This window comes from Neodiprion virginianus, chromosome 4 (genome assembly GCF_021901495.1).
Source record: "Neodiprion virginianus isolate iyNeoVirg1 chromosome 4, iyNeoVirg1.1, whole genome shotgun sequence".
Taxonomy (NCBI): Eukaryota; Metazoa; Arthropoda; class Insecta; order Hymenoptera; family Diprionidae; genus Neodiprion; species Neodiprion virginianus.
In genome coordinates this window covers 21,559,381-21,769,809 of record NC_060880.1, presented here as the reverse complement: position 1 = coordinate 21,769,809, position 210,429 = coordinate 21,559,381, and the positions used below count along the sequence as shown (strand labels likewise).

The window sequence follows — 210,429 nt, the reverse complement described above, 5'->3', positions numbered from 1 at the left end:
CCTTAAATACAATCTATGTGCAATTTCGCTTGACCGAAAATCTTTTTGAAAATCTTGCGGAGCTGTATATTCTTTGTTTTAAATAAATAGATCAGACTTGGTCCGTCAGTTGGAATCAGATTCCAATCAATTTATAATTTCTGATATATCTTGCTAAAAACATTGGTCTCGTCGTTTCTATTAGGTATGTCTATAACGCTGGGTCACCATTTCGCCTGCTAGTGTTGTCCACCCGAAATTTATTTCTGATGTCAGGGGACTGTTGTTTATTAGGTTTAGTGGCACCCTTCGCAGGGGTTCTTGGGTAATTTGAAATTCTGAAAATAATACCGAAGACATTGTGCTTGGCACTTGATACACTGAAATGATCAACAATCAAATGTTTGCAGTGGAGAAATCATTTCTGATATGACGTCACTTTGTGTGACGTAGGTGAGCTTAAAGTAAAAGCATTTTTCACTGGATGCACTTTGGTGCTCTGAGCGTTATTTTCCTAGCTTTCAACCAATAGTAGAAGGGGAATTCTAGGAAGCTCGCAATCAGTGCGGACTTGGCCTTCAGTCGCGATCACGGTCTTATAGGTATACAGGTCTGGAAACTCCTATGCTGGGAGCCACGATTATTCGTGTCGCTTAGCGAGTGCAAATTTCGATTCTAGCGGCACCACCAGTTGTCGCTGCGGTCTAGTTAGCAGGATAACAATAACCTCATAAATACGATGAGTGAGCGTGAGGAGCGAATACCCATGCGAATGCCACGGCTTGTCTGGACCCCCCCCGGCCCCTCCAAAGCTGTTGATAAGATCGCAACGAATCTAGTGGCGACTAATGAACACAAAAATTGCTTCAATAAGCGACATACCCCCTCCAATGGAGTTTCCAGACCTGTACATCAATATAAGACCGTGGTCGCGATGCTAAAATCTCGAAATATATTAACTACCCAGAACTTCGGATAGGTGGCGTATCGGACGAATTTTCCGAAGCAGATATAGGTATACATCATGGTCATCGCACACTCTGTGTACTCAGTGACACTCAGTGTATAGGAAATACGCAGCTATGCTCAAGTCTACGGTATCACATGATGACAGTAGGCAACGTGTGATCTTGCGCATCAATCTCTAAAAACCAATCGTGTCCCGCACTATGCCCGCACCCAACGAAAGCCATCTTGGTTGTTCAACCAATCGCATTCGAGATCATTCGGCGCTCCTTTTGAAGGTAGAAATCTACACGCATAGAATTATGGTACATTTATTTTTCAAAGATGGCTTCCATTGGGTTCATAACCAAATATGGTTTGCGCAGAACAGATCGAAAATGCTTCGACTGGAGGAATACACCATATTTTTTTACATCATGGCTAAACCCACCCAGACCCGGTAAACTGTTACGAAAATCAACCCAGGGCAACAGTCTTTATAAGTTTACAGTAAACGAAATCTGTGCTGAAAATATGCATCTAGAATCTATAAACCGATAAGCCTAGAAGTTTTTCCGTATTAAAAAAAAAAATTGTAAATATAGTGCGGGAGAAACTTCATCCATAATCTGTACGCTCGCCCACCTGTTCCACGAAAATAAAACAAATCGGAATTTTGACTTTTCAGAAACACATGAAGTTGCTATTTGTAACCTTATTTAAAATGAACTATGTCAGATCCACAGTGTCGACTGATCATTGTACGAACTGGCAATGGAATAACAGAAACACCTAATAAATTAAACACCTATGGAAACAATAATTAGTCATTGACGAACGAAGTGCAACATTACTTGTTTGGCTAGAACAAACCCCACTTTGAAAGATAATTATACGTACTAACAAGGAATCAAAGTAAACATAAACACTAATTAAATAGTCCCTGCATTATGATAAAAAAAAAGTGTTTTCAAAGGCCGATAACCATCCTTAATTTTCTCTTCTGACTTGTCGAAGAAATTATAACCCAATTAAAAATGTGATTAATTCGTCGAAAATACAGACGTGCTGACTACGCGAAAATTTTGACGTTTCATAATCAATCGCGATGGTGTTTTTGCAAATTTTCTGTTTCTTCATAACCCTCCAACTGTCGTCAGCAGAAAATAGTAAGTATTGAGATATATACTAGAGCAATATTGGAACTTTTTTCAAGTTACTCCGCTAAAATATTTTTACGTTCTACAGATTCCAGTATGAAGGGTTACTGCGCACCTTACAATGGGAAAATTTGTAAAAAATATTTGACTGGTATAGGACAAGTTTGGTTCAATGATTCGGATAGAAATAATGGAGGCTGGCTGAATGAAAAGATTACGACTGGCTTATGGACAGATTTAATCAAAACACTTATTGAACCTTGTCGTTCGGCTGCAGAGGTTTAGTATATTCCTTAATATTTATAACATTTTATAAATTTTTCTTAGCATCTCTTGACGAGGCTAAATACCACTTTAAGCCAATTTATTTCATTTCTGTCATGCCTTGGACTTTTGAAACTCTGTAGTTTTCATTGTATATGAAGGTCTGATCGATCTTTTTTGATACATAATGAAAAGATAGGTCACCGCAATATTCAGTCATAAGTCATATTGTGTTCTTATAGCTAGATTAACAAGTTTTATTCATACCACAAGAGCTTGATATGGTAACACAGTATTATTAGTCATTTGAGATTTCGATCAAGCTTAATCGAGCAAAACTCCAGGCATCCAGTTTTTCATACAAAAAATTAATTTGGTTGTAAAATATTCATCAATTCCAAGCTCAAACTCGTGAAATTCATTTATAAGAATAGATTATTATGCTTGTAAATAATGTGAACATTGTATTTAAATGAAATTAACATAGCAAGCAACTGCGAATTTTGTCACTGTTGATATCGAGAGCAAAAAGAATCCATTCCTTCATGAAATGGGACTGTTATATAATTCTGAAATGGAGAACAGATCATTCCAGAATAAATATTGACTGTATTACTTTCCGCATAAACAACTTGTATGAAGATTGTGAAAGTGCAAGAATCACTCTTGCAATTCAACTTATCGCAGTTGAGTTTCTATATACAATTTAGTGTTGTTGGAAAGTCAGAGGAAACTTAAGAGATTTGGTCTTTATAGTGCAGTTGAAAGAGATGTTGACAACTGATAGTTTCCAATTTTGACTCTGAAATAAAAATGTTCAAGATCATGTTCCTTATTGGCTGAGCTGAAAATTGACTGCTACTGTGCAAAATTGAAAGTGACGTCAACTGTACGACAGGCAATACAGGAAAAATTCTATCAGGATGATGGCAGTATTTAAAACAAGCGAGAAAAACAGCTTACGATGCAAATTATACTGGTATCAGATACCTATTTAGGAGTTAGAAAAGCAAGAAGCATGGCAGAGAACGTTTTCATATTAAATCATGTAATAATCGAGTAGTATAGAATAATAAATGTGGTAAAGTCTAACATGCTGTGTTCCTGAAAAGAGGGAGAAAGGCGAAACAAGAGCTTAGATGTCGAAAAGAGAACATATAGAAGAAGTTAAGGATTTCAAATACTTAGGGTACACATAACATGCATTCTGATCGATTGTATCTACTTAACTAGTATGTATTGGTAGCAGACGATGGAGGCTACCTTGAGTCAGTCAGAATCCAGCACGTTATGTGTACCTGTTCAAGAGGAATAAGAAAGGGATTAGTCGTATCAGAGAATTGACGAGGAAAGGGAATGTATTGGTGTCCGAGGTTTCATACAGAGGTAATTTAAAGATAGCTACTGTAGAAGAAAGATGCTCTTTAAATACTCAGTCGTATCAGTAATAATGTATAGCGCAAAAGTATGGAGATTCAAGGGACAAAAGGGGATAGAGAAGGTCCAACTAAATCGTACAAAGTGGACACTAGGTCCGGGCTGTAGAAGATAAGAATACACATGAGAAAAAGGGTGATAAGATTCAAGAAGACAGCACAGAAAGCCGATAACAAGGAACTTTTAAATGAATGCATCACTTAAAGAGAAAATGCAGCAATGATGGGGGTGAGGGCAAGGGAGGAGTACTTAAATAGAAATGGCTGGACGCAAGAGGGCATAAGGCAAGGAGGGACAGTTGAAAGAGAAGTGTTAGAGAGAATCGAGAGGAAAGATGCAGACAAATAGTTGCAGCGGTAAAGTGGAAAAATAAATAAGTTAAGGTATGATAGGAAATATTGGCACATAACGACAAAGGGAATGTCAGGCGGAATACCTTGGTAAATCAGTTACCAAAGATGAATTGAAGACTATGGTAAGATGGAGATGAGGGAATGAGGAAAAAGCTAACAAAGATTGGAGAAGTCACGGGAAAAAAATGTGTAATCTATGTAAAAGAAGTTCAGAAACACCGAAGCACCTAGTGTATAACTGCAAAGTAGTAAGTGAGGAAACCTTGAAGATGATAAAAGTTCTGGACCAGTCCAGGAACGGCAGAAGATGGCTCAAGAAAGTGGGAGTGAAAAGGAAGCAGAAAGGGAGAAACGAAGAGCCTAGTTAAGAGAAAGCGAACAAATTAGAAATGCCATACAATTTCACATGTTTTATTCAGAATGTAATGTAATCATTAATCAAAGCCAACATATGTAAGGGGAGTCTCCTTTGGGCTCTATAGCTGAAAATAAAAATTGTCAATTGTGGAATACCGTGTTGAGTTCATCTCAATGAGTAAATTCAAGAATACACGAAAAATTAATTTTCTGCAACTACATTTTCTTAAAAAGTATACAATTGGATGCCAATCCTTCAGTGTATTTGGAGCACCCTGCTACTACGAAATTATTGGTTTTACACAAGCAGTAATAGTCGTAATTTATACTAGTTCATCCAACGTTGAATATTTCATTTTAGAAACTACTATGCATGTATGCATTCCCGCAATGTGTCGACTCCGTGGGTTTGCCGCTTTGTTACGAAGACTGCATGGCAGTACGGCAACAGTTTTGTTTGGTGAACTGGGCTATGATAGAAGAACATAAAAAAAGGGCAAGCTATATCAGGTCCAGAGGGCATTTCACCCTTCCAGACTGTGAGAGCTTACCCAGGATTAGCAAAGGTCCACAAACGTGTTCAAATGCCTCTTTAACAGACATGAATACTGAACTTATCACTCGTACGTTAAAGGATATTTTTCATTCTGATCATATGCAGCTAGTTTCAAAATACATTCTACAACTGGTTCGTTAAAGCTTGTTATTTGAAATTTCAATTTACGTTCAAAGAAAGTCTATAGACCCTTGTTTCGTAACTGCTCGGAAAAAGCATGCAATATATTTCTTGTGTGGTAAAATTCATTCATTCATAAGTGTATCGTCTATGTGTATTACTGCGCTACTTAGTATAATTGTGGTATCAGATTTCTTTTGCGAAAGTTTTAAAGCAGCTTTGTCTGATTGAAACGTTGAAATTTGGATTAGCTAGATTTTCATGAAGATACTAGTAACCATTTTTCAGGTGACTGCGTGATAGGTAATGGACGTTTTTACCTTGGATTTGTAAACAAGACAAAATCCGGACTAGATTGTCAATCATGGGCCATACAAGAGCCTCACAGTCACGATAGACCTCCGGATGTTTTTCCACAACTTCAAAATGCCGAAAACTATTGCAGAAATGCCGGTGGGGATGAACCGATGCCCTGGTGTTATACAATGGATCCAAATGTTCGCTGGGAGCTCTGCGATATACCGATTTGTGGTATGATATTTAAAAAAAGTGACAGTTAGATAATGTTAATCGAAAAACTTAGTGTCTACCAATATGTTAATCAGGCACCAAACCGACAAGTTGAGGCTTGAACTCGGTACAGCTACACCTTGTTAAGGTTTCCTGCAGTTATTTTTTTGCTTCTCTGGCAAATGCAGGTGTTTCTATTAAATATTTAAGATAGCTGCAGACGCATAATGATCGCCACCAAGCCATCACCTCTGTTGTATGAGGATAAATGCTATTGGGAATGGCGGGTGTTAGGTAGTGATTACGATTATTGTTATCATAATGTTTCTCAATAGGTTTACGAATAGAAAGATAATTAAGGGTCATTTCCATATGGATTTGGCTAGTCCGAGCAATTGAAATTTAGAATGGGACACATCTAAAATCTATTCATGTTTTAGCCAACTCCACGGAGGTTACAATGGAAATTGATCTCGAAGACTTGACGATGGAAGCGTTTTTCACACCAAGATTAATACTGATACTGTCGTCAATAGGATTCGTTTGTATTCTTGTACTTCTTCTATCGATACTACTGTGCCAAAGACTGCAGAAACAGCATCATGGCTATAATCCTACAGAAACACAGGTAACTATCAAACATTTGATATAGATAGCATGACGCCTTTACATTGAAACATTATGAAAAATATTCAGTTTGTTTGGTAAAGAACCATTGGTACAAAAAATTCAAGTTCTATTTCTTAGAATTCACTTCAAAGTATTGAAAAAACGAATATGATCGGAGTAGCGTAAAATTTTTCACCAATTATACCATTTGGTCACTATTCAAGTAAAAATCACGTTACTTACATTAAGTTACTTATACCCGTGAAATGTGTTTGCTCTTATAATTGGCAGTTTAAAAAGACAATTCAATTTAATGAGTGAACATTCCCAATCATCGCTTTGAAATGAAGAAACTTTGTAGGCGTGTGAAAAAGTACCAAATATAAAACACTTCTTTTTTTATATCGGCGAAATTTTGGTTTTACAATATTTTTCCCGTTCAAAAGAAGACAAGGAGAAGTAATGGACCTAGTTCCACTAACCTCAAGAAGGCGGGGAAAGAGGGGCGCAGAGGGAGGAAGTAAGGACGTGGGCCCGTCTTTCCCCGCCACTTCCCAACTCCCAAACAATACTATACAAAATTTACCATTGCTATTAAATTTCGGAGTACATAGTTTGTAATATTATTCAGTAATTCATCCTTTCTCATTTCTTTTTCAATTTCTCGAGCTGTAATTAGAGTTAACTCTCATTCGATGTAATTGACCGCACCACAGCCTTGTTCAAGTATGGGTGTATTATCATGGATAGACAGTCTTGACAATGCGTTATATAATTGTGTGTTCAATGGAAAAAAGGGCCTCAAAATCGATTTGAAAAGCAACGACTACTATGATTTTTTTTAAATATCTACTATTTTATAAAGTTTTAACCGATTGCACTTGGTCTGCACACAGTGCAGATCCCATGCTTTATTGCCCTTGTTACTGGTCAAAGACTAACGATATTGCTTTTGGTGCAAACTGAGTGTTACCAATTTAAAAACGCTGTTGATGTTCCACGTCCATTCTGAAATAGCAACTTATATAAATTTGGCTAAGTGAGAAGAACGCCTGGTAAAAACTTTATTTTTTAATAATCGTTCACAACTACCTTAGTGATACATTTCGAATAGAGTGTTTGACAGCTGACAGCTCATTCAGAAATGTATTTTTAATCTTAGGAAGTGAATATCGATCTGGACAAATTGCCGAGCAACGACGCTTATCATCACACAGGGGCACAGCTAAATCCGAAATTAGAGAAATTAGAATTTCCCAGGAACAATATTATATATGTCAGGGACTTGGGTCAGGGAGCATTTGGTCGTGTATTCCAAGCGAAAGCACCAGGACTTGTGTCCGAAGAAGAATTCACGAATGTAGCGGTGAAAATGTTGAAGGATGAAGCCTCGGATGATTTGTTGGTAGACTTCGAGCGAGAAGCTTGTTTGCTAGCGGAGTTTGACCACCCAAATATCGTCAAACTACTTGGAGTCTGTGCGATAGGGCGTCCAATGTGTTTGCTATTTGAGTACATGGGGAGAGGTGATCTGAACGAATTTTTAAGATCATGTTCCCCGGGAAATTACATAGTTAGAAGCATTGAAAACGACTCTTTTAGAGATATGAGATTGTCTCATATGAATCTTATTATGATAGCCATACAAGTTGCATCTGGCATGGTGTATTTGTCGGACAGAAAATTTGTGCATCGTGATCTAGCGACGAGAAATTGTTTGATCAATGATCAAATGGTTGTTAAAATAGCGGATTTTGGTTTATCGCAAAAGATTTATCTACAGGATTATTACAAGGGTGATGAACAAGATGCTATTCCTGTAAGATGGATGCCACTTGAGAGTATATTGTATAATAAATATACGATAGAGACTGATATTTGGGCTTTCGCTGTATGCTTGTGGGAGATTTTCAGTTTTGCTCTTCAACCTTACTACGGAATGACCCACGAAGAGGTGGTTAAATATATCAAAGACGGCCACGTACTTCAATGTCCGGATAACACACCTCAGCCAATTTATGAACTCATGAAACTTTGTTGGAATAAAAAACCTTCCGATAGACCAACATTTAGAATGATTTATCAAACACTGAGCGGTATAAAACATGATATGGAAATTCCGAACGACAAATGTGGCAGCAATTCGTTAGATAACAATGTTTGAAAATATTACAATTTCAGTCAATCGATTAACACTCTCTTGTACATTCAATTGTAAGGTCAATTATATCGGAAAAAGTCACCAATGACAAAAAAATCGAGACGTTTTAAGTTTCCAAAAGCCTGTTTCATGGAAAACACTTATTTAAATCGAAACAACTCACAGCTTATTTCCTTCTTCTACAGTCCATTCTGTTCGTACGGGCTTGTAAGCGTTTTCACTCGTTCAAAATATTTCATGCCAAGTATGTTTCAAGCAATGATGTAACTATTTATGAATTAATATTTTCGCGTGCTGCTCTTAAATTTGTAAAGCAAAGAGGTTCGAGTAACAACTCATCTTTCTTTACTAACTAAACCAATTTCATTTACATCTTCTCGTTTAATACCAACCCTTTCGTAAATAATGGTTGGCTAAAGTTGGAATAAACCAACCTGTAATAAGAAACCGAAGACTCATTTTCTAATAACGTTTGTGACTGTTCTTGAATATATCTATACTGCAACGAATTTTTATACCATTGGTTAGCGATTTGATATAATTTTTCTCCAATAATATGTTGGAAACATGTGTCAGTTGAATTACAAGTAAACAAGCTTCTGCTCAGATGCTAAACGAATCGGTTGTCGATTTTTCCAGCTTCGACTGCATAAAATAATCTTTGACCTTCATCAGATTTTTTCTTCAATTCATTCAGATGTTGATTTTATCTGGGTCTTTATAACACAACATTTTGAAGTCCGGTATCTCAAATTAGGATTACTAAGTAAGGAAAGAGAAATTTTGTAATGTACAGCTTTGGTGAAAGTTTCTAACTTACATTAGGTCCAAAGTTACTGTCCAAAGAACTTTCAGATTTTCAAAGATTCACGAATAAAATCCCAAAGAAATTCTGGATGGTTATTTAACCAATTCGGCGAAGGTCGGGGCAAAAGCTTGTTCAATTTCGCTCGGACTGACCTACTTTCGTTTTATCGATCTGAATAATAGTTTATTAGTGTATTGTTCTGGATGTATCGAGTAATTCTTACACTAGTCCTTGTTGAAAACTAAAATTTGTGCCTACGTATTATTCAAATTTCAAATTGGCTTTAAAAGTTTTCATTAGTTATAGTGGCCATCGGAATTATGAACCTATAATAAAAAGAAGTAACGACACCAACGAAAATTTTGCACAGAAAATACGAATTTAATAATAATATCATTTTCAGAAGTTTAGATGTGCAATAATTTGGCTTTGATTGTATATGTAGTTTGTAGCATTTATTTATCAAAAGAAGGTGATTGAATTTTTGCTTTTCGTTATGTTGCTAATTTTGTAACATGTTCTATCAGTCACTGGGCCTATGGAATACCAATTTTTCACGTATGAAATATAGAGAATAATTTCAGAAATCGATAACGATAAAAACTTCATCGGCTTATCCATCGATATCTGCAAAGTAATTCATATTTAATCATAAAATTGCTGTCTAATAATAAATAAGCGGATTTATTTTCTATCTTTATCTCAGTTTCAAATAAGTTGAGACGTGGTATCCAATTACATAGCGAAAATAGATTTCGAACGTATATCAGGGTGGAAATTTAATTCATTTATGGGAGTTCGATAAGGTATGGAATTCCACACCTTCAATATTTGGAGGTATGCCATGCTCGTTACTTAGCCTCTAGTTTATTTCCGTAAGCCTTGGTCAGTAACGACAGATATGACAGTGATATATTTGACATGGATGTGGCAAAATAGAAGTGCAAATTAATAGCGAATATTGTGATATTTCGGAATGGCACCATAGAATAATTATTTCACGTCCTATGATGAAAAATGTGGATTTTTTTCCTGTTAACTGAGTAATTCATTGAGTATTCAATTTCGCGATATTCATTGGTACGGGCGATTATTGATTATGTTACAATTGATGTTTTATCAAGGACTTTTCTGGTGCGAGATGGAACTAAACAAGGTGCCGAAAGTCCTAGAAAACCGGAAAAACCGGGAATAGTCGGCGAATTTTAGATTTTTCTTTTTACGGGAAACGTCACGATAAGGTCGGAAAATTTTATTTGAGTTGAATTCGATACTGTGAGGTTTCGAATAACGAGTAGTATGGTGTACCTTAAAATATTGATTAAAATTACCAGTAAAGGTTGATCTATATTTTAACTTCATGAAACAGGACATATTGGGGATCAAATTTTGAAGTATAAAGTCACCTTCATTAAATGCAAGTTTTACTTATCCTCAGCACAATATCGTTACTGCTAATATTTGTTGTGTATAACTAGTTGAATATGTTACGGCAATTTATTTATTGTACAGGTTGCATCATTAGGTACGAAATCTCATTTTTTACATAGAAAATTCCGATTTGGAATTCTATTTCAGAATTTGTATTTGAAATTAGGACATTAATTGAAAGTTACAATGTTTTGAATCTCATTCGGATTCATTTTGATTATCTTAGTCACTCGAGTAGTGCGTAACTAGAGATTAATATTCAAAGTTTCACCGTAAACTAATGTAGATACAGAGAAGAAAAGCTTAGGCGAAGTTATATTTTCACAAGGTACGAAATATTAATGAAGAATGTTAGGGACCTTTAAATGGCAAAAATCTCGAGTTATCCCTTGAAAATTATTCATGTACATTTCGACTGAATATTCAGAATTAAGAAGCCTAGTTTGCAGCACTTGTTAACCAGAAGCTTATATGCTTTTGCATACATACTTGTACGAACTATACGTGACAATATTTTCAATCGCCACGTTCTGGCTATCTAGCGCATGTTCGCAGGAGTGCGAAATTTATTTCATTTGAGTCATCACCAATCCTTTTCAAGCATCACTATAATTTTAGAATTAAAAGAAAATGGGGTATTATTTAATTGTTGGTATGAATAGGTTAAAAGTAACATACTGTTTGTGATTTATGTATATTATTAACGTTGAGTAGCTATATTCTGTTAATTAAAGAGAGCCAATCACTAAGTAGAATTAGGGCGGATTCCGAACTCTTATTCTCAGCTCACCAAAAAAGTGGGACCAATTTCGTTCACGGAGTTGGGTAGTATTTAAATTTTCGTATTCAAATTGGCGCATGTGATTTTTAGGCAGGTAAATATTTCCAAAGTTATTGAATGGAATAATGTTCTTAAATTGCACGGATGTGTTCGAATACGACAGCATCATCCAGGCATACGACGATCGAAGAGCGCCCGTGTAACAATTTATCTATTATTTACCTAGTTCGAATAATTAAGTTTCAGATCGTTACGAGTTCTATAAATTCCAAGGTTAAATTTTAGTACGTGAATCCTGCAGCTCCAATTAAATTAATTGTTATTGGGTCGTACGAACAATGCCAAGTATATCGGTTTGCTTCATTCATTCAATTGCTTCCTATTGAACGAGAGGACTTCGATTCGACAGAAATTAGTGTTAACGTTTAATAGTACTACACAACCGTTTCTACGGAAAAATATCTTAAATATTCTGTAGGTTTGTTTCAAATAACAAACTGAAACAACTACAACATTCACTGTGTCAATTTCATGTTTTTGAATGGGTCCTCTCTCTTTTGAATGTGTTATCAAACAAGAGGTTTTCTTAATGAAGGGTCAATTGAAAGCTTTAATTCGTTCGTAATAATGGAGCAGAAGCAGTTGCTTCTTACACTCGTGAGTTCCATATTCGAACACTAGGGTGTTTCACATTCAAATAATTTTTGATCGAACCTATTAGCGCATGCAAAAAATGCTTATTTCTGATCTGAAAAGAAGCCCTAAAAAGACTGAGCACTGTAGGACCAGTTTCAGTGTGTGCGAGATTATTTTTCTGAAACAATGAAAAATGATATGACCACCCTTTTGTAATGTACTATGTCTTTTATAGTTTACCAAAAAATAATTATAGCTCAAAAAGATTACCGAAAGCGAATTACCGAGAAATGCTTATACAGAAGGGTTGCAGTAATGCATTTCTTTGTAAAACATGAAAGATAATATTATAAAAATGCATGAAAACACGCATGAAAAAACGCGTGGAACATGCTCACGCTATATAAAATCGTTCTCGCACTCGATGAAAATGGTTCTACAGTGCTCGGTCTTTTTGAAACTTTTTTGAGACCAGCGCCGGTAGAAAAATCGAAATTTCTTTGAACGTGAAACACCCTATTCTACACGTTGAATCAATATCAAAGTATCATTCCAAAGACTGTCCTATATTACCATTTCACAGTATTCTTTCGTTAACACGCACAATATATAGGTAATATAAATTATTCTAGATGTATCCGATGTTTAATGAATAGATTTTTACGTCTAGTGACAGAATTAATTTGGGAAAAGATAACAATTAATATAAGGTTCATGTGTTATGTGTAAAATTTCCAATGTTGTTTAACTTACGTATATTTTACTGCACACATGTAAGTTGTTGGAAGTATACAGATGTACTAATACACCTATAAATTAGATTGAATTGATTGATTGACATTATAAAGGCCCATTTATTACGTGCATATGGGGAATTCCACACGAAGTCGGCCACCTCCTGATCTCGACACATTCGATTTTGATTCTCTTTTAGCATGAAATGTTGTTTTCTGTGTACGCATTTTTACTCTTTCGTGTGAAAACAGATCAGCGTGAAGTTGATAAACATAGTTGATAATTTGGACTTTGATGTTTTTTAAAAAATTTCGGTTCTTTATCAAAAGAACCGTGAAAATGAGAATCCTGTTGTCGTTCCGGTTGACAAAATGCGAATTAAAAAAAAAAAAAAAGATACGTGAAATATTTATTGCCAATTGCACCCTAATGTTTTTACATATTGTATATATGTGTCAGTTATACGAGCAACAAAATAGCATCACATGTGGGGCTGTCCACGTTAATCCACCCTATCTTCAGACCTCATCACCTATGATATTTTTCCCTTCAGGAACGTTTATGTACTGTGCTGAAAGACTGTGATTTCTTTTGGATTATAATGTGTTCAAAATTTTTCACTTTCTTCTCAACCGTTATATCGCAGGAACTATATGCGCTCATCGTACAATGAAAAATCGAGTATAAAAACTTTGCAAATTGAATAAACTTTCTGATAGAAAATATTTCAATATTTTCAACAAATCCAAAACTCATATTCTTAAAAAATTGAAAATAAGATAATTTTTCTGCCAAAGTTGGTCCATTCTTACTTCTCATCTTTCACGCGGATTCCTTGATTCATCCGAAAAGTACAACAAAAAGTCGCTTTTTCTATTAAGTCGAATTAATTGCCTTGGAGAAACAAAATTGGCGTCGTGCGTTTTTAAGTTATAACTCACACCTCACGATCCACCCTAGTGATCCTACATAAAGCAAAATAAACTGACGTCAATACGTCACAAAACATATGGATGTGGCTTGTAACATTTACATTCCGTAACAACCACGTTTGCCCAAACATATATTATGCACACGTATCCATGTAAAAGTTAATATACTTATACGGGATATTTCTCCAATCAGTAGCTCACAATCAGACCTCAAAAAATCATATTTGTAATTAATCAGATTAATCTGATGCAAAAATTATTGCACGATTACGTTTGACTTTGAATAAAAAAAAAAAAAAAAATGATTAGGTATAGCGTTTTGTTGTGTTCGAAAGCGTTTCTTTAACCGAATTCTCTGCGGTTTATGGAAAATAGAGTAATTTAATAATAAATACGCTAGAAACTCACAAGTTTTTCACAAATTTGAAACAACATACATGTGTTATGTAATATTTTACAATTACGGGTAAATCATAGCAATGTCAGAATTTTGAAATAACTAAAATGTTGAAATTTCTTTAGATGTTCGTAAAAGTTGGGAACAGATAAATGTTATAAATGACAGAAACTAAAACTAAATTTCATGAAGTTATTCGGTAATGTGATACAACCTCATATTTTGTTAGTTTCAAATCTGAACACAAAATATCAAGAGATTCTCAAATACGTTAAAGTTTGAAAACCGGTGCGTTCTGTGAAGAAATATTTCATGAAACGAAATATGTCTTTAAACATTTATTCAACACTCGTAAGCCTTTGGAGTTCTTTCGAAAAGGTCGCTTGGAAAACAGAACTACTTGATACTGGGGGGTGCGCGGTATTTCTGTATCTCTTTCCTAGAAATGTATCGGTATGGGAACCGGTTATCAACGGCGATACCGAAGTATCGAGATTCCGGTATATGCCATAATATCGTAAAATCGATAGATACCGACATATTGAAGGTTCGGTAAATCCCGCAATACAGAAAAACCGGTGTATACGGAATATTGAGATTCGGTAGACAGTTGATAATGTATTATTGTAAATATATATATATATATGTATATATTCGCTGGATACGAATACCAAATACCGAAACTCAAAATCAAACCCTCGTACATACTGGACGGTATAAACTCTACGAGACATAAGTTTGCAAAACGTAAAATTATAAGACGTAAGTTATGAAGGTGAGAAAATATATAATACACGTCAAGGCTGCCAGCAAAATATTTGTGTTAATAGTTCAGGTTCTTTGTGACAACGAAGATAATTAATAGTTTTTGTTTTTTCCATAAATTTGATTTATTTAATACTCCAGCCGTTCCATTTTCAACTCATAACACACTCTGTTTGTTTCGTTCGTGAGTATTTAGATTGTCAGTATTTAGTACAGTTTAATACAGATTTTTCTCAGTCTTTCCCAACAATATTTCAACAATATAGATCTTTCAGAATTCACCGAAATTTTTGATTCTTGATATTTATCGAAACTTTGTTTATGGGATAATGCACCGAAATTTCGATGCTTCGGGATTTATGAAAATATCGGTACTCCGGTTAACCGAATACGAAATCCGTACCTAAATTCGATCCATAATTCTCAATACCGTGCACTCCTTGATACCGTACTCGATTATATTGCTACAACAGACTGTCCAACCAAGTACAATATTACTTATATTTTTTACGCTTCTTGTATTGAAAACTAAACAAATGCTCAACTATACCTTACATTCAATGATATATCCGAAATAATGTTACATTTTGATACTACGGTTGAAATCTGACAAGTATATTGATGTTTGAGATGTACTGTACATATGAAATTGATAGTTAAGGTATCAAAAATGGGCTGAGCTACGCTTGGAGATCGGTAATTTGAAGTACTAATCGATGATTTGCAACAATTTATACGAACAATAAATAATTGACCGTGTAATACTTGTGGTTTTCAAATTCTTATTGTACTCAATACATTGCAGTTAAGTAATGTTAGTGGCGATGCATTATTGCACTTTTTGCCAGCGACCAACGAGCCAATAATTCTGGATGTTGTATTACAATGTATTAATATTAACGGTTATGTAAGTCTATATATTATTATGAATGTAGTCTCTATACTGAATTTTATATATACCATTATCTCTTAATATGTAAAAATGTTGCGTGCTATTGCATTAATGACACAACGGATTATTGCTGTGTACAAGTTTTGTATGAAATAAAAATCAATTTCCTATTTCCGACATCTTTTTTTTCGCGGTAAACGGAGAAACGGTCAGCACTGAGTAAATTGTCGTGACATCCCAACGGGCTCTGGTTCTACGGAAAACTGTTGTATTCTCTGTCATGTCGCCCACATTTTTACATACTCACATATATTTCAGTGAAGTATGTCTCAAAGCTGCTGTTCTTCTGCTGTGAACGCCAGTAATTAAGAAAACACTAAACGCCAATATTTTTATCAAACTTTAATGTTATCTCAAGGTTATTTGGAATTGGGATATAACAACGTAACAATGAAGTCATTCCATAAATATATTTCACTCCTTTTCAGCAAAGGAACCTGTAATTCTTTAAAGTATTTCATTCATAAACAGAAAATATTTTCATTATGACACAACTATAGCTAACATTTTATACTAGCTCAGTTTTACACATTTCAATTTGTCAGTGGAGAATATAATACAAGTGATACTTTTATTACTTAAACCCAATCAACATATATCGTAACGTCGTCGTAGAAGTAAATGTTTCACACCGTGACATGACTTAGCCGCAACTAGTTTACGTGTCGTCACATGTTAGTGTTACACGTTTTCTTTTATCAACCGTTCAGATATTTTAGAATTTCTCCTAACTAACAAATGAATCAAAACACTCGATACCATTAAGAATCTATGAATGAATAAAATATTAACTATGATGTATGAATTATAGAACTGCCGAGCATCTTACTCTGCCAACAAAGTAATGCAGCAAGTTTATGTACTTTTTTAAAAAATTCTCACGTAAACTTTTCCAAGATTCAAAAACTCATTTGAAACCGTAACAACAATAGCAGAGTAAGGTGACTCAGCATACGCTGTGTTGCTTAGTACTTTAGGTAATACTATGTATTCATTTTAAACAAAATGTTTCAATCTTCGTATATTTTTATCAGCAGAGTAATTATTTTTGTCACGAAGCTACATTGTAGAAAAAATATTACCAAGTGATTGCATGTAATTGAAAATGAGGACAACTACAAAATTGTGCCTCCTTCTCTTTCTAAGCTATGTTTAGGAATTGATACCGTGGTAGTTGATATGAATTCAGTTTATACGATACGTAAAAAAAAATTTGTTGAAGAAAGTCTGAACAATATTTACGAATGAAAAGAGTTACTTGCTATTAGATAAACATAAATAATAATAACGAAAAACGTTCAGATCTCATTTAATGTAACAATAATATTTATTATTAATATTATTATAACAATATTGAATGTTGCGTGATTGCTGCAACGTTAGACCACGTAAAAGCTTCACATTTACCTTCTTATTTGCTCAATTCCAAGATAATGTGAATTTCTTGGTCTTAGTCCGAAATTAATGTTTGTAAAATTTGTTCTAACATCCTCGCGAAAATGGTCGAATGTAGCCCACATTTGCTTCATAAAATCTACCCTAATGAATACAAATCTATATTCAGCATTAGCGTGAAACTGTAGGGGGTGAACGAAATGAAACTAGCTATTGGCAAGTTGAATGGTAAAAATGAAGGCAGGGTCGATTCGCTAATTCTCCTCTGCCAGTTTCAGCGGCATGGGGGGCATAGCGCTGTGCTGCTGGACCACGAATCTAACGGCAAGCTTTGATCCTTGCCATTTTTACCATCCAGAAGATCCGGCGCTTTTCAACTCGACAATACCCGTAAATTCTTAAAAAATTACTTACTCGTCCTGTCAGTCTGCGATACTTGATCTATGAAAAACTGTTACGCAGATATGATTAAGTCGGTGAGGAATGAATATTTCGAATAATTACTAAATGGCGATGAAATTTGTAGAAATATTAACGCTTTACGGATCGCTTTAAAATGCATCTTTGATATTCTGGAATTGTCGTACAGCCAGGTCAACGGGTAGATCGAATTTAAAATTAGTAAGACGATCCAAAGAATGAAAGCCATCCTGAAAACCTAGGACACATGAAGCAAACAAGAATTAGAATACCTTAAGTAGTGGAATTTCACAATTCTTGAACATATCTGTATGCAGGGTGTTTGTGTTGATTCTGGACATACTGTTCCATTATGAGTGAAGTAAAACTACATTTACTACTAATAGCAAGATCACACTGGGAAATTGTTGACGATATTCATACATTTAATTTTATTTTATTTGATTATTCCGGTTAGCCTTTTATTTCTTAGTGTGTCGATTAAATAAAATAAAGTAATCATGTTCGGTTACGCGATTCGTTTACTATTAAGGTTGTTACCGGCGAGAGTAAGATGAATGAAAGTTATATATAGTAGAGAAATTATGTGAGAGCTAAGTGTAAACACGACATCACCTATGTATTCAACGCCACGTTCGGCTAGCTGAAAGAGCTGACAGTATATAGTCAGTATTGCTCCGAACGTCGCGCTAGCAAGGTGTAAGTGCTGTAGGATAATGATGTGTCTATGCGTAAATACGCATGTAATGTGGTATTTTGATTGGGATAACTCGCGGAAAGACAGTAACTTGTGTGAAACGAGAGCCAGCCTGTGCGGAATACGGTTTTACGCCGGGATGGTTGACACGCCGGGAAACTGGTGCGAAAATTACAGTTCGTGCATCCGCAGTAGGACCAAAAACGGTATCGCGAGTTGAACCGTCTCGAGTGGATTCTCGCGACGGTTGTCACGCCAGTTAGATTTCAGTGAAACAAGAGAAAAGAAAGTGTGTGAGACTACCGATTGACGCTGTTGTTATTGGAATACAAAGGCCATTTGGAATATTTGATTGTGCAAGGAACACAGGTAAAGTGACTTCACCCTTAATTGAATGCTTAGTTATTAAGGACGTTGCCTACTCCCGGCGGAACTGCTGCTTGCAGACGTTCACGCGATGCAAGTTTTCTCCGTCATTTATAAAGATATCGAACTTACATTAGAAGCATTTTGAAGGCAAAGGAGCAATCTGTGTCGTGTATTTTTCCGAATTTCAATTTTTTTTTCAGAGTCGTAAAAAACAGAACTGAAAGTGAGCAAAGTTCCCGTTGTAATAAAACAAGAATGAATTTTTTTTTCACAATTCTACGAAATACACGATACAGATAGATCCTTCACCTTTGGTTTAGGACTAAGAGCAATAAAATCGAACTCAAGAGTTGCGAGAAAACTTGCACGAGCTGAAGCATGAAACAGCGGATTTTCGCCGTGAAAAGCGATTGCTTGTTAGCTTAACACGTGCAAACCCGTAATTCAAACCGCGAGCCGTGAGCGTTATTCGGTGTGTTCTTCGTGAATAAATATTCGTAAAGTATTTAAAACTCCTTGATAAGTGTTCATCAGTCATTCGCTATGACTAAGATAAGGAAAGTGTTACGGAAAAGTAAGAAAAAGGGCCAGGGTTGCAAAAATTTGGCGGCTTATCAGCGGGAAAGGTTGAGGTAAATAGAATGGCATCAAGTTTGCTTACATAGACTTGATTGTTTTCATTTTCAGACCGACTAATTAACATGCACGTTTTATTAATTCAGAACACCGTATTTTCCTGACAATCTCTTCGAATTATTATTTAACGTCCCTTTCTCAATGTGTGTTTTGTCAACCTATTCTTCGGAAAATCATTTTCCATCTTTCGTCCACTCACGATTACAAACTTACCGATGACTTTTACCGCACACTGATCTACCTAACTGACTATTTGATTGTGATATTTGACATCTACTTGCCAAGGTCAATGCACAATACACTAATGAATTGAAAACCTGACGTGCTACCGAAGACAATGTTGCAGCGTAAAGTTCTGCCTTTTGCCAGCAATAGTAGACTCCAGACGTGCTCGACAACTTCCGATTCGCGACCCTCGTCATATAATTGAAGCTAGAAATTCTGCGGTCAAATCAAAACACTCAACGACTGATGTTTCCACCCGTAAGAAAAAGAAAACGACCAAAACCTTTGGTTTCATCACCAAAGTTTTAAGCAACGTAAATCGAGTTATAATCGTCTGATTTACACGAATTTCTGCTGAGAAATGACGTGTGGCACGAGTGTGTGGCATAAAATCATTGCAACGATTATTTTTTTGGATATAAAAAATGTAAAACATCCGACTGTTGGAAAATTATAATGTTCCAAAATCCGTATTGCAGTTATATGCTTCACTTAGAAAACGTAAAAGTTTTTTATTGACTTTACTGGTTCGATCCAAGGTTAAATTCAAAGGGAATTGAAGCAACTTACCAGTTTTTACTACGTAGCTCCATGAAGTGTAATAGTTCTCCAATAGGTACTGTGACTGCAGTATCAACTTTAGCCAGACAACTAATTTGTTTAGACTGTAAAAAAAAGCAAGTACAGTTTTTTATCGATCAAATGAGATCCCACATTAAGCTAATCAGGTATATCACATTAAAATTTTTAGGATTGTCAACCGTTCTAGAAACTAGAAAGATTCAGGGGGTTTTGGTTTAGAGCAAGGTTAAAAAATTTTAAGATTCTTTGTATTGCTTTTTTGCCATTGAGCAAAGGATCAATCTCGATTTTGATTCATGAAGTAACGCACTGGAACTTCTTGGGGCAAATTGAGCATATATCGGTCGATTGAGTTTTCTAATGGTCTAGAACCTTTTTAATGTAACAAAATTAATATACAGAATCGGAGACAATAATAGAAAATGTTGTATGGTTAGCATGGAAAAGTTCACATTGATGAATTGAAAAAGACTTACTTCAATGCTGCGCAAACGAAAGCTTTGAAGTGAGAATCGTAACTTCTTTTATATGGCGTATGCGATGCAACAATATTTCCAATAGTGGTTAACAGACTCTGAAACCCAATCAGAAATACAGAAATGTGATGATTACATCGAGCACTTCGTTATGAATCACTTATTGATCTACTCACTTGTTTTGAAGAAATTGTACTTCTGCCTGATAGATCCAGGTTAAAACTCTGTGAAAGTTTTTGAGCAGGACTGGAATTATACGTGTGACCATTCTTGATGTCGTAATACCTCAAAATCAATTCCCATATATGCATAGAATTTGTTGAAGAATTGTGTCGTTGAGGAAAACAGCCGACGAATGGAACAACACTTGATGCTTGGTTATCTAATGTTAGCCCGTGTTGCAGCAGATCTCGTATGCTTACAGTGAGATGCTTTCGAACTGCGAATGTTATTTTTGCGTTGGATTGGGTTGTCGGTGAGTCCGAATCCGAAGTATAATCATTGTCCTCAGCTGTGTCATTTTTTGCTTCTGCTATCTGTGCTAGAACATGCTCTACGGCAACGTCCAATCGTGTTCTCAAGTCCCTCCAATTTCGCGCAGCATTTTTTTTCATATTTTTTCTAGCTTGATCACTGCTACAGCCCAACTGTGACAAAGCGAACATGTGAAGTAAAGCCGCAGCTCTTCTTATCGTAAATAGAGTCTTAGACTGTATTTCCTCGTCTTCCGATCTGTTCTTGAATGATTTTCGCCCATATGACGATGATGCTGTTCCGTTTGTGTGTACGGGGCATGCACACGTGCAGGCTAAGCTCTCAGGGCTTACTTCACCTTGTAAATAATTAATAAAACGTTCCAGATCTGTGATCTGAGTTTTAAGTTGTGTCACAAGCTGTTCCTTCATTTTCAATGGGCTAACGATCTGTAATCGACAAAGGATAAGTCCAAGTTTAGAGAATCTCATCCAGACAACTCACTTGCAGCAGGCTTCTGTGTATACTTACTTGACTAATTGCGCAATCAACTTGCCACCGTAAATCTTCTAGTGGTAGCTTGCATAGATCGTCAATGTTAAAGTTCAACTTTTCTTTAAGGTGATCTGGAATTGCAAACAGTGAAAATTGTAACTAATTTATTATTACAAAGAGGTGAATTGTTCCGGAAGATGTAATCTTACATTTGTATATATAAAATTTGAAAAAACATCTGTATTGAAAAAAATCGATCGTCAAAATCGAATTTTGGCATCTTAGACTGCAAAATGGTGATTGAGAAGAAACACAGCATTTTCAGATTAATTCTGCGTGAGCACTGCAAGCAAGGATATTTTAACGTTGTGATTCTATTGATGGACAGAACTTTAAAAAAACAGTTCACTAAAATTGATGATGACCGGGCTTCAAGAGTGACCGAATTTTTCTAAAATCATTCTTTGCTACGTCTGGTGAGACATACATACGCACGAATAACGCAAAAGTGATTCACAATAATCTTTCGCATTTTAAGCAGAACATATGATTATCAATTCATACAAGCGATGGTCATACTTACTGATGATTAAATTTTGACGTTCCAATATAACACTCTGAGGTGGACCCGCACCTCCAGTTTCATAAGCGTACTTTTCTAGATCTTCCAGCTGCGACTTAAGCTGAACTATCAACTCGCGTTGTTTTGTCCGTTGCAGTGCCATTTTAGTTTCAACTTCACTGTCGCTTATTGAACTGATTGCCTATTAAATTCCGACAAAAACAGATTAAGATATTTGCGATCAAAAAGTCGTACAACAATTCATAAAGTATCTCAATCTTATTCGAAATTCTATCGATACCTAAATCATTTTCATTGTATATTATTCATCTGCAATGAAAGATTAATATGTGTAAAGTGAGAAGTAAAGGATACTTCACAACAGAGTAGTAATGAAAAAAACCCTGTTTGTCTATTCAGATATTTCTTAATTGGACAGAGAATTCATCACGTAGATTCAAAAGACAAGTAAAAAGTAATTTCAATTTAAAAATGTTTGATCACCGATACGAATTGTTCATCAGGTCAACAATTCTACGGCAAGTGAAACCTGGTATAAAAATTACATTTTAGCCTATCAGGTCAACGAAAGTTTTAAATTGTCTCGGAATTTATTATTGCAAAGACGTTGCATTATTTGAATGAGTTTTATTTCCTATGTGCGTCAGCAATCATTTTTTTTTTTTTTTTTGGATAATGTAAAAGGTTTTCTATTACAAGCGTAAAGATCAAAATATGTTTTTTTTTGTGAAGTTTTACGGGAATGCATAGAAATTAAGCAAGCAATCTTTGAATCTCGACCAATCTCAACTCAGCTCTTTTTAGCGAGTTGATCAACTAATTGTAAACTCTGAAGTTGGAGGGTAGCCACTCAAAAAATCCGAAATTGAGTTTTTGTGACCCTCTTATGATAACAAAATCATATAGGTATATTCAGCTCGAATCATGATCGAGTCAATTTAGAACAGTTTTTCGAAAAGGAGTGTTCTTGATTTAAACTGTGAACATTTTTCCTCTTCTGCCAGCATGTACATCGGGCGGTCCTGTCTAATCTGTTAATACCCCTTCCAATATCTAGATCTCCTGGTCCTCGCCTCTCAATCCTAATTCTGTTTGTCCCTATCTGTGCGTAATAATGCTTCTATAGTTTTTCCCCCCTTGTCCCTTCTTCTTTCGAGTTCACTTGTCGACCATCCTCTCTTCCTTAGGAACTCTTCCCTCTCTGTCCCCCACTTTCCCTTTATCTTGTCTTCTGTTCTACAAGCCAAGCTTCCTTATTAAATTTACTTCGCATTTCTCCATCTTTTCCTCAAATTTCAGTGCGCTTTTTCTGGCGCTTGTCGCCATGTTATTTATATAATTAATTTGGCAAATCTTGTATTTCAAAATTTTAACGTAAAGTAAAAGCTTAAGCATGACACATTAATTTTTTCGGATTTTTAGTAAGATGTTTTCCAGTCTTTTTAAGCCTGGGGTCGATTTGACGTCCTCCTAGACTTAGGTGGTACAAAAAAAAAAAAAAAAGACCTTCGGTAATTGAGTTAAGGAGAGAAAGAAACCTCATTGGGAAGCTTATTGACTAATAACGAAAAAGTTGTATTTGAGATAGTAAGTGGAAACATAATGATGCGGTAGTCATTAAGCAGAAAATGGAACCCGAGAGAAATCTTAATTTAAATGTTAATGAGCGAGAGAAGAGAGAAATCAAACATGTTAGTCGGTTAAAGTTAAAATGTAGTTGTTGACAATTGAGACAGAGTCAACTAAAAAAGTAGTATCTGAGTGGATAGGGAGGAGTTTAATGTATTGAAATTAGTAACATTGTATTTGCGACTTACAATTAGGCCTCTCTACTTGTTTGATTAGAATCAGTCGGTAATTAACTTTTATAGAGTTGACACGTAATTTCAATAAGCTTATCTTTAAATATCATGAACTCACCACTATAATTTCCACATTGATATACCTTACACACTACAGCATATACAAATTTCAATAAACCAAAATTTTGAGCTTCAAAAACAGGCCGAAGCTTCGTGAATCTGCGCATGTATATGATATGTTTTTGAATGTCACGGTTTACTTTGATGCCTGAGTTTGCTATTGCTTCGATAGGAAGTATTACTTGTATAATGTGGATGTGATAGACCTCAAATGTTTGCTCTAATTATCTTACTATCGAAAAAGATTCGCACTTTCATCTCTAGGTTCTTCACTTTTATGCTACCAGAAGCTCACTTTATGTGGAATTCGATTTCATAATTTTGGTAAGCATTACTACCGAACTGACGAAAAAATCATATCTGTTTTTCTCTTACTATTACTTATGGGAGATTAGAAAACTAACAAATTCCTCACTTAGGTGGATTTGAACTGACGGCGAGTGGTACTAAACTCAAACTATAGAATTGAAATTTATGACAAAACATTATGTGTACATATAGTGGCGCAAAAAAGTACTTACAGTGTATGAGGCATTTGAGGTATCTAGACATCACATAATAAGGGTGCAAAAATTAAATAAGTACAGCCAACAATTTACAAAATTAGAACATATTTATTTAGTTACTAAAGCATAATATAAAAACCAAGTACAAAGCAAAGACTGGAAAATATAAATAAATATTTACACAAATCATAGAAACAACAATGAGATCAAATGCACCAATAATGAAGCAAATTTGAATAAATATTATTTATGCTCAAGTTTGCCAAAATAAGAAGAATAAATGAGTCGAATAAGGTAATTGATCAAAGCTCATTTCATCATTGCTCACAGCCAATAATTTTCAAGTTTCAGTTCAATAAAATCTTAATGCAGCATAAATAAAAAATGAACCTAGTTGTATTTGTTATCACAGTAAAATTGATTCTGCACGTTCTCAGGACTCGATTTTGTGATGAAACTGGCGAAAGCAATTTTTGTTATATGTCAAGATTGTCATGTTATCAATGTTGTAAGCATCCAGAAAATGATAATAGATCTTTTCGTTGATTCGGCTATTTAATTATGGATTTAAAATTGTGTAATAGGAAACCATTTCCAAAATATTTATTTAACTCTGCTGCATTTTATAATCAGTTGTACATGCCTTCCAAAGTGGACTTTACTCTGCAGTCAAACGTAAACAGAATTTTTTCCGCAGTCTGAGAACGTGCAAAATTCATTTTCTTGTAATCTGGGGGCATATCTTTGATCAATACTGGAAATAATGGCTGTTCCTTGAAGAATTAGTGTTCGACAGCAAAGTCTAGGCTTATATATGATTCAGGTACTAGTAGCTATGTACAATGAAGTACTACACATGTAAAACTACCCGTGTTGAGTTGAGGTAACAACATACACCCAACGCTATTCACATTTAATTTTAGTTCCTCAACTCATGATGTATACAGAATTTGGGACTGATACTTAAGACAAGATACTATAAGGTCCCGAATTATCTTTGGAATATTCTGGTAAATAATATTAAAATACAAACTAGCAAGGTGCTTGCCTAAAAATTTCTTTGAAATACATCAGTTCCTAAAAACTGCACTTAATATTTTCAAAACTCATCCCCCAAGGTATAAGCGTTGAAAAATAATATCAAGAAATAAAAAGACATCGATAATCAGATATAGCAGCACAGGAAACCGAAGGCAAGGTAATACTGGTACAATGTTACCATGGTTCGGCAGGACGAGGACGTATCAGATATACCTTCATCAGAGTATTTTGTGCGGCTTACGCTTTGATCGTGAGATGACATAACCGCAGAAGAAGGAGCTATGTGATTTTCTCCACACAAGTTACTTGGAACATCTGGTATTCCACGAAATGCAAACTCCTCCAGTTCTTTGAGTAGACTCTCTTTCTGTGCTGCTGGAGCATCGACGATTTGCCTCAACCTGAACTGAACCTGGAAACAAGTAACCGATTAGATTATAACAAATAATAAATAAAGATACAGTTCTTAGATTTAGGAAAAATGTAGTACTTATGAGATACCAATAGGTCGAAAGTTCAGAGTTGTCAAAAAAACATTAAGACGGTTTCTGAATAAGGGGGAAGGTGAGCTCGGTCAAAATGTTGTAAATATGCGAACACCATGACCGAAGTCACGATGGAACTTGTCGTGTATTGCTAGGTAGTAACGAGTTAGTTGTTCTAGCATTTTCATTGTATTTACACCTATTATAATGTAAAAATAAAAATTTCAATTCAGTATATAGCAATTTAGTGTAAAACTAAACTCTATACTATCTATCAGTTCACCAAAAGTTCTATTGTCACGTCGATCATGCAAATTGAAGAAGAAATTGAGAACTAAATTTGAATGATATTCGAACAGCATGATATAGTTTTACCAGCCCATAAATTTATAGGATTGTCACAAAAGTATAAATTTTCAGTTCAAAGTAATATAACGATTGAATATCTAAAAAATGGTTTCAAAATTATGAATGCTACAGTTCGATTTCATGAATGAATATTAAGTTTAAGGTTTTTACCTGGGCAAAATGTGTTGTTAATGCAATCAAAGAAGAGTTGAGCATTTCTTGTTCTTCTTCCAATATCTTGAGTCTTTCTGTATCACATGACAAGCTGTGGAAAAGTAATTAAGTAGTTTACAATACAGATTCAAACACTCATGAACATGCAATAAATCAGTTTGGGAATTATAACTAAGGTTGAAAAATCGTGGTGTCTAGAGTCAGGAAATTTCTAGAAAATTAACAATATTAGGCATAAAATTAATGTCAAAACAGTAACACATATGCTAAATACACTTTTATGAACAGAGAAAATTGAATCACTGTCTCGGACTCATAAATGAATACGTCGTATGTATTTGTGTATTTTACATCTGATTCATGTTATGAAAAGGTGTCGTAGCATGCTATAGTACAAAATGTGTTGGAATTTGGTGTGCCTAATCGAATCACCAAGAGTCATAGTTGTTTGCAGTACTAACAGTGCACTAAATTCACAGTGGCTGCCATGTTCAAATTGGTTGTTGATTGTGACAAAAAAGTATAAAGTTCATTGTACAGAACTCTCTGAGGGGCCTTTGCATGAAATAAATTTGGATACACAATAGGTTGTTTCGTGTGAAAGCAATACTTTTTTTAGCTGTTATCTGAAGAACATTGGAAAAAATAAATCCTCGCAGAAGCATACATCTCTTAAATCTAATCTTGAAAAGTCTCTTTTGGAACTCGAAGTCTTCCAGGTTTCAGAGATATCTTTCCTGCTATGTACAAGTTTCTCAGGTAGAAGCAAAGAAAATATTCACTTTTAAGCAAAACATCTGAATACATAGATCTGACATTAAAAATTAAGTTGAAACAGTAATAAAATAAGTTTATCCCATAAGCCATTTGTTGTGGATATTCACATGGCAGAGTAATTGCATGCGAAGTACGCTAAAGTTATACATGTTGCACACATTTTGCAAACGGTCCCATGTAGGTTCACTGTGTAATGTGAATAGCATTTACAAAAATATATAGATATCAGAAGCTGAGGATATCAATTGGTTGAGGATTTATTAGGTATATTGGAACATATTATCTCACTGCAGAAACCAACAATTGTTTATCAGGCAAATTAATTAATGATTATTATGATTAAAAAAAAAAATCCGAAGTTGTGAAAATAGTGATTAGATTCAGGAACATTTCTGTCATTGCCGTACCTTTCCATGCTATGGGTATATTTGTATCGCAATTCATCTCCAAAATCATCGTCGCCATCGTTAGCTCCGACTGGAGCCCATCTTTCACCAGCAGGTCTCTCATTTTCATCAGAATTCAGTTCGTCAATATCATTTTCAAATTTCTGAATTTTACTAGTCATTTTGTCGCGTTGTTCTCCGCCTTTTTCCGTTTCCCTTTTTCTACGGATAAGAATACGTTGATCGAGGTTCTTCAAATTTATATAGATTTTTCCTTCTATTTCAAACGTGACGCGAAATTTTGAGGTTACGACAACAAAGCTCGTAAATAGAAGATTTTGATTTGATACTCATGTTTATTTTATATTATTACACGTATTGCGATTGCTTTCTAAGGAATCTTTGTGTTATCCACGAAGTAATACTAATGTTACGTTGTGTAATCTAAGAGATGGTGACGTCGATCAGTCAGTTACTTCGACCAGGGAAAAAATGTAGACTAGAGTGGACTATGAGAGAAGAGACTAATCGCAAAGTTGCTACGACCAGCTTTTGCTACGGTGTAATCGGGAAGGACGAGTGTAATATGAAAGTAATTCAACCGGCCTTCGATCTCAGTTCCGTATACTACTATCCCCTGGTTAATACCCGAGTGAGTTGATTTTTTTTTAATCGTTCTACTTGGTGGTTGGTGTTTGATGGTCTATAGTTTAGTCCACGGTCTTAAATACAGGTCCGGAAACTCGATTGGAGGGGGTGTGTCGCTTATTGAAGCAATTTTTGTGTTCACTAGTCGTCATTAGGTTCGTTGCGATCTTATCAAGCCGCTAGAATCGAAATTTGCACTCGCTAAGCAATACGAATAATCGTGGCTCCCAGCATAGAAGTTTCCAGACCTGTATATAAGATCGTTATTATTAATGAAACAAATTCGACTAGGGAATTCAAAAGACGTCAGCCCCTCGTGATTGTATTTTGGGTCCCGCTTGTGGGGAATCGTTTGTTGGTGTTATCAGCGCTTGACCAGCTTTCAATAGTCCCCCGATTATCTGTAAAAATTGGGAAACCCCCCTCACCCCCAAAAAAAAATGAAATGACTGTAGTTAGGCATTAGTCTTGGGAGCTTGTCTAAATTTGTTGCGAGCAAACAAATTGTCTTTTAAAAACATCAATTTGTATTTTCTTCTCCATTTTCCTTAGTCTTCTTAATGAAGACAGGGATTACGTATAGATTAAAACACTCCGCTCGGATCTGAAAAATTTCGCGGGATGTGGTACATCCACAACACGGAGTACAACTGGCGGGAAACTTACCATTCTCGAGGGACATTTACCGGTCCGTCTTTCCATGATCCATGTTCCGTGTGCACGTGGGACCTCACCCTAAATTGCAATGTATTTAATTTCCTTTACCAGTAATCGTTTGTTGGTCATTTGCGGCAGGAAGTCTCTTACTTCCTGGTTTGCAGGTGTTTGATAACCCAATCAACCCGCTTTTATAAAGCTTAATTATATACGAATTGATTGAAGTGATTGACGATGCAGCTGATATGAGAAGATGGAATGCATTGTCCCATAATTCGTATAAAAACGAAGTTACACTTCGTTTCGGACCAAAGACAGGTTAGCCAGAAAATTGAGGCATTTATGCACTTAAGACTTATTTTATTGGCAGCAAAAAATAGCAGCAGTCACAATTCACTGAAAGTTACTAGCACTTTCGGCGTAAGTTTTTGCTACTTGAAGTTCATTCATCCGAACAGCGAAGCAGCAAATACAAGACATTTTATGACCAGCGATGCTGCTGCGGCAAGTCACTAGATAGACGCGGTAGTAACATCTAATGAGTTACTAAACTGCTGCTGCTTTTTGCTGTCCATGAAATCTCACCTTCAACTAACAGTTAAAAGTGCTTTCCGAATCAGCTAGGAGCATTGAAAACTCTTTTAGACAAAGGTAGAACTACTTGCAAATTCGGCAGCGCAAAAGAGATGAAAGATTTTTGACAGTACGGAGAAGGTTTCCATTTACGAAATCAGTCAGAAGCGAAGTAATCAGTGAGCAGATTCGTGTGCCTGTGTTGGACAGCAGGGCAGCAGCTTGCAATAATCATGCCCGATTCTGCCGTAAAGTGCTGCCGAACCACTGAAATATAGTCATACTGGAGTGCTTGCCGTAACACGTTTAAAAAAAAAATGCAAAAAGTTCAAATCTTGATGCGGGGCAAAATAATCGACCGAAAGAAATGCAAACAATGAAAATTTCTTTTGGCCAATTATTTTACCCCAAACGTGGATTTTTAGTGTAATGTTTGGTTATATTATTAAAACATCATATAAAATCGAAATTTTATTTACAGCATATAACATCATAATTGTTCGCAATTTATTTTTAGACGACTCATTTTACCCCAATTTTTTGGCTTTTATACTTTGAAACAATGTACTGTGTAGAATACATCATAACTCTTGATTTATACCGAATAATTTAAATATAGTGAATAAATAATATAACAAATTTTAAAAATGTCAAATATGACATACTTTCATCTTTCTTTACAAATTTATTAGCCACGTTAAATAACAAAATCGTTGAGCTTGTTCTAAACTTTTTTTTCCTACATTTTATGAAAAGTACGGACATCAAAATTATACATTGGAATATTTTTTAAACTCTTGTTAAATATTGAAAAAAATAAAATCAAAAAACATCGAAAAAACCGATGTAATTAGCATTTAAATTTCCAATTGCTCGGTGCCACATGTTAACGTTATCGGAAAAGGCGCAAACTCGGTAGAAATTTTTTGTTCTAGAATATGAACATATTTTTCGGGTGAGATAGAATAAATTCAGAAATGACCAAATTAAGGAACACCCTAGACCATACGTTGGGTAAACAACGGATAATAATAATAGTAAATAATAATAAGGTATACTCTATGCATTTTTTACAATTACACAAATATTAAGAACCCCCATATCGCACGATGTTTCGTGACAGCATTCTGGCAGTTTGGCAGTTTTCTTAAAATAACACCGCAATTTTTACTAGCTGTATAATTATAGTCGCCTGCTGAGATGTTGTACGAATAGAGTATAGCGTAAAAGGGTGTAAAATCTATAAAAAAGTCGTACTGGACAAATTTTGTAATATTAGTTTGTACTTGAATGCGATACAATATTTTACTCTTTAACTTCTTTGAATAAGTTGATAAATGCACCTTGCATCACTCTTCCAGTTAGCAGTTCAACTCCTTATATCTCTATAATGATTTGCACTGACAATCAATTTTTGTATTGAGTGATATTTTTCAGTCAAATGCTCTTCTCCTTTTCCTGAAAACTGCAACATTGTTTACATCACTTTTCTCATTTCTCACTCGTTCCCACAAGTTAGAGATTAATTTAATTATTTTTTCTGTTTGAATATAATGGGAGAAGTCCCTCGTGAGCACATCAATATGTTCATATCAACCTGTGTAGCCTTGCTACGCATGTGCTTCCGGATGCTTATATTACATTGAATATCTTTGTGGCTGAGGGTTTTGTTCTTTGGTATTACGTTTTCATAGCTTCTACTATGTTCTTCTACCGTCAATATTTTCGCTAAAGAAATATCATTTGGTTCAGTTTTCACAATAACTGGAGGCAATTCAAGTTTATCTCCAGTTAACGCTTCTCCAAATACTTTTTCTTGGGAAGGCTCTCTTGGTTCATTCTTAACAATCCTTGAAAGTGGTTCATCTTTAATGTCAATATTATAATCATCCCTGGTTTCAGTACTAATAATGGTTCCACTATCTCTGTGGCCAGGTGACTCACTCGCCATCAATCTGTAGTATTCCTTATCTAATTTTTCAGCTTTGCACGGTGCATCTAGTAATGAAGTATTTTTATCACCGGTGTCTGAGATACGTGGCAACACCCCAGCTTTCAGTTTAATACTTGTCCCCATTATCCTATACTTCAACCAGTTTTCAGCATCCTCTTCAAGCTATAAAAAATTAGTATAATAAAAAATTATACATTTTTTAAGCTTTGAATTAAGTAAGTTGGTATTTGCTGTTGAGTATTGTTTACACTAGAAGCATGTTGTATGACACCAAAAAAAAAAAAAATCGGAAATCTAGAGAACCTGAAGTAACAAACTTTTCAGTGGTCAAGTGGTCAATCGATCACAATGATAATGAGCTTGGAATCAAGGTGGCTTGGAGCAAGTGTGTGATAAGTCAAGAGTGATTCTAATTTTTTATATTTTGCAGTATAATGTAAATAGTAAAACATGCGTATCACTCATATTCATATTTTCAAAACTATAAAAAGTAATAACCACATCATTTTGTCTCTGTCTAAGAATAACATTATTTTCGAACTCATAACCTCAATGATTATACAGCGGTGGTATGTTTATATATTCTTTCTGTCGATATGGTCAAAAACAGATTTGGTTACTTGATGTTTACGCCTAATAGTTTAACTTACGTTAAAATGATCTCCACAACAATAGACACTGGATACATGATTGAAGTAAACATCTTTGCCTGTTCTACCGACTGCTTCGGCCCATTGTTTTCGGACAGCAGTTCCCTGTGGCAATTTAATGAATGCTTTCAAAGGCTGGTCAAAGCTATTTGACGAACATCCAGGTACAAAACACTTTTTATGCCATTTGCGTGAGCTCATTTTTGGATTATAGATCCCAAGTGTCCTAGCTCAGATACGTCGGTGCACGTAATCAATCACAACAATTTCGCCCAATTTTATGACTGACTTCATGGAGCGTAATTCAGGTGGAAAGCGGAACTGTATGCATGTATACCTTATGCTCAGAGTGTATACATAATAGTTTACATCATACATGATACTTATAGTTTTTCATCGGCTGCATTTGGTGCACACATTTCATGGGTAGCAAAAAGTAGCAGCAGCAGCAATTCACGGAAAGTTACCAGCACTTCTGGCGCAAGTTTTCGCTGCTTGAAGTGCATCATTTTAATGAGCACTGTTGCCGCTGCGTCAAGTCATTAGACTGTGATAACGGCCGTGTTCGTAAATTGACTGACAGTACTGAAAATTCCCTAGGACAGAGTCAGAGCTATTCACGAACTTGGATGCGCAAAAGAGATAAAAGATTGCTGACAGTACTGTCAGTCAATTTTCGAACACTGCCAACATCTAGTAAGTTACTAAACTGCTGCTGCTTGTTGCTGTCATGGGTGCATTCGCGGAGCACGTTTTAAGCGCTTTAGGCATTTTTTGCTGTTCGACTTGTCGCTTACAGCTTCGCGTGCAGCTAGCGGAGAAATCGCGTACTGTTCGATTGTCAGATCCATCAACACGTAGACGTTGACGTCGAGTTGATCCTCCTTCTCTCTGCCCTCTATACTTTCGGTAGCACGTCGCACTTGTGTACTTCTTTATTAGTGGTGTAGTTGGCGTTTAACTGAAATTTAATGTAGCGCTTTAGTTTGGAAGGTTATGGATTAAAGCTTCAGGGTGTGGCATCAAATTGTGATTTACAAAACAATGAGAATTTATCAAACGTATTATGCTATGTATAATCACTAGCCGAGTACGACAATTACTGTCGACGACGTGCAACGGTGGTTTTTTTTCACGTTACAGTTTTGACACTTGATACAGTCCCACTCTTTCACCCAACTGACAATATTTCATCGAATATACGCATATACATAACATAATTACATTTCATAGAACTGGTCTCATCGCATTGTAAAAGTATAAGAAGCATCACTGGAGTATCATCAACTAGTTATAGAGTTGAGAAAATTTACATGATGTGCTAGGATAGCAAGTGGTCCACCAGAGTGGACGGTGGTTGTTCACGAGGTGTTGCATACAATCTTTCCTCGTAATGTCAAGTAAATAACTCTATGTGGGATGTTCTCCAGTTCTCCCACTCCGCACGAGTTCACCGAAATGTCTCGGTTGGCCGACTACTTTGTTGTCGTCGGTTACGATCACGAGAAAGAAAGTAAGTCACCATTTCAATATTATAAATAAATCTCATTTATCAATTGCTACAACCACCCTCTTATTTCAAACTCAAAGTTAAAATGCTGCACAAAAAGTTGAGACCGAATGAATGTACGTATGTATAATATATTATAGCTTACTTCCATATTTGATCTATGCATGAATGAGTTGCTCAATGTGTATCTCAACTTATATCCTAAACAAATACTTTGTTTGTACAGCTATGGAAAATACTCTAAATTTATGTCAATAATTTTATATTATTGGTACAACTGTCATGCAAGTTTTGTTTCGAAAAGTATCGTAGAAGTATTTTCAGCTGTTTAATACCATATTTTTATTCAAACAGCAATTTTATTGTTGTCATTGATGATAATGAACTTGCACTTTGGTCTGTCGCAAGGTATTCAAATGCAAATAATATATTAGCATCTTGAAAATTCTTAGAATTACGTGACACGTTTGCCATAAGTCCCTCATATTTGGTTGTAAAACATTTGTGAAAGAACTTCTAGCACAGAGCATCTGTTATAATAATACTTGTACCAAAGAGTGATTCTAGTTTTAATGTAACAAATTGGCTTGTTAATGGTATATTTTTTATACATTATAATCGTGGTAAATGTTTATACTCAATATTCTTGTATATAATGTGAATATTTCCGCAGGGAGTGGGATAAGCAATGGGATAATCCTGCAAAGGTTTCCCAAAAAAGACTGGCCAGATACACCTTTTATCGAAGGAATAGAATGGGTGAGAAGTTTCGTTAAAATCGCCAACCAACCTTTTAATCATATTGATACTTGAAATAAGTTCTTAGAAAGTGGAAGAATCCTAAAATATTCAAGTGATTTCTAACATATGTATAATAATTTATAGTTCCAGGCATACACTTTTGAATGTTCTAATTAATGTTAGACATGAAAATCACCGCCATACTTATAAGTCACTTTTCCTTATTATTTCAGTTTTGCCAACCACAAGGATGGGCACTGTCAACGGACAGACAGGAGCCTCGTTTTTTTGTATCCATTCTAACAGACATCGATGCAAATCGCCATTACTGTGCTTGTATGTGCTTCAATGAAACAGTTTCTATAACACCCAGTAAACCAGTCGATGAAGAGGAAGACCCTGTAGATGGAGACAACCGTACTTTAGCCCGGAGTATTCCTGCCATTACTCATCATAGTATTATGTACGCGCCAAAATGTCTGGTGCTGGTTTCCAGGCTTGATTACATCGAAACATTTAGAGTATGTCATTTGATGGACTTTTCACCAACTGTAATTTTTGTTGCATCTGAACAGATTCCTCTAGAAATAATAATCGGATTATAGCTTATGATTTAAAAATTATGCATGTTGCATCTTTGAAACACCTTTAAAAATGTTGACCACAGAACTGCCTCGGAATCATATACACAGTGTACGTAGAAAATCTTGGTATACCATTGGAAACACTGGTTGGAAATATTCTTGGATGTATACAAGTACCTCCTGCGGGTGGACCGCAAGTTCGCTTTAGTATTGGTGCAGGGGACCGTCAGGCACTCCAACCACCCATCAGTCCTTCACTTCCAATCACTGACACGAGTGTCAATTTACTATTCCAACAACTTGGTAAATATCTAACTATAATCGTAAGAACTTATTTCACATTGAGTAAAGGCTTAGTGCTTACCTAAGTCACTTGAACACTATTCATTTGCAGGCATTCGTAACGTGCTTGTGCTCTTTTGCGGAGTTATGACTGAACACAAAATTCTATTCCACTCGGCGAGCTATTCCCGGTTAACAGAGGGATGCCGAGCACTTACAGCATTAATGTACCCGTTTCGATATACCCATGTTTACATTCCACTGCTACCAGCTGCTTTGGTCGAGGTTTTAAGTACACCTACTCCATTTATAATGGGTGTTCACAGTTCGCTTAAGTACGAGGTTGCAGAGCTGGTAGGTAGTATTGCTAGTTAGAGATTTGAAATATGTTGTGTGAATTTCTTATAGTAATTGTTGTATAGTATCGTTACAAGTTTGTAGGAAGTCAAGGCTAAGGGGTCCAATTACAGAAAACATTCTTTTCAGATGGACGTCATAGTGGCCGATTTGGATGGTGGCTCTATAACAGTACCTGATGGAGTATCCTTATCATTACTCCCAGAACCTCTTTTGTCGCAAACCCAAGATGCATTGTCACTTGTTCTTCAACCAGAATTGAGCTGTGCCGACTACGCTTTTCCCCCGTTAGCAACAAGAGCACCACATCCTCCGATGCTAGATAAAGAACTTCGAGCTGTATTTATGCGTACATTTGCTCAGCTTTTACAAGGCTATCGGAGTTGTCTGACTTTGATACGAATTCATCCAAAGCCTGTCATAACTTTTCACAAGGTATGGTATATTAGGACTAATATTTTTGTTATTGCTCCTCCTTGTTATCACTACACTTTCAAGTATAATTTCGGGCTGTTAGCAAGTCACATTTAAAAATTTTTTTCAGATACTTTCTACTATTTTAATGTATAAACTACTTTATTTTACTGAAAAATTCCATTCAACCTGTTCGTCTATGAACACGACTGAATCAATAGTTTTTTTACGTGATTTCCAGCCTGAAAAAAAATCTCTCCATAAGGGATAGGATTATTTAAATTTTGTGAGAAACAAAGTCATTGGATGCTGAAAAAAATCTTTGCTGTAATTGTCACAGATATAATCATGTTATTTTTGTCAACTGACATCCTTGGAAAAAGTCTAGTACCAGTTGCTTCTAAATTGATTTCTAAAACTGCAAGATTTGTGAAAGTGGTTTCATTTTTTATTAGACTGAAACTTTGATTGTAAAATTCCATTGAATAGTACAATGATAGTTTTTGTTTTTTTTTGCTAAAGTTTTGTTAGATGATAACAGCATCGAGTCGAAAATATTTAATCAGTTGTAACAGCAATCTTTTAAACTTTTTCTAATCAGTAATTTTTTTCTGGTGCTTTGATTTTGTTGTAACGATAGCTTCATGGCTATATCTCTCAAGTTTTTTCCATAATAAAATAAATCTAATTTTTGCTAATAGGCTGCATTCTTGGGAGAACGAGGCCTAACTGATTGTGATTTCACAACAAGGGTTCTCGATTGCATGTTCTTCACGTCATTTATAGTTGAACGAGGGCCGCCATGGCGACCTTGCGATGTTTGGGATGAATTGCATAGTAACCTTAGTGATCACCTTAAACAAGAAGCACAGGATCATCGTAAGTATTCTTGTAACGTGATGGATGCTTTACTAGCAGCAAGGGTACTACGAAATTATTAGGGTCCAGTAGTTACTTTTCGCAAGAGAATCTTTGGCTTTAAAAAATATCTTATATTTTTCAGGATTGCTATTGACTCACATTCAAGAGTTGGCTCAGCAACTATACACAAATGAAAACCCAAATCCTCAACCCTATGTACAAAAGATTCTTAAGCCACCTGAAGGAGCATTTGCTAGAATTCACCAACCACCATTGCCACATATTAATTGTGATCAAGTACAGGCAATAATAGATGAAGGATTGGCTAAGAATAATCTCAAAGTTAGGTATGCCTTCTAATCCGAGTAACTGTATTATGAAATATACTCATTGACATTTTTAAATTTATCTGCTTTTATTCTCAGAGCGCCGAAATAACGAGTAACGATTTTTTTTTGTTCTAGATTATCTTCATTGAGGCCAATTCAGCCACGTATAGTTCCTATGGGGCCTCATATCTCAATAATCCATGACACTAGACATTTAGTAAGTAACTCGGCACGAAGACTAGAAGTATTACGCAATTGTATAAACTGTATATTTGAGAACAAAATATCCGATGCAAGAAAAACGTTTCCTGCAGTATTAAGAGCTTTAAAAAGCAAGGCAGCCCGATTGGCGTTGTGTATGGAGTTGGCACAGCATGTCGTTGGCAATAAAGCAATGCTTGAGCATCAGCAATTCGATCTTGTGGTGCGGCTAATGAATTGCGCTCTACAAGACGATTCTTCAATGGATGAACATGGAGTAGCTGCGGCATTACTTCCTCTGGCAACAGCTTTCTGTAGGAAATTATGTACTGGAATAATACAATTTGCATATACTTGCATCCAAGAGCACGCGGTGTGGCAAAACCAGCAATTCTGGGAATCGGCATTTTACCTTGATGTTCAAAAAGATATCAAACGTTTGTATCTCCCTGGTGAAAACACAGGTCAAAGGTCATTCAACGATAACGTGCTCAGTCCTATCAGCCCTCGAGAAACCAAAGAGTTCCCATTTAAAGACCGATCATCGATGTACAGAGTCCAAGAACCTTCAGCTTTAGAAATAGCTGCTGAACAGATGAGGATCTGGGCAAATATAGATGCGGAAAAACAACGTGAATTAATAATTAGTGAGGAAAGCACCATGTACAGCCAAGCTATACACTATGCCAACAGAATGGTGTACCTATTAGTACCATTAGATATCGGAGCCAAAGCTCACAGACAAGATAATGTTTATGATGATGAACGTGCGAGCAATAGCATCACTAATAGGTATGCACTGTGAAAACCGATGTACATAAGCATACTTCGTCTTACAAAGATTTAATACTTGCTATTTTCTTGTCACGAAACTCAAGCTGTATAATAATAGCTATTGCTTACTTGGTCTATTCAATTAATTATCGCGTCATGTTTGATTAACAGTGTAGCTAGTGACAGCGGAGATGCAGAATCAGGTTTTGAAGAAGCCGACCCTCGTGAAACTGGAGTTGCGGTAATACGTATGGTTTCTCGGTTCGTAGACAGAGTATGTACTGAAGGTGGTGTCAGTGCTGAGCACGTCAGATGCCTTCATCAAATGGTACCAGGCGTCGTACATATGCATATCGAAACTCTTGAAGCTGTCCATCGAGAGAGTAAACGTTTACCTCCCATTCAAAAAGTAGGATACTTTCGAGCTAACAATTATTTATTCGAAACGTATGAATTTTTTCTTGGTGACTTATCTGGGTTACAAAAAGAATTTACTAGTAGTTACTTTTCTTTCGATAAAATCATTTTGAGTTATATGTTTTGGGCTTTATAATCTTTTTTAACATTTTTTTATCTCTCAGCTCAAAAATTCTTATCAGAGTTTCAGAATTAACTCAATTAAACTTTGGAAATGATAGAAACTCGTCTTTTTTTTAAACTTAATTTTTATGACTAGTCATTTTCATTTCAAATTTGCGATCGAAGCATGTAGTTTGACAATCTATTTCTGTATGCAAAGAATTCCCTTTTATTTTACTTTTTCGATTTACGGTATCGCTGCCAGTCCTGACTCAATCTGTACTCTACTTGCAGCCAAAGATCCTAACTCCCAATATGTTACCTGGAGAAGAAATAATAATGGATGGCTTACGAGTATATCTGTTACCTGATGGTAGAGAAGAGGGTTCCGCAGGTCTACCAAAAGCGCCGCCTCTCTTGCCAGCTGAAGGAGCTATATTTTTGACAAATTATCGCATAGTTTTTAAAGGAACCCCTTGTGATCCATTCGGTAAGTTATTTGTAATTCATAACATGATTTTATAAACATTTCTGTTGGGCAGTACACAATACGTTATAAAAAATTTTTATATCTGAATTGTGCAAAAAATTTAATACTGTATGTTTCGCACAATGGGGTGCAACGATGTATATCCTCAACGCAATTGGAATCCTATTCTCAATATTGCTGGCTATGCATTCATTTACATTTATTTTGAAAAAATATGAATTATAGAAGTAATCGAAAATAAAACTGATGAACTCAGTTACTCATTAGAAAGTCGGTGATTTTAAATTTAATTTTACCTAGTATAACATTGTTCGTTTCCACAATCATGAATAAATATAAATTCACGGAAAATCGGGAATTCTTAAAAATATCTAGGAATTGCAGTTCGTTATGGAGATCAAAGAAATGCTAGTTAACGCATTGCCTAGGAAAAGTTACCCCATATTCAATTTAATAGAAACGATGGACAAAAGCTAGGGAGTTTGATTCAAGCCACAGAACTCAGATTCAGATGTAGAGGCGATCATAAAGAATATTGTACTGAATATAAAAAGTAATTTTGGTTTCATTTGATCCATGAGGTTGAATTAAGTAGACGTTTTGTGTGATAGTGTACCTTACTTTCAGTTCAGAAGCAATCACAGCATGTTTAAATTCTGGTAAAATATTTTCTGTTTATTTTATCATTAATCATGTTTCATCGTGTGTTTGATTTGAAAAATCTCGGAAAAGCCAGGGAACTTTCAGTGTAATATTCGTTTCATGTAATCCTTTTTCGCGAGTCAAGAGAAGAGTAGGAAAGTATCTCTGTTAGAATGAGAAAATATCCAAGATAAAGTGAGTGAGGGGAATGTATGAGGTTTTTTTTGTATCTTGTGTTGAATCTAATTTAATACTTTGTATAAGTGGGATTTGTTTCAAAACTTCAGTTTGAGGGTGACGATTCTAATCACGTCTAGCTACCTAGTTTTCAGATGATCATGTACCAGGTTTGTTGATTGTCTGTAAGTATGAGCATGTAATCATGTTATGCTTGTCACTCTGATAGTTTTTACAATTACTTGATGTTTTAATTTCAAAATTTATTTCTTTATTCCTCGGTTTTCCTGTGTATTGATTTATGTGAACAGAATTATCACAGGCGATTCAATGTCCAATCTAGATGGATTATCTCTATCTCTATTGAATAGTTTCGTTGGTGCTCATGCCTTTTCTGTTGGTGCAATTGTTTGATCTCTGTTTTACTAGCCTGTGAGCAGTTGGTGGTACGAGCTTTCCCGGTAACATCATTGACAAAGGAGAAGAAAGTTACAGCTCCGCACTTGGCTCATTTAGACCAATGCCTCCAAGAAGGTTTGCAACTACGCTCGTGTACTTTTCAACTGATAAAACTAGCTTTTGACGAAGAAGTGACTGCAGAAAATATCGATACATTTAAGAAACTGGTTCATAAAGAGCGGTATCCTCCACATATCTTTCATCACTTTGCGTTCAATGGGCAAGTTATGGTAACACAAACTACTCACCATAAGGGAAAAGAGAAAAATGCCACTCTCAAGTAAGTAGTGTTTCAATAAGTACATTCTTGTCAAATCCTACTAAGTTACATGAAAATGAATGTTTTCCAATACTTTAGGGGCTTCGCGAAGAAAACACTTCTGAAAACTGCACGAAAGGCAGGATTCAAACCCAAGCCATCCTCTAAAAGGCAGAAATATGTTTTACCAAATATGAATTTTACAAGTAACAATAAATACATGACTTCACCTGGCAGAATGAGTCTCCCTGTTACAGATAATACGGATTTGAGCCACGACGATGATTTAAGCAGTGAGTAATATTAGTCTGATAAAAAATGAAACAAGTGGGAAAGCTTTATACGTACAGCAGCTGCTTTTTTTTTTAAATAAAGACATATTTTCATAATATTCATGAAGATTCTCAGCTTACTATCGTTATACCTAAAACATAATGGATATACGTACAGTGATGCGACATGGTATTAGCTTCTACACTGATTTATCCGAATCATCTAGCCCAATTGATCACAAACAGATTTTCGAAATCTATTCAGGTGTGTCACAATATTTCGGAACATCGTAGGTCTAAAGATAATAAGCCAGCGGTTTTGCCAAAATGTGATGAAGATTTACTCTGTTTAGATCAATGACAACTATATTTGAGAGGTTTTTCTATATCATTTCTAGAATGAATCATGAGACAACGCTAACTAGGTAGTTTTTAATGACATAAAGATAGTTTTTAACATTACATCGATCTTAAATAGTGATTTTTAACTTCGCAGTTGATGAATTCGAGATTCCTGGAATCATGCCGCAACTCCCAACAGATGCAAAAACCCTGGAACGCCTGTCTGAACGAAGCTATGTCAGAGACTGGTATCGGCTGGGATTATGCCCGAGTAGTCCACAGAATAACCGACGAAATGAACCGTTTCGCTTGTCTTCTGTAAACTGTGCATACATGATGTGCAGGAGCTACCCGGCCCTCTTAATAGTTCCTAATAGCGTAACAGACGAAAGTATTCGGAGGTTCTGCCGCTTGTACAGACATAGTAGAGTTCCAGCTATTACGTGGCGACATCCCAGAACGAAAGCTCTGTTGATAAGAGGTGCAGGTTATCATGGCAAAGGTGTAATGGGAATGCTAAAGGCGCATCCATCATCAACTGGGAACATCAAAGGTCTGTATTCAGAATGTTAAATTTTTGACAAAATCATCAAAGAGTTTTACGCATAATCTCTTCAAGTTATTACAGTAATGAAATCAATCAATCAATCGACATGTACTTTTAAATAGCTACCTCTTCTGAAAGTACCTCGTCCTTGGAGCAAGAAAAGTATATGATGGCACTTGTCGCAGCAACTCCACTTTCTGTATTGCGACAAGGTTCTGCTTGGGGCATGTCTGATAGCTCCCTTAGCATCGATTCGTTGTTTTTGGCTGCTGAAGACCGTAATGCAACGCCTGAACAATCAAGACGGAATCCTTTCAATAAGGCCATTGGCACACTTGGGTATGTATCTCAGTACTCACTCTTTGATATCATGGATGGAAATGTTTGCACCAATCTTGTTGTGCACGATGTAGATGCACTTACACACACACACACATTTGTTCATCCTCAGTTAATTCTCAGCTTATACACACGTTAGAATCTTTAAGGAAGATGCAATATCGTTTAGTAACATGGGATTGTTTATTCTAATTTTTGTCCATTCACAAATTATATTTACTTTTAAAGTATATTGAATAATTTATATTAAGTATCGCACATATCTAAATGCTGTGTTGTGCGCTAAGCATGTGCTTTGTATTTATTCTCATTGTCCGATTAGATGGTATTGCTTGCCTGATTCTGCGCTCTCTAACTTAGAATGTTCCCAAGATCATCGGGTGGCAAAGGGCCTAAAAACTTTGGACGTTGGGGTTCTCTTAAGGACAAAAGGCATAATTCTCAGGCTTCTCTTACGACAGTCAATCAGCGCGGTACCGTCCGACATTCTGCAGATTCAGACAGTGGAACTGAGTGTGTGCACACATTTCAACGTGCAGCGCTTTATATTCTTGGTGAAAAAGCTCACATGAAGGTAAAGTTTAAGTGCGTTTTATAAATAAAATGTAGATTATTCATGTGACTTTCATTTTTACGAGGATAGGAAAATTTATTCTTGCGTGGAGACCCATTTTCAGATTTAAATCAATTGTGCAAGTTCTTTATTTGTAAAATCTACTCCGTCGATTCATCCTTGCGATTATGCAATGACTATATTATTTTCCATTGTCAATACTTCATATTTTCCTAACATTAGAAGTGGTTTCTTCCACATTCATATTTCATATTAATGTGAGCTATATGTTTTACTAAAATTGTACAGTGAAAAAATATTAGGGTAATATGGTTATTGGTGAGTAGTCAAGGCGATATTTACTTTACGTAATTCAGTTGAACACGTTGAATTCTTCCAACTGTTTTGATGATATATAATTAAATACTTTTCACCTATTACAGGGCGTTAAGGCCGAATCTGCACCAAAAACAGACTTTATACCGGTCGAATATTTTGATGTGAGACATACGAAAGCTGCTTTCAAGAAACTGATGAGAGCCTGTGTGCCGAGTTCACTCAATCCAGAACCCGAGCAAAGCTTCTACAAGTAAGTAAAGTATAAACGAGGCCAAATCATTTTAGAATTCGATGGTTTGTAAAAATTGCATTGTGTTTCAGTAATTTTACACCATATCTACATTATAGCTGCATCAATACAAAAAATCTGAGGTGAAATGTTATTAATAGTCCTGTAAAACTGAAGTACATAAAACCTGCTTCTGTTTACAGGTTGATTGAAAGCTCGGAATGGTTGCAGCAATTACAGAGCACAATGCAACTGGCTGGTGCTGTAATAGATTTAATGGATGTACAAGGTTCTTCCGTAACTCTTTGCCTTGAAGATGGCTGGGATACGACAGCTACAGTTTGTTCGATAGCCCAAGTGTGTCTGGATCCTCACTATAGAACGATCGATGGGTTTAGAGTTTTGATAGAAAAAGAATGGCTTGGATTTGGTCATAGATTTGGGCATCGAAGTAATCTGGCAGTAAATTCGCAAACGACCAATTTCACACCTACGTTTCTTCAATTCTTGGACATTGTGCATCAGATACAAAAACAGTTTCCCCTAGCATTTGAGTTCAATGATTACTACCTTCGGTTTCTCGCTTATCATTCAGTATCTTGTCGTTTTAGAACATTTCTGTTAGATTGTGAATTTGATAGAGTAGAATGCGGTATTACTGCTGTCGAGGACAAACGGGGTTCATTAACTAGTCATCATAAAGGCGTTGACACCGGAAGCGATGACGAAACTGTGTATCCTGGTGGAAGGTTAGCAGGAACAAATACCGGCTCTAATCTTGGCCAGAGTATATTCGATTACATCGAAAAACAGCATGCCAGGTCACCATTGTTCTACAACTTTATGTATACCCCAAACACAGAACATCCAGTAAGTTGGTTTTTTTTCGTGGCTGAATACTGTAGTAAATGATTTCTCTTGAGCGGTACCAATTTTACATGAAAGACAAATCCGGATAAATTTTCATTCTTACCTTGTTTAGCAATCAACACATTACATTGAGCATAACTTGTATAATAGAGTTTGCATCATATGTAGGTTCTTCGACCAGCATCTCACCTACCCAGCCTAGAAATTTGGCAATATTATTTAGATGAGGAACTGGCACATGGACCGGGATATGATCTTGAAGTCTTGCAGTTAGATTCTGAACAAGAAGAGGAGGCTGAAGCTGCGGATGGAATCGTGAAAAGTAATCGGAAAGTTGTCACTCTTGGGTAGGTATTGAAAAAAGTGATGACTAATTAACAGTAATTTTAAAGTAAGAAGTGAAACAGCCACATAATATTTAGCAACCTTATTTACTGTAAGGTGGACAATTGAAATAATTGGATATATTTTTTCGCGCTTATTTCGGAAATTTTAACGTTGCATAGTAATCAGTTTACGTTAACTCTAACTAATAACATTTGACATTGTTCTCTAGATACGATGGAATAAGTACTATGGTACCGGATCAGTTCTCACATTTATTAGAGGAAATCCATAAACTTGAGACCGAACTTGGGCACTTACCACAAAAGTGGAAAGTATTGTGGGACAAACTGGAGTTACCCAACACAGATTCTCTTACGGTAAGGGCTGATGGTTTATTATTGATTTAGTGCATGGGTCACTCACTCTCAACTTTAGCACCATAGCGGAAGAATGGCAAGGGTCATCTATTTTCATACCGAGAATAGACAGTAGTTATTTCACGATTTAATAAGTGGAAACAACAGTGTTAATTTTCATAGGTATCAATATTTCATAGGCGGGCACTTGCGCGAGCCGAAGACAAATATTGAAAATACGCAAAGCCTAAAAGTCAGCAAGTTTTTTTATTGCAGAGCACAACAAAGAGCACTTTTTAGTAGTATTAGGACGTGAAAGTGTTCGTTTTTGTTCTGTTTGGAGCACAAACAAGTCCAAACAAAAGAAGATACGTAAACCATACTTTCCTTACATAAAATTAGTTATAGCAAAAATATTTAATTGCAGTGATGGTAGCACAAATTGTTTGTTTTTTCGATATATTAATTTTCGAATTCACATACGCTGCTTAGCGAAATGTGATGTAAATTAGCATCAAGTTCGTTCACTACTTCTTTCTATGAACACAATCGAGCAACGTTTGGTTCTCGCGAAAGTCGATAACTGTGTAGAGACACGCATGAGCCATATCCTTAAAGTTCAACTAAATTTGACCCTATCACTTGTGCTTATTCCACTTTCGAATCGGTTTTCAAACTCACCTCTATTTCAGCGCCATGCATCATTTAGCACAGCCTTAGTGAGGTATCATGGTCGGTTAATCCACAAACGGTCCACTTTAGAACTTCTCTTAAGAGGAAAAATGGCTGGGGGTAACACAGCTGGAAATGAAAGTTCTGTGTACACTCATCCACACAGGTGAGAAAATGATTGCAGTGGAAACTTACTTATTCGACCTTCGGTTATTCAATCACAATTCCAGATTGTTCATTAATATTAATGGAGGATATTCGCTAAATATTGAAAATAAATTCAGACATATTTACCGATTTACATTTTTCTCCGTTACTAAACAGATTCGAGAGAATAGATTCGGCTATGCGTACTCATTGTGACTCGTGTGCTGGCGTTCTGTGGGGTCCGCTTAAAGCTGGAATGAGATGCGTTGATTGTGGCCAAGTATGTCACGATAAGTGTGCCGAATCCATGCCGAAAAACTGTACGAAGTATAATAAGGCAGTAGCAGAAAACTTGCAATCTCACACACTGACAAGGAGTGGTGGAGATAACGGAAGTGTTAATTCGAGTAAGTGTAAATAATCGTTTACTCATATAGATGGTTAATTGAAGAATTGTTTAATTTTGAAAGCGAATGTGTCGGCTATAGGTGTCACGACAATTCAAACATCTTCGCAACAATATTATGAACAGTTCTCAAGTAATGTCGCTGAGAATCGAACTCACGAAGGATATCTTTACAAACGCGGTGTTGTACTAAAGGGATGGAAACAAAGATGGTTTGTTTTGGATTCTATAAAACATCAATTAAGGTATTATGACGCTATGGAAGATTCTCACTGTAAGGGATATATTGGTACGTTTACTTTATATTATCGAAATCCCAAGAAAATATGATTCCAGGTATCGAAAACGACATTTGTTCATTTTACAGATCTGGCTGAAGTAGTGTCTGTTACACCAGCAGCACCGACTCCTGGTCCGCCAAAGAAAACGGACGATAAATCATTTTTTGATGTAAATATTGTTTTCATTTCAGTGGAGTGAGAAAGATAAAATTTTTTTTCTCTATCGTTCATAACTTAAAACCATGTTGACATTTCAGCTGCGTACTAATAGACGAACTTACAACTTTTGTGCCGGAGATGCAGCTACAGCGCAAGAATGGATCGAGAAAGTTCAAGCATGTTTGCAGTAGTGTCTCTGATAAATTATAGTTACAATTTAAATTGTGCAAGTGACTGATAGAATAATTGAAATTTTTATTTTGTTACATACCTTTGTATAGTGTAATCCTATGGCGTATGCGTTGTGTGGCTGCAGTATTTTTACTTTACTTGTACTTTCCAAGTCAAAATTAACTGATGGTACGAGGTATTCAGCCACGCAGGAGGGAGACATCTCTCAACCAGCCCAATTAATAGAAATGACAACAAATGTAATATTGTATATTATTATGTTGAATTTGATTATATTATATTTCACATCAGATATGCAGCACAGCTGGAAGATAAATGATCATTAAAATTTATTATCTGTTAAGTTTTCCTTCAGTTGTCTTCGATTTTATACATTTTCAACAGAAAAATGTGAAAATATATATCATCTGTATAGATATAGTCGAATTAATTAGTAGATTATCTGTACATGTATATGTATCACGATATATTTCTTGATAAGATGTCTTGTCCTTGGGTAAAAACTTTTCCGATCGTTCATCTTCTTTAGGTACTTGAAGCGTATCAGGGTAGCGACATGCGGTAATTAACGCCCTAATTGCATTGGAATGCTTGTAATGTAATTAATGTGAAGTGTTTAAGCTATAACAGATTAAAAAGAATAATTATTATAATTGGTAATGCGGCGGAAATGTAGAAAAAAACAAAAAGGTCCAGACTCAGGGATGAAATATAACCAAAGTCCAGTGGACCAATTCAGTTATGGTATCTATAGATCTAAATTATCTCTGCCACTTTAACTAAACTATATCATTTCTCTGATATTATGTGAAAAGTAATAAAATTGTAAAAGTCATTCGCAAACTTTCTTCATTATAGGAGCCTTGACGTATCACTGTTTTAATTATGATGAGAGAAATTAGGCACATGTTAGAAAATTTACCTAATCATTTCAGACTATAGAACACTACCAAATTCGTAAGTGTCATTTAGTCGTATTAACTTAGATTAGTAAAAAATTTGTAACCATTGAAATTTAACTTTGGAACTCTTGTTAATATCGGCGTTAAAAAAACACATTCAACTACTTGTCGAAAAGTTCATATAATTCGTCCGATTTTGGTGATTAGTATAAAATGTTTTATTCATTAATGAATATAATACAATTCATCTGAGACATTTTATTTTTTTTAGAACTCATCAGTTGGTTAAAAAAAATTAGGTTTGTACAATCGTTATAATGTACTAGGGCTGTGCAGGTTCTCAAAATCTCGGGAAAAAAGTTTGGGTTCGGGACGGGTTTGTATCGGATCGGGTTTTTTAGCGATCCTGGAATAGTCGGGAAACCGGGAATCTTCGGAAAAGCAGAAATCTTTGAAAAACCCTAAACGTGGGCAACTTAACTTACCCCATGTTTATAATATTCGACATGTACTAAATAGCAAGTAGTATATCTAAATGATATCAATATTTTCAGTAAAAATAAAGTCGGTCGATTGATGTGGATTTGTCGATGAAAAATGATATAGAATAATATTATTTCTCTGAAGTTGTTGATGCCATGAGGTCTCTTGAAATTTATCGTCTTAAAAAATTTTCTTGTTTCACCGGGAAGTCTTCAATTTTAAGCATTTTTGTTTAAAACACGTTTTTGACCTGACCGTACGTTCAATACATCCTTAAAGCAACGTGTGTTTGATCACCTAACGATCTCTATTACCTAACTCTCATATCTTCATTGTTAATTGTTTTTTCAATTAACGGAGAACAACGGATGCTCTCTTGTTATGCGATTTCTGGGAAAACTTCGGATTCGGCACGCCAAAGATAGGAATTACTTATCTATACCCCGGTCAAAGAAAAAAAGAAATTAGTAAATAGCAATTTGAATTTAATTGTATATGATGTTTGTCAAAATGATTTAGTCAAGCGAATTCGTCGATTCAACAAAAGCCTTTCTTGCCGCGATCGAGTAAAGTATTGATTCGAGTGAACCTTTCGATGTGTTTCCGAAATTGAGTCAACTAAATATCATTTCATTCGAAGAGTATGTATTGTTCCTCCAAGTCGCATGTGCCTTGACACAAACAATCAGGTACTTCAAACAAAACAAGTACGTGGATATAGGCAACACAAAATTTACATCGATTGAATGCCACACTTTGTTGATCTAATCGGAGCTTGTTTGGCCTAAATGGTCGAATCAGTTGCATCAATTTGAAACAAGTTGACAATATCTTCATCGTAAACATCAGTTTACTAGTACTAAAAACGGCCACTAGGCGGTGAACTTTCTCGCCACTAAAGTAACCTCAGAGATACATAATTATAAATCCGGGCGATCGTCCCGTAAGCCGCATAGGCCTAACAGAAGATAAAGTGGTCGTCAGACCTTTCAAGACCGAAATGAGCATAGTGCCAAGTTTCGAATCATCGCAACTGATATTGATTTCAAATAAACAAAAATTAGTGGCACATGTACAGTTTCTACTTGTACATGGAAATCTGTTTTCGGGTTTTATTCATTAAATATCTAGTGAATCCTAAGATAAATTGAAGTAAAAAAATCATGAATGATATCATTCGAAGAATACGTTTCGTGCGTCTAAATAACTCTAATGTTCGGTCAATTCAACAGATTTTTGTAACAACAAATTTCATTAGCTGTTTCAACTGAACTCTTGACTCAACAAAACACGAATGAAAACAAGTTCAATTTGTTTTCATATAAAAATTACAAACATCATACAATCTGGTTTAAAATCCGCATTTTTTCGCGATTTCAATGAGAATAAACTTGACGAAATTTAAACGATAAAAATGGTTTCTAGTTTTCTTTACCACTATTTTTTACTTTATTCATGATACGATTTCCAAAATGATTCATTGTTCAAGGTAAATTCAAAAAACTGTATAACCATTAATGAATAAGTGGAAATTGTTCGGAAATAATATGTAATGGAGTAGACTTATTCTAAATTAATTAAAATTATTATTAAAAAAATTAATCAGCCGTACAAAAATTTGTATAAGATACAAAAAAACTTGAACATATTTTCTATTTTGAAAAATGACTAAACCGCGAGACATAACTAAACAAGGAAGTTTCCTTCATTTAACGCCAGGACACTGAGTAGACGTATATGTACATAAACGTATGTTGAATTTGACGCGAGTGCGCCCTTAATAACATTCAAATATAAATACACATTATCGTGTACGAAAGTGTAACAAATGTTAGCTTGATAAACGTTATAATGTCCTGTACAAATTCATCGATTCGATCTGTTGCGAAAACAGTGCTTTATGTAATGCACATTACAAGTGTATAAGGTCACAAGCATGTTGGGGTTACCACCACGTGAGTATATACTTTATACTAGCAATTAGAGAGTTTTTAAGACAGTGTTGCTAATTCTTTGACACACTAAGTCAATACTCGATCGAGGACGTAATATCATGTGAGACGTGCCTGAATATCCCATAGTTATCTTACTAATAACGCACCATACTTAATTTATGATGTTCCAATAAACTTAATGTAATGAATTTATATTTTTGTATTCAAAATCGAATTAATTTTCACGGCTTAGAATTTATGACAACGTTTAAAACATACTTGTATTTTACGATCTTTATAATTTTTGTTCTGACGAATTTCATTTATAATTTTCTGAAAATGGTTACCAATAATTTAATTCTCTGGACACTAAACACATTGACTTGCCGGGTGCCGTGTTGGGATATTTTACCTTTCTTTGCAGTGGGATGTATACCGTTTTTGAACGTGGTCAAAAATAAAATCAAAATGGGAGCAGTATTATCGACATTTAAATCAATTAAAATCCTTATTCAGCAAGTTCCACATTATTCAACCAACTATTAGTTATCTCGTGTAATGCAGTTGAAACATACTTGTGTTTTACGGTTACTTACCAGCGCAATGGCGAGACTAATATTTTTCACATTCTACATCTTTATTTTATTATGTTATTCGTTTTTAACTTACTTCCTATACTCTAATATCTTCAACAAACTTCTTAAATGTCCCAAAACAATAACTTGAGTAAAATTTCATAACTTCGTTCAACCATTCTCTTAATTCCCATAATTCACCCTTACTTTTACCTCGCCCAGCTGTCTTTTCTCCTCCATGCGACGCTTCGGCGTTGAGCTCGTCGGTTCGTATTTCTCATTTTTCTCCTCAAATTCAAATATACCCTCTTCCTGGCGCTTCTTGCTATTATCCACTTTTTCACGTCCTCCCTTGCTATGTAGCATGAAGTTTGCTTACCTACCTCTAGTGATCTTTTGATGTATTTATACTGTATACTCTCTTTGCCCAGCCTCTCTTGCCACCCCCACATAGTGGGAAGTATTTATTTGATTCATGTCAATTATTACTGCGTTAAAATTTGATCAAGAAAAGGTCGCGCTGGGACGATGTTAAAATTAAACAACATGTTGATGTTATTTATTATTAAACATTAATTAATCTCAAAACCCGTAATGCCATTCATGATCTGTTTGACTAGTAGATGTACAAAAATGCCGTTTTCTACGACGAAAATCCATATGCAATACAAGGGATAACTGAAAGATGTAAGTGATCAAACAAGGTCTTTTGATCCAATTTAACTCAGGTTCTAACTATTTTGTTTTGTAGCATTTTCGACATTCTCGGGAAAAACTTTCATTAGAAACTTTTCTTTCCAAGACATTTGAATCGCCAAAAATATTTCGAATGTCATATTTTTGTAAAAGAAATATCCGGAGAATACCAAACAAGTTTTTCACGGACCGTTGCGTTCGGAATTCTTTTATCGGATAGTAATGAAAGGTATGCAGTCTATCTTCTATAGGCTCAACGAAGTTCAAAATACCCAGAAACATATACCAATGGTAAATTCTACAATCTATACTTAGTACGATCTGCGAAGAATTATACTTCTCGTAAGGACCCGAAATGTACAAATTTTATTTCCGATAAACCTGAAAAGAGTATATTTTTTTTAAACAGATATAATTAAAGACATAGGAAAAATGTGCATTTCTGTAATTCCTGCGTACATTTTTCTGGTCATCTTCTTTACAGAAATAAGAAACGAAACGTTTATCAGACAGTGAGAAAAAAAAAAAACATCGATTGATTGTGAGACTTTTTTACAATTGCCGGAATACGATTTGGGAAATAATAATGATTAATTGGAATATTTAATAGGTCAACCGATAGTATTCAGACTTTGTGACATATGCATGGTCGATGTTGAAAATTTACGTTCATAATGAAAGAAATCATCATCAGGAGTCACTGCATAAGTTTCACTCTACATCGAATAAAAGTGAATCAGCAATTAATGTCGATTACTTACCCGAACAAAATCAAATTTCATTACCTCATCTGTGCAATTAATAACACCCGATGACCTTTAATTACTCAATTGTTATTCCAACATCTTTTTACAGCGTTTATCAATATGAATTGTATGCAAGAAACTGTCTCAATACGAATAATTTTAAATGTTTTATCTCGTGGCAACGCACTGCGCCTCACGATCACACGACTACATAATGCAACCCAGAATTCAGTTTGCTAGATCAGGTCACTCCACGCTTGAATATTTTAATTGCGTCGACTCATTGTGCGATGAAGAGAGAAAGGAATAGCATATGACGTCATTTATGCCAGCGCAAGTTTTAATCACGAAATATGTAACTATACGAACTACGCATATTATTATAGACGTGCACTGCATCCTTTCATACATACTTGATGTATTCATTATTTTTCAATATTCGTCTCGCACATCGAGTGAAATCGAATTTGCAGCAAAATGTCAAGTATCGCGTTCGCAAATAAGAAACAACAAAAAAAAAAACAATCTTTCCGGATCGTACGGATCATACGAACCCTACAATGATCTCAGTTATTCTTTCCTTTTCGAATTACAGGCAGGCTGCAGTATAATAAGATCAAAAACGAGTATATTACATAAACATTTTCAGTTAATAAAGAACATGTAAATAGCAAAGCAACAAGTGAATCGCGGTATCGTAACAGCCCTAAAACAGACCAAGAGTCGATATTGCTCTGGAATACTTTTACGAGGAGACTGAAAAATCGCCTCCCCCCCCCCCCAAAAAAAAAAAAATAAAAAAAAATAACGGTGTCGATATTTTCCATTCCGTAAGACGAATGGTATGTATGCAGATAAATCCTTCAGCGAGAAGTTAAGATTGTCACCACAGCTGTCTTGCCGTCGTTTTATACGTTGCATACCTATATTTCATTGGCGATAAGTGAGAGGCAAGTACGAATATCCGTGCTCTTTGACACGGTAGAGAGTATATATTGGGATACGACCTGTCATAAGGTTCGCGGGGATATCTCTGTGTGTCCTGGTGTTTTTAAGCGTCGAAATATACCAATTGTAATCGTTACGTTTCGCGAAGTTCATTGAGCGGGACTGTTTTTTTTTTTTTTTTTTTTTCTCTTCTGCCATCAGAATTTTCCGACCAAACCAATCGACGAATCGTGGAGAGAAGTCAGAGAGGGAGTGATAGGACTGTTCCGGTCCCTCATCCTCCCACCCACCATTGCAAAAGACCTTCCTCCTAGGTCTTTCGCCGGTTACAAGTTCAGTCGAGACGCTTCGCTCCGGCGCAGCTCGAATAAACGCCGTACCGGCGATTGTTTGTTGCTTGTTTTTTTTTTTTTTTTTTTTTTTTTTTTACATGTTTTCTTTTTCATTCCTCATTGTTTACTCAAGTGCTTTACCAAGATTTTTCAACCGATCTCTCTTCTGTTTCGATCGAAATTTTATCATTATTACAATCTGCCGGTTTGTTATTCTTTTTCGTCCCTGAAAATTTCTTATTCGAAGCATACGCATATCAAAGACATAGATTCACGAGGAGAAAACTAATCAGGATCTTTTTTTTTATCGGTCATTCCAGAAAAGTTGGAGCTGTCTGAGATCGAGTTATTTACGTTAACGTATAATTAATAAGTTTACCTTTGTTTATTGTACATAACGAAGAAATTGTGTGATTTGTATTCAAGAAGCGAGTGAAACAGGTAAGCGAATTTATTTTTCATTTTTTTCTTATATTTCAATATTCAGTACTTTTGTCGATATACTTTCTACCGGATATTTCAGTTTACTTTAGACGTGTGCTGCAGTAACAGACTAAACGTTTACTCCTTACAAATGTTACCTGGGATATTGGTGGATTTTTCTGAAATTTTAATAAAGTTTCACTAATTCGTGCAGTGATTGTTCATACTCAGAACTGAAAGCGAATAACTTTAACATGTTTAAAACGAACCGGACGAAAGTTCGACATTGAAATAATTGAGTAAAAATTTGGGGCTAGAGAGATTTACATTATGATACATACCTATAGTTCGGTGGATGGTTGAGGTATAAAATGCGGTTAAACTGTATTAACGTAACAAAACAACACTAATTACGTATAATCTACTGAGTAAAATATGTACTCATTAGACCCAGACAACTTAGCACGAGACTGATAGTAAATCAACCGTATATATTTATAACAAAAGCGGTCTCTAATAGCTTGCAATGCACCTCATGAAAATTGCAGCGTAGTTAAGAAGAAACAACGCAACGAAACATGTAGCAAAAAAAAAAAAAATACTCACAATAATTAGTCAAAGTTTTTCGTTCTTGTTTCATCATAAAAGAATATAAGGAACGTGTATTGAATACCCGATATTTATTACAATTAAAATTGGATCATCCACGCATATCTATGCTCCTGCGATTCTTTACAGCACTGCACCGATGTAATCATGTATGTACGTTTTAAAGTGCAAATACGAACGCAGAATTATTTTCTTTTTTTTAACTAACAATAGGGTAATAATTTTGCCTCATTTTTTACGGTTTCCTATTCATTTCACGTAGGCGTACGATTTACGTAAATTTCATAAAACGTACGTGATCGAAACGTTTTATTGTGTATTTTAAATGAACACTGAATAAACGTGTCAGTTAAAGCAATTTATTAAGCCATAGTCACTAATTCGATGTGATTTGGTAAACTTTGCGATGAACTTTTCTTTTCATTCATTATTTTCTTATCTGTGTACGTGAATATTGGCAATGGCAAATAAGATTCATTTGGGTGCATAATTTACAACTGGAGGAGTTTTCAAGCCTGCCCATAACAATAAATTGTACATATCCGTTCATGCTTTGCTACTCGTGGAATAATGACAAAAAATATAACAACGACACGAATCATCCATATCAATTTACGGACATCTTGTGTATTAAAGACTTCAATTCATGCTGGCCAAGTGAATTCTTATTCAAATGAATCCATTTCGTCTATCCGTGATAATTAAAGAATGACTCATGAAGAATGAATTATTTCACGTGTTCACGTTCGAACATATATGTATATATATATATATGTATATACGTTGACGTAAAAGATTTCGTTGAATTTATTAAATTTCCGATCGCAAGAAATCCCGTTTTATTCAACGAAACATTGATCAGAACAATAATTTGGGTTATTGAGTGAAATCAGATTTATTGGTATTACCGAAACATTTTTTAAGGCAAAATGGATCGCCGTATTTGGTAAATTCAAGGTTTTTTTTCTTGAAAGGTACAACTTTTTTCGACTACGAGAGCACAGATTTTTATTGTTCAGACCACGACAGCGTTTTTAGCGATTGAAACTGTCGACGAGAAATCTATCCTCCGAATTAAAAAATCGTCGACAATGATGTTAAATCCAGGCTTATTTACAGCGACGACACCGTTTTCGAGTTATTCTGAAAAAATTTGCATCCGTCGGTTGGATTGACGCATGGAGTTACTCGGCTACTGGTTCGTGGCTCGCTGGACGCTGGCTCAGTAAACAATTAGGCGTGTAAATTAATCTAATAGGACTGGCGATGTGTACCGAAGAGGTACGAGAGCGTTCCATATAAATGTTATCAATAGGTGATTGGTAATGTAATATTGCAGTATTTGTTATTATTCATTTCGACTTATCTTCAGCTAATCAATTTTCATACACTATCATCATAAGTAGGTATATCGGTATAATTGCTTTACCTATACAAATTTTTGCCATTAATTTGCTGATGGCTTTTCATCGAATTGATATTAATTACGTTTCGGGCTTTACTTTCTTTTTTTCGATCACAAAGGCAGCAACGGAAATCCGAGTGAAATAATTTATCATCGCATTCACGCATAAAGAATAAACTTTAGTGTCGGTAGTGTAATTGTCATGAATCTGGAAGGTACAATAAATGGCCTTTGTATAGGTCGGTCACGCGAATTTTTTAAAAATCTTCTAAGACGCCAGGAATGACGTTCGGTATTCATATGATAAATTAGCTTGAGAATGAAAATGTTTATGAGAATGAAACAAGCAAATGAGGTCTTGTAGAATTGTCTGAAAAATTGTGATCATAGGTATAATAACCAAATCTTGCCTTGAGATTTTCAACAATTATTACTTTTGAGGACGGCCTCGTCTATTCTAAGTTGGGGTTTAATTTATCCGAAGTACGTGGAATAAATGAAGTTCTATTATTACATCACATTTTATGCAATCACGAAAGAATCAATGGATATTTCCGACAATGAAATTCCTGCGTTTTTTCTTTAAATCAATGTCGACTGTCGTTTTGCATTTTGGAATTTTTGGGTCAGGCAAATGTGGATCAAGGAATTTCAGAATTTTGATCTGCACTTATAAAACTTACTGCTTAACGAAGACAAAGTCTTACACGTAGAATTGATGCATAATTGTTAACATAGATTTCGATCAATTCGCGGCGCAGTTAACACATACATCCGATTATAATCTACATCGATCAAAGTCATTATTTACTTTGCCGCGAAGCGCACGTTATGGAATCTCCGGGAATCGTTGCAAACAATTTCTGTGTACCTACAGTCGCAATGAGGATATGAAAAGAAAACTTCAGAGCTTCAAAGAAGCGAGACTGAAAGTTATCTATACTGATTTTTTCCGTCAATAGGTTGAACTTAGTGTTGAACCAAAGTTCCGCCCGAAGACATTACAGGCGTTTATAATTACGTCACACATAGTTTCATCATGAGATGACAAGACTGCATATTATTATATATTATACGTATATTTAAAGGCTTGAATCAGCGCTAACTCTAAAGCCTTAACTCTCCGTTACCGTAAAAAGCAATGTTCCATTGGTAAAAAAAACTTTTTTAGTCGATATACAAAATAAAAAATACTAGTTTGATGAAAATGTAAAACTATTTCACCAATGAAGAGATATATCAGGTGCCTCGTTGGCGTTGCTGTTATACCAGTTAAATGTAGGGAACACGTGGTTAATTGATTTTCAATTATAGAGCCTTTGTCGACTCAACATTCTACTGTGAAATGTCCAGCATTTAGTAGTTTTCCAGTCTACAGATAATCTGCACCGCTGATGATGTACGTTTCGGTATTTTTTTTAGCGTGGTAACAAAGAGTTGGCTACAGCAACGCGAGCAGAGCGAGTCATGTTTGTAATCTAGAATTACCAATTTGTTTTACATTTATTAGTGATCTGATTATCTCCGGTTGAAAACCTTCTGAGAACAAACACGACGGTCTCGGCTTCCAAAAAACAATATTTATATCAGTTTACTCCGATTTTTGGTGTTCTAGTTCATGATTTCGTGGAACTCAAGAGTGATCTTAACTGATTTTGTGTCATTCCATGCAGTGATTTTACTTGATTAGAAAGCACGTGATTTCACGATGTATTTTCGAACGACTGATTATGCCGCTATCAGAAAATTTTATACAGTTTTGTGTTACAATATATCCACCGATGTCAACTAATTTTATAGTCATCGCACGTTAATTCGTTTGAATCAATGCTTTGTTGTCTGTCATTTTCTTGTCCGCGATCATATAAAGTAATTAGCCAACCTCTTAAGCGATAATTCCAAACTCTACACCTAGCTAGTTCAACATTTCCTTCAGAATTATCCGCGAGTTATTGGGTCAAAACTTGGAAGGGTCAATATTTCGACTGGCCGACATATCGAAATTTCAAACATGCGAAAATAAAATAACGAAAGATTTCGAACAATTCATCTTTCTGCCATTCGAAATATTGACCCTTCCAAGTTTTGACCCCCACCCGAGTGATTAAAGTTTTTTTTTAGCGTCATTACTAATATAATATCGATACTGAGACATTAACTTTATAAACAATCGATCAGATCAGATATTATAGCTGAAACAAATGAATTCCTGTTGATTTTTAACGAACTTACAATTAGTTTTATTCAATGTACCTACTCTGAATCAGAGTCGGCCGATAACGTTATTTTTCCGGCCGACCAAAGTAAACATTTTTTCAAACAAATTGTCTGCAGTTGACCCGATCAAATCGAATGAATAATTTTCAAAATAGAAGTGTGCCGTCAGTTTGAAGGAAAACTAAATCTGATAGGTAGAACGAAATATATCTGTCGTAGACGATTTTTAATTTACATAAAGCAATTTGAGATTATCGGCGTGATTGGTTCATAGTTGACTAACGATTTTATATGACTGATTTCGGAAACTGTCTTTTGAGTATAACTGAGTGATTTCGAGTAACATGACCATGATCTTCACCGATTGATCCAATAAGGCGTCCGAGAGTAACCTTAATTAACTTCGATCGGAATGTCATCGGGCTCTGCGTTGTTTCACAAAAATTTCAACCAACTTCTGTTAGTTATTTTTATCGAGAGTCAAGTGCAATATATTTTAAAATGGGCAACTCCATTACGCGTTTTGTTTAAGCTTGTAAGTTAAGTGTCGAATTGACGTTACGCGAATTATCACCGTGAATATAGACAAGAATTATCCTGGAAAATTCTGTGATATATCTTCCCCCTAATTATGCTTGCGAACCATAAGTCATTACATGTTGACTTATTCACATAGAATACGGTGTACAGGTGAACCTGTGTAAACAGGTCGCGTTGCAGCAAACATCGGTTACACCAACTGCGGAGCTATTATTAAAAATGGTGTTGAAAAGAGGAAGTTTACGAGGATAAAATAAAACATTAATCATCCTTTTTCTTCGACTATTTACTGACTCATTGTTGCCATATTCGAAGGTCGGATAAACGTGACAGGGCCATAGGTTACATCGTCGCTTATGTGCATCAAATGCAAACTTTGCAAACAGGTGAACACGACAGAAATTGTGGTAACGCATTCCAATGATCAACAGTGTCGTCAGTGAGACGTAAAATGTAGGAATTCCATGTAGGAAATACAAACTAGTACGCATTTATCGTCAGAGGTGGTTTTAATTCTGAGTAATAATAATCTTCCCAACTCTCACAAACGTCGAACGGATTTCATATCGTCACAGAGTGATGGTGTTACCAGGAAAGGAAACTTGCATGTCTTAATAAATAATACCAATAATAAAACCAACAAGTATTAAGGTCTTCCAATTTCGAGATTTGAGAAAAATACTTAGTCATGTTCTTTGTTTATTTGATATTTTTTATTAAAAAATTGGACGACACGTCGCGTAGTTTTGAATTCAGATTATTCTTCCTAAAAAACATGTGTATCGTATTTTTCGGGAAAATTGAACGGGTCTTCAATTTTTTAGTTTTGTTCATCCAGAAATAAACTACCTCACTTGTTCATCCGTACGTTTCAACCAACTTTACCACGTTTTCCGGTTTTTTTACATCGAACCGGAAGCTTCCTCTGCGGTTGGAAAAACGTATTACGTAAGCCACGCGGCCACTGAATTTTAAAGGCAACTTCTCAGAATTCTTATTACATTTATCGGTGTAAATATATGTACATAAATGCGCCTACAACGCGAGAGTTGCCTTATTATAGTTGATGCGATACATTCGTAGTAGCAGCTTAAGTACACCCGTGTATTATCAGCCTGAGGATGGTTAATTGAATATAAGAGGACCGTTTACGAGTTGTCTCAGAAATACAGTCTTTGTTGTTTGTTAAATTATATGTGTCGTTGCGTGTGTATAGTGACAATTTTTGTTTGTTTGTTCATTTAAATACCTGCAGTTGGAAAAATTTCGTGAATTCAAATATACGAATAATTATTCCGAACCAATTATTTCAATCAAAGTAAGTGCTTGTTATCGATGTATACAATTAGTTTGATACTCGTTTGAAATTAATAATAATTCACTAAAAATAGGCGCGATCGTGTTACTTAACAATCACTAGATTGAGGCGTGAAAAAAATGCGTTTCACTGTAAGAGTAAAAAGAAAGGAAAGAAAAAACGACCCGAACTTTCTGTTCAAAGTTATCGCGATCCAGGTGCAATTAAAACTAGGCACCAATTATCGAGGTGACTGGGTTTATCATTTCAAATGACTAACTACAAATTGCTTCTATTACGATTCTGTCGTACCGTCGATTTGTCTTCTTTTTTTTCTTCTATATTTCTTTCAAGCCACGTTCTCGTCGAGTTAACGTCACGTTTCACGAGCATTACTGCACGTGAACTGTACCGCAATGACGTTGAAAAAACAAGGGCGAGGGCATAGTGAATTATGTTAATTTCTCAAACACGGCCGTAAAAGGTTGTCCGAAATTGTTTGAGAGCGTCGCTTCGAGGGCGGACGCAAGCAATCTAGTTTTGAGCCGCAACGCAGCAATTCGCCTTCGCTTAAATTGGCTTGCAGTGTTTCCAGTTTACCTCTGCATGGTCTATGACACCATATTCAGAGTTAACAACAGGTCACTTTACGCTCTTGTATTGTCATTATATATATATATATATTTATTTTGTTTGCACTGTCGTATTACGTCTGGAGATAAAAGATCTCAAGGATCACCCCCGCTAATGCCGCCTTCTTTATCTTCCTCTGATTTTCATACCAAAATTATTTCAGTCTCAAAATTGAAATTGGTCAGGCAAGGGCTTTCGTCAAGCGATCAATCGCAGATCCGTGTTGTCTTAGTGAATGAATGAATAAAATAACAAGCAATAACAACGACAAACAAATGAATATGAAGGGAAAATTTAAATCGATGATTTATATTTTGGTGCGCAATTAAAAGAAATTTTAACGACGTAGATAAAGTTTGAAATTTCATCAAACGTATAATTCTTAAAATTTTCGACGCCAATCAAGGTACTTTTGCTTTTGTTCCAGCTGCCTCTTCCAGAGAACTGATTGATCAAGTGAAGTGCTGTACAGGTTCCAGTGAATTCGAGACATCAGGTGAACTGACTGCCAACGGATTGTCAATAAATCCATACAATCTTCGCGATAAGGGTTGCAGAGCCAATTACGATCGGAAGATAATTGATATCAGTCTTGTTCAAAGAGTACAAAAAGAAAAGAAAGAAAGAAAAAAATATATCTTTTCAAACAAGTATAAAATAAAAGCTGAGATATAATACAACCAGGGAAAAATTTGTAGTGACGAGTGCCTGGAAGAGTGGTGGAAATATGGTTTCGTGACGATAGCTTTTTATTAGCCTCAAGTCGGTTCTTGCGAACGATATTTCAGCTGTCAAAGTTTTTGGTAGATTGACGAGGAACAGGTGCCTGCGAATAAAACATACGAAAATTCTGAGTGAGACTTGGAACATTGCTGAAAATGTCCAAACGACAATGGCTGGTTCTGCTCATGTTGTTCTTGACTTATTTGCTCCTGGGGGCTTTCATATTTTATCACATTGAGCACCCACTGGAGGTTGAAGAGGTTACAGAAGCCAGGAGGAGTCGCATTCAAATCAACGGTGAGTATTTCATTTTTGATTGTACTGAAATCGCGCTCATCTCGAATATTCGCTTTTTTCGTCATCGATACGACAGTGCGAGCAATTCCATAAGTCTCGAGTCTTCGCAATTAGCAGAGAACATACTCATTATACGCATTAACTGCAATAAGGAATAGGTAACCTATAGCTACGGGCACGATAACCATGAGTGGCGAGTCCACTTGTTGCGAAAATTGGATACACGGATGTCAAGGTGTACGATTGCACGATTGTGCAGTTTGTGCATCAGAATTTTATGTGCATGAATTGGTGCAAATTTTATCCGGTCAGATAGCGGCATCTACTCTCCTGTGAGACTGCACATCGAATAATTTTGATAAAATTGAAAAACTTGGGATTTTTTTTTTATTTCTATACATTAAAACTACTTGTTTGTAAAAGTTGTATTGAAACTTTTGGAAGGACGTATGGACTGCGTTTTGTTTCATGGGAAATTGTTTTTACAACTAGTGTCGCGGATTGAACCTTGAATCATCCAACAATAATTGTTCACGTGTTTGGCAGGTCGAGAATTTGACCTTCACTTTTATACTCAATGCTTAATCACGGTCAATTGTATTCCTGATAAAGTAAACCTGTATTTCTCTAATTTCCGGACAGTTGTCAAACTGCACAATGGTACTTTAAACGTAACGAACACTGCAGGAGTGGCTCGGCTCGATGCCGTCGAATCAAACGGCTATTTTTTTCCATTTTGAATATTCTTATCAATGGTAAATTACCGTCATTGTCACACGTTCAACGTACCAAACATAACCAATATCTTGTATCTTGACACAAGCCTATCACACAGAGAAATGTGAGAAAACAATTGTTCAGGCATTTTCTGGCTCGTTACTTCATGATCGAAAATACTCATAGATACAGTTGTTAACACACAAATGACAAACATTCGATCGTGCCCGGGAAAAAAGAAATTGGCAAGTACGCTTTTACATATTATTACGACGAACATCGATTGGCGTAAAGAATAATTAACAAACCAGCTGCGAATCTATTTCGCAGATAAAACGAACAGTCTTCGGTTACATACCCCGAACATGAGAATTTGTCGGTTTTATTTCCTTCTCCGTCCAGGATTCAGGATTCCTCATAGATTCTTCGTCAGATGTATTTATCGTGTTTGCAGTAAATGCAGATGAATTAAGTTTATACGTTAACAATACGATTTACCGATTAACGCAAGTATCTTTAGAGGACGTAGACATATCATTGACGCTTACGGCATGACAAACAGCATCAATTCCGACGAACGATCATGAGGTCTTTCACTCATCGTCATCGCAGCGTAATGTCAAGCGCAACCGGAACACGACATCTTGATCAGGAAAGTCACGTATTATCATTGCCGGCGTTTTCACTTGGCCACTGTACGACCTTGTCTCATGTCTTCGCACAAAATTACTTACTGTGGTCAATGGCCTCGTGGCCACCAGAGTTTTCGCAGAATAACGTTGATTCCCAAACAAAACGTTCACACCTTGATATTTTCCGTACTCTATCATGTCACTGTAATTATACGACTTCGGCGTTTCACTGGTGGTTTTGATCAGTGCGGACCTTCACATCTTTTTTCCGCTTCGGGGTCTTCAGTTGACGATATTGCGCATCGGAGTAAGGGGCGTGTGTGCAATCTCTGATTTCAATATTCATTATACCGGACACACACGTAGAATTTAATCACCGTGCAATACGTGGAGTAGTGCGTTAAGGGGATGTCGGACTTTTGTCAAATATGGCAAATCGTATTTTATAATGCTTGCTTTTCCCATGTAGTGCTTTTTTTCTTTTCAAACTTTGGGAAATGGTTACAGCACTTATGATTATACCGTAGCTAACTGTAAGTGATATACTTTTCATATTTTGTAGTCAAGTTTCCGAGAGTTTCTTAGACAATTCAAAAACGCAATCATAAGCCCTATCATTTACCAAAGTTTGTAGAGATTTCATTGCTCGGAAACTGTAAGAATTCTGAAACAGGATTTTTTGTATTTTACGGAAGTACAATATCCCTTTAACATTAGAGTGTCGATTGTAACAAAGTATTGACATTTTTGTAGCTGAAATAACAACATGTTTGACTGGAACTGATCTGCAAAAAAAGTTATGAATTTTAATCAATAATTTCTTGGACTGTCGCCTCGATTGAAGCAAATAATTTTCTGATATTAGTAACTATGCATTAGTTGAAGTAACAATATTCATGCTTCAGTTCGAATGTCTCATATTTTTGAATTGTATATCGCACATTCCGTATCAGCTCAACCAGGTCTGGACCCTCATATTTTGTGTTTTTCTTGCAAAAACACCTAGATTAACATTTTTCTGAAATATCCCCTACGAACTCGAAAAGCCGTAAGAGAACTCAAAGATTGTAAAATTTGAAAACATTGGTACATTTTATCCCGATCACTTTGGCGCAAGGTTCGTGATAGCAAACGAACTCCTTCCACGTGTTTCGAGACTTCAAAAGTCATACATAGACATACATAGTATTAAAGTTCGAAACCAAAGTTTGAATATCCGGATGTCAGAAAGTGACGTCACAAAAAAAAATTTTTTTTCTTTTGACGTCATCGATCCGTAGTAATGGTAACGACCAAAATCAGCTAGCCAAATTCCTCAGTCTGGAAACAACCGCGCAGTAGAGCGGATGTATGAAGATCGCGCTCCGTAGATTTCGAGTATCGGGTTCTCTCTCTATCTCTTGGATCCTGTGCTCCGGGTCCGCTTCCTGGTGCAACTCGACTTCCAGGATAAACGCTCCGTAGTTCCGACTGTCCAGGTCCTTGACCTGATGACTTTTGACCTTCCGGACTAATTTTCAAGTTTACAAGTATGATTATTGGAAACGTCATGTTTGGTACTACCAAACCAATATGCATGCTTCAGATAACATTTTGAATCGGAAAAAAACCGAACGACCAGCATCAACAAATTGCAATTGGTGAGTGGTTGGCATTGTATGCATAGGAATACATGACAATAACGTCGTTCAATTAGAGCTAAAATTGCTGTGCGTCGTGTTTCAAATCTGTCAGCACTTAGCTGGTTGTTCTGTGGTATTATTTGACGAAATTTATTGTCATAAAATCACAATACGTTATACTTACATTCATGTGTAATCGTGATTTGTAGTATTATATAGAAAAAATCATACTGGCAGATTCGGTTTGCGTCACATGTAGAAAGATAGTGTTCATTCTGTATACTGTGAAGCAAATACCAGAATTTTTTGGGAAGTCCATCGTGCCCCAATCTCCCCTACAACTATGTCATCTGGTAAAACACTGACACCGAGTATGCGAGCGCACGAGCATAAAAACCAGTTACACTAGGCATCCGACCCCTAGCGAGTTTTAGCAAGCGAGGGTTTTGCAACTAGTTTTTTATTATTTCAAAATGTTGCCATAAATGAATGTAGTCTCATAGTCGATGAGCACTTTTGGTCACATTTGGTCAGTTATAATTCAAAGGATATTAAAATGTGTTATATTTTTCATCCTAGCTTCCTATGGCTTCATTCGAAATCGTTAATTGCTTTGCACAACTAAAACGAACATCCCATACAGACACAGCGACACAAAACTCCAACGCAAATGATTGTGACTTGCATTAAATGGGTCCAGGACTAGCATTCTTTGGTGGCTGTGGCCACGAGCGAATAATTCGTAACACTAAGAAAAATGCAAGGGGTTGAAGGTAGGTTAGAAAGTCGGTATGGAATTCGTGCTAATCTATCATTGTACTTACGGTGAAATTTATGGTCCCGATTTCATTAGAATATCCGACTGCTTGAACAGTTCTTACAAACACGCACCAATCCCAAGCGACGAAGGTATTAATTTGATGGATAGATTTTTCATACTTTCAACACTTTTATACTTTGCAGAATGTTGTCAATGTTTTTATTCTAATGACTGAAAAAAAATCAAAATTTATGAATGCCCAGAAAAGTGGTGAATTTTTTTGATTTCTTTTTTTTATTTGGCTTGACAAGCAGCGATCATCGTCAGACGATTCATGCACGATCTGAAAGAGTATTTTAACAAAAATAAACAAGTTTATAACTCATGCTTTTCGGGAAGATATAGGAACAGTGATACGATAAAGCGATTTTTATACGCCAAATTAAAGGGTATCCCTACTTTTTCTAGTGTAATATTATTGCATCCATAAAACGTAATATTCATCAGCCTTTCTCACGTATCTTTATTTATCATTTCTGTGAAAGATACAGTAACGCTGCGTAGCTGGAGTTGAATATTAATTTCGCCAAAATCCGGTTGTAAAAGAGCATTTTGTTTATAATGGTGATAAGTAGGGGACGTGATAAACAGATTTTGCCGAAATTTCATACAGTGTTTCGTTTCGTTACAATGCGATTATCGTAGAGCGGGATTAGCTTGATACCAACCGTTGCATACGTCTCAACTTTACATCTAACCTGCAACGACGTATCTAATCATACGTGCAGCTAGACGCCGCAAACCGTGTAGGCGGTGTAAATTGTGAGAAATAATATCCAGACGTTGACTGGGGTGTTTGACTTCTGTGTAATGGTATATGGTCAGAATACAAGCTACATGGTAGGTTCAGAAACTAGGCACGTTACAATTTCTGCGACTATTAGATTATCGTGTCTATTTGGCTATCCTTCTTGGTATAAAAGACCTTAAAGGAGATCGTCAAGGAGATCGAACGACTATAGAGTTTACGGTTAGAGTAGTTGTGTGATGTATCAACACGCTTGTATAATCCCACGTTTTATCATCAGTGTTAACCACGCCGTGGTTACAGCCAATCTGATGAAGAATATGCGGTTAAGACACAGATCACTGATTGGAACTAGCTTCAGAATTCGTTGCTTCTGTATGAATCGTAGAGAAATTGGTAGTTTTTTTTGTATAAAATTTTCCGATACTTGTTACGGTAGATAAAAAGCTAAAAAAAATTGTTTGCTTGTATTCCTTCATTCCTAAAGAACAGACGTTTCTCCACTCGCTCGATGGATATCTTGTAAGAGGTTTCTGTATGATTTCATTTATGATGGACACTATTTATCTTAATTGATATCAGACGGTGATTTAATTTATTGCCGATTATGTGCATATCATTCTTACATCTGATATCCATCTAGCTGTTTATCGAAACATACCTAATTATCGGCACGTCAGATGTGTAGCAAAATCTGGACCTTGATTACGTACAATTATCTTTCAACTACGTAGAATACCATTATACAGGGTAGTCAGTTCTAATCGACCTGGGCGAATATTTTTTAAAACAAAAATAGACACGTGAAAAAGTTTTATAGAAAACCTGTAGGGTTGCAAGGGAGAAAAACGATGCTGACATGTCCAAAGTACGTGTTCGCTATCTAAAATCATTACCATCGTCATATTTTTTCAGTCTTCTTCTCTTCACCCGAGCTTCTGCACGTGTCTATTAACCCTCACTCTTGTTGAAAAATTTTCTTGTGGATACAAAGTGTGTACGAGTTTGAACGTATATAATATTCTACATAATTTTTGTTTGGATCATGAATTATGATCACAAACTTTTTAGCGAGAGTAAGGGACAATGTAGAAGTACAGAAGTTAACGTAAGTGAAAAAGACGAAAAGAGGTAAAAAAAATTCGAAAAGTTCACGATACTTGCACGTTTTTGAATTCGTTTTTGATCTCGCTATCAGCTTTTATTTGTGATCATACAACATCGCGGAAAGGAATTCGCATACCGTACGTAATTTTTTAATCATTCGTACATTTGAGTCTTGCGCATAATCAATTGTCTCTTAATCTGCGGAGGATACTTTATCTTGTTTAATAGGGCTATCCGCAGTAGGTCACTTACTTCCTATTATCTTATCAGTTGATATTTACCAGTCATATAATTGTTCATTTGCTCAATTATATCGCGGGACCGTAATGATTCGCATTGTGCGGTTGAATACAGAAGGTTTCAGCGCACGATGACCTTACCTTTACGGAACGACGCATATCCAAAGGAACCATGCACCTAGTAGGCATACCATCGTGATTCATGTCAGATTTAGTCGTAATTTTCACGCGGGCATTGTGAAGTAGATTGTTATTTTGAGCTGTGCTTCAATTCCTTGAACGTATTTTTTTTTCGGTCTTACAACGAACCCCGATAAACAATTACAAGCAATTTATCGCCGAGAAACGACATGTGTCGTATGAATTGTTCGGTTGAACTCTGTTTCTGGATAATTCTCGTGCGTAAGATAAACGTCATTGTCGACCATCCGTGACGAGTAACGTAATTAACTATCTTGGGGTACTACGTCGATTTGACTACCGTACGAAACTGGAGATAAGTAAAGCGGAAAAAATATTCTACATAGTAATGAGCTTGAAAATGAGCTCAATTTAATACCGCTTAAGGAGATAACCGCTAACGTAATTAGTTGTGCGGATTTTTGTTTACTTTTGTTTGTATTATATAGTGCAAAGGTAATTCATCGCGTTAGGTGAATCAGTCAACACTGGGAATGAAAACCTTATTGCGTTGGACTTTTTTTAACGTAAGTTTCTCAATTTCATTATAGAACCGTCGACATTTTTTGATCTGTGTCTCCGTTTTTATTTCACAGTTTTATCTCCAAGACTGCGAAGTTTTCATCGTGATACAAAGAAATTTACTCTAAACAACTCCTACGCCGTTGAAACGAAAAAGAGATTAGCCTTATTTTTATAATCATTGGAAAACAAAAGATGACTTGAAAATGAAACGAAAATTTGTTTTTTCAACAAAGAATTGACATTGAGCGACGACCTTTGGTACTTTCATCATAAGTTTCGACATCTCCAGAATCGAATCGCAGTAAAAGAGATTTGACTTGTTCTTTCTACGTAGTGTTATATTTTTGGTAAATAATACATGTTTTATTTTCGCTCGTGTTCGTGAGATTATCATCGTTTTTATGAGCTGCAGTTTAGAGTCTAAATCCTAAAACATTTTTCGGCGCGCTTGCATTTATTATCAAATTTGTATTGGTTTGTACGTTACAAAAGAGGTGCAATAATTTAGCTGGGTCATAACTTAATCAACGTATATGATTACTAGGTCACTAATTGATACAATTGTATTCTAAAGTTTGACGTGAGTTAGTACACAGAATACAATAGCCAAAATGTGATTCAGTTGTACACAAAGAACGTTAAACTCATATGTATGTTGATGCGATATCTATTTTCGATGTCGTTCGTTTGACGTACAAGAGAATTCTTAAAATTGATGTGACGCAACAGGTTGTAAAGAAATAAAAGCCAGCTGTTATAATTTTCAAGTATTCCTTTGAGCCAACAGTTCCGAAGCATCATTGTGCACGTATAATAAGACCTGTTAAATTAAATACGATTGTTAGCGATCATATCTCTTCTTATCAAACCGCTTCAGGCGATTGTCGTTCGGTAATTGAGCCGACTGCCTGGTGATTCGTTGATGATGCAGCTTCGTATTGCGTTTCCATTGCAATCGTTTCTGGACGAGTGAATTAAGAAAGACAAGTTTTATTCTAGACGATTTGGTTGAAGGGGTTTAGGATCGCTGATGTTTTATTTGAGGAAACTTATGATCCTAGATTTCAATGTGACCATTGTAACACGATAACTTAGAATTTGACTTAAATGTTAGAAAATTCTAATTGCGAAAACGTGTTTAACATGTGAGCAGAATATTGCACCAAGCAAACATAAGAGTTCTGAAAATAAGTGTACTGTCATTCGAAACAGAACATTGACATTTTCAAAGCACGTAAAACTCTTTATGGTATCAAGGTTTATTTTCATGGATATTTGCACCAAACTATAACCATTTCAATCTTCAAGGCAGACATTGAATGACACATGAATCTATATATTTATATTACGCATTTACAGCTATAAATAAACATACAATGAGTTTCGCACAATTTAGCGAGACTTAAAATACCAAACCACCTATTCTGTCGACGTAACTGAAATATCTCAATAACACAAAAGGTGTTTAATAATTGTTCGTAATATGAGAATAAATGGAAAGAATTTCATTCATCAATTGCGAAGACTTGTGACACTGTTTGTGGTGATGCTAATTGCTTACACTGTTCAAAATTTTTGACAGCACGAGGTCACCTCGTGGCAAGTTGAACGATCCGACCGGTACGAATTAGAAGGAGTTCATGATCGGCAAATGCCAATTGGTTTGTCAATACTGTTTGCAATATGGTTACCGATTCTTTTCACAGCACTTCTCCACGAGCACTACGTGCCGAACGAGGAACACGATCAGAATGAAATTTTCGAGAAACTCACCGCCTACTGCGGGAAGCCAGTTTCCAACTACACGGAGGGCGAAGTCGATCAGTATAAATGGGACTTTTACAACAGTTTTTACTTTGCATACACCGTCGTCAGTACTATTGGTAAGTAGAGAGAATGAAATATCATTGTATTGAAAATTCGCAGCTTCATTGCAAGTAGTCAGGCGGAAAGAAAAGAAAAACATACTAAACAGTTTGGAATGAATATATTCTTATTAGATATATAAAAGTCATTCTTCTGAAGTAGTCATTTTCAGAGCGAAAAATGTATTGAACAAAAATTAATTATTTTGACTCGAAGTTAATTGAAAATGATTAGTCCGTGTCCAAGCTATTTTTCCATTTTAATGGTCCATGATTTTCTTGGACACTGAGAAAAAAACAAAAAACGCTCAGTGCGATTAAAGATGAAAAATCTGTTTTGATGAATGTGCGAAAATTTTAATAATTAACATTTTCCATAAAAAATCAATGGAATCATTGGAATTTGAAAAATGTAAGGCAATTTCGGTTAAAATGATTACTTCGGGAGAATCACTCATAAATCAATAATGGCGCGGTAATTATATATACATGGCAAGTGCAATTTAGTTTTGCTCAGTTGACTTACAGAATTAGCATGTTATATGAGTAAATGAATTCCAACGTCGTTTATAATCGTTCGACTCAAGGCTCTGATCCCATTAAAAGAGCCGTTGGTTGTTTGCAGATCGTATGTAATGTGTACAGCGATCATTAGTAGATCTGGTCAGAATTTGAACGTGGTCTTCAGATTTATCGGTGCGAAATACTAAGTATAAAATTTTAGCGCTTTTAGCGGCTCGCTATTGTCAACAATTGTCGAAGTTATTACGATGTCTGGGTATCTATCGTCATTTTTATACCATCTCATTTTAGTTAATTGATCTGTTTAAACAGAAATAAACTTGAAAGTCACAAAATAGAACAGAAAGAGATAGAATACCACTTTAAAAAGTAGGATTCTTATACACCTCCAAACATGGACTGCGAGCGATTCAGGGCCACCAGTTTCGTCTGCTATGCAGGTTAAATAGACAGCAATAAATGTTACCGATGCTCAGATGCAATTGAAGTGAAGAAGTGTCAAAGTACAAACGACGCTGCTTGTAGAAACCTATTGGCAAACACATTTTCAAAATAACTTAACTTCGAGCAAAGTTCATAATTTAGTATCAATGATGAACCAACATTTCGTATATTGTTTATTTGAACAGTACTTCATTTGCTCCCGGAATTGCGTGGTTTTTATATCAAACGAAGGTTTCCGACGAATCACCTACCTTGAAACTATATCAATGACCAAATTTACTTTGACCTGCACAGTCAATAATAAACAATGAGATGTCCCGTCTGATAAATCTTGACTTGGATCTAATAACACTTCAAAAGTTTATCGAATTGCCGTGATAACACTACGTTGTCAGATAGTTCTATTGACACTCACTGGTCTCTCAAACATCTGGCCGTATAATTACATTGTGAACCAGATATAACTCCTTAAGTTAACCTATAACTCATGTCATAGCAAACATACGTTACGCCTCTGTTTGTAGGGTACGGAAATCTGGCACCAACGAATATGCTAGGACGAATTTTGATGATTTTTTACGCCCTCATCGGCATTCCAATGAATGGTATTCTGCTAACTCAACTTGGCGATTACTTTGGCAACGTGTTTATTCGAGCGCACCAGAAGTACAAATCGTATAAAAATGGGCCCTCCGATTCTCAGAAAAGACGGATTCCTCTGGAAACAGGACGGGCTGGTTTGATGGCTCAGATTCTAATGTATCTGGTACCGGGATTCGTCATGTTCATATTCTTTCCATCATTTTTGTTTTCGTACTGGGAGGGTTGGAAATACGACGAATCAGTCTACTATGCTTTTGTGACCCTCAGCACCATTGGTTTTGGCGATTACGTTGCAGGTAATTAGATTTTAGAATTCAAGTTTCTTATGATATGTACTATGGTAGAGATCGTAACAGGGATAAAGTGTAATTCAACAATAAACTGAAATTTAAAATTTTCAACATGCCTGCTTTAAGAGGATTGGAGGTGAGTGGAGGGTGACAAAATATATAATTTCGTTACTCGAAGTTGTTAAAATGACAGGGAGGAACCGTAAGAATTTCGAATATCAAAAATTTGTAAATTTTTAACAATCATATCACAGACGTGTACAATATCACTAATAGTAAAATCAATCGTGGCCGCAATTAATTACAGGACAGGACAACACCAAGGGAAGTGGTATTTTCTGGATGTTCTATAAGGCCTTTCTTATAATTTGGATATCCTTTGGATTGGGATACTTGGTCATGATTATGAGCTTTATATCACGAGGTATGCGAAGTAAGAGGATTACCAGGATAGAGCATAAGCTAGCTATGAACTTGAAACATACACAGAGCAAGATTTGGAACGAGGTCAACAAGGATGTCAATTACTTAAGGAGAGTCTTTAACGAGATCTACATGATGAAACTCAAGGTAAGGAACAAGAATGGGAACTTACTTATACATTTACCTATACTAACAATAAGTGAGCAATATTTTCCGTTTGAAATGCGAATGGGTTCTGAAAATGTCCCAATCTTTTTTTAGCCCGTGTATCGAGATGAGTACCAAAGTGAACTTCCGGAGTATAAATTCGCTCGAAGTCACAGTTTCCCGGATCTTCGTGAATTGGTGTATGGTGGCCGAGAAGTGGATGTTCCAGTTCATCCAAGACGACGTGCTAACAGTGAAGCTGCGCAAACTGTAAGTGTTACACGAGAGCAGTTTTCCATCAAATTTGACCTCACTTTTCCACAGCAACGTCTCTGATTTTGGTTACAAATTTCGACGGTATTGCGATGTCTTCTCGTTAAAGCTGTTCTATGTGTATACTCATTTTCCGAACAGTCGGTAAACAGTCTCGTACAAGATCTCAATTGTCCAGAAGTTAACCCAAAGTGATGAAAATGCGGCCCGTGAATAAACCTGGAATGAAAATGAATACCCATAGATGACTGCATCTTGTTTCAGATTCAATATGAGGCCGTAAATCGCGTACTGTCAGAAAGTGATCTCGAGAGGATAGACAAGAACGCGACATTTGCTTCTCATGCGATGGTCCAGCCAGCTGAACTGCTGGCTCGTCTTGTGACTGCCTTGGGCTCCATTCCGGCTCCTCCGGAACAATTCGATATATCCGATGAAGAGACCAACCAGCCAGAGCTGAAGGGAGTCGATGGCTTTAGCGACAAAGACATTTTGGCAAGCGAAAAATCTTGGGCAGGTTCCGGGTGGAGAATTGGCGGTGAGAAAGTGAAACCTTCTCAACCTCGGATGAGAGCAGCGAGTGAGATCAGGCTACGGAAGGATGACAACGGTTATGGTGATCATGAGCAGAATACCGAATGGACCTGGTCCGGGCCGGCGGCGTCGAGTAAGATTCAGGAACTGATGAAAGCGCGGCAAAAAAGTGGAAATTCTACTCCTATGAAGGGTTCCAAGTCCCGTCTGCCTTCCTTCTCTCTGTCATCGGTGCCAAAGACCATACGTCCTAGGTGGTTCAACCCATTCTCGAGCAAGAAGAACTCCGGCGAAGTGTCACGGCGGGAGTCCTTCCCAGGTTCCGATGTGGCCGACCAGCTGAAAGAGAATTACCTTTCCCACACTGGGAGTATGCGCCCTATGGCACAACCGGACCGTAGACAGTCCGCTGCTCCGCATTATTTCACACACACAGGTGGAAACCTGCCGGATAGTCCAGAAGGGAATTTGCTCGAGGAAACGTCTTTGGCTGATTTCTTGCGTGCCCTAACTGCTTTGCACTCACGAGTGGGCGCCGTTCCCGACGAATTTGTTTCAAGACCTCAGCGAAAATTAGGCACTGCAAGTCTGACTCCACCAAAGCTTCCTAGTCTTTTAGCTCTCTTCTCACCTCCTTCACACTTGATACCGCAGAGCCAAAGTACACAGAGTACAGTTACAGCGGGTCAAATGGCTGAAAGGAGATTTTCTCTAAGACCGGTTGATGATTCTATCATGTCGACCCCCGGCCTTCGTCGTAAAGCCAGCTTCCTACCCGGTGCTGGATCCCGGCGATTCTCTCTAAGACCAGAAGAAAGCACAGTTACGTCCACGCAAAGCTACGGACGCAAAGGTAGCATGATACCCGGGTCGGTGCCCAGAAGATTTTCTTTGAAATCAGAATTCACAAATGCAAGGACTTCGCCACACAATACACCACCTTACACTCCGGTAAGTTTGAATTAGCAATAACTTCATTTCGGATTATAAGGGTACCGAGATTTCAATGGAATCTCGAATTTGGCATGCGAAACTTGGCAGCAAATAGTTTGATAAGGAAGAACAGAATATACTGAGAGAAAAAATTTGCTGAATCAAACGAAATTAGTTTCTCATCTTATTTGGGTGAAATCAACCATTTTGTATGGCTAATATATCGTGTGCTGTTATTCTTGCAGGACCTTGTCCCACTTCATATACGAGAGCGACAAAATCCTCCACCATACTCGGCCGATCCGTTCATATTCGAATGTCCGAAGGAACCCTTGGTTCCGGCAGAAGTCGGCCCAGCCCAGGATGGCATTTCGATTCCTACTCGTGCCAAACCTCGTCGCTTTTCTCTTCGCCCAGCCCAAATTGGAGTTCCGCCAGCTCCTGCCTCGCCGAAAACATCCCAAATGGGCAGACCGATACCGAGATGGAAGGGTGGAATGCTACAACGCCAAATCAGCGAGCTGAACCTCCAACGACGTGAAAGAGCGTTTAGTTTAGGGGACGTCAACTCTATCAGAAATGAACGGCCTGTCGGTCAGACGAGCCCGTTGGCTTTGCCTAATACCAATTTGAACTCACCAAGCCTGACTTCAAGTCGCTCATCGCTGACGGACAACATCGACAAGGCAAACTCACAAGCACTAGGCAAAGCAGTGAACACTCTGGTATCTAGCGTATTTCCATCAAGATCATCTCGTTATGCTAGACAGAGTAGTGCAGGCTTTACTGATCACTTATCAAGCGGACAGAGCTCGAAACATGATAAAACAGAAATACTTTCACGATCTTTGCAGCCTGCGCAAGCGTTGCATGGACAAGGACTGGTAAGACAAGACCAGGGTGCTTTGAAACCTTCTGGCGTAGGTTCAACGCGTTTGAACGCAAGCGTACAAAGAGTTTCTCCAGAAGTCAACGCGGCACAGCTGGCATCGCAGAATTCTAACCCATTCAATCCCTACTGCCGTGTAGAACAATTATCGGAAGCGCCAGAAGGATCTGGGCAAATCTCGACGGCCATTAAAATAGATGATCCAAAAAAGTCTTCTGCCACCGACCGCTATAGTTCTTTGGAATTACATTCAGTTTTGATTGACCAACCATCGAGCAAATCTCTTCAGCCGTCAGTAGAACAGTATGTATTCAAACCGGATTCGCTGACGGAAGTCAGAGTCGATTCCCCCTTGACTGCGGCGATGATGGCTGCACACAGTCACAGATTATCTGCGAGTGAATCGATACCGGATTACGATATGCATGCAGCGAGGAAGATTTCTGTTATATCGGAAAAAAGTACCGCATCAGCGGACGCTTCGAGTGATGCAGAAAAATCTGCAAGCAGAAAGACTTCAACGATGTCTCAACGAAGCCTCAATTCTGCATCTCTGTCTGAAAGCAGAAAGAATTCGACATCCAAATCGGCCGCGTCAAATAAGCCGAGGGTTTCAATAGAATCTTACAAACCGTTGGTCGAGTTGACGATTGAAAAACCGGCAACGAACCCTTTCGAACAGTACCAAGCAACGGTGAAGTGCAAGATGGAAAAACCGCGAGATAGGTCTCTTGACTCCAGCGAACCATCGACGAGCGTAAAAGATAGTCATCGTCACTCCCCCCCCGTTTCAGCGTCTGAGAAATTAGAATCCACGCAGTCTTCCGTAAAGAGTAAAAATACTTAGAAGCGGTTCGGTGGTTCACTGATTTTGAAGGAAATTGTTAACTCTTTGATCTAAAATACCTTAATTTCACGTACCTGAAAAACTCGGTAAAAGTATGGAGGGCGTGTTGAATGAAATGTATGTACTGTGCAACGGGACTGATTCGAAGACGGTTTTACGACTTTCACAATTTCTCAAAGGTAAAAAATAAGAAGTACCCAGAAGTGTTCATTGTCATATCGGGTTATTTCGTCGAGATGTTTCATGTGCTATTAACAAAGGGTGTACCGGTTATACCATTGTATATTACGTACTGTATGTACATGAGTGAATTCCTCATAAGACTATACGCCATGGGTGAGGTTAATGCGAGATATAAAACTGTTTACGTAAAAGCTTACGTAAATGAGTCAGCGTTAATTTTCGAGTGATTCTATGGGAACAAAAGGGGCAAACACGTAATTAGCAAATTAAAAGTGCATAGTACAATAACTAAGGCATGTTGTAGTTTGCGTTTAGCTTTTGACATTTAATTTCTTCAGTTGAAAAAGATATACGTATATACCTATGTGTATACTGTACCTACATGTATCTTTTGCCAAACGCCAGTTCAAGGTCCATACATTTAACTTATTTTGTCACTAGAAGCAATGAATTTCAAATTAATAATTAGCATATCAAGGTAAAAAAAATGAGGCCTCTTGTGTTAAGAATTGAATTTAGCAAAAAGCTGTGGCATTGAAATAAAAATGAGGGTGCCTCCTTGAAAATCATAGATTCAGCAATATTGATGGTACGCTGCAAAAAAATGTTCTGTCACAGAGGTCTTTTACCGTCAGTATTATAGTTTCTTACCAAGATTACGGCCAGAATATGAGATGAAAAGGTACAAGAGTGCTAATGATTAATTAGAAAAAATATATTATTTATTCGTCAGACAAGGATGCGGCAGGATCGATTCCACTAATATTTTATAAGTAGATGCCATTCTAAAATAAGTCTATAAATAAGAATGTTATTTAATAACTGTGAGTACGTTAATTATTAAACGGGCGTATGTGATCGGCGCTGTGATTATGTATTTCAATATCGCGCAGGGAGAGAGGGCAAAAATATTAGGTCCTCTTAATTCCCTCCGAACGGCCAGTACAATTCTGCAATAAAAACAAAGAAACCATCATCTTATTTCCTTGACCTATGCTGATGTTTATTCGGTAATCGAGCAGCTGCTCTTGCACAAAATATCATTGTATTGAATATACGTACATAATATTGAATGGTTCGAAATTTATTCAGTACAGTCAAATGTCCATTTGGGGATTTGTAATAAACTAAAAACAGTTATGTTGTCGAATCATAAGTGAATAAGTCTAATAACGTGAACATTAAATTTAATCTGTCAGTAATCTGGGAATATATTACGAAAGATTTGAACGAAAATCCTTCGCCAGCGAATTGAACATAAGCCTCTGACATAGAAGGTAAGTTTTTGCAAAGCCGTATAACGAATCAATTATTTTTACACAAACCCACACAAATTCAGATGGATTTATTCCAATTTTTTATAAAATGATACAGTTTACTAAAAATACTTTTTACTGGCCGTATAATGAAACAATGTGGGTTGTAGATCGAAAAAGTGCCATAAGTAAAAAGGGCGTTAAAGCGAATTGTCGTATAGAGAGCGAACGTATAGAGAGGTGTACTTATGGGTATACTCATTTTTTAATTAAACATTGCAACAGATAAAACTAGCGCTACGAGCGACGCCGTAGGAGTAGGAGTAGGAGTAGGGGTAGGATCAGAGGTAGAAGTAGCAGTAGGAGTAGGAAAAGAAGTAGGAGTAGGAGTAGGATCAGGAGTAGGAGTAGTAAGAGTAGAAGTGGTAGGAGTTGGAATAGAAGTAAGAGTAGGAGTAGAAGTAGTAGGATTAGGAGTAGTAGGAGTTGGAGTAGGAGTAAGGGAAGGAATCCAACCCAACCCAACCCTTTTTTTTTTTTTTTCAGCGGCGAAGGGGAAATCTTCAAAAAGACTTTGCTGACGCAGGGATTCCGCGCCGGTCAGTCCACTCCTGTCCCACGGTTCAAAACCCGTCGCCCAAATTTAATCTTACTCTATAGTGTTACTACTAATTACTACTACTTATTTTATTTGCCTACCCTGCCCTACCCTGCCCTACGCCCTACCCTACCCTATCTTAAGAGATCGAAATTATCTCTCCACAACAAACTACTAATCTACAAAACGATACTCAAACCTATATGGACCTACGGAATACAATTTTGGGAAACTGCAAGTAATTCGAACATTGAAATACTACAACGATTCCAAGCTGGCACTCTTCGCGCCATCAATAATGCCCCGTGGTACGTCACCAACGCCAGGCTGCACAAGGATCATGGTATAGACACCATAAGAAAAGTGGCAAACGAACAATGCACAGGCTACGAAACTCGACTCGCCAACCACCCAAACCTGCTGGCATCAAATCTCCTTGACCGGAGAACGATCTCGCGAAGACTCAGGAAACACAAACCACTAGACCTGCGAGAAAGATTTCGGGCCGAATAAACGCCAAAACAAATAGAGCGACAAGCGATAAATAAGCGAGAAAAAAATAAATCGAACAAGCAAAAATAGTGCAGTGTGCATCGCTGGATACAACCGCTAACGACAAAACCATTGTCCACAATATACCGTTGAACATCACAACTATTCATTGTCACTTTATGTAACAGATTATAGTTCTCTAATAAACGACAATAAAAAAAAAAAAATTTTTGGAGCCGATAATTTTTGGTCTCAGATTCGATCTAAACGACCGTTTCTTGACTAATTGGACCCCCAGGAACTCAGAGAACGCAGCGGAAAGAGCGTCGGATCAACAGGTGAGAAAATACGAAGAAAAAAGCACTTGCTGAAAAATGTCGAAAACACTGGTTCTCGTTTTTTGCCTGTAACTTATCATGCGTTGATCGCAGCGTATTGGGACTGGGCCCAATCGATTTCTGTCGCAAAATTAAGTCGGAATAGTGCATGAAAGAATTTATTCCAGCACTTTTCAAAATCTCGAAAGTTTTCGCCAAAAATGCAAAGGGTTTAGCCTTACTTTTTCTTCATTTTTCGACCGAAAATTTTTGGTCTCAGATTCGGTTTGTACGACCCTTTCCTGACTAATCGGACCCCCAGGAACTCAGAAAACGCAGCGAAAGGAGCGTGGGATCAACGGGAGAGAAGATACGAGGAAAAGAGCACCTGCTGAAAAATGTCGAAAATTCAGGTTCTGGTTTTTGGGCTGTAACTTTTGATGCATTGATCGCAGCGTATTGGGACTGCGCCCAATCGATTTCTCTCGCAAAATTACGTCGACATAGTGCGCGAAAGAATTTATTCCAGCACTTTTCAAAATCGCGAAAATTTTCACCAAAAACACAAAGGGGTTAGCCTTACTTTTTTTTTGGGCAAAAAACTTTTGGTCTCAGATTCGATTTAAATGACCCTTATCTGACCAACTGGACCCTCAGGAACTCAGAAATCGCAGCGAAAAGAGCGTAGGACCAACAGGAGAGAAGTTACGAAGGAAAATGCACCTGCTTAAAAATGTCGAAAATTCAGGTTCTGGTTTTTAGGCTGTAACTTTTGATGCGTTGATCGCAGCGTATTAGGACTGCGCCCAATCGATTTCTCTCGCAAAATTACGTCGACATAGTGCATGCAAGAATCTATTCAGTCAACGGCTGACCATCGAAGGGCCTGGCCGCTTGAGTCTGGAATCGGCAGGAGAGATGAAGTGCGTATTTCTTGTATGAAACGTGAAAACTAAAAGCATTATACATCATATCATATCATCATACATCGTACACCATACATCATACACCATTCATCGTACATCATACATCATACATCATACATCACACATCATCATACCTAGTATTACAGTTCGAAACCAAAGTTTGAATTTTCGGATGTTCGGAAAGTGACGTCACCAATCTAAAATCGGCTAGCCGAGTTCCTCAGTCTGGTAACAACCGCGCAGTAGAGCGGACGGTTGAGAGTCGCGCTCCGCAAATTTCGAGTACCGGGTTCTCAACCCCCCGGATCCCGCGCTTCGGCTCCGCTACGTATTTCGAGTACCGGGTTCTCAACCTCCCGGATCCCGCGCTTCGGCTCCGCTACGCGGTGAAACTCGACTTCCAGGATAAGCGCTCCGTGGTTCCTGGTTCACGTTTACAATAAATTATTTCAATTCGTTTTTCGCGCAACCCCAAATTCGGTAGCTGTCAGTCCGCTGATAAAATTTCTCGACTTCCAGGATAAGCGCTCCGTGGTTCCTGGTTCACGTTTACAATAAATTATTTCAATTCGTTTTTCGCGCAACCCCAAATTCGGTAGCTGTCAGTCCGCTAATAAAATTTCTCGACTTCCAGGATAAGCGCTCCGTGGTTCCTGGTTCCCGTTTACAATAAATTATTTCAATTCGTTTTTCGCGCAACCCCAAATTCGGTAGCTGTCAGTCCGCTAGTAAAATTTCTCGACTTCCAGGATAAGCGCTCCGTGGTTCCTGGTTCACGTTTACAATAAATTATTTCAATTCGTTTTTCGCGCAACCCCAAATTCGGTAGCTGTCAGTCCGCTAATAAAATTTCTCGACTTCCAGGATAAGCGCTCCGTGGTTCCTGGTTCACGTTTACAATAAATTATTTCAATTCGTTTTTCGCGCAACCCCAAATTCGGTAGCTGTCAGTCCGCTAATAAAATTTCTCGACTTCCAGGATAAGCGCTCCGTGGTTCCTGGTTCACGTTTACAATAAATTATTTCAATTCGTTTTTCGCGCAACCCCAAATTCGGTAGCTGTCAGTCCGCTAATAAAATTTCTCGACTTCCAGGATAAGCGCTCCGTGGTTCCTGGTTCACGTTTACAATAAATTATTTCAATTCGTTTTTCGCGCAACCCCAAATTCGGTAGCTGTCAGTCCGCTGATAAAATTTCTCGACTTCCAGGATAAGCGCTCCGTGGTTCCTGGTTCACGTTTACAATAAATTATTTCAATTCGTTTTTCGCGCAACCCCAAATTCGGTAGCTGTCAGTCCGCTAATAAAATTTCTCGACTTCCAGGATAAGCGCTCCGTGGTTCCTGGTTCACGTTTACAATAAATTATTTCAATTCGTTTTTCGCGCAACCCCAAATTCGGTAGCTGTCAGTCCGCTAATAAAATTTCTCGACTTCCAGGATAAGCGCTCCGTGGTTCCTGGTTCACGTTTACAATAAATTATTTCAATTCGTTTTTAGCGCAACCCCAAATTCGGTATCTGTCAGTCCGCTAATAAAATTTCTCGACTTCCAGGATAAGCGCTCCGTGGTTCCTGGTTCACGTTTACAATAAATTACTTCAATTCGTTTTTCGCGCAACCCCAAATTCGGTATCTGTCAGTCCGCTAATAAAATTTCTCGACTTCTATGATAAGCGCTCCGTGGTTCCTGGTTCACGTTTACAATAAATTATTTCAATTCGTTTTTCGCGCAACCCCAAATTCGGTAGCTGTCAGTCCGCTAATAAAATTTCTCGACTTCCAGGATAAGGTTGCTGGGTGAGTAAAACACTTTTATAATATTTAATGGCAATTGTAATTATATTTCATCTGAAATCTTACAAACTTGTCACGTTTACAATAAATTATTTCAATTCATTTTTCGTGCAAGCACATATTCAGTAGCTATAAATAATCTTATACAATTCATTATATTATTGATTAATTAATTAATATTCTTATAATATTCAATGGCAATTGTAATAATATTTCATCTGAAATATTACAAACTTGTCACGTTTACAATAAATTATTTCAATTCATTTTTCGTGCAAGCACATATTCAGTAGCTATGAATAATCTTATACAATTTATTATATTAATAATTAATTAATTAATATTCTTATAATATTTGATGGCAATTGTAATTATATTTCATCTGAAATATTACAAACTTGTCACGTTTACAATAAATTATTTCAATTTATTTTTCGTGCAAGCACATATTCAGTAGCTATGAATAATCTTATACAATTTATTATATTATTAATTAATTGATTAATTACATTAATCCTTACACAATATTTTCAATGTGTTCCTATACTAAAAATATTTATTACTATTTCAGGTATTACCCGAGGTGGTCGGAGGTGGACGAGGAGGAGGACGAGCTGGATGAGGAGGAGGACCAGGTGGACGAGGAGGAGGACGAGGTGGACGAGGAGGAGGCGGGGTGGGTCGTGGGAGAGGACCTCTCCTCTCCTCAGAGGAGGGGAGGGGGAGGGGCGGGGAAGGGGGAGAGGTGGGCGGGGGAAGGGAAGGGAAGGGACGGGAAGGGGAGGGGTGGGGAGGGGGAGGGGGAAGGGGAGGGCGGGTGGGCGGGAGGGAGGGAGGGAGGGCGGGAGGGTGGGAGGGAGGGCGGGCGGGCGGGAGGGAGGGAGAGAGAGTGGAGGACGGATGTCGATGCGAGTTAAAGTTAATAGAGCAAAACACCCCCCCGCCCGCCCCTTCCCTCTCCCTCCCTCCCTCCCTCCCGCCCCGCCCGCCCTCCCTCCCTCCCCACCCCTTCCCTTCCCTCCCCCTCCCCCCGCCCCCCTCCCCCGCCCCCGCCCCCTCCCCCTCCTCCTCCTCCCCCTCCCCCTCCCCTTCCCCTTCCCCCTCCCCGCCCACCTCTCCCCCTCCCCTCCTCTGAGGAGAGGAGAGGTCCTCTCCCACGACCCACCCCGCCTCCTCCTCGTCCACCTCGTCCTCCTCCTCGTCCACCTCGTCCTCCTCCTCGTCCAGCTCGTCCTCCTCCTCGTCCACCTCCGACCACCTCGGGTAATACCTGGAATAGTAATGAATATTTTTAGTATAGGAACATATCAAAAATATTGTGTAAGGATTAATGTAATTAATCAATTAATTAATAATATAATAAATTGTACAAGATTATTCATAGCTACTGAATATGTGCTTGCACGAAAAATGAATTGAAATAATTTATTGTAAACGTGACAAGTTTGTAATATTTCAGATGAAATATAATTACAATTGCCATCAAATATTATAAAAGTGTTTTACTCACCCAGCACAAATCCTCGTCCTCCTCGTCCTCCTCCTCGTCCACCTCCGACCACCTTCAACCACCTCAGGTTATACCTTGAATAGTAATAAATATTTTCAGTATAAGAACACATCGAAAATATTGTGTAAGGATTAATATAATTGAGTAATTGATTAAATAATTAATTAATAATATAATAAATTGTATAAGCTTATTCGTAGCTACTGAATTTGTGCTTACACGAAAAATGAATTGAAATAATTTATTGTAAAGGTGACAAGTTTGTAATATTTCAGATGAAATATAATTACAATTGCCATGAAATATTATAAAAGTGTTTTACTCACCGAGCACAAATCCTCGTCCTCCTCCTCCTGAATCACCGAGATTACCCGCAACCACCCCTAACTACCTCCAACGAAAACCGCCAACCACCTCGAGTTATACCTCGAATACTAATAAATATTTTCAGCGTGAGAACAAATCAAAAATAATGTGTAAGGTTTGATATAATTTTTTTATCGACATATTTTACCAAAAAGATTATGAGAACATTGTAAAGTTATAGAAATTTTATTAGCGCACTGACAACTACCGAATTTGGGCTTGCGCGAAAAACGAATTGAAATAATTTATTGTAAACGGGAACCAGGAACCACGGAGCGCTTATCCTGGAAGTCGAGAAATTTTATTAGCGGACTGACAGCTACCGAATTTGGGGTTGCGCGAAAAACGAATTGAAATAATTTATTGTAAACGTGAACCAGGAACCACGGAGCGCTTATCCTGGAAGTCGAGAAATTTTATTAGCGGACTGACAGCTACCGAATTTGGGGTTGCGCGAAAAACGAATTGAAATAATTTATTGTAAACGGGAACCAGGAACCACGGAGCGCTTATCCTGGAAGTCGAGAAATTTTACTAGCGGACTGACAGCTACCGAATTTGGGGTTGCGCGAAAAACGAATTGAAATAATTTATTGTAAACGGGAACCAGGAACCACGGAGCGCTTATCCTGGAAGTCGAGAAATTTTATTAGCGGACTGACAGCTACCGAATTTGGGGTTGCGTGAAAAACGAATTGAAATAATTTATTGTAAACGGGAACCAGGAACCACGGAGCGCTTATTCTGGAAGTCGAGAAATTTTATTAGCGGACTGACAGCTACCGAATTTGGGGTTGCGCGAAAAACGAATTGAAATAATTTATTGTAAACGTGAACCAGGAACCACGGAGCGCTTATCCTGGAAGTCGAGAAATTTTATCAGCGGACTGACAGCTACCGAATTTGGGGTTGCGCGAAAAACGAATTGAAATAATTTATTGTAAACGTGAACCAGGAACCACGGAGCGCTTATCCTGGAAGTCGAGAAATTTTATTAGCGGACTGACAGCTACCGAATTTGGGGTTGCGCGAAAAACGAATTGAAATAATTTATTGTAAACGTGAACCAGGAACCACGGAGCGCTTATCCTGGAAGTCGAGAAATTTTACTAGTGGACTGACAGCTACCGAATTTGGGGTTGCGCGAAAAACGAATTGAAATAATTTATTGTAAACGGGAACCAGGAACCACGGAGCGCTTATCCTGGAAGTCGAGAAATTTTATTAGCGGACTGACAGCTACCGAATTTGGGGTTGCGCGAAAAACGAATTGAAATAATTTATTGTAAACGTGAACCAGGAACCACGGAGCGCTTATCCTGGAAGTCGAGAAATTTTATTAGCGGACTGACAGCTACCGAATTTGGGGTTGCGCGAAAAACGAATTGAAATAATTTATTGTAAACGGGAACCAGGAACCACGGAGCGCTTATCCTGGAAGTCGAGAAATTTTATTAGCGGACTGACAGCTACCGAATTTGGGGTTGCGCGAAAAACGAATTGAAATAATTTATTGTAAACGTGAACCAGGAACCACGGAGCGCTTATCCTGGAAGTCGAGAAATTTTATCAGCGGACTGACAGCTACCGAATTTGGGGTTGCGCGAAAAACGAATTGAAATAATTTATTGTAAACGTGAACCAGGAACCACGGAGCGCTTATCCTGGAAGTCGAGAAATTTTATTAGCGGACTGACAGCTACCGAATTTGGGGTTGCGCGAAAAACGAATTGAAATAATTTATTGTAAACGTGAACCAGGAACCACGGAGCGCTTATCCTGGAAGTCGAGTTTCACCGCGTAGCGGACCCGAAGCGCGGGATCCGGGAGGTTGAGAACCCGGTACTCGAAATACGTAGCGGAGCCGAAGCGCGGATCCGGGAGGTTGAGAACCCGGTACTCGAAATTTGCGGAGCGCGACTCTCAACCGTCCGCTCTACTGCGCGGTTGTTACCAGACTGAGGAACTCGGCTAGCCGATTTTAGATTGGTGACGTCACTTTCCGAACATCCGAAAATTCAAACTTTGGTTTCGAACTGTAATACTAGGTATGATGATGTGTGATGTATGATGTATGATGTATGGTGTACGATGTATGATGATATGATATGATGTATAATGCTTTTAGTTTTCACGTTTCATACAAGAAATACACACTTCATCTCTCCTGCCGATTCCAGACTCAAGCGGCCAGGCCCTTCGATGGTCAGCCGTTGATTGAGGATATATTCTTCAGTGAACGGCTCGGCTAATAACGCTGCCGTTCTGCGACAGTTGGATGATGAAAAATTTCGCTCGTATCTTTCAAATGTGTGTTAAAATACACTCGAAATGTTAAGAAGCGTCGTTCTTTCTCTCCCTATCACCTTTCTGGGTCTTTAAATCACTACGCAGCGTTAAATACTGTCTCATATACGAAGCATCCGTTTCATCTCGTTCAAAATCAACGCATCCGTGATGTATTACAGTTACTCTGAATTTTTTTCCATCCGAATACTTTTCGAAAAACTATTCTGCTCCTCCACCCAACGCAGATACTTCACTTGCGACCAGCTAAAACAACGTGTCGATTCTATGCCTATGAAAATTCAAGATCGAGAGAGCAAATGAAAAGTTGTTGGAATAATTATGAATACTAATGTCATGGAATACATCGAGCGCGCGTCGAATAGAATCCCATTTCGAAATGAATAATTCTTTTCTTTTCATATCATAGCTAATCTGGTAATATAGGTAAATAGGATGGTTGGAGGTGTTCGGAAATGGTAGGAGGTGGTCGGCGCTGGCAGAAGGTGATAGGGGGTGCTCGAAAGCGGCCGTTGATGGTCGTAGGTGGCAGGGGGAGGTAGGAGGCGTTCGAAAATGGTAGGACATTTTAAAAGTTAAAGTCGACGATGATCCGGTGCACCAAGTTTGTCGTTACAGATTTTCTTTTCCCATGAGGCATAGAGTATTCATCAACGATAATGCAGTCCTTAAAATTCATCATTCATCTCAGACTGGAAAGCTAATTCGCAAGGCGTGGTATTCTATTCTATTTGCATTATTAGAAAAATACCCGTACTCCACATACACTGTTTCTAATCTTTTGCTACATTTGGTTTAATCCCCATGCTTCCACAGCACGACTAGTCGGAAATGTTTTCGATTGTCCATAATAAAATACAAGAAGTAACAAAGCTTAAATTTATTGTTAAAGCTCTAATGAATACATCAAACTGCGGTCGAATCAATTCATTTATTATTTGCACATGACCTCTGTATATTTGATAAATTATTCCTAAATACATTGAAACATATGTATTTATAATGAAATATCATGCAATGGGCTGTGTAAACTATAAACTATAATTTCTATCGAATAGCTGCTTTTATGTCAACAGGGCTTTGAGACTCAGTTCAGTTCGTCCTCCTCCTCGTCCACCTCCGACCACCTCCAACAATCGCCAACCACCTCGAACAACCACCGATAACCACCTCGGGTTGTACCTGGAATAGCAATAAATATTTTCAGTATCAGAACACATCAAAAATATTACGTGAGGATTAATATTTGAAAAGTGCTGGAATAAATTTTTTCTGGCACTATTCGGACGCAATTTTGCGAGACAAATCGATTAAGTGCAGTCCCGATACGCTGCGAGCAGCGGATAAAAAGTTACAGCCAAAAAACCAGAACCTCAGATTTCGACATTTTTAAGCAGGTGCATTTTCCTTCGTAACTTCTTTCCTGTTGGTCCTACGCTCTTTTCGCTGCGATTTCTGAGTTCCTGAGGGTCCAATTGGTCAGATAAGGGTCATTTAAATCGAATCTGAGACCAAAAGTTTTTTGCCCAAAAAAAAAGTAAGGCTAACCCCTTTGTGTTTTTGGCAAAAATTTTCGCGATTTTCAAAAGTGCTGGAATAAATTAATTGTGGCACTATTCCGACGTAATTTTGCGAGAGAAATCGATTGGGCGCAGTCCCAATACGCTGCGATCGACGCATCGAAAGTTACAGCCAAAAAACGATAACCTGTGTTTTCGACATTTTTCAGCAGGTGCTTTTTTCCTCGTATCTTCTCTCCCGTTGATCTCCCGTATAAGATCTCCCTATCAAAAAAAATAAATAAAAATCACCGGTAATCACCTGTTTAGGTCTTCAAATCAGGACACTGCGTTAAATACTGTCTCATATACGGAGCATCCATTTCATTTCGATCAAAATTAGCGCATTCGTGATGTATTACAGTTACTCTGAATTTTTTTCCATACGAACACTTCTCGAAAAACAACTTTGCTTCTTTACCCAACGTAGATACTTCACTTGCGACTAGCTAAAACAGCGGTTCGATTCTATGCCTGCGAAAATTAAAGATCGAGAGAGCAAATGAAAAGTTGTTGGAATAATTATGAATTTTAATGTTATGGAATACATCTAGCGCGTGTCAAATAGAATTCCATTTCGAAATGAATAATTCTTCTGCTTTCGTATTATAGCCGATTATTGTAGATAATCTAGTTTGTCTCCCGGAAAATTATGTAATTTATGGTATGCATCATGTATTAATCGTAAATGGATTATATATATTAATATCGTACTAGGACAGCATATACGTGTGTACTGTTTGGTCTCTGCATCATTATTACATCTGATATAAATATGTACACATTCTTCTCTCAGGTACCTATACTTTATTAAATCACTGTTTTGCTACGAATTTAGGAAGAAATTTATTCTCATTAATAATTTCTTGTATCGCTGACAAGTCGGTAAGTCCACAGAGGCTAAGTACTGGCTTGGGCTCACCGTTGCGAAGACTGTGTTAGTTGGAAGGTGAATGCAGCCAGCATCATGTCGAAATCGGTAACTCTCTGATGTTCTGCAATAAGTTCTCAGTGCGCAAGCGCACGACGATTTGCAGTCGTCACACCAAAGCCCATTAGGGCAACTGTCTTTACATTCTTTAGTCATCGCTCCTGTGGCGGACAGCGGCGCCAATCTATAGTACGCATTTGTACGCCAGGCTAGGACAACATTGGTGAATACCGCGTGGTCTACAATGGCTGACGAAACAAGAGCAAACCTTATGGAACAGATCAAGGATCAGGGCGAAGTTGTACGTAAATTGAAAACCACTAAGGCAGACAGTACGAAGGTACGTGATTTTGAGCTTTGGATCTGCAGTATGCAAGTAAGAAATTCGGGATCTGTGTCCACAACGTGTTGGACATATGGTTGTAAACTGTCCGATTTCAGGGTCTTTAACTTTCGCGACTTTGCTCCTGTACCAATTACTTTCCTTTAAATACGGAAACGTTTATCGCGTCCTTTGTTGACCTCATTAATCACCGCATGAGGTAGTTCCCTGGTGTATTTCATCAGACAGAAACATTTGCTTGGGAGCGTTCATAACCCAACAATAACATTGTTTCACCGACGTGAATCTCTAACACTCTTTACAGTCTTATCGAAATTTTGAAAACTTCGCTAATCGAAGTTTGAATGCTGTCACACAACGGTGTCATTTAATCCAAATAGAAATATGAATATGACTTGTTGAGGTGACTGTAAAATTTTGATGTCCTAGCATGCAGGAAATTATTTTTATTCAAATACTCGTCATGCTCACAATTCTTAACCTCAATTTGATTTTTACAGCATTTTGAGATTTAAAGTTCAGTAGCACATCCGTTATCTGAATCATGGATTACTGTATCCAAACGTTTTGTTGTCTGAACGAAACCCTGAAATTTTGGAGTAAATAAACACAGTCTTATGAAAAATATATCGTAGAGGTCCATTTACAGTTTTATGTTAAATTTAACTTTCGATTAACTTCACTTATAAAGGTAATTAGAATAATTTGACGTATGTTAAAGTAAAAGTAGGTGTATAAAAATAATGTAAACATATGTGCGTATTGATCTAACTATCTTTATCGTGCAGTATCGTTTCATGTAATATTACTGTTCCATTATCCAAACTTTTGCTAATTCAAACTAGTCCCGGTCTCAATTGAATAAGATAATCGATGTTCTACTGCAGTTAATCTTTCAAACATGTAAGGTTACTCGTCATACAGAAATAAAATTTATTTAAACATTTTTTCATTCCTCACTGTGTTATCAACTTTAAAATTAAATATTTGGCAAAGTCCAAACATAAAACATCATGTTAGTAATTCTTGTCCCTCTGAGATGTATTTCGTTTCTCAGGGACTACCAGACTCGATAAATTTAAATTCTGAGCTAGCTGAGCTAAATGAAGAATTTGCAGACGTCAGCTACGTTTGTGGTTGGTGTCCGACATCAAAGGACGTCAAGCTTTTTACCATCTGTAAAAATTATCCGCATAGCAAGTTTTCTAACTTACCGCATTTGAAGAGATGGTTTGATAATATAAAGAGCTATTCCGATACCGAACGTATGGATTTTCCTTTACTTGATTTTACTACTCCTTTGGTGGAGAAAGTTGATCGCTTGATTTACTGCGGTAATAACGACAGCCTTAAAAACATTGATAAAAAGGTGAGACAGCTGTTGCACGCTTGCAAGGCTGCCACAGACTAGTTCTTATGAATCACATCGGAACGAGTAATAAATAATTTAAGAAATTTTGTCAAAGACAAACCTGCGTTGATTTTCTTTGAAGACTTATTGGGTATTTTCAACTGATCTGTAAGCTGAATCTCATTCAATCTAATTTACTTTCTCCCCTGATTCTTTGCGATTTTAATGCACTTGAATGCTCATACAACACCATCAGAGAGGAAAGTGTGGCGTAAAATGCTGATCAGTTACAAACAAGGGAAAGTAAAATTATTTCGTCAGACGAGGCTGAAGTTGGTAATGTTATTGTAACAAAACATCAGGGAGAAATTCATTATTTTTCAATTTTAGAATGATTATCAATCAATTTGCTTTTCAAAGATGTATAGTGTGTTTTGTTTACTGTGGTTCATTAAGGTGGTTCAGACAATCCTAAAATTATCAAGTAATGATTTTTTGTAAACACGCATCGTTACAGTCAATTTCTGTTCATCCATCTATTATCACTGGATATATTGTACAGAAGTTAATATACCTCCAAACGCTGCTTCATTTAACGTTATACTTTACAAAATAGCTCATTGAAATATCATAAAAGTCTATGATCTACTCTGTGGCAGTTTTATGCTGGCTGGCTAACTTGTATCTCGTGTTTCGGGTAATAGAGTAATCAACACTGAGGCGGACTTTTCTATTTCATTCTGGTTCTGGTTCCATCTCGTCTTGTGCCATGTTTCGTCTGACGCGCATCAATGTCATCCTTCCTATACGGCAATGTCGCTCAACGACCACGGTCAGTGCCCCGCAGGTACGTGACTGCTCTATCTTTCCCATTCTGCCTCAAGATTAGTTGAGCTAAATCAAGTAAAGAACATTCAATCTTTCGAAAATTAGAACATGTGCATAGATCGGTATCAGATCTCTTGAGCTACCACAGATCTAAAAGCCACAGTGTTGAACAATCGACCTTTTCTAAATCGATTTTCTGTAAACATTCTGACCAAATAATGTGCTTCGATATTTTCAGATAGCAGATGAGGTAGCCAAACTGTTGGAATTGAAGGCGCAGTTGGGTGTAGATAATGCAGGACCCCAGAAACTTATCCTTAAAACCCCCAAAGGCACCAGAGACTACAACCCGGAACAGATGGCTCTGCGGTTGGGAGTTTTAGAGAAAGTGGCCACAGTATTCAAGCGCCATGGAGCTCAGACTATCGACACTCCTATATTTGAATTAAAGGTAAATAAGAATACATGATTTACTATTTTTAGTTGATATGACGACGGTAGCAAACTGTCGTTTCACCCCAATTTCCTTACAAAAATTATTTGGTTCTAATTCGTTGCTTTATCATTCGTTGATATAATAATAATACTGAAGTGATTTTGTTGTAGGAAGTGTTGACCGGAAAATATGGGGAAGATGCCAAACTCATCTATGACTTGAAAGATCAAGGAGGTGAAATCTTAGCTCTCAGGTACGATCTGACGGTTCCATTTGCCAGATATCTAGCTATGGGCAAAGTGTCGTCGATCAAGAGATACCACATCGCTAAAGTCTATCGTAGAGATAATCCAGCTATGACTAAGGGAAGATATAGGGAATTCTATCAGTGCGTAAGTATGCGAACAAGCTTATTAAACAAACTTTCACTCGAATAAGTACAGTCTGTATAATTCATTTTAAAAATAACGTTCATAAAATACAGAAATCTAGTTGATTTGAAAACGATTTTTTTCTAACAGTTAATTCCAAAGTGATATGAAAGAGTCTCAGTTTAGATTCTTGAGAATAGTTCTGTAATTATTATATTAATATTATTATAAATAAGACTCCGGTCAAGTATCTCTATACATATACCAGGTTCGATTCCTGGCTCCGTCGTTAATTTTTCGAAATCACCAATTTTTCAAATTTATATCTCCCAGTTTAAAATATTCGTTGATAATTGTATTTTTTTGTTTCCACCCTTTATAGAAATATTATGCAAGTTTACGAAGTCATAAATTTGATAGATATTCAACGTGTGACTATCTCGTAATAAAATCAACAACAAAAATTTTAATCTTGTCTAATCAACATCTTTTGATGAAAATGCAATTGCGTTCAGAATAGATAGTCGTAATAAAACGATGGAAATGCTCAAACTTTTCCTAAAGTTCTGATTTCAAGGTCAAAAGTCGTTACGTGTCCTTTTAAACTTCAAATTACTCTTGAGACATGTGATAAATCTTTCTGTTTCAGGATTTTGATATAGCTGGACAATATGACCCAATGCTTCCAGATGCTGAATGTCTTCGAGTAATATCCGAGGCTTTAACATCCTTAGATTTAGGTCCTTATAAAATAAAGTTGAACCACCGTTCTCTGCTTGATGGTATATTTGCAGCATGTGGAGTGCCGCACGAAAAATTTCGTGCCATATGCTCAGCTGTAGATAAATTGGATAAGAGTCCTTGGGACGAAGTGCGGAAAGAAATGATTGAAGAAAAGCAATTAGATGGAGATATTGCCGACAAGATAGGTAGCTACGTGTCCCGGCAAGGTGGTAATGAATTAATTCATGAACTGAGAAAAGACGAAATATTAATGAAACAACCCGCCGCGGTCAGCGGCCTCGAAGCAATGGAACTGTTGCTAAAGTATTGTGACATCTATAAAATCACTGACAAAGTAGTCTTCGATTTAAGTTTAGCCAGAGGACTTGATTACTACACAGGCATTATTTATGAAGCAATCCTGACTGGTAAATAAATTAAGATATTCAGGATAGGCCTGTACAATTTATCCAGCTTAACTGGTCAAACCAAGTCATCCATTCAAAATTGCTGGAAAACCGGCAAACGAGTTATTCAATTTTTATTCAAAATTCTTTCAATCATTAATCGGTGGAACAGTTCAATCATTTCGGACGGCCAACCGATCTTGACCGGTCAGCCTCTTCAAGGTTCATTAACCAGACTAACTGTCTTGTCTGGGTAAGCCAGTTGAATTGTACAGTTCTCTTTCAAATTCTTATATGCCTATGTATGAATATTCATTAGAGTATAATTAATTCAATGCCAAGATGAGATCTTCAATAGAGCAACTTTGCTTACTATTTTTTATTTTTTTTTTTTTATTCACAACTCTGGAAAAAATTCTACAGTGACGTTTCACTCACCTTACAATAAGGCTGTGATCCAACAAACCTCAATCTCACGTCCTCAAAATTTTCCTCATTTGATAGAAATTTTTTCATTTTCTACAATTTTGCTACATTTGTCTAAAGGTGATGGAGTCGGTGTCGGAAGTGTAGCTGGAGGCGGCCGTTACGACAACTTGGTCGGTATGTTTGATTCGAAGAACAAAGCAGTACCGTGTGTTGGAGTATCTCTTGGTGTTGAGAGAATTTTCAGCGTTATTGAAGCTAAGTTAGCTACTAAAGGAGAAAAGGTGCGCACTACAGAAGTCGAGGTTTACGTTGCTAGTGCACAAAAGAATCTGCATGAGGAGCGTATGCGAATCATATCAGATCTCTGGGAGGCTGGACTGAAAGCAGAGCAATCATATAAAAAGAGTCCTAAGTTATTGGCACAATTGCAACATTGCGAAGAGAACAGTATACCCTTGGTTGTGATACTTGGTGAAAGAGAACTTATGAATGGTGAAGTCACGCTGAGGGTAGTGAAAACACGTGAGGAGAGTCAAGTTCGGCGGGAAAATCTTGAAAAAGAAATTAGAAAATTATTAGGATATTAACCCGTACAGTTAAGATGTGTTATTTCACTAACTTTGTAATTAATGAATCGGGAACCAAACAATCACTACATTATTTCTTCGATTATCCTCACTGAACTTTACTTCTCACGATTCTTGACTCAACTATGTGTCTTAATTGCGCTGAAAGATTGCTGCAATCAATAAGATCGTAATGTGGACTGTTATACAGGGAAGGAAAAATCTGCTTCAATAATCGGTAATACTCAAATAATAATCGTCAGTGATCCCCCAGGTTTTTCGTAATTCTTCTACGAATTTTATCACAGAATATTACTCATTTTTCTTCAAATAATCCCGAACACGGGAAAAAATCAATAGTTTCTTCAAAATATCTGTTCCACTCTTATTTTGGTTCAAATAATTTCACTTTTGTCACACCATTCTGAACGTGAAACCTTCTCTATCACCGGTGACAGTATTTCCTAATCATGGGGTTGCTCTTGTATTCGAAAGGAAATATTATACACGTAAAAAGTGTAAATAGCAATAGTAGCATTAGAGTCAAGAAGCGCTGTGAGGCAATAAATTTGTAGGCCTTGTCACTACTGTTAAACATTCTGAATTGGTCTAGGAAGCGCAATCGTTGCATACTTCACCTACTGCAGAAAGTGCAGAGAAGTGTTGAAGCTGTGAAGAGACCTAAAACGTAACTACTCAATTCCTCGAACCCATGTTATGTACAGTTATAGTTTTCTTCTTTCTCACATATTTCCAGTATATATCTCAAACCGGCAGAAACTTATTTGTACAAGTTGTCTCGATCCAGAAACCACCTATAATGCAAATATTTATTAATTTATTGCAACAAATGTTTTGGAATAAAATATAAAATACTATGAATGAAACTGTTGTCTGTATTTCTAACCCAATTGTCGCATTTTTGGTAATCCGTCGCATTTGTTAAGTTTGACCATCATGGAGTTTTTGAACTAGGAATTTAATAGAAGTGTCGCAACTTTGGAAGTTGAAGCAACAGTTACGAACCGAAATTTCCTTTGATAAGTGTATCAGTAGTAAGTATGTACTTAAAAAAGTCTAGGTGTATTAAGGCAATAATAAAAAACGGTCTAAATTAATCTCCAACAAATTTTTCAAAGACATTCAATTGATATACATGAAAAAATATTTTTAGTCTACTGACGCACTACGAAAAACGTAGAACAATTTTCCGGACAAATAACCGGAGTGTACGATAATGCCCACGCAATGGTTACTGTATAACAAGTTTATCAAAATATTTGAAGTACAAGATAAGCATAGAAAAACGTAAATTTATATTTCAAAACCAAAGACTCATCTATCCGGTTAATTTATTTACTCAATACCGAAGTTCGTAATTCGTCATCATAATAATTCCTTACGTTGTAGTAAAGGTGTAAGTCTGTTAACTTTTGCCTCTGTACCTGCAGTGCCACTCTTCTAAATTATACATACTGTACATTCTATTTCTTAATAATGATGTTCGGAATTTATGACGGAATGGTTGAAAAAAAAGATAAATTTTTTATAAGGGGAACGTGGTCATTAGACTGTATCAACAAAAAATATTTACTTTTACGATTAAAAACTTTGTACGACGCGCTGATTCGAAGCAAATATATAAGTTGTACAATGCTACCATACAAAGTTCCGTTCTTGTATAAAACAATTATTATCTCCCCGCAATCGTCAGAATTTGAGTTCTTACGTGCTAATTAGATGATTGATACAAAATCCCGATGCGGCAACGGTTAAAAAAAACCGCACGGCGATTTTCTTTCACAGAGTTCAATATCACGTTAAAAACTGATTTAATGAAATGATAGATCGAAAAAAATGTAGTTTTTTTTTTGAAGCAGCTAGTGGTTGCCTTTCAGTGCTCGATTTTAGTAAGGTAAGTTTGAATAGATGTTATTCATAGGGTAAAGTTTGCCGATAGCTGTTTGAAAGACACTAGTTTTATCATTACCTTGAACTTTGAAATTTGAAAAGTGGTGCATAAATCACGTACACAATAACATTTATCTTGTCAAGAGAACTAGACCGTCATAACTATTATTTGTGATTGGATATGCTGAATTCGAATCCGGTGTCAGAATTTGTCATTCACCCCGAGATTTTTTTCCCCGGTTGAAATTCCTCTATATTCTACTGAAAAGTTCGGAACGCTGAAAAAAAAAGGTAAGGCTAACCCCTTCGCATTTTTGGCGAAACCTTTAACCGTTTTGAATTTCGAATAATTTCTCCGCTGTTGTTCCCACGCTATTTTCTTAAGGGTCCAATTAGTCCAGAAAACGTAGTAGAAACTGATTTGCAGATGAAAAGTTTTTTGCTCCGAAAATCACGAAAAAATTAATCCCAAGCCTTTTGGAATTTTCGTAAAAATTTTGACGAATTTGTACATCGCTGGAATCCTTCCTTTGATACACTATATCAGGGATGGCTAACTCGGTCTGAATGCAATAGTTCCTCAGAGTCATGTAGTTTCCTCTGCCTGGTCGTGATCAACCGGTCGGCTATACCTGCCATGTGAAATCAAGTTAACCAGGCCAAAGTTTCATCGTAAGACGAATTTTCATCCAAACCTAGCTTCTTGGTTCCTGAAATCAATAATCGAATTAGTTTATTTTTTTACTAAATACCGTCCACTGATTAACTACATCGGTGTACCAGCGCGATTCTCACATGGTATCATTCTAACGCAATAACTTTCATAAACGTAAAGAGCGTGATTCGCGGACAAGTTTCTACGAAGAGCGAGAAGTAATAATTCGCAATGTATGTACATCTAGATAACTTTTATTAACCAATATAGTCATCGTTACAAACGTTGTGGATGCGACAACGTTATGTCAATCAACGAATACAATGAAACTTAACTTTATTAGATATTTTTAGTTTTATTACTACTGACTTATAAACTGGTTACTCGACGACACGTACTTATTTTGTTCACTTTTATCAATCGTGTTTCGTATAATGGTGGAGGATGTGTGTGTGTGTGTCTGTGTGTGTGTATGTGTATTATTTGTGCAAGTGTGTAAAAACGTGAATTTTTCAAGGACATCAAAAACGCACCTACTACGATCATAGATCACTAATATCGTCATGTATTGATATCTAAAGGATACCAAAACTCACGTGTCACATCGATTATCAAGCCATTTCTCATCTAGTTACTGATCAAATGATCTGGCGAAGGTTGGACAAGAGTTCGTTTTATTTGGCTGCGCAACATTCAAGCGTTGCACAAGTCTATACTTACTCGTACATATTTACTTTATATATTTCTGTATACCTTAAAGACTTTTTTCGAATTTATCGTGGAATAAGGATTATCAACAAAATATCGATATCCAATAAATTTGAATCCATGACCAAAATGGTCAAGCATATGGCTATCGTAAGACTAGCGTTACATAAACCAGATGATTTTTTTATCCACGATGTATACAGGCAAAGTACAAACATTGCGTTGCCCGAGAATAATTACATACTGGGTAAAATGTACATGTATTTTTTAACTCTACAATGGTCGAAAATTTCAATACGATTTTTGGATGGGACTTGTATAGTGTGGTTTGGATTTATTTGTTTTATTGGAATGCTTAAATAGGGTTGGTTCATAAGAAAAACATTTTCCATGGTCTGATTTTTGGTTTTGCATTGGTTGGTCCGGTGTGGCAGTGTCTTGTCTTCTATTCTAATTATAATGAATTTCACTTTTATGAAGATACGAAAACGCGTACGCGTTTCTCTTTATCGTCAAAATGTAGCGCAGAGTATTGGCGAGACGTTTTGGCGGGGTGAGTTAGAAATATCCAATATACATACATAAAATAAAGAATGCCTATTAGAAACCGATTTTTTTTACCGTTCACCGAAAGAGGAACCTGGATTACATTGGTCTGTGTATTTTACGTGGTACATCTAACCAAAGGTCGACCATAGAAGGACGCAGGAAATGACTTAATGATTTTCGGTAAAAACTCTGATCTGTGCGATTGGATATGAATCATTACATAAACACGATTACATCAACGTGTAGGTACACTTCGGTACTTGCTGGTTACAAAATGTCGTTTCACTACACGATCGGAAGTGATAGCATATATTTATATGATATAGTATGTATATCGAGTGATGAGTGTATATGCAAGTATGTAAAAAATGGTACGTTGCCTTGGTAGCTTCTTTTCAGTTTCGTCACTGCCATTCGTGTCGTCTATTCGACAATGAATGCAGTTACCCTATTCGTCGAAGATGATGATCGATAATAATGATTGCGATGAATAAATTAAACATTAAAAATAAATTAACAGATAAAATAAAGTATAAATCTGGTCTCTTCGCTTCACTAACACTCTGCTGAATAATTTACTGTTATTTACACCACATTCAACATGTATCAATCTTACATTAAAAATTTTTAATTTTACACATCATATATATGCATGTATAGTGTATTAATAATGTCATCACGGGATGGTTGAAACAGAAAAAAAACAAACATGAATTCCAAAGGGACTAAAGTTACTTTTTATTTTGAAATCAACTTTTTGACCCGTCTCTTCCGCAAACAAAATCTTTTAATAACTCGGCCGTAAATTGAAAATACGGATTCAACGGCAGTACAACTAATTCGGCCTTCGAGATCAGTTCAAAATTACATTCATCGAAAAACAATGATCTGAAAATGACGAGTATGTTCTGTAAGATCTGACAGAACGGTGTAAAGAATCAGGGAAGAGATCCAAGACGGTCAAGATTATAAGTTTGTCGAGTTGGCATGAAATACCGATATATCGCTATGTGTATATAATTAATTGATGTAGTCGTATATAGACGTAATTAATGTGTGATGATACAATTTATTAATATTACCATTTACGTAAAATATGTAGACTCAATACCGAGTAGATGCTGATTTGACGGCTCGGAAGGGTTCGGGGAACATATGTCGGGAGACTTGATGTTTCGGGCGAAGAACGCGGGGCAAGGATTGGGTGTGAGATTTTTGACGAGAATTGATTTCCCAACGATCTTATACTCTATAATAATAAGGTAATGAATTTAAAATAGGATTAATTCCAAGTCTTAAATATTAATCAATAATTTATTTAATTTTTATTCTTCGTGAGTGAATCATTATGCAAGCTAACATCTAAGTCTAAGCCTGTCATCTACGTTACCAAAGTGTGGTTGTGTGTTTATTAATTTATTGTAATGACTTCATATTCTCAAAACACTTATGCGTCGTGCGCTATACAAAGAAAAAAAAAAAAAAACATTCTCTATAACCTATCGGGTTATTTATTCGTTGCTGAATACGAATACGACCGACGTGGCTGTTCCAGCGACTTTCTCTCATCCGGTTCTCACATTCAACGAGGAATAAATGACCCTGTATACACATTGTGTCATTGTTACAATATCATCGAAGTATATGTATTATATTTATTTTAAGTTCGTGATTTTCATTTCATATAATATCTGATTCAATTTTTTTTTTTCTATCCTTTTTCTTCTTCCTTGCGTACACCGATAATTATATAGTGAACAGAATGTAGAGCTCTGATTTTTTACGCAAAAATATCCTAAAATAGAAACAATTTTGTACTTTACATATACGCAATTTAATGCAGATCTGGGGGTGAATAGCTGATGCTTTAAATACCAACAATGAAATATCAAATCGATCGTGACGATATTTAAAATCGCGTCTATCCCAAGGCGCACATTCCTTGATATTTTTATCATTATGGTCATTTTAACCATCCCCCGTTTCAATCTCTCGTTGTGTATCAACTGATCGTTAGGGCGGTAGTGAGGAGAACCTGAGTAGAATATAAATAGAAAAACTGCCAAACCCTGCATATAAATTCTGGGTTCATAAAAATTACTCGAAAAAGGACTAATCTTTAATATTAGATACGTCAGATGTACCAGTTATCGCTTTCACCCGGTGATTTTTATACATGATTAAAAATTGTACAGTGTACGTACGTGAGTGGCGGTCAAGTGATTACCTCTCCGCTTAATCTTACGCTGTTGTTAATCCAATTCTGCTCTAACTCTAGGCTAAAACAGCGAGGTGAGACTCACAGCTACGGAAAGACAGGCCTGCAGCTAAGTATGTGTGAGTTGTTTGAAATTTTATCAACTTGAAATGCAGTGTGGGTATAAAAGTAGAAAATCCGACAACAGTTTGCCGAAGTTTTTAAAGTATAAAAGAAACAGTGCATTCCCTGCATGTATTAAACTAACAGGAAATTTTTACTGCCGCAGTTGCACGCATTTTTAGATTTGGCAATATTCTCACATTCATTGGTTGTGATTTTTTTTTTTTTTTTTCGAACAAAATGAGACACCGTCGTCTCTTAGTTCTTTCGTGTCCCAGTGGAAAGTTGAGGAACAAAAAAATAAAAACAAAATGAACAATCAACGTTGCCAGAAAGGATAAAGGCTCGGACCATCTATCTTCAGACGTATTGAAAGGGAATGAAATTTATTTTTCCACTATTCTATATGACACCCGAGATTCGAGCTTTAACGTATATTCGGAAATCATTTGATTTACAATTACACCTACCTACCGTGTATGGTAGACGTGACCGAATTCATCCTATCGACTTTAACTTTTTTTTGCTGCATCAAAAAAATATGTCGCAGGACGAATGAATATATTTATAGGTACAGAGAAAGAGGTTGTCCTGATAGTGTCGTAAAATACGTTGTTTTTTGTCCGCAAAGATTCTCTGACGTTCCTACACTATATACGGTCGTTGTTGATTTATCGTTTTGTTTCACTTTATTATCCTTAAAATAATCTCCCCGTTATTTCGCTCGAGTTCAATTCTAATCGTTAGATTCAGAAAAGATCCTCCGGGTAGCTGCAACGCGATTACGCTACTCGTCGTACGACGTTTTATGGCCGGCAATTGCAAAAAATTTTGTTACGGGTGTATAACCCACACATGTATATGTATATGTACGTATACGCGTATGTCGTACGTATCATTTCTCCAAGGTATATCTCCTCTCTACTATATTCATAACTCTCTTTCTGCATATATACGGGCACGCGGTGCCGCTGAGCTCAGTTAAATAATTGTGCGCGTTCTTTTGCATATTGAGCATTATTGCATAATTTCCCAATCAACTATCGCTCACATTACTCGAGACGAGCCTTGTAGCTTGTCTTCCATATCTCGGCGAGCGTAACCGCGCTATGGAACCTATGGAAGATGCAAAGAGGAAGCGTGACGCGTTGGACGATCGCCCATGCCAAGAATCCGTAGAAGTCCAACTGAACGGGGTTCGCGACCACCTTCTGAGTCTCGAAGGTGTAGATCACCCACATGGTCACGTTGCATATCAACAAGAATGTCACAACCTGGCGGCCCGGCTTGCTGCGATCGTGTTCCGGTAGGTGAACGCGCCTACGCGAGACGTCGGCGATAAAAAGCATCTGAAGAACAACTTGAGCCACGGAGAGAAGACCAGTTACCATAACGAGGAGATTCGGCTCGTGTGTAAAAGCTGCCAGGGATCCAGCGATCACGCTGAACACCGCGTAAACGAAAAGGCCGAAAGCCGAGACGCGGAGGAGGATGTCGTTCAAGTCGCTCTGTTCCTCAGCCTTGAACTTCAGACCTTGGACGCGTATGAAGCCGACGATTATGGCGATAATGGACAGTGCCATGAGGACGCAGTGCGAGACGTCGGCAAGGTAGATCGCGAGTAGCCCCAACTCTGGATGGTGTATCAATACGAAGAAGAGAATCAAGCAGATCAGCGACCCGACCAGTAAAAGTAGCCCGAAGAAAAGACCTTTGCTAGCACCAACGCAATCAACTCGGGCGTGTCCGGCGTGGGCAAGAGCAACCGCGCGACGGCTCAACATTGCCTCTAATCTGCGCTCAAGATCAACCTCGACACGGAGTGGCCATCGGGGATAACACCCTATGTGTTTCCACATCACGTATATCACCGCTGCGCCTATAAGACTGTACTCAATGATGAAAGGGAACAAGTAAGGCGCGGCGTCCTGGACAATGGTGCCCATGATGTTGACGCGTCCGCAAGAGTTCGACATGGTGCCGTCGTCGGTTAAAGCCTCCGCGTAATAGCCAAGATTTGGGCTGCTCCAGCTTGTGCTGGCGTTCGTCAAGTTACTCACGTCGAAGATCTGGTTAACCGGAGGATTATTTTGCGGTGAATTCATGAAGTCCGTGAGAAACGGCATGAACGGTGCAGCTGTGGTGGTCGTTGCTCTGACGGTTGTGGTCGGTAGAGTTGTCGTCGTAGTCGTCGTCGTCGTCGTCGTCGTGCGACTCAACGTCGTCAGCAAAGTTGTCAGGGTAGTTGCTCTGCTGCGAGTTATCGGTGGCACGTTAGTCGTGGTGGTTGTAGGTCTCATGGTAGTAGTGGTGGTGCTCATTGTTGTCCACGGCGTGAGCGTCGTTGCTGCAGTTGTGGTAAGAGCATTGGCTACGGCTTTTATGGTAGTGCGAAGAGTTCTGCCCATGGAAGGCAGTGTTGTACTTCCCAATGTCGTTGCTGTCGTTGACAAAACGGAGTCAAGTGGAGCCTCGCGAAGTTGAGCTAGATCGCGTGGTTCAGTGCCTAGAATAACCCCTGCATTGCGTTGAGAATGTTGTTTGATGGTGTCTGATAATAAGAAAGTTTAACGGGTTGTATACGTTGAGATGAAGTTTGTCATTTGGCCTACTTACTCACATTCATTGGCATGTTATATAATTTAATACCATTCACGATGCAGTCGATATCTTTATACTATCGGAAGATGAATGAGCAAATTGACAGAAATTTCATTACCTAAAACACCAATTTCTTCTTGTCCTATACGTTGATGGTACTGTGTAATTTCCTTTAAACTTTCCAATACTAGAGTGCGAATCCAAACGCAGAGGTTTGTGGCTACTACGTGCATCAGACCAAATCGGGCAACTACCTTGAATCGATGTATGTTGAGCTGAAATAATGACATGTTTATACGATGGAAAAGTCGGTGCTCGATTCACGCAGCATGTAAACAATTTCACGTGATAAATCAACATGATTTTTACCGGAAATTAATACTTCGCGTAGCGTACGTCTAGTATCAAGTATCGACAGGTAAAACTAATTTAAACCATCAGTGTATTCTCACCCTAGAGTTCATGAAGATGAAGTACATTTGCATGAAGGTAAATATCATCTGCAGTACGGGATTAACACCTCTGAGAATCTGATAACAGGGTGATGTAGGTGGCACTTCGAAAAATGCGCCAAACTCCAAACCGTTGTACACCATTGTGCCCAATCCAAACGCTGAAAAACCCATGAAAAGCCTCATATTCTCTAACTGAAGTTATTTAAGACAGCCGATAACAGGGAATCAGAGCTCACTAGATTCGATTAGTTCTCGCAACTTACCGATTGCTCCGATGCGAAGGAAAAAACTGCCGTGACTATGATCGTTCTGAGAAGTTTTACGTTTTCGCAAAGCTCGCGTAGCCACACCTGCTTCGACTTCTGCAGCATCCTGTAATTACGAAGAGAAAAGGGACATCTTATTAAACGGTGGGAAAAACTTGCTACGTAATCCAGAAGAATAAGAGTTTCGAACTCGAGTACACAAGCTGCGTTTTTTTAAGATTGTGAGTAAAAATGACAAAAATTTAAAATACGTTTCGTATGGATCGACACGCGGTCAGGGAGTCGCGGCAGATCATCTCTTCATTTGTTTGCTGCTTATACAAAGCTCAACGTCTCTCTGTCTTTCCGTTTGTATGTCGCTTACAACTCCAGAACTACCGAAACCATTTCGATTACTTTTTTTCTGCATGCAGCTACAACGTCTGGCCAGGTTTTACGATATATTTTGTTACAACCAGATCAATAATTTTCGAGATGGAACGATATTTGTAAGCCGAGTCGGAACGAGATCACACACGCATGTGAACTAACTCTAAACTCTTACAGAGGATAGAGGATAGAGATAGACGGCTAAATCTATTAGTTTTTTCACAAGAAGCATTTGATAATATTCGCCGACGACGGCGCAACAGGCTGCGAGTTGAGAATAAACACAGTGTACAGCTGAAAGCGGTTTCAATTGCTCGCCATAAACTTCACCACAGGGATCAGCTGCGTCATTTATTCAACGAGCTTATTTATTAAAATCTTGTCAATGAACATGGATTCCATCATTCATAGTCAACGTTCAACCGATGGGTAAACACTCAGTGTTTAATTTGTGTGCAAACAATGCGCATAGAAATGTAAAAGGAGGTATAATATGATAATTAATAATACCTGGAATTCCTTCTTGCTTTTGCCAGACGCTTTTTGCTCTTTGTCCTTTTTCTTCTTCTTATCCTTTGTTTCCTTCGGCTCCTTCGGTGGTTTTGGCGGTCTTGGAGGTGGCGGCGGGGAATCCCCACCTCGGGAACAGCAGGCGCTCTCTTGCAGTAGGAAGCAGAATACGTATAGGAGGAAAAGAATGCTGGCTCCGTACAGATAAGTGAAGAACCCCTCGTAATAGTACAACGGTAACTTGTGCGTCACTACTTCGCTGATGACATAGGCGATGCAGACAACAACGAGCAGCTTCGCGTAGATGAAGCTCATGATAATGAACAGGGACGTTCTGAGAATAATAAAATTCAATTTAGTTGACTTTCGTCCGCTGCAATGGTGAGAAGAAAAAAAGCTCGTATTGTGTGTATTAATGCAGTGTTAAAATTTCTTTCAAGTTCCGAACGTGTCATTTGGACGAAAATATAAATGGACTCGTACCACGCTACTTGTATTATAAAACTTCCGAACAATACGAATTGATAAACACACGATATAATTTATGTTAAAAAAGTGATCAGGTACCGATATTTCGATTTGGCGGTAATTTTGATGTGTTCTCGGGTGTATTAAGAAGATCCGCACAGTTTTAGACCTCTCGGCCTGACCGATTACGAGAAATACTTATAATGAACTCCAGTATGAATACGTCTGTTGCGTATAATGCCTGTGCGCATGCGCCAACGAATTTTACCGCACTCTTCGGAATTGGGGCACTTTACGCACGCTCCACAGGCTTCGTCAATTACCTAATCTCTTTGTTACGCGATGTCAGTGGCATATTCAATTTTTCTGAATTATCCTTTCCTTCACAGGTATTGTAAAAATAGCATGCCATACGTGCGTATGGGCGATATCTAACTTTTGCAGTGGTTACAGCGCTCGCCTTGACTCATACTGCAAAACTTCACAATCGTTGTATGAATCGTCCCAATTTCGCACCTGTCACCTGATATACTATTTTTTTACTAAACTAATATACCTTTCTTGATTATTTTTTGCTGGAAATGTATGCAAAAATGAATCTCTTTTCCGAAAGATAAAACTTTTTTGCATAACAAACACAATGGGTCATATTTCTTCCGGTAGAGGTAAGTATAAAAAATGTGAAGAAAAAAATTTCATAGAGAATGAAGGAGTGCGTTTTCCGTAAACATTCAGGCCCATAGTGGTTCAAGACTTGGGCGATATTTCTATAAAAATTGCTAAGATATATAAATATTGATAGCTAATGGTTTATAGTTGCAATTGACGGAATTGCCTCATATCAATATTTTTTCACATGTTTCCACGTTTTTATCAAGTCACGATTCTTGTCAACATTTCGCTGAAAGGATTCCCTTTCAGCCTAGACTGTTTATTCATATAATAAGGGCAGCTATGTTGAAGCTATTAGTGTTTTTAAGCGGCACGCCTGATGATCTGAAACCACCGAAGGAAAATATAAAAAAGAGGAAAATAAAAGAGTTGATGGTTAAAAATGTTTAAAACAAATTAAATATAAACATATTGCAGATACGCGAGCAGATTGTTGTTACTCTGTATGAGTTACAAATTTATTGTAAGTTAACTGATTTAAATAAATAACAATAATTGAATAAATAAATATGTTTTGCACATTAGGCACACACTCATTGAATTTCTCACCAGTTATCGAAAGGCGTGGGTTTTTGGGTTAGCTAAAGATAACCGTTAAAAGGTTTAACCTATCAACACGACCAAAATAGACCTAATTTGACCAAATCTTACCCAGGCTTTTTATCAACCTTCCGCCTAGCAGCGCGTGGGTGTTCATCGCTTGTATGATTGTCGTTGTTCAAAAATGGACGTACTTCAAGCTCCATATTTACGTCAGCCATGACTAACTTTGATTGTGATTCAAACCCGATTCACTGTCACGGACACTTTTTTCTCTAAACTTTGACAACACCTCTACGTCAAATTCCAATGCATCATACATTCAACTTTCAAATTATCCAATTTATTCCCGTTGCGAATAGAAGACGCCACTCTTCGTTCGCCACTTCTGTCGAAGATCAATTAGCACGTACAGTAAGACGTTTAATTAGCTGACTGGAATCGCTCGGAGCCGCGTGCCGCATGACCCTCAGTCACAGATTATTTACGAAAGTTGACTGTCGCCCGCTGATAGACGCCTAGACGCGCTGATCATTCGCTAGGCTATATCCTCGAGGCAATATCCCGCGTGTGTGGGTACAGAGATGTAATATCGCGCGTTGAGTCTGACGGCAAGCTCCTAAACACACCACTGGATTTTTAAGTAATCGTAGGGACATTTTTCCAAGTCACTTTACACTTGTTCCAACGTGCCCCATCGGACGTTTAACAAAATCCCGCAGTCAATGAACTCTGCTGCACAGTTTTTCTCGCGGACTCGAGGATCCGATTACGTATTATCGACTTTTGCTGCAAGCCAGTTGGAGAGGGGGGAATCTCAGTCTCTCCTGTATGCACCGTGGGCACAATATTGTCTGGTGCATTTTCTGACGAGAGCTTAACGGACTCTTTGTGCTCCTGATATTTCAAGGGTCGTGGCGGCAGACTTCATTGTCTCCGATATATGGGGTTGGCAGACTCTACGTGTAAGGAAAAATACCCCATTGTTCACGTGGTGGGGTGCCACTATTTTCTCCTAATGAATAACGAACAAGAAGCGTATACATGCGCGATGGTTGTTGATAAAATAAAACGTAGATAGCAGGTTCCGTGCTGGGCGTTTATCTTCTTTGAAAATAATTACAATCGATTTACCAAAATTCAAGCTTTCTATCAATTTCTCTCGCTTTTTGTTACTCTTTTACCCCGTTTCTTTGAAAACGCGTCGCGGGTTCACGTTCCGATACGATCGATCTCGCGAACTGGAGGTGATTTTCTACTATTTTTTTTATATCACACCACTTTTTCCAACCGATTATATAGGCAGAATCGTCGAACGAGTTAGACCAGTCGTTTACTCTTCATTGCATCGCGAAGCGCGACGCACTGCACGAAGAGTTGCTCGTTGTGCACAGACTCTGGGCAGCAGGCTGACTGGCTGCAGAGCTCGTGGTCGATAAACCAAGAGTACCTATCGCCACACAGCGTTCTCTGCCCTTGCCAAATATCTCGTTTCTCTATCTCGTCCAAAGGATCCGTCGACTTTCGACTTGGGGCTTTATATTTTTTCCTTGCGGAAAGAACGAGAAGCGTTCCCATCAAATCTCACTTGTCCCTCAAGAATCTAGCTTAACTTGCCTGATAATAATAATAACGGCACTGAGGAGTTTCAAAGGTTGACCCTAGTTTGAGGACTTTCTTTTTTTCCTTTCAATCTTACAGGGCGAAAGCTACTCCAGTAGAGTTTTCTCTGCAAATATTTGAAGCGTAGTTTTCTTAAGAGATGTCGAGGCTTGAAATCTAAGTAGGCTCTTGGAAAGCTTGCAGAAGTTAGATGCTATCTGCAAAAGCCGAAATTAACAGCTTTCTACCACGTCGGCAAAATTTACAAATCAATCGCTTACGACTAAGCTTTTTTATCACGTACCTAATGCTAACGGATTGTATTCTTTGTCCAGTTTTTCAAGCTTTAAAGCCTCGGGCTTCATATATCAAATACTTTACTGACAAATTTATTATACATATAACAAAGACTCCGTAGCGCCGTAAGCGGTGGAATCTTACTGTCAGATACTACAACGTTACAATGATAATTAGTAATTAAGATACACCTTGAAAACGGATAATTGATTCTATTTTGTGATTGAATCTTTTACCGTACAGCAAACATTCACTCTACAATGTCCCCAATGACGTTAACGTTCTGCTAGTATTTGTCTATTTTTTAAATTTGACTCTCAGCACTGTTGGGTTATTTAATAGGCGGGCCATCAGAAAGTGTAAAAATTTTGCGTTGAAATGCATTTTTTTTTAATCCAGTTCAGATTTGTCTCGTGGAATTTACACGGTATTAAAATTAGACTGTTTTCGAAATTTAATTCCACGTGTAACGAGCTTGCGCGATGTGTATCCGATCGAACAAACGTCATTAAATATAATAATAAGGTTCCAAATCCAAAAGATATATAAAGCGGTTCCTTCTTTCCGATGATATAATAAAATAAAAAGTAACAGATTGCTTTACTGTGTTATTTCATTACTCCAAGCGCCTGTCATGGCACGTTGATAAGGTAACTCGATACCATCCTCACTTTGCGATTGACGAGATATATTTGTCGATAAAGCAACTCAACGTGATCTCGACCAAGACTCAATTACTTAAAACTTATTGAACTGTCAAATACTTTCGTTAAGGGGGTGCCCTGGTCGATATCGACGGTTGTATATATCTCGAATCATCCAAGACCACGTATGTATCTCAAACGGAAAAAAGTGCACAACAGCCCCATTCTACATGCAATTCCGAACAAAACGGCACGTAGAAAATGAACAGAGTTCACCCACTTAAAAGCGTCGCGTTTTTTTGAGATCTGCTTGACGATTGGAGCTTTTCAAAAATCTGACGAGGATCAAACGGCAGGTGTTGGAACTATACTTAATCGAGTTGAAACATATATAAAATATAATAAAAAATAATACCTAGCATCCGGCGTTTCGTCGCATTGTCGCGCCATCGCGCAGGCAGTACTCTTGTTGTGAGGAATTCTGTATTTTTAGAATATCAGTTCACGAGGGTAAAGTTATTTTCGACTGATCAGTCCGTAACTCTACTCTTGTCGGTTGAACTGCAGCGATATAAATGGATGTGTCCAAAATTTCCAATAATATCGTGGCGATTAATTGACGGACGGAACTGCAAGCGCAGAGATCACAAAACGCGTATAATTAATCAGCGCCGAGTCGTGATAAGTATGATTTAATACAATGTGACAAGGGACAGACACCGGCACGTTCACTCCGTGAGTTTCAATTGCGGAACTCGACTTCTGACCGTGTTCTTTCGTTCGTAGTCAGGCCTGAGATGCAATATTGCTCTGGTAATTCGAGCACCTAGTCTCAGGTGCAACCGTGTACGGTTATTGAATACTCTACCGGGTCTCCTTACGTCGCGAAGCGAGGTACGTGCATGTGCATGTCGAACAGAAATTTACGACATAGTTTGACATAACAAAGGTTCGTTTATGCCGCGAAAAGCGGAGCCAGCAGTCACAACGCACAATGTTGGGGAGGCGATGAGTCACTTTTGCCTTGTGCCTTCGGCAACAAATTGTTAAGAGAATTAATTACTCGCCGTGCCTTAAAGCTCTTCACATTGTACGAGTGAAAAATATCCGTTATATCTCAAGTATGAGTTATTCTAATCGTCGCAATAGCCGTGAACTACCAGCATAACGCAACATAATTAATTATTTTTACCGATAAAGCGAGCCGAATTCGAAGACAAATCGAGGGCGTTGTGATAGTGTGATACGCTTATTATTTTTTAATGATAAACTAGCGTGATCTTATCGAGAATAACACAAATTTCAATTCGAGATACGGCGAAGCGGAACGATCTGACGATGTGTTTATTATCTGAGAATTTCAACTTTCGCGAGTAATTTGTATTCGTATTATTATTTCAAGTGTAAAAATATCAATTCCAGAGAGAGAAAAATGGCGTGTTAGAAAATAATAGAAGATCAGCTAGCATCGCATAATATGCAGATATCATGTTTTCCACTTTGGTTACATTGTGTGCTCATACATTCCGACGCTGTATACGTTATAGCCATACGATTCATTGCACCTCACAGGGAGATCGGGTGAATCGCGACGTGGAACATAATCGTTACGCGTCGTGAGAAATTTACGGCATAGAATTATATTCCCATCGGGAATAATAAGTAGGTATATGGTACGTACAGTATGAATGTACGTGTCGTGTAGAACTGAAAGCCGATTTAACATAAAAATGGAAATAAGTATGAGTGTTTGTCGGTGAGTTTGATAACAATAATCTTTTAATACTCCAGGATGAAGACAACGACGAAATAATGAACTTCTTATTCCGCCGAGTGGTACAACTCGTAAAGCTATTTCGTGTTCCGAGGAAGGTACTTGAATAACGTAAAATAAAAAACTTCGTTCGTTATATCGCGATGAAAAGTTACCGCTTCATATTTTTGGCTCGTATGTTATGTACAAAAAAGCATTTTCTAGGTATGTCTCAACAAAAATTGCACATTTACTCTGATTCAATTTGTATTTCGCGCGGTTCGATGCGGTTTCGTTAATTTTTCCTTCACCATGCTCGCATAGTATGGAATAATCACTTCCTTGCTCGGAATAATAATAAAATCTGAACATAATTAGTTTTGATTTGTGCAATAATATTTGCAAAATGTTTTATACGAGTACCTAATAAATGTCTCTGAAATTGTTCATCCATTTACTGTTATCTCGTGAATGGTGATCCGTCAAACGTAAAATAGTTTCAAAGAAAAAAAAAAAAAAAAGAAATTCACCATCGTTGTTGACATTTTTTCATACTCGTTCCCACCTTCTTGTCAAAATTGTCTCGTCTGTTCTTCTTCGGTCGAACGGAAGTGCTTCCCGGATGAACGAGGTTGTCGGCAGATATTTTGTTTACGTCACAACGACTACTCTACGTGTATGTTCGTGAGCTATAAGTTAGAGGCCGAATTGCGTCTTACTTTTCGTCAGGCTTAGGCTTGACGATCTTTAGCTCCATCCTCTTGTTCGCGGCGTTGTTACGCTCCGCGTTGTCCTGGGTGCTCGCAGGTGGCTGGGGGTTGAGGGGCCGCGTGACCGGAAGTGTGGCCGTGTTGTCGCCGGCGGCTGCGGCCTCCACCTCCACAGTTGCCACCTTACAGTCACCACCGCCCACCATCGCGAAGTCTTTCTGGATACTGCCGCGCCGCGTCTCTTAACTCTGGATAAAGGAGCCACCCCAAGCTTACCGCGAGACTCGACGGGTTTGCCAACCAAAACTCGTCGCGACTCACGAACAACTCTCAAGTATCTATTTCCGACTGTTCAAAGCGCGGCAACTCCTATTTCACCATCCGAAATTCCCTCCCACCAATTTACAATGCAATATTCTGCTGAGAATCAGTTGTTCGATCGTTGCGACGAGCTTTGATTAACCGTCCGCATTTTCGTCTCGTCTTCTCTTCACTTCGTACTGGGTCCAGCCGTCACGGTCACCGGACTTTCTACTGGAAGGAGTGTATCAGGCACACGGTATACGCCGCGGTCAGAAATAACAACAATGAGAATTCAGATCGTAGTGATCGTAGGGAAGATACGCGGTGAGATGATTCTGAAGTTTGTCTCGGACTTGTCATTCATTTTCAAGAGTTTCCCTCTCGTCTGTAGCAACCGAAACTTTGATGACTGCAAAAGCGTTTATAAAATGTCGGGCAAAAAATGAGCGGGCAAAATTGAGCGGGCAAAACGCAGGGGAACGTGACGCCGCGATCGGTCGATCCTCCTATCTCGCGTCGTCTGTTTACGCTGCCTTCCAGAAGGAAGACCAGTTTTGAAAAGCAACGAGCCGCTCACCGCTTCTGATGCCGCGCACTTGGTTCAACGGACACGATTATCCGTCCGTAACGCGTCCGAGCAAGGGGGTGACAACGTAAGCGAGCCCTCCACCAAAGGGTAGGCGCAGAACACTCGAAGTCGATGCGACACGGCGGGAAAGACGGGGCGATACGGGGGTTGGCAGATCTCAGGGTAAGAGAGATGAACCGTGGGCGGATGAATATGGGGAAGGCATTCCACTCTGTGACCCCAGCATCCCGGAGACTGAGGCTTGCCGGGACGTCTCTCCCGGGCCGGGCTCGGGACGCCCGCGCAGACGCCGCTGAGACCCGCGGGACTCAGGGACCAAGATTACGCAACTTCACACCGAATGCCCTGCCCCACGCTCAGCCGGAGCCTGCGACCCTTGCGAGGAAACATTTCAGCGGCGTTAGGAGCAAGCCGTCCCATAAGGGATGGTCTCCGATGATCTTCCTTGGAGCGTTAACCAGTCGAGCATACTTGGCGATTTGACAAGGAGGGATGACGGGGGTTGCTCGCTTGCAGTCTCCTGCGTTTCCAGCCTTGACCTGTCCTGTCGAGTAGGTCCGGGACAGCGGGTTTCGTCCTCGTTAGTCGTTCACCGGTCAGCTCAAGGTCGACGAGACTCTTGTTCCTCCTCCTTCTTTTACCTGGAAACCCTTTAACTCGGGGCACCGTTCGTCGGACCGCCGTTACTGACACGGTTACTCCGCGAGGATGCTGCGGCCAGGGCGTGGAGTGGTGGTAGTTGGATGTATAGTGGTTGTTCCGCGACCCACTGACCCGCTCGATACCGCCACCACCCAGGTCACTGACCTTCCTCTTCTGAAAATGGAGTACCACCCTCTCCGCTGTCAAGCTTCCGTTCACCACGGTTAAGTCGATCGTTTGGTTACAGAGGTGGAGATTTCGGAGTTGAATTGAAAAATCTGGTGCAGCTAGCTTTTAGTTGGAAACAAATTGCTGGAGTGTGTCAAACGAGTGTGGGGTAAGCGTACTAGAGTGAGTTTCGTTCTAACTATGTAGGAAGCGACAACGTCAAAATCATTACCACTGTTTTTGACTCTTTACTTCCTTGACTCTCTCTTATTATTCCTCTTGTGATTATGAGGTCAGTCAAAACAGTGAATTTCGGATCTCTATCTGTGATAGGTAAAAGTCTCTACGGAGCATCTTTCATTCGGTTCTTTTTTTACTATGCATTTTTCCATCTTACATTACTTTGCGATGCAACATTAGGGATGAATTTACAGTTTTCCTTTATCTGCGTAGCCGTTCCTACAGTGTCCGCACTGAAGGTGTACGTTGTGCGAAGAATTTTAAATTGTGTATTTTTTTTTTATCTTTCATCATAAAAACGTGCCGAGCTACCATCCCAACAATTAAGATCCGATTACTTTGTACATCGTCGTAAACATGATTCATATTTGTTCATGGAGTTTAGAATCATTAGGATTTGAGATTCTAAATATTTTTCATTTCACTGAATTATGATCGGTATTCAAACAAATGTATTCACGTACTGGAGGTTTCTCTACTTGAAGCGTTTCTCAAAATTATTTTCAAGAAATGAATAGAAAAAATAGAGTCATTAAGATAATACTTGCTACGTAGAATGCCGATTGTTAATATTTTTTTCTACTTAAGAATTTTCTTCGAACTGGTGAAAAATAATCCACTTGACGGTATATAGGAAATGCTATACAGAAAAGTATCGGTTTTCTTTCCATAATTCTAATATCATTTACTCATTCTCATTACTTGTGCTAAATTAAAAATTCGATTCCATTCTAAATTCATGCGGCCCTTGTCTAACCCTAGGTAAATCAGAATTATCCACCACATCCATTTCCATACCACAGATTATTTCTGAAATTATTGAAACGGGGTCACATTTATTGGGAACATTTACAGAAGAAGTAAGATTATTCGGAGCTATTCTAGCTGGTTGCGAGGTGCCGTCAATGTCTCCACGGAATAAATCAGCATGCGAGCTGTGATTCCATTTATAGTCATATTGCGACTGGATCCTGGTACACTGACCGACTATTCATCGCATTCTCCGCTCTACTTGGACGAGATTGGAATTAAGGAAAGTATGTGGGGTAAATTCGGAGCAAAGTCTGATAGTTTTCATCACGGTTTCGGGTCTGCATGTCACATTGTCCAGAGATGACAAAAAGCAATTGGAAAACGAAGTATTTGGCACATCACCCAGTGCCGTTCTCCAGCCGCGAAGCATTTTAGGAGCATCGATTTATCTTCAGAACCTACGCATGCCAGCGTCACAGAGATTTGGAAAAAGGAATTAGCTGACGAAAAAATATTCTTCCAAATTTAAATAATGTGCATCTTCCACCAGCTACGGTATTGATTTTGGAGGAACAATCGGACGTGCTGCCGCGGATGTGGTGTTTTGCGAACTAGCACGCTTTCGATGAAATAGTTCAGGGGATTGCTGGTCGCAGACGCGTCCTGGAATCTCCAAGCGAACTGGTAAGAACGCAAATTGACCTGGTTCTAGATCCCCGGTTGCAGCACGTCGCTTCGAGCACTGATATTACTGAGCAGCTCATTGCGGATCTCATTAAACGCGCATCACAAAACATAATTTTCCCCCGGTTTTTCGCAGAATTTATCTTTACACACGTTTCATGGATTATTGAAGATTGGGAAATTATTTAACGTCACTTTTGAGCATTACTGTACGTTTTTTATGTATTGTAGGCGTAAATTTTCGAAATTTCTATGGAATTGCAGAGTCAAATTGATCGAAACGTTTTTTAAAATAATCAATTTACCGCTGTCTAGGTATTTGGGAACGTTTTAATAATTCGTCCAACCTTTTGTCGTAAACGTTTTTGGAGGATATTTATTTTTGCATTAGAACTATGCTAATGGATAAAACTTCAAGATTCTGGATCTTTGATAAAATAGTTATCATTGGAGTAATTAATCGTTTTCTCAGCAAGTTGCTGCGTACGTTTTCATAAACATCCGTGAAACTGAATCGTTAAGGATGAGAAATGATCTTTGACATATCGAAGAAGCGATGTTATCGTAATATTTTCCACCTCAAGTATAATCATAACACAGAAGACCAATTTAGTCAATAAACGTCACACAATGCGTAACGCTTTCAACGTACTTATACCTTAATTACGAGCTTGGTTAAAGCGATAGAGGAAAAAAATCAGGTACGTCAATTATGTCGGATTAGTTTATGAATGCATCTTATTATTCTGTTAACTAATTCATGCCTCGAACTGTGCGATACCAGCCTGTCTCAATAGGTTTCATATCATTGATTTTCCAACTAATCTTCACCCGATATAATTGGCTTGTTTTCAAAAATGTCAAAGCTTACTTTCGATTCTTGAACAATATCACAAAAATTTTGCGAAAATTCACTCGATAACCTGGTTTCAGATTATTTTTCTATTTTCTGTTTCATACATGTTTTTATTGCTATTTAAAAATACTAAATCTTTCTTCCCGCGACTTCATTCCCAAAGTCGTAATTTCTTTATACCTATACGTTATCGGTTATGTATCTGATCCGCTCGAACGAAGGGCTGATCCCACGTGTCCACTTGCTTTGAGACGAAGACTGAAACACTACCGCTACTTCAATTTAGACAAGAGATTCCGTCGTCCAAACTTTGTAAAGCAGGCGTTTTACGTGCAGGCCTCATCTGGGCTTGGCAAGGAGATAATGGACTACGGATTTCCTGTTCAACGAACGCGAACCATGTAACGGATTTGATTGCGTGTCGACATCCAAATAAACGATCGCGAGGGAAAGCAGAAATTGCTTCGTCGCGTATACCTATAGGTATGTCGCGCGCTTAATGACGAGATCTACATACACATTTTTTAATAAATGTATTTCTGCACTATGCAAACACATCTAAGGATAAGCTGACAATGAATGGTAACCTGAATTTAATTCTTTATACCCTGACGAATATCAACGCTTGGATTCATTGAGCATGACACATACAACCATCGCAAAACGTGGAATACTTCGCGAATAAAGTTGAAGAAAGTAACCTGCAATAAGCGATTGAAACTGTCTTATGCTCGAAAATGTCAGAAGGTGTTATATCAGATTTGAATATTGACGCAAAAAACTGTGCACGGGAGGTTGTAAACGTTTGAATATAATTTATACTGATGTTAAGTTGAAATTTTAGGCAAATATAATCGAGAAAATGATTTTCACCTAACGACTAAGAAAATATTAGATATTATTCTAAAAAATATACGACGCTTAATTCAATTCAGGCTTTATTAACCTTACAGGGGGTCTGGAGTAGCGAATTGGTCACGTTGAGTGAACTGCCATTTCAAAGCTTTTAATTAACTCTTAATTCAGAAGAAGGATTAGATCATCGACGTTACAAATTTCAGAGATTTAACGAAGTTGCTATTTTTTCACCGACGGCAACTGGAAAAAATCCAGACGCTTACTTTATTATTCGTAATGAAGCTACAAGAAATGTATCAAATGTTTATTCAATAGATCCTAATGCTGAACCGTGGATTTATCCATTGTTTCAACCTTATGGCACTCCTTAAAGACCCAAATTGATGCGAGTTAGTTAAAACAAAACCATTAATAAATGTATGAGTAGGTACGACGAGCACCGAGGAAATAATTTACATCATAAAAAATATGTGGATGGATAGGATTGAAATTACTGCTCGCTTTTTTAAAGCCAAAAAAATTGTTACCAGATTTTATTGCTCGGCGAAAATTCTTTAGAGAAGTTGCACCGTCCGTTTATACATCCGAACAAAGTATTAATCGGCAATTTTTGATAAACTAATTTTCTAGATCACCAATTTTCTCGTTTATTTTTGTTTCGTATTAAATTTGGCGTAGTGAAAAGCCCTTGTAACTATCTAGGAAGAAAATATCTACTTTGCGGTCCCTACTTCGGTCGATTTAACCATTCCATTACATTCTGTTTTGAATTGACATATCGATAAAATCATGTTAACTTCACGGAACTATAGTATATAAATACAAAACAATGGTATATTTTAGTGAAAATATTTATGCCAATTAAGCCGTTCTCTCGAAACCAACTAAAGTCGACTTGAGTGGTTTTTTTTAAAGAATATTCATCTTGACATTCCATACATCTTCAGCTATCTAGCTAGTGTTGTTATTGTTGTTGTTTTCATAATTTAATAACGAATTTAATGTAAGAATAAACACTGTTTCCGAAAAATATTTCAACGATATATCATTTTTATTATGTAGGCGAAGGTACGGCTGACAAGAACGAGAAAAAAAGCAACATCACTATGGAAAGTTGAAATATTATTATAAAAATTATATTATATTAGTATGTTAGTATAGATATAGTTGTTTTTCGAGAGAAGGGCTTAAATATACATGTTTGTCGAAAGCTGGTGTATATTGCACGCAAATTCATCCTCAGTCCCGATAATTAATTATACGCAAGCTTCGATTGAATAATCGCAAAGATAAGGTAAATCAGAGGCAGCGTAGGCAGTCTACTTTATCATGAATTTGAAAATATAACGGTTGGGTAAGCTTGCCGTCGAAGAAACGTGTATTGTTCTCTAATGAACGGCATGTTTTGTTATTGTAGGGGTATCAACCAGTCGGCTTCGAATTTGCCAAGATAATGGGTTATTGATTTTATGTTTCTGACGCATAACGAACCGGTTATTATTATCAGCAGTCAATTCAATTGGAATTTCGATGGTACAAAATTAATTAATTTAATTTTGATCCAAGGATTAATAAGGATTCCGACGAAATATGCAATCGACAAGTCAAATTACATCTATTCCTGACGTGTGACGAACCCGAGTCTATGAGAGTAAATCACGCGTTCGTAGATTTCTCTCTTCAAAATGAAAGAGCCTGCTTCAGGTGACCAAAAAACGAAGCTGCTTATTTTTTTCATTCGCACAAATTTCTGCCAAGTTTCTGAAACTTTCGGACCGCCATAGTTTTTCAAATTATTTGTCGCTGTCAAAATGACGGACTTGGTTGTGGTAAATTGCTTAGAACATTGTAAAAATCATTCGCATTTCGTTATACGTACTCAGAAACTCCGTGTCTAGATATGTAGCTTTCCCTTGGCCTTAGGAAAGACTGATCGTTTGTTGATCGAAACTTCGTCTCACAGTGATATTGATCAACCTTATAATAAAAGGTGCTACTTACTTGGCATTTTTGGGCAGTACTCCGCTGGCTGGCGTGTGAGTTGGAGTTAAGCATGCAGGTGGTGTGTGCGACACTTGGGGAACCAGAGGTTGCCTCGCGTGTGCTGGTGAAGTGTGGGATCCGTATCCGTCAGCGTTTAACTGTGACAGACGAAAATACGGCCAATCAAAACAATTTTTCACGTTCGTTTTTACGAACAAATTAAGTCCACGGCTGTCGTCCACATAGGAAAATAGAAGGGGTCATTCACTGTTTGAAATCGCAAACCACTTTGGACAGCAGTACCACTTTAAAGTCGCATGAAATGACGGTTGAAATCGCACGAAAGCAGGGAAATCATTGCAATTGCTTGTCACCCGATCTATGAATGAATACCTCCTCGGGAAAATACGTATCTTGTATTCATACGAATCCCCTGGTTACATGAATAATTTATTCACTTTAATTTTTATATACTGCTTAAGGGAAAAGTAAACTATATCGTACCATCGCATAAATTGTACTAACCTATATGAAATACATTTCTTACCCTATTATTTTCTATAGAGTGGTACGATTTATCTCGTGGTACTATATAGCCTACTTTTGCATATGATAACAAAATTTTTTTTTAGACTTTCAAACTATCCTTTCAATTTTTAAAAAAATAGAACATTTTTGAAATCTGTTTCGTAAAACCACTTTTCAATGCCTGTGAAATACTCCCGTTACGCACAGGAATTACGATAAAAAAAATGCTTACTTTCCGCACGCTGTTATAAAAATTATTATCACACATCCTTAACGTACGAATGTATATTTTTTACCACCGTATGAATGTAGTCTATTACATTCTATACTATGTTATTTTCTATGTACAGCTATGAAATATAATCTATCTATAATCAAACGTAGTCCGATTGGAAGTTTCGTCGTAGTGCGGAAATGCGTAAAGTAGTATAATCCGCGAATAATGGATATATGAGGAGAACTATTTCCCGAAAAATAGCTAGTTGTTCGGAATGGAACGCATCGCAGATGAGTAGAGCGTATAACTCTACAATTGGCGTTGAAATAGAATTAAGCACGAAGCTCGAAAGCGTAATGATCGTAAATCCAATAGTTTTCTTTATGATAAAATGTACGGTATTGTGTTATTACCTATATTCTAGTGGTCTTTTTCACATTTAACATTTCAGCTACTACATTTCTTTTACTTTATTCTATACATAAGGACAAGCCTGTTGGTGAAATTAGTGTGATTCCTAAAAGTAATAGTAATCAGTTACTAATTTGCTCTATCAAGAAATGTTGCTCAAATGTCAGTGTTTTGCTTGCAGAAAACAAAAAAAAAAAACCGGAGAAACTGTTAACATGACGAATATATGAATCCTGGATCAAATGGAAATTCAATGCCATTATCCCTTGTGTGAAACCACATGAAACCTACGCGCTACGGTCTGGTTTCAAGAGAATGCTGCAGTCAGTCGCAGCCCTTATTGACCTAGGAAAATGCCACATATTTCGACTATATAAGAAGCTATGTGTACCGTTGACTCGAAAAAGTCACATCAAAAGCAATTCCACGAGCAATGCGGAACATAAAATACGTTTGTAAACAATATTTGTTTTACGCATAAACAATGCAGAAATAAGTATTTTTGTATGGAACAAATAGTTGGATACATTTTTTTGGGAAGCATCGCATACGGAACTGCCTTAACTGTAACATTTTTTACATGATAGTTACGCGCGGGCTCTGATAATTGTCGAAATAAGTAACATTTCGTTTACAATCAGTCGTCAGACTGACTATAGCATCCTTTTAAAATTAAAGTCTCTTGACTTTCACCCTGTGTATACCTGCATTTCTATTTTTATAGTAATAAAATAAAAATTTCTACCGAATAAACTTTGTCTGTATATTACAGTCATGCCCTACTGTGAAAATCCCGTGAGTTTCCGATCAGTTGGTGGCAAGGTATTCCTACACATATGTAGCACAGCCACGATTCCCTCCTCGATAACGAGCATGCGGACGGACAATAAGTTCCTGGCTGAAACCCAACTTTCCTATCAAATTTATGCCGGTATCGGAGATCGAGCATGTCTCGACAAATAGGTTTACGTACTTCATGGCTGTGGCGTTGGTAAATTTCATTAAAGCTGCTACATAGCTTCGGGGTTTAAAATGTCATTCGAAGTTTGAAATTAGATAAAAATCGTAATTTGGCGAAACGACGGTGCAGATTGGTTAGTCGGGGAAGAGCTGGGTCACCTTGACAACGGTACCGATGAGAGAATCTGGCGGCATTTCCGGAGGGTCAGGAATTACCCCGGGGTTTATGTGCGCTGCGTACTCGTTGTGGTGTTTCGGCTCTTTGACGGGGGTCCCGCCGTCCAGTCTCTCCATGTCCAGGCTGTCTGCAGGCGTAGGCTGAGAGAGTAGTCTCTCCTTCATCTCATGAAGATACGGGCACCGTTGCATCTCCCTGGATCCACTTTTCCGCCCTGATTCTGGAACAATGATAAATACCGATTCTCATTAGCCAGGACGTACATGCTACGCGTGTTTTCATTTCTTGTATCGCATTTCACAGTCGTACCTCTTTCGCCATAATTATTAAGTTTGTCTACTTGGCTCAGTCGCATCCTACGTCATAAAAGTGACGTCGCCCAGAAGATAAATTTGCATTTAGAAGCTTTGGGTTTGCTGCTTATTTGAATGTATCAAGCCCGTTGTTTTCTGCATGATATTGTTAACACAGGCCTGCGAAATATAACTTTTCATTTCCTCTCCCCTTCTCAAGTAGTAATGATTTTTTAAGGTATTTAGGTACGTTAAATTAAAATGTAGCGCTAGTTCTTTTTACAACACATTAAGATTTATTTTTATGTATTTTTGTATTATTTTTATAGAAAAAAAAAAAAATGATAAATATGGCGTCCGAGCGTCGCCTCTTGTTATACTTGCTCTGTGGCGGTAGCGTGCTAAACTGTACAGAACGATAGAATCAGAGTTGAAATCCGCACGCGTGAAAATGAGGAACTGAGCCGCGACTCGCAAGAATTCAAACACCTGTTACGTTGTTCAGGCGCCGAATCGGCAAAAGCTGAGGCTTGAACTCGCTTTGGTTACACCTGAGTAAGGATTTCTGCAGCTTTACACGCCCCGCGTGTAAATGCGGGAACTTTCATTGAACATCTTAAGATGGCTTCAGACGCATAATGATGGTTGCATAATGACGGAGAGCATAAATTAGGAACAAAACTTAAAGTCGTCAAAAAGACGTCTAAATGATGTCTTACGCGCCATTTTTTGACGCTTTAAAGATATTCTTGGGGTCTCTTATAGATGTCAGAAAATGGCGTATAAAACATCTTTTATACATCTTTTTGACAACTTACACGTTTGGGTTGTCTGAGTCGGATTAGATATAATTATCACTACTGTTATTATTATTATAAGCACGTTACCTAGTTAGCGGTAGCTTTTACCATGACGATTTAGACCATCTTTGGTGAGATCTATCTTTTAACTTTTGTCTAAATTTCGGAAAACAGTGTTAAAAAATCTGAGAATTGTGAAATTCAGAATTCAGTGAAATTTCACAACAATTGAGAAAATGTTTGAGAACCATGTGAATCCGAAGAATATGGTCATTTTGAGCAAACTTAAATATATCCGCAGGCATAACTTAAAAATTGTTGAACGTCCCGCGATAATCTACGAATTTCACTGTCACACCGAATGTTTATTTTTCAAAAAAACTTGCGAGATGATTTTATCTTGAATTCTTATGAAAATATAAGAGGATCGACGCTGATCCATTTAGCATGAAATGAAGTGATTTATCAATTGGCTTATTCGCTTAAATTTTCTGTTAACTAGAATCAACTCCGCACAGCCACACAGATGTACGAGGGAATGCGAAACTGCAGAGCCATTGTCGATTTCAAAGGACTATACCGGAAATAACTTTCCTTCCTGTGTATATCGACTTCACTCACAGAAAAAGGTACCTGTGATGTATTTACACAGCAAACACTGGACACGTCCAGACGACGCGGTTTATTTCCTGGAGGGACTTCTCGATGATACTAAACTGATGATGATGAACAGCTCGTTCTAATTTCTGCGGTATACGGTAAAGCTACTCTCCATCAAATCAGCTGGGGCAACAAAGGCGTCTCTTGACATCACACTTGCAGAACAAGAGGAGAAGGCGATAAACCTTTTCGCAACCATGGGTATGCTATTCGAACAAGGTCGAAAAAATGTCATCTCAACCATGAAAGTAGTGGAAGAGTGCCATGCTTCGGCTCAAATCAACCATAAAATAGGGTTGAGCATGCAGGCGATCATGCAGAATATTTTGAGCACGTTTTTTTTCGTGTTAAGAGCGTACAAGGCCATAGCCTATTTTCGCATAACCCGAACAACTAATGGTTTTAACAATGGGTCCGGTTGAATTACATGCATATACATTAGGGTGGGCCAAAAAAAATGAGTATTTTTTTTTTTACTTTATACTCTGAAAATCGGTTGCTAGATACCTCTAAACAATTCTCACCAAATATGAGCTCTTAATTTTGATAACAAGGTCCTCCGCTTTACAATTTTGCATTTTTTCCTGAGTATTAGAAACAAAAATTCATATCTCTTTGACAACTGTTCGTTAAAAAATATCTCTCCTCATATTCTTGTAGGAAATCGAACGCTCTACAAAAAAGGTCTCTTACAATTTTTTCGTAAACCTTACCGTTTAAAAGATATCAAAGCCTAAAGTTTGATTATTTTAAGAGAAATTTCTGTTTTGCTTATGAATTTTTTAACTCGCTTACAAAAAAATTTTGATGAATTGCACAACTCATAATTTTGTAGTAAATTAACTGCTCTACAAAAATGGTGTCCCATGATTTGTCGATTAAGTTAAGCGTTTAAAAGATATTCATCGTCAAACTTCAATGCATACTAATTTTAACAGTTTTTGATGAATAATTCGAAAAATTTCAATTTAATTTATAAGTTTCATGAAAAATTAGTTTCTGTCATGAAAGTAACTACTGTAAAAGATTTTCGTTTGAAAATTCATTTAAAATTTATTAATTTTATAATCCCTGATTAAACAAAATGATTTACAGGGTCTAAAAATCATTTAAAATGATTCCAATTTCAGAATTTCAAGTACTGCTCCTTATGGGAGTTAAATTATTTCTAATTATGTTGTTTATTCCGGGATATTTTTATACATTCTATGTTTAATAATTCAATAGTCTCGATTATATTGTTAATTATCTCTATGGCGTTTATATGGAAGTTTGACGATGAATATCTTTTAAACGCTTAACTTAATCGACAAATCATAAGACACCATTTTTGTAGAGCAGTTAATTTCCTACAAAACTATGAGTTGTGCAATTCATCAAAATTTTTTGTAAGCGAGTTAAAAAATTCATAAGCAAAACAGAAATTTCTCTTAAAATAATCAAACTTTAAGCTTTGATATCTTTTAAACGGTAAGGTTTACGAAAAAATTGTAAGAGACCTTTTTTGTAGAGCGTTCGATTTCCTACAAGAATATGAGGAGAGATATTTTTTAACGAACAGTTGTCAAAGACATATGAATTTTTGTTTCTAATACTCAGGAAAAAATGCAAAATTGTAAAGCGGAGGACCTTGTTATCAAAATTAAGAGCTCATATTTGGTGAGAATTCTTTAGAGGTATCTAGAAACCGATTTTCAGAGTATAAAGTAAAAAAAATACTCATTTTTTTTGGCCCACCCTAATATACATGAACGTAAGTGAATTCAATTAAAGTGTGTCTCCCATTTCGATTAATAACACGGCAATATCTTGCGAGAATCAGATTTTACGTAATGATTTACAAAAGTTTTACAATATCGAGGCGGACACTTCATGGTAACATTTCAAAAATTTTGTATCAATATTCTCACGAAATCCGGAAGCAATGTTTACCTGCAGCTTTCATCTTATACAAAAATAATTAGTCTTGAGAGGAATACAACGTAAAAACGAATTGATCTGTTTACCTTCAAATACACGGAAGTCAAGGCACTTCGAAGTTCTCAATGTAGTGCAAGTACTCCATGACCTCTATGGGTGGCAAGGAATTGATGTGCTTAAATCTCAACCCGCACTTAAACCCAAAATACCCCACTCAAAACATGTCGCCCGAAAAACGACGCAAAACAGTACTGGCAAAAGTAATTCCACCAACGAAGAAGTAACGCCTCTAGAAGTTTGGCGTACCCTTGACTTCAGGACTTTAAAAGACTTCAACCGACTTGGCTTAGCTAGCCCGGCAAGGCCAGCTCACGCGGCTACGCCAATTTTGTGTGATTCGTTATTTATTTTCAAGTGTTCTTGATCCGCGGACTGTAATAACCACGTTGGTTTCCCAACGTGTCAACCACCCCGGGTCCAACCCTCAATTATGAGGCCCCGGGAAGGCCAGCGCGAGAATCCCCAACCGGCTCTACCCATTTATGTTTTCGCATATAATTACTCGATCACAAGTACATTAGGAACACGATCCAACGTCATTTAATAATAAAATCGATTGTTATGAGCCTCGATTCGTCGTGTTGATAGCCCCACGTTCACACAGTTCACTGAATCACTCTCGCACACATAACGAGCTACTGTCAACAAAGACTCACGTGATATCTCTTCCGAGTTCCGACTAATACTGATCCGATTTTGGATTCTTCTCCAAATTTTCGTCTCGCTCCCTCTGACGGGAATTTTGAGAACTTTGGACTGTAATGTCTTGTTGACCACTCGCCGTAGTGTGCGTGAGATTAGCGTACTTGGATTCAATCACACACACGTCGCAGTATTATAATACATTCTGTCCCTTTGCTAATATCTAGCTGATCTATAGCGATCGTTCACCCCCTCGCCTTGCCATACCTCTCTGTTATATATTACATATGGTTTCAAGTAATGTTCGTCCAAACTGTAGTGCTATTGAGTATACTTCTTAATTTTTTACACGTTCTCAGGTTGACATCGCGTTAAACGTCGGATTATAACTTAATAATCGCATGGGGCAATAATGGTGTGTGGCAACGGCCGATTACGAAATTATAGGTCATAAAGCACTAGTTTCACCTGTTGTTTTTTGACTATGTGCGGGGTGTGCGTCGCCAACAATCACCATTGCTCGCACAATTTTTTATTTTCAAAATCCCACATTCAAAACGATGTGGAATAGTTTGTCGAAAGCATGAATTAGGCCATTGGTGTGGAAAAATCATCACGATACAACTTATGTCACCAAAAACTTTTTCGATTTGAAATTAATTTTGATTAAGAGATAAATCGATTTTCAACTAAGCTCAATTTTTTTAAGTAGCTGTATGGTATAACTTGGTAAACAATGCAAAAAATGTTTTATAAATTATAGCTTACAGAAATCGTGAGATGATTGAGCTTTCGTTTTTCAACGGTACTTTTTTAAAGTTTAACACCGGAGGTTTTACAATCCGTTGTTAATGTGCGAAATTGCAAACGATTGCACGACGTCTGTATTGCATAATGCTATCCAAATTAAAATACTTTTGAAGTATCAATTGTATAACGTTGTTGAGTTTTGGAGATGTTGGAGCAATATTTCCATCGAGAAATAAACTTGCAAGAAGTAGGAACTGCTTGAATATTCAATTATTATATTATTGTAATAATATAACTTAACATAGCGTATCGACATAACGCAAAGGATAATCCAACTAAATCCACAAAAATTAATTGCAATTAATTGAGGTGCAATATTGCTGATAGAAATACTATATTTATTGAATAAAAAAGAAGTTTCAGACTGCTTGTATAATTGTACATCATGGAACTTGATTGTGATTGAGTCATATTCTGCCACGAAAATTGATTTATCTGTTTTCTAACGGTTTTTAATCAGTCAGTCAGATTCTTATGATCTAGTGACATTATTTTGGAATTTTTTGTACCTTTTCAAAGATTAGTCGTAACTCTCTTGATTGCAAGTAACGATATACCTTTCTTCAATCGAGGCAGATTAATATAACGAAAGCGAGTACATTTATGTAACTGATAAATCAAATTATAAAGAAATGCTAGTCTCTGACCTGCAGATCATTCTATAGAAATGTTATCTTGAGCACGCCCACATCCTATTTCATCAAGGGGAACTTGAACTGATTGTTTGGTTCGAATTCAAGTTATTCAAATTTATAATCTAGAATTATAAATTATTTTAATTTATTCCAGCGGTGATCGCCCACTTCCATTTCATGAAAATTTGAATAGCTGTAAATATTATCTTATAAAAAATATTTTAACAAAATTTTTATAAGTTGCAGCAATGATGTAGAAAACATATTCGGTGCAAAAAAAAAAAACAGTCATTTTACGTTTCTAAAAATTTGAACTGTGTAGAGAAAGTTTCTTCAGCAATCTTTCATGCCAAATTTAGGTAAATGAGCGATATGTACTATCTTAGATTCAGACTTTCCAGATACGCAATGTAAACTTAAAAATATGACTAATATGAAACCTCCGTTGTAACACAGCTGTGCAAATGCGTATAAATAAACAACGATAACAAAAATTACTTTTAAGAAAACCCAGAAGCAACTTTGTACCGTCAGTTCGGCGAAAAAAAAATTCTGGATAATATGCACGAGACACCCGAGCTATACTCCACATCGAGGGATTGAGATCTCTGTGCCTAATTAACAGCGTTCAACAGCTGGGGTGTTTTGATATCGATATATTCACACAGATTTGCGTCGTATTTTACAGTTCACACGAAGAGGAATGGAAGAAAAGCAGGGGTTACGTTCTTACGGAAGATTTATTCTTAATCCTCGGGAGAGGAACGAGGCGAAGAAGATGTTCCGAAAACGAGCCGAGGTGGGGTACTCGTCAGATGACCTGCACAAACGCGGCCACAAAATTCATGGGATAAACACAATCACGAAATCACAACACGGATGCCGGAAGTTGGTGGAATCGATGCGCAGTCGGTCAGAGACCTCGGCAATCGAGCTGCACGACAGGGGCTCGAAGACCAGACTGCGTGGCGACCACCTGTGAGCGTCCCGGCGCCGGCGTCGCCGTTCGCGTCGGCGTTCCTCCATCATCGACCCGCGCGTTTTACCATCGGTGTATGGCCCCTGAAAACTGACGGTGCGACGTGCGTCACTTCGGGTCAGAATTATCCTCGAGATCCAGGGCGTAGCACGGGGTCGATGTGCAGAGAAAGAAAACGAGGTTCAAGCGCTGTCCTAAGCCACAATTAGGTTTGTTTCACGTTAGGTGAAATTGGCTGATTCGGTCGAAATAGGTGATCCGAAACATAAGCGCATTTTTTTACGATCTGTGGCAGGTTACGGTGAAAGAGTTGGTTCTTATCCTGTTACAATTTACGGTGAATCGGAAATTTTCGAGGTGGAGCGGTTTTTATAAATTATACGAACTCGCGTGAGCGTATATGCTTTTCTGGGTGCAAAAATTGTACGTTTGAGACCAAGTCACTTATTCGCATAAAGTGGGGGGAAGTAATTTGAATTTCGATTGAAGTCTTTCGACTTCGTGATGTTACTCGAAGCGCGCAAAATCACTAGAAGTGCGGCGATTTCACGTGGAGTCACTTTTAAGACTTGTAGGCTATATGACTTCAAATGACTTCAAATAACTTCAATTCAACTTCGTGTCAATTCACGTGACTCGAAGTCATATAACCTACAAGTCTTAAAAGTAAGCTGTAATAGTCAATGTAGTGTATCACGAAGAAATGTTTTGCTCGGTAAATATAAGATATACGGCATATATAATGCAGTCGCTTGGCAGTCGGCCATGACACTTGTAGCATCTTTAGTGTGTCATGATATATCCTTCCAGATTTTATGGTGTTTGAGTTTATAAATATTTATACCGTTTGTTGAATTCTAACATTATACTACGTAAACCTGAAAATCGTATTCAACAACTCAGGAAACAGGGTTTCGTAAAAAGCAATAGATTCTTTGGTTGTTAATCCATCTGTCTGACAAGCAGTTTGAGTAGAATAATTCCAACATTAAAATTAGAAAAACTAATACCACCATACAAACAATCCAAGTCAATTATTGTCGAATTGAAGAAACAATGTCTCCTTTGAGCTAACCTCATTGGATTTACTTTAAAGGTGTGAAATTATACCTGATTGCTTACCTTCATGTTTACGTAAGAAGTGCCCATAAAATTATTGTTATCCGAATAACCCGCAGATCACAAGCGCTGGTGTCTCTATGATTGCCACGAGGAAATTAGATCAGATCGCTTTGTATCATGCGTATATTTTGTCGATTCCACGGAAGGTAGGGCAGATAGAACGGGCTTGTCAATGATACTCAGGCTTCCGGCTGTTAGTTAAGTATTAGTTATCGCAAATAAACGGTCCATCGCGTTTCTCGTGATTTTCGACCGTCAGTGGATAAATGCTGAAATTTTCTATAAAATTCCCGTGCAATCACGGTTATTCCTCCTTATTCCTTCATCGTTGTTTCACTGCAAACATCACGTATATCCAGGACTTGGATTAAAAATGAATTGACCAAATATCAATAGCCCATCGAGATCCCGAACGTCCTACAGTGTCCATCAACGATCGGGGTTCAAACGTTCGAACATTTGGCTCCAAAAACGATGCCTCGCTTCCGATCTCTACGTCCACTACATAAACGACGCACAGTACTCCAAGTAACACGGTTTAACCGGTATAACGAACGGCGATGTTGAAGCGCGGGCGAAAAGACTAAAACTAGCGAGTGAATAAACGGCATCGCTTTATGAACGCGATTCTCATACAGTGTCAGCGGTCCGGTCTGGCCGTCCCTTCACTCTGCCCCCCAACGAAACGTTACAGTAGCACCATCCGCGCTTTGGTAGGTACGATGTGCACACGGATATCCAAGGTACAAGACGCAGGTGTAAACGGCGATGCGAATCGCGTGAAGTGCATGCACCGTTCACCGTAGCTGATAGGAGCCCAAGTCGAAGTGTGGGTATCGTACCGTTTGGGTTTCCAATGGATGGCGCGAAGCTGCTGCGAGCGCATGGATCCTCGTATTTCGCGTCACCCTGGCAACCCTGCAGAGCCAACGACGCCCCACGCGAGCTGTAGTTCAATGCCACGGACTAGCGAACGGGCCGAGAGAGGCACATCGTCGTCGACGATAAATAAATCGGATCTGGTTCACTTTTACTTATTCACCGCAGGACCTTGGCTTATTTTTTAACCTACACTTTAAACGAGATCGCTGCATCTTTGCGCGCCGATCGCGATCACGTCCCAAAGCAAACCGATTCATCCGTTGTCGGGTTGTTATTCTTGGGATGTTGTTGGGTAGTTTGGGTTCATTTGTTCACCAGCATTGAATAAAGTATAGACACAGTGCAAATGGGTATGTCGGTAGACCTGTAAAGGAGTGGAGATTCGGTGTTTGACATACCGAGGACGTATCGTAGACGCTACGGAATTGTACGATTTTGAAATGAGATTTTCTGCTTTTTCATCATGAGAGTGTCTGACGAAACGTGGGACCTTTGGAAATACAGGATTCACTTTCAATATGCTTCGAGGTCTATTGTTGTTTTTCAATTGCAATTGCAATTAGTGAGCTCTTTGCCACGCTCGTGACGCGGATGACGGCACTTTAACAGTACCTCCGATGAATATTCCGATTCGATATTTATGGAAGTTAGAGCACGTGAATTAATGAAGTTAGATCAACTTAAACGATTCGAGCTTCTCTTGCGATCTTGTCTGAGTTCAGGATACCTTTCGTCTATTCAAAGGTCTATAGAAGTTTGTTAAATGACATTCGTTCGAATCAGTGTTACTCTGGCGAGACTCGTGCTGCCGAAGATCATTGGCTCGGTGAAAAATATGCGTCACCGACGCATTCTCTGATTGGTTCGGCATTGAATGTACTAAAATTCTTCAGACATACCGTGCAATGTGACAAAATGTTTGTTGTACAATCATCTGACACTTCCTTCGTGGTAATGAAATCGATATAGTCCCTTCCACCCTAATACAACATACGAATGAACAAGGCATAAAATGCTCTGTACAAACTCATAGAAGAACTTTGAATCCGTTGCGCAGAATTACTCCTTATTGATAACGAATTGCATGAGATCTGCTCGCAAGGGCATAAAACCAACCCAAAAATACTACACTCGGAAATATGCCCTGGCTGCAACGAGTATCAATCCACTATTTTGAACGAGTCAGGACACACCAGCCCGACGCATTTCCAATTCCCTCTTTTTCTGGGGCGGACCTTACCCTCCAAGATCTCATCCTTGACTCTGGACTCGCCCACGTGACTTCCGCCCCGACCCTCTTCCCTCTTTACCTCTTTTCGCGCGCAAATCTGCCTCAACTCTTCAAATGCTAATACGATCGATCCACCCGCTGATTGCCGTTATCTTCGTACACCACGGCTCTCAAAATTGTCGAGACATTATTCAGATCCATGTTATCGGTACTTACTCGGGCGCAAAGCGACGTCGAAGGCGTCGGTTGTCGGTTGGGTCCAACGCTGAACCCTGGGGCAAGGTGAGGCGAGTACCTTCCTCGCTCCGTTTCTCCGGCTCTCCGTTCCTGTCCTCTTCTCCTCTCGTTTTAGCTTCTTCCTCGCGGCCGGTAGACGGGTTGACAATTTTTATTTTATATGCGAAGGGGTGTGTAACCCGCGGCTTAAAACGCGCGGCAACGCGGCGGGTTCACGTCCCGATGTAAACAACGGCTCGACGCATGTGCGCGAGTGACCGCCAAACCTTCCTTCAGCGCTCCCCTGCGCTCTGTGTGCGTCGCGTTGTGGCGCCCCGGTGTCTGTGCCTTAATTTATATACGTACGATACGTACACAAGCCGTGAGGGTGAATTACGGGGGTGGCAGCTACGCCATGACACAGCCACCACCAGTCGCCCCGTGCAACGCGAAGGGTACCTCGATCAATACGGGGCACAATCGCTCCTCCGTTCCCGCGGGGGTGGTGAGAAATTTTCACCCTTAGTCGTGACGGGTTTGAACGGCTCGCGAACGCGTTCAACCTTTTATCCCTTCGCTTTTGCAGACGCTCGTCCCGATTTTTTTTTTTCTACAAGTGGTAATACCCGCGGTTTTTTAACCGCGTCTAATCCGGCGTTACTTTTCCTATGATGAACGATTATGGTATCCGTATAAAAGGCGCGGCGAATGAGCTTGTTAGGTCTCGAATTCACCGTCAGCTTACATTCTAGGTACGCACTGTGATTAGATTCGTTCAATTTACCGAAAGCCTGGACAGCGGCGTTGGGATATGGAAGATCGTACGGTAGATTTACTTTACAATTACCGGAGCACACGCGAACTAATTACTTGAAACTACAAGTTGACTAATGGTCGTAGATCGTTACCACACCGATGAATGAGTCAGACCCGCTGGCATTTCGATCAGAGCATTGGACATTTCGACTATATGCTTGCCGTTACAGACTCCGTAGTTTTACATTTTTTTTATTTCTTCCGGCAACATCGTTCCAGCTTCGTTGGATCACCTTTCTTCGGCAGAAATTTGTGTGAAATAAAAACTATTTTTTAACGATATTATTAAAATTTTGTTGCGTTTCTTTGAAGTTTTTTTTTTTTTTTTCTGTAAGACAATTTGGAAGTTAGTACATGTATATGTATGTTTCCTTCGACATCATAATGCTTATTTGAAACTGAAGTATAATAATTATGGTTTATTGAAATTTAATAATAAGGTAGAATATCTATGGGAGAGTTGATCATGCAGCTCTGGTACATAATCAAGGCTTGTTCTGGATACAAATTTTTTTACCGACATTTTGCCGACACTCAGCCAAGATACAAACCTTCTAGGTACTAGAATTTCGACTTTGGGGGATGGTTGACTTAATTGATCATCGGATCATTTAGTTGATCGACGTTATCGATCATCCGATTGTCGTTATTATATCATGAGTATTGATTTTCTCTTCTAAAGTACGTACGCTGCAACGGTGGGTAAAATTCAAAGGGTCATAGCGTCTGCAGTGTGGGTAAAACGGTTCGTTAAACACGACGCTGGAAACTCTATTCGTTCGCCCTCGACTCCGTGCAACGCGTAACCCTCGGGATGAGATTTTCGATGGAAGAGAATCCACAAAGAGTAAAGCTGCAATCAGCCACTAGACACTCAGGCGACGACTCTGAGGCCCCCTCCACACTTAACAATTACAGTGCGCGACGTTACTACAAAAAATAATCCCATACAGAATTCATATTGCTAGGGTGCAACTCTATTATATAACGCATCGTCAAGGTTCTAAACTGAGGTTGCCAAACTCTGATCATCCTGCATTGGTTTCAGAGAGCAAATTTCTTCAAACGGTAAAATTTAATAATTCAATGGAGAATTCACTAAATGTTAGGTTGATTATTTTGATACAATAGTTTCAAGTTGCTGATTAAGAATGATAACTTATGGTGGAACGTGAAAAAAGTATTGTAACAAAGATTCGGAAAATGTGACTGAAATTAGTATACAGGTGATTAGGATAGGGAGCTTCCATAAATTACGTAACGCGGTCGTGGGGGGTCAAGGAATTCGTTACGCTTTGTTACGTGGAGGGAGAGAAGGTCTTAATATCGTCGTTACGTAACGATATTTCTTCGTTGAACAATACATTTCATCTTTTATTAATATAATTAACTTTAATTTTTTTTTAAAAAAAGGGGAGCATTGATGGAAAGTGTTATGTCATTCGAACTTTCGCCTTACGTAACTTATGGAAGCTCTCTTAGCTACATGTAAGTAGGTAAAGTGCCCTTTGTTATACACTGAATTTTAACTGCAAACACATCTTTTCACGAATATCAGAGAAAATACGTTATTGTACCGCTTGTATTACAGGAAAATTGGAAGCATCTTTTAGTCAGATGTAACAATCAATTAATTTCAGTCAGAATTTTTGAACTTTCGTGTTGTCAATTTCGTGTTTCGGGTACAATTGTGTTTTGACCTGTCTGTATGACCAATATATCTTTATCAGATTCAAAAAACTGACTATTTCTGCAACGGATAGTAGTAGATAGATGTTAAAATACCTTTCTTTTGCAGAATAGATACGTAATGCGATATTTTTTATGCAGCAACTGAAGTGTCAGTGTAGTAATTATTTTGTGAGGGATTACAGATTATACGTTCGAAGCGTAGTTTGACATTCACCCACGAGTTCTTCTGTATCGTGGGAACGGCGCACAGTGGTTGCATATCGATTTTAGCCGGCCAAAATTCTCAACTTCTTTAAATATTCATATTCCCTATACTCTACGTTTATGTCGAGGTTATAGATATTTTATCATGAGAATAATCTCGACAATTTAAAAGTGAAATCTGTCAAAGAACTTCCGAAAATATATTTTGAACATTGTATCGTGAATATGATCATGAAATGAAGTTGAGAATTTTGGCCGGCTAAAATCGATTTGCGGTCACTGTGCGGCGAATGAAAGATATTATATGTTACTCTGACCTATAGCTAATGATAACGGTGTGCATGGCCTTTCATGTTCGTATTCAGATGACCAACGGCGTAATTCTAGCTTCAAGATCATTTTCTGGTGGTAAGTTGTCTCTGAGAGCGTTGCAAATGAGAGGAGTTTCACACCGAGGGACGGAAATGTGCCAGTTCTTGTCTATTATGGTCACGAGGCCACGATATGGAAGCATTCCGAACAGTTACTTATAATTTATAGTAACAGGATTAATAAATCGAAGGATGTCGATAACCCAGCACTGTTTCATTATCCTCGAAGAAATTATCATGACAGATTTATTCGAAAGTCATTGCTACTGCGTATTGGAGTATTAAAAATTGTCAAAACGGTCAGATAAAGACCGACATGAGAATACAGCGATGGACCAGCCTTCTGTTTATTTTAAATCCAGCTTCAGTAATTGTCTTGTGAAAAAGATAGCTCAGTATGTGTGTATGTAGCTATGAAGACGATTAAATTTGTTTTTATACAGTAATTTGTATTTTTCTTACCATGATTAGTCTTGCACCCGTCACGGGTAAAGGAACACACTAACTGGTCGACATATCGCCAGCTGTAGCAGGCATTCTCCAGGACATGACTCTGCCAAAAATATACCAGGAGCAAGGAAGTCAAGTCTGTTTTCTAACGCGTTCCCACCATCAGTCGCATTCAGATTCAAGATTTGCGGGATGATTAATGGATACGTACAGAATTGTTACTACAATTCTGAAAAAAATCAAGACCTTCAAATATGACTTCAACGTGTATTCATGCTGGTAGTTTGAAAACTGAGTAGAATTTCTGGTCAATCATTGGTAAAACAGTTTCGGAGATATTAAACGTCAGAGTTAATGCAAATTGATGAAAAAAGTCTACTTCTTGTTTGCCCAATTGACGCCTTGGGTTGCGGGTATGGATTTGGATGGCTCGGGAGTTCATCGCTATCAGCGCTGGATTGAATTCTAATAGCAGGAGTAGATAATAATATACTGGCGAACAGCAAAGTAAGAGGATGTACACTTAGTTTTCCAACAAAAACTGATTCTGGCTTCAATACGATTTTTACAGTTTCACGGCAGAGATTGTCTACAAGTTTTGCATTATAAGATAATTGTGGTACTTGACGGTTTTTTTTCCACATTAGAAAACGTTTTAGTTGCACATCATTTTAACTAAATTGAAATAAATCGTAACAGTAACGTGGCACCCCTTGGCGATAAGTTTGTGTTTATTCTGTGAAGATTTGGGGCACGTTCAATGTTTGAGTATACAAATTTGAGAGGGATTGGATTAAATTTGGGGGTCAGTCTCCGGGTGGCCCTGGCCTCTAGAACACCCGGAGGACGGCTTTGACGGCCAACGAGTTACCAAACGTAATTACATACGCGATAGCTGGGGTCTTTATGAAACCACCTTTCCGTTGGTTGATCGCAGAAGCCCCACCAGAGCGAAGTTGGGAACGATTCGAGGTATGTAGGTCACCGTCTCCGCTGGCACGGTGTCCCCGGAGGTCTAACAGCTCTTTTTCTTTCCCAATTAATTCCCAACTTCGAACTTTCTGCGATTGCTTACGTTACACGTATATCGGTCACTCAATCGTTGCAAGAAGATTAAAATATGCAGCGTGACGCTTGAGCTATTAAACTATATTCGCGTCTTTCAAGGATCGGCGATGCTTGAATAAGTGAATGCGGTTAGTTGAGCGGTTGCTTTTTCAACAACAATTTAATCAACTATCGACCGTACTGCACGCTCTGATCAGTTCGTGATGTATGCGTTGTATATGTCAGGACCGATTCTTTGTAGATCGAGATAATCATCGATCATCGGTATTAGATTAGATTCGATTTTCTTGTCAGTGATTTCAACCTCAAGCCAAAATCCCTCGGATAAAGACAATTTATATTTTGATCCATCCCGTTAACTACATGCCGACTCTTACAAATGTGCCGTGATTCTAATTTCACTTGGGGTGTCATGTGATAGCGAATGATGGTACACTACTTGTACGAAAATTTATTTACAATTATTTGAATCGTCACAAAAGAGTCGAACGAGAATATGCGATTTGAACACTTTGTGACGCCATGACGAATGTTGACTGTTTTGGCCTTTTTATTGCGAGACATGTATGTCACTTTTGACTGTGTTTACCATTTCAGAGAAACTGATTTGCAAATCGGGGTTTTCTCAAAAAATTGTTGTCAAGTTTCGTTAAAAAAATTCGTATAAACCGTAAGCGGCTTTTCGCTGAATTAATGACAAGGCATAGATAATAACTGAGTTAAAAACTTACAAATCTTAAGCGATGATTAGTCACTTTGTGATCGAAGATCATGGGCTCGGCGACTACTTTCCTCACAATCAGTTGTCGAAAGCTTTAATACCATTTGAGGGATGAGAACGAAACCATTGCAGTATAGAAGATGAAACGTTTGTAGACTCGAGTCGTTCCTGTAAGATCACGTAGATACACGCAGAGTTAAATCCTTGCAATTAGCAGTAACTGTGAGGTCGAGTCACGCGAGTGTTTATAAATGTAAGTGGTTCGTATAACGTCGGTCGAATTGATAGCGTGTCTCTTCGTAAACAAAAGTTTCACTTTAACAACGCTTGAAGTTTGGACAAGAAGAACGTGAAATTGATTTCTCCCGTCTTTTGACGCTAGTTCGCAATCTTAACGTTGCGTTATTTGCGTGCTTCTTTTCAGGTGATTGTTAAGATGTTATTGCTAGTTACATCGAGTAGCCGCATAACAAGGGCGAGTCACAGCTATAAAGACATGGGGTATTGGAATACGATCACGATGTTATTGCGGACGACTGAGTGTATTGCGTCGCAAGGTACAAATAGTGTACAAAGAGTATAAGAGTACAAACATTGCGTACGCATAGGAACTACAGTATGTGACATAGAAAATTATAGCATAGAGATATTACTCGTCATTCGTACAATTCATGGCGATCGATATTATATTCATGCGGCGTGAATTCGACGTAGTTATCCGTGCCGAATGAGGGTCTAATCGTGCCGTATTTTAGGAATCCCTTAATTCACTTATTTCTTTACAATAAGTAAGGGCTAGAGTTATATAGCAATAGGTTAGGTAGTTATACATTTTTGTCTTTAGTCTATGCGTAAAATTTCTTGCGACGATCGTTACTGTCGGCAAGAATAATACCCATCTTCATAATTTTTCAATTTATAACTACAATTATGAAAGCGATTAAAATTTATCGGAAAACGTGATCAAAGCTGTAAGTATATATAATTCAAAGATCGTAATTGAGGCATAATTTGTACTTTAATTCAAATATATTTGTTTGATTGATTTCACGGTACTTATAGTGATCTGGCATTTCAAAATTTCCTGAAGGTTTCGGATTTTTCGAGCGAAAGCTTTGCTTTGCTGCTGCGGCATCAAACGCGGTTTGTGGTCAACTTGTCGAAGAAATACATTTTTTTTTTTTTTTGGGCTCTTCTTACCGAACAAATTTCATGTCAATGAGATGTAATTGAAAATTTGAAAGCGTTTGAACATTGTTTTTCTCCAACTATAGACGATGAAGTTTCGTCGTAGGTTGTACGGTGCATAGATCAAATCTAATGTTAAAAAAACTTGGTATTCTTTACTTAGTGTGAAATTATATTATACCTAGATCATATTTGCTATGATTGAAATCATTGACCACTGGCATGCTCGTAAATGCGAACTACGCTACTACGGTCGGTCTACAGGTCAAAAATGTCCCAGAAGCGTTTTTGCTTTGATTAGTCATCAAAATAAAAGATTGTCCACCAGATTTTAACCCTCTAATGTTATTAGTACATTCATTAGTTGTTCAATTATTTGTACATAATTATACAAGGAGAGTTCGATGTAATCGCTTACTGTGATATGGTGAGGGAGAGATCTGAGTTGACACTTTTTTTTCTATTCAGTTTATTTTTGAGGCATTATTGACTGATAAATAGACTTTGTTAAGAATGCCTACAACACTATCAGGTACTTTTAATTTTTTTAGTCTGTGTTTAAAATAGCTGTTACGTTGTGGTGAAGATGTTATCAAAATACTTCCGAGGACAAATAATTGATTACATTTAAAAATGATTGATTTTGTATTTACTTTTTCTCTTCAAGGGGTTCGAACTTGGTGAAAATTTTTATTTCGACGGCCAGTATTTTGCTCTATCTGCGCATCAAAAAGCTTCTGCGTCATTTTCGACATTTTTATAGACCTTTTTAAAAGCGTGAAAACGGATCTTTGTTTTAGATTTGAGTTACAAGTTAAGATTGTTCAAAATTTTTGAGTTTACCAGGTTGCCAGACACTATTAATTAATCATCGACCCTTAATCGCATTCATTTCTAGGTACAGATTGTTCCACGAATATAGTCCTGGTGTTGCTAGTGGTTACGAAACTGAGGTTACAAAAACCGAAAGAATATTTAAAAAATCTAATTTTCATTATAAATTAGACTGTTTGTCGACCGAATAAAAATAATATGGCTTGCGTCAAGCATTCATGATTTTTGATTATTATTGCTGTATATTATTAAAAAAAAAAAAGGAAATAGAAGAGTAATTTAATATAATTTCTTCAACACTTTAAGCTCCCCGAACATTATTTACGTCTCGAAACCGCAGGAACGTGTTACCGAGAACCAAAATAATAGAAGAAATAAAATACAATGCAACATTCCACATAAACAAAAAATATTCCTTTCCTGCGACATTTTTTTTCACTAAACACTGCACTGCGTCAAGACGTTTGAAAAATCAAAGTATCCACTAATAGGTGTACTTCTTTCGAAACGGACAAACCCAGACATGTTTAATTTTTTTTTTTTTTTGTTAGGGAGACCACAAGTGAGTTTACCATCGAAATAATTCTACGGATAGTGACTTTAGAAATCAGTTGCCATGTACAGTTAACGATGTTTCATCCGATCATGAGGAACTGCGAAATTGCCTTTCTGATTAAAATAAAAAAAAAAAATAAAAGAATGGTACGACCTAGGACCACCTACGTCGAACACCTTGTACGTCTATCTACGATTCTTGCTCTATATATTATAGCGCTGTCTGGATTAACTTTTACACAGTACAGCAAACTGTGTTTTCAAATACTTTTAAGCCTATCCGAAGGCTGCGACAGACGCTCTAAGTATAGAATAAAGACAAGTCAAAAAAGAAACGTCTACCAACAGTGTACATGGTCAATTTGATTCCAATCATTGAACGGTATGCGAGGCTTTTCAAATACAGTGCGATATGATTGCGCAGAGGTAGAATACAGCTATATGGTATGGATCGTGTAATAATAATACAATAAATATTATAATAGAACAACACAATATTAACGTATCGTAACATATCGTAGATATAGAAACATGGTCGACACGACTATTCTAAACATTTAGAGTTTCTTATTCCTTTCTTCTGTTCTCGCCGTATTTACAAAAACCTTAAGCTTATTATCAATGAGATATTTTACATTTTATATATGTATGAACGTTGCCACGGATCTATTGACCGGTATCAATTTTATCGTACGTTCGTTATTAGGGTAATCCATTCGAAATCAGCCGCGTTTTGAAGTCAACTGGTTGAAAAATCATTAAACGATATGCTTCTGCGGTTTCAATAAACAGAAGCCTCTACCCGGAGTTCTGTAGTTTCCAAATTTTTAAAGTTACGGTTTCTCAAAAATTCCCGACTTAAAATATGTTACGAAGAAAGACTTATTTGAAAAACGAAAATATCCGGACCAAACAATTATTATATCAGTAGGAAAAATGATGATGATAATATTTTTAATAATAATAATGATGATAAATAGTTGTTTCTTTTTTTAATATGACACCTATACTTTTTCCCAATGAAATTACCATCAATTCCGAGTAGTTTAATTCCGTTTTATTCTTCAAATTCGTATCCTAAATGTAGGTACTTGGAACTATGAATTTTTGTTTAAATAAATAGCTAAATTGAAACAAGTGTTTCTAGATTAGGATGGTTTGGCGGTACCGTGACTCTTTAAAGTGTGACTGAAATCAAACGGATAACTCCTATTACACATAATTCATTGCAACCGTCGCTAAGCTAGTATAGATATATTATTTCTATTGTCCTTACTTAAATTCTTAAACTATTGTTTATCGGTATATAATACTATTATTTTTTACGCAAGAACGCGTAAGGAGACACTTACATGTGTAGCTAACGGCAAATCTCTCTCTCTATATATATAATAGCGTTGTGTCTCTAACATATGTTTTATTTGAGCATAAAATTTGAGTATTATTCATTCATAAAATTTAAATTCATTTCATTTTATTTATATCTCAAGTTGATCCCCTTCGCGGACAGTGATACGAATTTTGATTACAAGGTAGGTACTACATCGTATATTGTATATGATATGAATGATTACGGACTATTGTACTATGGTTACTTTACTTGTAATTTTTATTCCCTTCGCCTATTTCAATTTTTACATGTGGATTCGAAAAGTTGACGTGAACAAATTTTACGTTCCGTTCGGCCCGTGCTTCGAAAACTAGTCTATCTACCTCTGCAGACTACCAGAACATTGTACACGTCTCCGGGACAACGTATACTCAAGAGTTGCATGAGTATGATTGAAACTGAATTCGAATAATTGTTGGTGATTTTAAGATGAATACCTTTTATTGTCCAATGACACCAAGTGCCGTTTTCACATGATAATGATAAACATAACGCGAACGGGAAAATTGGATCAGTTATGCCTGTGTATTTATAGCACGATATTTGTATTAAACGATTATAATTTCTGGCTTTCAATAGGCTGGCATATTTGTGCAATATTTTTGAATTATTATTTTAAAGATTGTGAAGGTTTTTTAGTTTGTACCACAATGGAAGACGGAAGTTCACGAGAGAATTTTTGGATGGTATAATCGAACGGGTACATTCTGTGTGTTTGGATTAAAAAGTTTTGTCGTAACATTATTCAGGACTCGCGTGTGGTGCTTTCGCTTACGAACGCGGTGAAAAACAGGAATCATTTAACGGTGTAGATTGGTGCCGCATTTCGGTTGTCAACTGGTGAGTCACGTGGGTACGTCGAAACGAACGATATAACACACAACAGTAAAAACCAAAGAAACAAGTAGTGCAATTTTTCGAGAGAAGTCTAGACTCGTTAAAGGGTTCCTTCTCAACTACAGGGAACTCCGGCATTCGGCTCTTAGATAAAATACGCCGCATCGTTTTCAGCAATGGCGTCGAGATTGATGGGGAGATTTTTAGGGCGCTTGGCGAACGTGCTTGCAGCACCCTGAGTGTCCCTAGGTCACATGTAAGTCGGCTTCACTTTGTAAGCCCTTTTCCACACCTCGCAGAGGCAGACGGTACTGTGGAATCGATAAAAGATAGCCAGCGGCATAGAGACGTGAGTGATGATGGTCCAGGCCCACAAACCGTAGAAATTGAGCTGAACAGGATGGGACTCGGCACGGGATTTTTCCAGGGTGTTTATCGCCCACATCGCGAGGTTTGTTACCAGGAGAAAAGTAACGATTTCTCGGCCCGGTTTCCGCCGTATCTGGCCCGGAGTTGCGACCGATCGCCTCGAGGCGTCAAGGATGAAGATGGTCTGGCACGTAGTCTGGACGACGCTCGCCAGCGCTGTGATAAGGACCAACACCGTGTGCTTTTCGATGGTGAAGTGACCCCCGATTATGGTGAACGTCGAGTAAATAAACATCCCCGTTTGAGCCGCAACGAGCAGGATGTTGTCCAATTCGAGGTTTCGCCCTCCGTCGTAGCGCAGCTTCCGCATTTGAAACATCCCGACCAAAGTGGCCATCGTCGACATCCCGTAGAGGGTCAACTCGCAGACGTTCACTTCCGTCACGGCAAGACTCACAAGTTCGGGCCGTGATATTAGAACGAAGAATAGGATCAGCGAGATGATCGTCAGTACGAGTATCAGGATACCAACGAAGAGACCCTTGTGTGCTCCGGCACAATCCACGCTGTAGTGATGGGGTGACCTTCTGCAAGAAGATAGTTCGACGGTTAAACACTCTGCTGAACCATAAAGGAACTTTACTTAGATCACTTAAAACAGACTTCTGATAATAATGATATATTTTGAAATAAAGCGTTGACTTAGTACGTAAAATCTGTACCTAATCATTTTACATGTTAAGTTTAAGGTTAAGTGATTTCTTGACGATCCCGCTAAACCAAATGATAGAAAAAATTGTTGATAACTTAGTCCATTCTTTTTCGCATCTGCATATTGCGAAGACGATTTTTTTTCAATGTAATTCAACTTGATGCCGCAGTTGCACCTGTTCAGTTTTCATTTTATAATTTTTCCCCTGCTTATTGTTTTCACTGGACTGTACACCGAACGCATCCTCGATCGGAAAAGTCTGCAGATTAAGTAGCGAGCTGTTTTCTTTCATGGCAGTACAATTCCTATATAACAGCTATGAATGCTACGATTAATTTGATGAAGGATGTACCTATAAGCGTGCTGTGCGTGGTGTCGAGATCCAGGAGGAGTTGTGGGCTGCGTAATACCAGCTTTTGATATGTTTTTCCACATTACGTATAAAATAGCCGCGCAAATAAGGCTGTACTCTATGGTGCAGGGGAATAAAAAGGGACTAGCGTCCTGCACCAGGGATCCCATAATATTGGTACGCCTGCACTCGAACATGTGGTGAGGACCTTTCAGTCCTCGCGGAATTCTCGTGTGTTCGTTTGCGTGGAGGTCTTGGTGATGTCTACCGTGGCCGTGTCCATGATTATAGCCGGAATGATGAAGACCGCCTTTGCTACCTACAGATAAGCCCGAATTAAAGTTATGCAATGCGGATACGGAAAGGCTACAAAACTCACTTTTTTCATATCTCATGAAGGACTATTGTCTACAATGAGTAGATAACTCTGAGAGTGCTTACCAAGTCGGTGCGATATTCGAAGCGAATTGTTTTCCGGGTCGTAAAATGTAAGGATCTCATGTTTTGTCTCTTGAACCAGTACGTTAAGCCAGACCGAAAGATTCGTGCCAATCATATGCATGAGACCGAATCGGGCGACGATGCGGTGTCGGTAGACCTTCATTTGCTAGAAGCCCCAGACATTCGGGTCGTCGTATTATTATGCATTGGTAACAACAAGCATGCGGGGAAAGGTTTCTCAATCTTTCGCGAGTGCAACGAATTCGTTTCAGCCCTGCGGTGATGGTGAAAATTCTAAATATTTGCGATTGAAAAATGAGGAGGATTATCCGATTACAATCGAGGAACCACAAAATTCTGTACGAGTTGTGCACGCAGATGCACGAATCTGTGTAAAATTCGTCAACCGATTCATTCTGTCTCATTAATTCCTGCCGTTTTCCTCATCCCTGCGACGCGTGGACCCCACCACAAATTATCTCTTCCAGCAGAACACCGAGCAACATCCGCTTCCGGAGTTCCCTCTACTTTTACCCTTCGCGATAGAGTGTCCGCCACTTTCATCCCTTCGTAGTCGTTAATAATCCTCTCTGCAGACCCCAATTTTCATCGCCAGGAACCGTTACGCGCAGGGGTCGAAAAAGTTACTCGAAACTACGTTATTTCAAGCACGACTCTACGGTTCGGGAAATCGATACAGGCACGTCGGTATGGTCTTTAAATTACTATCCGAAACAGGAACGATGTTAGTTTATGTTTTGCGAGCTTGATTATGCCATTTTTATGACCAGACAGACCTAATAATTGTGGGGTTCATACTCAGTGTTCTCAATTAAGAGTATTCCGTTTATTGGAACATCTCGCGTTGAAGGAAAGTATGGATTTCTAAAATATATTGATTGATGATACGATTTAGCGGATGGGTTGAGGTTATTTGCATGACCAAAGATGATGAATGTACGTCGTAAATCCAATTTTCTCCACTTTGCATGTTGTATGGGTTGGATGGTCGCTTACCTCGTTGTTGAGAAAGATGAAGTACATTTGGATGAAGATGAACGCCATCCTAGTGGCAGGAGTCAAGGCCAGCATAATGTTGTGGCACTTAGTGTCTCTCTCAAGTTCAAAGTACTGGCCAAACTCTAACCCGGAATAAATCATGGACCCTATACCAAAAGCCACGGCACCCATCCTCAAGTAAAAGCTACCGTAGTGTTGGCTTGGCTTAACAACCGCCACGTGAGGACATCCCGTGTCCTGTATATCACAGCCTCCTCCAGCGCCACTTGAAGATTGTGAGCTATCCAAATCGCAGTCGTCCTTCTGCTGTTTTTCTGTATTGATAAAGAATTATGGAACTTGGAAAAATTTCTCTTCTGGACACGTTTGGAAAATTATGATTATTTGCAGGGGATTCCGTACGCACTTGGTTTTGGTTTATTGTCCCTCAACAACATGGCGTACATGTACAGCAAGAAGACCATACTGCCGAAGTATAGGTAAAGGTAGAAAGCTTCGTAAAAAGATGGCGGAATGTAGGTGGAGATCACCTCCGCCATAGGAAAGGCAATACCCATAACCACAAGCAGCTTCCCGTAGAGCGCACTCAAGGTGGTCGCCAAAGCATCGCTGTGACATCATAAACAAGATCATCGAAATAAAATTCTTTTACAGTTTTGACTAGACTTGAGACAGTCTTTTGTACTCTACGTATACCTAGAGGAGTAACACCTAGAAACAAACGGAATTCGGAGCACCTAAATCCGCTCGACAATCACACACGTAAAATATGTTTTACTCACGCGCCGAGGTGCTTCCAATTTTTGTCATCACTGACTTCTAGGTAAGCCGGGCCCGGGTAACAAACAGCAGCAATGGGTTCTCTGGGACAGGGGATGGCCAGGGCGAATTGTTGTGGCCGATGAACTCGGGAAGGTGAGCTACTGCTGTGACGTGACAGGGTCTCCGGGGAGACGATCACTGCTGACGGAGACGCGGGCGACGGCAAAGCCGCAGGAAGTCCGGGCCAGCTGGATGGACAGAGAATTTCACATTATCAAACTTTGAACAAATTGAATTGAATTCATTGTTTCGTTTTTTTATATCCTAAAAAGAAAGGTCTTCTGGTGGCCGCCGACGATTTTGTTAATTATTCGATACGCTTGTCTTCATAAAAATCTAAGAGATACCTACGTATTTTTTATGGGTGAAAAAAAGTTTGTAGTGGGTCAAACTGGGGACATTAAATGTTTAAAGGAGGTAAAGGAGTTCTTGTTTCTCAAATTTCATACATTTGCAGTTGAAGAAATCAAATGTGTTCAAATGTAGCGCGATCTTTGCCATGAATAATGAAAAAATACATTTGGTTTTATTATCACATGTATATTTCAATGATTTTCATAAGTTTTCATCGGATCAATTGTAATTTGAAGAGCGAAAAACATGCTGAACACGTGCTTATCAGTTTTTTTTTGAAAAAATCAAATCTGAGGGATGAGACATCTCTACACATCTATACACTAATAATTGGTGTTAAGTCGCTATTTTTTTTTTTGTGTTCTTCGTAGTTTATTTGTATATTTACGATTTTGAATAGTTCAAAACCAAAATAAATTTAATCACGTTTCATTGATTTTTGCCAAAAAGTTCCCCCGCTAATGTTTGTAGAAACAATTCTTCCCACATTTTACAATACCACTGAGATTCAGATTTTGAGAGTGTTTAGAACGCTGACTATCTTTTTTATTACCCTATTCTGTTAATGTGCCGCACTTCGAATTACATTTGTGTGGGATTCACCTGCAAATGTAAGCTCCCACATCATACAGTGAAAATCAATTAAAATAATGCTATACACTCTAAAAACATGAATATCAATGATTTTTAGAAGTGTCGGAAAAACTGTTACAAATAAATTAAATCTTATTTGAATAATTTTGGTATTAAATCATAAAAAATATACGTCTGAGAATAAATAAGACAAACAACAAAAGTAGATCACAATAGCATATAAATGGTGTAAAGATGTGTAGGGGCATTTCGCTCCATAATTACAATTTTTGAAAAAACTGAATGTCACGTTTTTAGTATTTCTTAAGCTCTGTAAATCGCAGTTGGTCTGATGAAAATTTGTGAGATAGTTTTTCTTTCCAATAGCAGTTTTGTACTATCTATGAATTGGCTGAAACAAATTTTCTTGTCTCATCAGTTGTCAATTCAATTCTGAATCAGCGGTAGTTACAAATTTCTTAGCAATCGCGATGAATCAGAGTTGTTTCCAAATAAAATTGGTAGGACATGCGGTTCTTCAAAATAAACCTAATGTTCCAAAAATAGCACTTCTTTTACAATTATTCATACCGAACTGATTCTTTTCATATTAACAATAAACCAGGAAATATTTAGAACAACCTCTCGTTCAGGATTCTCGCGATAAAAGTTTTTGGTATATTGAAGAAAAATTTTGTTTTTTTGTTCTAATGGAGTTGGTTTCCCCTTGAGTTAGAAATTAAAAAAAAATGAAAAGATGTGAATCGGTGTTAAAAAAAAAAAAAAATAAAGAGCGAAACAAGGATAACAGAAATTACTTTCGTTGCTTACTCGATTTTTCTACGCCGTTTCATTACCACAATTTCACCGTAGTGCACTTAAACCGAAGTGTCGTTATAAGGGATCGTCTCTGTTAACTCGAGAACCGTTTTCCAAGGTAGTTCTTACTCGGTGGACACTTGGCCGTAAACTAAGCTCTTCGGATATCTCCGTAGGGCATTTGTCACGCTTTGCTATAATGTTCTCCCTAATTTCGGGGGATTGTTCTACACAACTATATTGTACTACAAACACGTTATAAATACAGGCGAACGAGTGAAACTCCTTTTAAGCAAACCGCGGAGCGTTTGAAGTTTAATTTGAAGTAATCGATAGCCACTGCCGTGAGGGTCGGATCGTTGCCGTTTACGACACAACAGCCGGAAAATGCTGTTCAACTAATTCGCAATATTGCGAAAACTGATCGTCAGAATTAAGGAAACAGCTCGCGTGTTCCTGAGGCGACGATACACGCGTCTGACAAGGCTCACCTTTGTTTGGATAAACAGTATCGCGACTCAGCTCTTCGTTTCTTCCCTTTCGCATTATCCTCATTAGGGGGAGACATTTTATGAAGCTACTACATGGAAGCAGTCAGCCCAGAGTGACTTCAATTTCGTGAAACATCCATTTGCTTAATTATTTTTTTCAACCTTCGTTCTATATTGTTTCGCACATCGCGCGTCGACTCGTGTAAGCGATAATTTTCAGACGAAGAAAACGCCGAAGGCAGTTTAGTAGCAGACTTTTAATTGATTTTACGCGTTAAATTAATTTTCTGATTAAAACTTGCTTTCATCTCACTTGGATATTTCACATTCAATTTTTATGTATCGTAACACGCTATGCTATACTAAATTGCAACAGGGCATGGACAATTATGTAGTGATCTTGTCAGCTTTTATTTTGGTGACGGCATAATAAAAAAATATTCAATATTAGCTTGCAATCCAGGTCGTTAAAGTCAACGAGGTGTTCCGAAATGGACACTTTCCAAATTAACACTTGTCCATTGTACTTCCTATTTTACCCAAACGAGCACGGTGTTCATGTTTAGTGTACAATGCCCAATTGGCACTATTAATCAAACACAACGGTACTCGTTTCATTAGCATTTAACACGATCCACGGAAAGGCGAGAATGCTGTGCAGTAGGTACGGCTTGTTTTTTTTTCCTCCAATAAAAAAGGATTGAATCCTGGAAAAAGACATAACCACGAAACAAAAACGTACTATTTGGTTCAGTTTGAAAGTCGTACAATTTGTTATTAATTGCTATTTTTCTGGGTATAATTTTCTTCGACAACATAAATATATACGGATAATAATTCCCGCTCAAATTAAAAGGGTTTTAAATTTGAATCTCAGTTTCGATTCAAAAATCTTTCTTGACTTGCTTTGATCAACGCAAAACTATATCCCAAAGCGTTTTTTTTTTTTCAAATATATTTATATAAATGCTGAAATGGATCGAACGATAGTATTTTTATTATATATCGATAATACCCTAGCATTTTTTCCACAAAATTACTAGAATAAATCATTTACGGGAATTTAATAACGTGTTTGATTCAAATCCATATTTCATTCACAATTACAAATTTCGAACGAACGAGATTATTGTTTCGCCACCCGCGATGAGGATATTTTTTATCACAAAAAAAAAAAAAATTGGCCGACTCAAATAATCATCTGTCTCAGTGATATGCTGTCGTCAAAAACAAATGATATTTAAAGAATCAAATTAACATGTATTTTTTACTTTTTCAACTAATTTTATGAAATGTTATTACGGTAATCTTATTGAAATCATGTGTCCCTGTCACAGCACCGCAGTGCTTTACCACTGTTTAATTACACTGCTGTATGAAACTTTTTACTGTTGCTAAGAATCAAAGTACATTTTCACAACTCCGGCTTGAGTCATTCGATTCTAACAGTGGATGAAAGGATAATGGGTGGATGATGGAAACAAGTACTTGCTTAGTCATTAACTTCCAACTATCCGATCTGGCTTTAATAGGCTAGTACCAGGTTCAATTTAAAATCATCTGCAGACCAACTTACACACTGAAACCTCACTGACAAACGGCTACAGGAAGAGACCTACTAGAGTTCTGATTGATTTGTGGACGTCAAGTGTCAAGCCTGGATATCTATGATTTACTCAATATTTATAGGTGATCGTTATCTCCAACATTTTCGACGATGCATATTAATCAAGTTCGAGAAACATGAGCGCTAGTAGACGAATCAATAGACTCACGATCAGCAAAGTTTCGCCCCAACTGAAGTAATAAATTGAAAAAATGAGCACTCTAGATAAAAAAAAACTTCAAAATTTTAATACTGACATGTAATCAATTTTCATGTTGTGAATAATAGTTCAGAGATGATGATATTTTTTAGAACAAGCAATTCAAGAGCTTCGATGAGTTTAAATTTATTCCACAAATATGGAGAGATGATTCGTAATCATGTCATGGTCAAATGAGTTGCACCTATTCTTTACTAATAGACCTACATTTAAATTTTCTAAACAAACTATTATTACAATAGTTCTCTGTTCAATCATTATGTTACTTGTTTGTCTACGTTTTTTAAATTCTTATACGTGTTTCATATTCTTTGGAGAAAACAGTAAACCAGATTAGAACTCATTTGAGGTAGTAATGATGTTTAGAATTCGAGTAATGAAAAATTTCTGATTTTGAAAACTTCGTTGAACATTATTCTATCACAGAAACACTACACGGAAAAATGTGCAAGTGCTACTTTACTTCCAAACACGTTTAATTTCGAGAGTTTTATGTCCTTAGTTGTTTGGTAGAATCTTTTGATGTCGTTGTTATCGATTGTCTAGAAGGCGATTAAATTATTTATCGTGGTACATAATACAGTGTATTCCACGAAATTACCAACTAATCTCCAATCATACTTTCAATCAACATTGGAAGAGTGAATCTCTTTTATCGTGGTTTGACCTATTGTTATCAAAATAATTGGCAGTTATACAATTATACTCGACATATTTTAATATAATTGTCGGTAATGTGATTTATAAAAGAAAGCGACTCTAAATCATGAAAGAAATTCGCGTAATAATTCAGAAACAGTAGCTGGAAAAAAAATCTAACTTAAATAAAATCGAAAATCAATTGAATCGAGGCAATATTTTAAAACTAGTAACAAGAATATAACAAAGCGCGGAAATATAAAGATATTCATCGAAAATTTGATATCAAGAAACTATTTTTCTAATGAAAATTATCATAGCTAAATCAAGACCGGCAATTAAGGTTTAGGGAAAATATTGTTTTCACGATATTTGTCTGACCATTCAGAGGATCTCCAGCAATGTTATTAGTAAAATAATACTCCTAATATATACAAAAATAAATTTCTCCAAATTCGAATTCTCCAAATTCGAAGAACTATCGCAAATTATTTTTAAAAAATCCAAGAAACTTTACGTTATCTTATAATTATATTGCGCAAATTTAATCGATGTTGTACCGTGCTTACAGAAATTTATTTGCATCCACTCTGAAAATAACTAATCGGAAAACCTAATTCAACGAAAACAAGTTGTAATTTTCTTAGTAGAAAATAAATCGAAAAACACTAGAATTACATAAAAAGAAAACCGTTTCATACAGTTTATTCATTTTGAGTGATCCAATTATAAAACCTTTTCTTCGTTTCTCTTTCAAATTTTCACAACTTCATTTTTGTCACGTATTACGGACGATGTTTCAAACAGGTTAGCCACCATTATCGCAAATGACGTTATCGAAGCTTATTCACAAGGTTGTCCATCCTTTTCCCAACTTTATATCAAAAGTGTCAGACCGAATTTCTCGAAGATTCGTCGGAATCTCAGCGCCTGCAGCGACTCCCCCGTGCACAATGTCCCAATGCCACATGTACAATTTATGAAGAGTTATCTACATGTGGGTGTTATTTGTATAATGTAGGCTCAGATGCGAGGGGATCCGGTCCGCACAATCAGCTGCCTAGAGGGGAACGCCGAGTTACGAAGTGGGCTTGATCCCTGGCTACCTAGTCGAGAACCTCGACGCAAGTCGAGCTTTCCAAAATAATCACGCGTAGCGTTTGCCTTCGCTTCATCTTCATCCCGCCTAGAGGTAGATCCTCTGCACGTACGCACGCACCTAAGTCGCGTGCAATATTGTTCCAGGTCCAGAGACACGAGACAGGCGTAGAGGGCCGAGTGGCACTTGGAGAGAACCATTGTTCACCCTTGCGCGCAGGAACGTCTCGTCCCTGCAGGTCCTTGTGTCCTTTAGAGGGCGCGGCACCTTCTCCTCTTTCCCTTCAATCTCGCCCCTTGCCTTGCTCTGCGCCCTTTACCACCGACTCGAAGGCAAACAATTTTTTTCTCCACCAGGGTTTCACATTGTTTGACCAAAGCTTCCGGGGAATGATGTGATTTATAATATTCATAGAAGTGGTTCAGTCATGTTGACTCTTTTTCTACTTACTTTAACTTTTTTTCCATCTCGTTCGGAAGGGAGTCGCTAATATTTAACCAGGTTTTTCACGGAAGTACGCAACCTTTTGTGGGGAAATGCAAATAAAATCTTACAATTTTCTGTACGGTTTAATGGGACTTTGGATAATTTGTCTTTGAGCTTTAAAGTCGGAATGGTCAATTCGAAAACAAGCAAAAAGTTTGTTCGGGTTATCGATAACTTTGCGAAGCATCCGAGTTTTATTACTCGAAACATGATTTGTAAATTTTTTTTCACGTTCCAAAGCTCGAATAAAAGCAAGTAGCCGAATGCCAATAACGTTCTTCTTATACAGCATTTATTCAACTGTTTCATAATGTTTGATAATGGGTTACTCTCGTTTCGTTTATCCATAAATGTCAAATTTTGTTCGGAATACGTAAAAAAAAAACCGAAACGAAAAGTTACGCCAAGTACAAAAACTTGTGCAAAATTCTTTTAGTTAATTGTTTTTTCAACTGAAAAAAATTATGTCAACCTTTTCCAAGAATCGTGCTCGGGATTAAAATGTCGTTTATTCAAATACCGAGAAACAATTAAATGGCTGGTTGTCTATTGACTATCTGGCTTCAACTATTACAATGTTAACAAATGGGCCTCACGTAGAATTGAACCGTACAATTGAGTATCGGTAAAATATTTCTCACTCAAATTGATAAAGTTGAAGGCTTTGAGAAAAGCACAACCATCCTGATTGCCCGGGTTAATTCAAAAAGTAGCGGGCACTGTTCCAAGCTCGATTTTTGCAAATTATTCTCGATAATGGATAATGGGCGAGTTGATGAGAATAAGCCAAAAACGGCTAGAGGCAATCAGCTCGCCAATTGTCGTGTTAAGTTTCGAGGCTTGTATCGGGGGGCATGGAAGGGCGAAAAGGCCGTCTCACTCATCGTCATCGTACATCCACGAGTCCTAGTCGGCGAAGCTGTATGAATGAAGCGCAAATTGCGAGGAGACGCGCTATTTTATTTACATCCGAGTCCAGACGTCATGAGATGCTTTCCGAGCACTTCTCAAACCCATTTTAATGACGTTTTAATCCCCGATCATCACCTGGGCACGTTCAGCGTGATGATTTCAGCACACGATGTTGAAATACATTTTTTTTTTTTTTTTACAGAAAAACGTATTGATTCTAACAAGAGAATTTTATGTCACTGCAATAACCGATACGTTCGTCAAATCAGCGAAGTTGAATTTAGCACGCACTTTATATCCGTTGATCGGTAAAAATATTTTGCAAATAACGTACATCATTTTTACATCAGAAAACAAAATTTCTATCTAATGGAAACAGTCTTGTAGATACATTATTATATTTGCAAGATATTGCTACGATTTTTTTGCTGATTTTTAATTTGAACTTGCAATTGTACGTTGGAGGGCGATGGATGGAGAAGCGTGGAAGAACAACGCAGATTTTTTCACGATCTTTTTGCCTCGCGAGACGATTGTTAAGACGTAATTAGTCCTTTGAGTGATTTACGGATTTTACAATAACTTGAATACTGCGACAGCAAAGTGTCGGTCGGTTTTGGCCTACCTCAACGAGGTTTCCTTGATGAGCATTGCCGTCAGTCGGATTGTCGTCCACCAATGGATAACACAACCACGGCCCTTCTGGCCAACTTCCACTCTCCGTTGTCACATAGTAGACTGGCAAGAGCGATTCGTGACGTACGCGGGTATAAATTCTCTCCGTCCTATATCGTTCCCCGGTGTAGTTTAAATCGTTCCGTGATCAATTTGCTTCCAGCTAGGTAGTGCGTTTAAGTTTTGCCAATCTTTTTAACCTGGAATACTTCCTCCATGCAGGCATTGAGAATATTATGAGTGCTTGTATCTATTCGCAGAGGCCTGCGTACTCACATCCTGCAGCAGGTACGACACGATATTTGTTGACCATTTGACCTAATGCATGGTATTCTACAAAGGTGAAGTATTAGTGATTTTACTTCAATTTCCATCGCTTATGTAAGAGAAGATAATTTTTTTTTCTTTTTTTTTATCCGTAATAGTGTCAGATATCGGAAAAAGTAATCATTTTTATGGGGGATTTCTTACCGAGCTATATTATTACTCCATTGATTTTTCTATACAGTGTATCCGGTAAGGAGATGAAATTTTTCATTTTTGTAAAAAGTTTATTATTGTGAATGTTTCTATGATTTGATAATATTCGTATATGGAACTCATATCTAACTTTTTTTACAAAATATAATTTGTGCTGAAAAACTTCAAGAAAATTATTTGTTCTGCAGCCCGACGTTACAAAAAAATTTTCCTGTCATAATTATAATATAATCATAATTATAATTAATATTCTTTGGTACTTGTAGTTCGTTTGTAGAAAAAAACGAAGTTCGCAAAATAGAAAGAGTCGCGTAAAATGTGTTCTCTTTACACGTACTATCAGTGTACGACTGATCGGCTTATAATGTGTGTTTCAATTTTTGATTAATGACCTAAAAATGTTACCCAGGGCAACTGTTTCCTTATTCAAACCAACCTGCCTTCAGTTAAAATCAATAATAAAGTAAGAAACAAGGGTTTCAATTGGTGAATAAAATTGCCCAGTCAGTTAATCCCTGTCCACCAGATGTCACTTTTGTTCAAAATAAAATACACTTCTCAATTAGTAGAACGCCATATCCGATATAACGTTTGAATTCTTTACCTGAAACGATCAATTTTGAAACATATATTCTCCCATCGGTAAATAATAACGATTGATGAAAAAATGAGAATGACTCTCCCTGTTTGTTTCGTTAACTCTTAAAGTCGCCAAAATTTGTTTGAAACAACCTTGTATTAGGCACACGGAAGTTAGGAAGGTTTGACCGTCGCTTTGGTCGCATGTTATTTCCCTTGAGAGTTACATGAAAAAATTTGATCCGTACAAAAGATTGCCGTGCGTAGTATAGGTGTATGCTTGCTTCGTAGAACGTGAACGAAGAATTTGGATTTGAATATGACGAAGTGCTGTATTTTGTAATTTGTTTGTTACTTTCAACAATTCACATAGTAGAGGAGATTAACGAATTTCAAAATTTGAATTCCAAACTGTTTCACAGAAAAGTAATATTGAAGTCGGAAATGGTGCTGATTTTTCAATTCTTCAAAAATGTATCAAAGTTCATCATAAAATTAAAAAATATATGACGTTCTGAACTGTACACCATAGTCGTAGTCGCTATACAGTTTTTAATTATTTTCATTTATTACTATATCCTGAAAATGTAGAATATATAGTTTGACAAGTATAATCACAGTAAATTGTTAATTGTACCACATTTACTTACGATTCCATCCATATTTGAACCCATATTTTGACAATCTTCATTTTACCAGAATGGATGAACAATGAAAAAAAAAAGTAACGATAAATAGTTTTCTGGGATCATTCTATACGAATTATATCAAAATTTTTAATATTTTATCTGAACATAAAGTGGAGAATTTTTCATTTTGCAGTTTGGCCTGATTTCGCGCAACAACTCGAGTATATACTCTCTAAATTTTGTGGAGTAAAAACCGAGCCACTTCGGCAAGAGTGAAATTTTACGACAGAAAATCTAGACAAAAATATTTATAAAATCAAAGAGCTCTCTAATAAAGTTTCTCGAACAAAATTTCACCGCTGTCCAGAAAATTTTGGAATCTTTTTCAGAGAATAAAGAGTACTCCAAATTTTCTTAGGTAAAATCTTACTCCGGTCAAAGTATCTCGGTTTTTACTCTACGAGAGTGACATTTTACTTCTCCACGATGTTCGGCATTTTTCACGCGCTTTGCCCTCCGACATCATCGACTTCGGGAGGCATGCATCTCACTAGGGGTGGTGGAAAAAGGGCAACAAAATGAAACGGTAATATCGGGAGGGTAGACTACCGTTTCGCATTCAATATCCGGCGGAAATAATCAGGTGCGGTGGAAGGTGCAGAGTGGGGGTTGCTGCTCATCGTGACTGTCTCGATACGAAGCTAGAAAGACGGAATAGTTGAGGATTCCAAAACCGATGTCGAATCTGCGAGAGTATCGTTTACTCGCCATTTACAGCGTTCGATAAACAAACTCAAGAAGTTAATGCAGGCAAGTATATAAAGCATCTTATCGAAGGAGGCAGAGGTGTTCCATTCCGTCGGAGGCTTTTTTCAGGGAAATTGATCGCACGAACTTAACTCCTACTCATTATAAAAGTTCACACGATAGAGTTTTACGTGCAAACATTTTTGTATTGTTATGCAAAAAATGTTTCGGTAAAATCCTTAATTTTCTACAGAAATCTAAATTTGTTCAGGTACGTTTACCTTTTTATGCTACAATATTGTTCTTCGCAAATTTTTTATACATACCTTCCCCTTATGCTCTGGTTCTCTCTCTCTAAAATACTCTGAATTATTTTTCATTTTTCATTTTTCTGTTGCTTTTTATTAAAGTTTTACCGTTTTTCCCAAATTTGTATTCCTGTACTCATCTAAAGTATTATTTTACCGAAATCTCTTCCGAATTTCATGCACAGTTTTTGTGCAACCTTCCGACGTTGTATGTATTCAAATTTCATCCAACTCAAGCATTCCTACACCTGCGCTCTAAACTGCGTATTTATCGATTGCTTGTGAATTTTAGTTAATGTACCAAAGAATCGTTTGGTTTTATCCAAAGTATCTTTTGCCTGTACAAATTTGTGTTCATACAAATCAAATGAGTATACTTAGCAGTCAACGGTCAAACGAAAGTAATACTTTGATTCATAGGTTGAAAGGTAAAACAAAGCGATATTCAGAAACGAATAGGAATTGTAAATATTTTCAGAGAAATGTGAAGTTCATCAGAATTTCTCTGCCATTTTTCTCCACAGTCAAAGTTTATCGATTTACGATCGTTGGAAGAACTTTAGTATTTTGTAGACAGAAATAGATGCATCGGCAGATGTCCGCATGCGAAACGGTGCGGAAGAAATGGAAAGCCGAGATTTGATCAAGACGAGTTTTCACGTCTCGTTAGATGATCCGCGATTCAAATATGGATGCGAAAATCAGTTCAAGCCTCAGGCTGTTTGCAATTACAGACTGAGTTGTAATCAAAATCGGGAAATCACTGCGAGACTCTTGGGTTTCTCTAGTAAGCCGAGAACCCCGCGCAGATGTAATCAAGAATCGGACTGCTCATCAAGAACGCATTTCGTTTACAGCTACAAGACAAAGTTTTACTCAATTCGCATAATTCTTATTCTTGATCACAGCCATAATCGATTTGTGGCTTACGAAGATAATAATTTGCTGAATACTCAATGCGCGACTACCTCGTAATAAAAATAATAAATAGTATCGTCTTTTGATTAACTATGCCGACCATCGTTCGTGTCGTTTTGGTGTAAATCTCTAAGATTCGCGACACGCCAACCTTATCGTATTTTTGATTTTATAATACGCGCATCGGGACTTTGTATTTTACTGCTTGTGAGATATGTAAAATATTTCCAAACTCGTTTCGCTAGTTCGGCAGGTTGTAAATACATTATTTATTCGCTCCTGCACACATCGAGGAGAAATATTCCGTCATTCGAGTTTGGCAAAGTTTGTTTCAGGCTTCGTTGCACAATTTTCTAACTTCAATTCTAAGGAAAGCGTTGCGCGATTCAACCCTAAGCACTTGATTTAAATGGAAAGTGAAATGAAAATTCGAATAATGAATAAAGTGACGAAAAACTCACTCCCTCGGCTTTTCAGGATCTCCTTCGTGCGGCGTTTCATCATCCCCGTCGTTCTGCTCGGCTAATATCTCTTCCGAAACTTCTTCAGGAATGGTTGTAATGTCCTCGATTGGTGGCAGATCGTTACCATTCTCTTCGATTTGGCTGTCGGGAAGCCGATCTGAGGAATCTACGGGGCGGGCGACTTCCTCGATGTCCGAGTCAATCCCCTGAGGAAGACAATAAGATTGTGAAGGAGAGGGTGTGAATGCCTTTTCAAACTGGAATTATCTCTACCTATTCAGCTTTGATAACCTATTGTCTGAAATTCTCAATTTTGCGTGCACAAGGGATCCGTGTAGCAATCAAAGCCTGCTATCAGCCGATCGAGACACAAGACTTCAAGATTTCTTTCGTCTCTGTCTATGACGTAAAGAGTCAGAATTATAGTTACAACGAAAAAAGTCAAAACAAAGTTATACACCCGGTCCTTGAATCCTCGGAAATATATTATATATCTACTTAAAAAAATCTTGCCGAGCATGTTCAAATTTCTTCCCGAGCAATGTCACATTTTCGGAAACGATTTTCCCATACCTCGAACCCTAATGAATATGAAGAGTACAAAAGGATGAAATTGCCGCACTGCCTTTATTGCACATACCTGAGCAAAATCCATGTAGAAACAGTCGCGGGAATCCGAGCTACCCCGGCGAAGGCGGAGGCTTAGATCAGGAGAGCTTTCACCCATTATTCTGCAGGTACTTTTGCCCGTCGTTCACCCTCTTCGTTCTTCTACGCCACGGCGGCTTTATCTTCGTCTTCTCCTCTCTTGCACTCGGATTCCCTTATCTTCTTCCCTTTGTCTTTCGTCTCTTTGTCTCCGACTGCTACTCGATCCTCTTATCAGAGGGATTTTCTGAAGAGGGACACGAGTTTTTAAGATACGCACGCACGGAAGCAGCAGCCCGATTCACATATGCGTATGCAGTTTTTAGAATTCACTCATCCATACTTCAATACTGGTTTCCTAACTTAATTCGAAACAGTTGATCGGAGGAAAAAATTTTAACGCCATCATCGTTTTGTCAACTAAATTAGTTTTACGCAATCACCGTGCAGCGACTTAATTACGATAATCACCATTCAGAGTGGTAAGATCAATCGACCTGAGGAATTCAACTACGGAATTTAAATGTAAGAAAATATTACCATGCAATTTATTTCTTTTAATGATCAAGTATTTAGGGGATCCGAGAAAGAAAAAAAGTACATTCTTACTCAAACTATTGAATTTTAGTCCAGTCAAATTGAAGAAAATAGGAAAAAATTTGGTAAAGGGTTGTAACTTCAAACATGGTATTTAAGGGCCTGCATGTAAACATACTAAAAGTCCTGATCCTAATCTTTGACGGTTGTGCCGGCATCTTGAGAAAAAGTTGCTCGATTTCAGTTTTCCACAGGTATCTCGGTAACCGTTCATATTATCAAAATGATTGTTAGCATAAAAAAGATAGGTAATCAAATTTCCTATAAAAATTGTCGAAGAGAATAAATAACTGCTTTTCGTGCGATCGGAGTTGTAGAAATTTTCAATTTGCGGTTTAACTTCGGAATCAAATATAACAATTTCTATCCTGGATATCACAATGAATTATTTCTCTGAGCGATGGTTTTTGCTGCACCTCAATATCTTTGATGGTTCTCGAGATATATCAGACTTTGTCGCACAACCGCGATTTACATAGCGTCAAATCTACGTGATCTTTGAACGCTTGAAGCTTTGAATGCTTATGTCTCGAAGGTGTTTTATGATGTCAAGATCGGACAAAAATGATCATTTAGTGCAGAAAATTTTTTATGGTATCCGTCGCGAATTTTTTTATACTTAACTTCGAAGGTTTTCTCAATCCGTGCTAAAGAAAACAAAAAACTTGGTTACAAATTTCAAATTTCCGCATGCTTCTACCGAGAAAGATTCAAATTCGCAAAACTTGAAGCACACTGACAAAGCTTATACGACGTCGATTCAAAGTATCATACAAATTATTATAAAATGAATGTGACGACGGGAAATTTTCTTATGAAAAATAAAGGAACCATGTTACAAAAAAAAAAGAGAGTATTGTCGGCGAAAGATTTTGATCATACATAATGGTACTTCCAGTGATTGAAATGGTATTAAAGCGATAAAACGTACCACGAAAAATACTGTTTTTAAGAAGGTATCCTGATCGATTTCTACGTTGACGTACATATTTCCAAATATCGTAGTCCACGTATCACTTTTTGATCTCAATGATAAATTCGTAGAATTCATACAATTTCTTTATTTCTGCCTCAAATGAAAATATGTGGAAATGTACTTATTCAGAATTGTGTACAGTTTGGGGCTGTTAAGATTTTTTTCGCGTTTGAGACGCGTGGACTTCGATATTTGGAGATGTGTACGTGAACCTCGAAATCGACCAGGGCACCTCCTTAAGGCTTGTTTCTCACTCACCCACAATCCTTAGCACGGAAGTCTGATAAAGCTACGATAGAATCTAGTATCTAATAACACGAATATCTTCATTGAATATTTCTAGTCAGAAGCTAGGCAATAAATTCTCATTCATTGATCCTGACTGTATATTTTCATAGTAACCGCTTAAGCTTATCATGTGCACGTTATGTACACCCAACGACGTTAATTCTGCTGCGAAAAGGGTGTACTTTTATTTTCTAAGCAGAAGTGAGAATTCAAACCATCAACAGCAGAACGAACCCCGTGAGTGTACGTTTAATAAGCAGGTCTACACACCTCGGTCGACGTTCATGTCTAGGCGTAGTTCTGTGCCAGTTCATTGTCGTATCGATGTCGCGCTGCGTTATGCTTTCGGTGGCAGCGACACACGATGCAGGTTGTAACGCGAATGCATCAAACTGTTCAGAGCCATGTCCACAAGCTGGTTTCAGCTGACAGAAGGTTCCTTCCTTCGCAAAAGCTCAATCGCGGAATTAGGCTAATGCTAAACACGACCAAGTCCAATAAATTGGAGAATCCAAGGGCGTGATCATTACGATCGTACAATTTTAAAAACGCCGCGAGAGCTTTTTCAAGCTTTCTTTGAAAAATTGGACCAAATTTTAAGTCACGCGATTTTTCCATTTGTTTATTTATCAAATCTACTTCTACGATCTTCTCCACGGTTGACACAAGTTCAGTTCGTCGGGTAGAAGTTTATCACTTTACATGTAAACACACTGACTCTACGTTAGTTCTGGATATTTGAAGAAAGCTCGAAACAACCCGCAACGTTATTAAACTGATTTCCGATTCGAAACCATTATTTTATCTACAACAATATACGTCCTGATTTTCATCTTAATAACTCGTGCTTTCAATTACGATTGACTTGTTTATGCTTTATACAACCTTGACACAGTAGTTGCAAGTAATTCTTGCGTTAAATATCGCAGTTTACATATTTTTATTCTTCCTCGAGCGACCGTGTCCCGGTATCGAAGGGATGAGATCCGTCCGCGATACGTGCTTTGCAAACGACTGTAAACACACTGACGTTTACACGAGCGTAAAAACGCGCGGCTACAACGTAGTTTATAGATTTACACGTGTGCGTTTTCAGTCAATGAAGCTGCGTGTCGGCGGTCCACCGTAAATCCCGTAAATCGTACCAGGTGTACCAATTATACCGTGTAAAATGCGGCAGGTTGAAAATATCCGGTATCGTACTTTTACCGCCCTCGTAATTCCTCGCTCGGACGAATCTCCGGCAACGCAACGAAATCTACGACTATTCGGGTTAAACTTGTTGATGATCGGAGCGAGGCGAGATAATCTAACGGGTAGCGCGCAGCCAGCCTCGAATCCCGATTATTTTTGCACCCCGAAGGGCGCGCGTCGCCGGCATCGACATGCGAGAAGCGAGGGTGGAATGGCCCGGGTGTTGCGACACTAGCGCCTCGACGTTCCGCCCGACCCGCCCTTCATCCCCGATGCATCAACCCCCTCAGTAACGTAGTAACGTAGTAACGTAGTAACGTAGAAACGAATGTCCCCCGTGTCCTATCAGCCTCGTATTTTCTTACTTCGGGCCCTAATACCTCGTTATTTGTCAAGTTTGATCAGACGTCAGATGCACCGGAAATTTCTTGCCCAATATTTACGATCGTTTCACTGAGAGAAGTTTTTAGTTTTTCTTACCGCTCGGTCATTAACTATTTTCATTTTTTACCACCGGGGAAAAATATAGTTCTAGGTAGAAAATGAAAATTAGTTTTATAGCTGTTACCGGAAAGTCTAGTATCTCTTACTTTTCTTTTTCATTACGATTACGCTGTTGCTACATTTTCTAGCAACTGTTGCGAATATTTAATGCTCGTGCAAGAATAAATTGACGTTAAAACCTAAAGTTAATAACGCACGACGTTTTTACCCAATTGTTGTGTTCGTAAGCTGCGAAGGTCTGATAAGAATATGAACATAGGAAAAATTGGAATTTTGAATTAAAGCTTCGATATCGATGCTTTGTTTTAAATGTAGTAGATTCAATTTATTTAGGCGAGAAGGGTTATAAAATTTTACTTGAACACTTTTTTTCATTATCTCTACATTGTTAAATATTAAATTTCTCCGATAATGGCGATATCGAAGCGACTACTAAAAAGAAAAAGAAAATCTGCTGCGGTGACTGTAGAAAACAGTCTTCTTAACGAAACGACCATTATAGAATGAAATACATTATAGAGTGAAATCAAACGAAACTATTAAATTTTTTATCATATTGATGCAATTTGAAATGAAACACCGATATCCATGCTTTTATTCATAATTCCAGGTTCTCCTATTTCTACTTATATATTTTTCAACAGACGTTTATGGCTTGCGAATGCAGTAATCAGGTAAATACTTCATTTACGATTATCCCGTGACGGAACTATAAATAGTACAGATTCATGACCAATGAACCTTCTCGAATCGCAGCTACGTACGTGATTTGTCTTGAAAAATTCTCCACTACTATTTTATCTTCAATCCATCACAATTAATTCCTTTGTATACGAGCAAGGAATAGAGTAATGAAGAAAAAATTCTTGTTCTTCAAGGGGTATAAATTGCGCCTAGTAACTTTGTAAACGTAGTCATGATCGGGTTGCGTTTAGGTGCAGGTTTCGCGAACCAGTTTCATCCGGGTAGCTGAAGAGACGCCCGAACGAGGTGGGAAAAAATCAGTAAAGAATCCGCAAATGTGATCTGCAGGCATTCGGCTATCCACAGTTCCGTAACCATGGCAACTGCGGGCTTCTCGATTCCGCGCCCATGTAAGACGACATCGTCTCACGGGATGTCCAATTGCTCCAACTTGGAAGGAAGTTCGGGTTTTCCCGACTTCTACCGAGATCCGCGAGATGAGGGTGAAAATACAATATATTCAGTCGCCATAATCCGTACAGGTATCGTCTGGCTTTCGAGACCGACAGACTCGGAATCTTATAAACGACCGATAAAGGGAGGGTTGTGACCAATCACCGTTAACAATGCCTCGTCATTCACGGAAGTCGGTTTCAACCCGTTAATCACGGGCCGTTATTAACAAGATATTCCGTTCTTAATATCACCTTGCAAAATTTATCGAACATTTATTACCACCTCGAGCTCGTGCACGCTTTATACGTTACTTAAAATTTTTCATTCGTATTGTTGTTTACTCTTTACATTTCGTTTGAGAAAATCCTGCAGTCAAGATTCATTTTGAGGTGATACAGTGACTGGTCAGCCCGTCCGCAAGCTTCGTTTTCGGATCGAATCTTGTGGCTCGGGGTTTTCTAGAGCCGATCCTGACTCGAGCTGGCTGCATTCAGGCATGCGCCTCGGAGATGTTGAAGTCTGCAAGCAGCAAGGGTGGCTGCTCCGTTGCCGCGTTCGGCGAAAAAAGAAAAGGGCAAAAGAAAATGCGTTTAATGGTGCGGAACAGCTCGCGCAAACGGTAAATTGTGAGGATAGATTAGGTACCTGACAGCCCGGCATGGCAGGGCAAAAGCAGCGCGGATTTGCGATTCTAGTTTCAGGTCGATAAATTGACGCCGCTGCACCAGAGATAAGGCCAATGATCACATTCTCGTACCGCGACAATCATCTACGTATCTGTATGAAATTTACTATGAATTTTATATATTTAATATATTTGTACATCACCCGCAGAGTAAACGAATAAAATATACGATACGCTACACTTGACAAGTGTAACGTGTGACGTCTTTTAGGAAATTTTTGACGTTCGTTATTGGATGAATTGTATTGTTTCACCTCGACAGTCCTAAGTTGATTATTCCAATGCACAAACGTCAATGAAGATTCGAAGCTCGGAAATCATTCGAAACTTTTCCTTTTAAATTGTGATACACCATGAGAAGGATCAAATTGATCTCGTGTGCTGTCCCGTGGGTATATTTCTTTCACGTTCATGGTACACAGTTGTTAACAGAAACACTCCATTGAGGAATTAACATACCGTGGTATCGCTTCCAGAGCTTGTAGCTTCCTTAAAGCTCAACAAGTCGTAAATGCGTGCATCGATTTTCAAACCTGCGCGATACCGATACTACCGGAAGGCTTATTGTAAGCTCATTTTTACCTACGAATAATTTTACAACACAGTGCTCGAGTATTCAGGACAAAAGATCTTTACAAAAATATTGTCCTGCAACAATGCATTCAGGTTTATAGTGAAACTGAGAATGCTATTTTCACTCGAAAATTTTTCAAGAAATGGTGTAAATGATAGGGTAATAAACAATGTATCGATAGTTGGATTTATAGTAGGTTTAGCTATTTCATAGAACAGAGCAATTCGATGCAACAAAAGCAAAATACGAGCCAAATTCAAGTAATCACGGTATATAAAATTCTGCAATCCCGATTGCTTGTTATGTTATTGTTGCATACCGAAAGTTGATGGTGAATGTCACCGTGAGGTGGTACTCCAGCCATTTCTGATACAATACAATACAATATCAATTTATGCGATTAAAGTATCAATTATCATCATTGTCTTATTTACTGAGTTCCTACTTGATATAATAAGTGAGGAGAGATTAATGAGTATTTTTACCTGAAATTGATAAATTTTTTGAATGAAATTATAAATTATCAAGAAACTTTTCCGCTATTAAGACGACATACTGAAATTTACGAAATTTTGATTTCACATGCTCACTTTAAAATAAAAAAAAAAAAAAAAAAAAAAAAACGAAAAACAATCGATTGATTTTTACGGATTCAATCGGGCCGTGTTCCGTAACCGTATAAGAATAATCACCGTCGTATCAATAATAACAGAGAATTAAAATTTATTTATTAAAACATGTATTGGATAAAATTTAATCTCCAACATAACTCGATCTAAGTTTATAACTTTACCAATATGGAACAATGTCAGGCAGAAAAATCCAATATCTCGAAGCCAACAGACTGAAGCAAAATTAAAATATGACCTAAGACCGGACTATTACTCACGATTTCTTTTCGTTCTATAACTGAATCTTCGCAAGTAATTGAGAAATTTTCATCGCCTATTACGGCTGCTACCTTTTCCACCATTTATGTCAGTTTTCTGGAACATGACAATAGGCTTAGTTTCAACAGAAGTGATAGATAATGTCATTGTGTGTGAGTTTATAACAAAAAATTGCGATAATTTTTTATAGCGTACTTATAGTAAGTTCCTCCACGATGATGTTTTAGGTATGCACGTATTTATTTATTTATATGAGAAATACTGATTCATTTCAAATTGTTGTTTTTCATTTCTATTTTTTGTCACCAACAATTCCATAGAAAATTTCAATAACTTTTGATCATTACGACGGTATATGTGGGATCAATTTTGGGATTCGTTAACTAAAGTTATACGTTCGAAAGAGCGACGACAAGTTCTGTGTAATGACGAATAATATTTTTATTACGATTCATTTGAGGGTATAATGCAGCGGAGTAGTAAAATATAATTTAGGTGGGTACACATGGTGGTCAGTTATTTGGGGAGCGGGGGGAAAAAAGGGTGAAAATACGGCAAAAAAAATTTCGCGTCCTTAAATTCGTGTTTGATCTTGGTATCAGTTGCTTATATCCAAAATACCTATTGCTTAACCAAAATCAGACGTTATTTTCAAAACCTAAAAAATGATACAATCCTCAAATCCCGGCCTATATCAGCATCATCTTTATCTCTTGAAACGCTACAAGTTTTGTATGAAACTTTTTTTTGTATCTCTTTTCCTTTCCGAAATATTCGCACGGGGTATTTGAAACCGACCACCCTGTACTACGTGAAATATAGCTTAAAATAATGTTTATACAGGCTGTAGTTACTTATGTTTGAGCATATATGCTTATGATATGATAATCACAGTAGTAAAATAATTCGAAGTTAACAAAACCAGTTATTACCTACAGGTATGTGCATTACATGATAATATGCCTTTATCGCCCCACTTTGTAAAAGGGAACAAGTATCCAGTTCATTTCTTCCGTTCAACTTTTTATTCCACTTTACTATCTATTAACAATTGTTGAAAGAGATAAATTCACGGTTACTCAAATTTCTTATTATTTAGAAACAAAATAAATGGTTGTTATATCACAATAAGTCTAGAATCTTGTGGCCAATGATCGAAACGTAATGCTTTTGAACTTTTACGACGATATTATTCAGCATCCGTCTTAACAGTATGCAATAACGATATAGAAAAAAAAACAAATAAAAATAAAAAAATAAAGATGATAAACAATATATAAAGGTATTTTTATTGATTGAATTTATAAATTAGTTCAATACCAAATATCGCTCTCCTCCCATCCTTCCTCCTTCCTTCTACCTTACCGTGTGCCATGATTTGAAAACATTTCCATCAAAAAACAGTGCAACAGATTCATTGTTTGAGTACCTTAAATAATTTGGCCAATGTCTGCGAAAACGCTTAACATGTTCATTCATTGGTCAAGGATACCGGCACTGATTCCATACAATCCAAATTTAGAATTGTCTAAAATATCTTCAATTACCGACACACTTCTGCCATGCAAGACCTCCACAAGCCATTGCCACAACAAAGTATATTACAACCTGGAATAAAAAAAATAATAAATACATACTGCTATAATCATTCAATTCAAATAAAATGCAGGGAATTTCATCAATCATAAAAATAACGACCCGGCATCAAAAAATTGATTTTACTGTATCTATTAAAATTTATCATAATTATGTAAGCAGAGTAATATACCTCCGATTTGGTAAAAATTACGGCGTTAAATTTCAGTTTGTATCTGATGATAAAGTTTTGTTCTACTTTTCGATAAACATTTTACGTTTGATTTTACGAAGGAAACAAACGATGGATAGGCAAAATTTTGGTTCTTTCCAGTGTAAATCTGAATTTCTTAATTCTCTTACTTTATTTATCAACATTTGTAACTTTGCATGATATACAATTTGTAACGTGGGTTCAAGAACAAAGCAAAACTTCATGATCCTTGGATATGACCTAAGTCAAAGGCTCCAACGATCCATAGCTCAAGGGTTTCTCATAGGTAAAGTTTTGGGTAAAGCATGATGAACTGTTTGAATAAGAGCAGAATATACTTTTTATGTGTATGATTGGTAGAATTCCTTGTGACACATTAGACGCCTAATTGTTGAAATTTATACGTACGATCAAAACAAGAGCCACTATCACATAAAGCTTTATGTTCTTCCAAAAGAGGGAACGAGCCAGATTTCTGCTTGTTTTCCTGAACGTCACAGACTGCAAGATTAGTCAATTAGTCATTAGTGTAAATTTTACTTTTTTAATAAAAACTATCTATGGAGAGGAACAATTTGTAGAATACTGAAAAAATAAAAATTTTCTGTAATGGTTTACTTGGTGGCGCTGCCAATTCTTGTATGATTTTTTAAAGATTTTCGTGGGAATGATGAAGATGATATGCATATATAAATCTATCAAACTAAACAAAGTCGATAGTTCAGTTTTCAATGGCAATTACTTCTCAAGAATGACATTTCTGCAACAAGATATTGCATGTTATGAAATTCGGTTGAAACTCGGCTTTTTAATCATACCTTCCAGAAAAATTGCCCTATAGATAACTTATAAGAGTAGGGATTAAAACTTACACTAGCAGTCAAATTCTCAGTTTTGTTTATGAGCAATTCTAGTCTTTCCCCTCGTGCCGCAACGTTATCGATATTCTTCACCATAATGTCTTTAAGTTCATCAAGTTCCCCATGCACTTTGGATAGTGTATCGATATCTGTGGACTCGCTGTAGTGTTTCTGTTTAATGTTAGAAAAATGAACTGTTTTAATGAGCGTTGTCGCAGGTAATGAAAGTAGATTTTAAAAAAGTAGCATATTCACTAAAAAATTTATAATAAGTTGAGAACTAAGATTTATTGATGTCAAACTTAGTGTTTTCTGTTTTTTCCTACAACTCTTTGAACTGACAGTAAGAAACAAAGTTCTGTCAATTTTTGCACCGAAATTTTGTCATAGTTATTGGTATGTGCATAAAAACCACAATCTTTCAGAGAAGCTGAATCACTGCTGTGATCTCAAAAATTTTCTCTACGGGACTCGAAAACTTATAACTTACCATTTCATTGGCCAGCACCCTCGAAAACTCAGAGTTCATTGCATAGGCTAGAGCAGTTTGAGCTCCATGTCCATAAGCTGCTTCAAATCGTCTCTTAATTTCATTCAAGTATAAGAAGGCACGCGACCGTTGAAATTCCTGAAATTCAAAGTCACCAGTAAGTTAATCAAGAGAAACATTTGCATTTGTACTAAGATTGGTAAATGTTGTATTATCCAGACAATACCATCTGTTGATTGTAGATAATTGATGCTTATAAAATAATTACCCATGAAATTACGAGCAATATCAAGTTTCACTGTTTTTATTATGACGACAATTGTGAAATTTGTAATAGTTTGTCCAAGGAAAATGATTAAAAAACAGTTTTCTTCAAGAGTATTAAAAACCACTTTGAGAAATGTATCGAATATTATCAATCCAAGCGAAACAGATTTTTGGCTCTGAAAATTTGATATTGAAACCTTTTGATTTGCTGATTGCTCTACATTTTTGCCCCCACCCACCTGATAATTTACACTTCTTTTTCTGTGTCATTTTTTAAGATTCCAGAAGAGATGAAGCAACTAATTTTAGGTGCATCTTCGCATATTTAACTTTGTCCATATCAAAGTACGAAACGTTCTCATTTGACCAAATATTCATGCAACTTACACTATAAAAGTTTTTTGGCAAACTTTTCTTATAAGTTCAGTTACGTATCTATGTAGTTGAACTAATTTTAGAGAAAACCGTTGTGCACAGAGCAAAACTTCAAGTACATTATTTTGTGATTACATATAGCCTGAGAACATATAACGTGGTCATGAGCTGATACATATGGGTCATTCTCAGTTAAGAGGTAAATTCGACGTCCACGGTGAAAAATCACTTTTTTAAAAAAAATTTATTAAAAAGAATGTAATTATCTCTTAAAACTCGTGCTCATGTAAGTGGTCACTCAAATTCATTTCTTAATTTTATTTAATTTAGTCACAATTTCATCTCAAAGTCGGAAAACATCTCTCCCCTGGCCTGTCCCCGGGCTGATTCTGTTTATGTATTAGTAATTTAAAGTACTTAAAAATCAAATGGATTATTTAAATTGTATATTTCAACAAAATAAATTAAATAAATTATCGTAATCAAGCAAGTAAAATTGCATATTTTTTTCTTCTTGAAACAAAATTACATTTACGTTTGTCCCCCACATTTTGTGTCTCGTCCCCTGGCACGTTTATTTTCCTGTAAAATCGGCATTTGTTTATCGACTTGCGACAATTGAAGACCTTGAACGAACGTCGTTGAGTTTATAGTTTGTAATCAGCCCCACTCGAACTAGGTGCGCAGTCATTTTGTCATTTATTTCATTACTGACACTCTGTGGATACAGTTGAGAACGAGTGAATGGAGTCTCTGCCCTGGTAAGTTTTATTTTAAAAATATTCATCTAAAAATTTTAATTCATTTGTATATTCACTTGTTGTAGTGTATAAATTCTAAGTTTTCTTGGTTAATCGCGTACAATAAATACATTTCTCATTATTTCTGTTTTTGTTACTAAAAAATATCTCCCCTGTCTTGTTAAGGGCCAGGGGAAAGATACGATATCCAGGGGGGATATGAAAACTTCAAACTATAATTTTTTATACTGAATTTTTTATACAGAATAAAGTTAATACTCAAAAGAAAAGTTGTTTTCTTTCATAAAATAACATTAAAATCCTTTCCCTGTTCACAAAGTATCCTACTCTGTATATCAAGTCTCTCCCCTGGTTTCTTATTAAAATTAATAAATTGACTGACACGTTTAGAATGATTGTTTTGATCGAAACATTATAAAATTTAATTAAATTTTCAAAAATTTTACCGTGACGCGTTTTATCAATAAGCAATTTACCTCTTAACTGAGAACGACCCATATGCAAACGTCATCTGTTGATGTAAACAAAAGTGGAAACAAAATATATGATATTCTAGGTACGTTTTATATATTCTGGTTCATTTATACTTGTAACAATCGGTTATTAAAAACAGAATTGAAAGAAACGCAGAGAAAGCTAGAATTGACATTCCCAGATCTCAAGGAATTACATTAAGAGGTGATACCAGCTTTGTTTCTTTGTTTCTAAATTTTTAAACAATTGCACAGCTTTGGATAAAACTCCTTTCCCGATTGACTCGTATTTCGTGTTAGTAAAAGTTATTTTTGTCACAAGTAGTGGGTACAGGGCGCTATGTCAAAGTTCTTGGAAATACTCATTACGCACGTCATCCGTGATGCACATGTATACAATCCTGTTATCGCACATGTAGTGGAAGAGGTACGGCCCTTGGGTATAAGTTAGCTTGTCATTGTGCGGTGGTATTTTAGCCAAAATCCGTTCGGTCACTTCGGCAAAGTTTCCAGTGCGCGCCGCATGCTTGGCGAGCACGGTTGGCCCACGTGCCACGACGCTGTATAGAATAGGCATTCTTTCTCTGTAAATTGATAAGAAAACTTGTCGTCAATTGGATAAGACATCGGTATTCTTAACCTGCATTAACCCGATGTACTTTTCATTTCCTTGAATCATGGCTCGCCGATCTATCGGTCAGCCTGGGAAAACAACATAGTCAACTCCATTGTCGCCACGAAAATAGCACAGCAATTCTGATTCACTCGCATCGTTAGTGAGGAATTCTCAGAGAGGTTCAATATCAACTCTGCCTGCTGTGAAAGTTAGTGACAAGTCGCTGGCACGTCTAGCCTGAGACAGTGGCAATGACCTACCTTAATTTGTGAATGCGGAAATTCTCGAGGATATTTCCTCGCCTGGCAGCTCCCTACTCCGTAAATGACCACACCAAAGACAATGTGCGCACTCGTTGCTGACCGCGAGTTATAGATTGCATCGGGTTACGGTGATGGTTAATCACTCGATAACGACGAAAATTTACGTCAAAGTTCAAATGAGTCAAAACACACTCATCCGCCTACAAAACGAACAAAGCACCAAGCATGCCAAGCACTGTCAGCAGGCATTCAAGGAGGAAAACTCACGTCACCCGCTTCGTTTTCTCGCCACAAGAGTGCGCGCTATCGACGCGTCATTCACCAGTTACGGTGATTTTCGCCCGCATATAGGCAATTAAGGGTACATGCATTACGCGACGTATCCGCCTGCATACAGGCAATTCGATGTACTCTTTATTCTCAAACTTCAGTCTCGAGCTGTTGCTCTGTCGTACAGGCGGAATCACCCTGTGTTAAATGTCCCACGGTACGCACACTTGGAAATACGTGATATATTGGAAGGTTCGGTGTTATCACCGACGATGACTATATGTATATATCTGTTTTTTATAGGCAAACATAAATATTCTTTCAGACCTAGCGAAAGGCTGCTCAGGGCGAAAAATAAATGGATTCAAATTTTGTACAATATTTAATCAGTTCTAAAAGGAATCAGAACGCTTTTTCTGACACTGTAGCACAATCATTTTAGAGAAACTCCTGAAATCAGACCCTCGTAAATACACTTCAAATGCTCTGTGCAATATTTATAAGTTGTGAAGTTCGATATTTTTACAGTAACATATATCAGAGAGTGAAATGTCGATCTAATAGTTCCAAGTTTCCCAACTGAATCTTACCCTAAACTACATCAAATGTTTCAGGAATATTAGAGAAATTTTTGACTAATGATTCAATTTTAAATGTGACTGAAATATTTCTAGATATTGTGTAAAATATTTCTAATACAGCTCTGACAGAATTTTTTTTGCGTAATACTGCATTCATATTGTAGAAACACTGGAATGTTTTTAAGGAATGTATGAACTGCAGTAACGTGCATACATTTGTTGTTTTGAGGACGTTAAGTCGAGGGCTGAACTCGATTTTCAGTACAATGTTTGCAGCGACGTAGGTGTAGAAAGTTATAAACTTGGATTGACTGTATCCTTAGAATATAGCATCATTTTCAGCCATTAGATAGGTAAGTTACTTCGGTTCAAAGCATCATGGGAGGATGGAAAATTAGAAATTTGAAACATTACCTTATTTCAACTAGTGATTTTAGTTCTTGTAATCCTTGCAGACCTTGGATAGATAATTTATTCACGTCAGCAATAATTATTAAATATTTCGACAAGTTTGTGAGCTGCTAAGAAATTGATAGAAATATGTTTTGAGTCATACGTCGCGGGTTTTGTCGTTTTGGGTTTCTATTAGAGTAAGGATTAATATTTGTACTTCTGCCTAAACGCAAATATTTGCATCGCTGCGTCTTGACAAAATGTCACGAATCATGTGTTTTTATTGGTGGATCGCTTCGATAAGAAACACGATATATACCATCCTGAATACTGCGCGTTCTAGACGTTTTTTAATTTGACCTGTACCGACGACCAGGCAGAATTCTACATGCAAAACTAGAGCAAAAGTCATCACAACGAAGTTTAAAATCATTCATGCGATACATTATATCCAGCGTCCATAAAATAATTTAATGCGCGCAGATAATATATAACTTGCATTAATCCATTTCATCAGGTTTTTGCCTCGATCAAAAAAATTACGGTACTCGGTTGTATATATTTTTTTTTCCAATTAACACCGATCTATTTCTTTTAAAATGGTATCTCCCTCACGTGTCTGGATTTCACGAAATTTTCACCTCCGGAAGATACTTCGCAACGCGCGTCTATGTCTGCGGTTAAGTTATGTAGCACGCAGCGATGTTTTGCTCTTGGTAAGAACAGGGAGCGCCGTAAATAAGCGCAGTGCGTCAGATAGCGCAGATATCGAGATAACGGTGCCGCGAGTCTTTCAGGCCGGCTCGCGGCGTAAACTCGTGTAGATCTACATTTTTCCCACCGCCAGTAACTGTAGGCGCGTGCTATTAAGCCGACCGAAACTTGAGGAGTCCCTCGGCGCCGGTGAAATTACGCTAGCCAGTTCGCAAAGTCACATGCGCCGCTTGTAACTCGTTAGTCACATTCATGCAAGCCCGTTGTTTCGTCCACCGCCGATAGTGCAGTGCCGTGCTCCTCCTTAACCCGGCTTCACACCTCGGGGTGTGGATGTTTGGATTTTGACGTCTCCGGTGAAGACTGACATCCTCGTTTGAATGGGTAAGTCAGAATACGTCCATTTGAATTTTCGTTCCTTGCAGACTTGACAGATCAATGAAAAAAATGTCGAATCCCAGTTCACAACACTTGTACCAGGCTCACATGTCGTCGAGAGGTTTTATTTCTACGCTGCAAACTGCAGATAAAAATGGTTTACATCATTTTTTACGTGAAACACATTGACGTTATCAATACGATAGTTTGTGATCGTATTATGGATGATTGTTTGAAAAAAATACCCGAGCTTATCTTCAGTAAAATAAACACGAGTGACTCCTGCACAGATAGTGAAGTATCATTCGTGAATTATATTATGCACGGTGTTTCTACATCTTTAATAAGATAAAATTATAGCCTCGACACATAACATTTATTATGTCTGCTAACTTGAATTATTATCAAGCTCCAGTAATTCAAGTCAAAAGACACAAACGCTCGTTGAGTCGGAAATTTGTAGAATTTTAAGACACGTGTTTGTTAATGCACGTGTTCACGATCGTCTCTTGGACTCATCGTCATACCTGCAACAATTAAATCACGTACTTGAAAAGTACAGAAATTGTGATTGTGATATGTATGCTGTCTCGTTATTATTTTCTGAGGCTGCATACGATTTTTTCCCAGCAAGTAGGCTCACGAACTGCTCGATTCGCGAAGTATTGATTCTGCTCAGGTCCTAGGTATCCTTGCCCATGGCGACGGAAATGGAAATGCAGCCGAGTGTAACATCGTACATATTTACTCGAATCATGCAACGTAGCGTTCCATCCTTTCTTCACGTGTTCATCGGTTATCATGACGTTCATTCTATGCAAAGTACAACAGATGTTCGAAACCCGGAAGAACCAGCGAAGCGTCGATAAAATCAAGAGAAAAAGAAAACGAACTAAAGAATGCCAAGAACTTTATGATCACGGATAGAAGATTACTGAAGCATACCGTGGTTCTTAAACATAATATTGAATTCTACGTACAGTTGAACACTCGCACTATTTTAAATCGAACCGCATGCGAATAAACAGTTAAGATTGGTTATTTGTTTCCTCTGAGTAAACGAAGTTATCATACCCAGACGGTTTTAATGTAGAGGGTAATTTCCTATGTATATAGTTCATGTACCGTAAAAACTATTATTCAACGTACTGCTATTTCCACTGCAGAAGAGTTATGCAGATCAAGTAATTCAGTTAAAACGGGTGTTATCTGATCATTGTTAAAAAAAGAAACTTGAAAAAAAACTTTCTTTTCAGCGTTTAAATGATATTTATACCACGTGTTACGATAACCTACACATCATTATTTCTCGCACTACTACTGCAACTGGCATATTATACTACTAACGTTACTGGTACAGTGTTACAATATTGTCGAAAAATTATAATGCCATGTTTTAATTTTGCGTGAATTTCATTCGAATTTAATCCAAGTAAATACAATTATAGACGTCGAAAATGAAATTGTCTGGCATATTTAGGATTTCAATATGCAATAGCCAGTTTTATTTCAGGAAGTTGTAATTAAGAAACCAACGACAAATCAATAAAAAATCACCCCATATTAAATTAGTGGCAATTTTTTTTTCAGATTAGTTTATCTTTAGACCAAGGTAAAAACTAAAAATCTTCGGAGAATTTTTTATTAGAACGAGTCATCTTTGAGACAAAATTATTCAATTTGTAATTCTTCGAAAGATTTGATAATTGATTAGTCAAAACTAAAAGTATAAAAAAGCAAAGCTCTTTCGGATATAGTTTCAGGTGAGAAACGTAAATCGAAAAAAACTCTCGAGTCGGATTTAAGGTGAAACATACCGAACCCTTTCGACTCGAGTGAGAATTGCTCGTATGCATATTTTCACCAGCAAAAGAATGTCTACAATTTACCGTCCTTTTCTCTTGACCGAAATAATTAACGTTTGCTGATAGTTCACGAGTAATGAATATTTCACTTAATAAGTAGTTGCAGAATGATATTATACAGTTATCCCGTTTAACCGTGCGTGGAAGATGAAAGTGTAGACGTACGCTCTACTTGTTGAGAATTTAGGGTACAAATAATACGGGAACATGGATAACGTTGCAGTAGGACGTCCGATAATGAGAATGACATACATCTCATTTCTCATCACATTCCTGGCAAGAGTTATTCATTTCTAATGCTATCCCAGACCCGCTTCACATACACCTGAGAAACATTTTTTTCAACATCTAAGCGTGAAGTTATACGTACTATTATTCAAAGTCGCCGATCAGGAACCGTGGTTTAAATTAATTATTAATCGAATAAACTCGTCCAGCGTGACGTATGCAATAAATAAACCGGGGAAAAATGAATTGATACTATCAAAAAAGGAAAAGTTTCAGATTGTTGTTGTTGATCAGATCTCTCAAAATTCAACCACTTGTACCCATCATTGGTAAAATAGAAATTCAGAAACAGGTATCCATTTTCGGAAAAAATGCATTTTTAACGCGATAGTATGATGCTCCAAAATGTTTTTGTTCAATTTCAATTTCTAAATATGCATCTTTTTCTCGGTCAAATAAGGCCCGTATAATAATCCTTTTTAATTGTCAGTGTACAAGCGAAACGATGAGCTCTTGAAATGGATAAATGGGGCATATCTCAGATTTGCAAGAGCGTTAAACAGCATCGCATTTAATACTTTAGCGTTAATTATTTTCTCATTAAAGAGAGATCGAGGTTGGCCTACGCAACGGCGGTCGTTGTCGGCGCTGGGACAGCCGTCGCTTTGGTATGGTGGTTTTGGACTCGTCGCCAAAAGGAACAGCCTCCGAAGAAGTGGCGGAAGGTCGGCGAACTGAGCGACCTCATCGTCTTCCCTGTAAAGTCTTTAGGTGCCGTACGCTTGAATACCATGGAATGTACACCTCTGGGTCTCAGAGACGGCTGGCTCAGGGATCGGACTCTCATGGTCATCGACATGGACGGTCATTTTGTCACGGGAAGACAACTGCCGCGAATGGTCCAGGTACATCACAGTAATGGAAAAATGTCCCTGGGATATTAAACACAAAGATCTTATCAACAAGGTTTTTCAAAAATTTTTCTAAATAGTAGGTAGTTTCAGATTAGGGTAGCATTTTTTCTTTGCTGGAGAAAGGTCAACACGTTAGTTTTTATCGAATTCAATATCTTCCTGAGGGACAGGACTTTTAGCTTAAGTGTAAAAGGGACCACACGCCTTGTGACTTGAGGGGATGTCGGACTTTCGTCAAATACAGCAAACGTATTTTCCAATTCTTTCTTTTGACGAGTAATGAAATCTCTTTAAACTTTGGGAAATGATACGGATTATTACTATGCTTGTGGGTTGACTAAAAAGAATTTGGAAAATTGCCGGAAACACTAAAGTATTTGGTCATGGTAGGCTACTGTACTTGTATTACATACTTTTTGTATTCTATCATCAATTTGCCGATTCATGGTACGGTTGAAGAAAAGTAGGTGGAAAAAGTGTTAATTGAGAGGTCCGATTAATCACCTAATAGAAAAAACGATTAATTAGAAAAGGCGATTGATCGATTGATCAATTAATCGGAAAAACGATTATCTGAGAATAAGGACTAGTTGATTTATCGGGAAAACGATTATAGAATTCCTGATTGATCGATTAATCACACAATCGTTTATGGTGGAACACGGAAGTATATCATTCTAGGTTTGATTCCAAGTGAAAGTTTGTGGAATTATACATATGAATTATGTATGCAACAATGCGAAAAGTAATTACTCACACACCTTTAACGAACTTTCGTTGAGCATAATCAAAAAGCCGAACACAAGGTGCCCCAGATTGAAAAGTTTTGAAAAACACGGGATATTTCTCTTGACATGAGCAGATTTCATCGTGGCGGAAACAACTATTCCATCAACGATAGAAACTTGACTGTTCCGCTGCTTCTTATCAGTACCTAGCTACATTAAACGCTTCTCTGTCGTCACTTAGAAAGTACACGTACAAGCCCACTTTTGTTTCTATTGTTCTATACCGGCCGAGATAAGATTGACCGATGCGCAACTTAATTACCAACATCTTTTATGCTATACTGTGCATAATTATCTAATCCTACGGTAGTTGGAATCCTGTTGCTCAATGATTATAATTTGTGAAAATCTTCATGATCTGTTGACATTGTAAAAATATCTACGCGTGCATTGCACAACGTGTTTAAGAAACAAACAAATTATCACATTATTTAAAAATACTCTCCCATAAAAAACTAATCTATGACAGGGAAAATGATCGATTCGGAAAAATCAGTTTTTCGCAATAGTGCGCAGTAATAACGCAAGCGTGTTTTACGCGTTTCTTCTTTCTTGTGCTCGGCACGTAAAGTAAATGTTTCAGCAATGATGAGATTCAGTGACGACTGGGCAGGCGCGGCGTACAATAAAAATCAAGTTTGAATCCTAGGAGTGAAAAGTGGTGTTTTCTGCACTCTGCTCATGCGCAATCGCAAAAAAATCTGACATTACGCGATACTAGCCTCGATTTCATGTTTCGTGAAAAAGACCGAGTTTGTATGTACCTACTATTGCTCAGTGATGTTTGCGAGTTGGTTCTTGATATTAGCCGGACTAGGTCCATTGCTTCTTCTAGTCTGCATCGCAACTTTTCGGGCGCTCCGATTTTCAGGAGATGGCGATTGGGCGACCGCCACGTACCGAATGAGATGTTCCGGAAAGTTGACTTGTATTGATATCCGTACGAGGCGCCATCTGGTGGTTCGTTTTGTTATTAACCGTGTTCACCAGATTCGTCACCTCTTCTACAATTAAGAAAAGCCATAGTTACACGAGTTCTACATGCGACTGCCTCTCTGCGGTGTTTGCTTAGGCAATACAGGCTGTTACCTTAATCTTACATTCAGCCAGGCCTGCGTTTGGTTCTTTGAACAGAACACTCCTGTTGTTCCAATGAAAGCGACGTTCATGCTCCCATGCTTGGTCTGCCAGACTGGGCTTGGATCTTTCATTAATTACACAACTACAACACTATCTACCATTATATTTTTAGCAACGATAGTGGTCAGAGTAATAATTATTGAAACCCTCGCGCAGGTTTCGCCGAGCATTTCAGGATCCACGCTGACTCTCAGGGCGCCTGGGATGATGGCGGTTTCGGTTGACCTGGCTGGCCTTAGAGGTAAAGGATTCCGAGCGGCTGTATGGGGCCAGCCAGTTCCAGCCCGAGATTGTGGCGAGGAAGCGGCTCGCTGGCTGTCCAGATTTCTTCTCCAGGAAGATACCGGTCTCAGACTTGTCTATTATCCGTTAGACCGACCGACTAGAGATGTGCGAACGAAAAACAAGCCGTTCCCACTGGTCGTCAGCGAAGATACGGTAAGTTGATATTACAGACACACAAGCGGTGATAATCGGCTTCTATCCGGGATGCTGCAGAGGCACTCATAACGGCGCACTTAAATGTCCAGCACGTTTGATAATATTTATTCCTCGTCAAACGGTCGATAATCTGTGCACTTCTTTTACACGTTATCCAAACTACGCGAAATCCTGGAAAAAGATGGAACTGTTTTTTTCATATAGTAAATAAATTTTTCAATGGTTTGACCATTTAGATACATTGAGGTATTGATTGTGAAAATAGAATCAATCAAACCGTTTCGTTGACTCGATTCAACCAGTAAATTTTTAATTCAAGCATCTGATTACAGACAGTTTCGAGTATGGGATGATCCAATAAAACTAATGCATTTAATTCAACTCTTTCAGTCACAAAAGCCACTATAGTGGCATATTTTTTTCTTACGTTTTGTCGTTTTTCTTATATTCCATAAAATAGTCTGACTTTTTTTTGCATTTTCAGGTAACCGAATTGCGTGACTGAAAGGATTAAAGCATCAAGCTAGATCCGATTAAGTAAAAAAAGCAAACTAGAAATAATTCTCATTCTTTTTCTCTGTCTATTATTACTCTGAAATCCATATAATATATCCAAGATATATAATTTCCTCTTTTCTCTCTATTTGATTTTCTTTCTTCTGTTCATCATTTTAACTTTTCATTTTGATTTCTCTATTCGAAAATATGTGTATCCATCAAGATACAATGCCTGATATTTATATCTCATCGAATATACAATTATTTGTGATTTGTATTCTGTTTAACACTTGTGCGATTTCGAAGGGATTGCACGTTAAAGTTAAATGAATTAATTGTTCGATCTATCTATGTTTCCTTTTTTTGATGCCAACACTTACGTTAGCTTATATCATCGGTCAGTACCCACCCTTTATGTTACAGGGGGCGTATCCAGATGCGACGAGTTACACCTTGATGAACGAGGCCTCGATTGCGGACCTGAACACTCGTCTTGAGGACCCAGTGACACCGCAGCATTTTAGGCCAAACTTTGTGGTGAAAGGGGCACAAGTTTTAGAGGAAGATTCTTGGGACTGGGTGAAAATCGGGAACGTCGTCTTTAGAAACGTGAAACCATGCACGCGATGCATATTCACCACCGTCGACCCGGAAACAGGAATGAAAAGTCCCAAAGTAGAACCACTGAAGACTCTTAAAGGGTTCGTATCGATGTAGACTATTAATCAGCTTAGGGCATTAGCATATGATAACAGTTTTGGAGAAGTTTCGTCGGTCAAAAATCAGTGTTTTTGCTATAGAAAGAAATTGATATATCAATGTTATTAGGACTTGACAGCAAATCACGTGCGACTCTTTGTATGAAATGAAGATATTCAAGTCATTGGGTACCTACTTAACCGATAATATACCGTGAAAAGGAACTTCCAGTTTTGGTCTCCTTATTTTGTAACTCGTTAGTTGCGAACTATTCGATGAACCATAACAGTGGTTCTTCTTACAGTTACCGACAAATCAAGGACCCTGAGCTGAGACCGTTTACCGGCGATAGTCCTGTGATGGGAATACACCTGGGCTTGCGGTCTAACAACGGAAATGTCCGGCTCGGAGACGGTGTTTTTGTCGGTGTTCCAGAAGAAGAAGAGCCGTTCTACTCCCCTCCGCTATTGCATCGGTGGAGCTCTTGCGAACACGATGTTTTTCCGATTGAGGAAAAAATGTCAAAGGCTGACATAGATTATCCGGATTCATCATCAAGCTTCTTTGGGAGTGCCGCGAACATAATTGCCAGCTTATCTAACCTCGAGTGAGAAGAAAATGTACAATGTTCAGTAAACAAAAGGTCTCGTACAGATATTTGACAAGGTTGGAGTTAGTAACGTTAAGGTGATGAAACATTGAAGAAAAAATCATTATTTGGCAACTTTAGATTGGCTTTTAAAGAGTCAAGATGGTTAACTATGAGTATGTTTTGCTTTATTACGATTTATTGGATTTCAGAGAATGCCAATGTCGTTGAATAATGATTTCTTTCTTTTTTTTTTTTGTTTATTTTTTATATTTCATTATTGCGTCAAGGGGATGTCGGATTTCCGTCAAATACGGCGAATCGTATTTGACAATTGTCAGTTTTTTCTTATAATTAAAATCTGTTTATACTTTGGCAAATGACAGGGATTATGGCTGATTGGGAGCTTGTCAACCGACTAGACAAGGCTAGGAAAATTGAGATTACAAAAAATATGTGATTCAACTGCAGTGGCGTACGCTATAAATTGAAAAATCACGATATATACAGCGTCGTCATTTTTGATGATCTGTGCTTACAACGAAAACTAAGTGAAGTTCATTTTTCATACAAAATGATGTGCGTGCAGAGTGTTATTTATTATAAGGAGTTTTTATTGTAAGAGAATTTTGTAGATCTTTTGAATGAGAAAATTTCAATATTGTATGGCTATCGGAAACTTGGTTACAGTTGGATGGTATTTTTTCATGTATTTTCAAAAATATAAATGAATTTAAGTACCTGGTCGATAGAATTTGTCTATTGTATAGTGATTCAGGAGACTAGTTGTTCTTTGCTTCAAATACCAACGGAAAGTCTCCCTGAAGAGTAGCGTTCTACGCAAAAACAATACAATAAATAAATGAATGAGTAAATCAGTTGAAGAGTTTCAATGAATAGATTAACCATGTTGACAGGTGTGTTATATATTTTTTCAGATATGGGTCAGTTTGAAAATTTTCGTCCATTCGACTAATATTATTCATATGTATGTTAAGTAGTAATTGAACCTTTCGATGTCTTCCTGCGTTGTAAATACAACCGTGCTAACATTGCTTGTTTTTTTTTTTTTTTAAATTCTATTCTGTGCTATCCAAATACGAAGATTGTTTCTTTTAAAATATTTTTAATTTTAATTGATATACAATGTGCGACCTTCAATACATTTTTTTATATTATCATCTGCCTCAAAAATAGAAACGTAATAACAAGGTGATAGAGTTTGATTATTCGATGGTCTAAAACAGGGTATGACCATGCATAATTTTCAAAGTATTTAGAAATCATGCAAGTGATACACGGAAAATGAAAGTCTCATTTTGAAATTATGTCTATCGAAGATGAAATTAATTGGAAGTGTCAACGGTTTGATATTAAGAAAAAATAAAAATCCGCTCATTTCCTAAGAAAACAATACCATATTTTATTATTACAATAATATTTATTTACACTACACAATAACAGGGGAGGATTTATATAAGTTGGTAATTAGCCTAGTTATGAATAATATTACGGTAGATTATTAAATTTCAAACGTGTCTTTAGGCTCGACACATCAAGGCAAATTTTCTTTCTTTCACTTTCGTTTCTAAAGTGGAAAGTTAAAAAAGACATTGCGTCGTGTCGTAAAGTGGATATTTACCAAACAAAAAGGGGGCAGAAAAAACAAATTAACAAAATTAGAGTAATAACGGCGATGGAAAACAGTGCCGATAAATGTCTTGCCGATCTTCCGTATACATCGTCACATCAAAACTGACTCATCTCATACACTTATCCCACGTTTCCGCAGTCTAATTAATACAGTAGGAATAAATCAGCACTGTTCCAGCATTACCTGTCTAGGTTTCGGGTAGCTCGATAAAAATTCGAATACCCGATAGTAAATAGATTCGGTAGTAACATAGTTACATAAATGAGCACTCTGTGTGGCAATGCGTCGATGGGACTATGTACAAGTCGTTTCTGTCTTTCTTCGTCTTCTTCTTCTTTTTTTTTTTTTCTTTTTCTTACGGACGTAACAACAGTTTCTCCTATATTTCACGTACATTTCGTGATTGTCCGGTCGTTTTGCGCAAAACACAAAATAAAATAAAATATAAAAAAATTGATCAAGGTATAATAGATGAAAAGAAAAACATTTAAAAAAAATATATATATATATATATATATATATATAATAATAGTAATCTTCCTTTCATATAATTTAGAAGTCTTGGAAGGGCCAATTGAGGGTCGAAGGGTATTTGTTTATAGTCGAAGTGATCCGCGGGGACAAGAGGCAACTATTCGCTGTGTAGTGTTTCAGTATAAATCTCTCTTAAAATTCTTAATTATTAAAACAGCTTCGTTGCCAGATCGGTCCCACGGCTCAAAGTAGTGAACTCGGCAGCCGAAATCAGGTGGTCACCATTTTTGGTCCAGCTAACGTCGCGCTGCTCCGCGATGCGTTCTAGATGATGGAAGTGATGAGTCGCGCCTTGAAGTTAACAATTCGTTCGCTGGTCGCTGCCAAACGCTGAAAGTAAGAAAAAAAGATTTGTGAAAGTTACAATTGCCGAGTATTCTCCTGCAAATTTCGCTCGCATGCGCCGAGCATTACGATACAATTGGCCACAAATAGGCGCGTGCCACGAGAAAAATAAGTCCGGCATAGACCGAAGGGAAGAAGAAAATAAAACTGAAAATATCGCAAGCAGTTGTAAACATGTAATCGATGTGAAGAAACCGATCACTTGTTGTGCCATTTACGTAACCAACGTAATCGCCAGAAATCAATTACGCGTTATTCATCTGGTGGTCGGTGATGTTCGAGGGATTTTGTTTCACCGAAAGCGTTGCGAAATTTAGAATTATAAACTTAGTATGGATCAAGTTTGGATATTGAAATTTTTAATTTGCTCCAGAAGTTTTTATATGACATTGATGGTCGGTAAATAGAACCTAGTTGTTTTTTTTTTTTTTTTCTTTTTACTGCTTTTTAACCAACCCTATACGAGCTCGTTTTCTATAATTTGGCAAGATTTAGAAAAACTTACTGAGATACAAAAAAATTTCAACGGTACCGGGAAGTGAATGTTAAAAAAATTTGGAAAATAACGGAACTGTATGTTTCGACTAGTGCTTTAGCGTGAAAAATTTTGGGGAAAATCTAAAATGTCAATTTCTAATCTTGATCGATGCCGCATTTTTGGCGTAACGTATCTTTGAGAATATAGTTACAAAATCATACTCATGCGTGTCCTATTGCCTGCGCTAATTGCGTTCAGAGTTACATTGCCTAATTAATTAAGATCTTGCGAAGTTAAAAAAAAAAGCAGACTCAAAACCATAAAAATATAATGTGAAACTCGCGAGTGCCTCTCGAATACCAGACGTTAGTAACTTTCGAATAAAATATGCATACGATATAGAAATACAGCAAGTTCGTTACACTCGTCAAATTAACGCCTGTGATTATTTGAAATAACGCGGTTAACACCGTCTTTCACATTCTTGCCTGAATTCTTATTCACGGACGTCTAAGATTATTAAACACAACTTAATCGGTGCCCTGGAGCTTTGAACGGATGCAGTTAGAAAAAAAAAAAAAAAGGAGGAAAAGAAACTGGCGTATCGATTCAAGTGGTTAGAGTTCTGTTTTCGATTTCTATCCTGCACCTTGCACAGTTTCGACACGATGTTTTTTCGTTCGTTTTTAGTGCTTCTTTTTCTCTCTTCAATCACTCCGACGAATTCTTTAGCTGGTTACCGTTCCTGACTTTCGTCTCCTCGCCCATTCAAGGCTAGCTTAACGCAATAATTTGGCACTTAAATAACAAGAACCCGTCACCCGATCTTACACACCGATACCCGTGGCATACCGATTCCCCAGCTGTACCAGGCAACGGTCATCGTCGACGTCGGTTGTTGGGAGATCGACGACGAGGACGACGACGACGACGACGGCTACGCTTGCAAGCAAGGAAGGCTTGCGTAACTTTGCAGTCGGCGAACGTGTTACCTGCATCTATCTAGAGCTATTTCGTAGAGAAAGTTCGCGCGCACATTTTTGCTTTCCATTGATTTGTGAGTTGTTGCATAACCGATTCGTCATATCTGGAACGTTGGTCGGTCTTTATGTGATCGTTGGGTCAGCAATAATGTCTCAATTTTTCAACGTTTTTTCTTCTTTTTTTTTTACTTTTTAACAGCGTATAAATTTCTACACACAGGCGTATGTGCCCCGTTAGAAACGTGTTGTACCAAACCTCTTATTGAAATCTGTATCCTTTTTTTCTTTTTTTTTTTTTTTCACTACAAATATCGATTTACCACATCAGTTCTCGTTCGTGTTTCTAATCCGGTCTGAAATTGGTCGCGTATGCGTATTTCTGAGGGTAATTAAAAATTACGAAACTCGATGTATGGAGATTTTAAAAAAACTTGTCATCGGTAATGCCGCGGTCGCTGGCTGGTAATGTCCGATAAAAAGCAAGATGTTACGCAACAGTTACAACGACGCGGAGTAAAAAATGAATTAGCTGTTAAGTCATACGAGAGTTTCGTGCAATACGTGGTGACAAGATTAAGCAGGCTTACGGTTGACAGTTTGATATGTAGTTGAATAAGGAAAAATGTATTCTCTTATTGTGTCACGTAACATCCGATGCTTACAATAGGCTATCATTCGTTGTAATTACTCGAAACGCGATACGGTGAAACAATTCAACCGGCATTCGTGCGACGAAAGTGACATTGATTCGTGATAACAATAAGTTCAATCATTGCTAAGCTCGAAACCTTTTACGTAAATTGCCACATTTTGACCAAGCGGAGCATTGATGGTTATACTTGTTGAAAGATTTATACGCTATGCAATGAAGCAATATGTTCTGAGAATTTACGTATCTTGAGTGATTTTTGTCTTATTGTGCAATACGTTCAATAATTCACATGAAATATATATGATTATGTCAGAGCAAATTAATCAATTATACACTGAATAAACACTTGCCCGTTGTTCAAATGCGTGTGCAGATTCGTTTGACGAGTTGAAAAATTTTCTCTTCTAAATTGTTTACTAATGATTTGAGTTTTCTTTTTTAATTTTTTTTTTTTTTTAAATAATGTCATCACCTTTAATGTCATGGATCTAACAGTCTACATTGTATGTTAGAAGGTCGGAGAAAGTGGTACGCTTTCTGTAGGAAAGTTTGAAAAGTGCATTGCATGGCAAGTGCAAAGGGAAAAAGAAAAAAAATTTTCATACCACACATTAAAAAGCCAATTATAATGTGGTAAATGCAGAAAAACGATAAAAACAAATTTATCACATCTTTTGCGGTTTTATACGTGCTGAAAGGTCATATGTCAGGTGCACGCGAGTTTATACCGTTACTGAACATGATTCTTATTACATACACAAAAATGAATAAAAGCACTGAGGGAAACTTCATTTGATTTAGTTATGTTGTAGAAAATTTGGATAAAATGAGTATCGTTACAATAATTATTCAAAGATTCGAAAATGCGTTACCACTAGTAACTGTATTTAGTGTGATTATTGTTGTTGATGCTATATTTTCTGGTTATACCAATATTAAATATGCTAGTATAGTTTGATATATTTTTTCAGTTGAACAGAGCTTTTACGACAACTTATTATTGCACGAAAATAAAATTATTGCAACAGTATCAAGAAAATGGAGTTAACACGTACTAGGTCTTCCGATGACAGTTACAAAACTCATTTTCATTTCCCACTCCGAACTGTATTTCTGATCGTTCAGTCATAGTAATAATGTAAAATAGCTCAGGACCGAGCATAAGTAACCACAGCAATAATTTTCCCTCGTTGAGGGTATAATAGCTAGTACTTACGCTCTTTATTCAGCTAATGGGTCAATTTCTCAACCACAAACTTTTCGAACGTTACACGTTCCATGCATTTCGTTTAAATACAGTGAGAAAAATTTCATTTGTCACAGTAACTAGAAAAATTCAGTAAAACAGGTATCGTTAAAAAAACTGTTTAAATATTGTTCGAATTACGAAAAACGGGGTACACGTAATCATTTTGCGCCATTGTCGACCCTTTTTTGGTAATTGCAACGAAAAATCAGTTTGTTCGGTTTACTCTACTTTTTTAGTTAAACAAGGCTTTAACATCAATTTATTCTTGCACGAGCATCAAAATTTCGCAACAGTTGCAAGAAAATCTAGCAACAGTGATCGTAACGAGAAAGAATAGTAACGGATACTCGACTTTCCGGCAACAGCTGTAAAACTAATTTTCATTTCGTACCTAGAACTATATTTTTCGATTGTGGTAAAAAATGAAAATAGTTAAGGACCGAGCGGTAGCCGCAACTAAAAATTTCTCTCGGTGTAGAAAAAGAAAATGTAACACATCACGCACCCTTTCATTCTTTAAACGCACCAACGGCCATGCGAAAGACGAAAGGAAAATTGTAAAGGGCGACTTACAAGAATGAGGTCTTGGACGAGGTTGGAGATGCCTCGGTTGGCGATGACGAAGAGTCTGGTAATGGGCCCCGGCACTGCTTCTTGGGCCCCGGCAGCGGCTCTGGACGGATCGACCGGGGCATTGGCTGCGGCATCGCCCTGTTCCGTGCTTCCGCTACCAGCCACCAGCTGTAAATGCAACGACGTAAAGTTAGTCAGGGTCAAGGTCAAGGGTTCTCAGAGGCCAGGAATCGGGATACGAGGAGACGCAGGCTCCGTGTAGGTACTGGTCCAGCGCTCCCGACACTACGTGCTTTTCCCCCTGCTATAAACGTGACCCTGCACAAGGTGTAAACTCCTAGGGTGAGCTAATCATCTATTCATTACGGGATGTAGTGGCGGATGTAGGGAAGTATGCGGACATTTTTACAAACCACGCTCAAATTCAGGCCCTTCGCCTAGTGAAAGGTGAGGGAAAAATTCTCACTGCGGGACTACTCTGGCATACTTTTTGTACGACCGCCACAAGTTGCACAATACACCAGATCACACTAAACTATGGACACGATGAAAAGGGCAGACTTTCGGGCCATTTTTTTTTTTTCCAATCCAAACTGGTTCCGCAAATCTTTACGATTTGAAAAACAATATCTTGTGTTTCGTTTGTTGCTCATCACTTCCCGAGGTTCGAATTTAAATGTTTCTCCAAGTTATTTCAGAGCGTTCCTCACGCGAACGGTAAAAGAAAGAATGTTGACAAAAACAAATACAAAAAAAAAATGGCTTTTCCAGTCTTCCCGCGAAATCGTGCGATACATTACATATAATTATACAAACAATACAGTGCAGATGATATTACAGTAGACAAAAAATTGACAAAATTTCATAACAACAATATTATACATTGGAGATTTAAAAACATCGTAAACAATTCGATGATCGTCAGTTGCCCGTACTGACTCGCCGAAAGTCTTTAGTCAGGATGTCTGCGTCGCGTCGGGACCGTTGGAGGTAGCCAGAGGCTCTGGGTTCGGGGTAAATTTGACAGAGGGGATGGGAAAGGGTGGAAGAGGACGTGGGGGGTTGTTAATCCTTTGGTCGAACGAGAAGTAGGTGAGGTTAGCATGTAGCATGCGGAAACATTCGATATCACACATCAAGATGACCGGCTAAGTGTTTTGATTTTTGGCTGGTTAAACGAGCTGTTTCTTATCTTTATTCGATATTTACGACGGGTATGGTATATACATATAAGCTGACTGATAAAAATAATATTAAAATAAAGAAAGAGGAGAAAAAAATAGAGACCAACTATTTCCGATGTGAACGAAACGAAAGAAGGGACAGAACAATGCTTACGCAGCCGAAATTAAATCTTGATATGTAATTATTCAACATGCGTGTCAGGAAGAACAGACAAAGAGACTTGTACACGTATACAGACACACAGAACAGGCAGACACAGGCAGAAGAGAAAGAGGAAGATTATTGTAAGAGACGATCTTTTTCGCAGTGGAAAGAGACTGATACTCGAACCAGATTACAAGTTAATCGTAGGCTGAGAGGATTAGGAACGGTCTTGAGTACAGTCGATAGTAAGTTATAAGAAAATTAATCAAGTTTCGAAGGTGCCAAAGAAGCAGCTGGTGCGTGTTGTGCCTTGTAGAAAATTACAGTGCAATGCGTGCGATGAATACAACGGCGCGTTACATGCGTGTGACGTTCACGTATGATTACAAAGAGTTGAGTTGAGTTGAGTTGAGTCGAGTTTCCAGCCTCGGTTAATCATTGCGTGCGTGAGCAGGCGAACACGGATTCTGCCTTACGAAAAGACGTCGTATCCGTGCACGCGTGACAATTGCAACACGTTGAATTGGAAAAGACGTGCGAGTTTTCAGTTCATTTTTCTCGACAACGTTACAACGTTCAATAACAATTATGGCTGGATGTGAAATTGAGATCGTTATCACAAAGACGTTTCGTACTGACCGAGTGCATTTCGTGTTTTATTCTACAGATTCAGCAGTGCATGAAAATCGGTTAGAGAAACTCGACGCTGTCATGTCTTAGCGTGAAATTCACCGAATACTGGGTATGCTCCATAGGTTTATTATTACCGAGAATCGGGTTACAGGTTGTTTGGCGTTAATTGTTATTGGAAATAATTGACTCGCGTTGCAGTTACATGGTGATCAACACGCTTTACGATTCTTTGCGAAGATGTAATGATCTGTGAGTGGTTGATTGGCGTATGGACATTGTTCGCAAATTACGTCTTGAATTTTTTTCATTCTCATTACGTAACGGTTTGCATGGTCCTTTAACTTTGTTTCTTTGCTCGGACACTGAACTATGCAGGTCCTCACACGTACTTTCCATCATCACTTGATAAGAAGTAGCACTAGTTTGATGAATGTTAATTTTGACCTACGACCGAGCACTTCAATTATTGCTGACATACAAAGTCTCGTTCCGAGACGTAATGCGTAGACAGTAATTTATTCTCTAACAAGATAAATTTCAGTTCCTTGCTTGCGCACCAGGCGAAACATTGTACAAAGTATTATTATAACCCAAGTATGCAAGTTGACTAGAAAGTTTCGTGCTGTATTAAAATATAAAAATTTACCAACAATCCACACACGTATAGTTCGCTGGGTTTCAACTTGGAAACACAATTTGATCAGGCAAGGCGTGAAACAAGTTCGGTACAGCGGAGAGTGCCACAGTTTAGCAACCGAAGAAAAAGTGGAAGAATAAGAATAAGAATAAGAAGAAGATGATGAAGAAATAAAATAAGAAAGAAAAAAAGACGAATAAAAAAGCGGAGAGGGAAAATACAGAGAAAGTAAGAGAGAAAGATAAAGTACGTGTCAGTGAGTGTCAGTAATGTGGTCGACAGGATTGGCGTACCCCGGGACCGGCGGTTGGATTGCCGGCTGGCGCTGCCGAAGAAGCGGGTCCTGGGGCTGAAGGACTTGGCGGGGCAGGCATCCCCATACCCATACCCATGCCCATGCCCATACCCATGGGTGCCGGGGCAGCGGGTATCGGGGCGATGTCTCGTGACGCGCTAAGACCAAGCCCAAGGCTTTGGGTACCTGCAACGACACGGTACACGGTACCAGCCGCGCGAGCCGCCGAATCCGCAGTTTGCTAAAGGCAGATAGAATAGTCTTATCGTTAAATTGATCAAAACGAGGCTCAGCTTGCGGTCCGCGGCGCGTTTTCCACGGCACAAGTATCGCTCAGCACTTCTCCTCGGCCGTTTGAGCATTCTCTGCGAGACGCGAGTTACGACGCTCCGGTATGACGGCCACCCTGAAAAAGATTCACAGCATCCGTTCGGACGTTTTATACGCTGGTTCTTACCACATGGTTAGACAATGAATCGCCCATAGTCGTCGATCTCTGAAAATGTGGAGTATATACGGAGCGAAGTTCACGGCAACGCGGTTTTTCACAGCGTGTGTTCTTTGAAACTTTCGTTTGAAAGTCAGTGCAAAGGTTGCGGTGCGGCAGGGATTCAATTGCATCCATGATTCTTTGATAAATCTTTGACCGTTTTATTATCATCGGACAGGGAGAGGGTGATTTTTTTGGTCTCGAATATTTATTTGAAAGAAATGTCGAACCTGGTTTATTTCGAGGTGAAAATCTGTCGCTTGACTATCACTCAAATACATTTCACTTTTTGCAACAACGAACCGGTGCGAATTTTCTTGTCTGTTCTGGACTGTGTTGGTTGATTTCTCCGCAAAACGGCGCAGCACTCGCGTAAACAAGGCAGTTGCGTCGAACTTTATGAAATGAAAGCATGACTCGGAAGTTTTCCAACCTTGTCGTTGTATTTTTTTGTTCTTTCTTTTTTTTCGTTATTCCGTTGACTCATCTGTCAGAGGTTACGCGAAGTCTTACGTCAGAGTTTTTACATCTTTATTACAATTAGTCAACACAGGTTTCGAACGAATGCTGTTTCAAGTCTCAAGCATTACAAGACAACTTTTTGAGTTCAAACTACTACGTTCTTGGAAACTACTTCTCCTCTTAGTATGCTGTATCGTTTTCTGCACGTCACACATGCCCTGGACTTTGAGTTGGCTTCCAGCTGTTACACGTGTTTCTTACTTTCAAACGATATATCTAGCTCCTTACGTTAGGCTGTTATTTTGATTATGTAGTTTCACGATTGGCGGTAACATTCATAAAATCCTGAAGTTCACACTACTGGTGGCAAAGAGACCGGTCAACTATGGAAATAATGATTGGCATTTGATTTCTTCGTGCTATTAAAAATATAGACTTTCAAGATGACTCTTCTCGACACGGATATGTCTCAGTATTGATCCGAAGTGGGCCTTTCAGATGTTTGAAATTAGTTTGCAGCATGTATTATCCAAGTGAAAGGCCCGCTTCGAGACACCCTTTCTAGAATGTATTCAACGAGCAGCGTTTCTTACGAATACCAGTGATATTCATTACCGGTTTTTCGCAGGAGTAAGTATCGGTCAGTGCAAAAACTAGTATTTCCATGTGTGATAGTTAGATTGAATCATTTTAAAACGACGTGTAATTAGGACGAAGTATTTATATAAACCCTCTGGCGTAATTTCTTAATAACAATTGCGATAATGCATATGATACTGGATCGGCGTGGTTTCCAACAAGTACTTTCAAAAGTCTAACCCTTACTGCCAAGTTCTTGATTCGATACGCTACCAGAGTTGCGACCGTTATAAATATTATAATTGTTCAAAGAATTTAAAGTAGCGTATAACTCTGAATCACATTAAATCGCTGCCGATTCAGATACCATGCAACTGACTTTCACTGTCTACACCAGATGCCCTTGCGGCTTACTTGCCGTAGTTGTTGCCTCTTAACGCAATGCGATTGTCCCAGCGGAAAAATCCACCTCGGAATCATATTCCTGTGGAAATTACACACATCCAATGGCCGAAGGTTGTACGGTTCAACCTTCAGCCTCCGGCAAATAATCCTTTTTTGCACGATGCATCGCAAGTGTTCTAATTACCAGTGATCAGAACGACCTTGATTATGATATATTAATTTCATTTTTTGCCAGGCATCGTATGTTATATGTATAGTTCGTCGACAAAACAGGCAGCGATAACTTGTATGAAAGTTGAAACCTACCCGGATGATGTCAAAGAGGAAGTTGCCAGAGCCGCCTCCGCTACCACCGTTTCCGGTATCAAAGTTGAGGAACCTTTTGTTTCGGTTTTCGTCTGCCACCTCCACGTCATCCAATGGCGCAAGTTCTGGCGCCACAGCCTCATTAGCGGCAGCTCCAGCTTGATCGTCGGCAAACTGTACTCGCACTTCGTTGTTCTGTGATTCAGCGACTATTTGATTTTCAGCTTCCGGGTTCACGTCCTGCGCAACAAACGACTGGTTTCAGCTTTTATATTACGTTTTTTTTTTTACGAGAGGAGTGATTTTAAATAAATAAAAGGTTAAGAAAATTGCAGTGGAAATGATGTGTCGCAGATTTATTAAACCTGCGAGAAGAATTATAAACGTGTATGTGCAAGCGGAAAAAAATCTCCCTTGTTGAAATTGCGCCAACACTTGAGAGGCGCTGTGTTTTTTGTATAACATGTTTTTTCACACCAATCATTGCCACGTCGGACAAATATTGTGGTAAATAAATTGCAGTAGATCATTCCACACGTCGAACGGTAAAGCTCAACTTCATTCGCGAGGTAAGCTCGGTTTTCGCAGGATAACAAGGGCTTGAAGAATGTCAGGCATAAACGGGGTGCTTGGTTCTTTCCGACCAGAAAAAACGAGAAATCATATCGAGTATTACTCTGTGATTTAGTACGTATTCGATTTTCTTTTTGTACTATCCTTAACACAATAAACTCGTAAACGATAATCTATAGTCGGTCTTAAAAAATTGCCGTATGTTCCAGTCTGATAGCAATGCGATTTTGAAATGAGATATTTTCAGGTTGAATGCCAACGGTACAGTTGATGCAAATTGTTTTTTTGCTATCTGTCGCAACGGTAATTGTGTCCGTCAGGGTAATTTCTACGGTGCAAGGTTACTATTTTTTACAAGGAATTTATAATACAAGAAAAACCAGTGAATTCTAAGGTCGTACTAATACAGTTCTCACATACACCACATCGGTGATTCTTACTCCAATAAATTTACCACAACACAACCGTACGACTAATTGTACGGATTAACAAACTACTAAACAAATTACCAATGAGTGTACTTAAATCAATTAAAAGAAGAAGGAAGAAATGGGCTATTTGACTGGGGAATTTTTTTCCGTGTACGGTTAGTGTTAGAAAAGATCTACAGATTGGCTCTCATACCGTCTTAGATTTATGGAGCCGAATCATATACATGTAATAAAGGACTCTTACAATCTTTCAACTATAATACAATCAGCCAATGCCATGTAAAAGTCCCTGTTTTATGGTAATGTTGCAACGCTTCTCCATTGCTTGATACAATTTTTCTGGATAGACGATACGGGTGTTACAAGGTTGAAGGTACACCTAGGCGTCGTATCTAGGCATATTAATACGAATGTTGGTGTGTCACGTCGTATCAACGCTGGTAACTACACTACGCAACAACTAGTGGTCCCATTCAGTCTGGATGGGATGTACCGTGCCGGTGGTCAATAACGTTTGCACGGTATTTGGATGGTGATGAGTTAATGTGAACCAAATATGACGAGAGAAACTACGATGTCGAGGAGATCTACGAGTATGGAAGAATTGAGGTAACCCTCGTAAAGTGGGTACCTGATTACGCTGCACGTAGCGTCAATTCTACGGAGCGATGAAAGAATAATGAATATCGAGGATAAGCGAACGCTGCACAAATGCTTCACGTGAGTGCATAACGAACGATGAAAACATGAGGACAAACATGTAGAGAAGAAAGATGTTAAGAGGAGATGCGAAAAGTATCAGAGACTTCGAGATACTCAGGTGAAACCCGCGCAGTAGTCCCATAATGAAGAGGTTGTCGGAGGATATTTGCAGTCGGTCATGGCAACTGCGTTTGCGCCGTTTGGGTATCGGTTAACGGTGAGTCGGAGGACTCCGTATTATCGTCGGCTTCCTGATCAGGAGGAAATGTGGGCAGAGTTAAGGAGACTCGGGAGCCGTCACGACTATCCGAAACTACTTCATTGGCACTGTCGGATACGTCGCTTTCCTCGTCATCGTCGCCAAAAGGAGATGCCACTTCTACGGTGGTTCCAGCATTTGACTTCTCTTCTCCCATTCCGTTGCCATTCGTGTTTCGCAATGCATTGCGGAGCAAAATGGGACCAACGACACGAATCAGTTCGCCGGTAATCATGTTCACCTTTTGTTCGACTATCTAGAAAACAAGCGGGCTTAGATCCTCTCTTTCTTTGTGCATTATGAGAGTCGAAACATGCTTGCATTTGATGAAGTCAAGCCGGGTAACAAACGGTGATTATTAGGTGGGACTTTATCACGCCGACAGTGGCTATCAGTCAATTTTCGTCGAGACCATAAGAACTTCTACGACGTGTTATGTCTACTTCGAATTATTGTCTGATTACGATGAAAGAGAAAATAAATAAAACGTATAACTGGAATGGACCCGATTTTCTAATTTTTCTGACGATAATCACACGAATAAAATATCGCCCATCCGCTCCTGTGACACGCGCTATTTTTTTCAACACCTGCGAAGGAAAGTTTGATTCTTAAAATTGATTTATACGACAGTGCGCATTCGCCAAAGAAAGCTCTAGGGCGTTAAATGGAGCATTTCAATTGCGCGCATGCGCCAACATTGTTTTACCGCACCAGAAAATGAAACTTTCGAACCAAACGTTGGAAAAAACAAATTCCGGACTTTCACTAATTGGGACCGTAAAGACGAATTTACAGCCGTCTACAAATGGTTGACGCAGCTCAGTAAATACGAAATGAAAACTTTGGCCACAACAATATAATTATACACATTACACGTACAATTTGTTACGTCATTTTATTACAAAACCAGACATCTGTTTGACAGCTTGTGCTAATTGCACAGGTCTCAGGATTCATTTCCTGATTTTCGCGATGTTCCACTGCGACAGTTGTTAAACGTACACCGTGATAATGACGCGTGGTGTACAATAACGCAGCGTTCTTTGGTCTCGAATAAAATGAGTGAGTGACTTTCTCGGGAGGAATGTCGATTAAGGCTGGGTTCGGCCCACACATGTTAAATATGTGAACGTAGCGATATATCGGTACAGCACAAGGGCACCCTAAGCTTTGGACGGAAGCTTCGTACTCGGGGGTTGTGGGGGGCAGATTCGACCAGCCTTTAGTCGAGTCGGGTGTACACAACAAGCAAGACCAGAGTGCTGAATACCAAGCGAAGGCGAAGGTCCCGAGAATCGGGTAGTTCCGAACTGTGTCAAGGAGATCTTCCCCGTCAAGTTTCATCCGTGAATTGATCAACGTTTAAACTTTATCTGCATCGATCAACGCGACTACTTCGAAGTTAACGATACACGATTACGTCGGCACGTAAGCGTAACTCTCAATGAATTTTTGTTCACAGGTGTTATATTCGTTGTGATACTTGAGCGTCGGTTTTTTTTAACGCAATCGAATAATCTTACGGATTTTCAAACCCCGATTGTTTTTAAACAAAACTATTACACACGTTACGATTCAACGGAAAGTTTATGCGGTGTCGTATAGGTTCAGCTGATGAATCGGTAACTGGTATCTGGATCAAAGTAGCTGAATGACAAACAGGTGGTAAAATTCATCATTTAAGCATACGGTATTTTTTTCTATTCCTAATGGTAGTCATTGATTATTATTCTTATTTGTTAGAATTGCCATTCGGAATGTTACGGGATTTAGTTGGATGTTCAGCACTTAGGTGGTTGCCCTTTAACCTCGGCGACCGACGGCGTGCTCACCTGTGACAAACCGGGAAACAGTTGTCTCAGCAATCCGATTGTCCTTTTACTCCTCAGCGCAGCTTCGTTGTCAGCTTCGACAACCATCAATCTGTCGAGATCCTGAAAAATACTCAACGATTGTTTTCTCGTCTTCGAAATGTCGCAACGTCGTTTAAGAAGGTTGCACGGTTAAATATCGATACTTGTTTGATAATCTCATTACTGTCGCAGGTCGAGCATTTCTTTAATAATTACATTCGTAAGGTACGGTGCTTCGTTCAATAATGCGAAAAAGAACAGACTAAAACTAACGGACTAATTATTTCAGACTGTTTGGTAGACTTGTTCGATTTCAATTTGCCACGAGACATTTCACTCGGAAAGTTATTCCGTACTTTATCACGACAACTTTTATTAAATCGTTAGTACCGTTGAATATTTAAGTTTTCAAGACTGTACAGATATCGATTTCGATCAAAAAATGGCAATTATAACTGAAAAGATCGCTGAGAGAAAAAAGATGTGTTTAGGTGAATTCGTGAAAAACGGTTTTCCAAACAAAATCACCCATTGTGACGTGAAATTGAACGATTCAACCAAATTGTTCACCGTTTTAAAACAGTTCCAAGTCAATATCGAAGCTTTTGTTCGTAAGTTTTATAGTCTCTTTTCTAGATTTCTACGACAAATACCACAGTTTGCGAATTTAACAATTTGACAAGCACTTGACGAGCGACCGTCTTGTAATAAATTTGAAAAAAGTATTAATTTTCAACCGCACAACCTCTCAAAGTACTCGGTCAACTCTCTTCGCGGGTCAGCTGGCGTCCAGTATTCAGTGCGAGCAAGCAACTATCCGAGAATCTACTCGTTCATTACGTCGCAGTCGCATAGAAATTGATTCATCTAAGTACCGACGGAGTTGATCACTTTTCAATTATTCGAAGGACCCAACCGAGCCACTTCGCATCGCCGTTCACTCGCTCTTCCACCTTCGGGCTCGGTAATGATTACTCATTCCAGGCTTATAGGCCGCGCGATTATATTAAAAATAAAAAACAGCGTATCGCGTGACCTTCAAATGCATCTAATTAAATTTTGCGTTGTGTATAATTATTGGGCAATCAGAAAATTTATTCGGCTGTTATATGCGTGTGTTTGAGGTCAGGGATCCTCGTCTAGATGTCTAGAAAAGCGTTTATGGGATACTACTGATTGAATGCTAAAGCCTCAACCTGTTCTTCACCGCCGTATCGAGTAGGCTTTGAATTACGTGACTACTTAACCTGCACCGTTGCATTGCCTGCATTTTAACTTTGCCCTGTAACGTATCGATTTAGCAATTTCATTCAATTTCAGCCGTCGTCGATCGAATTTCACGGGGGTGATGATAAGTTACGATTGGTCAACTAGTGGCTATTGTGCAGTCAATGCTTTGGTCCTTATCACGGAAATTCAATAGGGTTAAAATAAATAAAATTAGGTCATTAGGTCGGTTAAAAAAAAAAGGTGTACTTCGGTGTCACGATTTTTTTCACTTCGAAAATACTAGCTTGAGTTTCGTAAAATACTTCAACGGCCAAGTATTTACAATCGAAAAACTATAAGTCAGATTCTAGTGAAAAATGTTTATGTGCCTACGATATGTATTGAGGCACGTGTCTGAACTATCTGGAAAAATTACTAATTCTTGGTCCTTGAGTTAAATCGATGAGCTCTTCACAATCTTGTGCAATTATTGATACAGGAGTAAAAAATTTGGGTTGACAGTTATTCACGAATTTAATGGAAAGAATGCAGTCAAATTAGGCAATGCTGAATATTGTGTGGATAAAAAATGATTCCACTCACAAGACGAGCACTGGTAAGTGGGTAAAATTCAATTAGTGTAACGTGTAATTAACAAATTGAGCCATGTGTGATTTCTCGTCGATTTCTCGTCCATAAAAATAATAAACGAGAAACGAAGAAATAAATGGTTAGCATTGACTAAATTCGGATTGTACTAAATTCCACTTCGATTTGATTGGCTGACCAGTGGTGACGATACTGTTATTTATCACTGACGCCTGTCTGGTCGATAGACTGAAAATATTTGCTTTATGGCTCACAAGCTTACGGTGGAAGCCGAGAGGCGATTTTTCAAGAAGAAATAGCGACTTTGTTAATTCGCTGCAGCAGCTGCGTTGACTATAGGAGCCAATGTTACTCAACCGCCAAGATATTGTTCTACTTTCCCTCAAAACTTGTTCCTCGAGTAGTTCGAGCGGTCACGTAGTCGTATATTATAAGTGTTTAGCATATTTTAACGAAGCTTGGAAGTTATCAAATTCACGCAATCCCGAAAGTCGAAATCAACACGTTTTCCCCGTTACGTAAAGCGTGAAAAATCATTTATTTTGATAACCCGACGAATGACTTGAGACGCGAATAAATATTTAGAAAATATCTCGTCTATCCAGGAATCTCAGTTTTCTACTCTTACGTAGGTACACGTGGTACAACCACTCGCGACACGATTAGGTGATGATAAAACGTTGGCAATATTAGCATAAGAGAATTGGTGAGTAAAATTATTCAAAGTGAGAGTGTGTTGTTTTTTCTTTCTTACTTTTTCTTCGCCTATACATTTAACCACTCCAACCAAGAATTAAGTATGGCCAAGTGTAAAATTGATTTACGAGACTCAGAGAGCCAGCCGGTCAATCCCATGACTCAGACCGCAAAAGTTTCTCCGGATGATCGATTTGGATTGCTTGGTTCGATATTCGACTCAAAACTATGCAAACATTTAATTCGTGCTTTGGTCGACCTCTTCGCCATTAGTCTTGTCAGATTCGCGTCTGCCCGTCCATCGTAACGGTTCAAGAATGTTTACCGGTAACCCGTGTCTTCCGATGCTTCTGTCCGGACCTCTACTTTCCATTGAACGCCGATCAACCGAAGAAAGTGTCCGACGACGGTTGCCCCGTTGGCGTCGGGTGAAAGTCTCGAGTCTTCTGGCATCGAGGAGCGTTGAGATTACAAGCAATAGTTACACCGTCTCTCCGCTTTATTCATGAAATTCAACCCAAGCGATTGTTTTTTACTTTTTCTTTCGCCGCTTTGGCGTTGATTTTGAAATGAAAACCAATTTCTGGACCCGAACGCTTCCACCTTAGAACTTGTCTTTGAGCCTCGTGTAAATTGTCTAAATAATTCCTAATTACCCTCGATTATAGCGTATCAGCCCATTTTCGTTGTACTATAGCGAAATTTTCTAATTAGCCAGATAATTATATACAGTTTTCGATAAAGGCGAACCACGAACAATTTAGTTACAGGGTCGTCCGGCAATGATAATCCGAGGTTAATTCTAGACAGGGAATTTACCCAATGCAGATATTTAGAAAGCGTCTTGGGTGGAGAGGATCGATGAAATTTCGGGCCTTGAAAGTGGCAGCAATTGTGCGTGGTGGAAGTTGCGTAGCGGCGCATCCGCAGCTCCACCGGACGTGCGGATCAAACGGGTTTTGCGTGCCGGAGTTCGATCGTCTTGGAAATTGTAATTAGGTATGATTGTCGCACGAATAGTGGTCATTTCCGAAAACTGTTGATTCTCACGATGACACCGGAAGTTTCACCTACGCGAGCTGAGAGGCGGACAGTTGCAAAGACAACGGCATGTTTCACAATCGGACCGGAATCGTTTGAATCGTTGTAAAAATTTACGTTCAGACAGAAAGTTTCTAACGCGAATTATATTATGCGTGGATTATCCCACTACCGAAGTGAAAAATGTAGTTAAACATATCGATGCAACAACATCTCAAAAATTGGTTAAACCGTTCGCTTTTTTCTACACTATGGTGTAAAAACTTGCCTTTCATCTTTTGAAACGTAAAATATATGAAACAAAGGTAAAATTTCCTGACAAATCGATCGCCGCTATATATTTTGTACAATTATTCTCACATTGCGAGAAAAATGCAAATTTTGAAAATAACCTTAATTTCTGAAACACGTCTAAAACATAGCAAAATGGTCCAAAAAGTTTTCGACTCGAAATTTTTATTTTAACGTGAACGTAATTATTCAGTTGCGATATGTTTTCTGGGTTTAAGGTAAATCGGATCTACTACTGTTATTAATTATTTCCAAGGCAAATTTTTATCTTTTCTTACACTGAGACTATGCAGGAATATTTTGATCGATTCAATTTCAAAACAAAAGAAACTGACTGTGACCGTACGATGAGAAACGAGAGCTCGAAGCTCACTCTGGTGAATTTTATTCAATAAGAAAATGTCTTGATCACAGAATGTTTACTCTTCAAATTTACCGTACACTGATATTGCGTCATTCGAATTTCGTGATGCAATTTCCGAACCTACATTTCCACCATTGGCCCGCACTGTTCATGGTAATAAACATACATCAATATACGCATGTAACGTTGTTGCTACACTATATTATAACAAATACGTATTACTGCAGACAAATTACTAGTCAAGACATGCTTGAAATGAGCTAAATGGCGCGTACTGCGCGTTTCGCATGGGAAGAACTTCAAATAACTGAATTGAGGAAAACTTCTGAAATTTAAAATATACGTATTGACGTGTTGACGAATGGTATCGCAATAATACGGTATGACTTTGAAGGCGATTTAACCCAGGTCAAGTAGTTCGTGCACCCAAGTCCTATACTGAAAATTACGCATGCCGGGTACGTTTCATTTTACGCTTCTGAATAATTCAGAAATACGTCGATGCAGCGCATGCGTTTATAACAACAATAATAATAATAATAATAATATATATATACTTGGCAGATTCAATATTTTGACGGATTGTTTCGTTCTCTCAGAATACTCATTCAATTAAACTCACGTAAGTTGAGAGAAAGTGGCGTGTTTCGCTAATTAATCGACTGACGTATGAAAGTTAAAAATTTTACAAATAAAGACACCCGGCACTTTGGCGTATTTATATGAAACCTTTTCATGACAATGCGGTCTCTTAATTCTACGAAGGATAGAGGACAACGAAATCCATGAATTTATTTTTGAAAGTCATCAGACCGGTCACGACGCACTTGAAAAATGCAAATTTCACAATTCGTAGCCATTTTAGAGTTTCCGCGAACTGCTTCGTGAGCGTGAAATACTTTGCGCGAGGTAATCAAGCAAACCCGGAATCGTTCTGACCGATTTTCCAATTCTTCTCAGCGGGAATGAGTCGAGTCCTCAATCGCTTGGACTGCACATTTCCATTTTTACTCAACTGATTTCAACCGTCTTTTTCGTAATATCGTAATAATTTTATTCACAAACACACCTGTCCTGCTGGCACCAGGCTTTCCGGCTGCTGAACCGGAAGCGAATGGACCACCGCGACGCAGAGTGTCGCCATCGCCGTTATCATCACTCTCGAACACCTCATCTTCTTTGCGGACTAATTCTGAAAATAAATAAAGTCAATTTAAAAATTGAATTTCGGCCTCTTCGCGCAAGTCCGAATCCGTTGATTTTCACTGTCGATTGGTTTGATCGGTTGACTCTTGGTCAAAACGGTAAATACTACTAACATGACACGTCACGAGGATATGCTGATAACGTTTTTAATATTTATTGACAATCTAGGTCTGACGGTTAGTTCAATTCACTAGCTTACAGTGGTGGGTAACTGTTAACCGATGTTTAAATAATTTTCGGTGAGAAAAACGAGCTGAAGAGAATAAATGAACGACTTTTGTTTCGCACCTTGGACGGTGGTTACTTTCTTAATACTATATTTCTCAAGGATAATCTCACGGAACAAAGATGTCGTGAAACATTTGAAATCTTTCGGACAATGTAAACGGGCTCATCTGATCTCACGGGGTAATTTTATGGGTGAAGGGTGAACAATGTTTGTGCCCTAGGTGTTCCACCAGAAGAAGTATAATTCCTCTTCAATGATTCGAGATAAAAAATATTATTTTCACGCGAATGGAGTCAGTTCAAAGGCACAAATCTCACACCGATTATACGTGGTTAAAACAATCGAGACTCGACGTTGATAAAAGTTCGCTGAAACTCTTTCCAAGCAACTATTCTCGTTGAATAATGAAGTTAATCGTAACCGAAATCGCAACTTACACTGGAATAAAAATTTTCATTTATAATTTGTAGGACAATTTAACTTTTGACATCTAAAAAAAAAAAAAAAAAACGCTTGTCAAAATTTTCAGAAATTATTCGAAGGTAAAGAATGGCGAAATCACCGATTGTTCCGATAATAATCGCACCTAATTGAGAAACGAGCGCCTTAATAGCCGATTCGATAGGCTAGTCAGATCTCGGTTAGGTGGGCAACCAGACAAGTATAACTCCTTTCTACTACCACACAGATCAGCTCTCGTGACTATCACTTTCAATATACGAATCGAAAGTGGCCGCACATGTTCGTTCGCCTCAAGATCCCTGCTCCACGACGAACAGCTTATATACTCTTTCGAACCGAACGGGAAATATTCGGGAGAAAATGCCTCGGGGTGAAGATGAAATCGAATTATCGTTAATGCGACAACTTGAACGATGGGTTTTTTCTCGGCCCGAGGCCAAAGGTATGGCTGGGATACGTTTTAAAGACATAATAGACGATTAATTATTGATTTAGGAAAATATGGCCGTTCGAATGTCTACCTTTCCGTTCTTGAGCGCCGAATGACAGTCTTAATAATAATGCAACGACGACTGCGACGTCGGAACAATAACGATTCAAAGCACATGTTCCTCGGATGGAGGCCACCCGTTGCAACACTACCAGGTCGTTTAGATTCTTGTTACAAGCGCGATTATCAAGCGTGTAAGATATCGCGTACGGTATCACAGACCAATTGTGCAATTGTCCAATTCAAATTCATTCGAGACGTAACTTTGCGCGGGTTTCTTTGACGCAGCTGGCCTATAATAAATATTGTGAAAAATTTCTACTTTCATTTCTCGCCAATTTCACCCGTGCAACGTTATCCGACCGAACTCTATACCGAAATCCGATGTACCTAGTAAGAATAGCAAATTATTAACAGCTACAAACAGTTTCCGTTGTCCGTACGTTCGATGAAAGAAAGAAAGAAAGTGGGAGAGAATAAAAAAGCTTCCGTCCGATCCTTCGTTAACCAAAGCTCAGTGCCAACAACACTTTGATTTCTCACCGACGACGCGAAAGGGCGCGCTTTTTCCCATGCTCTAAAACCAACCACCTTAGAAACGTCCGTCCAACTTGTCCCTCACTAGGCGTACAACGCATTCACGAACGGCGTAATCCTATCCGTGTCGATAAATTTTGCGATAAGAAGTCGAATCGGAAACGATACGCGGACAATGCAGTTTACGGAAACTCACCACACACAGTTCCGTCACTTTCGTAAAACTCAACTCAAACTCCGACTTGGTTTGAGCTGCCGGTTGCTTGCTCGTCTGGCAGACTTTCTGTGACTGTCTGTGTGACTACGGTCAGTGAGCGGTTTATATTAGCGGGTGGGGCTGCTGCCGCCACCTCTACCTTCTACTCGTTATACCAACCGACCACCATGCACTCCACGGGGAAAAAAGGGGGAGTCGCCAGCGAGATCAGACGAACAGCGCCGGCAGCGAGATGCGATCGCCTAATATGTGTAACATTTCCACCTAGTTTTACGGACTTTTCGCAAATCCGCAGGGCGGCGTTGCTCAATTAAGCATCGTCGTCGGTCCTCGGTCACGAACGAGTTGCAGGAAAGTCCGGCCGACGGAGAAGGTGTCCCTGTCACAATTATTAGCCTGTAATTCTGGGAGAGCGGAGGAGGATTGCTTCTACACTTCCGGGTGCAGAACATAACGCTTGGTGATTAGGAGACTCCGCAAGGTTTTTATTGGCCGGTTGCTCGGTCAGATATTTCGGCAAAACATCCGTCGTGAGTCTTTATGACTCAATCGACGTCGCGCCTTGGATATACCGAATTTTTGTCGACTTAATTCAATTCTTTCCTTTCCTTAGGCATTCTTTTCCGGTTTTCTTTCTCCCGGTCTCACACGTCGAAAGCCTGATACCGGATTTCGTTGCAAAAACTGGTATTTTATGATTTTACAGTCTTCCTGGAATCCATAATTATCCTGAAGAGGGGCACGTAAACCATCGGGTTCTACGAAACGGAAAGAGAAGTGAAAAGGTATACATAAGTTGAAAATATTTTCCGACGAGTCTACGAGAATAGAATTATATATTTGACGCTGCAAATTTTGTATATCGAAAAGCCTCGAGGGCCGGATGATCGTTGCGTAGTTATCCGAAGTTACATGAGTTGTTTTCGTTCCGTTTAGAGCATTACCGATCAATGCGAGTGGGATTTTTGTAGAAATTCATTTTTCTTGCCTGCAGTCAGTCTTTCAATTGTGCATGCTGATGCGGCCCGAAGGCTAAAAGATCGTTACGCAGTTCTCCAAAGCTACATGAGTTGTTTTCGTTCCGTTTATAGTATTACCGATCGTTGCGAGTGGGATTTTTGTCGAAATTCATTGTTCTTGCCTGCAGTCAGTCACATTCGCTCTACGCCTCACCAGGTTCAAAATGGCTTTCAGTATACCGATCAAATTTGAAAGATCATGGACGAGAACATGGTCAATGCAGAGTAAAAAAGCTTTGTGGGATAGCAAAGTAATTATTCATAAGTCAAGTGAGCCGACTTGTAACTGTACAAATATTAATTACAATCGATATATCACTTGATACTTAGTTTCGCTGACTGAGTTAGGATATAGTGCTTCTACCGGAGCTCTGAACAGACTTACAGATATGCGTCATGACGAAATTTAGGATAAAATTCAAGGCTGCTGTTGTAAGGAATAAAAAATTATTTTCTGAAAATTGAATTGTATTAGTTATAGTTCGTACCCGAACATTTTACTTTTAATAATTCTTATTGACTATGGCATAATGAACTTCGACGAAACTTTGAATTTTTTTCATGATTGTTTGCTTCTGCAGATATTGGAGATGATAGAATAAGTATAATCACATATTAGAATGGTCAGACTGAACTTGAACAAAATTTGTATTATCATTGTTACACGTGTTACGTGTTCGGACGCGCTGAGAGACTTTAACGCTGGTATAGGAAGTGTCACTTTCATTTTCAGAGAAGAAAGATTACAGAAATGATTAACAGTCTGCTAGCTTATATTTTACTGACTGTAATCGCTTACCGTTTTTGGCTGTTTATTGATTTAAGTTGTAAAGATGACGATACGAAACCTGTGATGCTGCAAGCCTGACGAATGCCGGAATTTTTGTCATCCGGTTTGCTGTGATCATCGAAATCAGCACAGTTAAAAATTTCTGGATAGAACTTTCTACACTGAATTCAATTTACAAATATAATAAATTTACCGCGCACTTTAGTAAATTGGATTTACTTTTTTGTGTTTTTTTAAAAATAATTTTAGTAAAGTCAAACAGTTTTATAGTAAATTTAAGGCAAATACATAGTGAGTCACGACGTTACATCAGGTATATAAATTTGTAACCTGATTTCGTAATTGGACAAATCTCTTTTATAGTACATATATACTAAATTCAAAATAATTTTTAACACTGAAGACTCTGCATATAATTGTTGAATATTTAAAGCAGAGGCGAGTGGCTGTTAAAATAGCAGATCAAAACTGTGCTAATGAAATTCGTTGATCTAATGGATGTAGAAACATTCCAATGCGTTTAACAATCTTTCGTACGTTGTTGCGTAATTCCCCAAAGTTCTACCTGCGTTTGCATTACCTGTTAATTTATACTTTCTTTATGTACACGTAGCGCAGTGCTAAGTGTAGATTTAATATCACCAAATAAAATTTTTCATTCCGTTAATAAGGCTGGAAGCAGTATTACAAAATAAACTTTAAAAGCCACCTGCTGATCCACAAGATGAATTTTTAGTACGTAGTAGCCGCGACTCGGCAAACACGTTGTCATTAAATGCAGGTAATTCGCAAATGGTCGTTAATTACGTTCTCAGACATTCCGGGGTTTGATAAAAAGTAAAAAAGGTAAATAATAAAAAATGAAAAAGAAACATGCATTTATCGTTCTGATTTCTTTCCAAACAACGGTTAGTACAATATTCATTGAAGGTGAAATTACCAATTTTCTCTTTTACTGTTCGGGCGTTATTCACAGGGGCTTGGCTGCTGGAAGAATAGATTGATTGACTGTGAAAAAACGGTTTGTGAAATACCGTGCAGGTTTCTAATATATATCCACGCCAACGAAACGAGTAATATTTAGTGGGTGGTGGTCCATGTGTTTATTCGAGAACTATCTTACACGCTTTCGTCGACCTCCAAATTTAACAAACGTCGCCGAACCAGGGCTGCATATACAGCTGATTTAACGGGTCTGCATGTGCAGCAAATGTTGCTTCATAGAAAACGGACAGATTGGTTACACAAACATGACTTTAATGTCTAGTGGAAAATGTACTCGCTAGAAAGGAATAACAATTGTAGATACACGTCATTTAATCAAAACAAAGTGCGTAACCCAAACTGAAAAATACAAGTTGGGTAAGCTATTTGTGTAACCGTGTGAATCCTATATACAATAATAATTACATGCAGTATATGTATATTCTGTAAATAGCAATTCAATTAAAAGTAAACACTCGGTTTATCTCATCACTATCGTTGCACTGGATAATTGCACATTTTACAGTTTACAGTGATAAGTTTTTCTATAACTTCATCTTACGAATGTCAGCTAATCATTTTTCTCTAATTGTAAGTACTGTCTCTTTACCAGTCGATCTAGCAATTTTTCACACAGTTACGAGTTATTGTAACAATAAAGAATCTTTGAATTCAGACTTGTCTACTGCCTGAAAGTCATTGACAGCTCATTAATGTTGGTTTTTTTTTTCCACCCATGCGTTCTCCAACGGTTTGGTAAAAAGCGTTGCGCAAAATTGGCACGAAGGTTGTTTCTGAAAAGCGTGAAAATATCCATTGGAGACTATTATCGGCTGTCAAACATAATCTGGGCTGCGAGAATGCGACTTTTTGTAATGTATAAGTACAATGACTTTTCGAAAGGTAAATGTCGAGATTGGGAGGGAAAAACACGAAAGCAACCGTTTACCGTAGATCAATTAATTATCGAGTGATTTCTACATGTTTTCCTGCTTGGATCACGTGAGATACTTAGAATTAGATGTTATTGAGTTGAGGAATACGAGGTAAGTTTGGACTTATCCTTAAAAATTCGATACAACGATCGTCTACGTAACTATAAATATTTTTTTCATCAATTTCTCTTATTCCGCTGATTTCCTATAATTACGTTGTTTCCTTGAGAAGTCTCAAACGATAAATTGGACGGAAATCCTAAGGTATCAACATACCGTTACGTTTTTGAGAATTTTATGTCTTGTTATTTTGTTCATTGTGCCTTCTTCTGACAGCATAACTAGTTCGAGAATCGCTTACGAGTCTTTTCGACTGGGGTCAAAAAATCAGTCTGCATTTCACCGTCGCTGAGAGATTGGCACTGAGTATTTGATTATTTTTTTTGTGCCTTCAGTATGAAAGTAAATAAATTATTGTCAATAAATATGTATTGAAATCCAAGCATAATTTGTCTGTTAAGGTGGAATTATATTTCAAACTAGCATAATTTAACATTGTTATTATACGCATCCTTCGACGCATAATTTTTGTTATAGATGACCAACGAACTCCGGCAATTTCAGCAGGAAGATTAATTCTACTCAAAGTAGTATCAAATTGGCATAGCAAGATTTAAGCTACGTATGATTTTTTTTTAACGAAAGAATAATGAACTTGTAACGATATTTCAACATATTTCATTGGTCAAAATTTTATAGAAACATGTGCGTGTGTTGAGTTAACATAGAAATCCGAGCGAACCTTTGGCGGTACTAAAAAGTGTTGAAATTATCATATTTTTCCAACAGTATACGCCGCAGGCTGCGCATATATTTATATTATTACACACTTGGCTATAAAGGTTGCAAAATGATTCAGAAGGCGAAATAAATGATTAACACTGAGCTGTGTGCATCGATTATGTTGTACAAAACGAGAAACGAATAATGTAAAACAGTATATATATACATGTGTAATATATATTAAGGAATATTTATGTCAGGTTCACAGAAACTAAATTTTGCTGGTTGGTGCGTCATCTATGAAACTTCAAGTATAGGCGCTGTACGAAATAGCCACAAGTAATTACAGTATTTCTAAAATATCACGTACAGGCTAATAAAATTAAATATTAGAATTTCATTAATATTAACGAGGCGGTTGTAGATTCATTTATTATCGAATTACAATAATTTATAATTGGGTTTTTCGAAATCCACCTCCGGTTTTTTTTTTTTTTTTTTTTTTCTACAAAGCAACATTAATAAGGATTATCCTTGAAGATGAACATAGTGTACTGACTATTAGTAAGTCAATTCAGGTTCTATGGAAACTTATTTCGTAGACTAGTTGACTGACTGGAATATTATACGCCAATATCCTCCACCTTATAACGTTTATATGTTGATCTGAATTCTGAATTCTGAAATTGTTCAACAATAAAAAATTGCAAAGAAATTTTGAAATCATTTACAGAAGCTTAGATAACGATGCTTAATTTCCAATTGTTTCGAAATGGTGGAAGCACTAGTAGATTCGTTTGATTTCACTCAACGATTGCTTATTTCACTTTTTTCTCTAAAGTCATTGAAACCGATTGTCCATTTTTCCAGTAGATAGTCCGATTTTGTTATTTGTTGATTACAATCAATATCAGTGTACCAGTAAAAAATTTAATATTTTGAATTTATTGAAAATAGTCTTCTGAATAAAAAGAGGCATCGTAGGGTCAAATCGAACGAATCGACAACCATTTTTAAACATTCGAAATAAAGCATCAATGTCTAAGCTTTTATTCATTATAGTATGCTTTATTTTTGTATTTCCGAAGAAATCAGAATCATCTCAGTATACGAATATAATTATTTCATAAATACTCGACGTACGATTATTTCGTAATAAAATCAAAACAGATGCTTTTCCCATGGGGTGATTTACTTCAATTTTGGGTGTGCAAGTGACTTTCGACTTCCAAATACTTGCAAAAACTACCAAAGATTTCCGAGACCAGCGTATATAGGACTTCCCAAGCGAATAATATCTCGGATTTTTCACCGATTGTGAAACAAAATTGTCGCAATTTTTGGAAAAGCTTCTTCAAATTGTTTCAAGTTTGCATTTGGGTAGTTATGGGCATGACAGGCCCTTTTGTCATGCAAATCTTGGGATTACCGATTTTCAATTATCTTCAAACACGTAGGTATTTTCAAGCATTTTTGCGAGAAAACCATGTTTGATGCAAGATATGGCTGAAAAAAATGATATAATAATAATAAAAAAAAAAAAACAGAATACCAGACAAACATAACTTTATCAAAACAGACGCAAAAATGAGTGATTGAGAATTGTTCTTTCATAGTATTTTTTTGAAAACACAAGGAATTTTTCAGAAACGTCATCGCACATTTTGATTTTCTAAATTTTGAATTCAGATTGGTCAACAGTGCACTTAAGAATTACATTCATGCCTTGGAGACTGCAGACGTTATTTCGTAGTTCGGGGACTCTTACGGCCGCCAATTAAAAACTAGTACTGTGGTTGGTTCCTTTGCATCACATCCAATATATCCCATGGGGTTAATTATTCTTGAAGACAATTATCGATGACAAAAAGTTCATGAAAATATAATGACCGGATTTCTGTCCATATTACGTTCGTCGCCGAATGATGCAAGAGACGGCCTTGAGTGTTAAAATGATTGTTACGTAAATGCAGGGTCAATGAAGTCATTCAAGTCAGAATTTTCCGCCTTCGTTGCACGCAGATGTAAGTGCAAGGACTGTGGTTCTAGTCTCGGAAGAACTTGATTGACGGGACAAAAGAAATGGAGATTCGGTTCATATCCATGCGGAGGTGACTGGCAGGTGAAGGGCTTCTTCATACACGATAATGCAACGACGAAGCGAGTCAAATGTAAGTAATTGGGAAGCCAAGAATTCCTCACTGTCATATTTATAGAGAATCATTTCTCATCGCAAGTTATAATTATTTCATGATAATTGCGGCCGATGTACGTCTCCTTACAGCTGTCCTCTTCACGAGTGCAGTTAACTTTGTAATACGAAGGACGGTGCACGGCCGTGTAAAACACGAATGGAGTATTTCACATGAACTCGCAGGTCATCGTAATTACCACGTTATGTAGTCACGGAATTTTACAATATTTGTTCTCTCCCCGGGCTTGGGTTACTTCACGTACAAAGTTTCAATGCCGGACGATTGCTTTTCCCCAAAAATTGTTTCCCATGTTATTTCATTATTGTGACACCTTGGTCAAAACGATGTGTTCAGTAGTTACACGCCTGATGATAGCTCAGAGATTTTATTCCTCCTATGCGATTCGGTAAGAGTATTCTCTTCGTTAGTATTTGGTATTAGTCCCAGATTTATAAGAATTAGACACCAAAAGATCGTCAGTTAAAACGAGAGTATTCAACATATTTACTGTTGTTCTCGCAAAAACATCAATTACCTCAGCGAGATCGGAAGATTTGGACAGGGTGTGGTGTAACCTTTCAGTCTTACACTTTGGTCCAGCATCTTCATAATAAAAAAGTACCTGATAGCTTTGAGATGAGAATGCAGATAAGTATGAGCATCAATAAACAACATCAGACTCCGTATACCATACTTTTGTAATAGCTATTATTACTCTTTATGCAGCAAACATCGCAGCTGCAGCCAATATATGACGCAATACTTTGATTGACCCATTTGTTGAAGGAATAATCAACCACGACGTGAAAATACATATGATAAACGTGTGACGAGTGAAAAATACATTTCTTTTCAACGTCTCGTTGAAAAGTTCGATTTTTCAATGCTAGAAACATCCGTACGAATAGTTGGGTATTTTAACTTTTGAGACGGAAAGGGCACGTTTCGTCAGAGGCGAGATGAGAGAGCTAATTTCTGAGTTTCAGCGGAATCGAATGCCAATTTTTGAGATGAAACTGTCATACATTGACAAGGACTACTCTTTTTATGCTGAGACACAATTTCGTCATTGTAAAAATGTTTGACATTTTTTGAATATTATCTTGTCTGAAAATTAGATTTTAATTTTTGCAACTTGGCTTCTTGACTTCCAAAAAATCTTATTCAGCGTTCCAAAGTTATTGCCAATAAAAAATAGGTTATATGTTTATCAGTGAAAATGGTCAAGCTTGGCAAAGTAGGTTCTGTAAAATGATGAATTTCTTCAATTTGGTTAGCGTATAAGTCAGTAACATTAAATTGACATTCGACTGATTGAAATGAATAAGATGATTGAATGAATAGAACAATATTGAACAATGACTTGCCGGATCGTCAAGTAAGCACAATCAGTGGATTCGTGTCACGAGCGCAATATTTGAGTACTTGAATTACTGCGTATTGGTTAGTTAACAATAAATTATTCCAAAAGTCTCGACCTTTTTCAATCGTAACATTTCCATTCTTTCGAAAAAGCTCAAGATATGTTTTTTTTTTTTTCAACTCAGCTGCAGGGCTCTCCTTCCACAGGAATTCGTTTCAGCACACAAATCAATGTTTCAATCCACGCGTGATGAAGAAAACGAAAAATTTTTTTCTAGGCTAATGAATACATAAATACCGTATTTCTTTTTCCTAAATTAAAGATAGCTCTATGAAATTTCCGTCTGCAATTTTTTCATTTTTTAGTACGCTAGTTTAAGAGAATATAAAAGACGATCTAT

At 37.8% G+C, this 210,429-nt stretch overlaps 11 protein-coding genes and 1 long non-coding RNA gene across 49 annotated transcripts; 5 read left to right on the top strand and 7 right to left on the bottom strand.

Annotated features, from left to right (window-relative positions):
- Positions 1-800: 800 nt before the first annotated feature.
- On the top strand, positions 801-8,571 carry LOC124303082 (tyrosine-protein kinase transmembrane receptor Ror2). 7 transcript variants are annotated; one of them, XM_046759863.1, is made up of 7 exons: positions 801-1,223; positions 1,316-2,093; positions 2,173-2,363; positions 4,857-5,118; positions 5,460-5,702; positions 6,122-6,309; positions 7,453-8,571. In XM_046759863.1, exons 2-7 carry the CDS (start codon positions 2,033-2,035, stop codon positions 8,452-8,454), a joined length of 1,947 nt encoding a protein of 648 aa, XP_046615819.1. In that variant the 5' UTR covers positions 801-1,223; positions 1,316-2,032; the 3' UTR covers positions 8,455-8,571. The 7 variants fall into 7 exon arrangements, with proteins under 7 accessions (XP_046615819.1, XP_046615817.1, XP_046615821.1 ...); XM_046759861.1 differs by having other exon boundaries at positions 1,311-2,093; XM_046759865.1 differs by having other exon boundaries at positions 801-1,250; positions 1,613-2,093.
- A 7,644-nt stretch (positions 8,572-16,215) lies between these two features.
- On the bottom strand, positions 16,216-28,486 carry LOC124303084 (RUN domain-containing protein 1). Of its 3 annotated transcripts, none has more exons than XM_046759869.1 (9): positions 27,901-28,482; positions 26,714-26,807; positions 25,951-26,121; positions 22,241-22,421; positions 21,694-21,788; positions 20,865-21,611; positions 20,689-20,786; positions 20,201-20,295; positions 16,216-17,941 (listed from the first exon to the last, which is right to left on the bottom strand). In XM_046759869.1, exons 1-9 carry the CDS (start codon positions 28,059-28,061, stop codon positions 17,835-17,837), a joined length of 1,749 nt encoding a protein of 582 aa, XP_046615825.1. In that variant the 5' UTR covers positions 28,062-28,482; the 3' UTR covers positions 16,216-17,834. The 3 variants fall into 3 exon arrangements, with proteins under 3 accessions (XP_046615825.1, XP_046615826.1, XP_046615824.1); XM_046759868.1 differs by lacking the exon at positions 16,216-17,941 and adding an exon at positions 17,956-19,445 and having other exon boundaries at positions 20,121-20,295; positions 27,901-28,486; XM_046759870.1 differs by lacking the exon at positions 20,689-20,786 and having other exon boundaries at positions 27,901-28,483.
- Positions 28,487-30,555: 2,069 nt separating this feature from the next.
- On the bottom strand, positions 30,556-33,227 carry LOC124303091 (uncharacterized). 3 transcript variants are annotated; one of them, XM_046759887.1, is made up of 3 exons: positions 33,159-33,227; positions 32,362-32,466; positions 30,556-31,873 (listed from the first exon to the last, which is right to left on the bottom strand). In XM_046759887.1, the coding sequence occupies exons 1-3, from the start codon at positions 33,210-33,212 to the stop codon at positions 31,289-31,291; spliced, it is 744 nt and encodes a 247-aa protein (XP_046615843.1). In that variant the 5' UTR covers positions 33,213-33,227; the 3' UTR covers positions 30,556-31,288. The 3 variants fall into 3 exon arrangements, with proteins under 3 accessions (XP_046615843.1, XP_046615844.1, XP_046615842.1); XM_046759888.1 differs by lacking the exon at positions 33,159-33,227 and adding an exon at positions 32,738-32,891; XM_046759886.1 differs by lacking the exon at positions 33,159-33,227 and having other exon boundaries at positions 32,362-32,731.
- A 45-nt stretch (positions 33,228-33,272) lies between these two features.
- On the top strand, positions 33,273-47,826 carry LOC124303076 (myotubularin-related protein 13). 5 transcript variants are annotated; one of them, XM_046759833.1, is made up of 26 exons: positions 33,276-33,874; positions 33,952-33,987; positions 34,545-34,630; positions 34,846-35,133; positions 35,280-35,499; positions 35,591-35,832; positions 35,965-36,270; positions 36,951-37,128; positions 37,253-37,457; positions 37,575-38,432; positions 38,586-38,823; positions 39,228-39,423; positions 40,672-40,981; positions 41,060-41,253; positions 41,729-42,127; positions 42,244-42,460; positions 42,833-43,034; positions 43,457-43,602; positions 43,785-44,451; positions 44,620-44,798; positions 45,008-45,155; positions 45,827-45,972; positions 46,131-46,360; positions 46,442-46,648; positions 46,727-46,809; positions 46,898-47,826. In XM_046759833.1, the coding sequence occupies exons 1-26, from the start codon at positions 33,781-33,783 to the stop codon at positions 46,988-46,990; spliced, it is 6,168 nt and encodes a 2,055-aa protein (XP_046615789.1). In that variant the 5' UTR covers positions 33,276-33,780; the 3' UTR covers positions 46,991-47,826. The 5 variants fall into 5 exon arrangements, with proteins under 5 accessions (XP_046615792.1, XP_046615789.1, XP_046615788.1 ...); XM_046759832.1 differs by having other exon boundaries at positions 42,821-43,034; XM_046759835.1 differs by lacking the exon at positions 33,952-33,987.
- Positions 47,827-53,716: 5,890 nt separating this feature from the next.
- LOC124303077 (open rectifier potassium channel protein 1) lies at positions 53,717-78,969 on the top strand. Of its 4 annotated transcripts, XR_006907828.1 has the most exons (9): positions 53,717-54,048; positions 61,159-61,751; positions 70,048-70,224; positions 71,697-72,071; positions 72,373-72,635; positions 72,750-72,905; positions 73,173-74,393; positions 74,621-76,349; positions 78,956-78,969. XR_006907828.1 is itself a non-coding variant. In XM_046759837.1 (8 exons), the coding sequence occupies exons 2-8, from the start codon at positions 61,610-61,612 to the stop codon at positions 76,109-76,111; spliced, it is 3,825 nt and encodes a 1,274-aa protein (XP_046615793.1). In that variant the 5' UTR covers positions 53,717-54,048; positions 61,159-61,609; the 3' UTR covers positions 76,112-77,284. The 4 variants fall into 4 exon arrangements, 3 of the variants coding, with proteins under 3 accessions (XP_046615793.1, XP_046615794.1, XP_046615795.1); XM_046759837.1 differs by lacking the exon at positions 78,956-78,969 and having other exon boundaries at positions 74,621-77,284; XM_046759838.1 differs by lacking the exons at positions 53,717-54,048; positions 78,956-78,969 and adding an exon at positions 59,782-60,119 and having other exon boundaries at positions 74,621-77,284.
- A 9,530-nt stretch (positions 78,970-88,499) lies between these two features.
- LOC124303085 (histidine--tRNA ligase) lies at positions 88,500-94,689 on the top strand. Of its 4 annotated transcripts, none has more exons than XM_046759872.1 (6): positions 88,500-88,691; positions 89,752-90,063; positions 91,112-91,324; positions 91,480-91,701; positions 92,330-92,831; positions 93,357-94,689. In XM_046759872.1, exons 1-6 carry the CDS (start codon positions 88,596-88,598, stop codon positions 93,824-93,826), a joined length of 1,815 nt encoding a protein of 604 aa, XP_046615828.1. In that variant the 5' UTR covers positions 88,500-88,595; the 3' UTR covers positions 93,827-94,689. The 4 variants fall into 4 exon arrangements, with proteins under 4 accessions (XP_046615828.1, XP_046615829.1, XP_046615830.1 ...); XM_046759874.1 differs by lacking the exon at positions 89,752-90,063 and adding an exon at positions 90,750-90,892 and having other exon boundaries at positions 88,536-88,691; XM_046759875.1 differs by lacking the exon at positions 88,500-88,691 and adding an exon at positions 90,750-90,892 and having other exon boundaries at positions 89,925-90,063.
- A 1,920-nt stretch (positions 94,690-96,609) lies between these two features.
- On the bottom strand, positions 96,610-130,759 carry LOC124303078 (proton channel OtopLc). 11 transcript variants are annotated; one of them, XM_046759842.1, is made up of 8 exons: positions 130,456-130,759; positions 120,187-120,425; positions 117,930-118,069; positions 104,150-104,483; positions 103,268-103,376; positions 103,002-103,162; positions 102,668-102,824; positions 96,610-102,499 (listed from the first exon to the last, which is right to left on the bottom strand). In XM_046759842.1, the coding sequence occupies exons 2-8, from the start codon at positions 120,394-120,396 to the stop codon at positions 101,001-101,003; spliced, it is 2,610 nt and encodes an 869-aa protein (XP_046615798.1). In that variant the 5' UTR covers positions 120,397-120,425; positions 130,456-130,759; the 3' UTR covers positions 96,610-101,000. The 11 variants fall into 11 exon arrangements, with proteins under 11 accessions (XP_046615798.1, XP_046615800.1, XP_046615801.1 ...); XM_046759844.1 differs by lacking the exon at positions 130,456-130,759 and adding an exon at positions 128,127-128,799 and having other exon boundaries at positions 96,610-102,466; XM_046759845.1 differs by lacking the exon at positions 130,456-130,759 and adding an exon at positions 128,127-128,799 and having other exon boundaries at positions 96,610-102,454.
- Positions 122,141-180,146, top strand: LOC124303086 (mitochondrial amidoxime reducing component 2). Of its 2 annotated transcripts, none has more exons than XM_046759877.1 (5): positions 122,141-122,159; positions 174,722-175,020; positions 177,114-177,395; positions 178,320-178,597; positions 178,900-180,146. In XM_046759877.1, exons 1-5 carry the CDS (start codon positions 122,156-122,158, stop codon positions 179,204-179,206), a joined length of 1,170 nt encoding a protein of 389 aa, XP_046615833.1. In that variant the 5' UTR covers positions 122,141-122,155; the 3' UTR covers positions 179,207-180,146. The 2 variants fall into 2 exon arrangements, with proteins under 2 accessions (XP_046615833.1, XP_046615832.1); XM_046759876.1 differs by lacking the exon at positions 122,141-122,159 and adding an exon at positions 171,747-172,028.
- On the bottom strand, positions 136,301-163,343 carry LOC124303080 (proton channel OtopLc-like). 5 transcript variants are annotated; one of them, XM_046759853.1, is made up of 11 exons: positions 162,289-163,343; positions 161,992-162,181; positions 159,076-159,283; positions 156,937-157,191; positions 156,294-156,502; positions 144,258-144,485; positions 143,882-144,084; positions 143,473-143,789; positions 142,456-142,621; positions 142,015-142,333; positions 136,301-141,537 (listed from the first exon to the last, which is right to left on the bottom strand). In XM_046759853.1, exons 4-11 carry the CDS (start codon positions 157,021-157,023, stop codon positions 140,832-140,834), a joined length of 2,235 nt encoding a protein of 744 aa, XP_046615809.1. In that variant the 5' UTR covers positions 157,024-157,191; positions 159,076-159,283; positions 161,992-162,181; positions 162,289-163,343; the 3' UTR covers positions 136,301-140,831. The 5 variants fall into 5 exon arrangements, with proteins under 5 accessions (XP_046615809.1, XP_046615810.1, XP_046615808.1 ...); XM_046759854.1 differs by having other exon boundaries at positions 161,992-162,420; positions 162,583-163,343; XM_046759852.1 differs by having other exon boundaries at positions 161,992-163,343.
- LOC124303095 (vesicle-associated membrane protein 7) lies at positions 164,209-169,957 on the bottom strand. 3 transcript variants are annotated; one of them, XM_046759894.1, is made up of 7 exons: positions 169,684-169,955; positions 169,467-169,509; positions 169,181-169,391; positions 166,932-167,069; positions 166,454-166,612; positions 165,990-166,082; positions 164,209-165,400 (listed from the first exon to the last, which is right to left on the bottom strand). In XM_046759894.1, exons 2-7 carry the CDS (start codon positions 169,484-169,486, stop codon positions 165,332-165,334), a joined length of 690 nt encoding a protein of 229 aa, XP_046615850.1. In that variant the 5' UTR covers positions 169,487-169,509; positions 169,684-169,955; the 3' UTR covers positions 164,209-165,331. The 3 variants fall into 3 exon arrangements, with proteins under 3 accessions (XP_046615850.1, XP_046615852.1, XP_046615851.1); XM_046759896.1 differs by lacking the exon at positions 165,990-166,082 and having other exon boundaries at positions 169,684-169,957; XM_046759895.1 differs by lacking the exon at positions 169,467-169,509 and having other exon boundaries at positions 169,684-169,954.
- Positions 172,222-176,924, bottom strand: LOC124303101 (uncharacterized). Its single transcript, XR_006907834.1, has 3 exons — positions 176,586-176,924; positions 172,640-175,047; positions 172,222-172,549 (listed from the first exon to the last, which is right to left on the bottom strand). It is a non-coding gene; the product is annotated as an uncharacterized LOC124303101 (long non-coding RNA).
- Positions 180,147-181,109: 963 nt separating the features above from the next.
- Positions 181,110-202,089, bottom strand: LOC124302854 (uncharacterized). Its single transcript, XM_046759423.1, has 8 exons — positions 201,940-202,089; positions 199,889-200,011; positions 194,589-194,690; positions 192,674-193,009; positions 190,789-191,028; positions 188,545-188,787; positions 185,653-185,820; positions 181,110-181,702 (listed from the first exon to the last, which is right to left on the bottom strand). The coding sequence occupies exons 2-8, from the start codon at positions 199,991-199,993 to the stop codon at positions 181,637-181,639; spliced, it is 1,260 nt and encodes a 419-aa protein (XP_046615379.1). The 5' UTR covers positions 199,994-200,011; positions 201,940-202,089; the 3' UTR covers positions 181,110-181,636.
- Between the last annotated feature and the right edge of the window lie 8,340 nt (positions 202,090-210,429).

Excerpts from the sequence above, each read along its gene's own strand:
- LOC124303077 (XM_046759837.1), top strand. The coding sequence starts at position 61,610 with ATGTCCAAACGACAATGGCTGGTTCTGCTCATGTTGTTCTTGACTTAT. Across the intron at positions 70,225-71,696 it reads CACCGTCGTCAGTACTATTG|GGTACGGAAATCTGGCACCA; the intron begins GTAAGTAGAGAG and ends CTCTGTTTGTAG. Across the intron at positions 72,906-73,172 it reads ACAGTGAAGCTGCGCAAACT|ATTCAATATGAGGCCGTAAA; the intron begins GTAAGTGTTACA and ends ATCTTGTTTCAG.
- LOC124302854 (XM_046759423.1), bottom strand. The coding sequence starts at position 199,993 with ATGAGGTGTTCGAGAGTGATGATAACGGCGATGGCGACACTCTGCGTC. Across the intron at positions 194,691-199,888 it reads GCCTGGTGCCAGCAGGACAG|GATCTCGACAGATTGATGGT; the intron begins GTGTGTTTGTGA and ends AGTATTTTTCAG. Across the intron at positions 191,029-192,673 it reads CGGCGCAAACGCAGTTGCCA|GACGTGAACCCGGAAGCTGA; the intron begins TGACCGACTGCA and ends TTTGTTGCGCAG.
- LOC124303086 (XM_046759877.1), top strand. Across the intron at positions 175,021-177,113 it reads AACTGCCGCGAATGGTCCAG|GTTTCGCCGAGCATTTCAGG; the intron begins GTACATCACAGT and ends ACCCTCGCGCAG. Across the intron at positions 177,396-178,319 it reads TGGTCGTCAGCGAAGATACG|GGGGCGTATCCAGATGCGAC; the intron begins GTAAGTTGATAT and ends TTTATGTTACAG.
- LOC124303080 (XM_046759852.1), bottom strand. The coding sequence starts at position 157,023 with ATGGGTGAAAGCTCTCCTGATCTAAGCCTCCGCCTTCGCCGGGGTAGC. Across the intron at positions 144,085-144,257 it reads AATTGGAAGCACCTCGGCGC|CGATGCTTTGGCGACCACCT; the intron begins GTGAGTAAAACA and ends ATGATGTCACAG. Across the intron at positions 143,790-143,881 it reads GGACAATAAACCAAAACCAA|AAAAACAGCAGAAGGACGAC; the intron begins GTGCGTACGGAA and ends TTATCAATACAG.
- LOC124303095 (XM_046759894.1), bottom strand. The coding sequence starts at position 169,486 with ATGATTCAAGGAAATGAAAA. Across the intron at positions 169,392-169,466 it reads ATGATTCAAGGAAATGAAAA|AGAAAGAATGCCTATTCTAT; the intron begins GTACATCGGGTT and ends ATCAATTTACAG. Across the intron at positions 165,401-165,989 it reads TAGTGGCTCTTGTTTTGATC|GTTGTAATATACTTTGTTGT; the intron begins GTACGTATAAAT and ends TTTTTATTCCAG.
- LOC124303082 (XM_046759863.1), top strand. The coding sequence starts at position 2,033 with ATGGTGTTTTTGCAAATTTTCTGTTTCTTCATAACCCTCCAACTGTCG. Across the intron at positions 2,094-2,172 it reads ACTGTCGTCAGCAGAAAATA|ATTCCAGTATGAAGGGTTAC; the intron begins GTAAGTATTGAG and ends TACGTTCTACAG. Across the intron at positions 2,364-4,856 it reads CTTGTCGTTCGGCTGCAGAG|AAACTACTATGCATGTATGC; the intron begins GTTTAGTATATT and ends ATTTCATTTTAG.
- LOC124303078 (XM_046759842.1), bottom strand. The coding sequence starts at position 120,396 with ATGCAACGGTGCCCGTATCTTCATGAGATGAAGGAGAGACTACTCTCT. Across the intron at positions 104,484-117,929 it reads GTACTGCCCAAAAATGCCAA|AACGTCCCTGTTCATTATCA; the intron begins GTAAGTAGCACC and ends TATTATTCTCAG. Across the intron at positions 102,500-102,667 it reads AGAAGAAATTGGTGTTTTAG|ACACCATCAAACAACATTCT; the intron begins GTAATGAAATTT and ends TCTTATTATCAG.
- LOC124303076 (XM_046759832.1), top strand. The coding sequence starts at position 33,781 with ATGTTCTCCAGTTCTCCCACTCCGCACGAGTTCACCGAAATGTCTCGG. Across the intron at positions 38,433-38,585 it reads AGCAATAGCATCACTAATAG|TGTAGCTAGTGACAGCGGAG; the intron begins GTATGCACTGTG and ends TTTGATTAACAG. Across the intron at positions 46,361-46,441 it reads TAACGGAAGTGTTAATTCGA|GTGTCACGACAATTCAAACA; the intron begins GTAAGTGTAAAT and ends TGTCGGCTATAG.
- LOC124303085 (XM_046759872.1), top strand. The coding sequence starts at position 88,596 with ATGGCTGACGAAACAAGAGCAAACCTTATGGAACAGATCAAGGATCAG. Across the intron at positions 88,692-89,751 it reads CTAAGGCAGACAGTACGAAG|GGACTACCAGACTCGATAAA; the intron begins GTACGTGATTTT and ends TTCGTTTCTCAG. Across the intron at positions 91,702-92,329 it reads ATAGGGAATTCTATCAGTGC|GATTTTGATATAGCTGGACA; the intron begins GTAAGTATGCGA and ends TTTCTGTTTCAG.
- LOC124303084 (XM_046759868.1), bottom strand. The coding sequence starts at position 28,061 with ATGACTAGTAAAATTCAGAAATTTGAAAATGATATTGACGAACTGAAT. Across the intron at positions 22,422-25,950 it reads TGTCATCTCACGATCAAAGC|GCAATCAGTTCAATAAGCGA; the intron begins GTAAGCCGCACA and ends GGAATTTAATAG. Across the intron at positions 20,296-20,688 it reads TTCGTTTGCGCAGCATTGAA|TCTAAACAAATTAGTTGTCT; the intron begins GTAAGTCTTTTT and ends TTTTTTTTACAG.
- LOC124303091 (XM_046759886.1), bottom strand. The coding sequence starts at position 32,562 with ATGAGCTCACGCAAATGGCATAAAAAGTGTTTTGTACCTGGATGTTCG. Across the intron at positions 31,874-32,361 it reads GTTGTGGAGATCATTTTAAC|CTTGAAGAGGATGCTGAAAA; the intron begins GTAAGTTAAACT and ends AATTTTTTATAG.